The 215,026-nt window shown below is 39.7% G+C and overlaps 1 protein-coding gene across 3 annotated transcripts; it reads right to left on the bottom strand.

Moving 5' to 3' along the window:
• Positions 1–2,685: 2,685 nt before the first annotated feature.
• On the bottom strand, positions 2,686–118,023 carry rnf220a (ring finger protein 220a; the record flags this gene model as incomplete). 3 transcript variants are annotated; one of them, XM_079379038.1, is made up of 14 exons in its annotated part: positions 2,686–4,560; positions 7,643–7,717; positions 8,897–9,005; positions 14,770–14,869; positions 15,287–15,342; positions 15,439–15,525; positions 15,635–15,731; positions 20,258–20,384; positions 21,117–21,160; positions 23,546–23,588; positions 25,850–25,945; positions 28,751–28,799; positions 33,666–33,795; positions 117,375–118,023. In XM_079379038.1, the coding sequence occupies 14 exons, from the start codon at positions 118,021–118,023 to the stop codon at positions 4,489–4,491; spliced, it is 1,734 nt and encodes a 577-aa protein (XP_079235164.1). In that variant the 3' UTR covers positions 2,686–4,488. The 3 variants fall into 3 exon arrangements, with proteins under 3 accessions (XP_079235164.1, XP_079235163.1, XP_079235165.1); XM_079379037.1 differs by having other exon boundaries at positions 21,039–21,160; XM_079379039.1 differs by lacking the exons at positions 25,850–25,945; positions 28,751–28,799; positions 33,666–33,795; positions 117,375–118,023 and adding an exon at positions 23,740–23,964 and having other exon boundaries at positions 21,039–21,160.
• Positions 118,024–215,026: the final 97,003 nt, after the last annotated feature.

A 215,026-nucleotide genomic window follows, 5' to 3' on the forward strand; every position in this document is an offset into this window, starting at 1 on the left:
AGAGGAGAGGAGAGGCTTCTAATTGAATGAGTTGTACAAGCACTTCAACCAGGAAATAGTGGACACTAAAGGGGTGGAGACACGGTAAAATTCCCACATGAAGGTGTAAATTACCATTGCTACAGACAGCCAATGCGATCGAGGAATTACCCAACGCAGCAGAGAAGGCCTGTCCTATTGATTGGTCTGCGGAGATGTTTGTAAACTGCCTATAATGGCCCCCAAACTTTATACTCCCCATCAGGGATGGCTTTGACCTCCAAAAGCAATTTCTATAGATCTGCTTCCACTCATCTGGCTTCTTCCTGGTTCTAGCGCCACTCAGGCCACAGGGTGGGCAGTAACCCGAGCCCAGCCCGCAGCCTGCCTAATGCACTCTATGGATCGCGTGGCTGTCTGGAATACACAGCCTTTGACAGTAAGTAAAGACTTGGGTTAGATGGTAGAGAGGTGAGATGATCCAACCACAGTTACATTCTTTCACCACTACATCGAAGACACATTACTGCCTGGACCCCATTCTGACCTCTGGTAACCATTAAATCCCTGTCCCTACAAGGTGTCACCAATATTGAGGATACAACATAGACATCAACCAGATATCAGGTGCCTCATTATGAACAGAATCAATAAAGTTCAGAGAAAACTGTATACTTTTTAGTATATAGTATTATAGCTACTGTTACAATAGACTATATGAACATGCTATCATAAGGTTTTTTTTTTGTACTAAAAGTTTTTAACTAATAGAGAGTAATCAAATGTAACGAGTCAAGTTAAAAATCAAATTTCTATTTTTTTTTTACATCAATAAATTTCAGAGAAAACTGTAATTTTTATAAAAGTGTATTGTACAATAAATATTATTCCAGATCAGCAAACAAGCTGGAAAAATTATTGAACAAATACATAAAATACGAAAGCACAATAAGATGCAAAAGAGAGTTTAACTCGGGACTGGCGATGAAGCAGCTCTCTGAACACAGGCATCCACTCTTGCGCACAGAAAGCCGCTTCAGACAGGTATTATGTACAACACAATTATATAAAAATGCCCATTTTTGGCGAGTGACCTCGTAAATAGTCTTAAAAGTCCTAAATAACTGCAAAGAGTTGGGAGGAAATCGGTGTGTCAGATCCGCATCATGACTCATGAGCATCAGGCTTTAAAGAGACAGCACAGCTTTTAAAGTAAAACCTGCAGCAGTCTCTGCCATTTGTGTTAATTAAAGCTGGGGAAAAGGGGGAGAAAAAGAAAAATCTTTTCAAAGAGAGAAAAAAATATATTTTGTGGCTTGAAAAAAGCTACTCAGTTTATAGTAGGTATACAATTTATATGTATTTTTATGTGAAGATTGTTTGTAGTTCACTTAAATTAAAAGTTGCTATTTTTTTCAATGCCTAATAAATGTTAAAAAAATAATGACCTTCAATTATACTGTAATGCAGAATAGCTATAACTGAGGGAAAATGTATTTTGAGACGTCAGTAGTATTCGTATCAGTGATACTGGCCTGCATTAATAGTACTTAGTAAAAATATGTCATTAATCGTATTTAAACTATACCGTGTTTCTACATTAATTTGGAGATTCAGTGTGAAATTATGACAATAGCCTATATTAATATGCGATTAATTACAGAAAAATGTGATTAATTTTTTCATCGACGGACAGCATTCAGCATTTGTTATAGATAAACAAATGAAATGTAGTCTAAATAAAATGTATAAATTATATAAAAAAATTAAATAATGTACATTTATTTCAGCTTTTGTATTTATTCTATTAGTTTAGTTACCAAGGCAACATTTCCTATTTCATTTAAGTATCTAATATTTATATTTTGATATTTATTTTAGTTAACTTTTAGTTAACAATGCAACTTTAGACGACTGACAGAATAAAAATGGCCTCACTTGAATGTGCACCGTAATTAAGTCCATAAACTGCAACAACATAACTGCTGTTTACTTACAGGTTTTCCAAGCTTGTTTCGTTCCTTTCAAAAGAACCCACAAACACTTCCAACAAGAGGCTGGGGCTAGCCTACAAGGACTTAATAGAATCTCCTGCTGATTTTCCAACATGGCGGATCTATCAAAAGTTTACGGGCATCTGAAAATGCTTATAGACCCTGCTACTGTTTGCTCTACGGTGCTCCAATACAGCATGTACCTAGAGTTTGGCCTGGAATCAGAGCCTTTACTGGGGAGGTAGACGACTTCTTAATTACATCTTGTAATTTCATGAAATTTTAACTACAGTATTTATCGTTAAAGTGTGCGGTGTTCATGCTTTGATACTGTTCAGGTAAAACGTCACCTGGGTATAGCCTGTAGATGGCAGAATGGAACACTTACGCTTCCTTTTTGCAAAAAGGTCCAAAAAGACCCAATTCAATGCACTTACTGTCGGTCGGGGAAGATATGAAATCAATGGGTTAGTCTCAAAACCTCATTATTATCTCTACCGGATGACGTGTAATGCACATCGATATTAAAAATTGCAATGCGTTAGGAAGTTGTTTTGCTGCCTGAAACTCAATGGACAAATATTGACTGGTGTACTTCAAAAGCTACATCAGCATGTGGTAACATGATAATCAGCTTCACTTCTAGAGTACTCAAACTGGTGTAGTTCCACTAGGCAGACCAGTGAATGAAGCCAGCACATGGTGACCAGTTCAGATTTACAGTCATTTAATTGATGTCAAATGTAACTTACAAACGGGAAAGACACGTACCATTTTCAAGAATATACAAGGACACAAATCATATCACACAATCATCTTGTGCAATGTCATCTTTGGGGCAGGAACGAATTGTTCGGCAAAGGAAGAATACAAAGAGTCAACTCCAATCCTTATTTACTACATGTATTTTACAAAATAGTTGAAGAGAGAGGTATTTTACATTTGGAAACAGTGATTTTAAGTGTAAATCTTGAGGATATTGGTACAGCTGTTTTTACAGTACTGGACTGTGACCCAGCTATGGTGAAGATTTAAAGAACAGTGGAATAAGTTATAACAAATGCAACATTTGACTGTTTATTATGGTGTTGGGATCAGTAATGACCTTTCATTTCTTCCTTTTTTGCGCTTACATCAATACAGAAATCACAGAATACAGAGATGTACAAATATAAAGCACACAGTCTCACTCCTAGGGAAAACGTGAGCAGTCAGTCAGGGAAACACGTCTGGACTCTTCCAGTTCTTTCTTTGAGGGGACAAAAACGTCTCAGAGGAAATCTGAACGTAACTTATAAATGGAACCACCCTAACTGAAAACGTCAGAGTCCCTTTTTTGAGGGAAGAAACTGATAATATGCAACGGGTCAGGGGTCTTAATACTGTATGTTCCTTGCTCAATGGAATGAATAAGCAGTAATTTCAATTGTTTGTAACAGACAGACAGCATTAAAGTAAAAAATGCTGAAAAATGTGGGTGAATAAAAGCAAATCTTTCCATTTCTTTGAAAAAAGCAAAGACAAAGAAAGATACTTTCCCTTGTTTCAGGATTAAATCTACAGTTTTTACTGTATATTTCAATGAAAAATGTACACCTAAATCTTTTAAGTCCTAGTTCGAGTAGTTTATTATTATTATTACTTAAATTTCTTCCTGTACAATGAAATACAACTTCAACTTCAAGACAACAACATCTGCTTTAAAAATACAGAGGGTTTTCTTTTCTTTTTTTTTTTTTAATTCACCAAGTTTGAAACATATCCCCCTCCCTCCCGACCCAAGTCGCCCCCAACTAAAACTGGACTTTTATTCAATATATACTTCTGTATGTGCGTGTATGTCCATGTGTGTGCATGTGTATACAAGTGTTTTGTTCTCTATGTCATTTACTCACAACACTGTAAACATACAGAGACTATTATACATGTGCTTGCACTGATTCATTGAATTTGGTTGACATCACTAGAACACCACAAAAGTAGTAATGATTTGGGGTGAACGAGAACACAATGAAGAATCAAGATCGAGGGGTTCTGGAGAGCCTCGGGTGGTCCCCCGAGGTTTAAAGTCTTCTTATCGTCAGGCTGATGTTCCAGTCGGTTTGGCGTCAGCGGTCTTGGAGAAGTTGTTGCGAAAGTGGGAGACAAAGAGCAGCAGCAGCAGCAGGGACAGAATGAGTACTCTTTCCTTCATCTGAGAAGAATACGTTCCTCATCCAAGGAACCAAGCTGACTTTGGAGAGGGTGGACCATGGACCGACACAAGAGGGAAGGCGAGAAGGCTCATCACATAAGCAATTATAGTAGAGAACTGAGTCTACACAGTTCTCATTAGTCCTATGCTTGTGAAGTCAGTCCCCATTTAAAGTCAGTGTGAGTCTGTGCTCGAGCCTCTCATGGTCAGGACGATACTTCATTCCCTCAGGCGGTGGGGAAACCAAAAACACTAGCGCAAATGGAAACGAAAGTAAAACAAAACGAACAAAAAAAAAAGAAAGAATCCGGACTGTTTTGCTCACAAATACACACGCCTGAGGTCCCCTGGTGACGTGATGGTGTTGCATTGTGGGCAGAGTTTCTTGTTTCCCTGTTGAAAGACAAAGACAAAAAAAAAAAAGAAGAGTTAGAAGGTGGTCAAAACGATATGCTAACAAAGGCACTCTTGGTGGACAAGCTTCTATCTTATTAGTTTACAATACCACTTATAAAGTTTGGGGATGTGTTATTTTAATACATTTTAAAATATAAATTATTCTTGTGATGGCAAAGCTGAATTTTCATCAGCCATTGAGTCTTTAGTGACACATGATCGTTCTGAAATCATTCTAATTCCTCAAGAAACATTATCATCATCAATGTTGAAAACTGTTGTGCTGCTTAATATTTTTGTGGAAACCTTTATTCTTCTCAGGGTTGCTTTTATTTGAAATCAAAATCTACTGTAACTTTTTAAATTTACGGTTACTTTTGAGCAATTTAATAAATAATTTCTCTCCCTCAAAAAAAAAAAAAAAAAAAACGCAAACTTTTGAAAGGTAGTGTAGTTTACTAGTGTGTGTATGTGGACATAAAAACGGGCCTTACATTGGCGGCCCACCCTGTTCGACAAGCATGCGCCTTTCCCACTACTGCTCTGATGTTCAGCCAGTACCCATAAAGCCTGCACCATAAAAGCAGGAGAACAGCAGGCAGAGGTAGAGGAGGAGGAAGGTGAGCTGTGTGGTCTGCTGTCTGCACCACACACGCCACACAGGGAACGACTGAACATCACAACAGGATCTTCTCTTAAAGTCAGCAAACTATATACTCAGCTTCAAAAATACCACAACACTTGACAGCGACTCAGCAAGGCACAAGAGATATCAAATCCTCATGTTTGTGCTCTGCCCCAAGAAAGGAACACAACTGTTGGCTGAAGTTCAGACAGAAACGTTACTGTGAGGAATCTCACAACCACTGGCGATCATGTCCTCGTGTAACCTTCTCGCACATATGCCACTGATCACACACAGGGCGTATTTCTCCTCATACACATGAAGTGCACTGTTTCGGCTCCTATAGGAACTGATGTATTTAAATGTACAGCAAAGAGACTTGCTGTTAGTAAACTAAGGAGTCTGGGAGCAGTAAGGGTGTCAGAGCGTGAACCCTGTGGTGTGCCTTCACATCTGACTGTAAAGAGGATTTGTGGCTCCACATGATTCAGTTCATGTCTAGGGCACCAGAACCCGCTCTCCACTGATCTCGACCTTACAGACTGAAAGAAAGACATCCAACAACACACATTCTGGCTTGTTCCGCTTTAACAATGGGCTCTACCATTGGAGGGTGAAAGTGCAAATAATCACAATGGCTTCAAATTTGACATCATGGTCTGACTATGCGAGTGGTTTATTTAGATGTGGCTGGCGTGAAGGAGTAAAACTGTCAAACTGAAGTTGGATTAACCCCCCCCCCCCCAAAGTAGTGTAGCAGCAAAACCCCCAACGTGCTTTCCTCTATACCCATGAATCCCCAGACACAAAGAGGGCCTGAGATTTGCTTACTTTGTTCTAGGAAGCAGGAGTTTACCTAGTTTTAATGAGCGTGGGCAGGCCACGGACTAAACGCGAGCTCCTCGCATCAGCGGCGGGTAGCTGCTGCGCTCCATTAGCTTCATAAAACAAGGCTGACGCTAACCAAATTACACACATTTACTTTGATCAAGACGCAAGGAGCCCCGCCATGCTACTTTTATTGCTGTCTTTAGGCAACAATTTTAATGCCTGCATTACTAACAATCTGCTGTGGCAGCGCGGGCTGGTGCGCACACATCTCTGTTCTTGTCGGTGAGCCGTACACAGACGGCCTTGTGATAAGCAGAGATGGAAGGAGCTGATTTAATATATGGCATATTGGAAAACGGCTGAAGCTGGGAAACATTTCCTTATTAATTGCTTCCGTGTGTGGTGGCAGAATGTGTTAGTGGCTAATGAGAGCAGGCTCCCTGAGGAACACTGGCTACAACAGCTAAGAAAAGAGGAAGCGCTTGTGAGTGTAAGTGTGGGGATTACAAATGGACAAGTAGAGGCAATCGCAATTCTGATGATAAGAGGTTAGTTGAACACGTAACACCGTCTAAAGGGATTAGAACCTGGAACGCTACGTGAGGAATCTCACTGGTCTGGTTGAGATGAACTCTTCCACTTATACTGTAGCCAAATACCACAGCATTATCAAAATAAACTACTCCATTATCCGCATTATACAGTTGCCTAGGCCATGAGTGACTCACTGTAAGAGACGGTCTGGGCACTCTGTGATGTGTAGAATTGAAATTTAATATGTACCTGAATTACCTGCATTTCAAAACTAAAACCATCTACATCTGCAATACCCATATTTCTGTTACACTTCAGTGTAAAGAATGTACATAGACATGTCTTAAGGAACAGCCTGTGATGCGAGTTGGTTAATAAAGGGGTTTTCAAACCAAAGACCCTTCAAATATGATGACCCCCATGCGAGGGAACTTTTCCAAAAATAAAAAGGAAGCTGTGTTTTTATATATATATATATATATATATATATATATATAAAAATACAATTCATAATGTGTAAGACAAATAAGATTCATTTAGCTTTAAAATTATAAAAAATATCTAAAATAAAATATAAAATATCTAGTATTTGTTAATCTTTATTCTATCAAGCATTACAGCAATGGTGATAAACAAAAATCCTTAAAATAAATGAAGAAAAAACAAACAATCATTTATTATACTGATTTCGCTTTTTCATGGACCCCCTTACAAAAAAAATACAGGAAGCTATATATTTAAGTATAAAAACCCACTTTTGTATAAGAAAACATGTTTAACATATTTTACCTACTATTACAGCAATGTAATTTTGCATATGGTAAAATCTTTTACCTCCCCACATCAACCTCCAAACATATAAACAGTTTGAAAACTGCAAAAAATTAACTCAATGTTAAATGGTGCTGACAGTACCATATAGTTTATTAACTGTCAGCATAATCAATTTAGCACAACTATTTAAAAACAAATACATATGTATTGCAAAGCAATGTGTAGAATTTAACATTGAAATAGGTTTTTAGATATTGCCTAAATCTGCAGAACATTCAATATGAGCCTACTGAACAGCAAGTGTGTAATTCTTACCAGAGTCCTTAGCCAGCATTCTTCACAGTGCACGTGCCAACACTGGATGGAGGTGAGTGGCATTGTATATGAGTCCTGAGGTAGAGAAACAAAAGACAAAAAAGAGCAATGATTAATTTAACCAGGTGAACTGAACATAATTCACATCTAGCCACCCACATACACAACATCAGACATCACCATCACAGCACAGATCGGCCATGGGGGGCAGGCAGGAGGGCAGTGAGGGAACGTGTGGGGCAGTGCAGGGGTCAGGCTGGGTCAGGCCAATGGGAGCACAGAGAGCCTTACCCTCCGGAGCGGCAGCAGCTTCTTAATCCCACTGCTGGCCGCAGTGGCAGTGCTGCAGCCCGTTACGTAGCCTCTGTACAAACAGTACACACCGAGCTGCAGGGCCTCTGCGCTCCCGTGCCTCTCGACTGCCTGATTCTTGCCATCAGCCCTTGTTTGGGTCGGCTTGCGCTGCAGGGATATTCAAGAGCGGCACTGAGAACAAGAATGTGGCCGCTACGACAAGCACAGACACACATCAGACCAACAGGTGCAGTTATCAACAGAAGCTCTCGGCCAACACTGAGCCAGGATAAAAGGGATGGTTGGGAGTTCGGTTGCATTTTTCTGTGAATATTAAGTATGGATATCATGCTACGCTGTCTGAAACACTTCTAGCACTACTGAGAACCTACTGAGAATTCATTTTCTTGGTCTGCTATACATCCAATAACCAGCAGGTGGCAGTAGGCCACCACTGGGAAATGCTCAACCTCAACAGACTGCAAGACACAGAAGCAAAGACAAATGTCTTGAATGTTTCCAATTAAATGATCAAAACATTTACAAGCCTCTTTATTAACAAGGCCAGAACTGATCGGTCTGTGTATGACTGTGTATAAGGAGGTTTTATTTCATTTTAGCGAAACTCAAAAGTCAGGATGGATTGAATCTACCTCAGAACCAACAGAGGCATGTCAGATTAGTCAGAAGCACCTACAGGAATAAAGCTGAAAATGTTTAGCATAGATATCCAACAGGACGGCCACTAATTCTAGAAGAACTCCTTTAACAGAACCTTTCTGTGTGGGTTAATGTCTAGTCCATGCAAGATTGAAGCCGAAGGAGGCAAACCATCACAAAGCTTCAGCCGGCTGGGTGCATGATTGCGGGTGTTAGGTTATATCACCACAGCATGTTATTAAGGTTATGTCAAACACACCCACATGAACACACACAATATTGGCAAGCGAGAGTTCTCACCATGCATATGAGACACTTGTATCGGTCTCCTCTGAGGATCTGCTTTTCCAGTTCTCGTATGCGGGCCTTTAGCGCCTCCAGTGTGGTCGCTGTGGAGTCTTCTGTGATCCTGCAAGTAAAAAAAAAATATATATAAAATTAGACTAGAGCACTGCAAACCAGTCTGGTTCTTACATAAAACTGAAAACAGTGGAATGCTAATTACTTTTTAAAAGTTGTGCAGTCACGCAAATTTGCAGCTTCGGTTCAGACAAACACGACTACTAACTCCCAAAAACACTAATGCAAAATTAAAAACAGACGGCCCAACTGGAAACAGTGAATTCATCACTGCTCAGGACCATGATGTCAATATGAACTAATGTTTTTTTTCCTCATTGTACCACCATTTCATTCTTATTAAACAGGGCACTGGGCTTCCTCAGTCCTCTGAGGTCACACTCGCACCAGTTCCCCCAACTTCTCACCTCTCAGGCTTTCACTAAACATCCCTCAGACAAATGCCTCTCAGCTGCTGAATGTATATTTAACACTGTCCACAGCATATGAACTCGCAATAACTAAATCAATACAGCCACCATTGATTGTGCGGCGAGGCGCTTGGCGAGATGTTTATGGTGATCCGCTCATTTTCCAGCCAGATGGAGCACTGATCTACAGTATTGATTTAACGTTGCGCCAGCGTTCTCCTAGGCACAATCCCCCCGATTAGTGCCTGCCGTTCCACTGCCTTTTCCAATAGCTTCATTTATTACATGCCTATGTGACTCCACAATGAGTACACGCTCACCACACACACTAGGACATGAGCCTCTCAGTAATCAGGCAGTATTAGAATGTAAATCAAGGAAGGGCTATTAAAACGGAAAGAACCATTTATGGACTCAGCATCTCCAATAAGGCCAACCTAAAGGAAGAACAATGACAGTGTAGCTGAAGAATCATGGGCACCTTGAGAAGTAAAGCTTAAAATCTGGGAGCCAGGAATTAAACGTGTCCTATTTCATATAAAGTTGCGACGACTGAAGCAACAATTTTTTTCTTCTGTATTGTGACACGAACACGAATTTCTGAAAAAGAAAAAAGGGACTTCATTCAATCCATCGGTTGTTGATTGGATGGAGGTCATACCGAATGCAAGCTTTTGGGTTTATAGGACGAACTGATTGAAGAAGTTTGATTAAAAATGGCAAGGTCAAAACAAATAAAAAAACATGCTTGGATAAATCGGTCACAATAAGATCTACATGTATTTAGAAAACAGGGTGAATTTTTATTTTTGTTTCATCTCAATAAAGAAGGTGTTAGCAAAACTCTGAAGTCTGACATCTTCAGGCATCTTCTCAAGGTCACCCTAAACCTCACCCAGGTCTCTCTCAAAAAGCCCCAACAACATGACAACCTTGACCAAGGAGAGCGAGCCGTCCAGACGGTCAATTCCCTACAGCCTACAATCAGCACAGGGACTATAAAGCTTTAAAATCTCCTCTTATTAGTGGCCGGCTTGTAAAAAAGCATTTAGTCTTGATTAGCGTGCATGCTTATAAAGCAGAGAGGAGAGTAGGTGTACCGTGCTCCATGCCTGCAGTTTTTCTTTAACAGCTTCATAAATCGCTGCGGTTCACTTGCCCGTATGCTGTCACCGGCCCTACAAAAGAATACAACTTTTCCCCAAGTAATGCCCGACCCGCTCCAGCATGAATATTCATTGTGTGGTGTTTTATAGAAAACCGCATTCTAAAAGTTATTTAATTCCCCCGGGTAATAAAAGAGGGTTTTACTCTTTCTTTATGTGGATGGAGATGAAGAGAGGGTTTGGGGGCATAGAGAGCCAGGCTGTGTTTTAATACAAAAGCAGGTGTAAAACCTGGAGAGGGGTGGCTAGGTAAATTCAAAACTGAAAATCATCAAGGTGCCGTTTAGTATGTGGGACAAAGTTTTAAACATATTAAACAGGCCTCGGCTCCACTTTGCAGCGGTGTGCTGGCTGAATAATGCCAATGACGTCACCTGGGTAAGGAATAGTGTCATTTCAATTAAGAGTTTAAGTTACTCAGGAAACCACAAAGAGGACTGACATCCAAACTAATAATGTCGCTTACCTACAGCTGTGGTTTATAACGGCACACCCATTATATTAAAAATCAATTTGGATGTTAAAACCAATGATGGACGTGCTGGTCTAATGCTTTATACAGGCATCACTCTCTATTAAGGGATTTTTTATTTTTAAAGCAACAAATGTACAATTTAAAACAGGAAGTAGATAAAGCTTGCACTGCTATCTCACTCTGCCATTACGATCTGGCTCTAAGTGTGAGGCTATTTCTCATTTCATTATCCTGCCCCTTAACCATCCGTCTCCATCAGAGCCGAGCCTAACTGTAGAAGGCGGTCTAATCTATAGGTCTATATGGCATGACATGAGAACACATGAGTTAGAAGTACAGACAGATACTGGGAGATCTTTATAAATTCACTTGGCTGCCAATCAATCCTTATATTCAGTTGTGATTGCAATGGTCAGTGCAAACTTTAAATCAAGAGGCTGAGCACAACAGCTTGTAATTAAAAGAAATAAATAAAACTTAAATATATATATGTTTTAAATTACAAAAAGAATGTTCCTTCATTAATGTCATCATTAATGAATTTGAGAAATTTGATTATCGTGGCGGTACACCAAAAAAAATCTGCTGTTTCAAGCTGAGCATTAAATTTGGCTGCAATCATACGGGTGGCAAAGAAGCTCTCATTTATCATGTGCGGAATGAGCGGGGACAGCGGCGACCCCTGTACCAAGAGATCATTACCCATATCGGCATAGGAGAGCTTGGAGAATTCATCAGCCCCCTCTGCTTTACGAAGACACACATGTATACAATTTACACAACTCATTACACAATAACATGCTCACCCTCTTACTCCAACACACACACAATCCACAATGACTCACTGTAACTAAAGGGGACAAGTCTCATTTTCATTGCAGATTGAAATGCATGCATTTTACAAACAGTGGGGTTGGGATTTTTTCAGGCTGGAAGTGGAATGAAATGATTTCAGCTCCTTGTGTGGCGTCTTTAAAGCTCGCTCAGATTAAGACCCCTCACTTCAGGAAATTGGAAATTAAACAATGGCACAGTCATTCCCGTAAATTTGCATGCTTCATTCATTTGATGCACACCATGAAGAAAAAGCACAAGTACGTAATTCTTGTGAAGCTAAAATTCCAAAGCTACAGCAACTGCCTTGTGTTTCTGCTAGGAAAGAGTTAATACACCTCCCTCCCCCTTCTCATGACCCCTCAGGATTTGATTAATGATATCATCATTGAGATTTATCTCCCCGGCCCCTTTCATAAGACAATATCGCGTAACATCCTGTGATACCTGATCAAATCAGCAAAAGGAGAAAGGAGAGGTGCTCTTTGGGGAGAGATGGATAGATTCAGACGGAGGGCCGAGGACGAGGAGCACAGACTGGGAGAAATATTGCGAGCGATATTAAATAAACGAGTGTGTGTCACGTCTGGAGCTAAGCGCTAAGCTAATAAAACGGGTGGCGGGTGGGTTGCGCTCATTGCTCGCTCTTCTCTATGACATCAAACAGCTGCAGTGATTCATACCCCGGCCAGCTAAAACACTTAATGCCCCCCGATACAACGCTACGGCTAGTCTAAACGGCTGCTTGCTGCTCTGAGCGTGTGCACGGAGGGAGGGCAAAAGAGAGCGAGTCTCTACGGAGGAAAGCAATGAATCAATCTAAGCTGTCACGCTCCTGCAGCTCCACTTAAGAATCCCGTTCTGTCCATTTTCATCCTCCTACTTGCACACCCACGCTCGGACAGAGACACACAGTGTTCATAACATCATCCACTAACATTCATTTCCACACACTCAGTCAAACCTATCAAGCAACTGTGTGCAAAGTCACGCTTTTAACCGCTGGTCGAGGTAAACGTGGTTAACAAACGCGATTTCAATTGCAGACCGGAGCTGACATCGAGCTCGTGCTACAGATGAAGTCATTCGCAGATGCACATTTGACTGGAGACGGGTGTGAAGAACGTGCTCACGATGTTCTGACGAGAAAAATCAATTGCTTCGGGTCTGCTGTGCTTATTCACTAGTTATCCGCCCCTGATATTTAATATGGGGCCCCGTGATGGCCGCCCGCACAAGATTGATTCAGCTACACTAGAAGAATCTCCCTAGAGAAGAAGGCTCAGAGGAGACAAGAAACAGAGAGGACGATGAATTGCGGGGGTGCATTTTAGAAATACTCAGGAATGTTCTGATTATTAATAAATAAAAATTGTGTTGGTGAAAACGTAAATGTAAAATATAATAAGTCTATATAAAAACAAATACATGTATTTTGAAAACAAAAAATTAACAAAAATAGTACCAAATATTATTGAAATTAAAAACAAAAAAATATATAAGTCAGTCTGCTAAGAGTGTCAGTCACGTGACTTGTTTTTTTGAAAAAAGTTATATTATTTAATAGATGTTTTCTTTTTTCAGAAAATATTTCAAATCTATCATTAATCAGTTAGCTATACATTTATTAAAACAATGTGGACTAAAATATCTCCTGATTGAGAGTAGTGCTATGCAATGATTAATCACGATTAAACATCAAAAATAAGTTTTTTTTAATAATATCTGTGTGTACTGTGTATATTTATTATGTACATATAAAAACACTTGCATACAGTATATATTTTGAAAATATTTACATGTATACATTTATATTTATATAAATATATTTAATATACAAAAAATATTTTCTTAAATATATACATGCATGTGTGTATTTTGATATATACATAAATATACACAGTACACACACATATTACGCACACAAAAACTTTCATTTTGGATGCGATTAATCGCAATTAATCATTGCTCAGCACTTACCATGCTACAAACTTAAAATTGGCACTGCCTTGGACAACCCTGCACAGTGGGATTAAACAAGGATTGAGACAGGACACGGGTCATGTGGACTGACAGCTGTGTTCCCGCTGTTGGGTAGGCAGAATGAGGTATGTCTGTGGCTAACGCTGTGGTCCAGGCTCTAGACAGCAGGGGGAGATCAAACCAGGACAATCGCACCGCCACCGTGGCAAAAAGCCCCTCTTCTACCAGGAGCTGTGCTCTGACCCCAATTACCCATTCACTGGGGCTGGGCCCCCACGCACGCAAGTGGGAGGAGAGTTTAGCAGGAGCACTTGTCGGGGAATATGGATGAGAACACGGAGATGAGGGAATTACAGGGGCTGGCCTTTCACCCACTCAGGTTATTCAAATTTATCTGCGGCTGGAGGGTGCCTGCTACACTCCCATCTTGTTTTCACTCTCAGTGGAGTGCAAGGATTCATCTCGTTTTCTCTGTTCTCCCTTGTTGTTTGATGGTACACTTCTATTTGCAAGATGGTTCTCTTCAAATAACATTTGTGGGCAATACAGATACAATTTTTTTTTTAAGTTTCAAGCCACATGGACAATTTTTCTTACATTAACATACGCATAACTGAGACGTGTGTTGCCAACAATTTCACTTTATGTGGCTTCAACTCTTGCAATAAGAGATAAATATTGCACAATTCCTGCAGTTAAAAGCTGTAGTATGGAAATGGCTAAAGGGATATTAGCATTCCCGGGCTGTGCAGCGAGTCAAGCCCAGACAAGGCTCAGCTGCCTGGGATCAATACTCTGGGCCACTCCCTGTGATCAAGCACACTCCGGAGAGATGAGCACACTAAATGCATCATTTATGATCTTGCAGTCCCTACACAAACTAATCTCGCCCCAATACACCAGCAAACACACTGCTACTGCGGACAGGTGTGTGTTTGTACTTACTTCTCGATCTCACTGTTTTTACAGGTCCTCGGTGTGGAGGACGAAGATGAAGAGCTTGGCTCCTGTTTGCTGCTCTCGCCATTACTGGTGGATGGCATTTCTGCAAAAATAGACACAAACAGAGAATATATAATGAACAAGGGCCAACAAAAGCAACGTTTCATTTTATAACAAGCTAACTCAAATATATAGACAAAAAGAGGGTTCATATATTTTGTTTTTTTAAACATAGATTGAATGCACACAAATTAAATAGTTTAAAGCACAACTACAAAAATGTATATACTTATTGCTCAAATGTTTGTTCTTCGTTCTTTTTAACCATTTTTGACCAAAAACACAGCAAAAACAGTAATACTGTGAAATATTATGGCAATTTAAAATAGCATTACTATTTTAATACATGTTTGAGTTAAAATATTAAATCTAATTTAAAATTTTACATTTAATACACCACAAAACATTTTATTTTTCAGGATTCTCTGATGAACAGACATTTATTTGAAGGTCAACTCACCATCACTGGCCCATTTTGAGAACTCTGGTGTTATTCTATTGGACGGCACACCACCACTATAAAAAAAACCAACAGAAATTTAGCATAAGGGCCAAGTCTACAGATTTGTTATTTGTCATTTTAAAGTCTGTGATGAAATCATTTCAGCTTACTTCAAAACAGCCCCACGCAGTGCCTCACGTTCTTTGGCCTCTCCCTGGTCCTCTCCAGAACAAGGAATGATGTCTGCTTCAGTGTACCTGAAACCTCGAGTTAAGGAACAAATGCAAATAATTTCAGTTACTGTTTCTGTGTCTACTACAGCACCACTGAAGACCAAGACGTCTCATGATGACCAATCAAGGATACTGGGCTTTGCCGTACTCCAGTGTGTCATCTCCATCCACATCCAGGTCTGCATCACTGTCATGGCTCTCCTTCGTGCTACACATGGCAAAGCCTGTTCCTAAAAAGAGGAAGGAGATGAATAAGAGTCATTAGTAAATGAAATTTGGGTATAAATCCTTTGTTGCATTTAAAAATGCACATTATTCATTACAATAAATCTGTTACTCCAACTGTAACAGTCCCAATCCAGGACAGGTTTGTCATGCCAGAGAAACCCCAATTAGAAAGGCCTGTTCTAGCTGTGAGCAGAACCAGATTACTGCAGACAAGCCAGGAGCCTGGTTCTCTGGGCCCCAGATGGAGCCATCAGAGACAGTCTGAATGGGAGTTGTGTCAGGTGCCTGTCAGGGTGTAGGTCCTGAGCACTGGGGCGTGTAGCCTGAGTGGCACTTCTATAAATCCAGTGATGAGCGCACAGGCAAACTCCAGCTGCTGGCTGACTGGTTCCTTCAGTTCTGGTTAGGAAGAGGTTGGATCGGCAACAGCCTGAAGGGTGGGAGCAGCCCGCAGAGACCCAGAGTCTGATTGAGCCATGAAAGGCTGGAACGGGCCAGGCCCCTCAGGGGCTGATGGAAGGATGTCAGGGCACTGCTGGAGAATGGGTTTGTCACAGATGAGGAGCTGAGCTAGGAAATGGAAGTGAAGAATGGTACTTCCTCTTGTTCCTCAAAGCGCTACGACACGGGATGACTACCTCACAGTGTGGAGTGGATAAGTACAACCTTCAGGGAGAGTGTTAGGCACTGACGGAAAAGAGAAGGACTGAAAGTGGATGTGGCGGCCATGATCTGTCTCTCCCTTTCTCCGTAAAGGGATCCAAAAGAGGCAGAGTAGGGATAAAATGCATCACAAATGCTTGCCCTTTTTTACAATGTGCCGATGGTTTTTAGTGATCAAATAAAAGAGACCTTTTAAGTTTTATTTGGTCTCTGTGACTGCAGAGGCATATGCGCACCATAGCTGAGCTACATAAATCCGAGCTCCCCGAACAGAGAATCAGGGTTCAACTGTGCACACCAGTCTAAATGTACATTACTTTCGAACAATAACTTACAGAATTAAACATCTGTTTATTAGTCTACCTTGCGCTTAGAGTGTCTGTCCATTGATATTTACCGACAACAGTAACAATGACAAAGCATTCTGTTAACAAATTAGTCTCTAATGCTCACCAAGGCTGCATTTATTAGATCAAAAATACAGTAAAACACTACTAGTGTTAAATACATTTAAAATAACTTTTCCATTTTAATCTTTCATAATTTTAATTAATTCCAGTGATCACAAAGCTGAATTTTCAGTAGCCATTACTCCATTCTTCAGAATCACATGAACCTTGGCTAATCTGATGATAAAGAAACTTTAAAAAAAAAAATTTATTCTCAATGTTGAAAACCGTTATGCTGCTTAATGTTTTTTTGGAAACTAATACATTTAGGATTATTTGATGAAACTAAAGTTCAAAATAATAGTATTTATTTGGAAAATAAATCTTTTGTAACATTATAAATGTCTTTACTGCTTTCTTTTTCCTAATCAATTTGTCTGTATTGGATGAAATTATTCTTAAAAAAAAAAATAACTTTTGAAACCCAGACTTTTGAACAGTACTGTAGCTTGGTTAGAAATGTTTAATAGTATAATAGTATTTAAGTATGGCCAAGCTTTAATCATAGTGGCACCAAAGTGCAAGAAAGAAGGAAAGTGTGTGGCTGCATTAAAACATGAACTGTGGGTTCTGTGTTTGGCATCACCTAATTCCGGCTTGTAAATAGTGTAAGTGGTCTATAAATAACCCTCCCAACTCCTCTGACCCAACTGAAGCGGGTGGAAGGGTACAGTCAGCCAAAAATAAAAGACCATAATCTGTAAATTATGGCAAACATTTCATTAATGCACTGTCGACAAGCTGCAAAGAAAGCCAAACCGGGGGAAAAAATAAGGGAAAAACTAATAAACAATGTTGTGACCACTAATGGCAGGCAGGCCAGAGGAAGATGTGGCAGGCCGTAAGCAACCAAAAAAAAAAGAAAGAAAAAAAAAAATCACTGTTAATTCAATCAATTGATCAGGCTATGGATCCTAGCTAATGCTTTGCTAGAACCAGGACAGGAAGGATGTCATGCAGCATTGATTCAGCATGGACAGGAAGACTGTCCGCTTTAGTGCGTACACTGACGACATCTAGCCAGACTGAAAAAAGCACGGCAAACCTACTCAGGCAACCACAACTTCAAAACGGCCACCTGAATGGTGTATAACTACCCGAGCAGTGTTGTATAAGTGTGTCTGACTGTGAAAGCTGGGGCCACTGTTAAGCGGTCTTGGCAGGCAATCTAATCTGTGCCGAAAAGGTCAGTGCCACTCTAACTGCCTCTCAGTCAAATTATGCACACCGTCGCTCCGCCTCTTTGCCCGGCAGCCTCTGGGACATAAGCGTACTCCTCTTCTTCGTCACTGTGTACAGTGGATGAATAAAAAACTCCCTTACAATGTAGCCTGTATTTACCTGTATTGCTCTGCAACACTTTGCATGACAATAACAGCCATTTGCAACATGTCATGTTCAAAGCAAGTCCTGTCTCCATTTAAATGTTAAGTCCCCACATGCATAAAGCACATTTTCTCTGTCGGGTCACATTTTGCAAGCTGATTTACATATGCCATGATTGTTAAATGCTAATCTATATATGTCACCCAAGACAGGTGTGTCATGTCGCAGCTAAGAAAGGGGAAGCAGAGATCCCAGAGAAACAGGACATGAAACATGGCCTCTCCTCCACCTCGTTGCCATGACACTTATCTGCCTTTCGCAGTATGTGTCACAGGTCAGAGTTCACCCAATCAGGATGGCATTTACCATGTACGCCTGCCAGGGAGGGGGCTCAAAGCTGCCATCGCTCAAGGTTCTTTACAAAGACGAGCGGTGGGCCTATGTTCTTCTTTCCCAACTGCACCAAATCTCCTCCATCTCTGCCTGTGACTGCCATCGCTATCTCTTCATCAGCACAACAGCCCTGCTAAGCCATGGACACAGGAGGCCTTACGGGCCTCCACCACAAACTGATCCTCTTCGATTTCTCTCTTCCTCTCGGTCTCCCTTTTCCCTTATCATGCTCTTTTTGTTCGGTTTAAAGCGTTTCCTCTCTGCTTTCTTCCTGGGTCCTCAAAGAGAGAGAGGTGCTGGTGCTTTAGAGACGATAGTCCTCTTATCCCATTGAAGACTCCTTTCAAGCCCCCCTCCCCAGTCTAGCTCCCCCTGGGTTGGAGGGATTCTGCAATGCAGACCGATTGAACGCTTGAGGACTTCAGCTGAGCTTTCAAGGCAAAATCCACCTTCTGAGCATCCTGGGGGGAGCTTTCAAGTGGCCCCTGGGCCACCGAGTCACTTTTCACCAGGTCCCCCTCTCTATCGCCATTACACCGGTGCCTGTGCTGAAGATAAAGGGCTGGCGAGCTTCTGTACAGACACATGGCTCTGTTCACATGTAGAATTGATCTGGGCCACCGTCTGTCTAGCCGTGTGTTAGAGGAGCAAGTCCATTTCTTTTCTTAATCCACACAGCTTTGCAATCTGTTCTCTCCTTGGGATCGAACAGCCTTTCCATTTAAGAGCGCACAAGTTTACAAAAGACCACTGAGGGAGGAGACCAACTCCTTTTCTAAATATGAAACAGTGAGGGGGAAAACTCAGATGTTTTTGATAGACGTTCACTTAGCACTTCCTCTAAAGTGCCAACTCCACAAACTTAACTGAAGAAATACATCCCTTTCAAAACAACTGATCCAACATTTAGAAAAGTTCTAAGATAAAAATCTCAAGTATGGAGGAATGACTGACACTTCCTCCCAAGTGTAAAAATAATCTAAAGGGGTAAATTATTTATGAACCAACTAGAATTCCCTTGAAAGTCTTTCAATGAGTGTGGCAGCACATCAAAAAGGGTCTTAGGGAGCGTGTGTGTATGTGATAGAGAACGTCCCAGGTGAGCAGAGTTAGGTTGGGAGCTATAATTGCATTCGTGCAGCGGGGGAAGCCCAGGGGTCAGCGGCCCATTTTTCTCACACACATCTCTGTACTGGGTGAGGCAGGTCAATTGCACAGCTAAATGTGTTTTCCTTTGACTCCTCAAAGGCCAAGCAGGGCCTGCCAGAACTCACCTTGTCTGGACTACAGCTGCCTAGCGTATAAATGAACACACACATGCCACCTGAACACGCTGATCTTGGGGTAAACAGCTTTAATGGTTGTGGTGATCTTTGAAAGCTATTTTGACAACCTTGGAATTTAAACTTCAATTAAAAAAAACACTAAACGTTAAGAAATGTTTCTTGAGCACCAAATCAGTACATTAGAATAATTTCTGAAGGATCAAGTGACACTGAAGACTGGAGTAATGGCTGCTGAAAATTCAGCTTTGCCATGACAGGAATAAATGACATTTTAAAATAGATTAAAATAAAAAACAGCCATTTTAAATTGAAATATTTAATTGAATATTGCTTTTACTGTATTTTTGCTCAAATCAGCACAACCTTAGTGAGCATAAAGTCCTTTAAAAACGAATGCCAACAAATGCTTACCTCTGAAACCACCTTCCAGTAATGTAGTAGCTCGGACCCTCTTCTGTCCACACCACTCGTACTCCTCAAACCTCGTTCCGTTCTCTCCTTCAACATCCGCGGAATCCTCTTCTGTTGCACCTTCCCTCTGAGAGAACAAACCACTTATCAAACATGTACCAAAACACTTTAATCGGTTCATTCAATATAAAAAGACAAAACCACAAAGTGTGACTACATCAGAGGAAATCAAAGCAGCGCTTTCAAATCCACTAACTTCTAATGATGTCTAATTTTAGTCGCGATCAAACCACATGCAACAGAACACCCGAATCCAACCACCAAGAGTGCATTAGTATCATAAGAACTACTGGATTAGATGGGTTAAGAGGAACCTGCTATATAATATAAAGGGCAAGTGCTGCATCCTGAACCACTAAAATGGCTAAAGAGGGAACAACTGTGTGTGAACAACAGTTTCCATCGAGCCTCTTTAGAAACTCGGTGTTTAATGACAACATAGTAGAATATCTATAAAGTAGGTTCAGGAGGCCGAAACTGCCAACCAAATCTAAGTGGAGGAGGAGGAACACTTCAGGATAGAGCTAATCCTTCAACTATTCCCTGGACTGTATCCATGAATACAACATGGGTGTAATCAGAAGGAACTAACTCCCAGAAACATTTATATGTAAGTGTGTGTCTTTTGTCAGATGGCTGACGTCCAGGGAAAGGTGAGGGCAGAAAAGCCAAAGCTTCTAGAGGAGGCTGGAGGCCCAGATCTCTGGGTTTATGAAGCTACCTTGAACAGACATTGTTCCACATGCCTACTCATTTCCTCCTCTGTCCCTGTCAGCGGGGCGCTGCACAGTGGACATACCTGTCCATCCTCAGGCTTCCGGCGCTTCATCTTCCCAATCCGGGCTGCAGCACAAGAAAAAAGACAAATAACATGATAAATCAATCTAATATCAGGTAACAATAAAAAAAAATATACGTTTTTTTTTGGGTGTTAAAATAATAAATATTTAATTAAATTTAATATGTAATTAATATACATTTAATAGTGCTGTCAAATGATTAATCGCATCCCAAATAAGTTTGTTTATATAATGTGTGTACTGTGTATTTGTTATGTATATAAATACACACTCATATAGTACATATTTAGAAAATATTTACATGCATTTAAATGTATATATTTATATAATTTATATTATATATAAATATGTTTAATATACAAATTTTACATTTTTCTTAAATATATACATGCATGTGTATATATATATATATATATATATATATATATATATATACACATATACATACATACACACACATAAATATACACATTAAAACAACTTTAAATTTTAATTATTAAATTTATTGATGAATTTACATTAAAACTTGGATACACTAACAGCTAATATGCACAACCAAGGAAATCACAGGAGACACACTGAGTCAAACTGTAAAAAAAGAGCATTCAGAAAGAGCGAGCAGCATTAAGCTCACATAAAACCCCCACATAGATCAGGATCCTCTACAGATTTAGCTTGAGGCTAGTAGGCATCTCCAGCCATGGATTTTACTGAGGCAAGAAAGATGAGTTGCAAAACACGACAGTGACGTGATAGGGCCGAGAGGTCCATTAGACCTTTGCACCCAAACACCAATTCCTCCTGGTTACATCGGGGACAGGCACGAAACGGCCAGGGCTCGGATCTCTCTGGGTGTCTCGCTCTTCCCCCTCCCCTCCCAGAGCACATAATTAGAAATTTAACACAGCAGAACAGCGCCTATTGCGCCGTAAGTCTCTGTCGCTTTTTCTTAACTGCAAATGGCGTGTGGGGACATTAATTTTTAGGCGGCTGTGATTGCGAATGGGGCCAAGGGGGACTGGAGGAGGAGAGGTGGGAGCTTCTGCCATTACCTCCAGGAGAGGGAGAAGAGAGAGAAGCACCGGCCAACGTTGACGGTAATGTGGGGGAGACGGGCATCATTAAATAGCATGAAGAAAGGCAGATTAATTAGGCACGGCAGGAGTTTTTCCTCACTCTGAAATCACAGCGTCTCAGATGAGAGGTGATATACTTTAATACGGGCTCGGGCTTAAACAAAGACAGCCCATTTGCCCTTACAGTGCCTGCGGCTGCCATAAAGGGGGGAGGGGGTCTTACCATGCCGCAGGCAGCAAGGGGCTAGGGGCACTCCTCTGGGCACTGGGATTGGGGGACTTTTGAAACTTTCCTTGGCGTAGCGCCTGCACCAGCAGAGGTCATCGACTGTTGACACATGAAAAAACCAAGGGTTAAGGAGATTCTCTGCTTGGGCAGGCGCTACAGTCAAGGGAAGTGCAAAAACAGCTGGCCACAACTGACTAAAAATTAGACTAACTATAATAAACAGCACATGTTATTTAATATCAATATGTGGCATGGACGCTGCTGAGGTTGACATGGATGTCAAGCTTCTGGCAAGGCCACATGACAGACACCAGTGCTGATGAGCATTTGGCTGATGCACCCTGAGAGGTGAGGAGCTGCTTATTCGTGCCAGACGGTTACCAACACCCAGAATAACAACTGGCCTCAGGTCAGTGAGCTCCCAGCTCACACCAACCCTCCCCACGGGTGCGGCAGCTCCATCACACCCACCGACTAGTGACTATGTGTTTGGGTTCAGAAAACCACACTGGGCTCACTGTCAGTTTAGAACAGCAAAATGAGTCTGCAGAGCATGTAAAGTGTTTCAAGTAATGCTCACTGAGCGAAATGTCATATAAATGCCTTAAACTGTATTGTTTTATCAGGTAAACAATATAAACAATCCAACTCAACTATTTGACACCTGACATTTTTGTCAGGTTTATAATAAGCTTATTTTGACAGGTAGGAGCATGTGGTTGTACATGTAAAAACACCCACTGAATGATCATACCACTAGTTTTAATTGACAAGTCTGATCTTCAAATAATAAATTAAATGAATAAGACCATTATTACAATATGCAATCAGACCCTAGAAGTTCATGTACAGTTAAAATACAATAAGTATTACTATTTAATATTGCCCCTTTTTATTGATACCAAAATATGAATTACTATCTAGGAATATTAATAATTATTATTACTATTATTGTTATAAACATTACAGAGAAGCCTGTTGTAAGTACATTAACTACAATTTGCGACAATATAAAGCATTACACTATTAAATGGATGGCAATTAAGTTTTTATAAGGCATATTTCAACAGATAAACAATCATAATACATCACTTTTCTTGTTGCAGGGAGAAAACATACATACCATTCAATCGTGTTTGCCTGTTAGCTCGCACTCGTAAAAATGTCTGCAGGTGGAAAAAAAAAGAACAAAGAAAAATCTGTCAGTCATTCAAGTTTATTTCTCGTTTATTAATGAGGATTTAATGATGCTGGTATCAGTAGATTGCGCTGGATTGTGCAGCGGATCCCTGAAGTCTGAATGTAAACAAAACCTACTTCTCTCTTGCCAGGGCTCTGCAACTCCTCTTCCATTGCAAACGCCACAACACTCCAAACTCATTTGGTTTACTAAAGCATGAAGCCCGGATAACTCTCCTCCAAAACGCCGATATGAAACTCAATAATCAATTTACGAAGGATGAATAAGGATTGAAAATGTTAGGCTTACTACAGCAGTTCGTTTCAGCGCGCCATCGCCGCCATGTTTCTACCGGTCATGTGACCGTCACGTCAGAGTCAAAAGTAGAAACTGGCGCAGTTCCGTCTCCCGCCACTGGGGCGCAGCAGTATGTAAATGACGCATGGGATCTGTGCTGCTTAAACTCTTCTGTGCTTCGTTCAATACTTTTCTTTTTCTGGGACAATGAACTGTTCATAATAAAAAGGAAATGTATTTTTAATAAAAGACGTGCACGTGACATTAGCCTAATTATCTGAGTGACTTTTGTCTGATGAGCATTGTAAATTTCTTGTAAGATATGAGGATTTGTGTAACTGTGTTTTAGACCGTTCCTTCCGATATTTTGTGACAAAAAAGCAACAGATATTCAGTAACAGATAACATACACCCAACAAACATGCTACCCCACAAATACGCTGGAAATAAAATGTTTTTCATAAAAAACACAGCATTTATGTATTTTGTATGACTGTCACATCGAACAGAAATACTGGAAAGATACACAGCTATCAAAATAATTCAAGTTTAGCTATATATACAGGTTGAAACTGTCGGCTCATGTATAATATCAATGCCTACAGGCAGAGCCCTTTAAAAACTCTTAAGCCACTCTGTTAAAATTCAGTCTATTTTATGATGATACACTGTAATGTGTGCACACCAGACAGACTGTGTTACAAAAGAGGATAATCATGAATTTTAGGAAAAAAAGTATTATTAGCATAATAAATAATAAAGGCATTTGAGCAGTTCTACAAAAATCCTCTTTAAATGGTGTCATTATGTATTTAAGGCCTCTTGACAAACACTGTAGGCTATATCAGTCGGTGTACTTAATGACTTTTAGTTTTGTTTTATATTTGTTTTGTTAGAGGCAAATTAGACTTATCAGGAAGGAGGGCCTTCTTATAGCTAAAGATCTGTCCGGATATTGTTTTAATTGAGAAATTCTCCCACTTCTAGGGTTGAGGGACAGATAGAGATGCCGGACAAATGTCCCACAGACCCACAGCTCCAGGGGGAAGGAAGAAGAAAACAAACATGTCAAGGACACTGGAGCACAGAGATGATATCCGGGGCTCGAGGGCAGCGTAGATTAGCCCAGGGTTAAACTATGGATGATTACATATCAGAGCAGAACACACATTACAGCCTGAGTAAACCTGGGGCTGGAGATTAGCAGAACAGATTTCAGTCTGTATTAATACGTCCGGCAGTCAGATCCAGTCTGGGATAAGATGGAGGACATCGCGCAGGAGAAAAGCTGGATGCACATATAAATCATTCCATTCTGTCTGTTATTTTAAAACATTCTGGGTAAAATCTTTTCAAGGAGACATTTGGGAGACATTTAGTTTAATTGATGTTTCTCTTATGGTAACTTCATTTGTTTCAAATTTAGTATATTTAATTCAGGTATTGTTGAATTTAACTGTAAAAGCAAAACTAATTCATATAGGATTGTCCTTCAAAAACTTTGTGCCATTTTAGCAGCATTTTTTGTGTGCTAATAAACAGTTAGCACACAAAAAGTTACTACAATTTTAATGTAGCCTAGTAACAATACCTGCAGTAAGTAATATGGTTGTAAATAAGGCAATTTTTTTGTAATGGTTATTATGTTAGTTGTTAGTCTATAACTAATGGTTATAGATGTTAGTCATCACTTTCTGTTGACAGAAATCCAGTTTCATTACATCTCAGGTAAAGCACCAACCATGACATTTTGTGCCTGGATTTCCCTTCAATTTGAAACTCCTACATATTGAGACACCCTCAACAAGCTAAAACCCAGTGAAATGAAGGGCTACATCAGAATGCAGTGTTTCGGTTTGTGTGTGGGGTTGTGCTCAGAGTTTCAGAACGGCACAGTCTGTCACTCTGCACCTGTGACAGACTCCCTCTGTCTGAGGTTTCCCGTCTCACCTGGTATCTGTCAGAATGGTGAGCTTCATCAGAGGAGAGCGGGGACACAACTGGAGACTCGCCCTCACGTTTGATGTGCACTGACAACAGCAGAGACTAGCGAGAGAGAGAGAGAAACAAAAAATGAGAGAAAGAGGTGAGCAGCCATCCACTAGACAAATGTGTCATCCACAGAACTGATGGTGTAGCCAGTTTAAAAAAAAAACAAGAACTCCAAACCCAGTGTGTTGAAACAATATGACTGATGTGAACAATTGTTGACAGATAACCATTAACTGCCATTTCAGCTTCAAACTATGTGTGTTGACAGGACATCAGTGTTTAGAGTAATGGAGGTTTCGACAGATAGAAAGCAGGACACCAGACGGCATGACAGCACACTTTGATCGCCTATAAACGTACCACCGTGCGCTGGGAGACGTAACAGGCTTGTCCTTCTGAAAACCTAATTGACTTAATTTCTCAAATGACTGAGGAAAGGGGGAAGGGGAAATACTGCTTACTTTCCTGAGAGTCTTGATCTCCGTCCTGCTTTTATGAGGCGGCTATAAAATATTTGTATTTACAATCTGTTCTGATTAATTAGAGTGAGAGGAGGGGTTGCTGCTTTAGTGGCTGACAACTGTAATCTAATATTAATATGTGAAAAATGGCAGCCTCTCTCTATGTGGACAGTAAATTAGACATTATGCATGGCTCCTTATGCTTTTGAATCGCGAGGTCAGGAAACAATTTATTTGTGATCTCAAAACCTTTGGAGCTCAGGGAATACGCTGTGTGCCAGAGAGCGAGTATGAGCGCTACATGGATCTACTGTATCCAGTGTGTGGGATGTTTAACTATTTCATTGTCTAATGAGAATTGATAATAGTTCTAAAATAACACATGAACGACAAGTTTATCACCAGGTTATCTGAATTGAAGAATACGCTATAATGTAAAAATGGTTAAAATAATGTAATAGAATGGTTATACACTACTACTGTTCAAAAGTTTGGGTTCAGTAAGATTTTTTTTATGTTTTTAAAAAAAGTCTCAAGTTTGCATTCAAATGATCAAAAATACAGCAAAAACAGTAATGTTGTTAAATATTATTGAAATGCTGAATAACTGTGATGGAAATATCCTGTGATGGAAAAGCTGAATATTGAGTAATTGCCATTACTCCAGTCTTCAGTGCCACATGGACCTTATAAATCATCCTAATATTTTCCTAATAATCCATTTAAAACAGTTGTACTGCTTAATATTTTTTGTGGAAACCATGGTACATTTTTTTCAGGATTATTTGATGGATAGAAAGTTCAAAAGTGTCACTTTTGATCAATTTAATGCATCCTTGTTGAATAAAAATAATTTATTAAAAAAAAATATTACTGACCCCTAATTTATGAACGGTAGTGTACAATTCATCACCTTTTCTAAAAGATTTATGTTGAACAAATATCACATAATACTTTGATTATAAAGATTACAATTTGCTTTACACAACATGCCTTGAAAATCACCTTTACATTGAATCATTTAGCAGATGTTTCAATTCCTTTTAAAAAGCCCAAATTCTTTTGAAATACCTGAAAGTCATTGTACAAGTTGCACACTGATGTGTAGCATAAGCAGTAGCAGTGCTGCAGATGTTAGCATGGTAACTGTGCCGCCTACCACTGTTGGCCTTCGCCCTGTTGGATTAAGAGCTGCAAAGACTGGCATGGAGTCGCTATGGCAATGGCGGCTTGAGAGAGGGGTGAAGACGGGCCAACTCGGACCGGGGTTAATCCCCTTTAGAACTAGCGAGCTGGGCCTGATCTGCTGCTCGCCGTCTTTTAAAGGAGAATCATGGACCCCCTCCACTGTCCCAGCTAGCCTCTTCATTTTCCACACACTCCTACGGAATACTAAGTGTGCGCTATAGAATGCTCAGTCACGCCTCACACGGCCTGTTCTCTAACTCGCTCCTGTGTCTTCTGGCTCTCATGCTCTTTCCATACTTTCAGTTTCTCTCCAACCGCGGGTCAGAGCCAAAGGGTTTGCCCTCTGGATGAGGGATCATCATATGAGGGTGGTTTATTATTATCACCATTCTTGTTCATTTCTTCACCAAGAAATATGCATTTTTCTGAGATAAAGTACAAATATATATCTCAGGCAGACTGTAGAATGTCTTCAGTGAATGTGAGGTTGGTATTTCTGGCATTTGCAAAGGTTCATGGCATCATAAAATGCATAAACTGAAAGATAAATGCTTGATGTGTTGCAATACTCTCCATTGACAATGTCACGTCAGCCTGTAATTTGTTCTTTCTTCAAAATCATGGCTTGAAGGGATAAGTTCATCCAAAAATGACAATTCTGTCATCATTTACTCACCCTCACCTTTATAACTTTCTTTCATTTATGGATATTTAAAAAAAATGTTTCAACTGTTTTTGTCCATTCTATGAAATTTTCAAAATAAGGATGAGGAAATTATGACAGAATTATCATTTTGGATTAACTATCCCTTTAACATCCATGCTTGGAATGAAATACAAATGTTTATAGCACATCAAAACTCTCTAGTGAATCTTATTGTGACTGCACTACATAATTCAATTGATGTGGATGCAAATTTAATTGGGGAAATACACTTGGCCTCTTCCTCCTTTTAAGACAATGACACTGAAATACATTGGTATCATTTTCCATGTCCAGGTCTTTTGAATGAACAGTCAGGAAACATTGAAAGCTCTAAGTAAATTACAGCAGGAAATAAAGCCAGAAGTGTTGTGACTACTCTCTCTTACACAGGACTCTTTTTACATCTTTGTCTATGAAACAGAGAACTAATTGCCAGTAATTGTTGCTGAGCCTATCAGTGAGCAATAATGATTTAAAATGGCTCCGTGGCGGTGGCCATCTTACCTTTGGTGTGCCTGGAGCTGCATTGATGTCCTTGTGTGATGGGTTCTTGCTGTAGGGAAAAACAGACACTGTGAGAGATGGCTATAACCAATAAATATAATCAAGATTGAGGAAACCAAATTTAGGAATCTGCTATCAAAAAACTCACTTATCGACCACTCTTCTGAATATCGAGGTCGATGTCTCGATGTCTAGTTGGTTATGAACTTGCATGTAATCGATGAGAATGGAACCGACTGAAAATGGCCATTCAAGAGGACAAGTTCACAGCTGACATGCGTTGATGTTAATTTCGATGGAATTTGATGTGCAAGAGCTACTTGTTGCCGTGATGGCTGATCTATTTTGATCATGTGTCACAGCACTGGTTATAAACCCATCACCTTTTGACTGAACAGAAACTGCAATCTGTCATTTCGGAGAGATGCAACTTCTGTCCCCTAAGGAGCTGGACTACACGCGTCTCCTCCATCAACACTCATTTTAGCTCAGTCACATTGAGCGCTCCCTTGTTGGCCTCACTTAGGACCCAAGCGGGCCTTCGAGAGGACAGCCGAGACAAAAGAGAACAAAGCCACACAAATCACACTTTTAATCATCTGGAGATGGAAAATGGGGGGCAAAAAAATCGAGAAAAATCCTCTACGCCACTCAATCCAGGCAGCCCTGGGTCATGCTGTATTTGAAACAATTACTGTCCAAAAGTACGACTGCTAAGCAGATTTGGGTTATAATTTTTTTATTGAAGTAATCATTCTCATGGATGCTTCCATCCAGACCTGATCCCCCCCCACTGCGACCCTCCTGCAGTTAGACTAAGGCAGAAGGAAATAAATGATTTTGCGGTTATTTGATTTGTCAGTGAAACGCCTTGGGCACTTAAGACTTTGAAATATGTTGAGGACAATGCACTGGCTTGTAAACATTGTATTAAAGAGGCGGAGAATGGCAGAGAGAGAGAGAGAAAAAAGGGTGGGGGCGACTCCTTCTTGAGTCTGGCGGGTGGATCGTACATTGTATCTTTGCCTCATGGACATTGTGGATTGAGGATGACTGATTGGGAGACAGGAATTATTAAACGGGGCGGCTAAAGCATCTGCCGACAATAGGGAAAGACATATCAAATCAGATTCCTCTCTGAAACATTAATATCTTTTCTGCCATCTTTCTTTCTCTCTTTTTGTCTCTTGCTTTTTTTTTCCGCTGTCTGCCTGTTTCGTCGTCTGTCATCTGAATCTCTTGTTTAGAGCCCCATAGATGGGTCACTGCTGGGTGTTTATGAAGCAGCATGATAATGACCTGAGAAACAATGACAGGGGTAACATTACCCTTGTCATGTTCATTTTAAATCATGCATTCACACCCAGAGATTGGATTAGCCTGCACCCAAATCTGAAAGTCCGATCCGGCAGGCACACTTTTCACTGGACAAATGAAACAGAGTGAAGAGCGAACGAGTCCTGTTTGTGTTCATTTAGCTCCTGCTGTGACTGATGAAGTTACAGTACAGTATGTGGACTGGCTAAAGAGGCTCAGATGTAATGAATGACAGGTGGAGGCGGGGTTTGGAGCTTTGCCCCGCCCCTCCACTCAGGTAATAAGCCTCAAGCCCGCCTTGTCTGTAGTCAGCATGATTGATCTGACAGCAAGGGGAGGAAAGAAAGAGAAGGGCACAGAGAGAAAAGATGAGACAGAGGAAAAGAAAGAGACAACACAAATCAGGAACCAGGCCTTGAGAGGGGATAAATTGCCCCATCGGTGGCAGTGCACTGTTTGCGAGATAATAAACGGACTCCTCGGCATCATAAATCCACCCAACGTGGCACGGCGAATCTCTGTGACCTCACACATCTCCTCATGTCAAAAAAAACAACACAAAAGATACACTTCATACCCCGAGGCGTTCTAAATGTTCCCTCTGCACTCATTGGATATCCTATTATCTCAAAATGCTCTTTTCCCAGTGGTGGGACAAGCAGGCAAGGCCAATGACAGAAAAACACTCTTTACTAGTTTAGAAATGCCACACAGGAGCTGAACTACAGGACCTGGGGGATATTATGTAATGCAGAGAACAAGTTAATTTAGGACTAGTGTGCAGACTATAATACAGAAATCATGACAGCTTATTGCAGTGAAAATATTGGCATTTTAAACGGAAGCATGTAAGTGTTGTACTTGTTAAATTTTAGGCAAGATACTGTATAATAAAATGAGGCAAACCACAGTGAGATTTGCTAGTTTGATATGTTTCTTTATAAGCAGAGGGTTTAAAAATGTTTTGATGCTAAGGACCCAAAAAATAACAAATAACTTTGTGAAGGACCTGTGTGAAGAAAGTGTGTGAAAAGTGTGATATTAAAAGTTAAATCATTTGAGTTCAAAAGGAACTATTAAAATATTATTTGGAAAATATAGTATTAAAATAATAACAATGTAAAATCATCAATAATAATTTTAAATATTTTTTAGTAATTTTAACAATAAATACTGGTCCAAACAATTGCTAATTTCTTATACGTTCCTCTCACAATTTCCACAAAAACTTCAGTGTGAACCTCCTGCTCTAATGTAATTGTAAATGGAAAAAAACAGTTAGAAAAAAGATCATTTTTGAGGGAAAAGGCAACAAAATTATGAGATTGTATTGTGTCATATCTGGTTGGGACATGGTATTAAAACTGTATCTCCCTTATATATAATATATCATAGTGATAGATTCATACAGCATGAACTCTAAACCTTCGGTCAAACTGATTTCAGCATTCTGAAACTCTCAGTTTAAAACGATTCACTACGTGCGACTGACTTCAAAATCCCACAAACTCCACACTCCGGACAAACCGAGCTTTCCCTTTCCCCTCTCGCAGCCAAATTCAGCTAGACTGAGAAGAGGCAGAGAGAGCAAGAGTGAGGGAGCTGGTGAAAATTGAATAAATGCCAGTCGACAGTTGGGGGGTTGTAAGCTGGAGATAAAGATTGCTTTTCATGTCGTTTGCCACCCGGATCTCCCTCGCTCCGCTGGAGGCAAATTGATTACGTGGAGAGGCTGGGAAAGGGTGGGGGAATATGTAGATTGCTGTGGCCCTCAGAGCAGGCAGACGGGTAAAGGGCATGATGGATTTCCATTTCCATACATGAAGAACGGAGGACGAGTCAGGGGAGGGGGCACGGCGATGCGGCCACAGGGGAGGGAGAGAGAGGGGAGTGCGGTGGCGGGTTCCAATCTCACACACACTCACCCGCATCCACTCAGACATCTGCCTAATGCTACATCTTAAATAGCTTTCCCCATTTTACATGCACTCAAGTCTCATTTGGTGCAGAATGAAACGCTATCATTAAAGGGAGATTTACTACAAATTGCCACAAATTCGCCATGTCACTTCCAATGATCTGTGTGTGCTAGCGTGTGTTGAGCGGAGCCCCGTCTGGGAGGAAGTATACAGGGAAGGAAGACGGCAGCAGTTACCCAGAGTTCCACACTGAGCATCGATGAAGCAATGCAGTGACTGCTCTGTGTACTTCAGGAATGCCTAAATCTAGTTAAAAATTGTGAATGCAAAATGTTGATGTAGATTAACTAAAATGGAATCATTACTGCAGATTAACAAGAAAAACAAACAACTTTTGAAATACTACTAAACCATGACTAACACCATGTTCTAACCAGATGATAAAGCGAGTGATAAAGTGTTTTGATCTCTTATTTTTATTTCATTGTCAAGCTAGGCAGCCCCACCCACAGTGTAATCTTGGTACAAAATGATGCTCAATATAGACATCAAATAAAGGGATAGTTCACACAAAAAAGATAAAATACTTGAGCCTGATTATGGCTAACATTATGAAATCAGTGAAGTATTACTCTCATTTTACTCACTTAAAGGCATCTAAATCTCTATATTCAATTGCAAACAGCCTTATTTCTCTTTTAGTCCATCTCTTTCTTTCTCTATATGCTAAATCGATGTTAAGCGATTGGACTGCCTATAGCCTGGGAAAATAACTCTCTCGGCTATAAGCAGGGGTTAAAAGGAGCGCAGGAGAGGCTAAATCACAGGCCTGTAATGCCGAGTGGCATCCAACCCTGACAGACCTGGAGCAACGATGCAATTTCTTTAAATAACCACCACTATCAAACAGGCAGGGGCGACAGAGGCCCAGAGCCATGTCAATGTCCACAGCTGCTGCCCGCAGGGCAGGACGACCCACTGCCCTTTATTAATTATTAAAAGATAACTCCTCACCGCCGAGTGATGGATAACACTCGTACTGGAAAGACATCCTGCTGAGAATTAATATCTCCCTCTCTCTTTCTCCCTGTGTCCCTGTTTGAAGCCCAGCAGCATAATCTATTAAAACAAAAAGAGGGGGGATTTGCAGCACAATGCACAGCTAGTGGTCTATGACATGTCTGTGACCAATAGATTCAAACGGCATTGTTTCTTGTTATGGCTTATGTTCGTTCAATCTCACAGGGTGAAACTTCCTGCCTGGTTTGGGCGGACGCTGTATAAGAACACAGCGATTTAACCGGGTCAAGTTGATGTACCAGAGGTAGCGTTCTGGGTTGTTTCTCCAAGCTGCCTTGGCCTGTCTGAAAGCCTCAGGCAGTGGATGAATGACGGACACTGTGCTGGATCTCTGTGATCATCCCACCACGCTTAACCTGGCCACATTAAAGGCCTAAGCGCATGTGGGCTGATTGATGATAGGGTGGAAAAGCACCTGCTCTGCTGCTGCTCTTTGTTATCACTGGTGCATTACACCAGTAGCAGGTGTCTTCACTGCTGATTTTTAGACCAAACATTTATGTGAGGGAGAGCAGCCAATGTGCTTCATTTGTTTGGGAAACGGTGACAAGAACTGATGGAGCTGTCAGAAGACGGCGGGTATAGATGTGTGAGTCTACCTGATATGCATGTGGGTGAGCCTCTCCATCTCCTGTTCCATGTGCTCCTGAAGTTCTCCTGGACGCAGCAGCACCTGACAGATGGGGCAGATGGGAGCCTGACTGTCATAGAGTGACACCTTCTTCTTACCTGAGAGAAAAACAGAAAGATAAAACAAGAGAAGATGAGGTTTATTTATAACTATGAAAGAGTTTGTGAGGTTTGTAGACATTCAAGATTCCATTGCTGTTCAGAGCCAGTGTTGTTATTGTTAACTACAACTGTTAAAAAGAGACAAAATCCCCAAAGCATAATTTAAAAGAAGATTACATTTTTGGTGAGACCACGTAAAAATGCCATAGAAGTGTTGGCACAGTATTTATATAGTAAATTTGGAGATGAGCACGGTTCAGATGAGTGCTCAAAGTCTTTTCCTCTCTCTCTGGACTGTGTGGATTAAGTGGCTCAGATTTCTGCTGAAGGAGAATCCGTCATCCTCTGCCTCCTGTCTCCTGTTCCCTCATTAAACTAGATCCACAGCCCCGCACAGACAGTTACGCCATTGAGCTTGTGACACTTGAACTGTATCTCGCACACACACTTCATATATACTCATCAACTCACCAACGGACAACATTTCATCAGATGCTGTAATATAAAGTACAATTATTCTCAGTTAATGTGAAATGTAGAGTGAATTAAACAACTCGGCAGCTTCAACAAATACATATACACTGATGATTTTGGAATCTTCGTGAGGCTTTTTATAGGATATCCACATAAACACAAACAGCCATTTTATCATAAACAAGTAGGTATGTGTGCGTGCGTTCACATCTGAACACATGGCTGTGTTTATTTTTACAAAAGTCCATCAGTGTGGGTGGATGAGTGTGTCATGGCTGCCTGTGAGTAACTAACACATCTTTAGCATGTGAATTATCTAACGTGCAGCTCTGTAAATGAGTGAAAAAACACTTCCTGTTTCACTCTTATATCTCTCAATCTCTCAGATATGGAACTAGCCAATCAAAGCGACTATTTTTAGCCCTCTAGGACAATAGATCCTCCCTCAAACAGGATATCCTGGATGAACTCACTGTTACCGACAGACTACAGCTGTAAGTCACATAGTGAGTCTGCTTACCTAACTCAAAGCGCAAATATACACACAAACAGGAAGTGAGGAAATCACACCTTTGGAAATTCTCAGAGATGAGCACATACTAAATCATTTACGAATAAGATTTATACACTTTCTTCAAATAACATAAACGGTTTTAGATAGTGGTCATGTCCTGCTATTTTACACTCTCAGTTCTCTGATAACATTTTATTTAATGGGGTTAACAGACATAAAGATGTAAAATCCCCATCCATTTCACAGCAGTGTCCAATTATCAAAGTGTGTAAGTTTGTAACAAACGCCTGGTGTTTTGCAGTTCGGTTGTAATGTCTGGGAGGCAGCTATTGATCTGTTGCAGTAGGGGTTAGTGAGCATCTTTTCTCGAGATGATGAGGTAACTTCAGGGCAGGTTGCAAACAGATGTTCAAACACACACATACACACACGCAGCGGGGCTGTAATCCTGGTTCTTCTCTCTACATAAAGCCCTGGGCTCAGTATGAGCCTGTCCTTGACTTCAGAGGGCAGTGTTGTGTTTGTCTTGACATGATGTGTGCGCCATTTGAGAGGGTGGTGATCGCTAACGGTCCAGTCTATGCACACACACACTCACGCAGACAAACATGCGCGCATACACATGTAAACACTGACACACACACACACACGCATACATGCGGCATAGTCCCTCCGGGGGCACATATCCTCCACTCACATATTGGCCTGTCAGAACTACTTCCTGCAAGAGCACAGATTCATCAGTGAGGAGCTAGCAAGGGTCAGTGTTAGCATCCCAAAATTCCCCCTCCCACCCCCATACATCTCTCCACCTCCTCCCTCTCCTCTCCCCAGTCACGCGTGCCTACGCATACCCATCCCCTATTCTCCAGCACCACTACTTAACGGCCCCACACTCTGGACACTTTAAGTGACTTTGAAAAATAGGTAATCGATTACAATTCTGTGTGTCTCTGTTTCTCTCACCACCCTTTTCTCGCTCGCCCCTCTCTCCCCTCCCTCCCTCCCAGTCTCTGTCCAGCAACATCCTGCACATCTATTTCTCATTTTCTGGCCCTTTATTTGTTCTCCGTGCTCTTCCCTGTCTTATCTCCTCTCACCTATTTCTTTCTTTCTTTCTCTCTCTTTCTTTCTTTATATATGTGTTTTATTATTATTATTATACAGTATATATATTATGTACTACTAATAATATAAATAATAATATACTATATAAATACATAAAGAAATAAAAGAGAAATTTAGAAATGTAAAAATATATATATATTTAAATATTAATTTAATTGATTAATTTTTTCTAAATATTTTAGAATTTCTTACATCTTTGGTAAAATGCCGATTTTTGGTCATATTTTTTAGATTTTCTTTTTTTTGTGTAAATATTGATTTTACATAAAACAAATGTACTTTTTGTACGGTTTCTTTCATGAATATTCTTTTTTTTACATATTATTTTTGTAATTCGGTATACCCACATCTCCTTTTCTCCCTCTCTCTGCTCCTCTCTTCAGCAGCGGTCAGCTTTATTGCCCTGACAAGATAATTTGAGTCGTGCCAAAGCGATCATCGTCTGCAAGAGTAAACAAAGAGAGGTCCAGACCCATTCTTTAAAGCAGATAAATCTTCAATCCAACTCTTTCTCTTATGTGGCCATTTGCAACATGAAATCACACAACCTGGCACACGAGTCTGCTCACACAGAGTCAATATCATTTAGTTCTGTTTATTCTTTTTGAGTTTTTACTCATACGTTTATACACTGTAAAAAAAAAGAAAAAAAAGTTGAGCCAACTTAAAAATTTAAGGCAACCAGCTTCAGCAGATTTGTGAGTTCTCTCAATTTATTTTTGTAGGAGATTCTCAACATTTTGTTGTATAAACTTAAAACAACAAGTTGAGAAAACTCAAAAATCTGCTGAAGCTGGTTGCCTTAAAATTGAGAATTAAGTTGACAACTTTTTTTTTTTTTTTACAGTGTACATTGTTCATACGTAAAATCTAAAATGTACTATTTAAACACAGCAACATGAGCACTAATGTAAGTGCATGTACTGTATTTTCTTGTGCATTTAATTTATTTCTTTCCTTTTTTGTCTGTTGACATGTCAGATGGTTTACTGACAGAGTGTTACTCTGACTCTGTTATGTGTGCATGATGGGATCTGTTAACAGAGCGTGTGATTGTGTGTATGTGTGCCCCTCTGTCCGTGTGTGAAGAGAAAATGAGTGTGTGCCTCTTGAAACTGGCTCTTTAATTCATCCGTACACAATCAATGGGCTCAGTAATGGAGTCATGATGGTTTGGTCAAGCGCTTGTCGGGACCTAAACCACCTTCCTGTCACTTGTCTCCCTGAAAACACACACACACACACACACACACACACACACACACACACACACACTCACAAACAGAGAGCTGGTCATTTGGCAGCTTTGATATTAACGGAGAGGATTCACACAAAAGAACATACACTAAATCATCTGTCTGTGAGCATAGACTGATGAACGCCTATATAGTGAAAGGGTGTGTGTTCGTGAGTGGACATGGGCTTGCAAATACCTGAGGCCATGTCAAAGCTTCACATACATCTGTGTGTGTGTGTGTTAGTGTGGAGGCCTAATGTTTTTCCTATAGACCGCCCCATTATGTGTGCATGCAGTGTGGTGTAGGTGTCCACATCGTCCCCAGAGAGGATTGACTAATAGAGACAGCCAGTGATTAATCATGTCTTCCCTGTGAGGGCTGGAGGGTCACAAACACAGTCCTCCAGCCTTGGACACACCCTCACAAACTCATTATTTATTTATATCACAAACTTTTGTACATTTCCAATCATTTTTACATAATTTGCTGTACTTTGTATATTTCTTACAACTTTTGTACATTCATTCTATGCCTTATATGTAAAGAAATAAAGACAGAGACATAATTAATAAATAAACAGATTTTCGACATGATATTTTAAAGATATAAAATATATTTCAAATGTTTCCCAAATGGCTGTGATGATTTATAAATGAGAAATATTTTAAAATATTACTTATTTTACGTATTTATTTATTTTATTTTTTAAATATTACTTTTTTCATTATTTTTATTTAAAATAATACTTTTGTATGATTTTTAGTAGTTTTTGTAACACTTATTTTACTGATAAATATTTTCAAATATCTAATTTCTTTAGTAAAATGGTAGAAAACACATTTTATCAATTCAGTGTCACAATAGTCATCACTCTTTTCTAAAATAAAAAGCACCCTGCACCAGACCACATGTGATCTCTAAAGTGTCCCATTCCTCTTGTCCATTTCTTATTCTTTCCTCCATCTCTCTGTTCCCCCTCTTTCTCTCTCTAAGGGAGTGAGTGATGGCTAGCAGAAGACAGAGAGATAAATCCTGAGGCATGGAGGGGGTTTGGCGCATGCTGCTTGTCAGCGCGTTAAAGATGATTAATGTGGGATGCCCCCCTGCGCTGGACCCCTGCGTGGAGAAAGGTGGGGACTCCGTTTAATCCGAAGGGCCGGCGAGACCAGTGCGCAGAGAGGGGCAATAACAAGGAAATAGGACTGACAGAACTTTTTAGTGCTGAGATTTTTCACCTAAATGCCATGCTGTGAGAGAGAAGGGGAAAGAGAGAGATGTCTGTGACAGCTCTGACTGAGTGCTGGCCTGATCTTCTCTAATTTGCCAAGATGGATGGCTCTCTTTTGCTATCTCTCTCGTTCTCTCTCTGCTTTCAGAAATCCCCTCTTTTCCCCCTCTCTAAGCCATAGCACACCTTTATCACAGTACATACGCTCACCCAGACCTCTATTCTGATAGCACAGCTAATGAGGGCCAGAGCCAGCGGCCTCTCTCAGTGTTAGACGTTCCCTAATTATTAAAAGCACTTTCATCAAAGGTAACCTCTCGCTAACCCCACTGATAGCACAATTACACACTGGACGGCTGAGTTAGCGCATGCTAATATCTTAATAGCGTCAAAATGTGCTGCCTTGGAGAAGGCAGATTCAAGCTAACTTGGCCACTAGCTGTGCGGCAATGTAGTGTTTGCTTCTAGCTGCCTCTGACACTCTTCGTATGTTGTTTTACAAGCCGCTGTGTAAAAAAAGACAGAAAAAGAGCTCCACAGAAGCCACCTCAAACGCGAGCTCCCCTGGTAGCTGGCAGCCCGCCACCAGCAGCTCTGGCTGAGGCTGTTAGCTGTCTGTCTCTCCTCTCATTTAGCCTCACGCAGCATAACTCAAACAGCATGCGCCTATTTATTTAAGTGCTTCCAAATGCAGAAAAAAACTCTCCATGCTTACATATCTGTGTCCATAAAACTCGGCGCGGCAGATACTTGAAACGATTACATAGAAAATTTACACATAACGTACGCAGGCATCTTTTATAGATTTATAATGGTAGTAACACCACACACATCACTGTTTGGGCAAGTCCCACCTTGACCTTTTAAACATTACTCTCATAATTGCAGCAAATTCACTCGTTCGGTGGGTTTAATGGTCTTCGTCTGGTTTGCTCGGAGTCAGGAGTAAGTTTCTGAGTGTAGGTGTGTGTGCCACGTGTGTGAGTGTGTGCTTTGTGAACAAAACAGAGAGCATTTAAGGTACTGGCGAGAGAACAAAGCTGCCACTAATGGGCACAGGCAGAGACCATGTGCCTTTTGAAAACTCTTTTTGCTTACAGTGTGCCCATGCTGAGCTCAAGATGGAGATGGTAAAGGATTGCCCTTCATACAACCTGCCAGGCTCACCTGGGAATTCCGAAATTCACTAACAAACCGTGCTGCTTCTTGTAAAGCTGATCAATGCACCCACAGGTGCACCATCCGCCCTGAACGGGAATGAAAGTAAATTACGTTTTACTTTTTAAGTTATTTTTTTTCAATTAGAGGAACAAATGCATTTATAAACTGCCCTGTTGGATCAACAAAACACCTTAGACCTGCTAGGATGGTTCAGCTAGCAATGGTACTTACTAAAGTAAAAAGCTAGTCTAGACAAACAGGTGGTCAAAACCAAAAAGATGATCTAAAGTACAATTTTTTTAAAAGTTATTATTCTTTTATTATTCTAGAGGAATTAATGCATATTTTTAATTTTGACTGCAATGGTTTTGGCCTATCACCAGCTAAGCAAGTTTAACGGGTGACCAGCTAAGCTTTTGATTGGTCAAAACCATTCCTGATAACTAGGATATACTACATTTTGGGCATTTTTATACTGGTTTTGCTTGTCACCCAGCATTCTACCTGCAACAGTGTGCAGCTTGAGCCAGTATTGTCAGAAAAACAGTTAAGACCACCCATTTAAGCCGGTCTAAAAAAAAATTTCAGCAGGCTAATAAAATTTGAATATAAAAAGCCTCTGAAATAAAAAATATAAAATGTAAGACCACAAAGAGTTGAGCATAAGTTTGTCCACTGGTTCTTCTTTGACTAAACTGGTTCTTCTATGGCATCACTATGAAATCCCCCTTTTGGAACCTTTATTTTTAAGAGTGTACTGATCACGAAATTTAGTGCTTTCACTAATTAAATTAGTTGCTCACTTTGACCATGACCATCGAAGGTCCCCACCACCCCCCAAAAACCTGTCCTCTCGTCATCATCACCTTGACGAATTCTTTGTTCTCCATTTCATACCAGCACGGCGTTAAAAAGGTTTTCCCAGTATTCATCAAGTGTTTACGCCTACCTCATTCTCTCTCCTCTTGCCCTTAAGCACGCCAACATCAGTAAACAGTGAAATCTCTCAGCCTCTTACCGAATTTAACCACATTACGCTGTCTGATAACGTCGTCAAATAATGCCCGATAAGAGGAATTTGATTTGATTCAGGGCCTTTTTTCCCCTCCCTTTTGAGGCTTCTCTTTTCTTCTCCTTGCCTTAAGGCCACACACACACGCATCTCTTTATACTCTGCATCTTCGAAAATGACACTGCCTTGTATGCGCAATCAAATAAATCCAGCGAGCCTGTCAGCCTTCATTTTTTCACCTCCCCTCCTCCCTAAATCAGAACAAGGTGAGCCGCTACAAGTCATCTCCATAATGGGAAATATGTGCTTTATACGCAAAAGGAGGGGAATTACACTGATAATGGGACCAGCACAGACTATCTGTGTGTGTGTGTGTGTGTGCTTTTTTTACTTTATTGTAAGTGAGCAGAGGAAACCCTAAGCAGGCTGGACAGTTTCTAGGCTGATTACTCAGGGTTAGGTGAAAAGAAGAGGGGAGAGGATGAGAGAAGAAGGGAATGAGGCATCGCGCCTCATTCGAGAGGACGTCTGATGAAATGGAACGAGGTCATCTTCAGTTTGGGACCTGACGAGCGTCGGCGATGGCATCTGTGCTAACGGCGCACGGAGGCCAATCACCGCTGACAGTGATGCATTGTGCTGTTAAACAGCAGCTCCTCACGCTACCGATCACACACACACACATACTCAGGGTGTCACATTTAAAAAGGCAAATGCAATCAGCACCTGAGAGAGGAGTGGGACGAGGGGAGTGGTTTGGTGTCAGTATCACTCTGTCATTCTCTCTCAGTGGGGCGGAGTGTTTGGCTAAAGATGATGTCGGTTTGATGCGTATTATTAGCATATGTGTGGGGCGTGCAAAGACGCGCTGGTAGTCATGCGAGCCAGTTATTAGGGCCAGATTCATAACTATGCTCATCAGAGGGGAAGCGACTTGATTAACCGAACACACAAACAACTTTGAGGACTTTTTAAAGGGCATGATGGGAAATTGTTTCGTTAGTCTGTATGGCAGGGTTGTGCATGCATCACAGTTTCCACGAAAATATTAAGCAGAACAACTGTATTCAACATTATTAATAATAAGAAGAAATGTTGTTTGAGCAGTAAATCAGCATATTACAATGATTTCTAAAGGTTTGTGTGACTGGTGTAATGGATGCTAAAAATTCAGCTTTGCAAACACAGGAATAAATTACATTTGAAAATATTTCCACGAAAATATTTTAAATTACATTTGAAAATATATTAAAATAGAAAACAGCTATTTTGAATTGTAATAATATTATTATTTTTTACTGTATTTTTGATCAAATAAATGCAGCCTTTGTGAGCACATCTTTCAAAAATGTCTATAAAATCTTGTCAACCTCTTAGTGTAGAGTATTGTACATTTATCATTTGTCTTGACAGACTTCCTTGCATTTAAATTGGAATGTTTGCTGCCTCAGTTCAAATTCAGGAATTTAATCAAATCTGTGCATTTTCAATTCATTTCTGAATGCTGCACAACCCTGGTGTATTTGTGGGTAAGATGGTGTGCACGCATTTAAGAGTGACTGCAGCTTGCTTTGGAGAGTGTGTGGGTTTACTTTGAGGGAATAGTGTTGAGAAGGCATCTTATTGTGGTAAGTGGGTGTGTGTATATGGTTCGAGAGTATAGTGTTCAGGATAAGACTTGTGTTGGTGGGTGTGAGCGCTCACAGTAGTGACAGCTGTTTATTCAATCAATCACCTTGTAGATGGCACAGCAGAGTGAAACGGCTGGAGATTGAGTTTTGCCTCACAGGGGAAAATGGAGCAAATTAATAGACCATTACCCAGGCGCTGACCCAGGAAATGAGGGTGACACTGCAGGGTTAGATTTGCCAGCCTGCCTGCCTCTCTTTCTCTCCCTCTCTTTCTATATCTCCACAGTCCTTAAAAAAGGCGAGAAGCCTCAGTCCCAGCACCTCCTGCTCCTCCCTAGGGGTAAGGACCATTACAACTCCGGCTTTGTGACTGAAAGGAGGCAGGAAAGGGCACATCTCTGCTTAAATATGGATGGATTTGTGCAGCTCTATGAAATCATGTATTTGTCTGAACAGGTGGGCTATGTTTGCTGAGTGGGCAGTGTTGAGTCCCTGAGGACGTTATCCCCGCTGGGCCTTGCACACGTGGGCGAAAGTTTTTCACTGAGGGTCATTCATCAATGACCAAAACGCCTAGCCTCCAATTATATTTGCAGTGAAAGTGCTAACACACATACAGTGCTACTTGTGTCCCATAGCTGAATGAGGGCGACCCAGGAACCTGCTCAAAATGTTTTGGCCAAAAGGTCAAGGGTCATTTCAGCAGTCCTTATGTGCTCAGCATACTCAGATATCCCCAAGATGTCTTTTAAAGAGAACTTCATCTGGAAAACATTTGTTGCGCACAATCACCTGATAAACATCTTTAAATTCACATGCACTGTAAATCATTAATATTTAATAAATGTCTATTTAAAATCTGACAGGAAACACTCTAAAAATCTTCCAGCTGAAAACATGCACATGAAATGCTAGAATGGAATGCTAAAGTTAATGTTGCAATAAAACTCAATACAAAATAAAAAACAAAAAAATACACAATGATAATGCTAATACTGTTATGAAAGACTTTTCAAATACATTGAATGGTTAAGATAATTCTAATAATACTAAAGCTAAAGCTAGTTCTGCTATAAAACTCACACAATGTGCATTCGAAGTATGTTGACGCATGAATGTAAAGCAGTATTTTGTGGGCCTTGAACAAATGTAAATACATTAACAAAACCTCAAAAAAGTGTTTTGATAATTAGATTTAATTTAATACTAAAAACTAAAGTAGCAAAGTATATACCTAAAGATTTTAAAAAAGAGACATGCTTGGCCAGATGGCATATATTGCACGCTGAGTGCTCACGCTTGTAACTGATGCCATGTGCTGCCTACTTTATGCCTGTCCATTAGTGGGTTTGTACACACACACGAGCACTGTTTCCTAAATAATGCCTAACCATAATTGATAGCACAAAGCCACCAATAACCTCTACAGGTTTCTTTTCATCAGTACACCGCTGTCGGTGTGCCCCTCTCACGTTCTCTCTCTCTTCCTGCTCTCATATGCTTGTGAGGGGGAATTAATTACCAGAGCCAATTTACTGTTTATACTCTGATGTTTTAACTAATTACCACTAATGGTGACAGAACAGCAGCCAGTGGAGTTAATTGAATTTAGACAGCAGGGCTGCAGGTCCATCTGAATAGAGCCTCTCAGGAACTGTCATAACCGACCGCCCCCCATTTCTGCCTGCGTTAACACCCCTGCCTGTCATCGCTTACATATGCACACACACACACACACACACACAATGTCTAATGCATAAACACAGACAACTCATATTCACACAAACTGCCTGCCCACTCCATATCAACTCATTTTCATTCCTGCACAACCTCATATCATGGGTGAATATAGATGTTTAATTAGCATCTGAGGCCAACATGTGTACTAACGTCAACTGTCAAGTTTTTATGTGTACAATGAAAGTCAAAATGCACAAAGTATTAAAATAGCCAATCAGATGTTGTGCATTTGCATAAAGTTCTTTGTCACTCATGTCACCTCAACTTTCATTAAGTTGCAATGTAATGAAAGTTACAACAGATCTTTTTTTTTTCGTATTGTCATGTACATTTGTGTAAAATGTACATGACAAAAAAGCTTTCCTGTAGCTGAAATAGTAGAGCATGGCGCTAGCAACGCCAAGGTCATGGGTTCGATTCCCAGGGAAAGCTAGAGCTGATAAAATGTAAAAACTGTAACTTGAATGCAATGTAAGTCGCTTTGGATAAAAGCGTCTGCTAAATGCATAAATGTAAATGTAAAATGGATTATCAAAAATGTAGTGTGGGTACTTCTGACCCATCAGTTGTTGATTGGATGGAAGATTGTAAGAAAACTGTTGGGTTTAAGCACACTAAATAATTTGAGAAGTTTGCATTCATCACCGTAGAGAAGTCATCAAATTATAACTTGCTGATTAAACAAGTTGCAATGTAATGAAAGTTACAACAGATCTTTTTTTTCGTATTGTCATGTACATTTGTGTAAAACACAAATGAAGAGCTAAAAAATAAAAAATGCTATCACACTAAAGTTTAATAAGATGCATTTAGAAAATAGATAGTTTTGATTTCATGCCAACTTAAAAAATGAATGACTTCTGGTGGCTTTGTTGATGGAAATCTCTTGTCAGTGAGAACAGGCTTTAACATTCTGACAGTTTATCATGTCATGTCTGGTTAGGACACTGTGTCAGTAATCTTACACTGGTATTTCTGCTTCCTGCTGTCTTAGTTAGCCTCTGCGTGGCCTCTGACTGACTGCATGAATAATATCCTCAATACATCCTGCTTCAGCAATTTGTGTGAGCTAAGACAAAAAAAAAAAAAAAAGCTTTCCAGGCAAAGTCGTAAAAGAGCCGCCTGATACACTAAAGGCTTAATGATTTGAAAGTTACAAGAGAAAGTGCTGTGAGCCGTCACCGTCAATCATATCTAGTACTGCCGCATACGCCAAACGGTCTTGCGCTGAGCTCACTGTTCGCACGCGGCACGTACACTCCCGGGGAGATTTTGTTAGCGCGTGTAACGGTTAACCTCTTTCCCCCTCCTTCGACCCAGAGCACCTGAAACATATTCCTTTTTACACGTGTTAACCTGCTGGCCTCCTCCACAGTAGATCAGATCAATGGAGCTGAGCATCGAGGTGTAGTCACGGCCCCAGTGCGGAAACCGTCTTTGGCTCCGAGGCTGTGATTTGAATATGGAACCGGGCGAACATGCTGTAATCTCACCCGCGACAGCTCAGTGTATTGAATGACTGTAAATTGATTTTCTGTTCGAAAAGCCACTTTTCTCATGTACTTGGCAGTTGGAGTGCAGCCTAAAGGAAGTTTCGGTCTCTGTTGCCTGCTTTAAGCCCTCGGTGCGGCGCTCCTCTCGCCCTCCTGCTGCAGTTGCTCCAGCTCTGGTGTAGACGGAGTTTGAGGGATGGAGAAAGTGAGACATGGATTGATTTGTCATCAGAGACGCTCCTGTGTCTGCCTGTCTGCAGCTTGTGCCCAAAGCGGAGAGCTGTGAGGCTAACCCTGCAGTACGACAACACCAACCATCTCTATTTATCTCTACCTATACCACACACACATAAACACACACTCTTCTGGGCATTAGGGCCAGGGATTTCCTGTTCCTAGCTCCTGCTCATCTGTCAGCAACAGCAAGGAGCTGACACGAGCTAACACATCCATTCCACAAACCATTTAGAGCCTAAGCCTCCCTCTCTCTCCTTCTTCGCCCTCTCACTTTCTGAGAGCAGTTAACACGGCACCTGTCTGTGCTTCACAGGAGAGATTGGGAGAAATAAATCTATCCCGCTGCCCTGAACACAAAAGCACAACTGACCTATGATATTTTCTATCCCCTAATGGTATCTTCCAAATTTAATTAAAACTTATTTAGTATGCTTAAGCAGAGGCATTTGTTCCTCATAATACAGGCAAACACACAGTTTTTTCAGTTTAAATGAATAATTATATTCAGCAAGGACAAATTAAATTCATCCTACATTTAAAAAAATAGGGCCCAGGATGCGTTTTTTAGCGAGTATGGCCTGGAGTAATAAAATTCAGCTTTGCCATCACAGGAATGAATTACATAAAAATAGAAAACATTTAATTGAAATTTTACAAATATTTCAAAATGCTACTGTTTTACTGTATTTTTGGTCAAATAAATAAAGCCTTGGTGAGCATTTAAAAAAAATCTTACCAAACCATTTGAACTGTATTGTTTTTGTATTTTGTGTGAATACATTAAAAGTAAAACACTAAAATCAATAATTTTGCTATAAGTAAATTTAGGCATCACAACATTATAATGTATGGTACAAAAATGTATTTTCTTTTAACTCTGTTATTAAATATTAGTGTTTAAAGATTTAACTGAGCAATAGAGGAAATGAGCATGCACTACCCATATATTGGAAAATATTGGACTATTAAAAAAATGAATAATGGAATATTAAAAAATATGGAATATTTAAAAATAATGGAATATAAAAAAACAAAAATAAAAACAGAAGGCCCCAGAGAGAGCACAGTTGAGCACATCTACCCATACAATATCACACCTTCACAAAAAAAACAGTCACACACATCCCAGCATTTCTATCTGTTTGTGTATGTGTGTGTACTAGTCTGTCAGAGGCAGTTCGGCTCAGAAATATGGCACCGGGGTCACGGCAGTGGAGCAGAAGGCTAATTGGAGTGCTGCTAGTTAGACGTCTCTCAGTACAAATGGGCTGTGATTTATCCTCAGCTCAGCAGCACAACTGCACACAGCCTGACTTGCCCAGCCTGGTCTCTATCACTCTATCCTGTCACTTCTCTGTCAGTCAGTCTGTTACTCACTCTCTCACTTCCTCACCCTTCCTTAGATACAGCGGGGCCCAAAAACTATTTAAGAAAAAGTATTAAAAAGTTTACTCATTTTCATGTTGTTTCAAAGCTGTACGACTCACCCTTTAAAAAAAAAACAGGGGCAGTTGTGGCCTAACGGATAGAGAGTTGGACTTGTAACCCGAAGGTCGTGGGTTTGAGTCTCAGGTCTGGCAGCAGTGTTAATTTCGTTGACGAAGACGACGACGAAAAATATTCGTCAATGAACCTTTTTTCTGTGACTAAGACGAGACGTTGACAAGCTAAAACTAATATCTGATGATAAAAACTATGACAAAATTTATGCGCGTCTTCATTAACAAGACGAGACGGGACTAAAATGTTATTTGAGGACTACCGGACATTCAAAATACATCCTATAGGCTAAGTTAACTGTCTTGTCTTTCAAAATGTGCGTCTCTGTCATTGGATAAGGGGCGTTTGCATATCTAGTCTCAGTATGGCAGCCGCGGTGGACGGATAGCCTACCAAAACGCAAACTAGCGATCTGAAACAATGGCCTCAGCAACCGAAGGGTTAGGGAGTGGGTGACCAGACGTCCCGTTTTTCCCGGGAGTCACAATTCATTGTCGATTAACTTAAAGTCAGTGAAGGTGCGATAGGCAGAAACGCGCTGATAGAAGTGATCTCTCTCGCGCACGCTCCACTTCTTCAGTTCTCATACAGCGCGCGATCAGTTCTCAGTGCTCAAATACACACACAGCAGTCCACATGTCTCTCATGGAAATACAGTCCGTTATGGTTTAAGTGAGCTTAAACAGGTGGGTGAAAACTGAATGTATGTCAGTAGGCTACTACATACATACCTTCCGACTTAAATGGACAGCATTCATAATTATCTGTCATAAATGTTAACAACAAAAGATGTTAAATAAATGTATACTTGTTAAGTAAACCTACTGTATCTGAAAAATTAGTTTAATTTATATCTCTACCAAAAAAATGAAAATTTATTCCAGTTTTTCCAAATTCAATCCTTGATTCAAATTTCTCATAACTAAGCTTAATTGATTTGGTCTAAAGAGAGAAGAATTAATGACTATTTTTGTTTGAATACTACATATATAATAGCTACCAAAATAAATGTTGGTAACTGCAGTTTGACTAAAAGTAATGAATAAAAGTTGACAAAAATGCAATGACTTTTCGTCGATTAAAACTAGACTAAAACTATGAAAGACTCAAATGACTAAAATGTGACTAAGACTATTAAGCATTTTCGTCTCAAGATAAAGACTAAGACTAAATCAAAAATGCCTGCCAAAATTAACACTGTCCGGCATGGATTGTAGGTGGGGATGTGAATAACGCACATTCTCTCCACCCTCAATACCACGACCAAGGTGAGACCCTTGAGCAAGGCACCGAACCCCCAACTGCTCCCCGGGCACCGCAGCAATGCATGTTCACTACTGTGTGTACACTTGGATGGGTTAAATGCAGAGCACAAATTCCGAGTATGGGTCACCATACTTGGCCACACACCACTTCCCTTTACCCTTTTCCCTCACTTTCTTTTGTGAAACACAAAAATGTTTAAATGAAACAAAAGCCACTTGGTAAGACTTGGAAAGCCTTCATACATTTTTAAGTGGACCTCAAGTATCCAAATACTTTTTGAGGCCACTGCATTTCCCAAATGTAAAGACTGTTAGGATGCAGCTCAACTTTGGGAAGAGTGACTTCAGGAACAGATGAATTCATCTCTTCAGGAGGTCAGTATGATGGATTGACAGCTCACCTGCATGTGAGGCCGGAGCCCATTACAGCTCTCAGGCTGTTATCAGGTCTTGTCACCGACAGGAGACACTCAGCTAATCCTCCCACAGTGCTGCCATATCTGTATCTTTAGCTGGCATATATCCCCTGCTCTCGCTTTCACCTTCTCTAAGAGTCTCTCTTTCTTTTTCTCTTCTCAGCAGGCAGAGTTGGCAGGATGGTTTAATAAAGGCCATAGTGGGAATGAGGTCTGAGCACGGAGATGGTTATCTGGAGGAGTGGGTTTTAGAACAGGCGAACCTCAGGCCACCCTATACGAAGAGACCATGGGGTCCTCAAGGGTCCCCTGGAGCCTCCATGAGAACGGCTCAATCAGACATGACCGATTGCATCACAAACATTAGCTGGCCACTAGTGGACACCACAATGATCTTATCCATGTCAGTCTCCAGGGTCCAACATCACCAGCTTCTCCATCAGCTTTCATAAGGAGTGTGTTATGACTTCTAACAGCAGAGGGGGATGTTACCCCTTGGCTATGGTGTGCATGTGAGTGGTTAGATGGCTGTTTAACCTTTAACCTTATGGGCATTATTCACCCACCATATGCTTGCCCATGAGCAGGACCCATAATTAATATTTGCCAAGCACAAAATGCAAGAAAAAGTTTTTGGTGAGCATCATTACAAACACGTCAACTGAATTTTGCATTATTTTTATTTATGAGGAAATCTGAAAATGGGATATAAATATATCAATATTTTTTTTATTATAGTAAGTAAAAATAATGATTAGAAATGCAATCATCTAACATATTGATATTTATAAATTGCATATATTCACGTGTGTGTGTGTGTGTGTATATATATATATATATACATAATAATATACAGTACACATTTACATATTTACACACACACACACACACACACAGACACATACACACACACACACATTAAAATATATATAATAAAATTTATAAAAATAATGCACAAAATGCATTATGCAAACATGAATAAAAACTAAATAAATATTAAGATAATAAAAACTATAAAAATATAAGCTTTCATTATGTATGCCTATTTATGTAATTCTTTTCAATTCACTTGCCATTAGCAGAAGTGATTAAAGAGGAGGAAAGAGATGACGGAGGCAGAGAAAAGGAACGTCTTCAACATCTCTCATGAGCAGGAGACACCAAAGTGAACAGGTTAGGAGGGAGGGCTGATACTCAAAGTAGGAGCACAAGGATCAATAGAAAATTAAGAGACTAGAATGGTTCTGTTGGCGTTCCCACACTAACCTCTTCACTCCTCTATCATCTACTTTTCCTCCATCTCACGTTCTCCCTCACACACACAAAAAACACTCTCCCGTTTTACTCTTTTTCTTCAGCACCCCTGTGTCTTCCCCTTGCAGTACGGGCGACGGTACGAGAAAGAGAGAGAAAAAAAACCTTGTGAAGGAACTGACAGGAGATGGTGGTGTTTAGGAGTTTAAGCATTAAAAAAGGGGTGAAATAAAGCAATGGAGCAGCGTAATAGCAGCGAGTGAGGGAGGGAGGGAGCTTTAGCAGTCTGCTGGCTGTCTGGGGACTCAAATCTCAGAGCAATTTTCGGACCGGGTGATTGGCAGCTTGATGTGTATTCTTCCCCTGCAGGAGCGCGGCGATAACTCTGGCCCAGTCGCCCATCTCGGGCCTGTTGTGGGGCTATTACAATGACAATGCCGATAAGGGACATTTATCACTCCTGTGGCGCGCTGACAGAGCAGCCCCATCAACAGGTCTACCGGGGCCGGTGAGGCACGAGCGAGGAGAGGAGGTTCACTGAGCCTGAATTACAGGCCACTCTCAGCCACATAACAATACGTTTATCATGCACATAAGCACACGCACACGCACACAAATAGATATGTACACACTTTCACACTGTATACAATCCAGATATGACACAATATGGGTTGAGATACTTTTGCAATATATATTTGAATATATCCGTTCAGTCCAAAATGATAACGATGACGATAACTCTTAACAATAGTTTTAACAGTCATTGTAATTCTATGAAAATAGGGAACTATAATGATAACAAAACAGAATTTTTTTTTCAGATTTTTCTTAATTTTGTTTTGTTGGACAGTCGTACAATACATTTCACTACATGTCGTACTACGTATGTATATGTATGTGACAAATAAAATTTGAATTTGAATTTGAAATTTGAATTTGAAGACCAATATTCACTCTCTGAACACTGTTTTCCAGGTGATGAACAATAAAAACATTGATGGCCAATCAGAATTTAACCGAGTTTAAAGAGCTAGTGCATTTAAAGCAGTAGATGACAATAGTAGCTTGCATTTAAATAAACAGAAAATTATTGGATGTAGGTGTGGATGCTAGTTATTGTGTTAGGTATCCTTACAGTTATCATTCTTGGTGTAAATGAGCATTAAGACATTCTTTTTTTGCATTTTCTCTTTTGATTTTGGAAAAAGATCTGTTGAAATTTTTCATATTAAGCTTAATCTTATGTAATAAACAAATAAATAAAAGAAAATACACTACCGATAAATACATAAATTGAGCTTAAATTACTTGTTTACACATGGAATGTTTTAACACTAAAAACATTTTTAAAACATATTCCTGCTTCTTACTGTGGTGTTCTACTTTCAGTCATAAAACACATTCCCCAAGTCTTTATAAAGTCAAATGATGAAATCAAATGATTTTTATGTAATCATTTGACACTTGAAAATAACAAATAGTGGAGTAGGTCTTTGCTTTCAGTAGCGTATGATAACAATAGCATTGTGCCACGGTGTACATCATGCAGGGCCCTTTGTGTCAATCTGCCCTGTGGTCAAAGGGCCCCATTGTGTCAAGGAAGGTGGCACGGCTCAGACCCACAGCTGAGGACTGGTGGAGGGTGGTGGCTGGTCCAAAGCATGGTAAATGACCCCCTCCTCACACACACAAGCCTCTGAGACCCGACACTAAATAAACCGCAGTTACAGCTAACCACCTGTAGGGAGCGCCAACGGTGAGAAAACATTGAAAATTAAAGACATGTGGCCAAAGAGCAATTCGGATTCTGCATCTACCTTCACACTCATGTCAACGCTTAGCGGATCTCTAGAGATGGGAGATATAGTTTTCAAAGAAAACACTACGAATGAAGACTTCTGTGAAACAAAGTAACCAAACGGGCTAAGCGGTGTATGGTGGCAGGCTGTTGACAGCTGGATTTGGGGTTAAGCCCTGTTCACCTTGTGAATGAGGGCTCACATTAAGGCTCTGAACCATTCTTTACCACCCTAAGAAGCAGCTTCCACCCTTTCTGTCCCCCATTTTATGGCCCTGACCTTGAGCCATTAACACTACAAACCTCCAGACGAGCTGGATACTTTACAACACTAAGAGACCAAGAGAGTTAAAAATGATGGAGACTATGATGACGGTAGATAAATAGCCTGATATGATCCTTTACAATTTATGAATATCTTCCACCCCAATTTGATAGAAACCAGATTTTTTTTAGTCCGCAAACATCACCTAAATCCCAGCAAATAAACACATGAAATTACATGCACCAAAATAAACAACACCAACTCCATTTATCATCGGAAATCCAGCCCAGCCCACACTGTGCCTTCACCGAGCCGTGGAAACAAACTGCTCCTGATGGATGAGCACTTCTCGGGCAATAAATGTATTAACTTTTAACTATCAGCTACCGCTTGGCATGAGAAGTGCCTGCGATTAATTAACCCCCCGGGTACACCTTCATAACTCAGTCGCAAGTTTTCTCTCCCTAGGTTTTTGTCCATCTATCTCTATTTCTTCAGAAGGGCATTAGTCAGGTATCTATTACCCATTAGCCTCTTTCTTCACACGCCACAGGAGACTAAATGCAGGGGGGAAAGGTCCAAAGCTGCCTCCATGTTCAACAACAGTAATTTCCTGCAACCAAAGTACAGTTCACAGTCTTTTTAGTGTGTAAAACTCAAAAGGGATGTTGTCCCAAATCTGTTTCAAGTATATTTTAAGTGGTTGTATGTGATGTTGTTTTAGGGGAAAGTCATCAAAATCCAAAACTTGTAATGGTGTGTGCATGTGTTCTAAGTAATTGCCTACCAGGAGGGAGTTGGTTAAAGCATATTAGTCAAGAAGTGTGTGTTGATAAGTACGTAGTCTGGTTTACACATACACACACTTGACGCATTGCAGAATGACCCATGCCCTGTTTATTGACAGACTCCAGCCAGTCTGGAGTTCATAGGGAGTCTCCATAATCTCTCTAGAGATGATTAAAAATTAATTGATCACCGCAATATTATCCATACTCCCCAACCAACCAGCACAGATGACAAGCCAGCTAATAAATGTTAATTACTGCTTTTTTCCCATCCTGTTTTATGACCCCTGCCAGTCTTAGGCCTCCTGATATCAGGTTGTAAATTCATTAGACTAAGCGGGGCCAGCTCATTTAGCAATGACAAACAAGATTAGGACAGGAGCGAGGGTTGGTGTTCCCTCGGACTCCCCTCACCTGATAAGAATATGTTTCTTCTGTATTTTTGCTGAATACAGGCAAGTATCCGAGTTGGGACATCTCAATGAGCCTATTAATGACAGTCAATCAATCAATCAATCAATCAATCAATCATTCCGTCCGTCCGTCCATCCATCTATCTATGAATCGCTTTTGTAAGTTTGCAATTACAAAATACTAATTCATCTGATCTCCTCTCTAATATTCAGCACCAGGGCTTATTTTCACCCGTTTGTCTGCATAATTGTTGAATTGGCAATGGTGGATATAACAAATAAACACCTAGAGATCAAAGTCAGACAGAGAAAGAGAGATGGAAGTGTGAGGCTAACTCTGGAGATTTTGTGAGGGGATAATTTCATTAAAGTATAATAGGCTTTGTTATAATTCAAGCAATACTTTTAAGACATTCATATCCATCTGAACACATTGATCTAACACAAAAAAGCCACCATCGCCTGTCACATTAAATTGCCAAATAATTCAAGGCTCTAACCTCACCACTGCAAACAAAAGACAGAAGCCTGTTTTTATCTTAGATTAAAAGGAGAAGCATGGCTGCCAGACGTCAGAAGTGAATCTAAAAATCAATCAATCACACGCTGCTTATCAGGAACAGCGACTATGACATCCGCAGACTAGCAGCCAATTTCCCTTGAAAGAAAAAATAAACAGCCTGAAGTCAAGACCAATGCTGTTTAATCCCTTTACACCAAGACTTGTAACTTTCAACACAGATTATCTGTAAACACAACATGTCCACTGCAGTTAACAAATTAATGCTGTGTTTCTTACAATGCTATATAAAATCGAATGAAACCCCATTTTTGATCTCCAACCTCTTATCTAAGGGTTAGGTGTGAAACAGACAGTGGAATTTTTTCCAGCAGTGTAAAATGTGACACTCTGAGAGAGCCTGAGGCCTGGTCCCTGTGAAACACAAATATCAAAACACTCTTATTTACAGAGAGAGATGAATGTACTCTCCTCCAGACTCAAGTGCTCAGATTGTTGACAGTAAGAGACTTCTTGGCCTAAACTCTCTTAAGCCCTCAATCGCTGCATACTAACAGCTGTAGCAGTCAGCATTAAACTAGGGTTTAATGGAGCAAAAGTAAGGCAGGGGTAGTTAAGCGCTGCTGGGTTTGTTCGCTTTGAGGGAATCATACAGATATGCCAACTGGAATGGTCAGAGGAGGAAATAAGTAGAATAAAAAAAGGAAATCTATAATAAGTACAATTATTTTTCTCTTTGAATTTTCTTATATTTTTTTCTTTCTAAAGATTACAATTATTTAGAAAACAAAAAACCAAATAAATAAATGCATAATAAATAATAATAATAATAATAATTATTATTATTATTATTATTATTATTATTAAGTGCTCTAGATTTTCCTTTTGTACTGCATGATTAATGAAAGTAGTGACTGACTGTTCCTTATGTTTGATTGACAGGACAAAATAAACAAGCTCCTCACAAACTTTCTTTTTCAACGTCATCTATTAAACGCCTCGTTTTGCATTTACTGTGAGTTTATGTGGAAGCCGTGGAGCACGTCTCCAGTTTCATCAGTCTATGGAACATTTTCCTGATGACATTTCTCCACAATGCTCTGTGACATCTGCGTCAACAACTGGTGCATAGCACCACTGAAGGTCAGGGATAATGGGAGAAAAGGCCAAGGAAATATTAGACTGCTTGAAAACAGCGCAGGCTCGGGCTCACCAGCAACTGTCACTCGTAACGTAAGTATATATGAAAGGCCAAGACTGAGGGGCAGTTTCTGTCAGGTTGACAGGCTGGGGTGTGGGGGGGGGGGGGGTGTTGCGGTACCAAACGCTGTGCTGGTGTGAAAAACACAGTTTAGTCAGTGGAAACTGTCATGGGTGAGTGAAGACATGTTGACAGCTGATGGTATTTTTCAAAGGGCTTTATAGCAAGACATTTTGAAAGTTGTGAGAGTGGAGGACGTAGCCTTGAGGCACTCCTTCAGACTACAGTGCTAGACTGTGCAGTACATCATCAGTCCCAGAGGAGATGGATGTCTGTTAAGCAATAAGGAGGAAGAGGCGTACCTGTGGTAGGCTCATGCCGTTAGTTCACTTAAACCACATTACCAAAGGGCCTCTTCCTCAGGCTAACGGCTAGCCAGGTGGTGCTGTAGTCTGGGCTGCCTGCCCTGATCAGAAGGGTGAGAGAGAACAAGTGCTGGGTCTCCTTACAGGAAACCGAGGTTATGATGCCGCAGACACGTTCTGAGAACATTCTCACACTGCCGCTTTGAAATCGGCATCCACACCAAAACCAGGATTAAATAACAGCAAGAGCGAGAAGGCAGGCCACACGACAGCGAAGGAGAGGAGCAGACACCGAACAGACACCTCGCACAGGCGAGTCACTCAATCTCAACTGCCCCGCCGCAGAAAATGATCACATTTCCCTCGGCGTGTAGCAGAGCTTCTGCTGCCGGAGTTTCCTCAGGTGAAGTGTTCGGTTTAAGCAGTGCTCATTAAACCATCCTGATTCATTAGTCTGCAGCTGCTCCTCATTAGCTCAAACGTATGGGCTGCAGTCTCTTTCTTTTACATACACACACACCTACAAAAGCTCTGTTTTTTAAGCATAGAAAGCTGCATTGCTATCTATTACCTACATAAGCATCATAACATTATTCAATGCTGCTTTAGAATCTGCATGATTAGGAACAGAGCAACTGTGTCTAGTACAGATTACATGTGTTGGTGTACAAAACAGTGCAGATAGATAGAGGAAAGACAGGACAGGATACACACACTGTCCTTGCGATCTGCCACCGTCACAGGAATGTCCCATAAAGCAGGCCTTTTACTCTCTGCACACTCTCTATAATATGGCCATCACCATTAAAGCTGTCAGGGCATAAGTACTAAGTGTTATAGCCCATACATTACACACACACACACACACACACACACACACACACACACACAGTTGGTGGCCTTTCCACCCCTCAGAGCTGACAACACCATCCCAGCAATCCTAAATTCTGCCTCTCACCCTGTTGCATCCTGCCCTGTCTGTCCCACAGCTCCACCTTGCTTAGGGTTGGTCCATTCCACTGTGGGATAGAGGTGTGAGGACGACCCTAATACAATTTACGACCACAAAGCTGGGACTCCTATGTGAATAAAAATTTATATTTATATCCTCGGTGAGGCAATGCCCTACTCAAATAACATCACTTAACAGATCGAGAGCAGCGGTCAACCATTTTAAAACCATAGAATTCAGTTGTCAGAAAAGGGTTATTTCAAACAGCAGTGGTAAAGGCATATCAACACAGCATGATGAAACAACAGTACAAATGAATATAAAAGAGAACAGAAATTGAAAAAGAGAGGTGGATATGATCAAACTGATAGGAAGGATAAAAACGACAAGGATGACAAATAAAACTAAAATGCAATTTCAAGTTTGTGAATAACACTTGATTTTATAATTTAATATTAGAGTAAATAAATAAAAATTTAAAACCATTGTACGACAATATTATGTTATTATAAGTATGGAACCTTCTAAGCGAATGTGTTGGTGTCTTGCTACATTCTTTTTACAATTGTATAAATGCACTGTGTATTGAAATCTGTTGACAGATTCTAAACCACGTCCCACAAAAAAAACAACAACAATGCAATTTCATTTAATTCAGGCAGATCAGCCCTTGTCAAATCCTCCCCATTTGTGTCATTCCACTCAGCGTACCTGACCTCCGTCATGCCTTCTCCCTCCCTTCCCTAGTCATTTCTGACGCATTTACCACATTAGTATTAGTGCTTCTCCCTGTCATTCTGTGCTCACAAACTGGGCTCAGACATGCTGTTTGTGGTCCCCCAGGAACCCCGAGGGGGAGTGATCTGGTTCCTCTTTCCCTTCAGTGACAATTTTCACCCTCCCTTCTACCACACAAGAAAAAAAAGGAGCAGGCCTGGCAACAACTACGGCCAGCAAAAAGAACAGCGCTCAGGGTTTCCTGTGAGACAAAGATTGCCAATGCCAGCTTCAGTATGACAAGTGCCAGTGTTATGAAGACAGACATGAGCACGGATGGGTGGGGTGACCTTTTCCAAATGTCACATGTCATCAGAGTTTTATGTCACCCTCCAAACAATATGTCAGGGGCATAAAAAATCATTACACCCTAGAATTATGTTATACAGGGTAAAAATAATAATTAACATCATATCATTCAAAGCCAAATGGAGAATTGAGGGAATTTATGAGCTTTCGTGTAAGAATATTCCCAGTGATGCCTTTAAAAGTTATCCTGTCTAGTTAAATGGATCAAAAAAGCATTTCTTTAGTCTCCCAATTTTAGTTTGCTTTAGTAGCTGAATATAAAAAGCTTCAAAGTCAAAGGCAAGACTTCTAGATTTACAGAGGTTTACACAGGTCACCATTCCAGTGTCCTTGACTAAAATGGCCCCTGTGCAAATATCTGCATTAACCAACAGTGAGATCCTCAGGAGATGCCAGATGTTATTAATCACATTATTGATCACCTGACGGTGCTGTTGTCTGGAGATAAAGACACAGAATGTATCATCAGGAGCATGAACTTTCCAGAGTGGACCTGGAGCTTCTCACCCTGAGCACTGCTAAACACCCATCTGCGCTTCAGCTCAGGTGTGACTCTTTCTTAGAGCTGCAGTATAGTGGAAGTCAATACAGACCGACCTGTCCAATCAGCACTATGCAGCGTCTGGGATCAAAGGTCAGGATGATGTCATACATTCTTACAACACAATAAAGATTGTGTCTGAACAAGTCTGGCTTGTCCTGATCCTCTCTCTCCCTCTTTCTCCATGCCTCCATCTCTCTCTCTCACTGCGATGGTGTAATGGGCTCTTGTCTTTGTTAGCCCCCCCTACAAAAGGCTGCTTTTTCCCAATCTGGCACCGGTAATAAAGCACTCTGTGAAATCTTTATTGCTTTAATAAACAAGAAAGGGTGATTAATGTTGGTCTTCTCCTTTAGTGTTTCAAATAAATTATGACAGTTTTATATCACGGTCAAAGCAGCAAAATCCCTATGAAACCCGTCAAGAGTGGATGGATGGCCTGATCTTACAAGTGCAAAAATTAGCCAAACAATGCAAGTGCGGTTTCTGTAATCTGCTCAAAAAAACAATCAAACCCCTTCAATTTGTCACGGCAGTTCAGGTTTATTTTAAATAAGTCTTTTTTTCCCCCCTCTCCCTCTGATTGTTGCCGCTTTCTTTGTTTCTCTTTGCCAGCTGGGTGCACATAAGAGTCTTGTAAAGCCGCACTTAGAAATATTGTGTTTGACTCAAAACGATGTTGGACAAAATGGGAGAGAACTTTGGCCCTGTACTGAATGTGCCGAAGGAAAATGCTGAGAAGTTCTGGACATGGGGCTCTGAGTCATTCACATTAAACGAATGAGACGTGCGTCAGTCTGTAATGGCAGAGAGATGGAGAACATTTAGTCTAAGATTCACTTACTGGTCATTACTGAATCAAAAATGTATAATATTTAAACAAATATTGAAGAAAAATCAGTAAAAGGCATGCCAAAGGAATTCACTGCAACCAGTATAGTTTGATTCCAAAATAAATGACTCTAATGAGTTAGTTATTTTTGGGGAATCAATCAAATAACTGTGAGACTTAAATGAGTGTATTTACTGACTGGTTCTTCATGACAAAAATATGTACTTAAAAAAATACATATTTTAAAAAATTGCAATTATGCCGCTGTTAAATTCTTAATGATTTCCATTCCTGACTGCTGAATTTATTTGGCGGTCAGAAACAGGAAGGTCAAAAAGATGACATGCCTATTTACCCGCAGTTCTCTGTTATATGTGTCCTCCATCATTTGCTCATTGGGAATTCCTGTTGTACTTTTGTACACTGTCCCAGACAAGCCTTGCTAAACACACTGCTACCCATCCATCTCTAAACCCCAACTCCACCCCACCCAGCTTTTAATAGAGCTCAAGCATGTTCCACTGTGCTTTCCAAAGGCAGGAATTCAGTCATTTCTCCAAAATCAAACCAGATATGCGGGAGTGGTGAGAAAGGCACCCCGCGGTGGGCTTCATTCATTGAAGTCTGCTTTTATAAGCCCTTGCCTGGCAAACATTGGGGTTGAGGGAGGGGGAACTTATCAGAAATGGGTGCCCATAAGTGGGCGACGCATTGCATGTGCGGACGTGGTAATTGAAATTCACTGGGAGTTACATCATGCCCGTCGTCTTTCTTAAGTGAGGTGGGAATTAGACGTCCAGCGTCTGAAGTGGAAAAGCACAGCTGGCAGAAAGGTTGCCACATGCTGAGGGGGTTGCCCCACAAACGACTGGGAGACATGGCTGGTGAAGTGGGGGTGGGACTGCTGCCCTGAAGTGATAGCAAGGAACACAAGATGTCATCTCTGCACCGAGACGAGATCCCAATGTTCTGTTAAAGCGCCACTACTGCCACCCCCTGAGACAGAAAAGCACTGAAGAAAACGCTTCAGCTGCAAAGCTGTCAATCTGGAACCTTTTACGAGTACCGAATACTTTTTATATGAAGCAGCCATTAAACATTTCCTAGAAAAGGAAAAGCAAGAGTAAACCGCTTATTATATTTGTAGCCTTGGGAAAAGGCACGTGGCGCCATACCTGATAGACTCAGCGGTGCTTAGAATGCCGAACGCTTTACAAGCTCTTTACGATCTCCGACTCCTCAGTCTTTTTCTTTAATCAATGATTACTCCGTATAATGGAGGGAAGGGCCTCCCGATGCTCTCTGCACAATGGCTTTGGACACCTGGCACACAGGTAATGAAGCGGCTCCCCGTAGACCTAATGCCCAGGTGCGGGTCCCGCCGGCCAGGGGTGTGTGCGCCTGTAAGTGGGTGTCTAATGGAGCTCCAGGAGGGGTGCCAAGTGTGCCAGTCCCGCAGCCAGCATAAAGCAGAGCACTAAACAGAAACAGTCAGCTTGACAGAACTTAATGATACACACAGAACTGACAGATGGAAATAATAGCTATTATTAAGGGTCTTGACTCGAAGCTTTATAAAAGAAATTATATTTGAGGGTTTTCTTTACCATGGAGTCATGGAAGCAATTTACCTTAAATTCAAGATTTACTTTACTTTAAAAGTAACAACATTACTTTACATCACCCATCAGATAGCTAATCTCAATCTCATCACAATGTCTTCTGACCTTATTTCACTGTAGAACTTCCTGTCTAAGCTCAGAGTTTCTTCATCACCATGGGCCCAATTATCTAGGCCAATACATTACACAGAGGCTAATAGATTAGAATATCATAGCAATACAATCATTTCAGGGAGAAGTCAAGGGAGTCATTCTTCTTATTAGCCTTACTGAGAAATGGAGGTTAGAAATGTTCAAACAGGAATGTTAATACCACTTTACATGTAATTGTCCCCCGCCATTCTCTCCCACTGAAATATCTCTTTATTAATAGTAATTGAGGGTATAAATTATGAATGGAATGATTTTCCCCCAACATGCAAAAGTGAGGCATAATGATCGTAATTCTTAATCATCTTTCTGCCCCCGCCTCTGTCATCTGTCTCTATCTCTCACTTCCTCCTGTGGGGAAACTGACTACCGAGACGAACAGGAGAGCATGGCTTTTTCTTCTCTTTCAGAAGCAGCGGTGTGACTTTAGTAGGGCTGTTGTGAGCAGTTATTATAACAACCAGTTATACAGTTCTTAAAATAACCAATCAAATATAGGTATAATCATGGAAAATTATGAAAGAGCATTCAAAAAGACAATGAAGGCATTCTTAGTTCACCAGTCTAAAAATGAAAAAATATTACATGAAATTATACATATAAATATTTACATTATATATTTATATTTGTACAGTAACACATTTTTCTGTAATATTGTTTCTTTTCTTTTTTCTTTTTTTTTGACTGGTGAGCTAAGTAGACTTAAAATTAAAGTATAAAAGTTCCAATTAAATGCAATTTAAAAAAAAATTAAATAAACCAATTATAAATTTAGCTATAAGCTAAATTTAAGCTATAAAGCTATACATTTTGACATCTTGTCTCTACAATGGCTGCTGAAAACTGAACAAGCATGTATAGTATGGGCATGGTATGCATGAGTTTGTCTTCTTTCCTCATCTGGTGTTAGGATCCAGAAGTACATGAGTTTGGGGTCCAGTGCTGTAGTGAATTCAGCTCTTAGTAATTACATAATAAGAGTGCTGCCGATAGCCTGAGGGTAGGGAGGCAGCTTGGGCTTTTTTGGCAAGCCTTAGACAAGCGGCGCTTGGTCTTTTTTAAGATTGGCTTTCCACACCTATGATGAACCGCTGCATTTGTCGAGCACCGTACCCCATCCCTGGTCTGTTTTTTATTTAGAAGATCAAACGTTCCACTTCATTAGGGCCCTTTTGTTGTATTTGAAGCATGTTTTCCGAAACAAAAAGACTTGGAGGGAAAAAGAAATCATGCAGTCTGCAGAGGTTTTATTGGGGGAAATAATAGGCAATTGAGAGAAGGTATTTAATAGGCCAAATCCAGCATTGCATCTGCTGTGGAAAGCCAGTCGGTGTACTTCTAAAAGTATAAGGCCCGATTTTTCCCGTCCCTCTCCCGTAGGCAGAAACTGTCAGAATGAGTGATGTCATAAAATAGGAGGGGTTTGAGTTTAACACACAGGAGGGAGTGTGAAGACTCACAGCATAGGGCATCTGCTCTGCATATAAATGAAAAGAGAATGGACAGAAGGCAAAACATTCACTGATCAATACTCCAATATCTGGAGCAGGAAGACTCCAATAACTGCATCAGTGTTCACCGATGGCTACATTGGGAAAATGATACACAATCCAACCGACTAAGTGAATCAGTGCTCGACCCTGCAATGATGCTTCCAACAACAAACCATTTTTCAGCACAGCTAGATTTCAATATACCTCCCAGTAAACCTGCCGCTGTAATGCGCTATTGGATAATTCTACAAGTTATTAAGTGGAAGCCATTAAGCAAGGAGTAAGATTTTCTAATAAGAGGGGAGGTGAACGAATGAGCCCTATACTAATCAGATCAGTGAGGGCTGAAGTGGACACAGGGTGCAGGGTGCTGACCTTTAGTGACCAGTGGTCGGTGTGGAACTGACCACAAAGGGTCAATAGCACATGCCCACACCCCCCCAACGGCACATTCACAGTCAAATCAATGTCGAATTATGGGTTATTTATTGAATAATCAAAAAGGTATTATCGCCCCTGATGTGAAAGAGGATGTCAGAGGGGAACACTATTTATCAGCCCTCCTCTCAAAATTAGTGTAATCAGTTATCATGTAAACAAGAGCCAGCAGCTGCCTGCCAAAGCATGACTATTACTCACAGCTACTTAGCACCACTGGGAGAGAAAATATACATTTTTCTGAACTGCAAAGCACCAAAAACCACCAATTTGACTTGAGTCCAGTGCTGAGGGAATATTACACACACCACAAACACACACACACACACACGCGCGCACACACACACACGTCATCTGAGCGCAGTGATATGATAGAGGTCAAAGCACCTCGTTACAAAGAGACTGCAGAGGACACAGGATGTGGCAATGAACAGATTGAGTTTCTCTCTCCTGAGCTTGAGGCTGGACACAACTCATGAGCCGGCCACACATTTACTGTACACACACAAACCCAGAATGTGAACACAAAATAACTTTTGGAATTGAAAATACACCCTCTAATTTTTAAGACATGCCATAAGATTTTAAAGTAGCAATATTTCTACTTTCTACTAAATTAATCAACATAATGTTCATAACACAGATGTGACATTCAAATAAATTTTCTCAATTTTTTTTTATTATATTACATCATTCACAATCATACACAATGTACATATATATATATATATATATATATATATATATATGTGTGTGTGTGTGTGTGTGTGTAAATATATATCTATAAAAATAAATCTTTAAAGAAAGAAGATTAGATATTATACCTCCTTTATAAAGTTTGCTAAAATAATTGCTTAATACATAAACCATATTTTTCATTCCATTTGTAGCTTGTTTTGCTCCAGTACTCAAGAATCGGTGTACTGATATAATCATCTATTTTTTTACCTATAAACTCAACATCTACATATCAACTAATATAATAATTATACTGCCAAAAACTGAGAAGAACATTGCAACATTTAGATTGGAAAGCCAGTGTACAGGCTGGGAGATTTTCCCTCAGTTTCTTCCCTCAGACTCAGTGAGTTTTAAGATCTCCTCAGCCGTTCTTTACAAATGAAATAAATGGCTGTATGGGTCGCTCTTAAACAGCCCTATCAATCAAATACACTTATATCTGCCATAAATTTCAAAGCAATCATAGGCCCCTCTAATGCATTGGCTGGAGCCACAGCGGTAGAATCCATAGTTGTGGCCGGCCCTTCCAAACCTTTCCTCCATTTACATTATTATCTGTCACCAGATTTTTTTTGTCCCTCAAAAGCATTAGAAAAGCTGATGTTGTCTCTCTAACCAGATTAAGATTGGTTTTTGTCTCGGCCACAAGGGAGGTAGAGTTACAGACAATAAGATCAAAATGAACCAATTCCTTTTCTATTCTCATTCAAAACAAACAAAAGGGGCTAATAGCCCCAGCATCTGTGTCCAAAGCGGTGGCAGGTCGATATACACACTGATAGATGTGAGCCACAAAATTGCTGGTTATTATGGCAGTGAAAGGGCCTTGCTCGGTTTAAGTGGTCAGTGGCGATCATATCTCACTCCCTCAGATTATCCACCATAAGGCAGAGCTGCGTTCACTTATCGGAACGAAGACTGCACTTGAGAAATGTTCTGATAAGATATACTGGGTTATAGCAGAGCTGTGAGGAAGCAAATATCTAATATTGTATTCCAGTTATTACACTATTTTGGCTGTACGGCATTTATCCGAAGCCATTTTTGTAACCGTTGTACTAGCCTCCAAATGTCATGCCCTGTAGTGCACATATTCCTCACCGGTGCCACTTGCTGTCTTTATTGCAAACACGCCAATGAAGCTAGCCGACTTTAAGGGCAGGAAGGAGCCCAGCAACCCACTCAGGTGAGAGTGAAATGTTGTTGTAATGTAGATCGTGCAGGCAACGTTAGTCACGGTGACCTGGCTTGCCTTGCTTCCAGTCCTCTGGGCTTTCTCTGTACCTAGTGTCAGCCCTCCCAGGGGAGCTATCACCTCTCTCCCCCGATTCAATTCCAGGCCGATTTCATTCTCTCGCTGCCAGCCCTAGGCCGCAGCCACACCAGCGGCAACCTTGTCTTAACCCCACACTCCCTGGTGTTAATTGCATTAGGGCCACGATGTAAGCCTTGTAAAGGGTCACCTCGCAGGCAAGGCTGCATGCTGCTTACCTCACTCTTCCACCTCACCCCATCACGCCCCAATATAAAGGACTCTATTCACTCTCATCCTCTCTTATTACGCATTAGTCAACTCCCTCTATCTGTCCTGGGACCTGTCTTGTAACTCTGTTAGCACTTGTTAGGAAAGCAACCACTCTTGTCCACCTCCCTCCCCTTCTTCTTACACAGATCTTCACCTCTAGCTCACCTCTCCTAAACCTTTGCCTTTCTGACCTCAAATTATGTTTATTTACCTTGTAGTGGATGTGATGTACCTCCACACATACTCAGATAGCAGAAAGCGCTGCCAGATAACACTCAGGGACTTTGGCCCTATTGTCCCACCCCTGAGGAACAGCAACAACAAGCCAAGAAGGTCTTAAGAAGGAACATACATATAATGTGTTAATTGGTCTGGTTCTCTTAACGGTCTAACTCGCTATTATTTTTTGCACTAATAATAAATTATTATTAAATTAGAATTAATAAAATAAAAGCAATAAAATAGTACTATTAACAATACTAATAATCTTTTTCATCAATAACAAAGATACTCAAACAAATATAAGTAATATATAAAATAGCAACTAATAATAGCTACTAATCTAGCTATTACTAAGTAATAACTACTAATCAAGAATAAAAACATAAATAATACAATTACAAACTGCAAAGTAAAATTAATTAAAACTAATTTCTTTTTTTTATCAGCAGCAAAAATATGCACAGTATAATATCTCATAATGCTGTTCTCCCCAAACTTTTACACCTGTTCTTGTTCATAATCAATCAGTTGCACTCATATAATGTCAGTTTGGTGCAGTTCTAGATTAATGGCAACAATCAAAGATCTGCTGCCTGGCTGAGAACATGAAACTTGATTAAACATATTAATTGGAGCAGACTGTAAATATGGCCTACTGTAAATATGTCCAGGGAAGAACCTTGGTCCCCTCTTATGAGAGACACATAAAGCCCTGTGTCTCTAGGGGATCTCGGCCAATAAATATCATATCAGGTTCTGCCTCAAACACCACCCAAACCTCACTATAGTCAGACTGTTCCATTATACTAAGAGGAGCGTAAGTCTTTAATGCCATAAAGCTTTGCTGCCCACACTCCTCCAACCCCACCGCCCCCACCCCACCCCATTGGGCTGATGTGAGGTTAACATCTCACGGCTGCACGTTCAGCTTTGCTCTCGGTCCTTGGCCGGGCTTGGGGCGAATGATGATCGAAACCGTGCCTGTATAAACGTCCTCGTAAAAATGACAGCTAGACATATGTATAGATCCCTATTAAAATTTTACTACTAATCACCCGGCTGGCAGACCTGCTGCCTGGGCCGTGTGGGCTTTAGGCTCACAGGCGGAGCTGCGCCAGAGGGACCAGTTCTAAATGAAGACATCAGCTGCATCTCCCTGCCTTCGCCAACCATCATAAAAGACAGTCAACAACACCTAGCCGACAGGGCCCTGTAATGGGCTTTTTATTTTGGCTTGGTCATAGTGATGGGGGAAATTAAACCTCAATTTAGTGTTTGGGGGACATCAGGCTCAAGGTCACGGAAAAGTGAGCTAGATTCACTGAATGCACAGGAGATAATGTTAACCTGCATTTTCATGATTTCAAGACTTGAATATTTAATCATGAAGGTCATGGAATTTTGTAAATATTTTTTAAATCACATATATATATATATATATATATATATAGAGAGAGAGAGAGAGAGAGAGAGAGAAAATATTATACAATTATGTATTAAAAATATTATTAAAATATTGCATATTAAAAAACTTATAAATATTAACCATGTGTAAAGAAAAGTAAACTTTTAGCTTTGAAATTGCTACTAGGTTTGGTAACTACTGTGGCTACACTGAAAGGATATGAATGTAGATTAGAGATTAGACTCTAGGAATGTAGTTTTTGTTTGTAGAAACTGTCCAGAGTAACAAGAGGGTAGCATGGCAATCCAAACATGCTGGATTAAGTTGCAAACAATGACAGGTGTCTGATGGGAAAGCACACCTGCAGAAACGTACAACCATCTGGGGTTTCTCACACAATTAACCAGCTCTGAGAGCTGAATCTGCCAGACTTGTTATGACTGAAACTGACACTTAAATCGGTTTGTTTGTAAAGTCCACCCTCTGATCTGAGGCAGTTTAATCTCGCTCTGCGCTAATAAAGTGAACACACGTTAGGATGCGTAGCCTCTGAACCTGTCAAATTACAAGTATTATGTTGCATAAAGTAAGGATTAATGGACTAGCCGAAGACAGAAATGCTCCCAGATTTACAAGGACAAACAATCAGCGAGGACGTGCAACTCACACAGTCTGCGCCCAACACAACTCCCTCTCACCTAGTAAAGACCTGTTAAATATCATCCGTGCAGTTATCATCACAAAAGTGGAAGAGGCATGGCGAGAACAGAAGAGTCTAGTGGAGAACAAGAGAAGCGCGGCAGGTCAGATTGAGGAGATACCCTCTAAATGAACCCCTTTTATTAGCCCCTCCCACTGCGGCCCCCATATTCAGAACACCTCTTCTGCCTCTATTACCTCCCTGCCCGTTACATTATCCAGCCTGAACTCTGAATAACCCCCCTGTGGTCATTTTTTATGTCACTTCGGGTACAGGGTCTGTGATTTAAACACACAGTCCCCATAATTTGATTTCTTCACGGGGTTCGCTACTGGTGCAGAGACAGGAGAGCATCGGGGGGGTTGGGTCTCCGGGGTCGACTTGGTAAGCGATAGCAGAATGACTTGAAGAGGCTAATAAAGTAATCAAGCCCTTCGTTACATGGTGATAATATTGCCCCTAAAACACTGATAACTATTACTTGGCCCAATGATTACCGAACATTAATGGCTTCCCACTTTTTCGCACCCTCTGTCTCCCTTTCACCCGCTCAGCTGCCAATTAGCAGTTAGATGAGAAAAATAAAAGACTGTCTCCGCATGGCTGCCAATGACGTTACAGTAGCCACTGAGGACCAGTGAGTAAAGAGAGCAGATCCACAAACCAATGGGCACAGTTCAGAAATGGACTATATGAGTTATTAATCTTTGCCAATTAATATTAAGCTTTTGCACGATGTTTTGGTCCTAACTCAAGCCACTAGGATGCACCAAATTCAACTGAGCTGCCCACAACCCCGCTTGTACTATATGTTAAGCATCATAGCTTTATTTTCTGTGCATTTTGATTGGTTCACTAAATAGAACTGATAGTCTTGTAAAACTTTACAATTTGAGATATCATACATTACTAAATAGGTACGAATTACTGATTTAAGACCTGGTTTCTACCTTCAGATTGCCTTATGTCCTGATCTCCAGCCTTTCTATTGAGCAGCCCTGTTGCCAGAAAGGCCCGATCAGTCAAGTGCCATCAATATGACCCAGCTTGTTTACACCTGGAGAGGACAAGACTGTGTAGTGGAAATCAATGGGAATCACCTGAGTGGCACCTCGGCCACTGAAGGGAGGGAGCAGACAGAGAGACAGGAGGAAAGGGAGGGACCAGTCCAACAGACAGCCAATAAAACAAACAATCTCTCTCTGTCTTAGAGGTGAAGGGCAAGGAACCAAGAACATAGTGATGTTTCATAATGGACAGTGTAGATTAACCCTATATGCAATGAAATGGTGTTTGATAAGGATGTTGTTGCACACTGTATCCTGTGCTTTCCTCACATCTGAGAGTGTTTGAGTATGACAGGTGCCCGTTTCTTACCCTGAGATGACTCCATCTGGAGAGCAGACTGTGGGAACTGCAGCCATTACATTATATTTGAGTGCATTCAGATGGAAGGGTGTTTGCGTGTGGGGGTAATTGGGTGTCTGCATTCCAAAAAGTTGCTTAATATTTCTTTTGCAACACTTAAAATAGAACTTGCTAAGCAGTACTGGTAAATGTGTTGCCCAAATTTGTGAAATGTAGGTAAAAAGTTATGTATCTAAACACACAAACACACGTACAGTATATATACATAATGTTTTTCCCCTCATTCAAAAGTGTGGGGTATGAATGTATATTTTAAAATGTATATTTCACAGTATTACTTTTGTTACTGTATTTTGGATCAAATAAACAGTCTTGGAGAGAATAAGTGACTTTTTCAAAAACATTAAAACCAACCCCAAACACACAAACCATGCACACACACACACATATACAAATTATGAAAAAACAACTTACCTGAAATGTGGCAACCATAATGAGGAAACATGCAAAAACAAAAACAGAGAGACAGAATAAATTAACAAACATCTATACAAATTTGTTCACATAAAAACATGTCAAAATATGTAGAATTAGTCAGTACACTTATTTCAGAACAACTTCTAGCATCTGTTGCATCTATATGTTTTTAAAGGACAGATGCTGAGGCTGCTCACAATTGTAGCTGTGAACAGCGTTTTCATCACAGACACCTGAGACCGCCTGTAGTTCACGTCTCAAGCCTGTGTCCCCTCCCGCGCCCTTGCGCTGTGGTGTAAACACACATTGTTAGGTTAGAGGTTAAAAGTGTTGTGCTTAGATTCTTTGACAGTAATCTAATTTCTCCTCTCTTGCGCATCTATATTTATTTGGTTTTGTCAACACTCCGGGCTCTTTTTTCTCCCTTTTGCCTTCAGTGTATTGATCTCTCTAATGGATTGGATCTGATTCCAGAGCGTCTAACATGCTTTTGTATCCCTTTATTCTCACCCAGGAAAATCGATCAGGCAGGCCTGAAAATCAGCCAGGATCAGGTTTTAAGGGATCCACTGTGGTGGGAACACTTGGTGAGAACTTTAACCATCCAATAGGACATTTTCAGATACATCCTGCATCTTTCCACTCATTATTTTGTTTGCTGTTTTTAGTTTTCGCTGGTTTAGAAGGTTTTATTTTTCCTTCTGACAACAATTCTACTGATTGTTGATTCTATTGAAATGTCTATAAACCATAATTTATATAATAACAGAGGATTTTATGCTGCGCTACACATGTTGCAGGAGGTATATGTAACGTGAAGATCTCAGTTGGCTGCAGATTGACTGATACTTCTTTATACTTCTTGGGTTGTGGTTGTAATGGTCACAGACAACTTGGTCATAAGTTTGTGTCCTTACAAAATTAACAAAAGACCAAACTAAGCATAAAACATTACAACTGTAGCACCCACAAACCAAGGTTCTCCTGGCCTTTCCCTCAAGGAGCAGAGTTGAATATGAGAAGAGCCAATGACCAGGCTGGATTTGGCATGTGGCAGAAAGAGAGGGTTGGAAAGAGCCGCCACTTCTACCTCCAACTCTGAAACCTGAGCGTAGTGTGTGAAGATATCAATGAATACCTTCACTTCCTCACACATTCAAACAAATTTAACTTGTAAAGAGTCGAGTGAGGGGCAGGACTGAGAGGCAACCCGGCAATCCTGCTTTAAACCAAACTAGTTCGGCCTGAGAAGTTAACAGGTTCCCAGTGGGTCTGTAAATACACCACATGAGGAGAATGTGCTTCCTCATTGCTCTCTGACTTACACGTATAGGCAGGGTTCGACAGGAAGGACATGCTTGTTAAATGAACCCCAATTCCTGTTCATGTGGGGTCTTTGCAAAAATCCTTAGCTGAGGAGATCACTATTGAAAGCCACTGAGGTGGTTACTATTGTTTGTTTACACAGGGTGTCACTATGTAAAACTATAAACGATGTGTATGATTTTTTTATAAGATTTATATATATGCCTTACAGACAGACTCGAAAGCGAGTCAGTTCTCTTAATTGTGTGAATTTTGCACAACCCTGCTGTGAAATTACACACTTCAGCTTTAAAAACCTTCAAAAGAATTTTAAGTGTTGGACTAATAGAATCATTAGCCGTAAGATCAAATCAGGTTTTGTATTGTGTTCAGAAGCTTCTTCCTGTCCTCTTTCTCAAACCAGGTGCCGGCAGTATGAGAGGTGCTGCCCCATTTCCCTCGAGACAACTCTATTTGTGAGGCTGCCGAGGGTTTAACAGTGCAGAGAGCAGGAGTAATGAGAGGCCGGTGACATCTCATAAACTGGTCCACCTCACACACACACGCACACAAACACACCTGTGAGAGCCCCTCTGCCACAGGACAGAGTGACATCACTGATCTCTGACATCTGCGCCACGGCAGACGCCAGCGTCTGATGGAGCTGCCCGTCAAAGCGCTTAAGACATGAGCTACAACCTAAGGAGGGTCCCTCGATGATCACACAAATGATAGAATCATATGTAGCAATCAGAAACAATGTCTGCTCTGTCTGTCATAAACACCTGTCCTTCAAATGCCCTGATGTTTCAGGCGATGGTGTGGAAACCGCTCGTACTCGCGGTGCAGGTGCGGATCTGTCTATTCCCCAGCCCCACATACCCAGTGGCGCTTTTTTACTTTGAGGATGAGAAGACGAGTAAAGATGAAACACTCTCTTTTCCTCTTCCCATATCTCTTGAGCAGATCCTATCAGGCTTTCTGTGACATTTGACAGTAGCCATTTCCAAAAGCATGGTGGCTTATGAGAGGTCTGATACTATGTTTTGGTTTCCCTGGAGCAAGCCGTCCAGCTGTGGTGACATTCACCAGATGTTCTGCTCTTAATCACAAAAATGTCAGAAGGGGAAACAAAAACATCACTCGGGCTTGACAATAATACTTAACACTCAGGTTACACTTTTCTGCTGACACTTGTAGTCAACCCAGATCTGAATTAATTTCCTTTTTATCTGGGTGATGATTTCGGGAATTTGTAACTCGACAATCTGCGTTTGGCGCGAGCCTATGAATTATTGAATATTTGATAGAGGGCAGAAATGCAGATGACTGAGGACGAAGAATGAACTCATACATGTTTTAATGTGATGTGCATTTAGGGTGATGACTTTCCACACACAGATCTCTGCCAGTGTGAAATCAAATCCCCAAATCTTGGAACTGCCTACACATGCACACACACACATATGCAAGTGCACAAGGAGTACTAACATTGGATCACGCACACACACGCAAAAAAGCCCCTTCTCACAGATTTATCACCCAAGCCCTGCTCCCGTCGGCATCACAGTGGCTGATTTTCTCATTTCATAGGCCACCGGGGTAGAACAGACATGTGGTTGTTCAAATCCACCCAGCAAGACGCACCGGTCTCAGCACACAACTTTCTCTTTAGCAGCTTAACAGATGCCAGGCAGGGGGGTAGAAGCTCAGAAGGGGGCGCACACGTGGAGGGGGGCACACCCGTCAAGGGCGAACCCTCTTCGTGCACATACACACACACAAGGTAGAGACAAAAGTGGGAGAAATGAGGTTCCTGCGGCCCTGCGCTTTAGTGACCATGACCGTGAGGGGTTTTATTTATTCTGTGCCAGTGGTTTTAAATGATAGCACTTTTTCGGCCCCCTTTTTTTCTAGCGTGAGCCAAGCAGAGCACGGCTCCTCTCCAAATATAGAGATCATGTTTGTATTGTTTGACACTGAGACCTGATGGAGTGCTTATTCTTTGGGTAACCTCTTCCTGTGTGCGCACGGCCCCCCTCCCCGGAGCGGCTTGGAGTAAGAAAACACAGCATCAGGGCTACAGACGAGGCGGGCTGTTTGGGAAAGCAGGGACCCACATGAAAGGCATCAGCCCATGCACGGGGTAGACCCAAAAGAGGTGCATATATACGTGTGTGTCCGCACATGCAAGCGAATTGCTGTTTATGTGTGCCAGACTGCTAAAACAAAGTTTTTTTGAGGGGGAGTCATGCTGGAGAGAGGATTTAATTGTGGCCTTTTGAGCAATGCCGGCTTATTGATGTAATGGTTTACTCATGGTGCGGTTGAGGAGCTACAGTTTAACAATAGGGGCTTGTTAGGAGTCACTGAGTCCTGTGCACAGCATCCACATTACTTAGTGGGAGCACGCAGGCTTGTAATGAGGAGCAGGGGCGCTCAAATGATCCGCTCTGTTTGGGCTGCAGCTCAGTGCAGGACAACACACATGTAAATGCCTGTTAGCCATTGGGAAACTTTGAGTGTGTTCTCAGATCTAGCTTGGCTACTTGGCAACCTGCTGTGCTAAGATGAAACAGTGTGTTTAACACTCACAAAAGACAATAATCTATGGCACAGTATGCAACTGGGGAAATTAAACAGTTTCTATAATCAGCCAAATGTAGCATTAAAAAGGTGGCCTTTTGTAGTTTCAGGCAGACAGATTCAAGCATCAATGATGAGAAAAGGCCAAAAAAATGTGGTCTATAAAACATTATTGGAAATGTCCTCTCCATATTCATGTTTGTTTTAAATGGTTTTGAAAAACTTTATACCATTTTTAAGAAAGGCTGAATGACTCTTAAAGGAACACTCCACTTTTTTTGGAAATAGGCTCATTTTACAACTCCCCTGGAGTTAAACGGTTGAGTTTTACCGTTTTTTGCGTAATAATCAAGGAACTTTGCTGCCGTACCATGGGTGCAGCAGGCGCAATGATATTACGCAGCGCCTGAAAGTAGTCTAGTTACCTAGCTGGGGACTACTTTCAGGCGCTCATAAGGCGTCATATCATTGCGCCTGCTGCACCCATGGTACAGCAGCAAAGTTCCTTGATTATTACGCCAGAATGAGAGTTAAGTTCCAGCCATATTGGCCTAGAAAATCGCAACTTTTCATTTTCTTAGTACACAAATGTAACTACTGAAGAGTCAAGCTTTAAATAGGAAAATTATCGAAACTCTTTGGTCATTTTTGATGACCTAATGCTAATGGTCTAATCCGTATTCAATGATCTATGCTAAACTAAGCTGAAAGTGCTACCGCCAGACCCGGAGATCGGCTGAATGGATTCAAAAACGGTAAAACTCAACTGTTTAACTCTAGGGCAGTTGTAAAATGAGCCTCTTTCCAAAAAAACTGGTGTGTTCCTTTAAAATATCATGTGATGAAACTAATAAAAGGTAAACAAATTTCCACATACCTTGAATACATTTTAATTTACACAAAAATGTCTGAAAATATTTTTGAGGTAATATTTTGACAAATATCATGAATTATTCATTCAGAAATCAGCACATAAGTAAGAAAATAAATAATGTTTCTGATGATTTACAGCACATGACATTTCATAACCATTAAAAACTGTATTGTTATTGAAATTTTTAATAAATTTTGTTCTCAGGTCTAGCACGTACTATGTAACCAGAAATGCTACGGAGTTTCTAGGACAGCATTAGCGCTGACAAAATTGAACTTTAGTAGCTCCAGGCAGAGCGCTTGGGATAGTCAGAAATGGGGTGATACAGACATATACACATGCAGACACACATATTGGAACAGTAAATGAAAGTTGGAGGACCAGAGGTAAACATGCTAGAGAGAGAGAAAAAAAACTACTTTTTTTTCTTGCAACCTTGGTGGTTTTCGGTAGAATAAAGGGAGGGTATATTTTTCCTTTGATGGTATGCCAGATGGAGTAGCTCTGGACAAACAGAAAGAAGCCAGGAAAATATACAAGGTCCGGGGTAAAGCCTGGGTCTCGCCTGAGGAGCCAAACCATAGGAAGAACACTCGGTTAGGCATGAGTTCACCTGCCCTGGCTCTGCAGTGCCACACCAAGGACTGGCGGGACAGGCCACGTAGAAGCTGTTATTGTAACATGGTGAACACATGCGAGAGCTCCGTGGCGATTTATTTAATTCCAGTCGTCCAACTGAGCCTCATGTGGTACCAAGATCCAAAAGGAGTCAACAGGAGCTCCCCTTCAACACAGAAGAGCCTTTTCTTTTCAACAAAAGCTAATTTTGAACCGAAATCGTTAAAATGTGGAAATATGCGGCATATCAGAATGCCACGTGACATGCAAGAATGAGAGGTATGTTGCCCCAAAAAGACACTGTGCTGCATATACATGACAGATTGTTCAAATCTACCGGTCTCTGTTGTTTTCTGAGTGTTTGTGCTGCCATTGCCACAGACAGACACACTCTGGGCGCCTGGCATCCCCGCTGCACATGCTGGCATATTGTACTTGGCAACCTTGTTCCCACAAACAGATCACAATGCACTAGCTCCCTCTGGCCGGCCCCATGTTTGCACTGGGAGCAGCTGTCGACAAAATGGCCCTGTAAGCTCTTCCTAATTACCTAACATGCTCGGTGTCTCAGCAGCCCGCTGTTTAGTCCCTTTTTCAAGGCTCCACACTGCCAGGCCTGCACTGGGCAAACAAGCCCCACTTTCCAATGCAAGTGGGGGGTCAAAGAGAGTAAGAAGAGAGGGCAGAAAGGGGACGGGTAACTGGGGATACGTAGCCTATCGTGCCCTACCCGCCCCCACCCACCTCCCTGGGTCAGCCTGATACTCTTCTAGATAATATATCAGCCTACCGTTCCCTTGGCAACCCAGCCAGACCCCACACACAACACTCTAGGGTAGCCACCCCCTTTTCTGCTCCCCAGTACTGCCACCTGGCCCCCTTCGCCCAGCCTCTCAAAGAGAGAGCCTCATCGCTCAGCTAGCAGTCTATTGTTCAGCTCATGAAGTGACTGCAGTCCAATTAGCAAGTTAACAAGTTAAGAGGTGGACTCTGTCAAATGCAGAGCTTTTTCACCCCAGGGTCATCAGCGGGGGGAATCGCTGTCCCCATTCTGGGAGGGGAGCTTCATAAAATGGCCGCTGAAGAGTTGCTGAGCCCAGCATGACTCTGAGGCTTCAGTGCATCTCTAAGTTCTCAGTTATATATAAGTATACATGACGCAATGCATGGAGACATTATTATGCTTTTATTATATACATATATATAATAGGATTATTATGCGTTGGATGTGACTTTTGTCTTTTGGAGGAAGTGTACCAATGGCAAGTCCAACTGTAGTCCGTGTTGTAGAAAAAAAAGAACTGGTATGATTTTAGTTGGGATAGTGCATTTGAATGACATTTAAAAAAAGAACAATTACCGCTTAAGCCCAACTGAAATATGACATAACTGAAACTGAAATATGCTATTCAGAACCAATTCAGTTCATCCTACAACTTAATTGGTGCCTACTGGTGCCTGAATTCAGATGCTCTTTTACAGCCTCTCAGAATCCAGAAAATAATTACAGTGGTGAGATGTTCAGCTATTCCGGGTTGGTTTACAAGGTTTGCCGAGATTCATTTGTAACCAAATCCGCTTCCATAAAACCAGTCTGAGTTTGATTTTTTTTTCCTGTGCATCAGCATTCCAGCTTACCTGTGGTCTGAGCAACTCTACTAAGAAGCACAGCTGACCTGTGGAAAATGTCTCTTTCAGACCTCCTTCGATGAAGTCAAGCGTTTCAATTTGAAACAAAGACTCAACATATTTTCCCTTTAAACTGTGCAATTCACAATGCATTCTATGGCTCCCACATCCTTTCAATGTCACAAGCCCCCCCACCCTCTCACGACACTTTCTCCTCCGTTCCCCCTACCTCCTCGAGACAAAGACAAAGGCCCCAATTTGTCACGTCATGTCCAGCTGTTGACTGGGAAGACCCCTCAGCCAGTGAAAGCAGCACAAGCTGGGGGAGCCAAATGGCTTTTTCCCCTTTCTGTGGGAATGTTTGTCCAAGGAAACAATGCCATCTCGATGGGGCGGGGTGGGGGGTACTCCCAGGGGGGTATGCACCAAGCTCCTTGGGCTTTAACCCTTTTAGGGAGAGCTGTTCACCTTGAAAAGGCCATTGAGCTGCTGCTGGGTGGCAGAATAGCATCATTAAGCTTCACTAACCTCACTGTGAGTGCCAGGACACTGATAGTGGTGATGCCTCACATAGATTTACTGCCGGATAGTGGGTTTGTTCTCTTTCCCTGAAGGGACTAGATCAGGAGAGAGTCCCAGGCTATACAGAAACAATACTTAGCTGTGATGGGAGCGAGAGGGCCAGGAACCACTTAATGAAGAACGTATAATAAACTCCCTAGCCAAAGCGTCTCCATGGGCAACCCAATGATACGACGGTCACTGCTAATGCTGAGTAAAAAATTGGTGGTTGCTTGACCTTTCCAAACTAATGGCACCTGCAACCAATTTAGGAGATGATTAATTGATATGCATATAGGTTGACCCCCTCAAACCTAGTCTTGGGAAACCTCTTAATCCAAATTCAGTGCATACATGCATTAATCTGACCCCCTACCAGGGTTTGTGGGGGGACTTCTTTGACCGTACATTAAACTCACGACATGTAGCACTTCAAGCCAACACCTATAATCAGTGCATCAGAAAAAAAATCTCATATTGGACACAACAAGGCTTATCAAACGTGTCGGGCCATCTGACGGTTTCTCCCTTGACACATTGTCCTTTTAGGAAAAAAAATAAGGTGGAGTAGGTGTTCCTCACTCTTCTTTTAATGTGCTCCACAATTATAGCTGTCACAGCACAAGCCTCGGCATAGTTCGTTTCATTACCACCTTCCCCTTTCAGTGTGTGAAATATGGAGGCAGGGAACAAACCTTCTGTCATAAATACCCTCTCTATAAGAGCCATCAGAGAGCAGCTTCATCACAGGAGGGATACGGGGGAAGTTGCCAGTAGGGGGGGGCTTCTCATAAATTATTTGGGTGTGCAATAATATTTGCTTTGTGGAACGGGCCCCCAGTGGAGCATTTGGACTGCAGGAGCATCTATACTATCATAAGGATGCTGATGAGAAGAAAGGAGAGGAAGAATGACCTCAAACATTTTACCAAACTTTGCCCTTGTGCACACCAAACCCTAAACCAATTGACCATCCCCTAGCTTGGGCTAGAGTACTTAATCTCCTTACCATGACTATGTCTAGGCAGAGCCCACTGTGCATCTCCTGTGCCTGATCTAAAGCCATCAATATGCCAATAATCTCTCCAGCCAATATCTCAGGCTGCCTGTGCAAATGAACAAAGGGAAGGTGTTATAGATCCTGCAACTCTCTGTTCTCCCTAAGTCAGGTCACATGGAAAATCAGGCACAAGGGCAACGTTTAGCTAGGAACCCAATTCAGACTGACACTTTTGGGCTACAGGGGTCAAAGGCCAGCATGTCCATTATGGACAACCAATTCTCCCTGCCAACTGTCTTGCTTTCATCTGGGTTTATTGGCGGGGTGTGAAGCTCTCAGGATGCACAGACTGAAATTCACCAAGGAAGCACGAACAAATCTAACCAAATTTATTTCCTGTGTGATATATTCATACCATGAATAACCACGTTTATTCATGGCACTCACAAGGAAGCTTTACTAGGATTACCGGCGCAGACGTCTTCAGCTGGATGCACAAAAAAACGGCTAACTCATAAACAGCAGGTCGTAATGCCATGCATATTCTGTCACGCTCAACCCCACAGCATTTTAATTCACAGGAAATGGCACATATTGGGCATACGCTGATTGGCACAGACACCAATGAGAGGGCCGTATAAACAGGCAACACTCGGAAGCCACTGGAGCGTGGGGAGGCGAAGTGCTCCTCAGTACTCCGCTGTCTTCCCTGAGGACCCTGAGGAGTCATAATCAGACCCTTGTAATACACTAGTACTTGTGTGGTCCCCTGGGCTCATTTGCATACTAATTACTGATTGCAAATGAGAGGGGGTGCCGATTATGTTCTGCCTGAGTCGCTGTGGTGGCAGAATATTCCGGTGATGCCACTAAGGAGCTTATCCAACACAGCAAGCCGAGCAGAGCAGGGCCCTCCCCTGATATACAACCCCTCATTAGTATTACAATTAAGGACATGAAAGACACATAAAACATTATATACTGCCAAAGTGTTGTTTTCGTACCAATTAACACAGCTACTGATTTACTATCAGAGAGGACCCAGATCTCCGAGGAACCCAGGAACATGTTCCCACACACGTACATGACACATGCACACATGTGTCAAACACACACTGAGCTCAGTGTGGTGGCAGAAGTGAAAGGTAACAATAGACTTAGGTTTTCTGATGGGAGGACTACATAACAGCCAGACTCAGATGGCAAATCATCATGTTATTCTGCACTGTTAACTGGTGTAACAAGCCTCACATATTGACGCACACACATACAGATATATAGGCTACCCGCAGTCATTCTTATACACCTGACACTGTCTCTGCCGTCTCCTTTTCTTCCTTTATAACAGCTCTTTGTTTTTGTCACTCCTTAGCCTTTCCTTGGCGTGAAAGAAGGATGAGGCGATTGTGTGTGTCATAGCTCAGCCAGATGGATAGTAGGGGTAAGGCAGTGAGAGTGTGTGTGCTCAGCCATGTTTTTTTTTTACCTACTCTTTTCTTGCCAGCCACCGGGGGCCTGTTTTATAGATCTCTTTCACAGCTCTACTGATTTGCCTGCAAAATGCTGTGGGGGGTCTTTACTCTTAACTTTATAATAAAAGATGTGATATCAGTTAAACAGAACACAAGCACATACACACAAAAATTAAAATGTTACGTGGAACACATATACAACATATTTCAACATAATTTTTTTGTCTTATTTTTATTTCAAGACAAAATACACTTACATTTAAGATACAATCTATGAAATGTCCAAATGTCTTATGAAGCATTAAGATAAATAAGAACAGTGACACTGGCACATATGGGGACAGACTGTTAGTTACCTATTTCTAAGAATTATGAAAACCATTTTAAGAATTAAAAGAACTCTTTTAGCTTATTTTAGCATAGATCATTGAATCGGATTAGACCATTAGCATTTGGCCATCAAAAATCTCCAAAGAGTTTAGATAATTTTCCTATTTAAAGCTTGACACTTCTGTAGTTACATTGTGTACTAAGACTGACGGAAAATGAAAAGTTGTGATATTCTGGGCCAATATGGCTAAGAACTATACTCTCATTCTGGCGTAATAATCAAGGAACTTTGCTGCCGTACCATGGGTGCATTTTTGAGAGGAGGGATGCAGTGAACTTTCCACCAACACTTCTGGCTGACTCACAAAGACAAAGGCTTAGGTCATCTCTCAGAAAGCAAACCAGGGATTGCACCCATGGTACGGCAGCAAAGTTCCTTGATTATTACGCCGGAATGAGAGTATAGTTCCTAGCCATATTGGCCTAGAAAATCCCAACTTTTCATTTTCTGGTAGTCTTAGTACACGATGTAACTACAGAAGAGTCAAGCTTTAAATAGGAAAATTATCTAAACTCTTTGGAGATTTTTGATGACCAAATGCTAATGGTCTAATCCGATTCAATGATCTATGCTAAGATAAGCTAAAAGTGCTACCGCCAGACCCGGGGATCGGCTGAATGGATTCAAAAACGGTAAAACTCAACTGTTTAACTCTAGGGGAGTTGTAAATTGAGCCTATTTCCAAAAAAAGTGGAGTGTTCCTTTAAGGATTTTAAATATATTTACTAGAAAACAAGTCAAAATAGGATCTTTAAAAACTATATAAGTAAATTTTTGCAATGTATAACAAAAAGAAAGCTAACCTTTCTTTTTCACTATTGGCTGGACTTTGTTTCTATCTCTTCCTGGCTTTCTTACTGTGGAGTGACTAAACAGGGTAGAACACCTTTGCTAGCACTGTCTTCTTTCTCCTCTCAGCGGTGCTAATGGATCCTGTCCCCAGGCCTTCTTTAACTGGGGAATCAATCACATTGGGGCAGCCATTTCCAACCATTCTCACTCTCACTCAGTCTTAACCATTCCAAACAGCCCATTAACCTGCATTTAATCCCCACAATGTCTTCTGTGGCCAAACTCTCACACACGTAGCATCCACCACAGCCAAACACACACACACACACCAGCAAAGGCAGACACAATGACTAATTTTGAAGTTTTCTAACAGCGTTTTTTTTTTTTTTTTCAAAATGGACAGAGATGTGACAGATTCAGTTTTTCTGAATTACAAGCGAAAATTACATTACATTCACGCCGACTGATGTGAGAAACATCCCTAGCAGAGCACATGGCTCGTTGTTGCTTAGCTCCAAAATAAGGATTAAAAATTATTCTGAAATGAACATGGTTTTTAATAACACGCAGCTTGAGAAATATATATCTCATCACACAACCTCACGGAGGGCTGTGGAACGGCTAATAGACAGAAATGTGAGTGCAGGGATTTTAGTTTCAAGTCCTCAAACGTTCTCTGCGCACCGCTGGTGACACACATCTCCCTCTCTGCACGAGTCCCGTTCATGAGTATTATATCAGGCCTAATTTTCCCCTCCATTCAGTCTGCTGCTACGCAGGGTTAACACGGATCTTTATCAGCAATCTCTCTCTTTTGCCGACACAGCTTCTCTTGCACACACACACAAACCACACAGTTTGCCCTCAATCTCTGTAACGGTGTCATATACACATCCTCTTGCTCTCCTTCACTCTCTCACACACAGAAAGAGACAAATAATCAGTCTTTGTTTAACTCCTTGGGTTAGTAAGAGCCCTAAACACATCCTGACACTCACATACATTACCATCAGCCAGTAATTCCACAAATCTGTGCCCATTACTCCCTATCTGCAAAACGTCAAGTCATGTAATACGATTAGCACGCTCAAATGAAATATTGAAGAGCCCTGATGCAAGTAATGAATAGAGGTGTAGTGTGTGACGTGCATATGCATGTTTGTACAAACAATACATTGGGATATAAATGTATGAGATCGTATGAGATAGAAGCGTATAAGTGAAAGTGCTTTTATTTTAATTTTTTTAAATTTAATAAATTAAAATTTTACAAGATCAATTACATTGTAATTACATTGTAATAACATTAAGTGTTTTTAGTATGTACTTTTCTTTGTTTCAAATTTACAAAGAAATCCCAAACCCTTTTGTTTACTAACAAATTTTCATTGTGGTCTCAGACTTTTGCAGTGATAAAGCAAATCGATCCTGGAACTATTAAAGATCTCAGGCACATAAAAGAATTGTGAGGAAGGAGAGTGGTGAGAATGAATAGACGGATGCTGGTAAGCTAAGTGCTGTTATCTGTTCTTATTGGAGAGGGTGAAGAGATTTGCACTTTACAAAGGAGTAAGCACAGCTGTGACCTCCAGGGTAGTCCTGGTGACACTGCTGGTATGAGGATGTATTTGTGTGGAGATGCGGGAAATGCAAGCTTAATGGTCTTTAAATATAAACTAGCCCTTGAGCAATTTTTGTATTCTAGCACTAATGATAATGATCCAAAAGTAATAAAGCTTAAAAAACTACGTAGTCTGTCACTTACATTTTATAACCATTTTATATTAAAATAAGTATTTTCAAAAGAAACTCAAAAGGTTCATTTTTAAATAGCCAAACTATTTTTCTTTCCTCCACCGATGAACAATTAGACCAGGTATGTTCATTAAGTAAATGCTAAATTCATTTAATGACAACAAGTGAAAACACATGTTTCCTCCTAAACGTTTTTTTTTCTGTCTTCCTATTGCTCATGTCTTATTGTATGAAATGGTGTAGATTTCCAGACATGCTTCAGGGATGGGAGGGCTCATCCTAGCCCACCTACTTCCCCTGTCCTCTCGTCCGTCCTTCATAAAAGTGCTGGCTCTTCCGGAAAGTAATGAAGGTTTACAGCTCAGCACAGCCTGCTAATTACCCTGACTAACTACCAACCCCAGACACCTGTCTGTCTGCCTGAGCCTAAGATACAACCCAGCAGAAACAACACCAGGCTCTATAAAACAGTCAGCTATGTCTGCATCATCGTATCTATATGCACACCTAAATAAAGTGGATTATTACCAAGAAAAAGAAATAAAGATAATATCTTCAAAAAAATTACAATTTAAAAATCTAAAATTAAATGGACAGACTGATCTCTATTCCAAAAAAATGACATTTAGAGAACACCACCTCCTTGAGAGAAACACCTTGTTCTTGACCTCATTCTAACCTTTTCTAGAGCGGCAAGGTAAAGACACAGGTTTTAAGGAAGCTAGGATAGCTCTCGGACCACTGAGGTGTATTCAAGGAGTACCCGAGCTTACCCCAGTAGACCACTTGAGCAAAGAAGCCCACCACCACCTAACAGCCCTACACTGACCAATAAATCCCTCTTCATAAACAACGGCTGTGAGGGAGAGAGTGAGTGGAGGTTAAAGAATGATGAAAGAAGAAAGAAGTCTGACAAAGATAACATGCAAAAGAGAGAAAGTCAGCCAGACACATATAAAGAGAATGTTGAATTTATCTGTAGGTGTGCGAGGTTCGGTCCGCTTTGCAGTGCCGTGTCTGTTGTCTGACTCAGGCTCGATGGGTCATTAGGGGCTGACCATTTACTACGGCATCACGACTCATTAGAGTGGGTAGCCCAGAGGAAGGAAAGGCTAAAACGACTTTCCCAGATGGGACAGGTCAAACAGGAAGTGATCAAGGGGTCAAAAAAGACCAAACCAAATACAAACAAACATAGCCAGAAAGCTCCTCACTTAACCTTCAAGAATAACAAAACCTTAGCAACCTGAGTCAATAAGGAGACAATCAGGAGATAAGTTGTTCCAGTCATTTTTGGAAATATGGGAAACTTCTAGAGAATTGGAGTTTATCAATGGAAATATATTAAATGCAATCCCTGGTTTGCTTTCTGAGAGATGACCTAAGCCTTTGTCTTTGTGAGTCAGCCAGAAGTGTTGGTGGAAAGTTCACTGCATCCCTCCTCTCAAAAATACAGATCATGATGTTTGGAGAGGTGCTGTCATGTTGTGGTGATGGCGTCACCACGAAACTACAATTACACTGCCGCCACATCACAGGGACATAATGGAAACATGGCTGCAGTTCGGCCCGGGCATTCTCCTCAGCGAGCCTGCTATACTGCAGGAGGAAATTGAGGCTGAGAGTGTGCCATAAAACATTCCATTACTGTATCTTCCGCCAAACCAGGACATAAATTTCTACAAATGCAACTATTTTTCCCTTTTGGCTAAACAAATCTTGCAGCATCCAGGGACAGATTGCTCAACTTAAGACTAAAAAAACAGAAAAGGGATATGGGAAAACATCTATTTACAACACAGGAGACTTCCAATGCCTTCCTTCCATTATCTTCATTGTGACTGTACATCAAGCTCTTTAGCTTTTCAACACTAACCTCTGAGATTCCTCAAGCTGAACTTTAAGAGTTTCTTAGGCTTGTGGGAGCTAGCGGTCTTCAGTGAGGCCTGCCGGCTGAGCCTTTGAAAGCAGCTGGCTTCTTACCGGAGCACAGGAGCTGCGTAAGAACTCCTCGACTATTAGTTTTACTGGTAAGGCAATCAGCCCTGGAGGCTTTGTTCAGGCGGCTCTACAGAATGTTTCCAATACTATAAAGTATGGAGCCCAAGGACAAGCCACCGGCACCCTGGCTCACACACACATACGGAGACACCGAATGGGCCTGAACGGGCATACAAGAACCCAAACATCATGCGATGATACCAACCCAAGCACAATCACGTTGACAGATGTGCACATGAAGGCAACTCTGTCATCTACACACACTTGCCCTGGCTGAACATGTGTGTCCTGTGCTTAATAGCAGGGCATCCCTTTCCCCTTTTTTTAAGACCAGCTTTAGCACTGCATGTCCACTACTCAGTATTTGCTTGAATGATTCGTGGACTCCAGGGACTAGGGATGTGCCTTTTTGTAGTAAGCCAACAATCCAAACCCCCCTCTTCCCTCCCTCTTCTGAATGCTTTGAGTCTCTTCCCTGCTGTCTTTGAACTGAGATCAGAAAGAAACATTTTGGCACACATGACGCTGGTCGATCAGGTGCAGGGATAGCCTCCTTTTGAGTGGTCTGTTGTTTTAATAATGTAACCCCCCCCCCTTCTGAACCTTCGTCTTCCAGTGCTCTTCCTTGTACCCCTCCCGTGTCTCTCCTCTCCCTTTCAAAATCATTACGGCCCCCTTGGATTTCTTTCACCCCACACCATGCAATTACTTCTTGTACAAAGAGAACAAAGTAAGGGCAGTTTGGGAACATGGGTCCAGAGGCTTCAGCTAGGAGAAGGGGGAGCACTTAGGATCTCTGTGGGAGGGGGTCAGAGTCCACACTAACCCCAAAGCCCTGCCTGGGAACTCATGAGTGGAACCTCTTTTAGGGGATTAATCCCCGCCTGGGCTGAGATCTCTTTCCCCTCGCTGGCACTTGAAGGAGACTCTTACTTATCAGGAAGCGATGATATAAAAGTCGATGGCTTGAGAAGTGACCTCGTAAAAACTCGAAGGAACAGAACTGTGCTGTGGCAAATTCCATAGCTTCTCTGAAATAACAAGTGCACTGCGTCTTAAGGGTTCAGGAGGACAGACGGAATGAAGAGGAAGGTGGTTTTGTCTAGAGTCAAGGGAAGGGAGGTTGCAGAAGTGGTCTAATTGAATAGAGCCTGGGTTGTGATTCCTTGTCTTCAATTAAGGTGCCAAACTTCCACGCTGAGAAAAACTAAACTTTGACATTTTTACTCCTGACAAATGAAACCAAAATAATAATATGAAAAGGGAGAAAAAAAAGAAGAGAAAGTGGGGGGGAGGATATCCTGTTTAACTACCCCTTTTTTACACCTGTCAAGCCTTCCAAAGCCCCGGCTATGCTCTGTTTATCTGGGATAAAAAAAGACAGCTTTGATTGAGTAAATCAGAGAGTGAGATGTTGGCAAGCGAACGGAGGGCAGCGAAACAGCCGGTTTCAGCGCAGCGCTGCAATTTGGTGTAAATTTGACCTGAAAACACAGGGTGTTTATTGTGCGCTATCATATGGGCCCTGTCAAAACACCTGCAATTATTGCCATTAGGCTTCCATCATGTCAGTGGCTGTGCCTCTCGAGCAGCCCGCCCTCTTTCTCCAAGCCCTATAATCTGAACACACTTTTGCTCCATCAGGACGGCCCGAAGCAGGCAGATTGTTAAACCGGCGCCCATCACCCTCTCTCTCCCTCTCTTTCCAGCCGTCAGACAGGAGGACGAGAGCTGGGTGCTAAGTCACCGTCGGCCGCTCTTTTCTTTTTCATTTGCCTCCATCCGTTCCTGGCACTTCAGCGACTCTGACAGGCGTTTGGGGACCTGACTGATGTTTGTATTGTGTGCACTGAATTGAAAAGGAAATGGCCATTAAAGTATGGAAGATGGTGGTATGCGAGCGGGTAGGAGGATGAGTGGCGAGGTGTGTGCGTGTTACCGTCCGAGTATTCTTCAACTATCCTCCAGACTGCATTTTAACATGCTTGGCTGGCACGGCTCAGTTCACAGATACCGGATGAATTGTCCTGTATATTAAATTCGTGAGTCCCCAATGGTCACCCAGAGAGATGAAAGAGCATAAGAACTCTCCTTCCGGATGATGTCATCCTCCGCCCTTTCCACAAACGCCCCTCAATCCGAAAGGCCTTGTTTCTTCAACCTCCGCCTAGCTCTCCCTCCCTCCTCCTCTCGGCACGCATCAGTACCCCAATACACACCCCAAATCCACCCAGCCACCCTCACACACATGCACCACTCCAGCTGGGCTTGATGTGGGGTGTGGGGGGGTGGGGGTAGTAGGAGGACCACCACCTGTTTCAGTTCTTTGGACCCTGAACAGATGGCATTGGAAATCCGTGATTAAATCGGTAACCTCTGAATGATCATTTACTCGAGTGATCATCACTAAAATTCCACAGGTGTAGTGAGTGTTAACCCAAACTATTTAACGAAAGTACTCTGTGAGTTGTCCCTTGTTAGATATGACTGAAGGAAACAGTGTCTTTCCAGAACTCTTACTTTTGTGAGAGTCTAAGCTTGAGCCAGCTGGCTAAGACGAGGGTCTCCTGTGGGCCCAAGGCCTTTTGGCCAGTGATCAGGAAAGGAGAGCTTTGTGTATGAGTACACACACTCACATACACTACCGCAGTGACAGTGCAGTCAGTGTAAACGGCTACAAAGCAGCGAGCGTTCAGGTGCACAGTGTGGAGAGTCTCCTGTGTGGATCATTAGGGCTATTGGAGGCACTGGAGTGGGATTAAGTGACTTTGAAAGGTAGCAGGCTCAAGCCGCAGACTCTGCCTGGCTGCCACTTAAAAGCAATAAGGTCTCTGGCACTGTGATGTCTGCCCAGCCAAGCAGGCTGATACTGTCTCACTGCTGCTGGGCTACTACTATCTTTGCCTTTTTTTTTTTTTTTTTTTACAATTTTCTTTCTTTCCTTCATACTTTTTCTTCTTACTTGCTTCATTTTTCATTTTATTCTTTCTTACCTTTATTTATTTCCCATTTCTTTTCTCTTTTTCTTACATCTGTCCTTCCTATTTTTTTTCCTTTCATCCGTCTATCCTTTTCCTTCTTTTTTGTCTTAATTCTTTATTTCTTTTCGTTCTTCCTTCCTGTACTTTCTCATTTCTTCCATTTTTTCCTTTAATTTGTTCATCCATTTTCCTTTTTTCTTCTTCCTTTTTTCCTTTTTTCCTTAATTTCATCTTTTTTTCATCGGTACTTCTTTCTTCTTTTTTCCCTTTTTCTCTTTCACCCTTTTATTTCCTTCCTCCATTCTCTTATCATTCCTTGCTCTCTTCATTCTTTCTACCTTTTTTCTTCTTTCTTTCTTCCTACCTTTTCCTTTTCATCCATTCATATATATATTTTTTGTTGCTTTTTCTAAAAGAAAAAGACAGCAAAATTAATAAGTGACAAAGTGTGGTAATATATATCGATATATATCCTGGCCTCCACCCACAGCTTCCCCTTGAGTACAGAGCAAAGTTATCAGAGTACTGCTGAGACTGCTTTGTTACACACAAACACATGCGCATACATGGGCAAAAAATGCACAAACACACACATTTGTGGGAGGCAAATGGATAGAGAAAAGGAGACTGAAGTGGGAGAAGGTTACATGACCATTTGTCCCAAGAGGACCAGGCTCTTGTTTTCTTCTATATAATATATACAGACACAGAGCACAAAATCTATTTATTGAGCACACAGTATATTTTTGGTTGCTTGTTTGCTTGTATTTGATGTCAAAGAAAAAAAAATATTATAGAAAACACATGAATCTACTTCTAAACTACATTAATTAAATTAGTAACCTCTAAACATATTAAATTAAACAACAGACAAATTAAACAATATGCAACAAATAAAATTTTGCAATTATCAGGTCAGCTAAAACCGGCATTTTGAAAAAGGATTTCAAGGACACTGTCCTTTGGGAAACAAAACTTTTCTAACCACATAAAAACAAACGTACCAATGTACAAAGCTGTTTGGCTGGTCCAATGAATACAAACTTAGTCACAGATGGTTCATAAGAATTGGACACAAATACTCTCTTGCCCTCTCTGTCTCTCCCCCTCTCTCTCTCTCTCTCTCTCCCTTGAACAGACTTAAGAAAAATGCTGCAGTCAATGGTGTGGATAGGGCCGTGGAACACAAAGGGTCGGCTTCATCGCAGCTCTTTTCAGGGCTGCGGGAGGATAATGTCCGTCCTCTGTTTTGTGTGTGCGTTTTCAGGGTCACAGAGGAGGGCACATTAAGCCAGTATCGCCAAGCTGGTCATTTCACTGCTACTTCTGCTGGCAATTTCCACCTCCCTCTTTCCCTTTCTCTGTCTCTGTGCCCCCCTCATTCACCCTTTCTTTCCTTTCTAATACAGCACCAGGGTCTAATAGGCCTCTATTGCTGTGCAGCCATGGGGGCTTTATTGAGACACTGAAGTGTTTAAAAACAAGAGAGGAAAGTGACGAAGGGGGCTGTTGGTTAGCTACCTTTACCTCTCAAAAATAAATAAATAAATAAATAAACTTTTTCTCTGCTAGTGCATTTGGGAAGGAGAAGGGAAACAGAGGCTAGAGACTCTTTCCCTTACCCCCTCCTACCCTGAACCCCCCCGCCAGGATGAAAGCTGCCTCCACTTTAAAGTGGATTAGAGGAGCAAAACACTGAAACAATGGGAGGTGAAAAATCAAATTAGGCTCTTAAACATCAAAAAGGGGCCTTGAACAGTTAAGCTTCCTCTCCTCTAATCTGTTTACTTTCAGTCAACTATATATTCACAATCACAAACGGTTTCTTCAGAAGCTTGGCACTAAAATGCAAGTCTGTTCCTGTCACTGTAATGCTGTCCACACAACAGAGGGCGAAAGGGCACGGCAAGTCTGTGTGGTTTAGTCTGAAGTGCTTTAAAATGATCACTTTTGAGAGGAAACTCTTGAGAGCCTGAATGCTGCAGTTGGTAAATAGTTTGTCTTATTTCCGTCTGTTTTTCTTTCTTTGCCTCCTTATTTACTCTGTTTTTATTTTCTCTCATTCTCTAAATCTCTTTCTCACTCTCCCCTCTCTCTCTCTCTTCATCCAGCAGGGGTGATTTTCACTAAAGAACACCCCAGCAGTGTTCCATGTTGCATTGTTCACGCTCTGCCTCCAATTTGCTTTCCACATTCTGCAGCCCCGTCCGAGACGTTACGCCGGCTTAAGAGACAAATCGCACACACAAAAAAAAGGGGGAAAAAATGGAGAGAGGAGAAAGGGCCAGCCCTTCACAGCAATGCAATTATCGCAGCATTTGATGCCGGCGGACGCCGCTGCTGGCTTTTGTAGTGTGGCTTCTGCTCTTCTCTGCTTGCCCTGTACTTCACCAGCGCACCTAATAGCCATGGAAGCAGCGATTTTTACGGTACAAGACATTAACATGGCTACACTCCCCAACAATGCCCACATTCAATAGGACTTAAAAAAGAGAGGTGGCTTCGCCTACTTAAGTAAGCCAGAACCTGCCACTGAAAGAGACAGTGCGTGAGTTTATTACATTTTCAAAGAGAGAGAGAGAGAGAGAGCGAGAGAGAGAGAGCAAGAAAGTCTTCGAACTACATCCAAAGCCTTTTTTTTCCTCACTGATGACACATTTATTAAATACCAAAAACAGCTGCAGGCTTCCAGAAAGTGACATGTCCACATCCGTCTGCCTCTCTAGCTAAATATTTATTTATTTAGCAATAAACAAATATTTTTATAACGGTGGTATATTACTCACACAATTTCAATAAAAATATGTGGATAATGAAAAATTAATTAAAAGTCTATAAATAAACTGATCTTCTGTGTGTAATCTGATTTGCATCCCATTTAAAATAATTGTAAAATCATCTTTGTTTCTATCAATTTAACTTAATTTCTGTTATTTCTACTCTATTTTATGAGTTTAAAAATTTTAATGAAGTACAATGAAAGAGCAATGATATGCCGGTTTTAACTTTGACATAACTTTGATTTTACTTTTAAAAATTAATGCAGCAATTAAACATTTTAATTATATGAATGTTAGATGTTTTATTAATGTTTTTCAATTGAATGTGTTTTTTACAGTGCGGGAGCACAAATTTCAACCAATAAAAACTGCATACACTGAAGATATAGTCTATGTCAATCAAAAATGTAGTCAAATTATATTAGAAAAAAAAAAACTGAGAAATTATTGAATGGTATTCACACGTTCAGCAAATTAATCAGTTTATCATTCAATTCAACGTTACATCTAAAATATGACACAGTATATTTGCACCTCAAATACCAGAAGAACAAGTTGACACTTGGCCAGTCAGCTTCCTATTTGTGTTAGTGATACGCAGCTGATCTTTTGCTGTTTGCGGTTACAGATGCACCAGAAAGCAGAGAGGGAGGCGGAGGAATAAATGCGGGAGGAGGCGGGGGTGAAAAGAGGGGCAGATGAGCAGGAGGGGGCACTTTTACAAAGGCAATGGAAAGAGAAAGTAAGACACAAAGAAACAACGAGGAGCAAAATGCGGGACACGGAGAAAGGAGAGCTGAGCCATTCAAAAGACCATCTGTGATTTGAAATGGATGAGTGTTTTGAGCGCTGAGTTTTTCCTTATCCAGCACTGAATGGACAGAAACCAATCAGTAACTTAAAAAGGCCATAAACAAATAAATGTGAAAAAAGAGCCCTTCGTGCTTCCTCACAGGACAAATTATATGGGCGAGATGCCTCGACACAGCCTTTAAAATAACAAAAAACTATGAAATCGGGAATTAACCTTGGAAGAATTATGAATGAACGTATAAACAAAATGGCATTTAATTCACAAGACGCTAGTAAAAATGTGTGAAATAACAGGAAAATACTAACACAGGCTGTAATACAGATTGAATAAGCTGAGAAGTGACTATAATCATTCATTCTAATTATCATTAGTGCTTTTTTTCTTCCTAATATTATCAGTGGCACAAATATTGTTATTGTTGATAATAATAAAATTAATCATGCTCATTCTAATTTAAATTCATGTTACCATACAACCTTAAAGAAAATTAAAATGACCTGTGATAAAGAATTACTCATGCTTAATTATCTCATGCTAATCACTGTTTATGAATGAAGAGAACACCTTAAGTGATTGACACGAACTGTATGTAAATTAAATCATGAACTCAATCTAAAGTGCTAATACTTATTTTTATTCTAGAATAATTCAGATAAAGGTACATGCTAAGCAAGAGGCAAAACTAAAACACTATCAATATACTAAACATTAGTATTAGTTAAAGTATTCTCAGTTTAGTTAAAGTATTATCTAAAGTATAGAGTAATAAAACTTATTAGAAATTATTTAAACACGTGGAAATTTATTAATTATAATATTTGATTTACTATTATATTTTTTAAATAATAAGAAGAATAAGAAAAAGATGATGATTATTATTATTATTATTACTGTTATTAATGTCCTTGTAAAAGTGACTCCTGATTAAATCAGACCTGCAAAAGTTTCTTTGGTCAATTAGTAAATTAAGCACATAATAGCTTTGTATACATTACTAGACATTAAAGCAAAATAATAGACTTCTCTAAAAGCATCACTCATTAAATGCGTCTGCATGGAGCTCAACCGAGACAATGAATTACTTCTCTCTCCATAAAGTAAAATAATGTGAAATATCGCATATTTTAATCAACTTCAAAAGTATTGCTATCCTCAAATTTTGGACGGGTGCCGAACACATTCATGGCAGTTTAATTAAATTAACTCACGGTACATCTTTGATTTGTATCCATTAAAAATACAGTTTTATGACTCAATTCGAAAAAGCATCATAGAAGGTTAATGACTAAAAGTGGGGCATAAGAAGCTTAATTGCGGACAGACACTGCGGACAGTATTTTATTGTGTAAAGCTAAATTCAAGACACCAATTCTGCAGCTAAGAGGTTTGTGGACAGAATTAATTCACAGGGTAGCCTGAGACTACTGCTCTAGAGGACAAAAAATCATCCTTTAAAAACGTGAATGAACTTTTTATATGCCTCAACCGAGGGTTTAATTTAGGATTTGATTGCTGGCCGTTTGCTTTTGTATAATTAAACAGAATAAACTTAGCAGTGATTTATTAATAGTCCCATAAAAACACATCTAAATTTATTATTAAAAGATTTTAATTACTAAAAAAGTTAAGAATCTACAACCTGCATCAGTCCTTTTACACATAGAAATAATAAAGGCTAATAATTTAAAAATACATTTCAAGCAATTTATAGAAACATTTAATTGATTCCGGAATAGCAGTGTATCCAGACAAGTATGAATGTCAGATTTAACATATTAAATATATTTGATCCATCTTCTAATAATGAACCACATATAAATGGAAGGTTCTTAATATGCTCATTTTACAGCTTAAAGGATTACATTGCTCGGCACAATGAGAGTGTTGAGTTGAATCTAACCTATAGGTGAAGCAAGCTAATAAACTAAAGACGAATTTCCAGATGGTGATTAACCCGTGCCTTAGTTGGAACGAGCTGATGTCAGTGGCGGATACTGAAGGGATGACATTAGCTGTAAATGTAATGATGCAGCGGTTCATCTCTCACTGCTAGGATGAGCTGAATGATGAAGTCAGTTAGGCAAGAGCACAGGACTCTTATTGACCAGGGGGAGTTTGCCTAGCACTAAATTCTCAGCAATAACAATGTAGTGAATAGGTGAGAAAGGAAAGAGAGCAGAGATCAGCCTGCGGCATGACCCAAGAAGGGGTGGCGAAGGTTTGGGGTGAAAGGGAGGAGGAGGAGAATAGGGTTGACGGCTAGTCTCTTGACCTCCCAGAATCTCGGTTCCTCCTGGTGCACACCAGAAATGACAGGACCTCCCACCTTTATTCTCCCACTTATTCACTATTAAAACGCATACACACACATAGGCAAACACTTTTACGGGACATATACTGCATTCAGGGGTATTACAAAAAACTAAAACAGGGCAAAAATAGAGACAAGCTGATGTTGTCATACCTATTATAAATATTCAAAAGTGCTGGCCTTGACACATTAGTACATTGTGAGGGCATAGGAAGAGACAGTGTGAGAGAAAAATAAACAGTGGAGGAGAGTGGTAAACAAAACATCCCCTAATGGATGGGTGTGTAGGGGGTTTTAAAAGCGGTCTACAGTTGCCATTAACAGATTAAAGCACCCTTTTGGCCTGATCAGTAAAGTGTGTCGGCAAACTACTCCTAACTACTAGCAAACCGCTCTGAAACACTCCTGCCATATTCTCACAGTGGACACATCTTTAGCAGTCGAAAGAGAAAACGGACTAGACGGGGTAACGAAGGATCAAGTCTGACCCGCATGACTGCCCCCCTCCCAGCACACTCACACACACACACACACTGACAGGGGGTAGTTCCAGCCTGGTTGTTGGCAGGACTCTCTGGTTTCACGGCAGGCTGGGTGGTGCCATTGAGCAGTCATCATGCTCTCTTTCAGCCTTTTAGACTTCAAACCCCCCACCCGCTACCTCACTCCACAACAACTACACACGCAGACATGCATGCAAACCCCGTAAGTCTCACACACACGCTCCAACATTCTCACCCATGCACTACCACGACCTTGCCCTGCCATACAGCACCATCATAACATGGTTTCTCACACTCTGTCTAAAGATTTCAATGTTCAATCTATCAGACTTCTTTCTACACTAATTTTTGGGAAAAATCTATAGAATTTTCTGGAATATTTGTGCAATAATCTGTGGAGTTATATATATATATATATATATATATATATATATATATAATTATAAAAACATATTGTTAAATAATTAAACTTTTAATACTTAAATTTTAAAAGAGACAAAAAATTTTTTTTAAACAGACAGACAGACAGACAGACAGACAGATAGACAGATAGATAGATAGATAGATAGATAGATAGATAGATAGATAGATAGATAGATAGATAACATTATTTTATAGTGCTGTCAAACGATTAATCATGATTAATCGCATCCAAAATAAAAAAGTTGTTTACTGTGTATATTTATTATGTATATATAAATACACATGTTATGTTTATATATTATATACATTTATATAAGATAAAAATATAATAATATAAATATATGCATGTATATACATGTAAATATTTTCTAAATATATACAGTATGTGTGTGTATTTATATATACATATAATAAATAAACACAGTATAAACACATACATATATCATGTAAACAAAAACTTTTATTTTGGATGCAGTTAATCATGATTAATCATTTGACAGCACTATTTTTTTAGGTTACTTTACAAAACATTTTTTACATTGTGGTTTTTTTTGGAAGCTGGAGGCATAATCAAATTCTCCCAAATATTTAATGAACACAGAGGAGTGGAGAACATTGTGAATCTGCTGAGCTTTCTGGAGTGGGCCCCATGTGGGCCTACTTATAACTTAAGCACCATCCATAATGTCTCCTAATGTGTCATCTGTCACACATTACAGAGACGTGACATAATTTAGATGGCATGTGAGGTGAGAGAACCGTGTGCAGAGGGTGACAGTGTCTTACAAGGCGCAGTGAGGTAACCAGTTCTCTCCCCTATTCTCTCCCTCTCCTCTGAAAGCGTACCAGAGAAAAGCTGTGTTTTGTTTGCGAGTAAAGTTTTCTCCTCCTCTTTGAGTGGACTCAAGAAACTCTCCCTTCTCTCCTTTAACAAACTCCCCTCTCTTCTGTCAGACTTCCAGCAGGCTAATTAACATGCAGCAGGGTGACTTTTCGCCTCTTGTGTTTCTCCCTCTCTCTAAAGGGTACTTAATAAAATGTGAGTCTGCGGAATGCAACAAAGGCGCAGCGCCTCAGAGCAGCTTCATTTCCATTAGAGAGGCCTCCCGGCTCTCACACTAACGTCTGGACCTGCAGTTCATTCTTGCAGAGTGGCCCAACAGGTTGGTACTGCCCCAGTTACAAGGCACAATTTTTTACTCATTATCTTTAAAAGTGTGGAATGAAGAAGAAAGCACTTTCAGGACAAGATGAATGTGCTAAAACAGATACAGTGACAGTCACTTTAGTGTTACCCAAAAATCAATCAATTGATTAATGGTGCAATCAACATTACAAATTACTTAATAAATATATAGTGTTTATATAAATATAAATAAATATAAACACTTTTTAATGAGGAAATTACTGAATACACCTTTAATGACAGATCCTAAATTGTCTTTATAAGTTTTGGTTCTTTTCTTCTTTTTTTTAAATAAAATTGATAATTTTCTTTTAATCTTTAGTCATGCCTATGAAATTGAATCTGACTGAAGTTACCTTTAAATTGGGTCAATATGAGGGAAAGTCAACCTTCCAAAGCCTGGCTGGGACTAAAAGACAAATAGTGTTTACTTAAAATATCCCATCATCGCTCAATTAAAAATTCCATTTGTTAAAATTGCGCAAATATGTATTTCATTACACATGACTAATGGCTTTTGTATTAATGAAACACTTGCAGAGCTAAGGAATTAATCAAAGAAGAGACAACTGAAATAAGGTATTAAAAGTTATTCAGGTACAGTAATTGCGGCTGAGAATTGTTTGACTAAGATGAATCCTGCTGATTGTTAGAGTTAAGGCGAGACATGATGCCCTCCCAAAAATACAAATGCTTGAATAAGATCTCTTGCTACAAAATCTCCAGTTATGAGATCACTGTGGTATAATTTCCAATGGGAGGAAAAATTACCCCACAAAATAAAAGTTTTCTCCTCAACTTAAACTCTCTTCCTCCTTATGTTCTTTTTGCTCTCTCACTTCCCCAATCTTGTGTCCCTGGTGCCTGGCTCTCCCTCACATCCTTTCTAAATTATTCACAAGCAGTCCTGCAGTATGCTTGATTAAGTTTTAATTTCAGCAAATTACCAATCGGCAGGAGGCCACCCTAGTGAATCATATGGATAGCGAGTTATTTATCAGAGCTGAGGAGGTGCAGATACTTCAGCGCTCCCTGTGCTCTAATCTACTGGACACTGACCTGGACTTCATTGTGCAAATAGTCAATAGGCCACAGCTAGTCATTTACTCACTCAAGCAGAACTACATCTGACTTTGAGTTTGAAGTGTTTACGTTGCTCATCTGTGCGAGAACAGCTGTTAGAGGTGTTTAAAGTCAGCTTGAAAGCAAAATGCATTTCTTTATGTACTTAAAGAGATAGATCACCTACAAATATTATGCAATTATTTGATCACCCTCATGTCTAAACCTGTATTGCTTTATTTCTTCTGTAGACCACAAAATGTACAGTATGTGTGTGTGTGTATTCATTTAATTTATTTTTTATTTTAATTTTTTATTTTAATTTAATTTAACTTAATTATTTAATTTAATTTAATTGTAATCCATACAATAAAAGCCAATGGGGTCCAGTGTTGTTTTGAACCCCTTGACTTTCATTGCATGGACAGAAACATTTTTCAAAACATCTTCCTTTATGTTCCTCAGAAGAAAGAAAGCCAGACAGGTTTGGAATGACATAAGGGCATGATGAGTAAATGATCACATCATGAAAGAATTAAAAATTTTGGGTAAACTAATCAGGTTGATTTAGTGACACTAAATGATACATCTGACTCGAATTGAAGTAGTTAATTTGTACGTTATTACAAAAAGAACTGGTTCCCTGACAAAACCTTTTCTCTAGTATATGAATGTATTAAGTCACAGCAGTCCGGGAACAGCATGATATTCCCCTCCTAATCTCCTGACATCATATGTGGGGTGCAGATTAGCGCTCAACACACTGTAAATTACATTGTGGTCTTATTAACCTAATAGCATCTTATTACTCTAATTTACCGATATAGGCGTTTGAAGGGCTAGCAGTGGTACGCCATACCACCGCTAACTCCATGCTTATAGATTAGCGCTCTCCTTCACAATAATCAAGCACTAACTGCAGGTAGTAATTTAGCACTCAGGATAATTACCACTAATGATCTCGTCGGTGTCGGAGCGAGGGAGCGCGCGCGCATGATTATGTGCATTCACGCGACATGTTTGCGTTAACACAGAACCGCTGTTGATTTGTGGGTGTGAAACACTAGCGGTAGCGCAGTAGCTCATAACCCATTAGCTTGAGTGTGGGGAGGTAGCCAGGGCCCTGCGTCGGATTTATCACGCTCTCCCTGGGTGATTGTCCAACATGGCTTTCCTGTAGCTCTGACAATAGGGTTGGGATTAACGCGGCCTGTCAGTTTCCCCCACACTACAGATCTTTTTGTCCTCGTTAAAAGCTCCTCTAATTAGCGCAGAGGGGCTTCGCTGCTATCTGCTATCGCTCAGATACACCACAGGGTTATAGCTGAAAAAAAGAAGCACATTTTTCCTCTCGTTTTCTATGGGCAGCACACCCACACACACACAAAAGCCCCCTTACAGCCTAGGAGATATCAGCCTTCCCCTTTCTGTGGCTTTTAGCACACCGATCATAGATCTTATTCATGGGCCATATTGCCTTATTGCGGTCTCGGCTTTAATGAGACATAATAAGGGGGACATTTCGTAGCAACACGCCGCTCTTTTTTTATTTGCTGAACCGTATCTTTCTTTCTCGCTCGCTCACTCGCTCCCACTCTCGCCAGCTCCCACTTGGCAGATGAATCATATCTTTCGCGCTACATATGCTAAAGCCATGTAATTACAGGCCACCTTAAATACAACAAGTCTTAAAGCTGTCGCCAGAATTACCCCGAAACAAAGCGTGCGGCTCTGTAACCAAGCTGTCACTGTTAAAATTAATTTATCATGGGATGGGGAGAGAAAGAGAGAGAGATAATTTGGCAAAGGAAGACTAGTGGCTGTAACAAAGTGAATTGAAAGCTAGACCAGTTGACAGGAATAAAAAAAGAACTAAGTAGAATGTCGACACCAGACGTTCCACGCCGAATGACTCCTCTTTATTCGTCCAACTTGTTTCTTTTTCGATTTCTAAGCCATCACAGCTCACTATATACATGCTGTTGTATGATTGGCTAAAATGACTCACAAAGGTGTGCTTTGGAGTTACACAAGAAGTATGTGTGCTGTTCAGCCAAGTTTCAGCTTCCTCCCTCCAGGCTGCTAAAGGCTTTAATTCATCAGCAGGCTGCCTGATTGATCTCCTTCTCATGGGCCGCTCTGCCACTGCTGATGCTGCAGAGCGCGTGTAGATGGCTGGCAGAATAAAGAGTAGCAGTTGTGTGGCTGGCTGTGAGAGTGGAGGGGACATTTTTTAAAACGTATTAATCGCCCCGCCTGATCAGGCCCTGAGTGCTGCAGACAGACCCTGTCAGGGAGAGCGTGGTCTACAGGACCGAGCGAGTCTCAAAAGGGCTGCTATTCACGCCTACAAACACGGCTGAATCCTTCTCTTCTGTGAATAATGCACACACACACACACACACACACACACACACACACACACACATACGAAATCAAACACATGCTCGCAAGCAGCATGCATGAAAGAGCACACAGCTCTCTGATGATCGTAATCGGGCTTCGATATCAGCAATTCCCTGAACGTTAAACAAGCTTCATGAAGGAAAACCAATTTGTCATTGTTATGTTTTTTCTTCCTTTGTGATGTTATTTGTATTGCCCCCTCAAAGCTACATGATTAATACAATATAATGGCACCGTTATTTCACTTTTCTCGGCTGCTTGTCTTTTTTAGTTTTTTTTTTGTGCACATACAATTCAGTCGTTAATTGCAAGGGGATGCAGGGAGGAATAGCAATGACAAGTGTAAGGCGAACCATAAGGCGCTGTGTTTTCAGCCCCATTTAAACAGAAGGGTTTGCTATTGTGGTTATGCTACATCAGAGATGGGCTCTATGGGTAAGTGACGTCTCTGTTTAAGACATTTGTGGTTATGCACCGTGCAACTGGTGGTGGATTAACCAAATCAACTCCCTGACCTACCACTGAGAAGCATGTAATATGATATTAACTTCATTCCCTCACAGTTTAGAGACGGGGTTTATTTGAAAGCCAGTCATTTTTTAAGGAATATTTTTAAATTGATAAATAAACCACTGATCAGGAAGTGACAGGAAATACATTTATAATGTCACAAAAGATTTGTATTTTAAATAAATGCTGCGTTTTTAACTTTCTATTCACCAAAGAATAAAATGTGGGTTCAAAAATCATAATAAGAAAAGTTTCTTGAGCTCCTAATCAGCAAATTAGAATGATTTCTGAATGATCATGTGACACCAACAACTGGAGTAATGGCTGCTGAAAATTCAGGTTTGCCATCACAGGAATAAATTACATGTTAAAATATATGACAACAGGTTATTCATTTAAATTGCAGTAATATTTCACAATATTACAGTTTTCCTGCATTTTTTAAAATCAAATAAATGCAGCCTTGGTGAAAAAATACTTCTTTTTTAGAAAAAAAACTAACAAAAAAACTCCAGACTTTTGAATGGTAGTGTGATACAAATATATAACGATAAAAAAGTTGGTTGTTGAATGATTAGTCAATTAGTCAACTATTATGAATTGATAGTAGCTAAAATCACAACACAAATTTATAATATGTATATAAGAAAAGGCATAATGACATATAGCATATAAACAAATTTAAACTAATACTATTTTTCAGTGTTGAGTCAAGGCCTCAGTACAGAGTGCATGAATCTTAAAGGTAGAAGACTGTCTAAAAGGACATGCTATTAATTGCTGGGCTGCACACTAAAAGGAAGCCATTTCTGATTGAATGACCATTGACTGGGACAGGGGAAGGAGGAGGAGCCAGGGATGAAAAAAGAGAGAGAGACAGAGAGAGGGTGTGTGTGGTCCGAGCCTCGCTGGCTCCCGGGGTGTTCCGCTACACTGAGGACAGCACAGGGGAAGTGAGAGGAGGGAGCCAATGTGGCGAATGAGAAGGGAAGGTGACAAGACATCAGGGAGAGTGCAATGAATTATTTATGAGGCCACTGATGGACAGGCTGAATAAGAGACAGGGGGGGGGGGGGGCATAAGGATCAGTGGAGGGGAGGGGTGGACAGTAGAATCCAGGCACTCTTTCATGCTTTGCACACACATATACACTCACACTGACAGACAGATGCACATACACACCACATGCTATTGTGTGAGCCCGGCCGTAGAGGTATAGGGTGATGGGATGCTTTGATTGTAACAAACCCCCAACATAAGGGTGAAAGCTTCAGAGAACAGGAAGGATATGCGGTGTGGAGCATATGTACACTTGCCTGTCCACTTGCCAGTTAGAATGTAGAAGGCTTAAAAAAATAATATAAATAAGAGGACTGTCACCATTTTTCACAGCTCCTGGCCATAAGAGGACAGTATGTTTAACCTCAGTTCCCTGCTGGTGCTCTGGGCCTTGTTCAGGGCACATGTGAGTGATGTAGTGCTGAGAGTTCTGTACTCGTGTGACCGCTCCGTATGTGCACAGTGAAGGGGGCTAGGACTGGTTAAAGCTGGGATGATGAATATTTAACCCTTGTAGACGGGCGGTGGTTAATTTGTCAGGTCCGCTGGTTAAATGCCACCATTAGCATTGGGCCCCGATATTGACGGGTAGAGGCTGGAAGCAGGGATGATGGATGTAGAACAGCCCAAACCAGACAGCCGGCTCATCACGTAGCTGTATCGACAGAATATTATTAACACAGCAGCAGAGCGTGCTACATCAGGTATAAGGGCTAGAAAAGACCCTCGAAGGTGGACACACTAACACACACTCCTACACACACACTCACTGAAAGCTTAAAAATTTACACTCAATACAATTTACACTCACTACTCTAGACTACTATTCTTATATACAGATGATGTGAGATATATATAGTGCTGGGCAACGATTAACATTTTTAATCACGATTAATCACAATTTCAAGCAATTTATCACATTGTTATGCACAAAATTCAATAATGAATTCAAAAGTAGTGTATTGTGCACTTTTTTCATTTAAAAGTACTGCTATATGAATAAAAGTTCAATAATTGGTTTGCAAACACTTTAAACAAATACGGTGCTTTTTTACAGCAGTATTCCTTTTACATAATAGCAGTTAAGATATTTCTTGTAAATCTCAACTTATAACATTAATGTAATCAAATTAAATATAAAACCAAAGCTATTTGCCACTGCCAGGGCATTAACATTTTAGAAAATATTTTATAGTTTCTTATAGAAAAACAACTTATGCTCAGACTCCAGAGCCTCGATCATAACATTATAACATATAACAGGCACCATCCGAGTAAAGACCTGCACTCCCACTGGACCCAACGCAACAGAGTGCAGCGCGGGACAACACTTGATGGGCGAGTGCGGGCAGGTAGAGACTTGTATGCGGGAGAAGGGTGTACTCTCACTAGGCAATCTTAACCATTCACGAGTGCATTTGACCCCCAAAGCCCGGTTCGTTTGACTAGTGTGATCGCTCCGTGCCACTCTCGGGTGTGGTTCATTTAGCCTGCCCTGGCTCAGTTGGAAGAGGTGGGCCAGAACGCGGTTCAGTAGGGCTCAGGCACGGTACACATGTGTGAGCGCTAGCCGCACCAGTGCGCGGAACTTCTGCATGATTGCATGAACATTTCTGAGTGGCAAAATTGATAGATAGATCTGTAAAGCAAAAAAAAAAAAAAAAAAAAAAAAATATATATATATATATATATATATATATATATATATATATATATATATATATATATATATATATATATTAGTGCTGTCAATCGATTAAAAACTGTAATTGCGTTAATCACATTCCTGGACTGTGATTAATCACGATTAATCGCAAATTTAAAATACTAGAATTTACCTGTAAATGTGTTGAAATAAAGGAATGCATGACAAACTAGTTTAAGGAAACATAACCTTTCACATCTCCGCAAGGTATGAGACATAATCCTTATTATTCTTTTGTTTTAATTCAGCCATTATCAGCCTTTATACAGGCAATAAAACATTTACCAAGCTTCAATCCCAGTACACATTTACCCAACTATTATCAAAAGTATTTCTAAATAAATTCAACAAAACATTTTCTTGCGACCTTACATGAAGTATTATGATAAAATGCATTATGAAGAAGAATTGGACCTGTTCTGCAGGTGCATTAGAGCTAACATTAGCATCATGCTACATAAGACAATTTATGAGATTAATAGTACACTTTTACTCAGAACTCACTTTAAACCACCATCGAGTGTTTGTAATAACTTCCTTTTGTGATCACATGCGTATATATAGGCTACACTTTGTGCGGCCGTGGTACATTATAAAAGTAGCCCAAAAACACACAACCCACGGCTCTGTAATTTTTCCCGCGACTGTATTTTCAAAATAGCCAAATTGTGCGGGGAAACCTTGGCAACACTGGTTCGCTGTACCCTTATCACATATGAGTATACATATCTCTCACTCTCTGTCTCTCTCTCTCTCTCTCTCTCAGACACACTCGCTCTCTCTCGCGCACTTGCTCTCTCTCGCGCACTTGCTCTCTCTCTCAATTCAATTCAATATTGCTTTATTGGCATGACTGTAAAAAATACAATATTGCCAAAGCTTGAAATATATGTGGAGAAATATAATAACAATGAAAATATCAAAATAATAGAATAAAAAAACATAACAATATAAACTTAAATAAACAGTGTAACAAACAAGAACTGTGAACATTTCATACCACAGTGTTTAACATATAAACACACACAGGCTGAGGGTCACTGTGGTGGACAGTAGGGAAACACATTGAGGTCAGACATAATACACATTAGACACAATCTCTCTCTCTCTCGGATACTCGCTCTCGCTCTCTCTCTCCGCGTTTGCTTCACTTTTGTCTAGCCCGGCGCCTTATAATCACACAATCCCTACATCCCAATCTGCATACTATCCATCCTATCTGCCCTAAATAGTATTGAAAACTAGTTAAAACTAATTACTAATATCACATAGAATTTAGGATGGATAGTGTGCACATTGGGACGCAGGCAATGATTTCCTTCCGCTCTGCGATGACAAAAAGTTGGGGTCAAACCTTATCAAACGATTAATTTGCATAAAAAAAAAATGATATTAATTACATGCGTTAAAGCGTTAACGTTGACAGCCCTAATATATATATATCCTGTGACGATTGCTATTTATTTTATTTTATTGCTATGTTTCTAGACCGTATGGACAATAGAAAGCCAGTGGGATGGCAGGAAATGATGGTGAAAGATTGGCAGTTGTTGCAAGCCACATTAAAACTCACATTACTCAAATGAGCACCCTAAACAACTATGCCATGACTCCAACCTGACATTAATTTTACTCTTAATTCAGTAAAGTTGAAACCTCAAAAAAGACATTTATAGGGCAAATAGTTTTATTAACCATTTTTCTTTTTCATGATTTTTACTTTTTGTGTAACCCCTTTCAAAACCTTTCGGCAGCATGTGGCTTGGGGTGAGGGTCATGTCAGTGCTTTTCTCACAGCCACAGGTAAACCTCTCCCTGTGCTCCACGCCCTGCCATTACAGTGCCCAGCAAACCCAGAACCCCTACCAAAACATTTCTCACCATGCAATCTGCCTGAGGAACGCAGACGTCCTGGCCCACCAGGGCGTCTGCCCCAACCCCGCCAATTGCCCTGTTACCACGGATATAACACCAGGTTTCTGCGTGAGGCCGTTTCCCCCCAGACACCTGCCACTGGAGCGGGCTCATAACATCTCTCCAGTTGTTACTGTGACATTGCTGCAAAGACAGGGAGTTTTAAAACCACTTTACAGGCCCTTCTGCTATTCACACGGTATATGCCACCGTCTACATCTGCTGCTGATGCAAATAGCCTTGCACTGTCATTATGAGAATTCAGCTGGAGTCGTAACAGTTTGGAACAGATTGCCTGAAAATCTACCAAGGGAATAAAAACAAGAAGAAAAATAAAACTGGCTTTCTGGCGAGGTAAAAAACAAATCTTGTATTTCTTTGTGCATCATTCCGTGAAATACAAACACATCTGAGAAAACGAAGTGGAACATTCCTCTGTGTTCACCCCAGCTCGGCAAGCCATTGGTGGCAGGTTTGTTGAAGCCTGACTGAACAAACAGTCTTGTCTCAAAAACAAGCCTCTCTTCTCTGGTGCTGCAAGTAAACCGTTCACTCTCTTTCTCTCATTCTTTCTACTTACGTGTCTATCTCCCTTTGGCTATGTTCACATGGTCATTTATAAGCAGATGTGATTCTCAGATTGACCTACTTATTCAACAACTTTCAGAGGTAGCTTTAATACGGTCTGTAAGAATGATTAAATTAAGTCATTTTCTGTTCTTATAAAACATCTGTAACAATACAACTAAAACAACTAACATGTTATTTAATACAAATATGTCAATTCAAATGTTTCAAAGATATAAAAGACATAAAATACTATTTAAAATCTACCATTTTCACAGAGCATATTTAAAGCATTATCAGGATTAACTTTTATTTATAATAATTTTAAAAGTATATTTAATTTATACATTTTAAATATATTTTTAAGCTATGAAGATTTAAATGTGCCATATTCAGTAAAAAAAAAAAAAAGACTGTCGCTTCTGTTTATAAACAAACAGTGTGTTAACATAAACATAAATAGGACTCTAAAACAGGAGTGACATCGGTATTCTACTGCTGTGTGAACGCAGCCATCTTCTCTTTCCTCCCGTCTCCTTTTCTCTCTCTCAAGGCTTAAGCTGATGTACTGAAGGATAGACACGCTCTGAGATGCGTAGGCCATTCTCCCCCGATACTGTTTGTTTGTACATGCTCGCTTTGTTTCCCTCCTCTCTGCTCCACAGATCTTTGCATCTCGCCAGACTCTGTGTGTATCATAGGAGACCAGTAAACAAAAAGTTAAAGGAGTCATGCATGGAGGGCCTGCATGAGTCTTCCTAAGCCCCACAAAGCAAACTGGACACACATGCAGGCCCAAAAAAGGAGCAAAGTTAAAGCAAAAAGCCCCACACAAGGAGCAAACACGCTGTCATATGTGTGCAGAAAAATGGTCTCATATGGAGGGATCTGCAAAGGGGGAGCAGAAGGAGAGCTGGTGCCTTTTGATTATTTGCACTTGTTTGATGTCCCCGCAAAAAAGGACAGAAAGGAGACGTGTTTAACTTCTAGAAGTGCATCACGCTGTGTCCGAGCCATACGACCACTATCACTAAACCCCACTCAGCCTGCCGCTTGTTAGACAGAGCACTGGAAAATCAATATATCTTTGAATGGAGGTCACAGGGGTGACTGCTTTGGGAAAAGTGACAGATTTGCTCTCTTTTGCTCTCTAAGCCCACCCCCTCCTCCTCCGGACCCCATTCGTAGGCTCGACTGTGCCCCCCCTCCATCCCCATTTCCCCAGAGGTGGATACCGTGCATTCTGCCGTGGGGATGTGGTATTAGACAGCCCGTATCCAAATGGCACCCGCAGAGCCGCGCGAGCACAGGAGCTAGGGGCCAACATGACTACAGGATTACACAGCAGCAGGTGTGAATCGCAGCTTAACTCACAAAAGCACACATATACACAGGAGGGGGGGGGGGGGGGGGGGGGGGGGGGCTCGATGAAGAGGGAGTTCAGATTAGCCACTTTTAGGTTCCATTTTCAATGGCAACAATTTTCGGCTCTGCAGTGCTGAAATTGTTGGGGTTTCAGGCCTGCAGGCTCACAGCCGCGGCCTGAAAATGGCTGACCGAAGGGGGGCAGTTGTGGGCTTTGATAGGGGTGAAGTGGAGGGGGTCTCTGCTTAAGAAGATTTTTGACCCCCCAGGAGGAAACGTGGTCAAAGAGCATCCGTGTTCTTTGATGTGTCACAAAAATAAATTCGCTCTCGACTTGCAGAAAACACAGACAGGAAGAGCACTCGGCACATGAGATCACTCGTAACCGTTGTGTCTTCTTCGATACTGTATCGCTCACACTGAGTGGACACAAAAAGGAACAAAGAACAGTAATGAAAAGCGAATGAATCAATATCCCTTCTACCAAATAAGATGAAATTGAGGATTGCTTCAGACTTGATTGCAAAATCTTTTTTTTAACCCTCAGCCTCTGTTGAGACTTTTTGTTTGAGATTCAAATGATAAAACATAACCTCTTATATTCTCTTTAAATTGTTTTAACACATTCCTCTAACCTGGTCAAGTAACAAAAATTATTGAAGCTTTTTTTATTTTTAAAAAGAATTAAACTATAATATGTGTAGGCTTGCACATATTTTAAGGAATATGCACGGCATTAATTCATGTTTTATGTCTTAAATATTTTAAAACTTACGTTAAAATATGTTTTTTGTCTGAAATATTTTAAATATTTATAAAACATTTTATTTTTATTTATTAAAAATAAGTCAAATTTTCAATGGAGCATGTTTAAAGCATTAGTAAGTTGATTAAGCCATTAGGACTTAGTCTTAAGCGGTCTCAAACAACATGTGGGTCAAGAAATTAAATTAAATGTATTTTTTGCATTTAAAACTCTTACAGCTTTTTTATATTTGGTTGTTTTCAAATCTTTTCAATAAAATAATTAAATAATTCTGAAATTCAAGTGTGCTAAAATGCTAACAACTCTGATAACTCTGATAGGTTTAATGATAGCCTGAGATGCATGTGGTTCAATTACAGCACTGGGTGACAAGATAATATGACCGTGGATCCATGATCACAAAATGAAAGGAAGAGTAAAAAAGGAAGAGGGAAAGAGAGACAGAGAAAGAGGGAGGGAGTCGAGAAGAAGAGGAGAGGCCCATTTGTAATGTATACTACAGGAGGCATTGATGATTGCAATTATCAAATAGCTGTTTTAAAAGGCCATTGATTGGTGTCATTAACTCAGCGAGTGTTTACTGATTGCTGCATTTGCACGATCACTCATGCTGGGCGCTCGCGCATCTGTTCTGATTAGCCCTGAAGAGGAGTGGGCCATCAAAGGAAGGATATAAGCTCACACACGTCCAGCTGGCAGTGAGCATGTGGACACACACGCACAGAATTAGCACACACACAAATTAATTTAAGCACACACAGCCAGAATTCTCAGACGCATAGTGGCTGGCACACGAAACGCTTATCTACTCAGGGCTACTGTATTCAATTATGTCAAAAGCCTTGTTAGAACACAACTGAGAACGGCGGCGTAACCCATCGTGATAGGAGAGGGGGGAGGGAGTTCTTAAGTGCCTATTTTAACTGTTTTCTCCCAGGCTGCCTGGCTACCAGCCCACCCCCAAAACGGCCCTCTTTATTGGCATGTAAAAGCCCAGCTTCATGGGCCTGGCCAGACAGACCAGCCTGACAACTGCAGGAGCATTTCAGCTTCCTGACCGCCCCGCACTCTGGCCCTTTCACTAACCGCACACTGCCACGGCTACCAGCTGCCACAGTACTCTTATCAGTGGGCCGCCTCCCTGTCACCACAACAAACAAGCACCTACAGCCAACACACAACCACCCACAGAGAACGAGAGGGGGAAGAAGGAGAAAGCGCTAGAGACGGAGAGAGCAGGTAAGACAAACGCTGTCTGAAAGATGAAAATTGCAACCTTTGCAAGCAGTAAACAGAGGAGGGAGGACAACAAGGCAACTTCACTGTCTGTGACATCCCACAATCCTGTTCATGCAATTTGGCCATTGGTAGAACAAATAAAAATGGTGTCTTGATGACTTGAAATGAGTAAATTTACTTAAATTTCAGACTGATGATAGTTTCTAAGAAATGTTAAATGTTCAGTTTTATTGTCTGTAATCTGTTGTTAACTTGATAGACAGATACACTCTAATGTATCACACTATCTACACTTTAAAGAATGCTGGGTTAAATACAACCCAGCGCTGGGTAAATATTGGACAGAAAACATGCTGGGTTGTTTTCAACCAACAGTTGGGTTAAATGTTTAACCCAAACTTCTGGGCAGTAACCCAACCGCTGGGTCCAAACAAACAAACAAACAAACAAACAGACAGACAGACAGAGAGACAGAGAGACAGATAGACAGATAGACAGATAGACAGATAGACAGATAGACAGATAGATAGATAGATAGATAGATAGATAGATAGATAGATAGATAGATAGATAGATAGATAGATAGATAGATAGATAGATAGACTGTGCTGTGAGGTAGCAGCTGTTCTAGGTTACAGACACCGAAGAAAAAAAGAGGAAATAGGAATGAAACTAAGGGGGACTAAATGGACAGTGTGATCAAAGACATATATTTGTTTCATGATTTCTTCTCACACTCCTCCCACATCTCTTTCGTTCCCGACCACGTCTTTCCAAATAAAAACCCCCTTCCACGTGTCACTTCAAAAACAACAATGCGGTCACACCAGAGAGGCGAAAGATACACTCTCACTTTCTCCAGCACAGCTGTAGTTTAACACGGACTCTGAAACGCAACCGCAGCGACAGACGCGAAAGTCGACAGCGCACAGACAGTCAGGCGCAGTGACAGGCATTGAATTTAAATATGAGCTAGCTGCTGTGAGAGGATGCACAATTAGAATGCAGGATTGGATCAATAGGCGTGCTGACAGATGGATTACTAAGGTAAATAAATGATACATGCTGCTAAATAATTAATCAGGGCCCTACGAGCGCCTGGACAGAGAGTGACGGGAAGAAAGTACAAAATGGCAACACTTTCTAATGTGCATGGGCTATTGGCATTCTGGAGGAAAGTGCGTGTCTCCATGCAGATTCTACTGAGCCGCCTTTCCGCCTTTCCGCCTCAGGTCTCACCGACTGGTAATGAGCAATGATCACACACACGCGGCCCTCTCAGAAGTAATAAAGCAGAGCTGGTAGCTTTGTTAGCGCCCGTAAACAAGCTACAAACTGCTACAGGTGTAATGGCTTACGGAGCACCTCTAGCTAATGCTAATGTTCGGAAGAAAGCCCAGCTTACATTAAAGACATTTCTCATGCATGATGTTGCTCTGGATGCTGTTGTTTTAATCCGCGACTGAAACTCCCGAAAAGCTCCCCAATGCACCCTGCTCGGTAATCACTCCTGTTCAATAATTCACATTTAAGGGATGCAATAAATATATATATTATGTGTGTCCTTTAGCCAAGCCGGCTTTTTGGAAACAAGTCTGTCACAGAAGACTGCACCCGCACACGAAGAAGAGATTAGATTACTGGGGGAAACAGCGAGGAGGGGTGTAGGAAGAGAGGGAGAAGGATAAAGAGGTGGTGGTTGCGAACGGGTCTGCTGTGCTCTGGGTGGTGAACCTGTTAGCGAGAGTGAAGTTTCATCCCCTACCTTTTTAAGGGACCCAGGCTCAGACAAGGCTTTTCAGCACATCTGCATTAGTCCAGGATGGGGGGGGGGGGGGGGGGTTGAGCCTGATCTAAGTGCTGTTCCTAGTTGCCGGTGGCCCGCAACTAAACTCAGGGTTGACGGACAGCCCGCTGTGGTACCATGACCGGCTCCCTGACCCCGGGTGCATGAGCAGAATGGATACTAATGCCAGCTGTGCGGTTCTACAGGACTCAGCGGACCGCTTTCGCCTTGCTTTAATAGCAAAGTGTGACATCACCACAAGGCCTACATCCAGGCCATGGGAACAAGCCTGACCTAAATCCTGGGTGCATGTGCTTGAAAGAACCCCCATACAGCTGTGTGTACACATCTGCCAAGAGCTTGAATCTATGAATGGAAATCATTTAGGTCACAATGCATACTAACAGTCTTTTAAACCACAAATAAATCACAAGTAATATGCAATTTCATAACAAACAAGTTTGTTTGTAAGATACTGTATATTCATGAAGATTGTGCTGCGGTGTAAGACCTTCACGTTCTACGTCAATTCACTCTTATCCCAGCTGTTTGTCTGCAGAGGATGCATGCTCTCATCTCATTTCCCCTGTTCATTTCCCTAACAGTGGCTCCAGCGGTCCGCACACACCAGCCTGTGTCCAATTCAAGTGGGCCTGCCAACAAAGCTCAGGCAGGAAGCGCTAATCCTTGATCTGCATCATGCCGCAACAATGGCTCGGCCCGGCACTCCCTCACACCGCACAGAGCGGTGCGGCCATGGCCTGCTGCACTGACACCTGCTGTCTTTTGCCAAGAGTAACCAGAGGAGAGAGCAAGACGGATCACACACTTTGCTCTTCTGATCTGCAATAAAGTAATTCTCATCACTCTCCGAGTTTCAAATAGAGATGAAAACTAAATCCCCTAAGGTTGGTTGCAAGCAAATGTTTGTTATAAAACCGCCAGTTTTATTGCTCTGTTAAGCAATTGTGAATACAGAGAGACAGAATGATAGATAGAATGATGAATAGATAGTATGATAGGTAGATAGAATGCTAGAATACTAGACAGATAGATAGATAGATAGATAGATAGATAGATAGATAGATAGATAGATAGATAGATAGATAGATAGATAGATAGATAGATAGATAGATAGATAGATAGATAGATAGATAGATAGATAGATAGATAGATAGATAGATAGATAGATAGATAGATAGATAGAATGTATCACACTATCTACACTCTAAAGAATGCTGGGTTAAATACAACCCAGCGCTGGGTAAATATTGTACAGAACACATGCTGGGTTGTTTTCAACCAACAGTTGGGTTAAATGTTTAACCCAAACTTCTGGGCAGTAGCAACCGCTGGGTCCAAACAACGCAATCGCTGGGTTCGTCCATGTTTTACCCACCTCTGGGTTGTATTTAACCCAGCATTTTTTAGAGTGTCGACAGACAGACAGACAGACAGACAGACAGATAGACAGATAGACAGATAGACAGATAGACAGATAGATAGATAGATAGATAGATAGATAGATAGATAGATAGATAGATAGATAGATAGATAGATAGATAGAGACAGATATAGATATATAGACAGAGACAGAAAGACATAGATGGATAGACATAGATTGATAGAAAGATAGATCTCCAAGCTGGCAGCAAGAGCAAGAGAGACTGAGGATAGAGAAAGTGAGAGGGAGAAACTGGAAGGGAGGGATGGATGAAGGGTGGAGGGGGCACTGACAGGGAGGCAACATGAGAGGACAAGCCTTTTAACATCTGGGTAAGCACAGACGAGCGGCCGCTCTGCAGCCTAATTATTAGAACACTCTTACTTAACTTAACCTCGCCACTAGACCGTGACAGAGAGAGGGAGGGAGCAGGAACCAGAGCAGGAGGACAGATGAGGGAGGGAGGGAGGGAGAGACAGAAGGAGGGGGATTTTTCCTGGGATGACAATGTTGATCTCCTTAACTCTTCACCTGCCGGAGACAAGCGACAATAGTGCCGGCTTGAGAAAAAAAGAAGCCTAAAACATTTATCTCCGACTCCAACCATTTTTCATTGTTTGGTAATAACAGATTTCCATTATTATGATGTATCCTGGTGCATTTGCCACTTCTGCTGCAACTGTTTCCCAAAGTTTTCAATACATCGGGAAGAAAAACACACACACAAACATGCCACTGACATCTGCTCTGACAAAAAAAGAGGTAAAAAAAACAACAACAACTGTGTGTTTTAACAGCTGTCAGTGCACACTGCTCTTCAGAGCTTTTGAAAGGGAAAAGACGGCGGAATAACTATACACTCTGACAGATCTGTGCAGCCCAATCGAAAAACATGAAAACAAGAATCAATCACGCAGACAGAGTAGGGAGTGAGGAGAAAGAGAGAGCAGGAGAATGAAAAAGAGACAGAAAGAGCACCGGCAAATAATTAAAGGCTCAAACCCAGTGGCTGACTGGCAACTACAAAGCCTGAGAGCGACAGGGAGAAGCAATGCAAAAATAACTATGCTTGCTAACACAATGCATCTCGACGCTACTGCTCAGGAGCCGTGTAAATTAGAGGACGAGTCCCTGCCAGGTTTGAAACTATAACAATGTGACTGATGCTCTGACGCGTTCGGGAGGACACGGGAGAATCTTTTAACATGCGTTGATGTGTGCTATAATCTGTGCTATATATCGACCCAAGCTGAAATCATTTGAAGTTCAGAACAAGTGTGTGGAACCTCCATGGGGAAGGACGGGCGGCCGGCGGCTCGCTGCTGGGGTGGTGGGGGTTAAGCACAGAGCTGCCAGCCTCTCGGTTCCCCGTAAATCAGCGGGGATTTATGGAGAGAGGCCCACACGGCTCACGGGCTGGTCACGTCAGGAAGGAAGCCCATGTGGCTGTGCTCTGTTGTCTTAAGGATTTTTTCCCTTTTATTTCAGCTGCTCAGGAAGGCAGCTGCAGTCTGCGTTTCAGCTCACGGCGCTGCTGATTGCTCATCCCCTGCTTTTATTATTTTTTATCTTTCTTTCATCTCGCTCTCCCTCAGTCCTTGCCTTCTCTCCTTCTACGACTATGTCTCATGTCTTATTTTTTCTGTGGCTCACACTGAGTTTTAAAACAGGTTACACTGTATCAGTCTCTCTGTTTATCACACACACACACATTTCCCTCTGGATGTGAAGCTGGGATAGCTGTCCTGGGTCAGGTTCACTGCTCGGCTCTGCCGTGCTAATGTGTGCAGGGAGAAGGCAAACAAACATGCTCCAGATGTAACACATTCACACTGGGAAATGAACACACACATCAAATGCTTGAGACAAAATTCCATAGTGACTAATTTCTACCAAAATAACACAGTTAGTCATTCATAACAATGAATTATAATAATAACAATCCCATTAATATAGACCATAGGACCCACGGGACTATAATAATTATTGTTTCATATTTAATCATTCTTTGATATCATTGTAAAATTTAAGAAAAAAAAAGAAAAAAAAACATGTAACATTCTATATATACACACAAAACTATTGGGAAAAATATTTTTGTGTATAAATATAGCTGCTTTGGGAAAAGTATATTATACCATATATTATTATAAGCTTATTTTGTTTACTGTGTTGACAGGTGCTGAAATCGCGTTTGGTCTCGTACTCTTGTCAGTGTGTGCACTTGCTTGGCCATTTTTAGTTGATAAACAGGAAAGTGGGTCCAGCTGAATTGAAATGGTGATTTGTTGGATTGGTATAAAAAAGGTTATTATACCGCGGCAGTCATCCTGTGAAGCCCTCCTAGTGTGAAGACCGAAGAGTGTAAAGACCATCAACTCTACCGTGCGACTGCACCGGACAGGGACACCGGCAAGGGATAGAAGTATCGCTTTTTATTTTAGTTTTTTCATTTATATGTTTATTATTGAAATGTTTTTATATGCATGTGTCAATTTTATTTAATTTCTTTATTTTCTTAAATATGTGGGTATATAGTGTTTATAGAGTTGTAACTTTTAGTTTTGTCCAAAGCGACTTACAAATAAGAAAAAGCAAAAAGTAAAGTAAAAAGTAAAAGTATATATAAAACAATCATGCAAATACAATATGGTAATTTCAAATGTAATTGAAAAAAAATTATATTTATTAGTGCTGTCAAATGATTAATCTTAAAATCCAAAATAAAAGTTTGTTTACATAATTTGTGTGTATATTTATTATGTACATATACTGTAAATACAAACACATGCATGTATACATTTAAGAAAAATATGTTGTTTATATATTAAATATATTTGATATAATATAAAATATAAGAATATAAATATCTAAATGTATATGTATGTAAGATTTTTGGGGAAGTCGTGGCCTAATGGTTAGAGAGTCGGACTCGTAACCCAAAGGTTGCGGGTTCGAGTCTCCGGCCGGCAGGAATTGTAGGTGGGGGGAGTGAATGTCCAGCGCTCTCTCCACCCTCAATACCACGACTGAGGTGCCCTTGAGCAAGGCACCGAACCCCCAACTGCTCCCCGGGCGCCGCAGCATAAATGGCTGCCCACTGCTCCGGGTGTGTGTTCACGGTGTGTGTGTGTTCACTGCTGTGTGTGTGCACTTTGGATGGGTTAAATGCAGAGCACGAATTCCGAGTATGGGTCACCATACTTGGCTGTATCTCACGTCACTTTCACTGTAAATATTTTCGATATATATACTATATGTGTGTGTATTTATATATACATAATAAATATACACAGTACACATACATATATTACGTAAACAAAAACATTTGACAGCACTAATATATAAATGAAATTGTAATTTTTGTTGTTCAGATTTTTTTAATTTAACATTTTATATTATATGATATATACAAAAAACAACGTTACCAGATTTTATTTGTGTATATATAGAGGCACTGGCAATATATAAAACAATCACTGCAATACTATACAATTCTTTCAAATGTAAATTAGTGAGAAATATGGTTAAAAATAGTTTTTGTAAGGGACACATTCCATTCACATGTTGTTCTCCTTACCATTCAAAAATAATGGAAATGTCATGCTGTGAAGCTCTAGATGTGACGTTGTAATTCTTGAGGAACTCTATCAGCGCAGGAATTGTCATGATCGGACTGTATCTTGCCAAGGTTTCCTGCTCACTAGCGTAGAGGCTGAGAATCACACTGGCTGCAGTACAGTGCAGATTTGGGGCTTAATGCCCAGAGAGAGGACAGGGCTCCTGAAGTGACAGCCAGTAGCACGGTAGCCAGTCAAGGGGAACCCAATTTAAGTCTCTTCTACAACACTGCTGGAAATTCAATTGCATTAGAGCCCTTGGTGGGCCTAAGGTTTAATCTAATTAGATTCAGCTTCAAAAGAGAGGAGGAGAAGGAGAGAGGCAGAGAGTGAAAAGGCAAAACTGTCTCCCACTCTCCAAATCATTGTATTTTAAACTCTCTCCACAGAGAGAAGGCTGAGGCTTTCCTATCCTTTCCGCCACCCTAATCCCCTCTCATTTCAGCAAGAGAAGCCGCTGCTCTTATCTGATAGTATGAATGTCAGATTACAGTCCACTGAGGGACTTGGATTATACCTTGATTGGCCCTCGAGAGCCACTATCTGCGCTTAATCTGAGCCGAGGGTGAAGGTGTTATAATCCCTCTAGCCGAACGGACCGGCACTGTATTGCTGCTTCCTGTGCTGCTGCCGGTTCAAAAGCGCTACGGTGAATGTCTTAAAGAGCGCTCTCAAACGAGACCCCCTCAGAGGAGAAATTCTAGACAAGATACTGGACACAGTTTCCTCTAGTCTGTCTCTCTTCCTCCCTCACACTCCTGCTTTCCTCTCTCGTTTCTTGTTGGGTGTCATTCACGCTCCTCCCAGGCTGCGTGCTGCTGTTTTTATCGGATCAGTCTCAGCTCGCCACCCTTGTCTCTCATCTGTTCGATCAAGGGTGCTTCCATCTCTTCCTCTCTTTCTGTATCCCTCTCTTGCTCTTTACCCTGCTTTTGGGCCTCCCTGTTGCACTACTATAGCTCTCCCAAAAAAGAGTGAATGGGTGGGAAAGAATTTGAAATTTGTAAAAAAAAAATCTAAAAATGTTAGGATTTGAGTAAGAGGTCAAAAAAAAAAAGTGAGGACAAATGCTATAGTACAGTGGACGGTGCTTCTGAGAGAGAGAGAGAGAGAGAGAGAGAGAGAGGAATTTAAAAAAGAAAGATCTGCTGAGAGAGGCATAAACCTCTAAATAGACTAGAAAGCCAGATAAAATGAACAGGAAGAAAAGGTCCCATTTAATATATAACATAAGTTAACGGAGCATTATATTATTTTACAGCATTTATTAATCTTTTTTAGTGTTAGTTAATAAAAATACAATTAGTTCATAGTACATTAACTAATGTTAATTCAGCTTTTGATTTTATAAATGTATTAGTTAATGTCACGTCAAGTAAAACTAATAAATTCTGTTGAAGAATTGTTAGTTTTATTTCAAGTCAATTAATATAGTTATGTATTAGAAAAGATGGAACCCGTTACCAGACAACAAAGAACAAAAACAAACAATAAATAAATAAAATTAAATTAAATAAAATAGTTGGCATCTAGCAAGACCTGCAACTGCATTTACAATCTCTGAATTTACTGAAAAAAATACACTTATTTGTGTTTAGTAATTAATGCTAAATAATGTTAATAATAATTTTTTAATTAATTACATTCATGTGTCTCATAACAACAAATATTCTTCTCAAATCAGATTTATTTAGAAAAACAATTACTTCTTTTCACTAGTAAATATCTTGAGAATGAATGCGGATAAGAAAGAGTGTGTGTGTGTGTGTGTGTGCGCCTGTGTTTTCACTGGGACTTCTAATGTATTTGAGTAAGAGTGGTCAGCTTAGATTACTACAGTAATACCACTGGGCTTCCACTCTGCAGAGGTCTTATGAATCTGTGCACACATTTCACATTTCTTCACCTCCCAAACTACACATACACACTCATTCACACACACTCTCACCCAAGAGAAACCTCCATTTCATTTATGAGTTTTATCTGAGGAATTTATCTGCTCTGTAAGACCGGTAGGGCACACTCTCTAAACATTCCCCAGGAGTTTGACTTGTGAAGTGGGACACACTTTCTACATTATAGGGATAACATATCACAACAAGAAATTTATAAGTTAAGCACTGTTACACACCCATATATATATATATATATATATATATATATATATTAGTGTAGTCTAATGTCTAATTGCGATTAATCGCATCCAAAATAAAAGTTTTTACATACATAACATATGTATGTGTACAGTAGTGTGTTCATTTATTATGTACATGTAAATACACACACATACAGTATATATTTTAAAAATATTTACATGTATATACATTTATATATTTATATTATTATATTTAACATTATATATAAACATATTTAATATATAAACTATATAAACAACATATTTTTCTTAAATATATACATGCATGTGTTTGTATTTATATATACATAATAAATATACACAGTACACACTCAGATATATGTAAACAAAAACTTTTATTTTGTATGCGATTAATTGCGATTAATCATTTGACAGCACTAATATATATACAGTATATATATATATATATATATATTCATTGCTCTTTGGATTAATTTAAATGGTTATCTTTATTGGTTATCTTCAACTGTTTTTTAATCAGTTCATTATTTTAAATGCTTTTCTAAAATGACTTTAGATTATTTTAGTTTAATTAACTATAGGTGCAACCTATTATTTGTTTAAGACCCATCTGAGAGTAGCTAGCTTACATAAAAAGAGACAAGATAATCAGTGTGTGAAACAAAACTAAATTTGTCAAACAAATGTGTGTTAGTGTGGACCTTATCACTATACAACCAAAAAATCCATATTGAGATCTAAAAGTATTAGTAGACTCTTAAGTATTTTAGTTATTTGTATAGATGTAATGTGTTAGTGGACAGTAATAGTGCACTTCATTTAAAAAAAAAGAGTGTACTCACAGCGTTCAATGCGATCCTCCGGACTGGACGAGGTTTCTCGGTCTGACAGCAAGCCTGACACTGCGAAGATCTTCTTTCCTGCATCTTCCACGGCTTTGAGAGCACTAGGCGAGCTGGAGGGGATCTGAGCACCGCCAAAGTCATACTCTTTCCCTTCTGCGTCTGAGTAGCGCAGGTGCGGAGAAGCATCGGCCTCCAGGCAGCCCTTTAGCCGCTTGGCTGGGGTGAAGGCAGACTGGTATCCACCTCCCGCTCCATCACGGTCCTCCAGAGGAGAAGCGAAGGGCCGGAAGGCCCCAACGCCGCTGTGGTTGAGCATGCTTATGGGGGAGCAGTCCAGATTTGGTGGGGCAAACTGATGATGGAGGTGTAGGAGGGAAGGAGGGAAGTCCCTGTTGGGGAAGCCTGGTGGTACAGCGCCCTGCCGGTGGTACATGGAGGCAAATGTGTAGGAACCACTGTTGAAAGGGAGGTGAACGTCCTTCTCCACAGAAACTGGCACGCCGAACGGGCGAGGCTGCTGGCAGGGGATGGAGGCATCGCGGCTGGCCTCTGCCGTTGATGCTAGCACCATTAGTGCCGGGGATGCTAACGGGTTGGGCAGGTAGGAAGAGCTCTCCATTTTGAAAGCCGCCCGGTGCAAGTCCATTTTGGAGACTGGGCTGGGGTTGGGTGGAGGGGGGGTTAGGGGCGAGAGAAGAGGGGTGTGGGGGAGGGGTGGAGAGAAGAGAGACGGGGTAAATGGTATGGGCAGAATGGTGCAAGCTTTTGCGCTGTCGACTCTCTGGCAGAATCGTGGGTCGCTCTCACTGGCGGCTCATCCTCGACAGTCCTCCACCTGAAGAAAGTTGAACAGAGGAGGAGTTAAACCACTTAAAAACACTTTGAAACTCTTGCCTACTTTTCCCTTTTCCGAAATAGAAAGTTTCCCCCCGCAGATCTGAGGTTCAGATCACATATAAGCCTCTTACTCCATCTCCCTGTCTGCGGAGCAGAACGGCGTCTGAGGCAGATAAGAGCTGTGCGCTGATCAGATAAGAATGTGGCCCTGCTCGTGTGAACACCCTGGTCCTCTGCCTCCGATGGGATTCTCATACTGATATCATATCAGCCTGCCATCTGCACAGGAAATTTGACTGAATGAATAAATTAGCCGCACTTCACCCCTTGACCCCTGCTGCAGCCAAACAGCCTGAGAGGAAGCCCTGGAGGATAACATTCACTGATTGGCAAAAGTGTGAGTGGGTTTAATGAGAAGCGTTTTAGCGAATCTGTGTCTATTTGTGCGCGTGTGCGTCTGTCCGTCATCGCCAATACCTTGAGGGTGACCCAAAAGTGATCTATTACAAGTTAAATGACATTTAACACACATGAAATTCAGAAATTATTGTACTGCTCAAACCGCTCACTCAAATACAAATCAAAATCATTCTGTTTAACAGCATTAAAATTATTTATTTTTATCATCAACCATTAATGAAAAGGGGTTAAAAAGTGTATAAGAAAGATTACTTTTTGATTTTGATTAATGTTACTTATTTGAGGACATGAAAGCGAACTACACTACTGTTCAAAAGTTTGATGTCAGTGATTTTTTTTTAAAGAAATGAATAGTTTTATTCAGCAAGTATGCATTAATCTAATTAAAACTGACATCAAAGTCATTTATAATGTTGCAAAAGATTTCTATTTCAAATAAATGCTGTTCTTTTGAACGTTCTATTCATCAAAAAATCAGGGAAAAATGTATCATGGTTTACACAAAAATATTAAGTAATATTTTCAACATTAATAAAAACAAAAGATGTTTGTTGAGAAGCAAATCAGCATATTAAAATGTTTTTTTAAGGATCACGTGACACTGAAAACTGGAGTAATGGCTGATAAAAAGTCAGCTTTGCCATCATAGTAATAAATTACATTTTAAAATACAGCAAAATAGAATCGAGTTACTTTAAATTGTAATATTTCACAACATTTCAAAACAAAATATTGATTTAATAAATGCAGCCTTGGTGAGCATAAGAAAAACATTAAAAACATTAAAAAAACGTACTAACCACAAACGTTTTAACGGTAATGTACATTGTAAGATGTCACGTGTGTGTACGGAAAACTGAATTTAATCTGTGCATCTGGAGAACAGGTCCTTTTATTCAGAGTAATTCAAATAGATGGGCCTTTAGACTTGTGTCACGGCGAGGCCATTTCAAATGCCACACAGAATATCAGCCGGCATCAAAGGAACTCCTGGGGAATTTATCAGGGCATTTTTAGAGATATCAGCTGTCCAGAACACTCATTCGAATCAATTTTAAAACTCGATCTGCACACACACACTCTGCGGCCCAGTAAAAAGAGCTTTACATTATCACATACATGGCAGGGGAATGTGTGCTGTTTCCTGTCTGTAGAAAATGGGTTACACTACACCGCTTGATGCTGGCGAGAATCCCAAGAATCGCATTACGTTCAGTCTTCTCACTCGGCCTAGCTGGGAAAATAGCACCTTGAAAATGTACCAATATCGAAAGCCCCCTCTTTTTTTCCACTCTCACACTCATCAGGGCCTCGTCTCTGTATCGAATCTCTCCCCTCGGATAACCTCTAAAAAATGAGTGCGGATGGGTGTTGATAGCAAGGTAATACAGTGATAAGTACCTGGATATTTCAATTTTATTATCATTACCATCAGCGCAGTCAGGCAGTGTGAAACTGACAATCCAATAAAAGGACACAGGATATCCCCCCAATGGTGCACCAGAGAGAGAAAAAGAGGGGGCATAACTAGGCTGAGTGTTGTACAGATGTGCTAATCATTTCTGTGGCTGCGGCCGGTCTGCCTGGTGCCCCAGTTACACACACGCACAAAAGCATGCACAAACTGAGAGCCCAGTGTCCCAGAGCAACCAAAGAGAGCAGTGAGTCAGCCTGACACACACTGACACGCCAAAGAGTGTGTGTGTGTGTGTGAGAAACAGAGACAGCGAGGTCGAAAGGGGGGTACAGGACCGCAATGTCCACCACAACTCTTGTCACACTTCTTTCCCTCCGTCTATCAATCTTTATGCGAAAAATCCAAGATTCAAGAAACCATCTTAGATGAGGCAAACTAAAATCCATTACTAAGTGCTCAACATTGTACTTCATCTCTGTATTGCAAGGATTATTAAAAAACAGACTTGAATGACAAAGCACAAAAGCTGGTATTGACATAAAATAACTACAGAGACTAAATTAAACAAGTAAAAATAAATACATGTTATTAGTTTTACATTTAATTTAATAGTAATAATAATTAATTCCCCTAGGAACTTACATTTAAGTTTCATTATGTTATATTTGTCACAAGTTAAAAATTGAGATTGATTATCCAGGGAAAAAATAAATAAATCTGTCATTGTTAAAGTGATCCAGCATAAATCTAGCATTGCATTTCCTTTTCAAATTACATTGTTATGATATTACAGTGTCAGTTGCCGTGATGAGCTATGTGTCTCTCTCAGAAAGTTAGTGATGTAAGAAAACAGAAAGGGTACAACAAAGACAAATAAGAAGTTGTCAACGACACATTTTCTCAGCACAGCTCTAGGGAGCAGAGCAAATGAATCCAATTTCATCGAAAACAAACGACTGTCAAGTTTGACTGCTGAGAGAAAATGCTAAAGTTTCGGCGGAGGGTGTCACTCAAACCGCAGCTCCTGCTCCTCTGCCTGTCTGTCAGTATATTTAGAGATTGTTGACAACCGTGAAAGTGCCACTCTTACATTTTATTACAGGACAGGGCAGACACTGTCATTCAATACCCTCAGAAAATACACACATTCAAACCCACACATCTGAAAACTGTCTGAGCTAGACACCATGTGAGAAGACAAAAACGGCAACAGTTACAAGAATGCGGACGACGAAGGGATTTCATGCTAATTGCTGCTCCAAATTAAGCCATGCCAACGATTTCTCACGCTTTTTTAACTTTCACTGAGCAGCTTCCAGCGGTGTCAAAAAATATGATGTGGTGTGAAGGCTGTTATGTGTGCAGCTGCTAAAATGGAGAGCCCTCAAACAACGTTGCAGGAAATGACACTGGCGCAGTACGAAGCACATTTTAACTACTTTGCTCTTGAAAACTTCCCAAACGCCTTTGTCTGAAGGGTCTCAGCAGCACTCCAGCACTCGTTACGTTTTTTAATCACCCTGGAGGGTAGACTTATGTTTATCCACAACAGACTTCTTAAGCATCCACTTGAAATGGCTGCCACCACCGACACAAATACGCCACTCCAGTCTCCCCTCGGCTTGTCAATCAGGGAAGCTTTTACCCTCCTCATTTGTGGTGAGGAGGGTAAAAGGTGCCATGCGGATCGCCTAGGCCGCACTTGCTCGGCAGAGGACAGATCACTTAGTATTCTGCAAGGAAGCGCTTTTGGACCGGAGGACAGTCGATATTATTGAAAATACAGTCATTCACCATTGGCTGGCCTGCAACTTAGGACCACGCAGATAATATATCCTGCTGAATTAGAATCAAAGCCCTCGTGATATGAAATCTTCCACGGAACAATTCAATAACGTGCAGCAGCTGCAGTATGAGACATAAAAAAATGAACGCCCGCATCCCGAAGACGTGAAAGTGAGATTTAATGACAGACTGAGAATGCAGTGAAGGATAATGACACTTGGACATACAGCTAACTAAATCAATAATGATAGTACAAGCTGTGCCTCAACACTCCAGTTCACTATCAACAAATAAATTCCCCACAGTGTATGACACACAATAAAACCCAGCAATAAATAGTGGTAATCAATCACTGCTTTATTGGATCTTATCGCCTGCCTAAGTATACCGAGGGCCTGCCTCTAAACTTTCGCAACTTTTTTTTTTTTTCCCCAGACAAAATTTGCACGATTTACTCTTGGCGTAGAAAACATGCCACTCTGCAAGAGCTGTCAGAATAAGTGAGGATTTGCTTTTCAAATAAAGCTTTGCGGCGGACACCGGGGAACATTGATTCATTGTGAACAAAATGATTTTCAAAGTTTCCTGTCCTGCCTGCCCTATTCATTTCAGGGGCTGATGGACTGTTTGTCTCATCCCACCCACCTGAGCCAACTAATTCCTCACTAAGCCCAGATTATTTGCAAGGTGTCTGGATCCTCTGCGCTCAAAGCCTGGACTGGAGTGCAAAGAAGCCACGGCGACACCAACCCACCCACCTCACCGCCCTTACAGCTGTCCACTGCTGCCCGCCACTGTGTACCGAGACAGAGCAAGAGAGAGAGAAAGAAAGAGAGACTTTACACTGTTTTGATTTCACCTGGTTTGAGCACACGGTTTGCCAACCAGGGGCTCGTCAATAATAGATAACGAAGCACAATGCGAGAGCAGTCTGCCACTAAACCGCCTGAACTTGCTGGCTGGCCTGTCTTATAAAACACAAGATTAATTTAACTAGCACGGTTGGCCTCTTATTCCAAGTTCAGTTCCACAACATTTTCCACCGAGTAAGAAAACAGGATGAATTTCATGCTCATCCTTCCACAAACTTGTGCATAAAAAATAAATGCGATTTGCTCGCTGTAGGAATAAAACACAATAACTAATGTAAAAGGCATTTATATGCATTTCTAAACTGGTGGGAAGAGCTGTGTCTCAGACTAATGTTCAGTGTGAAGATACCAAGCAACATTCAGACAAGCAGAGAGAGATAGGACTCTTATTGATCCCAGGCAAATGCACTGGTAATGCCTTGTGAGAGAGGGTGTAAAATTAACTTATTCTACAGCTCTAAAACTCAGATCTAAATAATGGACAGCTAGGTAAATCAAAAAAGAACAAACTACAAAAACTAGCATAGCCAATGTATCAATCAGCTGCAGCTCTAACAGATATCTCTATGACTTTAAAATGCCATTTTGTTTGTTTGCCATAAGTTTTATATTTATTCACACGTTACTTATTTGTTACACTATTATATTTATATATAAAATATCTAAATTGTAAAAATTTAAAATCTGTATGTTATTTTGCACTTCAAAATAAAGAGTGCACGCACAGCCAACGCCCCGAGTGCCACTGCAATGACTGAGACCAAATAAATACAGTTTATCATAAGGCCAATGCGCGGCAATTTATTCTAATTAAATTAGCGTTGATATATTAGTTATCAATTTAATTTAGTAATTTAATAATTAATATAAGTTAAAAAGACATGATAAAAACATCAACAATGAGCAAAACTGTAAGCATTAAAAACCATTAAATATAAATAAAAACCACAAAAACAGAACAATATGGTAACTCTTAATAAGAAAGAAACTATATATAATTACAGCATACAAGTTAGTAAAAGAGGACGAAAGCGATGACCAGTGTTAAAAAAAAAACCTTCGGGCAGCAGCAGATTTTATTCAAAGGCTTTGCTGCGGTTGGGGCGCTTTACCTAACAAACAAAGTATCTCACTCACCATAAAATTTCAAATGTTCCGCCTCGGTACTAAATAAAAAGGTACATGAATAGGCGTGTCTGCACGCTTCAAAACATAATGGAAGGGGACATGGTGAAGTTAGGCAATCCAAGGACTACACCTGATTATTTTCATCTTTATACAACCGTCCAAACGCCTGTCATGCACGCGCATCTTAAATATTTCTCGACAAATTCAAAAGAATCCTTTAAGGACCACGACCTTTCCCTGTGCTCAAACTGTGGTATTATTTGTAGATTATTTTAATTACCATACCATGCCACCATCTGCATGACAAATGAGCTTTCGGTGAAGTGTTTATTAGCACGTGAAAACATAAACATGCACGAGGGCGGGTAGGTACGAGTTAACGGGGTTAATTCTAGTTTAATTCGTTGGGAAACAGCAGGCTTGTCGATAACATGGAATAGACAAAAGGCCAATCAAGCCGCTGCATTTGAGAAATGCGTGCTTCATTTACTTTCAGTGCGCGGTTTCGGATGGAATTTCCTTATGAATCCAGCCCAGAAAGACTTGCTCAGTCACATATTATTGTAAGTTAGAGCCGCTGAACTTCTTTCTGTCTCCATCCTCGCTGTATGTGGGGAAGGATGCTCTCCTCTCCTCCTAATTGTTAACAAGAATGAAAACGTTTGATTGCGCTTGCACTTTTTTAATGCTACAAATCCAGATTAAAATAACTCTGGAGATTGATCCGGCCACTGGAATTGACATTAATTTTAGTTGACTTCTCACTTTGCACGGGGGATCAATGAGAAGCAATAACAACTGACATCGGCGCTGAAAAGGACAGAACAGAAAACGGAGCGCTGAAAATCGAAACGCTGACGAATAAATCATTTGCTACTTTTCTTCCATCCTCTTCCATCTTTGCATCTATTTTCTTCCATCCTGCTGTCTCATTGGGACTCGAACCGAACTATTGTTAAATAATTCGGGGCAAATAAATAAATAAACTTTAAATGAAATGGGATAAATCTTTAAATGAGCCTGAATGAAGAGAAATGCGATGTTGAAGTTTTGGGTGCAGGAACGCAACAGGGTGCAGTGATTTAAATCGGTTAATTTGCTTTTATTCATAATTTTGATTTAAAAAAAACGGATTAAAAACAGACAAATAAAATTGTCTATTTAAGAAATCTAAATGTTTCAACAGATGTTTTGCATAATCCTCCATGTATAATTAGAATAAAAAATAATTTAAAAAAATTTAAATGAACACTGAAGTCAATACAGTGGATTTTACAAGGCTCCGTATCTCACTGTCCATTACTTACATTTATCATTTAATCTAATTTAACATTCTCAAGTGATTTTGGCTCTGCTCGCTCCAGTACAAATATCAATTAACACACTTATCTTGAAAGACACTGTAATCTTTGAGGACCATAATTTCATTATGCAATGCTATTTCCGAGATTCAAAAACATAAACATGATGCTATTATTTAAATATCTATGTAAATCACAAAACAAGGCCAAATGAAAGTGTAATAATAAAGATTTATGACCAAAAATCTACAATTTAATATCGAGCAAATTAAGCGTGTAATGGTGAAAAATGATTCGGCCAGTCTAAATGAAAGCGCGTTCCTGTCCTGTATAACCTTTTAAAAATAAACAACGAATAAAATCATTTAATATAGATTAGGGAGTAGGCCTACCAGATTATTATTGTTTTTTTTATAAAATATAAAGTTATAAATAATAATCCAAGTCGATTGCAATATATTCACAGTTGTAAAGTGCAAAATAGCTTCATATTTACTGCACGAGGCCGTTAAATAATACTGGAATAAAATAATGAGCTAATAAACTCCCTCTTACAAATGAAAATTCACAAATGAAATATGTTAAATTAATGAGGCTATTTATTTAACAACGAATGTATTCTGTCACCCTAAATATAAATAATTGATGTGACTGTGAAGAAGAAAAAGACCAAGGAGAATTACAGGCTGTTTAGATATAGCACTGTCCTAGCACTGAAAATATTAAATAGATTAAATAGACCTATTAATATAAACAAACTAATATGCAAAAATGTTCCTTTAAGTTGTAGAATTAAAGACAAGTGTTTTTTTGTTTTGTTTTGTGTGTGTGTTTGCTTATTTTTCTTTTTCTAATATTTATGTGTGTTGTTAAAAATAGATGAAAAACAATGCCGTTGTTCAAAACAGACAACATATAATGTGTAGCCTAAGTAGAATTATTCAAATTATTGCAAACTACAAATAATCAAAAAACAATCTACTTAAGCAACGCGAGAATGTTTTTGTAACATTGTGGAGAATATACATTAAAACAATAAATCGTAGACAACAAGTCTTAGTCTGAGAGCTTTGCCCAGAATTTTCCTTGGAAATGCTATTAACAGCTCATGAGCACAGCGGAAACACTCCCGTATGTGTTGTGTAAATTGTAGTGACCCATAGTAAACAGGTGTTTCCTTGCACCTTGTTTCCTTACTGCACGGATTCGATCCCTTTATAAGTCCTATCCAACTTACTGCTCTGAGTAGGCCTATAGTTTTCTTATTTAACCACCATTGTTGACAGACTAATTTAAAACTAAACATTTCTTTTTCAATTACCACACATGCGCACTTACAGAGAAGAAAAATAAAGTGTGTAACGCAGGCCATTATCCGCAACATTGGTCTCGAGCGCATTAATTCCCGCTCTGATTACAGACTATATAATGGAATAGTAAAATCTTCACTCACTGGAGCAGTTTTCACGTCCACTATACCAGTCACAAATTAATTGGGAGCGTAATTGAACTACCCAAGAAGCTGGTTTTAAAGCCCGGTCTTCACTGATAACGTTTAGTTATTAAAGGTTAACCCACTAAACATCACACACACACAAGCATGTTATACTCGTGGGTGGCCGCAGACACGCGCACATCATCACGGGTATCATTATAACAAGTTCCCCTTTAGTTCCATCAACCAAAAACACTAGCATTTCAATGACCTGCCTAATTTCCCACGACACTAGAAAGCGCTCGTGCAAGAGAGCAACTATAAAATGAGAGTTTATGTGAACCAGGAACTGATGTTAAAGTCAAAGCAAAGTTAGCTGCTGAAATGTTTTAGGAGTTCAGTAACTCTTCCACAATAAAAGCGAAGGTGCTCCATAAAGAGTCACTAAAATTATTGCCGCAATCAAGCCATTACGCGCGAGCGACACATGGTATCTGATAGGAGATCTATTGATATGAAATAATAAAGTTGCGCATCATCAGCTTAACTCAATTTCCACACAACAAAAAGCAAACAACAACCATAACAAATGCCGTGCTATCCCGGAGCAAGACACAGCCACGTTAGGGTGCGTTAAATCAGGCTCGAGGTCACTCATTAAACAGTCAGATAAAACTAGATTTCTGCACAGAAACATTAGACGCGTTCCCACGGGATCATAAAAACAATCTCTGTCAAGACATTCAGAGCACTTACGTTGTTTAAAAAATTCCTTAGAAGGTTTAGCGGTCCTTTTATCCCCACAACTGAAACTTTTCGAAACAGCAGAGCGAAGATCACCGCGAAGCATGAGAAGCAAAGTAGAGTCGCACCTCGAGGAAAGAACGCGAGACGGTCGCCGCGCGTCAGACAGAGTTTCCCAGGTCGTGTCGTGCGTTGAGAGTTGTAGGTATCAGTTGCATGTACCGATGAGATCGAGTCTGCGTTCAGGAGCAAAGTAGAGACGATAGGCAGAGATTTGCTCAGAGGTGGAAACAGTGTTGGAGGTGCAGTGCTGCCGCTCAGCGCCAGGTTCGCTCATTGACTGACATTCATTCTCTCCTCCTCGCGCGCTGAGGACCCTGACCCCCCTTCTCCACGCTCCCGTGGGGGATCTCAGGGACTGTTTTGTGAGCACGGAATGAATTATTGTCTCTCCTCACCATTTAGAAGACCAGGAAAATGAAGTCCACGGCAAAACAAAAGATGTTTCAACAATGCGCCAGGTCTTTACAGAAATAGGTAAGTGTGAAGCGTCCCATCGCGCGCACCGGGTTGCTCGCAAGTTTATCTTCAGCTATTTTTTGTCCATTTAAGTGTTTTTCCACGCTGTAAAAACTAATTCTAGTCTACTTGTTGCTTATTTTTTCACATACCTGCTACTGAAGTTGAATAAGTACGACGAATTCCTCTTGAGAACATTTGTCAGTTTGCAAAAACGGTAAACATGCGTTTTACTCGGTTATGTTTTTCTAATTAAACAAAATGAAAGCGAACATATATAAGCTGCTGTGATATTATTTCTACAGCTTTACATAAACGAAATGACAGTATATTAGTAAACATTTTTAAACAGTAACAGACTCATATGATTCGACACCACGCAGAAATCCACCTGCCGGACGGAGATGGAATTACACTTTTGTTTCAGCCTCGAGTAGAGAGAGCTAATGTAAAGCGCAAGTTTACAAATGTCTAGCTTTGTAAATAATGCGGTTTTTTGTTTAATTTTTTATAAGAAGTCTGTAAAGCAAGTGTGTTGTGTGTGTTCCCAGACCAGAGAAATAGGAGGGACTGCAATGCTGGGGTGATGGGAGGGCAGTAGCCATACATATGTGCATTACTGCATTACATTAGCACTCTCTTGTATTGCTAATGACCTCCGTTAAAGCATCAGTGAAACAGAGGAGGAAAAAGCCCATCCATGTCCAAGGTCCCTTTCCATTCAAAATCAAATTTCAGGCCCCAGTCTCTTAACATGTCTCTAAATGGACTGGTGTGGATTGGTGAAGTGCTTTGATGACAGCTCTTTTTACCAGGCTTAAGCACAAATCCTCTCCTCCATTTCCAGAGCCCCTTGATTCGATTGAAATAATTTTACATTCTCTCTGGACTGTATCAAATAACAAAACATATTACTATGACTTGATTGAATCCATTACAAGCAAAGCTGGGACATCTATAAATCTACACTTCAGTCGATATAAAAGTTGAGGTAGCCAGAGAGCTTCATCCGTGTGTAAATGATCCGTTTTCTCTTTGTGATATAGAGGCATCCTACTTTTAGTGACCAATGAAGAAACTATTTGAACTTAGATAAAAGATATTAACAGCTAAATCAAGTGTTTTTGTTTTAAAATGTACTTAATGTTGTTAATTTGGCCTGATAACTGCTCTTTTTATTGCATTCGGGTCTCGTTTGTCATTCTTGCCACGTCCATGTGAACACAGAAGAGGAGTAAAAATCTTCACCGTTCAAAAGGGAAGTTAAAGATCACTCGTTCATTTAATATTGAGTGATTTTGACTTCTCAGATGTCCCTTTAATGCAGAGCACAGAGATAATTGAGGCACCCGTGTTGAGGCAGGATGGCCGCAGTAATAACAGAGACATCTCTTCAACACACCAGTCAGGTCTTAATTATTACCTTTACAACTGTGGTTGCAGTGAAACGGGTACCAGAGGACCTATAGCGAGATGTCCCGCACAATGGAGCCTCGGCACAGATTCCTCATTAGCATATGTCAGCCATGTGCTTCAGATGGCTATTCATTTCTGTCACTTAGCACTTGGAAGTGCTCATGCTAAGAGCTGGTAAATTAAATGCTGTATTCCTGCACTGTAACCTAAGATTACGCCGTTGTCACTGAGCCTGTCTCCGCAAGTAGATTACTTTTTAAAAATAATTTTAAAAAAGGACAAAAAAGTAATGCAACGGACAAGAGAAATAGGGCTGCTGTAGAAGTGACTGACAGTTACAATATGAATGAAAACCAGTCAGAACTGAGGATCACTTTTCTTTTCACCTGACAAAAACAAACATGTTACACCCAGTCTGATATGAAAATTAAAGGGATAGTTCACTCAAAAATGAGAATTCTGTCATCATTTACTCACCCTCATCTCGTTCCAAACCTAAATGACTGACTGATTTCTGTGAAACACAAAATAAGTTATTTTAAAGAATACTGGGGTCCAGAGGTTTTTTACTTTCATTATATGAACAAAAACGTTTTCAAAATATATTTTTTTCATTTTGGGGTGAACTATCGCTTTAAACACTTTTCAGTTGATAGAAGTATAAATAGGATTCAGACATTAGATGTTTTGCCCAGTCGGATATGAAATTTAAAGGGACAGTTCACCATTCTGTAATCATTTACATCTTCTAATAGTTTTTTTTATCTTTCATTGTATGAACAAAAAACATTAAGATATTTCTCAAAATATCTTCTTTTTTATTTAATTTTTTTTGGGTGAACTAGCCCTTTAAACACTTCTAATGAGTGTAAATTAGAAATAAAGATAGAAATGGCAGATGAATATGTCACATTGACATTCCTGCAAAAAAAAAAAAAAATTACATTTCTCTTTCACTCTTTTTCTCAACCATTTCCTGTACTCTAGGTGTCAAGAAGAAGATTCACCCCACCACGAAAGCTGATGCAGGCCGCCTGGCTTTTTTTTAACCAAAATTACACAAGGCCTCTCTTCTTATCTAAATCTGAACCCGAGGACACCCATCACTCTCAATGGATCTATTGCGACGACTCTATACACACATGCACAAACACACACAAAAGAACAGAGAGAGTGAAAGACAGAGGGGGAGAGCGAGCGCATAAGCATTCATACTGTAGACAGTGCTACATGATCAAAGGCGACGGGGAGAGAAGGGGAAACGAGAGCTCTAAAAATGGTTTTGCAGCTGATTCTGTGAGTCTTGGCAGACACTCTCACCAAACACACACACACACACACACATGCACGCTCTGCGCTTTCATATTTAACTAAAGACAGGGCCTGGCGTGTGTCACACTCCAACAGGGGGACACGCAGTTTTCGCTCGTTTGAGGAGCGGAGGCTTTGTTTCCTCTTGGTGGTGTGGCACCGAGTACCTGGGGGGTGAGAGATTGTTTCTCTTCTCTCTTAACAGGAAACAGCATCAGGAATGAAGGGAAAGTGAGACAACGCAAGCAGGGAAACCCGATTGCTCTCAAGTTTCTCAGACACTTCGCTCCAGAATATGGTGCTATAACTCCCCTACATAAAATCAATGATTTGTTTAATTTAGACAGAGCTCGTAAATGTGCTAATTTCAGAGACAGCCTACAAATCTAGAGGGCCTTGTTATCCCATTTGCTGCTCCATTAGTTGGGAAATGATACAGCCCAGCGTTGTTAAGAAACTGAATGTTCGGTCTGGCCATTCAACGACGGAAATAAGTGACGTTGTTCTGATTGTCAATGAAAAAACAGAATGCACACCAGCTGATGTCATAAACACAAATTTACATCAGATGACAGTTTATTAAGAAAGACTTAAGAATTAAGCAAGTTTATATATTTCCATACAGGCCTGGCTGTGATCTCTATAATACTACACTGAAAATAATTTGGTGTAGGATTTACTTAATTTTCTCTTAGAAATTGCGGTCACACTTTACTTAAAGCCTTTATGTATAATGCATTATAAAAGCAGTTCTAATGCATTAATTATGCCTTGTAATGTACCTTATAATGCATTGTACAATCTCATGAATAATTGTAAATACATTATAACACATTATAACAACATTATAACACTTATCAGTTCACACTATGCATTTTAAATTTGGTTATAATTATTTACAACATATCATGAATTACAATGCACGTTATAGATAATTATAATGCATTTTAGCCTTTAATAACCGTTTATAATGCATTACATCAGTCACTTGAGTCAAGTGTTACCAAAATTGCTAGTAAATTTGTACAAATTATTACAAAAAAAGATGGCAAGTAGCACATTGAATTGATTGTGAAATTTGGAAGCAGAAAGACAGAAATGGTATTATCCTGTAAAAAAAAAATACTCCAATAATCTTCATTTATAACTTCAGAAAATTAATTTGTTTATTTATTTGTTTGTTTTTAGTGAAGCTTTTTTTGTACCATCAAATTCAACAACAGAAATTTAAATGTAAAAGCTATTTGACTAATATTGTTTTTTAAGACATTGTAAAAGTATATAATTTTAACGATTTAAATCATGACATTATATTATTTTTATACATTTTATATTACATAACTTTTATATTATATTATATCCTTATGAAAGGGTCTGAAGGGATCCAGTGAGTTTATTCATAGCTTAAGTTATAATCTATAGCACTCAATGTTCTTGTGCTGGTAACAATATTTTATTAGGGGTGTTATCATCTCTCACACACACACACACCAACTCTATTCTCAGTGCCAGGCTTCAACACTCATCTGTCTGACTTGGACTCAGCAATTAGGGGCCACACAAGCAAATGCCACTCATGACCTGAAGCACAAAGCCGCTGACAAACAAGCAGAGACAAATCAAAGGGTGATTTAAAAGCATTGCGCTAAAATCTCAATATTTGGCCATTCAAATTTAGCAGCCAGCCCAGACAGGGCCATAAATTCACCCTTCCATAAATAATTAATATGACAGTGCAATGTAAATCTGAGTCAACCCTGTTGGATAAGGAATTAAGTTTGCTGTCATTATTATCATTCTGTGGTTGACTAAAATCTAAATATAATTTATTTGATGTGATAATCCAAAAATAAACATGAATGATTATGAACGCAAAAAAAGAAAACTAAAGCCCAAACTCACATACTCCCAACACCGAATGTCATCACAGGCTCCGAGTTAAAAGAGCAAAAACAGATGCTTTATCTGACAAGACGCTTCTTTGGTTTGCCATCACTTTGAATTTAGCTTATCAACTGCCACTTTAGATGGTCGTTTATGGTTCCACCCCAGTGCCAACAACCCCAGTATGGCACAACGCACCTTCTGACAGTACTCTGGGATACACTCCCAGTATCCATAGATAGACATTTAAATCAACTCTGGCATGGAACATGCTGTCTGGATCTTAGCTCTTCTGCAGACCGTGCTCAGTAAATCAAGTGAGGCTAATATGAATCAAATCAAGACAATATATTACACTAATTGTCTTATCAGATGGCTGTCTCGAATGCTTTAAGGTCCCTTGCAAAGGGTGTTGGAGCTGGATTCATACACAGGGCCATCCTTGAATAACTCAGGTGAAACTCTATTTGAATAACAGTCTGCAATATTAAGAAAAAAATGTGGCCGGGTGCAACGTCGAAGAGTGAATTTCCAGCCCTCTTATATCTCTCTTAACCACATCCAAGAGTGAAATAAGGGGCTTTGTGTTTGTGTGCATCCAGCATATATGTCACATCAGCTCCAGTGGTTTCCTGTAGGATATTAAGTGCGCTCTGAGCGAGTGAGATTGGTCAACGGCACGCCGAGCCGCCACCTCTGACTGTGAGCATGATTCAATGTGATGTCCACTTTGTGTCCCTTTATTTGCTTCTGAAAGGAAAAGCTTGTCTTTTATGTCTGCCAAGCGGCCCTTTCCAACCCCTGCACAGCTAATCATACATCCTGCCAACACGGCTGTGTTTTACACTAAACCCTGTTGTTCTGTTTAGAAAGCTTGGATCTGTTTATGGTGCAGAAATGATGCAGCCTTATGGTAAAATCAATAAAGTTGCATGGGTTATAAATATATGAATCTAAACGACAGCAGAGGGGGAGTAATTATACAAATAAAACATCGTGTTCTCGGCGGGAAACGCGCTAGGACATAATTGATTATCATTTTGAAGGTGATAACGAGACATTTTGAGTTTTGCGGTGTTGTGTAGCGCGCGTCTGCTTGTGTGGATTTTAACTGTCTTGACATGTCCTTGTGGAGTGATCTCAACCGTGATGGTAATAACAATAATTATCTTCTAAGTGTGGAAAGTCAAAGACATGAATATTCTCATACAGCGTTAAGTTCAGCAGACAAGTGCTTTCACATGATTTCGTCAGGACAAATTAACAGTAATTGCACATTGAATTGTTCCAGAAATATCAGATGCCGTTGCTTTCTTAGTTTGACGTTCAAAGCAAGGGGTTTTTATGATTCAGTGGCGATGTATAATTTGTTGATCGTGGCCATGAGGAAATCACATTGAAAGAAAAACGTGTCCAGAAATATTAGTAGATCAAAAAACAAGCCCACATGAACATAAGCTAACACTCAAAGCAACCAAGACTTTATAGTTGCATTTGGAAAAGAAGGCAGGATCTGCTATCACTTTTGATTAGTTTTTTAGTTACTCTTCCACAGGCTTTAGATATTTGAAAAATTGTTATTAATAAGGACATGATTTCTGGAGATTAACCCCTCGTTCCTTTATCCCTGATCCAGAGACCTTTGGAAAATTGATCCTGTTAGATTGATGGATGTCCTGTTTAAGGGTTTGTCCTTGTGCTAGTGCTTTTGCTGTAAACCTGAGGGCTCGTTTGTTTAATGATGCAATTGTATCTCATTTTGTCACTTCTGTGTAATGTCACATTGAACAAACCTCAAGTTATTTAAATTTGGGTTTAATTAGTCCTAAAGAAAACCTTCGAACAGAATAAATATAGTTACTATATTTAGAATAGAACAGAATAATAAAGTTACTTTGAATATTTAAACTGAATAATTGTCAGTTGTTTTATATGTTTGTAACTGCATAGGCATGAATATATCAGCCTACTTCATGATATCTGTACAATTAGGAAACATGTAAATGATTTGGCGAACAATAAACTTTAAAAATTGAATGCCATCTACATGATACAATTCAAAATTTGAATGCAGAAAATAGCTATTTTTCCATTAAAATTGTAACATCAAAAAAATAAAATAAATAAAGTTGCAATCCTGTCACCATTAATTTGGGTTAACAAAATTGTCACTTCCAAAATTTGTGTGAAATGGAAATGGCAGTCATTTTATAAATGCATTCCGTTAATTGAGGTTAAGAGCATAAATAAAATGATCGGATGAATTTCATGTTTGCTAGCAATTGTGTTGTATCTGGGAGCAACAGCATGTCTGACAATTTAGTTTGGAAATAGTCTTTTTTTCACAACTTGGTGCTTCCATCCAAAAGTGGCATTAAAATATGTGGACAACCTCCTAGCTAATGAATGATGTGCAGATAGTCATGTTGACCACTGTGTAAACAAAACCTGGACTGATGACCATCACAGTAATAAAGCCATTTAGCACAAGATGAGTGGTCAAAATTGGCTTCATAATGGAGCTGCGTCATGGGGGCCCGTTATCAGGCACTGCACCATGGGTCCAACTGCCTAAGATAGAGACAACGCTGTGAACCAAGCCTTGATGTTGACACACAACATATTAGTCCCCCTGGAAAAACAGGGGGCTTTGTCCCAAATTTCCATTTCCTCTCCCACCGTTTAACTAGCCTCATCAAACAAGGGCAGATGGAGCTGGACACCATGAATGAAGGAGCATCTGAGGGATAAAGACAGGGAAGAAAAGGGATGTTTATTGTCCATGTATTTTTAAAGAGGTCATCTGCAGCACTAGATGTGTAAACATAGCTTGACCCTAGAAAGTAGGAAGCAGTGGTGCTAAAAAGGATCTCCGGGTAAGAAATGGCCAAACAGGGGCAGTCAATGCAGGTCATTGAGCTTCATTAACAGTTACACACACCTTTCTTCCATGTTATTAATGTCCCTTATTAAAGCATAAAATTGCATATTAACTATTGATCACCTATTACCATTCTTCAATAATCAATTCTAACTGCTTCAACCGCATTCTAGTCCATCTTTGTTTTAATCCAGTTTAAACGGCTCTTTTGTGTAATGTTTCCATTCAAGCCGAAAGCAAATTAGGTATTTATCGTTCCATTACGTTTAAATAAAGGAGATGATCAGCGCATGTCAAAGACAGGCAATGCTAAAACAATTATTTTTATAAAGTGGTAACCTTTTGACCTATGACCTGCAGAATAGGGCGGAACAATTGCAGAGAGCATTTGGTCTGTTTTGCAAGAGATTAAAGAGAGACAATCTGTTGCACCTGTCAGTCCAGCGTGTTATTATAGCTCACGGCAGCCATGACAGGTCCATCTTGCACCCCAGCTGACTGATGCCAAATTCTTCAATTCGTTATCAGCATTGGAGAGCAAAACAGGGCTGGATACGTTGAGGTCCAACTATTTCAGATCTGTAAGAAAGGAACAGAATAGCAGCGAAATAACAATCTGAATGGAAAATGAACCAGCGTGCCAATTAGAGCCAGGTTTTGGGCTTCCCTGTCGTGTGGGGGTCATGTTAAAAAGAAGCCTGTGATCTGGGCAGATCTCTGGAGCAGCAGCGGTGGGCTTCCAATACCGTCCTACACCCCCTGAGTTCACAGGACACGTATCACCTGCGCTCAGCGTCTCGGCTCCATTACGGTCCTGCAGCAGCTTTGGCGTTATTCTGCGCATCTGCTCCCAGTGGTTCCGGCGTCTGCAGTCAAAAGCCCATAATGAGCTGCTCTCACTCCAGCTGTCCCACTGATAGCCTTAAACCAGCTGCATGCTGGGAGCTGCAGGGATGGGCTGTCAGCAGGCCGATGGGCTTGACCCTTGACCCCTAGCTCAGCTGAACTTCAGCGTCCTGACTGATGACGCCGAGATTAGCGCTCCCTGGAGACACGCCGCCACACGTCTGGCCACAGCTTCGCAACTGCGACATCGATTCACGAAAGCTCCTATTTTTTCCACACATAGGTTACAGACCGGTTTTCGGCGTAACCTTTGAACTTTAGCAGTGGAAGAGCAAGTCTGTTTTCCAAGTGCCTGATTGGAGCCGCCATCACTGAAGTGTGATTAGAACTCCACCAAACAAACATGGCGGCCTTCATTGAATTCCTGTCAAGTCCATGCAAACCAGAGGTGACAGATGTAATTTGTTTGTCCCGTTGGTTTAATTTAAGCTGATACCTTTAAGCTAGAGCCACAGTGTGTGAAATGGCAGAAGGAAATGGGTACGAGGACAGTGGAAAAGAAAGAGAGAGAGAGTTCCTGTCCACTTGTCTTCTTGGCTTCTCTTACAGAAGGCCAGCTGCATCAGCCAAAGAACTTCCACATTTACCTTCTGAAAACAATCCATTAAAACTGTGCCGGGCTGCCGGCCCTGCCACTCCACGAGGAGCGCGAGGGGGAATAGAGCGACAGCGTGAGATAGGGACACAGTGTATTAACCAGGAGTGAAGGCATCATGTGAGTAACACAGTCGGGAAGGGAGAGAGAACGAGAGGTAGGTAGAACGATGGAGAGGATGTGGGAGAGAGAGAGAGGGAGAAAGGGATTGGAAAGAGTGAGTGAGGACACTGGCGGACAGCTACAAGATGGAGTAGCAGCATGCGGGAGATAAGCTGTCGAGGCGGAGACAGTGTGTGACAGTCCTCGAAGCGGCAAGCAGGCGAGAGTGTGACAGGGAATACAGAGAGCTGCATTATTGTTTAAATCATTGATTGCTTCCCTCCTCCTCAGCCTGTGACGTGTGTGACACCAGAGAGAGGGCTGAAAAAACAGGGTGCAAAACCTCCTCCCTCTTCTTCCCCTTTGTTCTTCCTCATTTCCACTGGATGCACCATATACCTGCCGTCTTTGTCCTAACCATCAGCTGGGGTTTGTCTTCACTTGCTTTTTTGCCGCTGCTTCTTTTCTTTCTCCACTTCACTGGTGTGTTTGTAGCACATTTAATAAAGCGGCCGTTGGGTCTGAAGGTGTAGTGATCAGAGAAGACTTCTGATAAAATATATATAGATAAATTACAAAATTATAGTTATTCCAACATGTATTCCAACAAATCTATTTAAAACATTTCTACAGTTTTGCTATTCTTAAAGCACACAATAATCATATACTCACCTTGTGTCATGTCAAAAAAAAAAAAAAACTGTAGAAAGTATGTACAGGTAATAAGTATAACTTCCATAGTAGCACAATCTGATTTGTCAGGGGATGGAACAGTTGATCCAGTTCACAAATTTGGTATGAATAATTCATTTATGAATCAGACTGATCTAATTCTTGAGTTCAACACACTGCAATAATTGGTCCCTTTTTTAAGCTATGACATAAAAAAACAATTTATAAATAAAAAGTGAACTAAGAACATTTTGTCCTTACACAAGCTTTTATCAAAATAAACAATAAAGATATATAATTGGATATATAATATACATTTATCTTTTAAAAAATTATAATGTCAACACTGATAATAATTAGAAATGTTATTTGAGCACCAAATCAGGATATTATAATGTTTTCTGAAGGATCATGTGACACTAAAGTAATGCCTGCTAAAATTCAGCTTTGCAATCACAGGCATAAATTACATTTTCAAAACTAACAAAATGGAAAACAGCTATTTTAAACTTTAATAATATTTCACAGTATTACTGTTTACTTTATGTCTGATCAAATAAAAGCTGCCTTGGTGAACATAAAAGACATGAGAAAAAAAAAAACACCAAATCCAAACTTTTGAATGTTAGTGTAATCAATGAAGAACCATAATCAGTGAAACCATGAAAACACTTGCGTACAGTTTTAACAAATATGTTGTGAGTATATGTGAACATAGTGAATGTGACCTGTCAAGTTCAAAGTGTGCACTGAAAGGCGTCTCTCTTTTCCTCTCATCTTGATCTCTTTCTTTCTCTCCAAGTGCAGGCAGTGGAGCAGTGGAGGTGTTGGGCAGAAAGTGGCTAACAGTGAGGTCTTGTGACACTCCCCCCTCCACCCACTCTTCCTCTCCGCAGGCCGGCTGTCTCTCTCCGCTCACCCAGAGCCTGACACTGACGTGACACTCGTGAAATAATTATGAACCAAAAACACTGCTGACAGCAAACAGCCCGCTCCCCTCAATGATGTGTCACCCATGATTAGCATGGGTCTTGGCATCCTCGCAGCCCGCAGGCGGAACAGAAGAGGAGGGTGAGGGGACGGAGGGAAGGAAAGGGAAGGGGTGGTGGGGACTGGCGAGATGGACAAAGAAAAAGTCTAAGAGAAAACAGAAAAATTAAACAGAGGAATGAAGCGTAAAACCATCAGAAGTGGTAAATGGAGGGAGTGATATAAAGACGCAGAAGCATGTGGGGTGGAGTTAGATGTTCTACTTGTAGCCCATGACCGTGGGGAATAATCCCTGGATACTGACACCTGTATCTGTCGTCTGCTGTTAGGAGACATATGCCTCGCTTCAGGCCACCGCAGATCAGCACCGGCAGCACCCCTCCATTATATGCGGTTCCTGACCTTTGCCTGTTAAATAGCAAAGGTCAAAGCAGATGTGGGTGAATCAGGGTTGGACCAAATTCAGAGATAAATTTCAATTTATGAGTGTGAATTTTAACTGAATTGACCACACCCCACAGGAAGCTGAATTGGTATGACAAGACTTGCAACACAGAAATACAGGTAATGCATTATGGGAAATGAAGCATTCTTCCAATTTTGATTGATTAAATATGATGAAATGTAAAAACTACTTAAAGGGATAGTTCACCCAAAAATGAAAATTCTATCCTTTGTTTACTCAGTTTCATGTTGTTCCTAACCCGTATGTCTTTTGGCCATATAATGAAAGTCACTGGTGTCCAAAACAAAATTGGACCCCTTTGACTTTCATTGTATGGGAAAAAAAGACTTTAAATTTGGAATTTTTCAAAATCTTAGAAATGTTTACACAAAAATATATTCATATATAATTATACACAATAATAAAATAGTGCTATAAACTATAAATGATTGTAATAAATTAACAAATGAATGCAAAGAATTATATCAAAATGTTAATTTATTAAAATATTTCGAAATATAGATTTCTACAGGTGGCATTTCTTTTTTCTATCAATCTTTCTATCCATCCATCCAATGAATCCTCAAACTTCAAAAACTTGTTAAAAACTTCTAATCCAGACTTTGTTAAGCCAACATTCAAAGATATTTTTTTATATAGAATTAATTTTAGTTGCATTTTATAATCAAATGTCAATTGCAATTCTACATCCGGTTTGTTACCTAAATTACAATTCAGCAACTGAACTGAAAAGCATTACCAATTTAATTCTGAATGTCCCATCTGTGTTACGAGACTCAAAAGTGTATGTGTGACACACTGTGAAACGAGCATGTGCATTTGTGGCAAAATGTCTGCTAGTAAACGTTTGAGGAAGTAAAATCCATCAGGCACTTTGAAGCAGGACGACCATGCATTTAAAAAAGCAGACCACATCTCTCCAGCCCTCAGTGCCAGAGTGAATTTGTTTGCCGGCACCGAGATTGATAGGTGGATTCACAAAGCCCTTCAGAACTCTGAGGAAAGCAGCTTTGTTTCCATGACTGGAGGTATAAAATGCACAATGTACATAACTCTTCTTAACAGAGTAAATCCCGGTAAAACAACTTGCCGTCTGAAGGGACAGTACATTTCACCTCACTATATTTGGAGATAAATCTAGGATGATCAACCATGAAACAATCGCCGTCCAGAGCTGGGAAAACACTGGATTTATAGAGCTGGGAGTTTCAAAGAGCTACAAAATGTCTGAAAGACAGAAAACACAAATAAAAAACATTTTTATAGAGCGTCAAATAGATGGGCACCCCAAAACGTTTTATTAGCGGTGCTTTGTGACAGGCTTTCCTCTCCTGCCATGATGCTCAGGCCAGCGTTGAGCTGTAAAATGAGAGGATGGCTTTGTTGTGCTAACTCAGACTAGTCTAGACTAGCATGTGGGAAAAGCTTTGAAAATGAAGGCCAGGGTCCGTGTGCGTAGGGCTACGGATGGGAGGGTGTGTGTCAGTAGCAGTGGGAGGGGTGGCGTTGGCCAGGGCAGTTGGTTGAAGGGTGGCATGGCGAGAGAGACACACGATGACACCGCAGCTTTGAAAGGTTCATGCAATATTAATGTCCACGAGGGAGAATCACTAGCCTGGCCCCAGGGGTCACCCAATTAACTGGAACACACTCCCATTTCCAGTGTGTGTGTTCTGAGCATTCGACTCCATACCTCCCTTCTGACATCAATGTGAATGTGTGTGTGTGTGTGTGTGTGTGTTTGTTCATATCCATGCACGCTGATAGTCACCATGCTCGTAGCTCATGTTTTCTTCTGTTCCTCTAGTCTCTCTCTTGTTCTGTCTCTCTCAGAAGAAGCAGCATTACAGACAGTGATGCATGGCTGTGAAAAGCTAATGTACTGTTTTACTTATTCAGTTTTTTAATTTGTTGGAAATTAATTGACTGACCTGGTGGTGCTGGCTCAGATACTGATGCTAAAAAAATAGAGCCACCCTCGGATTTGCATCAGGCAGTTCTCAACACAGTTTAGTAGAGGAAGGACAGAAAGAGATAGGGAGAAAAAGAAGAAAATAGCTGAGAAATCTTGTGAGCCGTATTCAAACTTGCATGGCCTACACAAGCACCAATTCTCAATATATCAACACACAACACACTGTTAAGCCACAATACCAATGAAATACTTCAATCAAATTAATTATATTTCACTGAAATTAATCAAATTAATAGAACAAATTATGTTTAAAATGTTGTTATACACACACACACGCATGATGTTTTGTACCGGTACAGCTCAAAAAGACTATTCATGGTAAACGGATACATGATTAAAGTCCCTATTCACAGCTGACAGTATCTCTTGGGCCACTGTTACTTTATCTGGATGTCATAGCGGGTTAAATGAGGGCTAATGGTTAGGCTAAACGCTATGAATCTGGGTGTCAATGCCCTGATTGTGTTCTTATCAGCTCTCACAAAAAAGCAGCACTATCTCTCTCTCCCCTATGTCTCATATTTCACACTCATGTCTACAGTCCCCATGGTCACAGACCTCTCTTGAGCACCTGCAGATGACTGATATTAGCCTACTGCGGGCCGCACTGATGTTATATTTGTGCTGCAATTCAGTCCTCCATGGTGGTCATGGGTATCATGATGTTGATAACTGTGAAAGGTTATGCAAAGATCCACTACACTGAGTACAGAGCCGAGACAGAACTGTGACATTTCAATAAAATTTGACAATTTTGTCTAGCCATTTGTCCTTAGAGCAGACAACATAGACTGCTGAATAATCCCAACCATTTGTAGTGATCATGGTTGTGAATGTTGGAAAATATAAAATCAATTTTCACACTATCCCAACACACAAAACAGATTTAACTAAACAATGTGAACCAACCTTAACAGCCAGTATCTATCTATTTTTTGTACTTCTAGTGTTATACTGCAAAATAAAAAGAACCTGTATAAGACAACAAAATTGTACAAATGTAGTGGATTAAAAAGGAGATTTAGCTATTTTTTAGCAATATTCACTAAATAAATAATTATAACTAAATAAAATCTCTACAATACATGCATTACTTTTTTACCCAATCTATCACAATACTGCCTGCAGTGGCACCAATGAGTATGAACGCATTTCTGAATGCTGCAACAGCAAACACTATTTAAGCATATTTAGTCCTTGTCTTAATCACAAACACGCTCATAAGATTCCCAATTAATTACACACATTCATAATGGTCATTTAAATGCAGAGACTGGTTTTAGATGAGATCAATTATGCTAATAAATGCATGAAAGCCCATTTAAAACAATTCATACCCAGGGAACCAATGTTTTAATATTTAGACCCTTTCTCCCAAATTTAATGTCTAAGGGACACAGGCTAACCTAAAGGGACACAGGCTAATTTGAATCAATTTTTAAATTAATGACTACCTGAAATAAACTTTGCCATTATGTTATTATAATCAGCAAGAGTAATGCTTCACTGAGAGTCATTCTGAGTGTCCACACTGATATCTTCCTAAGTCTTTTCCTCACTTTGTCTTCAAGCAATAGCCCTAAAACAAATTAGAACAAACAAATTGAGTTCTTATTTCTCTCTTTGCTCCTGTTTTTCCACCACAAGTATTTTGGAGCCGACAAGACAAGTGGATGAGTTTTGCGCCATCTGTGGACAGGTGCTGCAGGCAGGTGACAACAGCTCTGCCAAACAGATTATATGAACAAGTATGCAGAGAAATGTATTAAAATAGTGTATTAATGCTGAAAAAGCATACATCTACACTTCTGCATAAGCATGCATCTGTAATGTGATTTAGTTTTTTATACAAATAAGTAATTGCATTTTGACCAACTCAACTATGTGGTCCAAGACATACTATTTTGAGCATACTCTCATACAGGATCATATGAAAGCCCATTTCTACCACAGATAGAAAATCATTTTAAAAATCATATAAGTCAAAATGATGAGGAAAAGGTAAAAATTATGAGATACTAAGTCGCAATTATGAGATAAAAAAGTCAAAAGTATATAAAAAAAATCAAAATATCAAGATTGAATTTATGGCATAAATAGTCAAAAGTATGAGACATCAAGTCATTATGACAAAAAAAGTGAAAATTATGACAGTTAACTATGACAAGTTTTAATTATCATAATTATGAGATAAAAAGTAAAAATGACATAAGTTGAAACTGTGACAAAAATCTAAATTATGAGGAAAAAACATGATTATAACAAAGTCAAATTTCTGAGAAAAAGTTCATTGACAAGATATAATTATGAGATACCGAGTCATAATTATGAGACAAAAAGTCAAAATGACTTAAGTTGAAATTGTGGCCAAAAAGTCAAAATGATGACAAAACGTCAATGATGATACAAGTCCCTCACATAAATAAGATAATTATGACTTAGTATCCCATAATTCTGACTTTTTATGTCACAATTATGATTTACCAAATTATATTTTTTCTTATGTTGCATAAAAGGGCTTCCATAAGATCACACAGGAGAGAGATAGGGAATGAGATCAGGATCAAATGGATCTGAACCTGTGAGCTCTTGGAAGTTCAGTCAGCAGTAGAGTGGGTTTGAGAGCGAGTCTCTCACTAAATGACCCTGTTTGCCTCCTCCACAGCTTCCAGGGGAAATTCAATTGAGCCCAGTGACATATTAGCATTCTGCTGATCAACACGAAGGGTGGACAATCCACTTAACGAGCGAAAAGACTGCCGCACAGCTCCTCAATATACGATAACATCACAAACATACAGGAAGGTCACAGCTGGGGGTGACCACTCCATATCCCACAACACACATACTCCACAGAACACACTCGCTGAGACTTGCTTATCCACACTGACTGCTCAAAACATTTTCGAGTTTCTACGATTATTAACAGTATGCTAGATGGCCTTAAGCTTCATGACATGACGTAATGGTTCAAACAAGCTTATAAAATACAAAGGGTGTACATATATATTACAGAATGCCAATTCCGACACGTTCCGGTCCCTTCCGTGTTTGTATATTGTATTTTTCATAAACACATCAGTCTAGGCATTTACAACCATATTTCATATTCTTGCCCATATTAAACCGTCCTCAGCATTCTTCTAATAGCTACACGTCAAATTACACCTTGTGCCACAAGCCCATTAGTCACTGACATTACCTAAAAAAAACACCCTCCAACAAATCATTATTTGTAGCAACCCTATCAGAGCAGGCTGACAGTAAACTCGCCATAGTTTTATGAGCTTGTAAATACATTATCCGGGCTTTTGACTGTCACAGGCATGCCTGTGCTGAGCAGTACTATTACCATGTGCCTCTATGAGTGTGTGTGAGAGTGTGTTTGTGTGTTGATTGAAGTAATTAGGCACTCACTGGATGGACTTTAACTCAGTCTCACCAGCTAATAGCCAACAAATATATAAAAGCTATCTAAACTAATATAACAATATAAACTAAAAAGCAATATAAACTAATGGTGTGAGTAATTAAGCAAAGCTGTATTTACATGCGTGAGGGAGCAGCCGGCGCGGCTGGTGACTGCTGGAGATCCAGCAGAGGGTGGAGTGTTTTCTGCTTTATCTGATAATCAGAGACTGAGAACACTCAGACAAATCAGAGCAGCAAAATGACTTTCGTACATATATATATATACATATAAAAGGATTTTCAAGCATCAAAACAATAAGTGTAGTACAGCTTTGAATTGTTGTTGTTTTTCAATACATTAGAAAGTGTCCTGTTTAATTTTTTTTTTTTTAATTCAGTGCAAAAAAAATAAAAAACATTTACCATGATTTACAGAAAACAGCCACTAAAATGCCATTCAGTGTAACAATCTTGTCAGGCATATTTACCACAAGAATCAGTTTATGACATTAAAAGACTAATCAGTTTTACCCCAAATACTACTTACTTGTAGTTTTACATTTTTAAACTTTGCCACTATGCCAATTTGGCCATTTGTCAGCAAAAATGTTTTACTCATTTCAAATGCAATAAAAATTGTATACTCCCTTTTATATATTTTAATACATACAGGTCAGAATAAGTCTGGTGTTTAACTAGACTTAGAAGTAAATAGAAGTGTTACACTGAATGACAAAGGAACATTATTTCACCCATATTTTTACATTTTATTCCTACAAAACTTGAAAGCCTTTGACCCACCCACCCACACACACACATACATATATATATATATACATATATATATATATATATATATATACATATATATATATATATATATATATATATATAATTTTTCATTAAAAAAGCATGACATTATACTTTTTCGTTTTCATTAAGTCCTTTTATCCTCCTTTTCTTTGTACTGCTCTTATATGAAACAGGTGAGTCAGGCCTGAGGCCTTCTTTTCTGAACAACAAACCTAATCTACATACATTTCAGTGGCCTTTGAAGGATTTGAAGTGCGGCTGACAGCTCAGGAATTACATATCAAGAGGACTAAAAAGCAATGGATTTATTGCGCACCGCAGTGTCTGTGGTGCATTTTAAAGGTCGCAAACGCAACTGTTTCACACCAAAGTTCCTGGGGCCTTTCAGCAAATCTGAATACAGATGCGGTCCTCTGATAGATTGATGCATAACAGCTCCCAGCATGCACACAGTCCCAACAACCTGCAACGTCGGTTCCCTTTAAAGCCCGGGTGTATCTTAATTTGAATGTAAGCAAGTGATGTTAAGATTTCGTGATAGGTTAAGTTAAAACATCAGTTTCCATTGCACTCTGTCACGCTTGTCCATCAGGCTATTTTCGGGAGGGATCACTCAACTGTGGGAAGGTTTTTCTTTCCTGCTGGACAGATAAAAAATAGTGTTTGAAACAAGATGGGATTTTCTCTTTTTTTCAACCAATAAAAAGACTTGACCAGAATATGATGTTTTTGTCACAAATGAATAATGTGTCAATTATTTTGGATGCTAGGAATGACTATTCCGCAGTTATTTTTGTAAAGGATTGTTTTGTTTTTTCGAGATGCTGAAATTTCCTCTGTCCAGCTCTGAGGATATTCGCACCTGCAATCTCAATATGTTTCCTGTTATATCAGTATGTTCATTTTACCCCAGATCTTCAATATCTTCACTCCCACCAGCCCTTCTCTCAGTGTTGTCGAAGCGTGTGTTGCCTTTGGGGTAATAAGGGCAAAGGGAAAAATATTATGTCCTTTCACAATTATCAGCATTGCAAATATTAAAGTGTCTGGCTACATAGCAGAGGATACTTTGATTGGTATGTTAACCTTTGACTACACTATAAAGCAGTCAACTCCCGGTGCCCATATTGGAAGGGCTGGAATTTAATTCTGAAATGATTTGGGATAATAAGAAAGATGGATAATGTATGCAAGAGGGATATTACGTTTGGGCTAAATGCAGTTGGGGGGCCAGCGCTATTGGAGTTGAATAATCACAGCGAGTTATAATCCGGGTGATAGAAATACCGCACTGTCACAGTCAAGAGAGCAACTCTTAAATCACGCGGAGGAAGAGAGGCAGAGAAAGGAGGGAGAGGAGACGTAGTCAGGCCAAAGGCGCCACTGCTGCACTTTCACTAAAACTTTCATTAACGCTCTCCGGTGCCTTTGTTTATAATAACCACGCCCTTCTGTCATCCCTCTCTGACTGTAACACATTTAATTTCTCAAAAATGCTAAATTACAGCAGCGATACAACAACATTAAGCTGGAGTCAAATGTTCGGTGGCAGATTTCCACAATGACAAATTCATATTCCCAAGGATCAACAGGCAATCCTGATCAAAGCAAAGGGCCAAGATAAAGCGGTTTAATTAGAGAACACGCTCAATTAAATCCATAATATAATCTAGGTAATAAAGACATTTTAAGCACTATTAACACAGTTAAATTGCGTTTAAAGAAGGCAAAACACAAATTTCAAATGTTGATAAGTATATGATGTTTTGTCACAAATTAAATGTGCTTTTTGACAATTATGGATGCTTAGATTGACTATTCTGTCATTATTTGTAAACAAGAGTGTTTTTTTTTTTTTGAGATGCTGAATTTTCATGTAACTCAGAGAATAATCGCAATATAGACATACTGATGCACTAGCTTCAAACAAAAATGATTAGCTCATTTTTTTGGGATATGTTATGTTACAGCACGTTTTATATAAGACAAAATTCAAATTCAAATGTTCAAGGAAAATACTTTGGTCAGGCTACACAATCAAACGGAATAGATGAAGTGAATAACATGCGTAATAAATCACAACTACTCATAAAGTACAGGGAGAAAATACAATAGACAGTTTTTAATTACACAAATATCAAACTCGTATATGATTCTATGAATTAGCATAATGAATTCATAATAACAATGGTAAGTTTCGGCTCTGTGTTTGCCATGCTAATAAATCACTATATTGTCTTTTATTTCAATTCATTCAATTTCACAAAAAGCTGCCAAACTCTTATATACAGTGCCTAAATGATATTTTATATATCATTGTATTACGTTTGAATTAAACAACGCCCAGACAAGGAAACAAATTTTTTTTTCTTCAGCAGGTGAGTGCAGGTTATGTCTTTAGTTCTGTAACTGTGCAGTGTGCATTATAATCTCACATAAAGACTAACATGACATATAGTCTCACTCCAGTCTGGACACCACTGGTGTTTCAGGCTTTAATTATTCTCTGTAAAAATCTCACCTCTCCTCTTTTTTTCCGTCTCACTCTGTCTCTCTCTTTTCTCTCGCGCTCCTTTGGCTCCTTTTGTTCTCGTTGTGCCTATTTATCACTGTGTGAAGGTTGAAAGAGATATTATTAATCCTGGGGAATGAAGGCAGGGTTAGCGGCATGGATCGCATTGTGAGAGGGGTAATGATAGGCAGACGTGCTTGGCCAGTGGTCTGTGTGTGCTTGATGAATGGGGAGCAGGGGCAGAGTGAGTGGAGATGGGTGGCGGGCCGCTGGGCCATGCAGTACCCCCCCCAACACTCCGACACCCATCCTCTTTTATAAGACATGCATTAGGATAGGAGCAAAACAGGGAAGGAATATATATCTACATATGTATTAGCACATATAGTCACACGTGCACACTCTCTCCACCTGTCTGACTAGTTCATATTGCAACTATAAGAGTGTGATCTGTCATTTTTTTACATTTAATTTAGTGAACATGACAAATTCGAACCTGTGGCCCCACTGCACTAACCACTGCACCACAGCTGTTTATTTTAGCCTCAAATACTTTTTGAATCAATTACAAAAATGATTTAAAGTGGAGCTGATTCATTAAAACTGAAAACGGATCTTTCATATAAACAAAAACAAATAAGATTCTAGTTATTAGCTTACACATTTGACATTAAATAGTGGATGATTCATTAGTTAAAAATAATACAAATGCCATTTATACAGTATGTGTTCTAGGGGCTTCAGAACTGAACATAAACCATCAGCATAATCAAAAGATGCGCAATTATGCAAATCAAATCAACAAAAAGTAAAAGCAAAACAGATCATGAAACCACACATTATGTGTGGTTTATGTGTTGGATGGCAAATAAGACAGGATTTAAAGGCAATAGTGCGGGCTGCTAATATCTGTGCAGAGATCTCACAACACGTTCTGCATTGGAATCTTATTGTCAAAGCTCAGCGGCATTGACGTGAAGCCACTTGATGTATTTTCAGCAGGAGGGAACATGATGGTTTCACACACTGCCCTTTTAAACACACTGTCATGACAGCTCTGACAATGCAACAAGCCAATCAAGCTGGCTCTATTACTCTAAGTGTCATGTTTGTGGAGAGCTTACACCACAGCTCGGCTCTTTCCCCATCTACAGGGCCACAATAACATCTTACGTCAACCTTATCATCACTTGTGCCAACATGTGATTGCCACATTTACACCCTTGAAGGCATAAATAAATGTTTTAGTCACAATTATAGGTCATTTAATTTTTGGGGGAAAAAAACATTATTATTATTATGTTGTAAAAAATAGTCTTATATTATTATACAATATTTAAAAATATATATATTTTTTATTTTATTTATAAACGTCTATACATATTTCTATATTTTTTCATTTAGAAAATAAAATAGGTTTATAGCATTATACTGTTTTATTACTTTAGCATTAAATTGGAGAAAACTGGTTAACACTGACTTGTGAGTGTTTCTAATAGAATGGCTGAGAGACTGATGACAAATTTCAAAATCTTTTGGTGATTTTTTTTATTTTTATTTTGCTATTGGAGCAAATTTGAACACAAAAATAATAAGTGTTATAACTATAGTTCCCATTCACCGCTTTAGAAGTTTACCCAACTATGACTGCTGCTTCTGAGAACCCCGAAAATGTGAAAGGGTTCCATAAATACATATATATAAAACATGACATAATTGGGAAATGTAATTTGGATCCTAGAAGAAGAAAAAAATAAAGATTGTGATCTACTGACCAGCCACTGGTCTCCGGCACCGGTAATTAACTACTAAGATAAAAAAAAAAAAAAAAAAATACACAATACACTATGAATCATTACCTCCCTCTACTCTGGAAACAATAATAGATTAGCATGAATTTAATATCACACTATATATCATAGTATTATTGCCTCATGACAGATGTAATTGAAAAACACTCATTAGGGCCATGGGGGGTGTTTTATTCAAAGCCAAAGCCTCAAGCACAGCAACATTCACGTCATACATCACTACCAGGGAAATCGCATGACATCAAAGGATAAATGCTGGTGAACTTTATAACAACTTTCTTCCTTATTCTAGTAGCGCAACGCTAAAACATCTGAGGGACATTCACATGATGCTCGTCTTCAATTTCCATAAAATTACAGTTTTTTTGTGTTCAGAAATATCTCATTTGTTATCTGGTCACTTCTTACTAAAAGACGACACATGCTGTGTCTAACCAATAGCCTTTGCATTTCCTGAGTGGCTAAGTGCTAACTAGCAAGCTCTTTGCCCTCTGGAACACTGACAGACAGTTTAAGAAAACTATCATTACCTGTGTCCTCTTCCTGCTCATCTCTGCTACATTCTGCAGAGCTGTGTTTGTAATATTTTACCTTTTGGCTGCCTGTGTTTGTGCCTCCGGCCTGCCTGATGTACATTTATCCGATTATCCTCTTACTAAAGACGCAATATGTCTTTCTGTTCCGGTCTTGAAATGGGAGGCCACCAATGTGCTGATGCTTTTTAAGTAACTGAGGCATAATAATTATTTTGAGAAATTGGGCTGTTCAGGACTTAAGGTGTCATGGTGTTTTATCCATGACCTGTCCTCCATCATGGTGAAAGCACTATCTCTGGAAGTGGTTGGCCATTTCATTAAGTAGGTAATATTTCACTGGCAAAAAAGTTATTTTATACACTACGTATCCGTCACGTTGTCCATTAACTGTCTCTGGGACTGATTTTTTTGTGTGTGCCGCATCCTGAAGCACCCAGTCTGAGCGATGCTGACAACCTCTGAATCGACCACTGTGATCTTACCTAACAAGCATTCTCTGTGTCAAATTAAAAACAGCGCTCACCATGAGAAAAAAAAAAGAACGGAATCCTGAACGTGGCCTCTGATCACAGCAAACAAGGTGTTATTTGATCCGGTTTCAAAGGTATCTGCTTAAGCCAACACTGATCAAATGTACCTTATGTTTTGCTCCCAAATGTTTGAATACTGATTTTTACTTCCTTTGGATTTTTTTTATGTTTTATGTTTTCAGATCACCTATATTTGAAAAGGAATGTTGCACCTGTGATATCAGTAACGTGTTAAAATAATGTGCGTCACATAAGTTGATTAATTCTTCAGGTAACGAGTATTGTAATTTATAGCAAGCATTTGTCAAATAAACTTTTACATTTATTTAATTTCAAGAAAAATAAAGCCAGATGTCTTTTTCTGCCTGCTATGTTTTGATATGACAAGTTTTGAGGAGAAGTTTTGTTTGAGAGGCACTTTTCATCTGGCAACAAAAACTCAGACTATACAAAATCTCTTTTTATCTGTATTAGCAAATGGTTTATATAACATTAAAGATGTGGTTCTTAACCAGGGGGCCGGGGCCCACTAGAGGGCCTCAGCAAACTTCCAAAGGGGGCCACAAGAAAACTTAAAACTTAATATTTTATTATAAATATTCATTTTATCATTAATATAGTAAAACAATATAACTCAGTTTAAACATATAAACAAGATGTAAACTTAAATCAACCCCCCCCCCCCCCCAAACTATATTGACACTCCAAGTCTCTGTTAATAATACATCATTTTAAACACTGAAAACACTTTAAACACCGAAACATTCTTAAACATTCATATCTTTTGCGTTCCACTATCCACTAAAGAGAGTCATACAGGTCTGGAACGACATAAGGATGAGTAAATGATGGCAGAATTTGGCTGAACTAACCCTTTAAAATAACCCATCAACTGCACCTGGATGTAGTTGATGGGCAATTAGTTTTTAGAAGTAGCAATAAAATAAAATTCCCCAACACTTCTTGACATCATGTAAGGGTTCTGTAGCTTATAAACAGCGAGCAACAAAAGGGAAGACTAAGAGAGGTGACACTTATGACAAATAGACAGTCATATCTCAGTCCGGTCAAAATGGCCAATCCATCATACACTGGCCCTTTCCCATCAGCATGCAATAAAAGAGAATGGGGAGCACAGCGTGTCTGGCGGCATGCGGAAGCCCCATCAGAGAGCCGGGAGTGACAGCACATGGACCAGGCTGATTATACTGCCGTTTCCCTGGCTCGCAGTCCGCGCCATATGATTTGGGGGGACAACGATCAGTGTATGAATGTTTTGGGAGGCTGTGCCAGCTTGTCAGAACATTAGACGTGCTAATGGAAAAGCTCCCCTCCACACACATGCGAGAGCAGCATATCTGCAGCATGTCACACTTGGCTGGACACTAAACTAATGGTGCAGCAACAAAGAGACAGAGAGAGAAGCAGCAGGAAAATAGTTTTTTGGTGAGAACGGACGGGAAAAAACTCTGATGGAGACAGAGAAGAAGAGGCTAACAGCGAAGAAGGATAGCAAAGATAGAAACGGCATACAAATTAGGAAAGCAGAAGAGTGTCAAGGGGAGATGAGCATGACGAGAGATCGAGCGAGAGGGAGAGAGACTCATTATTAGTTGTGAGTGACGTGGCGGGGCCATGATGAGCATTATGCCCTGTTGGCAGGGACGCCCAGTCAGAATGCAGCAGGCCTGCCACCTCTTCCCCCAATCTGGGAGAAAACAAGCCATCCCCCTGGGGGAAAAGACACACGGGCCTTCACCGCATGGCAGCTCCTGACACCAACGCGTGGCACAGGAAACCAGACGAGCCGGGCAGCCGACGGGTACAGCTAGGCATTATCATTCCCCGCTCTCATCCCAACATGTAAATATGTATTTTGTTATCGCAACATGTGCCAAAGAGGACGCTAGGTGTCCAAATCCGGACACATGTAAATAGCGAAAGTTTGTCCAACTTGTTCCAGGTGAAAGCGACCAAGAAGATGTCAGCCAAGCGGTGTCAAATCAGCAGCTGGGAAAACCGTCTTTGAAACGGAATGCGCGTAGAGGGATTCCTCCAGAAGCACCGCGGGACGGGTTGGATCATCAAAAGACCCATTCTGATGCCTGCGGCGTGCCATCCTACACATGAAATCAAACAAATGTGTACATACTAAAAGAAAAAATCTGTTAATATTGCGTTAGGTAGTTAGTTGGTTGGTCGTTATCACAAGAATGAGCTGGAGAGTGGCCATCATGGTGACAACTAACCATTTTTATCTTCAGTAGACATCTTTTCCCCCAGCTTGGCCATATAGGAAGCTGTGTCCATTACCGATGTTGCCTCCCCTACTGCAGAAATCATGCTAGGCGTAAAAAGTCTCAAACTGTCGGCACTTCAAACATTCCTCAAAGCTAACAAAAGAGGGCATTCTGTCCACACCGGACCCCCACATCTAAACACACACACACACAGAAGTGTCACAGTCAGCCCACCGCTAGCACTTTTCCCTCCACCTCAGGTCGATTCTTCTCATCCTACCCCTTCTCCCGCACGAGCAAACAGAATATGAGTGTTAAAAAAGAGGCGCTCTCACCGGCACTCTCTCTGACAATTGCTTTATTGCGTCTTATCGAGGAATATGAAACTGTGTTGCATGACATCTTGCGGTAAGCCGAATAGATATGCCAATTCATTTTTTTTCCCGCAGCCAGCGATTTGACAAGCTAGACTGCCCCTCTTGAAAGGCATCAGTCAAGCGCAGCGCTGTCGCCCTGGCTTTTCTCTCCCTCCGTCGCCCTCCCTTCTCCCGCCGGCTCTCTTTTTCCCCGGCAATCTGTAAGCCTCGCCTCCAAAATTGAAAGGCCCGGTCACTGACAAAAAGAATGAAAAGAAAGAAGAAGGTGTGGGGGGGGGCATAGCCCCTCAAAAAAAGGAAAGAGGAGGAAGGAGGGGGGAGAAACGATTTAAGTATTGCAAATATAAAATGATAAGACGGATATGTGGAGGCTGCTGGAGATAACATTGTGGATATCATAAGGGGAATGGGAAGGAGAAAAGAGAGAGAGAGAGAGCGAGGAAAGGTGCTAAAGAGATTGGTGCCATAAGCTCCAGGTTGAGGAGATGACACCAGCACTAATACGAGTGTTTAAATATTTGATGCTTTGGGATAAAGGAGGATCGCCTTTGAATGGTATTGAGTGTCTGGGGGAGAATCTATTAGTGAAAATCTGCTGTGATTTGACAGCAGCACCGCGGCCTGGTATGTTATTCCTCAGTAGTTCCAGCAATCTCCTGCTCCTCTCTTGACTTTAATGTTTCTCTGCCTTGCTTCAGTAAGTGCTGATTATCACTTTCTCGGGTGGAGCGGGATTGTGAGACGAGGAATAAGAGAGAGAGAGACAGAAGCAACGAGAAGGACATTATCAAATAGGGATGTACTACAAAAAGGTAATTTCCTTGGGACAACTGCTTCTTGAAAATTTAAAGTCAATGTGTAATTTGAACATTTTTAGACCAAAAATAGCACTGCAATCTTTAGAAACCAACTGAGGACTTACTGCCGGAACACTTAACTAACTCGTAACCTTACAGACCTTTGCTCTTTCAAAAGAGTGGAAATATTTCAGCACTTTTTTTAAATCTGCTATTACATCGCAAATGTAAGTTAAAGTCATTTCTGGCACCAAAGCAGAACTGCAATAATATGTTTTCAAACAAGGCTCTTACTGATATCCGTCAGCCAAACAGATGCCATTGGTTAAGTCAATGTTGTTTTTTCCCATCCATTCACTTGTGATAAAAGCATCTCTTACATAAATAACTGTAAAAGTTAAAAAACTTCACAACTTAATTCTCAGAGACAAATAGACGTTAGCTATTCATAGGCTGACCTGTGGCTCTATCAAACTGTTCTGTGCATTTCAGTGGTCCAAGACAGCAACGTTGGCTCTGCAGTTTGAGTAAATATATAAATCTTGCAGTCTTCTGTCTTTCTCTTTTGCTCTAGCTTGCATACAAATCTTATACTAGAAAGTTTGTAATGTTATACTGGAAAGATTGTGATGTTTCTCATTTTTGTAAGTCACTTTGGATAAAAGTGTCTGCTAAATGAATTTAAAATGTAAACACAATGCCATGAGGGAGGAATGCATGGGAAATCTGTTTGAAAACATAAATGACAAAACTACACATACTCTGTACATTAAAGAATGTAAGTATACAAAAGACCTAAAGCAGTAACATGTAACCATACTTTATACCAAAATCAATCTGTCCTCACATACACTATAAGCAACGAGTACTACGTAGTTTGGTTTCCCTGAAAGCGAAGTTCTCTATAACCTCTGACAGCAAAAGAAGCATTGCATTTCCCATCTCACCAGGACCTGATTGAGACCATGGCCTAGTCCGACACCAGATTGATGTACTGTAAGCTTACGGCCAACCTTTACCCTGACAAAATGAGAGCAGTGTTCTAGGGATTGCAGGTGTTACTTCACGCCAAATAGCTGTGCCCCTACAGGACACACAGCTAAATAATGCCACTGCCTTCAATTTCTCCTTACATCTACACATGGACCTCTCCAAATAAACAGTTGGACATTTCTTCACTGCTGTAAAGTTTTTTGACCAGAGGAATTTGAATTGAAAACTTTACAATACACTATATAAAGGAAACAAATGTGTCTGTAATTATACCTGACCTAAAATAGTCCCTGTTAATGTTTAAAATAAATAATAAATTATGACTGCATAATTGAATAATTCTGTGGTTTTGTGGCTAGTTAGAAGATTAATTGACCAAAGTAAGTTAATGCTCAGAATGCACTGAAAACTTGATATACAGTCATGTTTGGTCTGCTTACACATAAATATTTATACAGCCTCCTTCCCTTTACCATGAATCCAGAAGTTTGGAGAAGCTCACAACCCTAGTGAGGTGCATTGGGCCTGTTGAGGAAGTGAGTGAGATAATACACTGCCACACACACACACACCACATAATGAACCAGACACACTCCATAATGCACCCATCCTGCCTCTCTCGTCCATCACCTTCATGACACCAGATTAGGGTGGCGAGCACATTTACACACACACACACACACACACACACACACACACACACACACACACACGGAGAGCCTTACAAGCAAACACGGCTGTTCTGTTTCATGCCGTCACAGTGTCTTGTCACATTTCCCTCTTGTCTGCCATGCAGCTGGGCGACGGCTCCCACGCACGGCTGACATGTAAGTGGCCTCGTCTCTAGGCGATCGATGGCTGCTGGCACTTCCTTCCCTGGCCAGGAAAAAACAATTAAAACCCATCGATCCTACGCCGATCCAAGCTATGAATATGCAGGAGCTTCTCCTTGACCTTCAAAGCTCGGGGAAAGCCAGGTGACTTCATTCTTCATGCGACTGGCACTACGCTCACTGCGTGGATATGCTTTTTTATGGCCATATGTGGACGTCCTACTTTCACGGCACTGGCATTAAATCTCTTCTGATGTATCATGATGCTCGATCAGCTTTTATTGTGTTTCTTTGTCATGTTGTCACATTGGCAGAGCATGTCTCTTGTATGCCACTGTCTGTTGTGCTTATAGATGACATGCTAATTATTGTCTGGCAAGAAGCAAACCCTGAAGATGTGTGGGAAATATTAAGAGCCATCTTTACTCTTTGTCTTTGAATGTGGGGCTTGACTCGACATGAAACTCTTTCATTACCAACAGATCAATTATCCAAAAATAACATGTGCCACGCATGTTCCTTAGCTAGTGGTTAGAATTTGTATGTGTGCTCAATAGAAAATGTTTAAATTACAATTATCAAACCTTTTGATCCTGTGTCATTCAGGCTATATTGTCAACTTTAAAAAAAGTGTTTAGGTCTAATGTTTTTGACATTTTTGTGCCAAGGACCATTAAATATGATGATTACCTTGCGATATTTTCATGTCTTAATATTAGCATATAAAATTTGTTTCTAAATTAAATAATTGCCTTTTATACTGACAATATAATAAGTCAAGGCAAATTATAACAATATTATCTGAAAATGTTTTGAATCTAAAATGAACTTTTTCTATAATTATTATTGCAAATCACTTTGACAGACTATATAAATTAAAAAATATTTTGGTAACACTTTATTTTAAGGTGTCCTTGTTACACGTTACATGTACTTTTATAATAACAATAAATCGTGCATAATTACATGCAAGTAACCCTAAACCAAACCCTAATCCTAACCGCAACCGTAGAGTAAGTACATTAATAAGTACAGTAATTAATATGACTCAGTACTTAAATCTATAATTACACTGTAACAAGAGCACCTTAAAATAAAGTGTAACCAATATTTTTATGAACATTTGAGTATTATTTCTTAATTCTAAATACTAGGTCTGCATATTAATATTATTTCCAGAATAAAATTATTATTTCTGGTAACAGAATATAATAATAATTAATCTCATGATTTCTGACCAGCCTTTAGAAAACAATAATAATATGGTAATAATATGTAAATCCGGTAAAGTATCACAAACCTTTACTTTATTGATATTCACCAAACAAATACATAATTTAAAAACCAAAAATAAAAATCTTAAATTTTTCAGACTCCATAATGCCCACCAATTTAAAAGCCCTTGGTTGGGGTATATCTGCATTACAATAATCTTTTTTCTGTATAAATCTAATACACATACTTTGAGACAAAGTCATACAAAATAAAACCATTTTCTCTGATTGTTTCAGATCAATTCAGATAATCAATCCAAGAAGCACAAAAAAGCCAAAATAATATGTGTTCCTTGAATCACGCCTGGCTTTGACGAGGCTGATTATGTAGAGCTAAATTCAATAAGTCTCCTTTTATTGAGCTACAGCTTTGGTGAGGATCAGACAGACAACAGACTATGTGATGTGGAGTGATGTGTGTATGTGTGTTCTGTGTGCATTCTTGCATGTGTGGGTGTAAATGGCGGGTGTCAGCATGGAGCTGAGAACCACATGACTCGCTCTCTCTCTCTCCAGGCTAAGCTAAAGCGACAGGGTGTCCGTTCAGGCTGGCGTGTTCTCCTGCTGTGAACCGAAGTGCTGCATGGGTGCAGCTGGAGAGGTTCAAGCTGCCATTTATCAGCTTTTCTTAGCATCTCTTCAGCCTGGCTGCCCCCAACACATCCATTGTGTCTGTCGGCCCCAAGTCAGCTGACAGCAGAGAGAGCAAAGAGAAAGAGAGAGAGAAAAAGTGAGAAGAGAGGAATAGTGATACAGAATGACTGCAGTCACACTTGCTTCCATCTGCCACACTAACACTAATATGGGCTTACTGGACCCTGACCACGCTCTCTTGAAAAACAACAAAGTGCACTGTTTCCATCACGCGTGATTGACATGGACATCTGATGAAATTCTTTGTTGAATTCCTTTTTTTTTTTTTTATCCTCTCTGGAGTTATCATTCTTTTAGTCATGGACTCACAGAGGTGTTTTTGAATGCAGGTTAATTTTAAAGATTGGTATACACATACATACAGTGGGGAAAATACGTATTTGATACACTGCCGATTTTTCCAGTTTTACCACTTACAAAGAATGGAGGGATCTGTAATTTTCATCGTAGGTACACCTCAACTGTGAGAGACAGAATATTTTTTAAAAATCCAGAAAATCACATTGTATAATTTTTGAATAATTAATTTCCATTTTATTGCATGAAATAAGTATTTGATCACCTACCAACCAGCAAGAATTCTGGCTCTCACAGACCTGTTAGTTTGTCTTTAAGAAGCCCTCCTATCCTCCACTCATTACCTGTATTAACTGCACCTATTTGAACTTGTTACCTGTATAAAAAACACTTGTTCACACACTCAATCGATCAAACTCCAACCTCTCCACTATGGGCAAGACCAAAGAGCTGTCTAAGGACACTAGGGACAAAATTGTAGACCTGCACAAGGCTGGGATGGGTTACAGGACAATAGGCAAACAGCTTGGTGAGAAGGCAACAACTGTTGGCGCAATTATTAGAAAATGGAAAAAACTCTAAATGACTGTCAATCTCCCTCGGACTGGGGCTCCATGCAAGATCTCGCCTCGTGGAGTATCAATGATCCTGAGAAAGGTGAGGTATCCGCCTAGAACTACACAGGAGGACCTGGTCAATGACCTGAAGAGAGCTGGGACCACAGTCTCAACGGTTACCATTAGTAACACACTCCACCGTCATGGATTAAAATTCTGCAGCGCACGCAAGGTCCCCCTGCTCAAGCCAGCACATCCAGGCCCGTCTGAAGTTTGCCAAAGACCATCTGGATGATCCAGAGGAGGCATGGGAGAAGTTCATGTGGTCAGATGAGACCAAAATATAACTTTTAGGTATAAACTCCACTCGCCGTGTTTGGAGGAAGAAGAAGGATGAGTACAATCCCAAGAACACCATCCCAACTGTGAAGCATGGGGGTGGAAACATCATGCTTTGGGGGTGCTTTTCTGCAAAGGGGACAGGACAAGGGGACAACTCTCACAGTTGAGGTGTACCTACGATGAAAATTACAGATCTCCATTCATACCATTCTTTGTAAGTGGTAAAACTTAAAAAATCGGCAGTGTATCAAATACTTATTTGCCCCACTGTATATGTATGTATGTATATATATATATATATATATATATATATATATATATATATATATATATATATATATATATATATATATATATATACACACACACACACACACGTTTGTTTTTGTGAAAAGTGGGGAGATCCCATAGGCGTAATCCTTTTTATACTGTACAAACTGTATGTACTATTGCCCTACACCTAAACTTAGCCCTCACAAGAGACTGTGCATTTCTACTTTCCCCCGAAAAACTCACTGTTTGATTTATAAGCGTTTTGAAAAGTGGGGACATGGTTCAATGTCCTGAAAAGTCACCTTCACCTTGTTATACCTGTGTCATACTCATTTGTCACAAAAACACACACACACACATGTGTGTGTGTATGTGTATACTGTATATATGTGTGTGTGTGTGTGTGTGTGTGCAATTTAATTTCTATTTCTTCTAATAACTTTTTTAAAAGGGCTGCAGAATAAAATACTACCATAATTAATAATAATCTCATTACTTCTGACCATCTTTTAGGAAGCGAAATATTGATAAATTATATTTTAATTATTATGAATTTTTTTTGTAGTTGTTGTTGTATTGTTTTTTTGCAAAATACAATCACTTTGCTAGCCCTTAAATCTTACCTTCACATATATGTATATATATATATATATATATGTGAGTATGTGAGTATGTGTGTGTGTGTGTGTGTGTGTGTGTGTGTGTATACAATGTACACTTTTGTTTTTGCCCCCATTTTTTCATGAGCGGAACTCAAAGATCTAAGACTATGTACACAAAAGGCCTATTTCTCTCAAATACTGATCACAAATCTGTCTAAATCTGTGTTAGTGAGCACTTATCCTTTGCCGAGATAATCCATCCACCTCAAAGGTGTGGCATATGAAGATGATGATTAGACAGCATGATTATTGCACATAGTGTGCCTTAGGCTGGCCACAATAAAAGGCCACTCTAAAATGTGCAGTTTTACTGTATTGGGGGGGTCCGAAAAACAGTCAGTATCTGGTGTGACCACCAATTGCCTCACGCATTGCAACACATATCCTTTGCATAGAGTTGATCAGGTTGTTGATTGTGGCCTGTGGAATGTTGGTCCTCTTCAATGGCTGTGCGAAGTTGCTGGATATTGGCAGGAACTGGAACACGCTGTCGTATACGCTGATCCAGAGCATTTTAGAGTGGCCTTTTATTGTGGCCAGCCTAAGGCACACTGTGCAATAATCAGTATCTTGATATACCACACCTGTGAGGTGGATGGATTATCTCGAAGGAGAAGTGCTCACTAACACAGATTTAGACAGATTTGTGAACAATATTTTGGCGAAGTGATATGGACATGTAATGCGGTGCCTGGAACTACGTTCGCCGTGCGTTTCCCTGAAAATAATTGCACACCTTCGAACGTTCGTCAGCCAATCAGATTCAAGCATTCAATGGCCCCGTAGTATAAATATATATATATATATATATATATATATATATTGCACAAAGGCTATATATAAATATAGCATGTCAGTGCAGTGATATGTAATGCAACTATCAGTGGCCGGCCCAGTCTACAGCCAGACACAGCACTACCACTTGTTTAAAGCCAGAGTGGCCAGTGTGGCAGTAAACACTAAGGGTATAATCAATGTAGGCCAGCACTCATTGTGAGGCAATTTCATTTGAAGTGCCATAGGTCAGGCCATTCTTATTCCACACCATACCAGGCCAGGCCAGACAGCTGCACCATTCAATATTGCTGGAAATGTACACATATTGAACACATCATAGGAACAGTTTCCCAAACCAACATCGATGGCCACTCTCAGCCTCCCTCCCCAGCACATGCCGCCTGGAGAGGCCATACATGCTCAAGTCTCGGTCACAGAATTTTAGAGCTGGGATTTTCTATTAAAATGTGGGATGGTATCTCATCATGAAAGTGTTCTAGAACTGGCTGCTTTCAACACAGAGTCAATTTGTGACTTTTTTTTCTCATCTCTTCAAAAGTTTGGTGTCAGCAAGACTTTTTTTTCAAAGAAATGAATACTTATTTTGCAAGAATGCATTAAATTGATCAAAACTTTTATAAAGTGTCATATAAATGACAGTTATAATGATACAAAATAGAAATAAATGCATTTTAAAATTCAGCTTTGCCATTAGAGAAATAAATTATATTTTAAAATATATATTTTTTAAATGTATTCTAAATTGTAATATTTCAATAAAACTGTAATAAAACATATTTCAAAAACATTAAAAATAAAATTAATTAATGTGCTATTTTTAAAAAAAAATTCTAATTAAAAATAAATACATTTAATATAAACATGGCAAAACTACCAAAAAGCAAAGTAAATTTAAAACTTTAAAGTCTTTACCTCTAGATCTTACCAAACAAACATACCTAAACACATCTTTTCCTCCTCCTCCTCCTCCTCCTCTTCATAAGCCTCTCTATCTGCTAACTGAGCTAAACCACAGCTGGTTGAGTGACTTCAACTCGTCTGCAAATAATGCAGCCACAATTAAACAATTTAACAATTTCCTTTAAACCAAATATCAAATTATTCAGTCAATTGCTCACACCAGACAGAATTATTGGCATGTGTTCATAACTGATGATCTCTGAGGCTCAGAGGAATCTGCCACAAACACACACTTTGCATTCATGTTGCATAATATAAATGCTCATATTGTAGCTGTATTGAAACCATATAGTGTATTCTAGGAACCTTGAAGTAAATGATGATAATCCGTCATTAGTGTAGCGATACAGGTGTGTAATCTGTGTGCAGGATTTGTTGGTGCATGTAAGATAGATGGTGAGACAGACACAGGGAGAGAGATCGGTGCCTGTAAAGCCACAGACGCCCATGTCTGTTTGAGGGTAGTCAATTTTACAGCTCAACTCCTACCACAGACCTGACAAATCAATAAAAGTTAAGGAGATAAATTATTTAAAGCCAACTCTAATTAGTTAGCTATTCCCGTGCTATAGATTCCTCTACAATATTGATGACGGAGTCCAGTTTACAGAACAGCAGGTACTTGCTCTCACTCCCACTTACAACTCAATTTCTCCAGCCCATCGCAGAGGATCAGACGTGGATAAGTGATTATTAAGAACAGTCTGATTATAAAGATTTAGATGCGGAAAAAACATCTGCTTCTCCAGAAGGCCTAAGCATTAAGAAACTTATGAATAGCGAGTAATGTTGAAGACAGAGTGGATTTTTTGGTGTATTGGGGGTTGGATGTGAGCTGGTATTGATCCAACTAGCTAAATATAAACATGACTGCATTAATATATGTATTTTGGGTGTGTGTGTGATTTGTTTTGTGCTTTGCAATCTATTTTGTAGTATAAATACCTGAAGAAAGGAAATGTGAGGTTATTTTGGTGCTCATGTAAATGCCTTACACAAAGCACTATTAACTTAATAGTTGATGTTATGCTGTTATGGATTTATTATTATTTGATCAAAAATGAAGTAAAAATAGTAATATTGTGAAATATTTGTACAATTAAAAATAAGTGTATTCTATTTCAAGATATTTTAAAATGTAATTTATTCCTTTAAATGCAAAGCTGAATTTTCAGCAGCCATTACTCCAGTCTTCATTGTCAAATGATTCATCATAAATCATTTAAGTATGCAGATTTAGTGCTCTAAAATGTTGAAATCAGTTGTTTTAATTAATGTTTTTGAGGAATCCATCATACATATTTTTTATCGGAATTCTTTGTTGAAAAGAAAGTTCAAAAGAACAGCATTTATTTGAAATTTTAGCAACATTATAAATGTCTTTACTGACATTTTTGGTCACTTAATGCATCCTTGGTAAGTACTAATATATAAGTACTAAACAAATCTTTCTGACCCAAACTTTGATTAGCAGTCACACAGGAACACTTTCACAACACTTTTACAGGAGTGTGGGAGTTGATGAAAAGCTAGTAAAATGATTAAACAATTAAAATAAATAATTAAAAAATAAAACCAAATAAAAATAAAACACTTACGAAAAATAAAAATAAAAATTATTTGTTACCTGCAGTATGCATTTGTTACCTGTATAGCCAACATCACGGAACCATGAACATGTAAAAGTGTCAAATTATTGAACTATCAACTTAAAAAATATATTTTACATCAATGGGGACTTAAAAGACTGGGAAAACTGTCAGTCCTGTACAAACTGCTGGTCATGGTGTTACCGATTCAAACGATTCCTTCAGTGAATCAGATCCTAAAACAAAGCAAATAAACAACGGCATCATCTCAATTCATTCCTAGTGATTTCCTCCTTCGATGTTCCAAATGTGCAGCATAGTATCTTCATAATGGAGTTTAATTAAGCTTTTCTCCCTGGATATTAAAATAAATATAAGTAATGAGCATTTCAATGCACTTTTAATTATTACATTAAAAAAGGCATTTGCTAAGTTGTATAGCTTTTCCATTTAGCTCCCCTTTTGTTTCTTTGCCTCTTCCTTGTCTGTCCTCACATCTCTTCTATCCTTTGTTTGGGAGAGAGTTGTTATCAGACACAAGGGGTGGTGGGAGGGCAGACTATTGATCATCTCTTTTAATTACCCCCAGCGTACCAAGAGGCCTAAATTAACTCCCCTCTCCCCTGAAATAGCCTTGAATATTTCAGAGGGATGAGCGCCCACTGTTTGTCACTCACGTTCACTCCTGTTCATCTCCTCACACATCTCTCTCCCTCTTGGGTCAACACACCACTCTCAAACATGTCTACAACTGGACTATCTTTCATCTGACATACTCAAGAGTCTGAGATTGTTACACACGTTAATAGAGACAGATTAAAATAAAATAACCACCAAAACATCTAGCATATTGCACTTATAGCAATTATTATTTTCCTGTTATACCTTATTATATATACCTATTTTTTGCCTGTTCTTCAATTAGGAATCAATACATTTTATTTTATATTATTCATAATTATTTATATACTTTTATACATTTATGAATATTTTTATTTGGCTTTTTATTTTTTATTATATATTTTCAGTTTTCATTTTCATTTTGGTTTATGTTTTAGTAAATGTGCTTTATTTCAGTTAGCTGTGAGGACAACAGCTCTGATTTGTGATCACATTTGTTAAGTTTTAGATCTAATATTTATATTACATTTTATTTAAGCTTTATTTTAGTGCCTGAAATGGTTTTTAATAGTTTTAGTTAATAACATCCAACATATCCATTAATGAAAACACGTTGAGCGCTCTCTCTTTCTCTGTGTGAGCTGGAGAAGGCGACCACATTCTCTGTATCCCCCAGACTCTGTAAGCCCCTCCATCCTAATGACAGGTTTTAGTAGGGACATCTGCATGGCAGTCAGCCACTGAAACTCCGTAATCCACTGCCATGTCGCAAGCTGTCAGCCATGCCAAGCCCTGGCACAGACCACCACTGGACCAATCAGCCAGCATTAGGGCGAGCTCTACACCCGGCAGCTCTGAATAATGACCAAGGCCTACAGCAGCAGCGAGACCCATGGAGATAACACGGATCAGACACATACACCCTGTCCTAACTACCCTTCCTAACTGCATGAGTTCAGCCAGTTCATTACTACAGCAGGCCACGTTTCATATCTATCTATTTATAGTTCCGTTATATGTACGTACCATACTACTTGTTCAATGTTCAAATACTTTAAACAACCACATATGAAAAAACTGTTAAGATAAAATTTAGTAATAACTTAGACATCCACAGAAGACTTATTTTAGTGAAATCTGATGCTTACTAGCAAATTAGTTAATTAAATTGTTTGTTTAAATGAACCAACTCAAAACAATGAGTCATCACATGTTCCTAAACTGTTCATACATTTTGTTCTTCGTTTAAATAAATACTTTTCATTTAAATAATTACTTTTTTTAAAAGTATTTATTAAATAAATACCGTGTGTGTGTGTGTGTGTGTGGAGATGGACAGATAGACAGACAGACAGATAGATAGTAAATACTAGGATCTCAAGTATTTCATAAAATAATAATGAATAATCAAATAATTCTAATAATATTCATAATAAAATATATATATGTATATACATTTATAAAACAATTTTACACTATATATTTTTTTAAAAGTCTGTAAAATGATTTCATAGTTAATAATAATTTTAGTTTTTCAAATGTGGTTATATCAATTGCGCCAAATGTTAAGTAGAGAAATTGACAAACAAATTGCAAATCTGTTTAACAAAATCTGTTCTGTACCCCAGGAACAATTCATTCGCAAATCGGACATGACTACTCTTTAGAATACAGCGCATAGACCTGCTGGAGGACGCCACAGAGATTATGTGCAAAAATCTTGTCAATAAAATGTTTTTCTTCTTGTTTTCACCCGATTTCTTTTTTCTTTTTCCTGTTGATGCATGTAATAAGACAAAAACATCAAGAAGACAACAGCCCGGCTCCCCGCTGTAAGCTAATAAGCTGTATCCAGGCTCAGCGCTCGTGCAGCAGTCTGTAGGTAATACGCCTGTCAGACAAACCCTCATTTGTGTATCAGTGGATCAACAACTCCCTGCTCTGAGTGGAAGAGAGACAGAGAGACACAGCAAGGCAGAACAGCAGAGCGACGCCAAGAGACGAGAGGAGACACGGGACCGGGGCAGGAGCGAGGGAGGACGGGACACGCTGTTCTGAGGATGAGTGAAGGTTGAGCAGGGGGAGACACGGGCCCCGCTCTCCCCTCATCCCAACTCTCTTTCTTAATTGAAAAGGAAGAGAGTGTGGGCCGTTGTCAGGGCAAACAGTAGTCAGTCAGTCAGTCAGTCAGTCAGTGCATTATTCCACAGTGCTTGGCTAGGCTCCCCTTCACTGGCTGTAATTTAAATGACTGTCAGGTCAGTGGCGAGAGCAGCACCTCTCCCACTAAAAAGGAGGCTGCCATTGCCTTCGCCAGCCTGCCACGCGGCTGATTGTCTCTCTCTCTTTCTCTCTCTCTCTCTCTCCCAAACCAAATGGCAGGGAGGCACAGCTGTCACCCACTGGTCACAATGCATTTACTTGGTGACAGAATTCTAATTAGTCGGCAAGGTGGTGTCACTAGACTGAGAAGAGCGGAGATGGAGAGAAGAAGGCTGAGATAGAGGGAGAAGGAGGGGGAAGTCAGTTTGAGAGAATAAAGCAGGAATCGGATGAAGTAACACAGTGAGCTTGCAAACAAACCACAACATTCACATATTTCTCTGCTCGTAGGACTAAATTAGCAACTCTAGAGTCACCAAAGCAGCATTAGATAAAACTAGAACTTCTAGTGATAAACAAATGGATGTCAGTGCTGTGGCCTAGCAGTTGATCATTTCAAAATGTTTCCTGGAATTGTATGCTCACTAATGCTGTTTTTATTTAAATAAAAGGTAACACTTCAGTATAGGGATCAATTCTCACTATTAATTAGTTGCTTACTAGCATGCCTATTATTATTAACATGTTAGCTGTTCATTAGTTCTTATAAAGCACATATTCTGCATTAACATATTCTACATCCTCTATCCAACCCAATACCTAAACTTAACAACTATCTTACTCTATTAATAAGCAGCAAATTAGGAGTTGATTGAGACAAAAGTCATAATTAATGGTTTCTTAACAGCGAGAATTGAACCTTAAAATAAAGTGTGACCAAAAAAAATAAAAAATACAGTAACAATAGTAAAATTGTGAAATATTATTATAACTTAAAATACTGTTTTCTATTGTAATATATTTTAAAATGGAATTTATTGCTGGGATACCAATGCTGAATTTTCAAAAGCCAGTCATGTGTTTGCTTGGTGCTCAAGAAACATTTCTTATCATTATCAAGTTTGAAAATAGTTGTGCTGCTACTGTAAATTATGCTGATAAACATTACAACAGTCACTTTAATCAATTTAATGCATTCTTTCTGAAAAAGAAAAAAAATATATATGTAAATTTCTTAAAAAAAAAAAAAAATCTTACAGACCCCAAACCTCTGAACACTATGTATATAATAAGATATTTATTTATAAGTAATTATAAGCCCAAACAGTGAGTCATGTTCATTAAGAAAATGGTCTGAGGGTTCTAGTTTGTTAATTCAGTTGATGTTGATTCAAACTATTAACTATTAACAGGATCATAAGAGCAATTTGATTCTGAGTCAATAGTGAATCAATAACTTGTTTGTGAATTATCTCCATTCCATTCAGACAAACTCACACTAGAAGTACCACCACTGAAATAAATGACCAGGACCTGTTTAAAATATTTAGTCAACTACATTTAATAATAATAATTCATTACATTTATATAGCACTTTTCTGGGTATAAGTGCTTTACATAGAAGGGGGAATCTCCTCATTTGCATCAAAATCTGTAAAACTACAAGTAAAAATACCTCAAGTCAGTGTTTCCCAAACCTGTCCTGGAGGCCCCCCTGCCCTGCACCTTTTGTATGTCTCCCGTATCTAACACACCCGATTCCACTCATCAGCTCGTTAGTAGAGACTGCAAGAACTAAATTGAGTGTGTCTGATTAGGGAGACATACAAAATGTGCAGGGCAGGGGGTCCTCCAGGACAGGTTTGGGAACCACTGCCTCAAGTAAAACCATGGCCACAAGAAAAACCGCTGCATTTCTGACGTAACCATATTACTCCCGAGAAACAGTTAAACTGGAAACCCAACAGTTAGGAGCACTCGAACCAACCCCGTGGACCTGAAAGAGGGCAGTAATAACTGGAGGCAGTGATGAGTGAAGCTCAAGGGAATGCCCTGCTTCACCCCTTCCCAAGGTGGACTGCAGCGACACGAGTGGGCCTCGTCTCTTGCTCTCTCCAGAGTAAAATGCCTCCTGAACAAGAGGCTTTTAAGGCCCTTGAAGAGTTCATCCAGGGTCCATTACCATAGCTCAGGAGTGGGATGTCGACACCTGGCTGGCCGAAGAACCAGAAGCAGATCTTGAGGGCCCTCCAGGAAGATAGCTAACACGAGCCCACTCTCTCTCTCGCTCTTCTTTTCTGCCTCTTTTTCCCTGCTCTCTTTTTTCTCCCTGACTTTCACCCCCGAACAGCACAAACGCAAGCACCCGTAGAGACTGCCAGGCCTGTCAGGGGTCTCCTCCGGTGCGGCTGAAAGGGTCGAGGGTGGCGCTGGAGATTGCGTGTGAGGGGCCCAGGTCACAGCGCATTTACTCAGTGACACAATTCTAATTAACCAGCTACTGCTGTGTCACTGCACCGCACAGACAGGGCGCACACCCACCCATACATACACACACACATACACACACACACTGACTGTGACTCGATACAAATGCTTCTGAATTTGTAAAGTGCATAAGGAAAGAAAAATATTTTAAAAACTAAATTACAAACTCTTTAGAAGATGTTTATTAAACCTGATTGACTGGAAGAATTTCCCCATGATGTCTATTTTGAGTGTGCAAAATTTTTACAAGTTGCACCGTAAAAAAATGAGTTCCTCATGATCTCTTTATGAGGAGATTATGGAGAAATAATTTCCTTAAAAGACACTGTTATATGGTGTACAGGTTTCATTGCTGTGCTTTTGTCACATATTGCACTTCCTTTAGACGGGTTAAATAATTGCAATTGATGACTCAAAATCAACCAAAAAGCTCTTCAAGCCAGTTACTCAGACATAGAGCTCATGCTCATTCCTCAAAACCCTGCAGTCACAAACTCAAACAGCAGATCAACACTACCTATTGAGAATTCATTGACAACTCTACCTGTCATCATACACTGTTGTAATTGGTCTAACCTGAGGTTTTCAAAGTCTTAGATTAGGTATAAATAAGAAATAACATTATTTCTTTTTTTTTTCTATTATTTATTCCCATTCTGTTTATATGCTACATGCCTCACACTTTGAAAAGCACTGATCTAACCCAGTGTTGCAAGCCATGCTCTCTCACTGATCGCCTCCACGATCAAGAGCTCGGCAGACATAATGGCAGGCAAAATAACAGGAGAGATCACAGTATGGGTCACATGAACACTGGCGGGAATGTCGGGCAATGGCCTGACCTTGTCTTCTCCACACACAAACTGCTCTGGCCACATTATGCAAATCAATCTCTGCCCAGATACACCAGCACAAGGAATAATTGTGTGTATGTATGTGTCTTGGTGTGCATTTGTATATGTTTATTTGTATGTGTGTGTGTGTGTGTGTGTGTGCGCGTGCGTGCGTGCGTGTGTCTGTGCACGAGAAACAGTCGATGAGGGGGTATTTGAAAGGCATGCCTGATAAGGTGATGTTCCCAGATTCATTTGCGCTTGGGCATAAGGATTAAGAGGACGGAAGCTGAAGATAGAAGACAATTGAACCCAGTTTAAAGCTTTTCCCTCTCTCCCCCCTTTCTCTCTCCCTCTCTTTTAATTTGTACATGTGTCATGTCCTCCTTCCCACCCCTCTCTCCCTATTCAAAAAGCTTGAGTCATTAGCGGCTCAGGTGGTCAGCTCAAGGTTAAAGAGAAAGTCAGTGAGGAAAGATAAAGGCTACGGCTATAAGACAATAATGGAAAAGTCAAATTAAAATCACTGCTAAGTTGGTTCTGGGGCGAAAAATAAAGATGATGGCTCCATTAATGAGGGGAATATGACTGTCGCTTTCCACGAATCTTTCTCTGATCTGCCCTTTTGAAATTCATGCATCACTCTGGCGTAAAACCAACGAATGAAGGCCTGAGTTAAAGAGGAAATGTGGCGGGGCAAAGGAGAAGGTCAGGTTTCAAGCGAGAGGAAAACTGTGTGTGGATTTGCACTTAACCGGTCTAAGGTAAAGCTGACATGGCAATGGCTGCCCATCAGACTGGTTTGAGAGCGTCGGCAGTAATCGTTTGACACCGCCCTGCTCCTACTCATCAAAATCACTTAAGAGAACTTATATTCACCATTCCATTCTTTCAATTCGAAGACACAAAAGCTAAAAGATATGTGCTAATTAAGGTGGATTCGATCAGAACGAGGGAGGCGACAGACCACAAATATAAATGGAAGAAATTGTAATGCTCAATACAATGACAATAAAGATTCACCTTTTTAAAGAATCAGAAATCATTGTTTTAAATTTGTTTGTTTACTCTAGGACAGGTGGTTTTCAAACTGGGTCCAGGGCCCCAAAAGTTCAGAGAAAAATGCTAAAATAATAATAATACATTTTAACTCGAGCAGGAAATTCGCATGAAGTATTGTTGCACAAGACAATCAGTGCAAATTATTGACACATCCGGTTGTATCATAAAATAAAGGAGAGCATTATTGTAGCCATCTGCGGGCACCCTGAAATTTATGACAACTTCTTATTCATACAGAGGAGATGGCTTGGAGAAAAGTAAGCAAGGAAGTTGAACAAACTGGGAAGAAAATATGCGCCTGCTCCTTGATTCTAGCTCTGAGTTGTTGTTGTCATGTTGATGAAGATACTCCTTATAGCACAATATTTTTATTTGCGCAATTAAGTGATGTGAAAACAGTCCTGTGAGTAATCTAGAGCGAGTAACATGATGTGAATATTCGCTTTGCTTTTAGTGTACACACACCATTAAGCACCAAATCAGCATACTAGAATGATTTCTGAAGGATCGTGTGATGCTGAAAACTGAAGTAATGGCTGGAAAATTCAGCCTTGTCAACATAGAAGTAAACCAAGATTGAAAATGGACTTGTTTTCAGGGGACCTGGGCTAGAAGACAGAATCTATAAACCCAACAATCCACTGGTACCTTCCAACTTCAACCAGCTCCCATTTCTGATGTCAAACCACAACAGGTCAGAAGTCACGTCAGAACGTCCATGCAAAATGGATGTCATGGGATGCTCAAGTGACAGTGGGCTAGTTAATTTTAGCCCGAGAATGGCGGGCAGAAGAGCTTCTACTGTTTGGAGCCTTTAGAGCCTCTGACTCCGGCGACCCATCCGAATGACCTCACTGCTGAAGTAGCTCACTGGAGTAGGGCACGGGGTGCAGAAGTGTGACCTGTAGGAGGTTAATACATGCTCGTACTTCATACTGAGAGGGTGAGCCCATTTAGGGTAATTTCACAAGTGTGCACTAGGCAGAGCTACTTCAGTGTTAAGAAGTGGCCAGCGAAAGTAGGGCCTCACTGTTCATTAACATGCCTGCCGCACTGAAGCACCTGCCACAGTCGTTTGATGGAGCGCTTCTGCATGGCCCCCTCGGCTTCCCCAGCCTCCATAGCTCGATTACACTTTGGATAACTTCGCTGGTCTTGGAATAATTTATTTCTGCTAATTCCGCCTCTTTCGGGTCCTGCCATGCAGGGCACTAGAACCCCATGCTGTCGCCGGCCCCCCATCTCACTGCTTTCCCTGCAAAAATGTAAAGAAAACGCCCAGGCAGGGAAATTAAATGTCACCATAAATAATCCCTCCTACTGTACAGGCCCTGCGGGATCAGGCACTGGCTCTTCTCCATGTTCCCGGGCAGCGGACGACAGCGCTAAGTGATCTCTGGCTCTGTTGCGTCACCCCTCTGAGATTTTCACTCTACACTTTAATTCCGAACTAACCAATCACAAGCGAGATCAGCAAAAAACAAATCAGCCGTTTTATTACTCCCTTATTTTCACATGCTTGTTGTACTATGATGTAATAATCACGCTCTATGTAAATGACAGCGATATGAATGTTCTCACTGCTGGCACATAATGATGATCGCGTGTGTCGTACAGCCTCCCCCGAGACCAACCTACATGCTTTTTATGGTAGTCATTCTCATAAAATGAAGAGCCATTCCTATGCATGGTGAGGAAATAAATTAAGCTTGTTTTTATCATGGTGGAAATACGTTGTAGGTTACATACATTTATATATTTGTTCTTCACATGCAGAAATCACAATTATAGGGTTTTTTTTTTTTACATCTCTTGTCGATGCAAATAAGGGAGTCCCAATAAGTTCCTGCTGTATCCTGGAATTTAATGATACGGTGTCTCACTTCAGAATCCAGCTTCTGGTCAGAAGAGATTCCACCACATGGGAATAGAGTGATATAGTGATAATCAGTTCACACAGCAGACACACATATTCCCATTTTAATGGCCTACTGTCCTGGAAAAGACTTGCTAATTGGAGCATATATAGCCATCCTTGTGTTTAAAAAAATAACAACCCAAAAATACATACTATGATTATTGATTCTATTTGATTTTGGGAAAAAACCGATAGAAGCAGATGATGATGATGAACCCTCGCTGCGCAAGTATGTGTGTGTCTGTCTTCCACAGTGTTGGTGTATTTGGGTCTAATGAGTGGTTTAGTGCGAGAGCTAGTTAGCACGGGGGAGTGTTTGGGCAGAATCGAACAGGCTGATTTAAGGTACGGAGGTCAAAGGCCAGCCCAATTACGTCCTTGGCGAGGGCGTCTCCTGGCTCTTTGATTCTGCACTTCTAAAGGGGCAAGGGAGGGGCAGGGGTCTGTGGCAGCCGCATTATAGGGGTGTTAATTGGAGCATGTTGTTTTAGACAGCCAAGCCATCAGGGCAGGCCACAACACCACAACCGGTCTAATTGCAGAGGCAAAGGCCTTCATGTTCCCTCACAACTGTAAGCTTTTACATGTGTTTGGACACTGCAAGCACACACTCTAGTCCATCAATGTAAAACAGCGATTCTAAGTTGTGCATAAGTCAGTATAGTCGCAAGAACGGAGCATTAAAAAGTTCACACGTTATATTTTGAATAATCACAGATTTGTTAAGGCATGTTGTGTAAAATCTAAATCTGTGTGACAGAGGGAGGACGGGATCTATTCAAACTGCTCTTTTGCAAGCCTGTCACCCAAGCCACAGCTCTCTGTAATGTTTAATTACAGACTAAACAGAGAAGGCTTACAATCAGTCAACTCAAATAAAGCCATCCTGCAAGGTTCAGGAAGCCTGTTTCTGCCTCAGAGTAATACAAATGTTGACTTCATTTCCCATAACTGTAACTTTATATCTCATATTGTGACACTATATATACGATTTTACATTCACAGTTACGACTGTTCCTCACAATTTTATATCTCACAAATATGACTTTAAATCTCAAAATTGCAATTTTATTTCATACAATGTGACAATTGGTCACAACTGTTATTTATTTCTTATCAGTTACAACATTTCTCCCAATGTGATTTCCTGTCTCAGAATTGACTATTTCTTGTAATTGAGACTTTGTTTCTCATAATTATGACTTTATATCTTACAATTACAAATAATTTCTCATAACTTTTACTTTATTTCACACCTGCAATAACAGTTTTTCCTCTCAATCTCTCACAATTTTACTTTCTCACAATGACATGCAATTTTTTATCTCACAATAAGCCTTCATGTGCGTTTTTACACCATCTCAATGTGACTTTATCTCATAATTGTGATATGCATCTATAAATGGCAACTTTATTCCTTACAATGTGATGTGATATCTCACGATTTATTACTCACAAATGTATTTCTCTTTATACTTACAATTAATTTGACTTTATATCTCACAACTGGGACTTAATTTCTTACCATTTTTACTTTATATCTCATAATTACAAATTATTAGTCACAGTTGTTACTTTATTCTCACAATTGTGATTATTTTGTCTAATTAGGACATAATTTCTCACAATAATTACTGTATGGTAACACTTGATTTTAAGGTGTCATAATACAGAGCAATTACCTAATTAAGTACTTAGTAGTTGAAATAAAATGTACTTACCATGTAACTAAGTTATGGAAGAGCCTGTAATTACAGCTTGTAATTATGTAGATGTAATAGGCAGCTACTGTTACACATATGTAACAGACCGAGTCTGTTACACAGCTACTACTACACTTAAATACAATCTTGATACAATTTATTTTAAGTAGCTTGTTCCTGTGTAATATTCTGTCATTTTAATGTTATTAGAAAGGTATTACATGTATTTAAGCTGTGTACTGGTGGGTTAAATCAAACTAAGGTGCAGCTGGATAAGGTGTACAATATAGATACACATGAAGTACACTTAAGTACAATCTTGATGCACTTTATTTTAAGTAGCTTATGTCTGTGTACATTTATAATTACATTGTATAAAGTCAGCAGGACATGTGTAACGATCTTTTGGTTACATAAGTAGCTGTGTAACAGATTCGGTCTGTTACATATGTGTTACAGTAGCTGCCTATAACATCTACATAATTACAAACTGTAAGTACAGGCTGTTCCATAACTTAGTTATATGGTAAGTACATTTTGTTTAATGTAAGTACAACAGCTACTACCAAGTACTTAACTAGGTAATTACTCTGTATTATGGACACCTTAAAATAAAGTGCTACCCAAATTATTTCTCTGATTGAATTTCTCAGAATAGTCAGTTTCTCAAAATATGATTGAATTTCTCAGAATATAGACTTTTACTTACATTGACATAATATCTCATAATTTTTACTTTCCCTCTCATAATATGACTTAATATCTTGACATTTGCGACTTCATATCTCACAATTGTCCGTTTTTATTTCTTATTATTTCAAACTTTTATACAGTTTCTTTTTTATTACCTTTTCATTTTTTATTCTTAGGTAAAACAGACTTCCATAGTTTTGTGTGCTACAGAAATACAACATTCAGACACATACAGTAATTCAATGAAAGGACAACTGATATTATCACTGTACAGTATATGATCTTAAAAATCATCCTTCAGCTTATTTCAGTTCAATAGACTTCAAAAGATACCACTGACATTATAACCATCAGATACGTCAACTCAACCCAAATGGTTGTCCACGTATCTACCTCTCTGCCCTCTTCAGTGTAAGAGTGATTTTTGTGTTGTGCTGATTATTGCTCTCTTCTGCTCGTCAACACAAAGTAATTTGCGCGAGATGAGGTATTGAGCGGTTAAATTGTGCCGCCGGCACGTTTAGCCTGTCATAAAGCATGTCTTCTTTATTGGGGTGGCTCTCCAGGCCAACACTGTCCACTGCTCTATAATCCAGTGCTAAGAGCTCCCTCCTGGGCCTGCATACAGCAAAAAACGCCTCTGATCAATGCTTGTCACAAGACTACAAGGTACGGAAGGACTGCTGGGATTTTCAGATATGCTCAGGTGCTTTTTGAATATGAGCTACATTCCCTGGTTACAACTTACCCACACACTCCACTGTATCTCTAATCAACTGGTCAGAAAAAAATGTTTGGTATTGATTGCAGATAAGTCCTGAGTCATCGCTCATTTTTATGTGTGAGCGTTATGACAGGACGGGGATGAGAAGTGCCCTAACTAGCAAATAAAGAGGTTTGGAGAGAAAGTACCTCATTGGAATTACAGATACATATCAGAGCGGCGCAAGTGCAGAAACAGATCCACAGATGTCTAAATTAATTGATCGCATTATAAAAACTTTCCCTCTGAGAGTAATCAGTCAGAGCTACTGATAATGGGGCCTGGTGCCATTGGCCTTGTGTGTTTATTCATAGTGATATGTTACTATGCCTTTGCACTGAGTGCCTGAAGCTGGAAAGATGGATGAGGCTTCTGCTACCACAGGCACTGTATGAGCTATTGTGGACAGTATATTGCAAATCTCTCTTTCTCTCACTCTCATTACACTTCATCTTTTTCAGATCTTGGAGCATTCACTGAAGTGATGTCTACAATTATGTTGCCTGCTCAACAAAAACGTAATAAGATATATTTATACATACTTTAATGTTCTTCACAGATGCTTTTTTTACCCAAGCGAACTAAAAGAGAAAGGTTATGAGAATTAAAAAAGGAAAAAAAAAAAACTTGGTTCAAAATAGCCTGTGTCATGTCCTCATCCCATTTTTCTGTCTACTCATACTGTCCTAGAAAAAAGGACAATACTGCTAACTAAAACAAAAAGATGTACAATACAGTATATACTACCTACACTGTTACGTGTTGTATGTTATGCAATTTCTTATATCTACTATTAAAATTATATTTATAAAAACTATCAAAAGTCATTGTAAGGAAAAAAAAAGTCTAAATTATGAGAAAAAACATATTTTGAGAAATGACAATTCTGAGAAATTAAATTATATTTTGAGAAATAATGTGTAATTGTAAGATATAAAGTAATAATAGCTAGAAATTAAGTCTTAATTAGACAAAATAATCACAGTTGTAAGATATAAAGTTACATTGAGAGAAACAGCCTTAATTGTGAGTATAAATTGTGTATAAACTGTGAGAAATAATTTATAATTGTGAGATATAAAGTCCCAATTATGAGATATAAAGTCACATCAAAAATAGTGAAAGTGACGTGACATACGGCCAAGTATGGTGACCCATACTCGGAATACGTGCTCTGCATTTAACCCATCCAAAGTGCATACACACAGCAGCAGTGAACACACACACACCATGAACACACACCTGGAGAAGTAGGCAGCCATTTATGCTGTGGCGCCCAGGGAGCAGTTGGGGGTTCGGTGCCTTGCTCAAGGGAACCTCAGTCGTGGTATTGAGGGTGGAGAGAGCGCTGTACATTCACTCCCCCCACCTACAATCCCTCCCAGCCCGAGACTCGAACTCGCAACCTTTGGATTACGAGTCCAACTCATTAGACAGAGCATAAAAGTGTAAGGGTGTAAGTTTAAGTGTAAGTTTAAGAGCCAGAGTACTGGTATGTAGGCCCAGCCCTGCACCGGATGACAGTCCTGACTGATCAGTTATAAAGCAGAACAGAAGAGGATGTCCTTCTGGGACACTGATAATGAAGGTTCAGGATGTACCGAATTATTTGACATAATCAGTTATCCACAAAGGGCACAAGACTTAAATTTCAAACTAATTTTTAAATTAATAAAGATCTTGTCAATGTCCCACAAACTTACAGCCATATTCAAGGTAATCAAAACAATAAAACCATGCAGGAAAAAAGGCCTTCCTTTACAATCAAACTACACACACACACAAAAAAAAAAAAAAATATATTTTTTTTATCAGCTGTTTGGACTCTCATTCTGACGGCATCCGTTCACTGCAGAGGATCCATTGGTGAGCAAGTGATGTAATGCTAAATTTCTCAAAATCTGTTCTGATGAAGAAACAAACTCATCTACATCTTGGAGTAAATTTTCAGCTAAATTAAAATTTTTGGGTGAACTATTCCTTTAATATATAATGCTTGAAAAAGTCACATGATTAATTCAAAATTACTTTCACAAGACTGGCATTGTGCTAAGCATCTCAGTTCTCAGACCTCTGCTAAATCCAGTTTAAGAAGCAGGTGGGTGAATCTTACAGTCCAAAAAAATGTCAGAGCTTAGTATAAATCAGTCTATGTCTGTGTCAAACAAAATACAACAACCCCACTGATCCCGCAGCCCAGCGTCAGGGCCTTTCCACCCCCATGTTACGTGAAGCATGTAGCCTGATGGATGGTCCCCTTTCCAGGGTAGACACCATGATGAACACAATGCCTAGAGACAAACCATGCTCCCCTCTATAGGCCTCTGCTGCTCAGAGCCCCCTCTCCCTGCACACTTTCATCCATTCTGCTGCTTTTATTTATTCACACGCTCACGGCCTGTTTGTTTTTTTAAGCAAAACAAATTGAAAGGAATAAAAGCAAGCGTGAATTCCGGTTTTTATATTCCTCTTTGTGTCAAGAAGTTTGACTCAGGGTTATTCATCATGCCACATAGGTTATGCATAAGATCTCAGCTGTAAAGTATGATTAAAAGTACAAAAGGAAACTCATAAAGATGTTCAGGGATAGAACAATATTTCTTTCAGGTGAAAGGTCCAGAAAATTTCCAAAACTGTTAATGATATCCACATATGACAAACAAATGAATGCAGATTAAATGCATACTTGCTAGAGAACATCAATCTTGTTTCTGCACTTTATCAATTTGTAAGTTATAGCTATTGTGGCATGGCTCTCCAGTAGGAATATGCCTGAAGCCTTATTCTGAAAGGCACAAATCATTTTATTTTAGAGAAATGTAAAAAAGAAAACTATTATCAGGAAAAACTGCTTATCCAACAAGCACATAAATTAAGTGATATTTTTAATAATAGAAAAAAAATTGTATGATTGCCTAACAAACACAAAGTTACACTAATATTTAAAGAAATAGTGACATATGTTATAATAGAAAAATATGCTATAGTCTGATTATCCAACAAGCACAGGGATATAGTGATATTTTTTAAATTAGAAAACAAGCATAAAGATACTATGAACATTTTTCATATTATTAAAATATTTTAATGACCATATCTAACATTACAATCAAATGGTCAATATGAATTCAATGTGAAATCAACTCAACTTTATTATTGCTGAACCTTTTTTTAATTTTCTTTTAAATGTAAACTTTTATTTTACATAATTATAATAAAAAATTGCAATAAATAATTTTTGTAATATTATATAATTTATTATATTTATAAAATAATTTCATGAATTACACAAGGCATGTTTGCTAAATGGAATAGTTAAATAGAATAGTTGCATCTAAAAACTTTATGCCCACACCTGGTTCTATCCAAATATAGATACAGATAATTTGTCATTGTAACAGATACAAAGACATAATGGCTCAGGCATTGTCTGACATTGCGTTACTACAAAAGTTTCTTTCAGCACCACGGACAGCAACTATATGGTAAAATGGTTGGTAGATCCTTTTCCACCTGCTTATATCAGCTGATCGACCCCACAAGTCTCTTAAACACCCACTTTAAGACTGGTATCAGTTCAATTACACTAGCTGGCTAATCACATACTAGGCTACACAAGGTGAAAGTGCTTTGAAGGTAGAATCTGAACATCAAAGCTGTAGTCATTAAAATCAGGATGAAGGAAGAAGCTGCAGTATGTTTCAAAAGCTCTCCTTCCTTTTCATTAAGAAACATATGTGAAAAAAACACAAGTGCAATCAAATGAAGTTTCTCTACTCGGCTTGTTCAGGGCCAACTGCTTCCGTCAGCAGGACAAGAGCACGTGAGCGTGCAAACAGGAGAGGAAGCGAGACAAATCCCCCGAGTGTAACTCAATAAAGGCGAAAGTGTCACATTGACAAATGAAGATGGGGAGATATTATTTATAGCTGAGACTATGTTAAACAGCCTGGGTTTGCTCTGTGTACTTTTACTCCGTTTGGAAAAAACGACCGGGCTAAATCTTCTTCTTGGCGGGCAGTGATAAATAAGGATGGAGGGAGTCACCGCCGGTCTGCCGGGCAGGGATGTTGTTGATGCTCATTCATGTTTACCCTCAACCTCAGGCTGCTCCATCACTCCTCTTCCCCACCCTCCCTCCTCCCTATCTCCGCTCTGGCCCTGCGGAGGGAGGAATTGTGGGAAACAGCCAGTCGAGAAGCCTGACAGAGAGCACTGACTTTAATTTTGTCCAGAGGGGGATCAAGCCTCTCTCTCTTCTCCACCTATTCCTTGATCTCTTTTTCTCGCCCCCAGAACAAACAAATATTTGTCCTCATTATTAATTAAACAGCGCGCCGAGGAGCACAAAGGTAAATTGACGACAAACCGTCCTCGAGCCCTGCATACAAACGGCCGTGTGCAAACACGGTGCCGAGCAGAGCTTGTGGAAAAACTACTCGCTGGTTGTGATTTACGAGGCCCGTTGCACGCAGACTCGGGCCTGCACCAGTAAGCTATTCATAAACAAAAGCAGCTAAATAATGAATGTCTCACTGGCTGTGCAGCCTGCCCATGTGGCGGTTAAATGAATAGGAATTAGTGGGGAGGAGTGGAGTTGGGCCCTGTGTGATGTTGTTTATGTGTACGGGGATATTCATTTATCTCTCCCAGTGTTCGCTGCCATGTGGTGAGGGCTAGAGCACTGAGACTATAAAGTGTGTGTGTGTGCTTCCTGTTCGTTTTTGTCCTCTCTAACAGGCCACTTGTGGAGGTGATATGGTGCCAAAAGAGCGTATTTGTCTGCTCAAAATGTGCGATTTGAAAATGCACATACCAGAATAGCATGTAAAGATATTTGGCCCCAAAAGAGCATCAAAGAGAGTCTGAATTAACATGATCTTGGTAACAATTTGGAATAAGGTTCTGTACATTAGCATTAGCTAATGCCATACGTCTAACATGAAAAAACAATGAACAATTTTTTTGTTGCATTTATTAATCTTGGTTAATATTTACATTTACATACATTTTTTAGGATTTCAAATTCCATAAATTAACATACAGGTACATCTCAAAAAATTTGAATATCGTGAAAAAGTAATTTTTTTCTTGCAACTTATTTCAAAAAGGGAAACTTTCATATATTTTAGATTCATTACATGTAAAGTAAAACATTTCAAAAGTTTTTTGTTTTAATTTTGATGATTAGAGCTTACAGCTCATGAAAGTCAAAAATCAGTATCTCAAAATATTATAATATTTACATTTGAGTTTCAATTAATGACCATGCCTACAGTATAAATTCCAGGTATCTTTTGTTTTTTGAAACCACAATAATGGGGAACACTGCTGACTTGGCAATGATCCAGAAGATGAACATTGACGCCCTCCACAAAGAGGGTTAGTCACAGAGGGTCATTACTGAAAGGTGTAGCTGTTTACAGAGTGCTGTATCAAAGCATATTAAATGCAAAGTTGACTGGAAGGAAGAATTTGGGTAGAAAATGGTGCACAAGCAACAGAGATGACCGCAAGCTTGAGAATACTGTCAAGCAAAGCTGATTCAAACATTTGGGAGAGCTTCGCAAAGAGTGGACAGAAGCTGGAGTCAGTGCATCAAGAGTCACCACGCGCCGACGTCTTCAGGAAAAGGGCTAACAAGCCACTTCTGAACCGGAGACAACGTCAGAAGCGTCTCACCTGGGTTGTGGAGAAAAAGAACTGGACTGTTGCTCAGTGGTCCAAAGTTCTCTTTTCAGATGAAAATAAATTTTGCATTTCATTTGGAAATCAAGGTCCCATAGTCTGCAGGAAGAATGGAGAGGCACAGAATCCATGTTGCTTGAAGTCCAGTGTGAAGTTTCCACAGTCAGTGATTTATTTGGGCTGCCATGTCATCTGCTGGTGTTGGCCCACTGTGTTTTCTGAAGTCCACAGTCAACGCAGCCATCTACCAGGAAATTTTAGATCGCTTCATGCTTCCTTCTGCTGACAAACTTTATGGAAATGCTGATTTCATTTTCCAGCAGGACTTGGCACCTGCCCACACTGCCAAAAGTACAAAAAGCTGGTTCAATGACCATGGTGTTACTGTGCTTGATTGGCCAGCAAACTCGCCCGACCTGAACCCCATAGAGAATCTATGGGGTATTGTCAAGAAGAAGATGAGAGACACCAGACCCAACAATGCAGATGACCTGAAGGCCGCTATCAAAGCAACCTGGGCATCAATTACACCTGAGCAGTGCCACAGGCTGATTGCCTCCATGCCACGCTGCATTGATGCAGTAATTCATGCAAAAGGAGGCCCAACCAAGTACTGAGTGCATAGAAATGAACATACTTTTCAGAAGCCTGACAATTTTGTTTATAATATCCTTTTTTATTGATCTTATGTAATATTCAAATTTTCTGAGACACTGAATTTTGGGTTTTAATTATCTGTAAGCCATAATCAAAGTTTCAAGAAACAAAGGCTTGAAATATTTCACTCTATGTGTAATGAATCTATATAATATATGGGTTTCACTTTCTGAAATGAGTGTGGCAAAAATATTGGCCTTTTTTATGATATTCAATTTTTTTTAGATGTACCTGTAAGTATCATTACAATTTACAATAAATAATAGAATATTTCTTAATTATCATTCAATTATAAATAAATATTGATAGTTCCAGGTGACCCGGAACTTTTTGCTTTAATTTCTAATTTCTATAACTTATGCTGCCTTCATGTGCTATCGGAATTATCGCAAATACGAGTTTCCTAATCAGAAATTGGACGTGAACGTCCTCTCAAGTCGTATTTACTACTGGGAAATTCTGAAATAATTTTGATACCAGAGTTTCCAAGTTGGGCAGGTAATAAATTGTAAACATTGTGGAGAGGACAACCACTGCAGCTGTCAATGCTGTTCTCACAACAACTACATCCCTTTGTCTTGTCGCTAAAGTAGTATATTTATAGGCTAGATATGAACGATCATTCGAAGCATATTGTATGTTTTATAAGCATTTTGTATGTTTTATAAGCACGACTTCATAAGTGGGAAATAGTCAATTTCCAGTAACACGTGAAGGCAGCATCGGTGTTGGTGAAGTCGTGATGTATTGTCAAGCATGGTGACCCATACTCGAAATTGGTGCTCTGCGTTTAACCCATCCAAGTGCACACACACAGCAGTGAGTAGTGAACAAATGCACACACACACACCGTGAACACACACCCGGAGCAGTGGGCAGCCATGCTGCAGCGCCCGGGGAGCAATTGGGGGTTCGGTGCCTTGCTCAAGGGCACCTCAGTCGTGGTATTGAGGGTGGAGAGAGCGCTGTACATTCACTCCCCCCACCTACAATCCCTGCCGGCCGGGGACTCGAACCCGCAACCTTTCGATTACAAGTCCGACTCTCTAACCATTAGGCCACGACTTCCCCTCAAGAGACACAAGTGAATGTGTGTACCTGGTATTCCCTACATTATGGGGACCAAATGTCCCCACTATGGTAGTAATACAAGCAATTTTTGACCTTGTAAGGACTTTTTTTTTGGTTCCCAAGACAAAAACAGCTTTGAAATCATACAGAATGTTGAAGGTTTTGTGTATGGGGTAGGTTTAGGGATAAGGCTTGGGTTAGGGGATAGAAAATACAGTTTGTAAAGTATAAAAATCATTACGCTCACAGAATGTCCCCATAAAACATGGAAAGCAGGGTCTGTGTGTGTGTGTGGTCCTGGTAAACCCTACCATATGAGGACAAAATGTCCTCACAAAGATGGCAATATCCAAAATCCCTGTCCCATGAGGAAACAAGTTTATAAATCATACAGAATGGCGTTTTCTGAAAATCTAAAAATGCACAAAGTTTCTGTGATGGGTATATATAGGTGTAGGGTTGGTGTAGGGCAATAGAAAATACAGTTTGTACAGTGTAAAAACCATTAAACCTTTGGAATATCCCCAAAAAGCATGGACACCCAAGTGTGTGTGTGTGTGTGTGTGTGTGTGTGTGTGTGTGTGTGTGTTTAAATTGAAATGGGATGAAGAGTCGGATGGGGATTAGTATAATAAATATTTTTAACAAAATAATTTTTTAACTAATCCCCATTTTTAATCATGCTGTTCTTTATATGATTTAATTTTTAAGCATTTTAAATTCAATAAGGTAAAAATATACAAATATGGAAAAACATTCTAAAACAGCAAACAAGTAGGAACACTTATTGAGCAAATACATAAAACAAGGGCATTAGCTACTTTCACAAGTGGGTCAAATGTTGACTTACATACTGTCCCATTTTTCCATGTCTTTGTAGGTCCAGTATAAGTAAACGGGGAAAGTTGTGTTACAGCCTTCCTCATCTGCTCAGAAAATACATTTCTAGATTTTTTACATTTAGATGAAAGTCTGGAAGAAATGTTATTAATCAGATTAAACAAGGAGAACCTGCTAATTCAGATGATACTTTTTTAACATCTATTAACAATAACAAATAATTTTTAAACCAGATTTAAAATGTATAGTTTTCACCTCAAAATAAGTTGTCTTGTAACCTATTTATATTTTTACCAAGTCTTCAAATTTATATTGTAGCCCCAAGTGGATCATGTATGATAGCGATTTCCCTGTGCATAATTTCTATTTGTTTAAACTGACAATGTTACAACTGTCCCCATGTTACAGCAATCTTCAGTCTCCCCCTACCAAATACAAATATAGATGTTAACAAAATTAACTTTATTGCAAAGTTTTACCACAATCTCCAATTGGGAGTTCTGGCAGCTCAGATTCAGCTTCTCCGAGCCTCCGGGACTTTGTTTAAACTGTTTCTTATGTCCATGATTCAGCGGGATGTTAGGAATGCAAAACGCTGACCTTTCCTCTGTCCAGCGGCCCAGCCCTCAGTCAGCACTCGTTTAATGGCACCTGCCATCCTCCACTGGCCGTCCGTGCTTTTGCAGGGGGGCATATCTGTCAGCAGTGCTGAATTAGTGATCCGTGTGATCTGATAGCAGAAGGGGCCCACGGCCCACCGCAGCTTCTGATACCAGCCAGAGAATTCTCACCTGAGGCTGAGTGACAGCCAAACAGCAGGGAATGGACAGGCAACCCATGTCATTCATATTCATTCATACATGAAGACATTCGCATGGACATGCTGGAGCAGACACTCAAGCCTGGTCTCGCATGCTACAGATGGGCAAGATATTCATCCACATGCTTAATATGTGTGAGCATCACATAATGTTCAAATGAATCATGAATCACCAATCATAACTCTCGACATCTAAAATCAAAGTCTCATCACAGTGATCAGCTGGTTTGAGGGGGTCTCTCTCGACTCATTAGGACCCTCACACTGACCCTAGAGCTTCTTATTGACTCTGAAGTAGAGTATGACAGGCAGCAGAGAGAGGACTAGCCCTGAGCCATCCTTTAACCTCCGATGACATTTAACTAAAACCCAATCTCCATCTCTATGAGTGCTAGCTCTGACCCCAAGGGTAAGAGAGAGATCACGAAGGAAGGAGAAAATTTAGATAAATTTATGCTCACCCATGATTAGTCAGTTTGATATGTAGAGGATTTTTGATCATTTTAAGCACATTTAAATTTTAAATAAACCATTTAAAAAATGACATATTGGCATCAGAGCTGTGTTGCAGTGGACTGAACACATGCTCGGGACATACATGACCTATTCATGGGGACACAGGTCGGACTCAAACCTGATCCCATTTCCTGATCATGTTCCCCCTCTTTCAGCCCAATCTACTTTTCATGTGCACATATATATAGATAGGTATACAGAATATTACATATAGAGAGAGATTTTATATAAAGATAGAATGATAGATATATGAATTGATGGATGGATAGATAGAAAAAACAATAGGACAGAAAGACAGATGGACAGACAGACAATCAGGCAGACAGGCAGTCATAAAGAAAAAGAAAGAAAGAAAGAAAGAAAGAAAGAAAGAAAGAAAGAAAGAAAGAAAGAAAGAAAGAAAGAAAGAAAGAAAGAAAGAAAGAAAGAAAGAAAGAAAGAAAGAAAGAGAAAGAGAAAGAAAGAAAGAGCAATAGAACAATGGACAAACGGACGGACAGAATATGCAGAAAGACAGACAACGATAGATAAAAAGGAGGATTGAACAATAGACAGAATATAGATAGAATGACAGAACAATAGAACGATAGATAGAATGATAGAACGATAGATAGAACAGACAGACAGACAGACAGACAGACAGACAGATAGACAGATAGACAGATAGACAGATAGATAGATAGATAGATAGATAGATAGATAGATAGATAGATAGATAGATAGATAGATAGATAGATAGATAGATAGATAGATAGATAGATGGTCAAACAGTACAGCTTTGGTTTATAAAAAAAATTTGGCAAAAGGCGCAATCATAAAGTAAAAAATTAACAAAAATAAACACAACTGAATTCCAATTTAATTATATGAATTATTATAAATACAATGTAATAAATTATACACATAGAAAGTGGGAGTCAAAGACAGAGAGTGCTGTTTTTCAGTTGTTGGTCTACAAACAGACAGATCCTTTTCCATTCGGTCACATCTCACTTTGTGCTATGATTGTCACATTTTTAAAACTGAAGACTAAAAGAGACAAAAATATTTAATTTCAATATTTATCACACTCATTTAACATTAAATTGACAACCTAGTTTTAAACATAGATATATCTTTGTGTGTGTGTGTTTGTTTTTGTGACAAATGAGGACATACATTTGTATGACACAGGTATGACACAGGTACAAGGTGAAGGTGACTTTTCAGGACATTGACCCATGTCCCCACTTTTCAAAACGCTTATAAATCATACAGAGTGAGGTTTTGGGGGGGAAAGTGTCCTGTGAGGCCTAAGTTTAGGTGTAGGGTAGGTGTAGGGCAATAGCACATACAGTTTGTACAGTATAAAAACCATTACGCCTATGGGATGTCCCCACTTTTCACAAAAACAAATGTGTGTGTGTGTGTGTGCGTGTATACACACTCATACACACAAATATGTGTGTGTCTGCAGAAGGAGTAGCCACAGTGAGCTCCATTACCAGGAGAGAGGTCAAGGTCCAACATACTGGGACATCATCATCTCCATCTTATCAGCGTTGCAATAATTTGACGATAAAATAAAATAAATAATAAAAAAGCACCATAATCTCAGCCAGCTGGAATTGGAAACTTATACAAGGGTTAGCGACTGGAGGTGGATGATGCCCTTGGGCCTCTGCTGTGCACTGGCAGCAAGGGAGAGAAAGACTGAAAATGTCCTTCTGTTTGACATATTGCACATCATGTCGCCCCTCTTTTACGGTTCTGCAATCTTTAGCATTTCACAGAAGGGTTTCCGAGTGCAGGTTAACTAGTAGCCAGGGGCTACAGTATTCCGTGTGACAAATGGAATAGTCAATTGGAATGGGGGAGTGCAGCAGGCAGGGTGGGGTTTGGAGGGTTACACCATGCAGGAGGGCTGATCTGTAGTTATGGGGGGCAGATAAATCTCTTGCCCCTTAGCTTGTGATGGCTTGATCGAGGTTTCGGGCTTGAATCCGTGGGTCAGAGGTCAAAAGCCGGAGATTGTTAGGGGCCATGAGGGGAAATGAAGTAGATGTGGGTCTTTTTATGACATTTGGTGCCCGTGCCCGATATTGTTTACAGACTGCACAGCTTTAGGTCTGTACCAAGGGAATATGGCCGAAAACAATATAACAAATATGAGCATTAAAAACTGTTATTAAATGTCAATAATTTTCACTACCACTGATGTGTAATGATGCCCTTACATACCAACATATATATTTTAGATTTTAGGAAATTAATACTTTTACAATAAATTGATTAAAAATGACCGTAAAGACATTTTAATGCTACAAAAGATGTCTATTTTTGTTTTTTTGTTACTTTCTATTCATCAAAAAGAAAAAAGAAACAAAAACTTTATATTTTCAAGCCAAAATAAAACTGTTTTAACTTTGATAACAATAAAAAAGGTTCTTGAGCAGCAAATCAGTATATTAGATTGATTTCTGAAGGATCGTGTGATACTGGAAACTGGAGTAATGGCATCTTAAATATCAGCTTTGCCATCACAGGAATAAATGACATTTTAAAATATATTAAAATAGAGTTATTATATGTAATAATATTTCATAATATTGCTGTTTTTACAGTATTTTCGATCACACAAATACATGCATAGGAGAGCATAAGAGACTTCTTAAAAATATTTGACAAAATTAGGATGCATCACATATTTACATATTATAATAATATATAATATAATTATTTATAGAAATTATTCACATACTACCGTTTTGTTTTGTTTTTGGTCTATGTATGCATCACTGCACATCTTCATTTCTGCAGCAAGGGAACAGTGTCAAAATACTCACTTTAAACTTTAAACAGAGTGCTTAAATGCCAATCACTTGTACTGGCACTGCTATGAAACTCCATTCTAAGTTCATTTATAGCATCCTAATATGACAACGAGGCACCTATGAAGAATCCCTGGAGATTTGCCCTTTCACAAAATTGAGCACATTTAACAACCCTGTTAAAAATCTCTGAAATACATCAGCTGAAGGACTCGTCTTTTCTCCTGTCACCTTTCACTCTTTGAGGAAGCAAGTTTTCCAACATCCCCATCTCATTTTTCATCCTCACATTTTTAGCTCACACACACACAAACACACACACACACACACACACACACACACACAAATGCTCCTTCCATCACCCCTTCGTTTCTCAGCTCTACAAATGCATTTGTTCAATACCTCCAGCAAACAGATTAGAGGCTTCTTATCTAAGGCAGGAGTACGTGATAATGGCTTTCACCAGATCCCTCCACTGTCACAGATTAAAATGGCTCTGGCTGAAGCGTATTAGCAATCACTTTTTTTCTTCTACATTTTTTTTTGTTTCTGCTTGCCATTGGATTTCCTGTCCAATCTATTGTAGCAGCACCCTAAAGATACAAGAAGTCGGTTTGAATCTGATAGGTGATTGTTTTTTTTCCGTCTCCCTGTTGCTGATTCCCTGGTCTGCCATTGATCGATGCTTCGCTTGGCTGCTCGTCACCTTGCTGTGTGTGTGTGTGTGTGTGTGTGTGTGTGTCTAATAGTGTCAGTATGCAAGTGTGTATGTGTGAATGTGCACACAAGTGTCTTCGTGTTCACCTCCTACACCTCCTTTAAACTTGATACGAAGTGATTGATCTTTGGGTCCAGTGAACAAAGGCAGACAACTAGGCCTGCCAGACAGGCACAATGCGCTTTTCCACGCTGTTACAGAGGCTCAATTACAGGGGGTTACCTGCGCTCCTTATTGGATCACACCCGGGCCGCATCTCGGAGCTCTGCACTTCCTGCTCTCCACTGCAACACACTAACAGACACTCCACTTTGCTTAATGTACTATAACTGGGATCAGACTGCTGGGATTGCAGCTTGTGTAGGTTAACACACCAGCTTACTGCACAATCCATTAATAACTCTCTCCTTTACTGGCTTCACGGCAACACCTGTCCGACCAGAGTATCGACGATAGAGTACAGCAGATTACGTGAGATCACAGAAGAGGAATGTTTGACTGAGGTGTACAGATGTACATTCTGTCCAGTATCTGACAGCTAAATGTGTCGTATGGACTGGCCAGCTCAGGAAAAAAAACAGAGCTGAAAATAACAAAAAAAGGAAATGACACACCTCCACACTAAATTGATCCGGTTGACCTTTGCTTTGACACTTCCTACTCCACTGGGTCAGCTGTGAACATCTGAGACATTTGCAGATTCCTCTTAGTATTTGAGGCCCCATTTACACTTGGCATTAACATGCGTCTCCTATATTCTGAATGTTATTATTTAAATTTAATTTACATTTTCATTCTGATGACAATCATGTAAGCACTTACATGTCATGTGAGAGGATGTCAGCTGAAACACATCCTGTATTTACTGAATTTAAAAAACACAAAAAAATTCCAAGTGCTTTCTGCTGTTATTTGCGTTCCTTTTTACAAATCCCTCTGTAGCTTTTAATTATGCAGTGAAAAAGGAAAGAAAAATATAAGAGCACACTTTGGAGAGAGAAATGAGATTTGTAATTTAGTCAAATAAGTCAATTTCCCCACGGGGGAAGTCGTGGCCTAATGGTTAGAGAGTCGGACTCGTAATCCAAAGGTTGTGGGTTCGAGTCTCGGGCCGGCAGGGATTGTAGGTGGGGGGAGTGAATGTCCAGCGCTCTCTCCACCCTCAATACCACGACCGCAGCATAAATGGCTGCCCACTGCTCCGGGTGTGTGTTCACGGTGTGTGTGTGTGTTCACTGCTGTGTGTGTGCACGTTGGATGGGTTAAATGCAGAGCACGAATTCCGAGTATGGGTCACCATACTTGGCAGTATGTCACTTCACTTCAATTAAATCATGTGAGCAAATGGGTGCAGGTTCTGTTTTCTTTTTCATATTAAAAGAGCAGAATAATAAAAAGCCAACAATATAATACCACTTTAATAACTAAGTATATCAAGTGATGTAGCCTATCACATTTTGTTACATACAGTAACATTCAAAAGTTTGTGGTCAGTAAGGTCAGTAATAATTTTTAATTTTGAAAGTCTCATGCTCACCAAGACTGCATTTTTTATCAAAACTACAATAAAAACAGTAATAATTTTACAAATTAAAATAACTTTTTGTATTTTAATATATTTTAAAATGTATATTCTTATGATGGCAAAGCTGAGTTTTCAGCAGCCATGTCCAGTCTTCAGTGATACAGTTGTCCTTTAGAAATAATTCTAATATGTGACCCTGGACCACAAAACCAGTCATAAGTAGCACAGGTATATTTGCAGCAATAGTCCAAAACACATTGTATGGGTCAAAATTATCTATTTTTCTTTTATGCCAAAAATCATTAGGATATATTAAAATTACATTTTTGATAAGTAATGTGCATTGCTAAGAACTACATTTGGACAGCTTTAAAGGAGAATTTTCTCAATATTTTGATTTTTTTCCTTTTATACACTCAGATTCCAGATTTTCAAATAGTTGTATCTCAGCCAAATATTGTCCTATCCTAACAAACCATACATCAATGGAAAGCTTATTTACTCAGCTTCCAGATGACTTATATAAAATAGTCATTTCCTATTATTATCAATGTTGAAAACAATCGTGATGCTTAATACTATTGCAGAAAGCATAATACAGTTTTCAATATTTTTTTAATGAATAGAAAGTTCGAAAGAAAAACTTATTAAAATTATTAACAAATGTAAAAGTTCCAGGTCACTATTGATCACTTCAATGCATCCATGCTTAAGTATTAACGTATAAATAAATAAATAATCCTGCTCACAGGCTTTTAAATGCTAGTCTATTAGTTATGCAGCCGAGTGTGTATAACTAAAATTCTCATTCCATTATATTTTTAATGTGGTCAAGTGCAATCCAATCACTGAATGTTCATGTTACTGTAATGTCAGGGGCAAATAGGGAATTTAGTGTCCTGAAAAGTCATGCACGACATCCTGCTCCTAAATGTTGAATAACTTGTTTGTGCGGAGCTCTCAGGTCATGTGGGTACATTAGCAAGCCGGTGCAGCCTTCACACACATTCCTCAGCCATGTCATCGACAGGAATTTACTGCATGCAAATGAAGCCGGGACGTGCACGAATGGCTTGGAGATGAGATATACATATTTAATGAGATAAAATGAAAGGTGGAAGGAGGAGGTGGGGAAGAAGGGGTTAGGGTTCCAGATCCTCTCGTTTGCTTGTTTTTATAGACTGGTCCCTTACAAGCAACCAAATGTCACAGCTGCTGTTAATCCTGCTACATCTGGACTAATGAGGCAGCAATACACATAGTCGTAAGAGTGCGTAGGTGTGTCAGAAAAAAAAAAAACAGATTCTAAACCACTTGTGTATATTTGCACATGACTGTGTGTCTGTGTTTCTCAGCAGTGCTGCCGCTGGAAGGTCCCTCATTTTCCCTGGGGGAGACGCTCACTGCCTTGGTTTCATCTGCGGTGAGAGTGATTATAGAGACGGTCTCTTAATGAAACCCTTCCACAAAAATGTTAGGACAGTCATCGTCAGCCCAGCAGGGCATTGTCTTAATCACAGAATGGACCTGACATGGAGATTCTCAGAAAACACACTAACTAGATTCATGTCAACTCGACTCCTGCTACCAAGAATGCCTGTTTTACTTATTGATTCATTCGGTTTGCTCGTTAGGCTGCCTGTGTGCGCAAGACACTGTAATGCAGTGGAAGTGACAATGCGTGGTGGATCTAAAATGTATGTATACTGACAGCAATCTAAATTAACAATTTTTTTTTTAAATGTGCTTTAAATTGGAACTGTGACTCAACAATTATACAAAACAGAGCATAGTTGCTATGAGTCAGCATTCATTGAAAACACCTCACTCAAATCATTCTGACATAGTAAAAATATTGAAAACAGACACACATTTATATAGACATAAAACAAAAGAAAACTCCTTACAAATAATATACTGATTATAACAAAATAGATCAACAAGACTCGTGCAGATATCATCATCATTCATATATATATATATATATATATATATATATATATATATATATATATATATATATATATATATATATATATATATATATATATATATATATATATATATATATATACACACAGTATATACACACACACACACATACATATATACATATATACATATATATATATATATATATACACATACACACACACATATATATATATATATATATATATATATATATATACACACACACACATATATATGGATGTATATATATATGTGTGTGTGTGTGTGTGTGTGAGAGAGAGAGTTTTTGTGACAAATGAGGACATAAATTTGTATGATACAGGTATTAAAAGGTGAAGGTGACTTTTCAGGACATTGACCCATGTCCCCACTTTTCAAAACGCTTATAAATCATACAGAGTGAGGTTTTGGGGGGGAAAGTGTCCTGTGAGGGCTAAGTTTAGGTGTAGGGTAGGTGTAGGGCAATAGCACATACAGTTTGTACAGTATAAAAACATTACGCCTATGGGATGCCCCCACTTTTTTGGATTTAAATCTGGAGATTGACTTGGGTAATCTAAGACTTTCCATTTCTTTGCCCTTATAAATTCCTTGACTGAACTGGCAGGGTGCAATATGAAGCACTTCCCAATGAATCTGGTGGCATTTTCTTGAATATTGGTGGGCAAGATGGTTTTGTACCCTTCCAAATTCATTCTGCAACTGTCATTATACATTAAGGCTACGACCACACGAAGCCAGATTTCTCCCTATCCGATCTTTTTTTTGCCTCAAATTCCGTAAACACGGAGTCGTCTCAGGAAATATCTGTGTCCACACGGAATCACTGAAAACGACTGAAAACGATGTAGTACATATGCCAGACCAATATGTGGCGCTGTAATTATGCCACAGAGATACACAAAAAAACAGAGAAGAAGACTTGGACCATGTGCGTAAACCTTGCACGCTGAATACAAACTAACACACAAAGCAGATGTTGCTTTAATAAAACTAATGAGCTCAGTAGGTTCTGCAGCACGAACATAGGCACGTAGTCTGACATTGTTGTTGTTGTTGTCGCTGTTATGTGACGCAGCGGTGTCTGATTAGATTGCTGTGTAGCATCTGTAATTCTGTGTCAAAGTCTCCTGAGGACAGTAGATTGTCAGAGCATCACCCCAGCTTTCTGGAAGTTGTTGCTGATTTTACAGACACGTCTTTTATGGTTCATTTTCACAGCTTTTATGATTTGTCTGTCATCAACTACTGTTGTTTTCTCAGCTGATCAAGTCGTTGTTGGTTGCTGGTGTCGCTGGTGGTTTCCAAACTCTTGATTTCTCTGCCCTTTGTTTTTGCTAGAGCTCTAATTGACTTCCTCTTTTCTTTTAGCATCCAAATTGCTTGCTTTTCTCTCAAAGTCAGCTCCCTCATCTTCATCCTGGTTTGTGTGTGTCATCATCGAATGCAAGATTCAGAATACAGAAGTAATGGATATAACTGATACGACACATTCCCTGCTTTTAATATCTGAAGAGTTAATGCAACAGGACACAGCTGATCACTTAGAAAGACCTGTGAGGCAACTGTTCCAATACTTATGGTCACATCAGATAGAGGGATGAAACTCTAAAAGTGCTGATCTTCTTAGCTGGTAAAACAGCTATGTGTTGAATCACCCAATAAAAAAAAAGTTACATTCTGTAGTTTTGTCTCATATTCATCTTTTAATCATATTTGTAAATGTCTTGACCCCACAGCCAACAGAGCAATTTTGTCTTTACTGTTCCAATACTTATGGAGGGCACTGTATATATGCATGTATTTGTATATATGTGTGTGTGTGTGTGTGTGTGTGTGTGTAGGTAGGTCTCTTGAAGCATCTTCGAGACGTTTTCACAGTTTGTTCTTTTTCTTCATGTCATTCCAGACAGACTGGATGATGATGAGATCAGATCTCTGTGTGGAGCACTGGCTGTTGTCAGACGCTTTGTGCAATATATATATATATATATATATATATATATATATATATATATATATATATATATATATATATATATACAGTTGTGGTCAGAATTATTGGAACCCTTGGTAAATATGATCAAAGAAGACTGTGAAAATTAACCTGCTTTGTTAATCCTTTTGATCTTTTATTTAAAAAATTCACAAAAAGCTAACCTTTCATTGGATAATAAGAATTTAAAATGGGGGGAAATATCATTATGAAATAAATGTTTTTCTCAAACACACGTTGGACACAATTATTGGCACCCCTAGAAATTCTTAAGAGTAAAATATCTCTGAAGTATACTCCCATTCATATTCACAATTTTGAGCACTCTAGGGTGATTATGAACATGAAATTATCCAGCCATGGCTTCCTGTTTCACAGAAATATAAATAGGAGGGAAAACAAAGCCCAAATTCCCTTAATCATCCATCACAATGAGAAAAAACAAAGAATATATTTCTGATGTGCAGCAAAAGATAATTGAGCTTCACAAATTAGTGAAGTGGCTTTAAGAAAAGAGCTAGAGCAGTGAAAATCCCCATTTCCACCATCAGGGCAATAATTAAGAATTTCCAATCAACAGAAAATGTAATGAAACTGCCTGGAAGAGGACGCGTGTCTATATTGTCCTAATGCACAGTGAGAAGGAGAGTTTGAGTGGCTAAAGACTCTTCAAGGATCACAGCTGGAGAATTGCAGAAAATAGTTGAGTCTCGGGGTCAGAAAACCTTAAAAAAAAAATTGTCAAACAGCCCCTACATGACCACATGTTGTTTGGGAGGATTTCAAGAAAAATTCTCCTAGCTCATCCAAAAACAAACTCCAGCATATTCAGTTATCAGACAGGACTGGCACTTCAAATGGGACTGGCTTCTATGGTCAGATGAAACTAAAAAATGAGCTTTTTAGCAGCAAACACTCAAGATGGGTTTGGTGAACACAGGGATAAAAAGTACCCCATGTGTACAATGAAATATACTGCTGTATTTGTGATGTTGTGGGCCTATATTTCTGCTGGAGGTCCTGGACATCTTGTTTAGTCACATGGCATCATGGATTCTATCAAATACCAACAGATAAAAAAATCAATAAGTGACTGATTCTATTAGAAATCTTATAATGGGCCATGTTTGGATCTTCCAACCGTACAATAATCCAAACACAAACCTCAAAAACAACACAAAAATGGGTCACTGAGCACAAAACCAAGCTTCTGCTGGCCATTCCAGTCCTCTGACCTGAACCCTATAGAAAATGAGTGAGGTGAACTGAAGAGGAGAAGCACCGTCATGGAGCTGTGAATCTAAAGGATCTGGAGTGATTCTGGATGAAGGAATGGTCTCTGATCTCTTGTCAAGTGTTCTCTAAACTCATCAGGCATTATAGGAGAAGATTTAGAGCTGTTAAACTGACAAATGGAGGTTTCAAAAAGTATTGAATAAAAAGGTGCCAATAATTGTGTCCAACGTGTGTTTGAGGAAAACATTTATTTCATAATGATATTTCCCCCCATTTTAAATTCGTATTATCCAATGAAAGGTTAGCTTTTTGTGATTTTTTAAAATAAAAGATCAAAAGGATTAACAAAGCAGGTTAATTTTCACAGTCTTCTTTGATCATATTTACCAAGGGTTCCAATAATTCTGACCACAACTGTGTATATATATATATATATATATATATATACACACACACACATATATACACATACATATACACACATACACACACGTATATAGAGGCATATGCATCAACCATATTTGTGTGTGTGTGTGCGCGCGCATGCGTGCATGTTTGTTTTTGATAAAAGAATTGCCTATTTTTTCCTGCTTCTTCAGTCAGTTTCTCAGTGCAGGTCAGATTAGTTTACATTGAGTTCTGTGCTGTAATTGTAGGACAGTGTTGGTGCGCTGGTTTAGAGTTGCCAGGATCCTTAGAGATGAAGAAAGCCCAAACCTGCTATGGGTTTAAATCTCTAGAAAATTGGTTCTTGCGAGCTTGAATGTGTTGGTAAATGAAAGTGTGTGTGACTTTGGTGTCCCTCGGTGTATGGGTGTGTGAGACTGAAAGCGTTTCTTTTTTCTGTGGCTTTCTGATAGAATAAAATGCTATAAAAACATATACCAAATCCATGATCATAAGAGGATGTCCAGCCTTTCCTTTTATAAAGGCTTTCTAAAGGAAATACTGGAAATTTGAAATAATGACATCATTCAGCTGTCATGCACTTGTAGTTAAACATAATGCTGTGCAGGTTTGCTACCTAAAACTGCACATGAACCTCAAGGCTATGAAGGCACACCGATAAACAACTGCATTTTAGTACAGTAGGTTGCATAAAACCGGCAGAATCACATGGTGGCAAGTTTTTCCCATAAATTATTGAGCAGCCTACACATGCCACACAGCTGCAAAATGATAAATCATCATTGAATCAAATAGAAACATCTCCATATGAACGTAATGAAAAAAACAGGGAGGTAACATTTCCATAGGTCGACGGGACAGAGCTCGTACTGGGGATGGGGTTCTAGTGCCCTGGGCTGGCAGCATCTTCCCGTACTCTATTGTGCTGTCCTGGCCTGGCCTGTCTCTGTCAGCATACCATTATTATGAATAGTGAGCATAATGCGTTACCATGAATAGGATTGTCTGCCTGATTGTGATGTATAGTTTTTCATTACTGCTCCCCAGCCTCTGCCATTAGGCATGTGGAAAACTCTATTTATCCCCTAATTTGTAAAAATCCCCTCCCTGTCTGATAGCAATCAGAGGACTGTAATTGTCTGTGGAGCAGTGACGGCTACGGCTTGATGAAGAGCTATGTGTGCAGAAGAGCAGGCCGCCACCGCCGGCCAGGCCGATCGCCCCCGTACAGCCGCTGCGAATCCCTGCGTACAACCCCGCACCTCATCCCTGCATGCAATTAATAACCATTTGCAAATGGCAGACATGTAACAACCCACCCATCTCCATCTACCAGCATCTTCCTCTCGCACACACACACGCTCAAGAGCAGACGGGTGAAAAGGTGCGACGCCAGCGAACGGACAGGCAGGACAAATGAAGACGTGGCAGGGCGGCGTGTTAATTAATGCAAATGTAGCATGGAGCGATAACTTAATCCACAGTCGGAGCTCTGCCGTCTCACCATAGCTAGAATCGACCCAAATTTTACTAGCTCAATTAACGCTCGCTCCGAGGCTTTGTCTCTGTATAGTAAACTCCACCGTTAATTCCTACTGACGAGAACACACGTGGACAGCTAAACGAAAGTCATTGTTGCAATTTTGGAAGACCACCTCCTCCATCCTCCACCACTGTAATTCTTCTAATTTGCAGCGAGGTCTTAATATATGCGTGTGCATTATTTTAGGCAAATTTTTGAGTTTTGCATGTTAATCGGGTTATTCTAATTTATGATACACCATTATGCAGATAATACTGAATTACTTCTTGATTGAGGACCACTAGTGAAGCCCCTACCCCCACCAAAAATTGTACACACAGTATCTGCACTCCTCGTAGTTAACGGTCTTTGTATTTTAGAGGATCCTTTTAAGTAGACGTCCGTCTTGATAAACACTTTATGCATATCAGCTTCTACTTGTGGCCTGGCAGTGAGAATAATGGCTGTCTAATTGACTCATTTAGGGGCCTTTTGCCTACAGGAGGACGTTGCATTAAATGTTTGATCGGCCTAATTTCCAAACACATCATTAGGGCCATCTCTGGCCTCTTAATAACAACTTTATGAGGCTGCTTTAAAAGTCTTGCCTCTTTTTTCCTTTTATTTTTGGCCCCTCTCTTGTTTCGCCAAGTCGCTGGTCTTAATTAAGTCAAATATTTCAAAATATGGTAATGCAGAACCTGTTTGAATAAGTGTCTTCCATTTCCATAATTCTATTATGGTGTAGAGCACACTAATTGGTTGAGAGTGTGGGTGTAGCTCGCTGGAAATGTTGCAGTAATTACAATCAGAGTGGTCCACCAGAGTTTATGTAAACACGCTACCTCTCTTCTCTTAAGGAGTGGGCAAAACCTAAACTGCAAAATGGATATGATATACTGTAGTGTATTAGTCGCTACACATTATTACATGCAATAACTACCAGTAAAACACATTACGGAAGGAAGCAAATGCTATAGAAGAAAAGTGCAGACAACAACATTAAACTAATGCAAAACATTTCTAAACACAATTGTAGTAACCAATACAAGGAATATGATTACATTTTACATATAAAAATGAATATATGAACATATATTCCATGTATTTGCTACTACAATTGTGTCCAGAAATGTGTCTACAAATGTATTTTATTCCAATAAATGAAAAAGTAAAAGACTAATATTTACATTCATTTGTATTGTATTGCACATCAAATTGGAAATAAGAAACATTTATTTATTATCAGTACATTTTTATCATCATTTTCACTATATTTTTCTGTAATTGTGAGTGTGTGCAGGTTTGCACACTTGTACATCTGTGCTGATTACCGTCTTTCAGCAGCTCATGCTGTTGACATCCTGTCTGCCTTCCGTCCACAATGTCAGTTTGTGATGAGGAACTCATGGTACTTACTACAGAAATACATGTTTGGCTGAAGCCTTTGGGATATGAAGAAATTAACTGAAAATATGTGCTCTAAATATCCATATACAAGTCCATACTGTTAATGTGACAAACTAGTATTATTAAAAATACTTTAAAATACTATAACATCTTATGTACTTAGGCTAAATATTAACCACACTTATATTTTACTGTGAAATGTAGCCAATTGAAGTGGTTTGTGTTTAAAAAGACATTTATGTATTAAGACATTTAAATTAATTAATAAATAAAAAATAATCATTCACAGAAATAGAATAGAAATATTGGGTATACATATAAAAACATAAATAAATATATTTTCATAAAAAATATTTATATTAATGATTTTTTTATATATTATGTTTCTATTATGTTTTCCAAACTTACCATTTTTTTATTTTCTTTTTTTGAGAGAGGGAGGTTTTATGATCCAGCCAGTCCTAAACAATCTTGTCTATGTTTATCTGAGAGGGCATGTTTGTCATTTCTCCTCAGCAGACAGATTGCATTACAGAGGAATATACATCTTCCATTTAATCTCTACTAAGGAGGAGAAAGGAGCAGCCCAAAGTCATACCACATAACAATCAAGCTCAATTTTTAATCTTCAGCGTTCCCGATTCAAGACTGTTTACCCTCAGCCTGTTACAGAGAAAAGGTGTCAAAACACTTTAAGTGAGACAGCAAAGGAACAGTGAGAAAGCATTGTGCACACTTGTGTCTCCAGCATCTGTAATTAACCTTGATGCTTACTGCTGTTGTTTCCATTGATTTTTTTGTTTCACATGTGGGTGAAAATTGCACTTTAAGTTACCCTGAGTGTTTAAATTAATAATGAAACCACAAGAGTGCCCTCCTCTGACTTTCAATTAAAACGATCAAGCTTATCGGATCAATGGTGGGAGAGAGGAGAGGAGAGGAGAGGAGAGGAGAGGAGAGGAGAGGAGAGGAGAGGAGAGGAAGTGAGTGTAATTGCACTGCTGAGCTGGACGTGGTCGGCACGAGACAGCAGGAAGTCAGAAACACAAACAAGCATGTTCCAGAGGAAGCAGGTGCTGTAGGTTTGTATCTGTTGGTGTTTGGAGCTGTGGATCCCCCAATCAGATGCTCATCAGGCAGATGCATCCGGGTCTCATGGCCAACACACCAACAGACATCAGCGCCGCCCACACGCTGGCAACACAAACAACCAGTCAACCAGGCAAACAGGCTGACCTCTCAGGTCACAAAGGTCAGATACCAATAGAATGATCACATTTCAGAGAACACGGTCTGCTTATTACAGTGCTTCGAAGACACAGCTGTGTATTGACATTTCTCAAATATTTTGGTAATGGTTTGTTACCTCTAGTACGAAACCTCTAGTACGAAACCTCTAGTACGAAAGATTTTCGGACTCCATTCGAACTCTGTGATTTGTAAACTTGAAAGTAAATGAAAGTAAAATTTCCCATTTACTGGAAATGATACTCTGTTCAGCACATAATAAAATTTAAAGATCTAGCTTAGCCCCAAAATAAAATTAATTAAGACTCAAACTCAAATGACTTTTATTATTTCTGTGCAACAAAAAAGGAATATTTTGAAGAATTTTAAAAGTTGTTCTTTTCCATGCAATTACAATAAATTGGTCCCAAGGTTTTCAAGCTTCCAAAAGGCCATAAAATATAGAAAAATGTATAAAATTAAATTATAAAATTCATATATACAAATAAAAATATCCAAAAAATATTTTTTTATATTATTAATACTAAGTCTCTTACCAAGGATGCATTTATTTGATCAGATAAAATAGTAAAAAAAAAAAGACTAATACTGTGAAATATCTTTTTTTTAAATGTAATTTATTCCTGTGATGACAAATCTGAGATTACTCCAGGCTTCAGTGACACATGATCATCCAGAAATCATTCTAATATACTAATTTGGGGCTCAAGCAGCGTTTCTTATTATCAACAATAAAAGCAGTTGTGCTGCTTAATATTTTTGGGGAAATCTTTGATGTTTAAAAGAAATCTTTTAAACATCATATACACATACTAAATGCATAATTGCTGAGCTGTGTGAAACCACTTTTACTCCTTTATTCTAGTAAGCAGATGACCAAGATGCATGCTATGTTATGACAACAAGAACCAAATCATTTTCAAAGAACCAAAAAATTAACTATTCTTTTGGCACCATTCAGGAAAGGCAAATCTAGTGTTCAATTTTACGGTCACACCTCTGACCAGGAATTTGACTAGAGCAAAGCTTTAACTGTGAGGTAATGTTGCCAACCTGGGGCGAATGATCTCACTGGAAGGCAGGTGAAAACAAGGGGAGGATCCAGTCAATTGTCAGGCCAATGTCAGAGGGTGAAAGTACAGTGAGGTGACTCAGCGTTAGCCTAGGTAATGGCTTCCTCTTCCTGTTGGCCCGGTGCGTCCTGCTTCATGGACCCACCCACAGTTTGGGCCATGTGGAAGCATGCCTACAATAACAGCCTCAAACACGCAGGGAAGGGCAGCAGGTGGGGATGGGGCTTCACAATTCTGCGTCAGTGCATGTATTGTCCGACTCTCTGACCGCGAAGCAGGAGGATGTTTGTGAGTGAGGAGACTGTTTCTATCTCCCCTCCGTCTCATTAAAAAATGCCCTCATGGGAAAGTCCTTCATAGTTAAGTCACAACATTTCCCCTCAGTGAAAGTAGATAATGAGTATAGCTGGGACAGAACATTACTGTGATTCAAAATAGTGCAAATCACACTTATCAAGTCATCTTGATTCCAAACAACAAATTATGGAACACGGCCAGAGGCAATGGATGCACAACAACGTGTTCAATCAGCGTTAAATTGATGCAACAGTGAATATCAACAATGATATTTAGCTTTTTACGGTCCAGCATTTAATGGAGTTAATTCATTTCCCATTCCTTCAGTCCACAAATCTCCCCCAAAAAAACAATTGCTCAGTTTCTGATGGAAATCATTGGCCCAGCTTGCTCAGCTGCTTGATTGCTTGGCACATTTAGTTATGGATGAGTGACACCTGCTGGTGGTTAACTTAAGTAATGCATCAAAAAGCATCTCCACCCCTGGTGAAAAACACTAAGGCAAGGCCATTGAAACGATTTCACCAGCTATATGTAGAGGACAGTGCATATGGCATTGTGGGAATGCATAAAAACAGCTATAAACAAAGTATATATTATTATGAATAAAGTACTAACATAATAAATAACTATACATACATACACATACAAACTTATATATATACACAGTAATATATGTAATTTTATATATGCGTGTGCGTGCGTGCGATTTTATGTATGTTACTTCTACCAAAAATACAAAAATATAAAAAATACTTTGCTATAAACAAATAATTAAAATTGAAAAGTAGATATTATTTACATAAGTCACTTACATATATTACCAGATTATTTCTAACAAAAATATTTATAAAAATTCATTGCCATAACAAAGTACATAAATAAAAGCTAAACAAGTACTCCAGCAGAAATATATCCATCCTGCCGATAACAAAGTGAAGAAAAAAAATGTTAAACTGCATATGGATGGGAACTTATTCTTAAGTTTTTCCGCTCGTGACTGAAATACCAAAAACTAAACTTCAAACATAAATTGGATAAAAAAAGCACATAATATAAGCGCTTAAACCATGCAGCTACAGGAAACATTAGAATAAATACCCCACAGAAGAACTAAATTTCCTAATTTGTTCTAATCCCTAACGTAAGCAGTTGTGTCCTGGGAGGCAGGTGAAGGAGTCTGGCTCCATAAGAACTCGCAGTGAGTGGATTACACTTGCAGCTCTCCTAAGCCCAGCCAGACCAAGCTGCATTAAGTACAGTTAAATATCAGCCATTAAATGAGATCATTCCTTTGCTCTGTGAAGGAGTCAGAGTAAAATGGGAATATGGATGCATAAAGGGATGGAGAAGTGTGAACAAAACCATCAGAGGGGAGAAAAAGTATGAAAGAGAGAGACTCAATGGAAAGGGAGGATTGTTTTCCTGGTCACTCCGCCTTTCTGACATACCCGCTGAACACAAATATCATTCATTAACAGTAATCTGCCATTTTAACACTGATGTATGGTCCCTAAACAGCAAGCCACTGGTTCACATCCCTGGCTATAAAACACAGGGACAGTTTAAATATGGACCTGCTGGTCCAGGGATGACTGGCTATCCGTCTCTCCCTCCCTCTCTCCCTCCCTTCATCCTCTTGTCCTACCCTCCAGCAGAGCTCAGGTGCCGCACCATCGTGCCGCAAATGAACACATTTCCAGCGACCAGCACCTCTGATGGCTCTATGATTTCTGACAGTTCAACAGCTAGAACAGGGAAAAAGCTAGAAAGAGAGAAAAGACCTTTTAAAATCATCCTAGAGTCCAACTGCTTACTCAACAAAATGAATAAAGCAGTGATATGCATTTAATGATTAAGAAAGCAGTATGTTAAGATATATACCTAATATATACAAGCTCAGATAATGGCAACAGTAATGGTTGGTCTGGGAATAGAATAGAATAGAATAGAATAGAATAGAATAGAATAGAATAGAATAGAATAGAATAAGCACTAGCCAAACGTTCTCATCTAATTCTATGGCCCACCAAGAAGACAGGGACTAAATTGGCAGACCTCTGTAATCAGCTTCATTTAACGCTAAGTTGATTAAGGCAAGTTAATGAACAGTGTTACCCGAGTACAAATAACACGAAAAGAATGAACATAATCCACTCATTTACAAGAACGTAAATGTGCCTCAACATTCAAACATTAGGCCAGCACAGACGTTGATTCAAAGAATTTTAAGAAGCATACCACAAAAAATGTCCTCAACATAAGCAGAACTGTTACTGCCCTGATAATACGCAAGGCAAGGCAAGACAAGGCATTCACAACCTGGCCTCTTTAACATATATTTTTCATTTGTATTCTTTTTTTTTTTAAATAACAGTTTAAAGATTTTGTACAGAAGCATTTGCCACAAATGAAATGGGTAATTGTGAGAAAGTTTAAACTGAAAAAATATATATAAAAAACAGGTCCCGCTTCATATTAGCATTATCAAAAAATACATACAATGTACTTATTGTGTTCATATTGCATTGCAAAACACTTTTGCTGCTATTGAGGTGGGATACTGTAACGGCGCGACTGAGACGAGAGACGTGCGGATCCATACGCATAGCTTTATTAAAAGACATGGTTGTAGTAATCTTAGCTCAAGGGGGAATATTAATAATTAATCATAACTCTTTATAATTAATTATAATATTTGGATAAGTTAATAGAATCAGCTTGATAAAGCAGAATTTACAGTACAATCAATTGATCTGGTCGTCTAGTGAACTCTTAGTATTGATTATTAAATCAAAGAAATCTTAATTTCTAGGGTAAGAGAAATACCCTTTTTAAGATACAGTACTACTCAGAGCATGTAACAAGATCGAAATTGTTAAATTGACTTTGTTGCAAGCAGGGAATCAGAAACAAATATTCATATGTATTGTGCACAAAGTTTTATTAACTAAATCACAAACACATAACTAGGCTAAACGAACACATACGTATACACACACACACGCATCACACATCACACATACATGGTACATGGGAAGGGTAAGTGAGACTGGATGAATGAAACCAGACAGAAACAGGGGAAATGAGGCTGAGTTGACCATCTGAAAGAACCATCAGTCTCTAATTCAAAGCACAGTATAAGATAGCTTACAACAAACCTCTGTGTGGTGAAAGGAACGATACTTGCATTTGACTTAGCTGTGAAACGAAAGTCTCGTGAAGCTTCTGAAGAAGGTCTGGATGGTTCCATTCGATGGCCGAAGTTGCAATCTCTTGAAACTCCGAGGATTTTCATGACTCTGTTGGGGTTGAGAGAGTCCTCTCTTCTAAGTAAGCATATGGCTGGGTGTAAAATGGAACTGCAGGCCGCAATCCAGAGATGAAGATGCAGAGACTGCCAGGAGCGGGGAGAGAGAAATGTCTGAGCGAGGACATTTCCATGATGGTGAATTCCAGGGTTGAGTGAAGATGAACTCCAGTGGTATTAGTTTGACTCTTAGTAGTCAAGAGCCATCTCCTGGGGAGACCGCACACGGCTCTATGTTGGGGCCTGCCGGGCGCGCCCACACCGGCTCAGGCGCTCCATGAGTCCTACCATACGGGCAGCAACCGGAAGATTTAGCAGAAGAGAGGCGGACCTGTGCGTGAGCCCTTTAAAATCATGGAAGAGTCACACCTTTCAGGATGGGCTTGACCAATGAGAAAGGCTGAATTTCCAAGCGGGAGGCTGGAAATATTGGGGGTTTTATGACCCTTTGTCTGAGAGCATGGTTCGAAAGACTCTGGCAGTCTATACTTTGATGAAATTACAACACCCCTGGCATTCTATGAGAAGGTGATGTACACCAAAGTGTGAGTCATCAAATTAATTTGCATTAATTTGAGCATTAATTTGGTAGGAGACACGATATAGGTGGGGTTACATTAACTAGTACTTCACTCGTAAAGCATGCATAAAACAAAATACAGTGTAAGAGAAACTATACAAGATAGTTAAAATCATACAGACAATGTCCTGGGATGCATGTTTATCTGTAGAAAGGTTTGTCTATGATTGACAAGGAGGAACGTTTTGTTTGTATGGGCATTGCGTGGGTTTCAGAAGGGTCCGGTCTTATGGCACGTCACATCTCACATACTTTTGAGCAATAAAACAGTCTTATCAGATAGTTCCCCTGGTAACTGAGCCCTTTAGGGTGCTCTTTCAGGGGGAAGGGTCCATAGACCCTCACAGATTGTTTATTGAATGAGAGGGTTTGCTGGATTATTCATTAAATATAATGAATAAATGTGTGTCTGTTTGGTCAAAATGCTACATGGTCAAAACACAGGCAGGGTCAAACGGCACCAAACAGGTATGGCACAGACAAGACCGACTGCGAACTTAATCCTGAGGGCGAGGCGAACGGGGAATCCACAAACAGAAGATAGTCCAGGCGAGGTGCAAGCACAGTCCGAAACAGCAAGGCAAAGAGTAAATCCAAGACAGGCTATAAGCAACAGGGCAGGCAGAGATCAGACAGGATGAGGTAAACCAGGCTAGAATCAAGACACCGGTTAAACAGGAAATAAACAGGACAGACCAGACTAGAACTCAGGGAACACAGAATGGCCCCGTAAAGTTGCTTTTGCTAGGACAGGGGTTTTCAAACTTTTTTGTCAGCCGAACCCCTTTGACCTAAATTATTTACTTGAAGTACCCCCTGAGATTTTAAGTAAATATTTCAATATTTTAATGGTACATATGCATGTTGAACTTTACTTTTTTTAAAAACATTTATTTTTCATCACTTTTAAAGTTTCAATAATATTTACATAGTGTTATTATTGTTATAATTAACAAATTATAAACATTCATATTACTGTAATTTATAATGTATAACATTTTTTCCACAATATTTTTTTAAGAAAGGGTTTCCCAAAATGAGAATTATTTTATACACTTAACATTTTACATTTATATGACATTTGTATGAACCTGTAACATTTCTTTGCAAAACGTTTTAATGTATTTTTTTCTTATTATCATTTTTATTAATTCATTAATGGTATACAGTCATAGGCATACGATGTACGTATAGGGTGACCACCTGGCAATAGATCTGTTGTGAGACAGCAGATGTGATTTTGTGGGACAATTGCGGGACACATGTGAGACAGGCACATTTACTACAGTTATGCTATGTAAATACTGATTTACATCCGTTGTCATATGCGCTTATTTAAGTTTCTGAATGCGCACAAGCAGCTAAGAGAGAGAATGCGCGTCCGCTTTGTGTGAGAGTGAAGAGGGAAGAGATTTGTGCTTGTGCATTTTGATGCGCCCTCATATTAATGCGCTCTGGACATTTGTCATTAAAATAACACCATAGAAACCACCTCAAACTATTAAAATAAGAAGAAAGTTGCATCGATTTTTAATTGGTTAAAATGAATAGAGAATACCGTGTTTTTCTGTGTGCGCTTGACCATTTCCGTCGGTGGTGCTCACTTGATGAGGTCCGCAAGTCCTTTGCGCGAAAAATAGGCCGCAAAAAGAATAAATAAAAAACTTTCTTAAAAAGGCAGGACAGAGAGACAATAAGACAATTAAAAATCAATAGGCTGATGAAAATGCGGGGCATTTTCTCAATATGCGACGTTTCTCAATATGAGACAAGTGGTGAAAATGCTGTGCGCTAGGCCTACAACACAAAGCGGGACGGGTGGTCACGGGTGGCCACCCTAACCATGTACCAACTCACGAACCCCCTGCAATTCCCTCACAAACCACCAGGGGTTCGCGAACCCCACTTTGGGAAACCCTGTGCTAGGAGAATGATAAACGCAGATATTACTCGGCATTGAATGGTTGTTTGAGACTGAGGCTGTGTTCAAAATGTCATACTATCATACTACTGTTACCATTTCTGCAGCTTGCAGTATGCAAATTTTCTTAATGCATGAAATACCCGGATGACCTACTACATTTGCTAGAATCTGCTAAATATAACTCAAGTACACTGAAATCAGTACAGAAGCTATGTTCCGAATGGCATACTATCATACAACTCCTACTATATTGCAGTATGCCGTGTGAATACTGTGAATAGTGTATTAATATTGTTTACTAGTATGACGCCTTAATAACAAGCATTTGTAAAAAAGAATAGTTAGCACATTTGTTTGTAAGGTAACAATCTTGACAGCTGTGCTGAATTAATGTTTGTGTTTGTCATGAGACAATTAAGCATACTACTCATAAAGACATAACAGAAGTTAAAAAGGGTCAGAATGATCTTTTTCATGGTTTCCTCAGTGTTTTAATAATAACAAAAACAAATCATATCTATGATTAAAATAATACCCCGCATTTTTTCAAATAACTAATTTCTTTGCTGCAACTTGTGCATAGCCCACCAGGGGTCCATGGCCCGTTCGTTGGTAAATGCTTGTCTACAGTGTAGTTTGGATGGCTAATTAATTATTTGATTAAAACTTTGTATAATAATCCAAATAGCAGCATTTTACTATTTACACCATAGCTATATATATTTTGCACTGAAGTACAAAAAGCATTACTGTCTATGTGGTGTACACAACATGCAAATAAAATAAAAAGTGCGTTACCATTTATAAAATAGTACACAATACTAAACACCATCTGCCATCTTATTTTATCACCTAGGGTTGATTGAATTTGCTAGAACATTCACACTTTTATCTTGCACAAATACAATGGCAAAACAAGACTAATGTAGCTATTGGTTGATTTTACCCATTTGAACCTGCATAATAAAGAATTGAAGTTTTCTCAGAGAGGCCCCTGGAGTTACGGGAGATGGCGGCGGACTGTGAATCACGGCAAAACTCAGCACCAATCCCGTCCCAACTAATGCAGACATAAAGCTTTCTCCTCCAAATGAATAACTGCATATCTTAATCAAGTTAGCATCCAGTTATTTCGCCTGGCAAATAAATATTTCTATAATGTTATACATGGGGCTCTTTCCCATCAGGGCAGGGCTATTAAAGTGATTACATTAGAGCCCCGATAGTGCGAGAGATGGACACACAGTGACTTTTATGTGCCGGGGGGCCACAACATACAATTACAATAGCAAAAAAGTCATTTGGAGAGAGCGCAGTAATATGAGAATGGACACGGTGAGCTGACCTCTCTGTCCTCTCATTTCAATGCAGCCATTTTGTTTCGTGCAGTGAGGATCCATGGTGGCTTGGTAGTTTGTCCTCATTAGAGCAGCTCTGAATGGGAGCGCAGCACAGGCGCGTGTCCGACACAATCTGATAACACGGCTGAGGAGTGGGGAAAATCAATCTGCTGTCAGCGTGACGAGGGGAAGTGAGAGGAGAGATGGCTTCCGTGGCACAAGAAAGGAGGAGAGGGTCGGAAACACAGGGTTTAAGTGAGGGGAAAAATGAGTCATGTTGTTGGCACTCGAACTACAGCAATGATGATTCTGAAGAAGAAATGTGCTGACACTTTAAAGACTACATATACAGCTGCCACTGCAAAGTCACTGCGATATTTCATCTAAATGCAGAGTGAATAAAGTGGCTGGATAAATTGGAAGATCCACAGTTAAGTTCATCATTCTAAGTCATCATGACCTAATTTTTTAGATGCTCTTATGAGTAGTTACGTACAATGAATTATGTAGTGTTTTATTTCCAGCTCTCCTTTTTCTCTTACTTTTTCTCTCTATCTTTTCATGATTCAAAGCTGGTCAGATATACACTACTGTTCAACATTTTGGGGCCAAAAATCTGTCAAAAACAATAAAATTGTGAAATATTGTTACAATTTAAATAACCATTTTCGGTCTTAACATTTTAAAATGTAATTTATTCCTGTGATTAGTCATTACTTCAGTCTTCAGTGTTACATGATCCTTCAGAAATCATTTTAAAAACATTTATTATTATCATTGTTGAAAAGAGTGGCGCTGCTCAATTTTTTGTGGAACCAACAGGCTTTCTTTTCAGGATTCTTCAAAGAATGGAAAGATCAACAGGACAGCATTCATATGAAATAGCTTTTTTGTTGTTAATTTCAATTTAATGGGTCCTTTCTGAATAAAAGAAAAAAAACTCAACTGAATCAGTTGTCTCATAATAATTGTACATTTATTAAACTATTTGCATTTTCTTCAATTCATCTCGATAGTGGTCATATTCAAATACACATGCGCTACATTTGTTAGCCGTAGGTGCAAACAGCGCTGATGTTAATTCCTGCTAAGCCTGAACCTCTTTGTTCAGATTTTGTCTCCTTCCACATTAAATTTATGAAAATTGTGTTTCTAATATTCCTTGAGCCTGGCCCATAACGGCCTTATTAAATCAATTGGGTATGATTACGCTGAAAAAAAAAAAAATCAATGCCAGCCTGTAATTGCATATTACAACGTTATTTTGTGCATTGATATTGATAATATGTATGTTTACATTTCACATGATTAAAATCAATGTTGTAAAGTGAGTTATGACAGCTCCCGTTGATGAGTCACATTTATGGAGCGTGGTTAATAGGGTAGTTGATGCTTCACATAGAGTGCCATCATTTATCTCTATATAGAAAGCTTCCAGGGCCCAGAGCGAGTGTGCTTTCTCTTTCTCTAGCTATCTTTTTAGCTTTTTTGTCTTTTTGCTTTCTATTGTATAATTTTTTCACCAAATTAATTCACCAAACGAATGTTTTTCTGTTGGAAAACATCCTTTTAATAAAATAATATTTTTACAATTTGTAAATCTTAATCATAAATGTGAAGTGCGTAACATTCTTACTTATTCTACAAGTAAACTAAATGCTTATATGCATTGTTCGGTTTGTTTGAGCATCCTAACATACATCCTGACATAGCAACATCATCTCATGTGGTACCGGAATGTCTGTTTGTCCGACCAATGACAGACAGAGGGGATGCTCAGGGAAACCTGAATTTTTTTTTTTTTCGCAATTAAGTTTTGTCCAGCCATTGGTGCAGAAATTAGACACTTCACCTTCAAGTCCTCAATTAGATTTACAAATCATTGAAATAATGAGATTTTATAAAAAAAAGTTAGAGGGCTGTTTGCTTGCATTCAACTGGAAAACAAGGTAAACATGAAATACTGAAAAAAGTTATTTACAACATAAGTGCATTATCATTTGACGAGTGGTGCACAATTTTAGAACCGTCTCAATTTAATTTTGAAAATTTCCCCACTTTTGTATATTTGCCTCTGATTCAATCTTCTATTACAGCCCAGAATTTGAACTTCCATTCCTGTTCGAGTGACGCGCCCATCACCCAAATGAGATTGGACTCCTCTGAAGGATGGATGCCCCTCTCCAAACTGTTTTCCCCCTCTAAATAGCTGCGGCACTTTATGCTGCCACTCGAGAGCATTTTGTTGGTGCTCGGCACCTATGACAGCCTCACTCCTAATTGTGTTAGGGGGCTCTTTGGATTATGCGTTTTACTTTGGGATGCAGTGTTTGCTGTGTGTTCCCTGTATCATGTGCCTCTCCTGCAGTTTGTGTGCGAAACCAGATCCACCTCAGGGACGGCTCTGGAGTAAAACACAAATGTGGGGATACATTTGGGGACACAAACACATGGTAACAAGCGCACACAGACTCAGCTATCTGCACTGATATATCTTGATATTAAAAATACCCCATCACCCACTGTAAATGCTTTTTTTTAATAATGTGAAAAGAATGCATTTGTATGTTTTATTACTTATAATATCTAATATTTTAAATTAATAAGGATATTATGTTTTTTATTTAGTTTATATTCTGGTTTAAATTGTATAAATTAAACTGTAAATTATACATACATATATTACATTACGTCATTTAGCAGACTTATCAAGTGAGGTCAATGGAAGCAATCAGAATCAACAAAAGAGCAATAAGAAGCAAGTGCTATGACAAGTTGTGTATATATATATATATATATATATATATATATATATATATATATATATATATATATTTTTTTTTTTTTTTTTTTTTTTTTTTTTTTATTGGAGAAAGACCAAATATCTAAGTACAAACTGGAGGAAAAAAAAACATATGCAAGGAAATAGATTTTAAAACGCACACAAGTTTGTGGCCAAACAGGTTTGTGCAGAAAAATTGCATTTTCACTTTGGCTGTCAGCCTTTTTACATGTACGACCATAAGGCCGGTACTGGGACGGTATGATAGGGGACCTGCAAACCCCACCCCCCAATCCACATCCCCAGGTCTCAGTCTACTCTGCCGGTGAAGCTTTAACTTTAATTAAAAGTTTATTCCCTGTAGGTGACCTACATCCCTCTGCAAGGTGACTGAGAAAGAGAGAGAAATTATTATAAAAAAGGAAGGTGGGAATAAATGATGGAAGTGTGGCAGAAAGAAAAAAGTAAAAACAGAAGCAACACAATATAAAAAATATATATTAAAAAATAAATAAATAGAAAATGTATATTACATTATATTATATTATATTTTGTTCATGCCAGAAGTATTTAACTATACACACAAGAGTAAAAAGCCAACATTTTGTGATTTTTTTGTTTGTTTGTTTTTTGTCTTGTTCATCAATCATGTCTGATAGACAAAGCTCTCTCTAAAGAGAGAGGTTCATTACAGAGGACATCTTTCGACTATTCTTTTATCAGTAAGTGCTGAAACACTATGTCAGTGCTGATCATAAATCACTGAGTCATGATTATAAGACAGCAAGCATCTGTCTGCTAACACTTCCCCTGGCAAATGATAATTGAGAATCAGACTCTCAGGACGTGGCACCACGTTACACCTCCCTGAGCTCACCTCACAGAGGACCCCGATCTACAGGGGCTCCCCTGTTCTTCAGCACAGCCCAAGGTGGAGAGAGATGAGAGAGAGACAGAAGCACGGGGGCCAGTGGGTGGCTTCAGGACGAGGGAGCTCTCTGTTTCACTTAGTGTTTGTCTCCCGCAGCTGAGCCCTCCTCTGACTGGGACTTTATCTGCGTTCAATCACGGCGCAGCTCCAGCAGGCCAGATCGTTGGCCACCCCGGGCTCCCGGACAGTGAAATATGGCCACAATTAGCCCCGGACACAGTTCAATGATGATAAAGCGCATTCGTACCTTTTACGCCATGATTAAAAGGCCTGTCCGCTCAGCCACTGATAGAGAGAACTAATTTCACATTATTATTATTATTATTATTAGCATTCCTTGATTGTAATGCACTCACCCATTCCTCCCTCTCCCTTTCCATTCCTTCTTTCGTAGCATCCAAGCCTCGGATAGATGCTGAGGGGCTCTTTATCATTTACACATCAGCGGCTGTGCATTGCTCCCCTGACTGCCCCATTTATTTTGCCTCTCTTTTCTATGTATACCTATACCACTCTATCTTTATTCACATCTATCAGCGCATACACAGGGCAGCCCATCTGCCCGGGGCCACTTCTCCGATGCCAAACAAACAAGACACCTGCAGAGAATATTACACAGTCCCGTCAACGCAGACCCTCCAATGTCATCCACGCAGATATGAACCCCACTACCACAAAACGGATACACACATACAATCACACCAAAAAAAAAACAGGCGCAAAGTCACTCCTCACCCAAAAAGAGTTGATAAATGGAGGGGCCATAATGAAATGGAGACATCAAGGAGCATGAAAAGGAGGAGAGAAAAGAGAGGGGAGGGGACCGTAATCCTGCAGGAACAGAACTGTATACGGAGAAAGGGGGAAAAAGAACAGGGGAGTGAGAAAGAGAGAGAGAGAAAGAGGCAGAGGAATAAGAAGGATCGCCTTTCGTCCGTGTTCCATCAAGGGAGAAATTACACATTTACTAAGGTTTTTTCTTAGGACGACGGCTCCCATAGATCAAACCACTGGATGTACGAGCCAATTTTCAACATGAAATATAGACACCAAGAATCAATTTCACCTGTGTTCTCTCCCCCTCCTCTCCTCACACCAGTGGCCGGACCCATGGATCAGACCATGCTTTATGTCTTCCCGTTACCCGTACGTACACTGTCCGATACACCTCCATTACGAATGTCGAGCGTGTGTATGATATATGAATATTAAATAGACTTATTTAAATAAATCATGCTACCTGGCTCTGTAATTGAGGAGGTAAAAACCCTGCTTTTTTATCCTTTTACCAGGTCGTCATGGGACACTAAATTCCAATATTATGAGAATAACCAACAAAGAAAACATATGAAAATTAAATAAAGCAAGAACTATAAATCAATAAAAATACATGCGATTTGGTTATGTCCACAATACGAGCACAATTTGCATAAGCACAAGTGTTTATAAATAATGCCGCAGCATCATATGGCCATTCCCGGTGGTAAAGTTAATTACGACACTCCCAGAACATATCCAGATATTATCAGGGGAGGGTGAGCTTGTGTTAGCAAATTATTCTCATGGTTTTGTTGTGTATTTGGCAATGGATTGTATAACATGTGGTAATGTTTTTAACAGAGAGATGCTTACACAGCTGTGCGGTTTGCACCTGGACAGCAGGAAGTGACTCTCAAGCCTACTTCCGCTTTGCTAAGAAAAACATACAGCGGATGTTCGGTGTGGAATGGGTTCTCTTCTTCACAGGATAATACAGAACAGAGAATCTAGATTTTTTTTGCATAGCTGAAGGAACAGATGCTGTGGACATACATCAAAAAACGAACAGACAGTGTGTTAAAATACGCAAACAAGTAAAAAAAAAAAAAAAAAAAGCAAAATGTTACAATTTAAACCATATTTCTATATGAAATAATTCTATGTCATTGCACATATATATCATGGTCAAAAATGTGTAGAGAATTACAGAGCATTTACTGTTGTAATAGTGAAATGTGAACTGACACCTTTTGGTTTTAGGAATTAAAGAATAAAAAAAAGAAAATTCTTTATATTGTTGAATATTTTTCTCTTTTGCGCCAGTGACAAGTCTTCTGATAGCTGTCTCCACTGAAGTTCACCTACAGTCATTGTCTCTGTCAGAACACAATTACTCCTCGTCCAGGAAAGGGGCCCCGACGATAAGCAGTGGGAGGGTCTTCATGTAAAATTCACTTAGGTCCCATATTTTTCCTCTTGGACAAGATTAATTGTATTATAACTCGTTTCAGGGAAGAATAATGGCAGGGCCGCCGTTCTCCTCAAACACTCCGCTCACGGGTATTTCTTAATCCATCCTGCAGAATTGAGGTTAAGAGGGATCTCCTGGAGGTTATCTGACTCCCCTACAAGAGCTAGAAGAGATTGATGGGCTAAAGAGACTGAGATGCGATGGTCATATTCATATGGTAATGTTCCATTGTAGCAAGCAGCGCATGGTTTTCTTAATCTCGGCTGCAGTGAAATTGAGCCGCGCGCTTTATCATGCACTGCAATGATGCAGCAGGAGACACCAGAAAGCGGTGTGTGTTCTGAATTAGATGCATTTTGTAGAACATGGATTATTTCCGGTAGAAATCCGAGAAGTAAAATGATAACTCAATCTGTGACTCTTTTGGTGTTTTTTTTATCTACAGTATGAATTCCGATGTGTGAAGATATGAAGGATCTTACAAGTGATAAAAAGAACAAGATTTAAAAGGGCCGTCATGGATTATAGATATGGTCCAAGTAATATCTTTTGATTATATGCCATGTTTTCTTAAATCCATCAACAATGTATAACTGAGCAAGTATTATCAGATTCAAATCCTTGTAATATATTGTGCAATGCATA

The sequence above is a fragment of the Barbus barbus genome, assembly GCF_936440315.1.
Source record: "Barbus barbus genome assembly, chromosome: 26".
Taxonomy (NCBI): domain Eukaryota; kingdom Metazoa; phylum Chordata; class Actinopteri; order Cypriniformes; family Cyprinidae; genus Barbus; species Barbus barbus.